Source organism: Myiozetetes cayanensis, unplaced genomic scaffold (assembly GCF_022539395.1).
Source record: "Myiozetetes cayanensis isolate MyiCay16 unplaced genomic scaffold, myiCay2020 scf5-8, whole genome shotgun sequence".
NCBI lineage: Eukaryota > Metazoa > Chordata > Aves > Passeriformes > Tyrannidae > Myiozetetes > Myiozetetes cayanensis.
Genome location: NW_026087742.1, coordinates 60,691,303 through 60,979,660, shown reverse-complemented (window position 1 = coordinate 60,979,660; position 288,358 = coordinate 60,691,303). Strand labels below are relative to the sequence as shown.

Here is a 288,358-nt window from a genome sequence, read left to right as displayed (position 1 = left end):
TCAATTATCCCTTCTTTTCCACTTGTCTTAGGTACCGACTGACTAAAAGCCACTCACCAGACAATCCTGATGAGCTGCAATGTCTCTCTCTTTGGCAATATACATTACAGAACCAGCCTCCCCTTCTGAACAAAAGGCACACGTTCTTCTCACCATCTTCGCCATTATCCAGAAAGCACCTAGAGCGGGAAAAAAACTGGGACAAAACACAAAGCAGTTGATGCAACTACCATATGCCAAGCAGGACAGAGGAAAGCAGAGATTGCTAGCACTTGCCCTCTAACTGCTCCTTCTCTTACATCTCCTGAACCTTGGTGCTTTGCTCCTCCAGCAACAACTATAAGTAGAACAGGCAAAGCCCACTCTCGGGACAGCAGTGGGATAGAAACCAGCTCACAGGAGCTCCAGCTGTTAGAGCAGGAGGAAAAGTGGTTTATCTCTTCTTGTGAAATCACTAACAAGTCATAAGGGGCAATACAAGTTTTTCAAGCTTGCTTGGCAATATCTGCCTCAACAACAGGAGTAGCCCAGCAAGTCATGCCCTAAGGAATGAAACTCCTTCTACTTGGAGAAGGTCAGTTACTCATAACAGCGCTTTTCTTAAAGTACTTTTACCACATGTGGGTCTGCAGGTCAGCAGAGGAGAGAAAAACAACTGTCCCCAAACTTCTACAGTGCCTTCCAGGAGTTCACAGAAAACAAGGAAGAAACACTTATTCCTTACTGTAAGAAAGATGTAGCAAAGAAGCACGGAAAGGCCTGCAAGTAAGAGGGGGCAGAAGACAGAATCAGAAATGAGAAACTTGAACATTCTCTCTCAAAGAGGTGAAGCGCTAACAGGAGTGACAGAATTTTCTCTATGCCCTGGGATTTGTCCCAGGAACACCTGTTCTCTTTTCCTGGCTGTATCCACTCAAGTCTTAATTTTTGTTCTTCACACAGTCTCTCTTTTCATCCAGCAGCTGCAAAACTTTGAGGCCATCTACTTATTTCACAAAACCAGTCTACATGCATTTGGACGAGACTTCACGCACATCCCCCACTGGTAGTTTTTAGAGCACCACACCACAACATCAGTAGCAGAAGTTTTACTTTGTGGTTTTTTGTGCAAGTCCACCGCAGAAATCTTCAACAACTTCCTACTCCTACTAGGTGTGATATTCCAAACTGTCCTTTGCTGGAGACGTCACCTCTGACACCACAAACTCCTGTATGACAAGGGAAGAAAAATCTGCGTTTACTTTCAAGAAATAAGATCTGAAGCTAAATTACCCTAGTGAGAGAAAGGCAGTAAGCCCCAAGTACAAAATCTCATAGTCCAGCAAATCTTGCAACCTTTATCTGGCTTTCAACAGACAAACTGTTTTCATAAGTTCCCATCTCCCTTGCATAAAACAGACTGGACGGTACCAAGTGAGAATTGCACCGGAGTAGAAGGGGATTTTTTATATGTTTTCTCCCCTCTGGCTCATGCTACTGAGAGTTTACTTCATCACAACAAGCCACTTTACTTTCACACACATCTGGGGAGTTTTCCCCCCACACACAACCTTCTACCTCTTGTAAGCAAGGCAGGATAGGGACTGATTTCCAATATTCATCTACACAGTCTCCATCACAACAGTTTCAGAACTTAAGCATTAAATAAATATGACAGAAACAAACAGAAATATATATAAACACCAGAAACAGAACAGAACACAGACAGAAATTAAAAAGAAGAACCAAGTGGAGTTTGAATGGTCTAGAATGCAGGAAAAGTTCTCTGCAGCAAGCTAACACCTGGAATTGATGCAGATACATAGGCTCTGCTCAGGCCCAGTCAGAAGACCCAGCTCTAGGAAATTTGTGAGGAAGAGGCTAAAGATGGGAGTCTACAGTCCCTGGTGTTCTTACAGGCTCAGAAGAGATCACTTACCAAAAAACATCACAGGTAAAACAGACTCAACTTGGGGATATTAACTGAATTTATTACTAATAAAATCAGAGCAGGATAATGAGAAGTAAAATAAATCTTAAAAACACCTCCCCCCACCCCTCCCTCCTTCCCAAGCTCTATCTCCTTCCCCAGTGGTGCAGGGAGATAGGGAATTGAGGTTACAGTCAGTTCATCACATGTTGTTTCTGCTGCTGTTCAGGAAGAGAAGTCTTTCCCCTGCTCCAGCATGGGATCCCTCCCACATGAGACAGTCCTCCCTAAACTTCTCCAGTGTGAGTCCATCCCACAGGCAACAGTTCTCCACAAACTGTTGCAATGTGCATCACTCTTCCATAGGGTGCAGTCCTTCAGGCACTGCCTACTCCAGCATCGGTCTCCCCCAGGGCCACAAGTCCTATACCACGAAACTTGCTCCAGTGTGGGCTCCTCTATCCTTGGGTCTGGAGGTCTCTCCCAGGAGCATGCTTCAGCATGGGTTTCCCATGGATTCACAGCCTTCTTTTCAGGCACCCACCTGCTCCAGCGTGGGTCTCCTCCAGGGGCTGCAGGTGATTCTCTGCATCCCCATGGTCCTCCATGGGCTGCAGGGGCACAGCTCCTTCACCATGGGCTACCCTAAGGGGCTGCAAGGAACACAGCTCTGGTATCTGGAGCACCTCTCCTCTCCTTCTCCACTCAGCTTGGTGTCTGCAGAGTTTTCTACTATCCTCTCACACACACACATACATAACTATATAGTTTTCTACTACATCCTCTTAAGTATTTTTACTCCCTTCTTAAACATGTTATCACAGAGGCATCACTATCACTCCTGATTGCCTTGGCCTTGGCCAGTGGCAGGTCCATCCTGGAGCCAGCTAGCATTGTCTCTTGTCTGATACGGGGGAAGCTTCTAGCAGCTTCTCACAGAAGCCACCCCTGTAACTCCCCCGCTATCAAAACCTGGCCACATAAACCCATGACACCCCCACAGGAGCCTTGCTTCAGTTCCTTGCTCTTCCCTAGCTTTCTGCTATGGAGTACTGCCGAGAAGAGGACATGGAGCTGAACGAGGCAATAGATCTGGCTGGGTCTCCCATGCAAGAAGGGGGAGGCTAAGGGCAGGGTTCCAGTTTCACAGTTTAATTACGTTTTCACCTAAACAACATCTTGCTTTTGCAGGGCTTAAGTCAGCCACTCATGGACTCCAGTGGAACCCCAGGATCTGTCTGAAAAGGTACAAATTCCTTGTTCTTTACTCTGCTCTTTCAGTTGCATTCATGACAGGGCAGTTCTTATTTCTCCTACTGTGTCTTGTTCCAGTTGAGGAATCTGTTCCTTGTACAGAAGCTGGTCTGCATCTTTGATCACCTCCGCCACTTCTCAATCCCTTCTCTACTCTTACTATGCTCCAAGAGGAGCAAGCCATCTCCAAAAGGGCAGGCTACCATTTACACTACAAAGTCGCTCTGTACCCTTTTCTTAATAACTCTTAAAACTCTAATCACACTTTAGACTGCTTCTGAGCAAAGAGCTGACACTTTCATAAAGCTATTGCTGGAAGCACAAAGCAGTGAAGAAAATGCAAAGCTCAACACGCGATGAGGCCCACAGTGATGAGAGCAGACATGGAAAATGGATGGAGGGCCAGTGGTTTGCGCTACTACAGCATCTGGGATGGATGTGAGGAGGGGTGGGAGCCACGTGGTCTCATTCTTCCACTTGCTTACCAAGCCTGCACCAACTACTCTTCCTAAGTACACCACGCAGTGCGACCACAAAGAAAGGAACGTTGGGCAACAGTCCCAGCCACAGCACGTTGCACAGTAACGGTGAATAAGGCATAAAAGTACCCCAATTCATACTGAACTGGGAAGGTGAGAACACAACATGGAAACTGTAGGGATAGATCGACAGGTTTGTCCTCCTCACCCTCCCCAGAAGGGATACCTTTCAGTGAGACTTGTGTACTTGGCTACACCAAGTCACACAATCACAGGATCAACCAGGTTGGAAAAAAAATCATTGAGTCCAACCTACGACCAAACGCCACCTTGTCAACTAGACCATGGCACTGAGTGCCATGTCCAGTCTTTCCTTAAACACCTCCAGTGATGGTGACTCCACCATCTCCCCGGGCAGCACATTCCAATATCTAATCACTCTTCCTGTGAAAAAGTTCTTCCTGATGTCCAACCTAAACCTCCCTATGAATTCACCCAGAACATTAAGCTGTGACTGCAGTTGTATTGTTAGTGCTTTCTAGAGCTATTCTGCAATGACACGCACATATTTCAGACAACCCAAAAGAACCTCATATATTGCATTTAATAAACCATACTCTTCGTGAACCCGACCAGCTCCTCTGAATGTGACCAGACCTACAGTTAATTGACTATCCCTGCACCCATTGTCAGGCCTAGAATTGTGGGTTTGCAACAAGTATGTATTACAGACAGATCCCTTTCCTAAGTGGCATCAGATAGTGCAGAAGACATCAGCACTACAGTTACTGCTCTGACATATCAATCATATTCCACTTATCGATGTTGGATTTTCATCTCCTGTTTTAATAGTCAATCCCTTGCTGTCACAAAGTCCTTCTGCAACCCTCGGCTTCCACTTCCACTGTCACAGGAGCAGGCTGTGGGAACCCAAAGGGACCAATTCACCTACACGAATGGGAGGCCCTTCCACTGCCCTCCAGTCAGAAGACAGAGATGCAGCTGAGAGAAAGGAACAGTCACACCTGGCTGCTTCCTCTGTACCTGTGCCATTTCCTCGAAGCAAGGCTGTTGGGGTTGGTTTTGTTTTCGCAACAGTGACAAAAGGCAAGAAGCCGGGAAAGGAAACAGAAAGTGAAAAAGGACAAGAACATTGTTGGCAAGAGCACACTTGTGTTACTTCCAAATACGTCCTGCTGAAACATCTCCAGACCCAGTTCTGAAAGCATCCTTGCATGTAAATACACGTATTTTACACGGGAGGCACAGAATGTCACGTGGCACATCCATAGGGGGGAAAGGAAAAGAACCCAAGTGCCCTGACTTCCAGCAGGCCAAAGAAACCCACCGCCTCAGCTCCAGCTCTGCTCTTCTCTTCCCCGCGGCGCAGCGAAGGGTTGGATCTACGGAAGCAGGAAGACAGAAGGAAATGACACATCAGCTCCCCCCCACACTCACCGTGCCCCCCGTTTCCGCTTTGTGGGAGAAGAAGCCCAGCTGGAGATGGGACGGGTTAGGGTTAGGGATGGGATGGCTCGACCCACAGGGGTCTCTCCCCATTAACCCTAAGTCATTACAGCACAAACACAGCCTTTGCAAGGAACAAAAGCAACCAAAATCTGCCCTTCTGATCACCTTTCACTTGGGGTCACCTCGTTCCAAACCCCTGCCATGGGCAGGGGCATCTTCCACTAGACCGGGCTGCTCAGAGCTCCCTTCCACCTGGCCTTGAACACTTCCAGGGACAGGCACCCACAGCTTCTCTGGGCAGCCTGTGACAGGGCCTCACCGCCCCCACGGTAAAGAATTCCTTCCGGACACCCACCCTAACCCCGGAGCCGCCTCACGGCCCGCCCGGCCCGGCTCCGGGCGAGCCCCGGCACGGCCCATTCATTGGCACTGCGGGGACGGGGGGTGTGGGGGGGAGTGACCAGCACTCAGGAGGGGCCGAGTCCCACGCGCTCCCCCCCCCCGCGTGCCCTCGGTGGCACTTACCGCCCGCTCGCGGCCCGGCTCGCGCGCGCCGCCGCTCCCACCGCCCCTTCCCCCGCCCCCAGCGCTCCCGCGAGGAAGTGGGCGAGCCCGGCTGGGCCCGGAGCATGCGCGGTGGCGCCCGCCGATGCTCCGCCCGGCGCACCCCTCCCTCCGGGCGCTGATTGGCTGCGGCCCCCGGGGCGGGGCCTGGGACCCGGAGCACGGGTTCGATACCCGCGGCCGGCGCTCTCGGCGCGTCGCCCGGCAGCCGCTTCCAGAGGGCTTTTCCCATGGGAAAGGCGACAGCACCCGTTCACTTCGCCCAGAATCACAGAATCAATTAGGCTGAAAAAGACCTCTGAGATACCGAGTCCAACACGTGACCGAACGCCACCGAGACAAACCAGGCTGTTGGGAAAATCTTTATTTGTAACAAATAGCGTTGTACGAGGGAAAAAAAAAATTCTTAAGAAAGAATGTTCTTTGATGTTTGATCTTTGTAACCTTCAAGACTAATGAACAAGAAGGAAGATTCAATCCATGAAAGAGATGGCAGCCAACAAACAAGATTTAAGTGATGTCCAGATGTTAGAAAAACAAATTGAAGTTTAGGACATGGCATGCTTCAGTGATTGCATGCTTTTGATGATTGCAGACCTGGGAGAGGAGGTTGACATAGTTTGGGAAGAAGGATGTAGCACTGAAAGCGGGACAGAAAGAATGCAGAATTTACAGGCCACAAGGACATTTGGCAGAACTCATGAGATAAGGAAGAAACAAGTGACTGTGCTGAAATCAGCCCCAAGTGCATAAAAGGTAATTCTGGCAGGGGGGATCAGAGGCCACTGATCCACAGACCAGGAAACCCAATGACCCTAAAGAAAGGAGAAACTGAGCATGCAACTAATAAGCATGAGAAGAGAGAGAATCATTAACTGATAGAAGATAGAATATGAATATGGGAACAATGTAACTTGCAGCCAATGAACACTAATTTCTTGATTTGCTAAAGTGTATAAATAGTTAAAAGTTTTGATTATTGGTGTGCATGTGTCAGGAGGAGCAATTCCCCCACGCACCTTGAGCCAAAGAAACTGTAATGCCTGCTCAGCTTTCTAAAATACTGAAATTACAGTGTTACAGAGTTTTATTTTCCCAACATTTTCAGTGACAATTTCTGGTGATCCAGATGGAACCCTGCAACCAATGCTTGACGGATTCACAGAATCGAGAGGACTCCAGAACACGCTAAAGGTTTTCCAAGGAGATCCTCCAGTCCCCTGATCTGTTTAGTTCAGGGCATGGCCCCTGGGCTTTAGTAAGGCATTACTGGGGGGGCATAACAAGGCTGCTGGAAAGTCTTGCTGGATTAATTAAAGGGAACTTGGAAACTAGGTTTTGGGCTAGTTTGCACATTATGATGGGGACACCCAGAGTGCCAGCCCTACGGAAGGTTAAAAAGTGTGAGCAGGTTTTGCACACCCCTCAGGGCCAAAAGTGTGAGTGGCTGTTGCACGTCACTCTCAGAAGGAAATGTAACTGTGTTTTACTATATTCTATGAAGGGTTCTGGTCAATCATCAAAAGGGGGGGCTTTGGAGAAATCATCCCTAGGATGTATTTTGAAAGAGTGGAGGGAGGTGGGAGGTGCAACAGGAGGCTCTCTCTCCAGAGAGAGCAGTTAATTGAATATTGTAATAACTGGTGGCCTTTGTACTCTTTGGATGATGGTGAAAAATGGCCAAAGAATAGAACTTTAAGTTATAATACAATGAAAATACTTTGTGAGCACTGATGCATACAGGCTTGGAACACCAACCATACAATTAACACATGAATAGCAGGTGGTTCTTCCAAGACTCATTTATCAAGGAACAAAGCAAGGTGTGGGTACAAGTTTCACAGTGACCTTTTCCGTTGCAGGTAATTTGACTACAAGCCAACCACTTTATTCCATAAATGACAGCCTGAGTGAGCCTTCTTTGAGCTCTCCCTGCTAAGCAGCTGGCTGCATGGCAGTGATCTCCCCGTCAGCTGGGACACCTCTCACAGTTACTCCTCGAGGCTGGGAGACCCCTGCCCAACTACAGGTCCCTGGTAAGTGACTGATATTGCACATAATCTTGTATTAGAGTGCACTTGATTTTGTATTGGTAATTGTTTTTGTGTTGGTAATTTTAAATCATTATTATATCCTGTGTAGTAACAGAGTAAACCTTGCCGTCAAACTTTGTTAAGTAACACTGTTACAACATCTTTAATAAAACCACTTTTTTCTGATACCATTGCTGGTGGTTCTTCAAGCGGTGTAAATCGCCCGCCTGCAACACCTCCTGCTTTGCACAAGGCTCCAACACATTTAAAAGCCATATGCCTGTACACCCATCCCTTGCTCCACTTCAGGGTCACCTCCTGCATCTGCACTCAGTGTCCCCTAATGTAGCCTGTTTCTCTATTACCAACAAACCACATGGCAAGGACTTCTGTGGCCCCCTTGTCCCATGTTACACACATAGCACTGAAATGAGGTACACTGGATTTCTCAAGCAGTTCTCTGAGTGTCACAAACATGGAGAGGGATGCCTTTTATGACAAGGTAACCCACCTAGTTCATTAAGGGAAGCCAGTTGATGTAATCTTTCTGGATTTCAGCAAAGCTTTTGATACTGTCTCTCACAGGATCCTTCAGGACAAAATGTCCAGCACACAACTGGATAAACACACCATGTGGTGGGTGAGCAGTTGGCTCACGGGTGGAGCACAGAAGGTAACAGTGAATGGGGTGACATCAGACTGGTGACCTGTCACTAGTGGGGTTCCACAGGGCTCCATCTTGGGCCCTATGCTCTTCAACATCTTCATAAATGGCTTGGACATTGGACTGGAATGGATACTGCAGATGTTTGCAGATGACACAAAACTGGGAGGAGCTGTTGAGTCCCTCGAAGGCAGGGAAGCCCTGTAGACAGATTTCAACAAATCAGAGGGCTGAGCAATCACCAACCACATGAAGTTCAACAAGGGGAAGTGCTGGATTCTGCAGCTGGGATGGGGCAACCCTGAATGTTTGTACAGACTGGGAAATGAGGTGCTGGAAAGCAGAACCCTGGAAAGGGACCTAGGGGTCCTGGTCGATGGCAAGTTGAATACAAGTCAGCAGTGCCCTGGCAGCCAGGAGGGCCAACCACGCCCTGGGAGGTCGGCATCAGGAAAAGCGTCGCCAGCCAGTCAAGGGAGGGGATTGTCCCGCTCTGCTCTGCACTGGTACGGCCTCACCTTGAATATTGTGTGCAGTTTTGGGAACCACAATATAGAAAAGGTAAGAAGCTCTTAGAGAGCATCCAAAGGAGGGCAGCGAAGATGGTGAAGGGCCTTGAAGGGAAGCCGTGTGAGAAGCAGCTGAGGGCACTTGGTCTGTTCAGCCTGGAGAAGAGGAGGCTGAGGGGAGACATCATCACAGTCTATAACTTCCTCATGATGGCGAAGAGGAGGGTCAGACACTGGTCTCTTCTCTGTGGTGACCAGGTGGTGACAGGACCCGAGGGAACGGCCTGAAGTTGTGTCAGGCGAGGTTTATGTTGGGTAACAGAAAAAGATTTCTTCACTCAGAGGGTGGCTGGTCACTGGAACAGGCTCCCCAGGGCAGTGGTCACAGCACTAAGCCTGACAGAGTTCAAGATGCATTTGGACAATACTCTCAGGCACAAAATCAAGTGTGACTCTTGGGAGTGGGTGCAGGGCGAGGAGTTGGAATCGATGATCCTTGTGGGTCCCTTCCAACACAGCATATCCTGTGATTCTGTAAACCCAATAAGAAGCAGTCATTTCTCTCCTGTAGTGGCAGAACTTGTCCAGCTCACTTTGCAGCACAAACACAGCTCTGCAAAACTGTTCTGATTAATGTAAAGTCTGTTCAAGATTATTTCTCCCACCAGATCCATCAGGCTTAGATCTATTTTAACAATTCCTAGCTCCCAGACAGGCAGACTTGCATTCACAATGAGTTTCAGAAAAGCAAGTTTTACTAACTCAGCACTGTGGAAGGACACAGAGAACACCAACAAACTCTTGCTCTAATCAGTCATGTCTCTGCTGCAGATGGCATGGAGCACAAGTTCTTCCAGTGCACTGTGAACTTTGCTTGCAGATGAGAAGAGGGGAGAGGGAAGACCAGGAGCACAGAAATTATCTAGGAAAAGTTTGATGTCTGTTCTTAGGATGAAGAGTTCCAATTCTGTAAACTACAAAAGTGACATTTAAATGTAAATTTAAAAAAAATCAGGTGAAAAGCATTTTAATTGAATGCAATTAGCACCACAGACTCGATCGCACTGTTCACTGTGCAGTAGTCCTGTCCAGCATATAAATCCCTGGGTACAAGGTGTGTTGGCAGTAGGGAAGCTCTGCCTATAAGATTTTTTTCCTGCACTTCTGAACTCCACACTGACAGGAAATCTCTGTCTCTGGCATGCTTCCAGCTTCATAGCCATAATCCCACGTGAGTTCAGTTCCAGCTTTCACATGTCTAAGAAACAAAACACTCGGTCAATTTGTTTGAACTGAGTGAAACAGTGCTGCGTTTACAATTTGTCACCAACGACTCACATGCAAACCCAAAAACTGTACAGGGCAGCGACCATCACACAGGCAGCTTGTTGGAAGAGAAACAAGATACATAAAGAGTCTCTGACACACACATGCTGCTTGGCCTACCAGAGCTGTACCAAGATTAAAACTACCACAAGAGTGCAAATACCCACACACAGATGGAAAGAATTTATCAAGCAGTGCAATAGTGTCGGAGTATAAACAATATAAACAACCTGCTCTTAGACAAAATTCTGGGAAACAAAAATCAAACAAAACAAAACAAAACAAACAAAAAAAAGGAAAACTACATAAGTGAACACATCCTAAATGAGAACAGTTTTGTTATTTTTACTAAGTACAGTGCATCACTGAAGTCTGAACAGATCTCTAGATATGTTGGTGAAGACTATCATCTTTGGCCTGACAAGCTACGTTTTAATGCAATTGCACAAAGACTCAGAATTAAACACATGCTCCTCATGAACCAGCTGATCTGACAGTACATGAAAGAGAAGAAATTTCTGAGGTAGGAAATTCATTGCCCAAAATGAATGCCAAACTAAATACCTTAGACTAATCTGCTGAGAGACAACTGATGGAAAATACAATAAAATATGAGTATTATAAAGAAGAGAGTAATTCTCCAATGGTTCTCACTGGATACAATGTAAGGGACATCCAGTGAATTACCAGTCAGCAGGCTGAGAACAAACAATGAGGGCTTTTCAAGCAGCACATTTCAACCTGGGACTTGCTGCCTTAAGATATTCTGGAGGCCAGACATGTAAAACAAATGAAAAGGTGATTGAGCAAGTTCATGGAAGGTACACAATTAAGCTCAATGATTCAGATGAAGTCCTTAATGTAGAAAAGTTGTAAAAGGGTGATGCCCAGAAAATGTGAGAGCCAGTCAGGGAAACTCTCCTTCAACAACCCTCCTCCTTCCTTAAGTGTCTTTGCTGATCCCTGTTCCCTCTCTCCACTTGCCTCAGTCCCCACTACACATATCTTTACAGAGTACCTGAGCCAGAAAGTCTCTAACTAAAACAAAATCTTTTTCTACCATATTTCAACATATTGTCTTCACAGTTCTTGAAAGCCTCCCAGTGCAATCCACAGCATCTGTGTTAGTATGGACCAGGGTTGCAAGACTCCAAAGAAGATCAGTGTTCCCAGGAACTGGTTTGTCTGGCACAAATACTCTCCTCTCTATTTTAAGTTCTCACCTAGTATCACCGCTGGTACATGCATCAGCCGGATTCATTCAGACAATTAATCCTTCCACCCCTGGGTGGAAGCTGCCGTCTTCTTCCATCTTACTGGCACCAGCTCTCTGTACCACCCTTTCTATCAGTCACTAAGGGAATACCTGCATCTTTTGCTTTCAGAGTAAATTTTCACCCTTTAAGTATCCTAGTGCCACCTCCCTGGGACATGTTTGGCTACACAAAGTCCTGCTTCTCTTGATAGCTGTGAGGAGAAGGCCTGAAGCTAGCTTGTTTGGCCCACAAAGTGTCTCAACCCTAATATCCTGTGGGGTTTAATCCTGCCCTATGGGACCAAGATCTTTGAGACAGAACAGCAGGATGAGTGAATCTTGGCTTTCAAAATGACCATGCCAAGTTAAACCTATTTCTCCACTGAAGAAGATTATCACTGAAATGGACACATCAAAATTAAGCTTCCCCACTTTACATTTCAATGCAAAACCGAAGAAAAACTCATCAGTGATAATCAAGAAACTGTATTTCTTCTGTCTCTAGTGCACAATTAGAACTCACCAATAAGAAGGTAATGTTGTGCTTTCGTGATCTAAGCATCCCACACACACACCCTACAGCATAATTATGTCCTAATAACTAAGCACTGCTTCTTTTCTCTAGTGCCTTGAATGAACAACATTAAACTTCCAGAAATTCACCTGTTTGTGAAGAATGCCACCCATGGAAAACTTCTGTTGTGAGTCTCTACAAACACGCTTTGTGCAAAGAGATTTGGGCAGCAGCTGTGCTGTAAAAGAGGAAATCTGTATTAGAAACAGTGAAACTCCATACAATTGGCTGAAAAACCTATTTTGTGCCAAATATTTGTCACTAGTAGTTTCTTCCTTCCCATCTCCAGCCCACATAGAATGTCTATTACTCAATGCCACTGTCACTTATTTTTGCAATAATTATGTCTCTTTAAAGTATTACTTTTTGTGAAGTTGTCCTCCACAAATTTATGGAGAAAATTCATCTTAGATTCAGAATGCACCACAAATAATCAGTATATACCTTGCTGTCAGCCAGGGGAGCAGTGATGAGGAGCAAGCGATGGATTAAATGATTATGTGTTGGCAAATTACCAGATGTGAAAGGTGACTCAGGTGCTCACAGGAACATGTGTATGCTCATGGCTGCAGAAGAAAGGTTTCTGCAAGATGCATTACTAATCTCAACACCACATTACCTCTCCAGGGAGAAACAGCAAGGATTTTGCTGTAAGACACATATTCTGGCAATGAAGAGAAATAAGTTATTTGCAGAATATGTGCAGAAATGTCTATTCATCTTAGCTGGAGGTACTTGGTAATTCATTACTATTTATTTCTTGGCAAGTCAAAAACTGAGAGACTTGTTTAGCAGACATGTGCACAGTAGGACAGACCACTTTCTGAACCTATGATTGAACAGTAGGGAAGTTTCGTAAAATATCACAACACTTGTCCTAAACCAGCACTAACTAGAATTTACAATGGCTGGGAGAAGGCATGTGGATCAATAAAACGTGCCATTTGCTCTCTGGACCCCCCAAAAGGCCATCAGGAAAAAGAAGTCACTCATTACTGGGGGATACGTCACTCAGGAACCTGGTGGTGCCAAAAACTACAGCTGGTATGTGGCATGCATCAGCTTGTGAAGGCACTAGCAGTGACCCAGCCTACTGTCCTGTCACTTGTGATGGCAGGGAGCACCACATGTGCCTTCCTTGTCATGCACCTACCACATATGTGGTTTATGTGCAAAAGCTTTCTAGCTTAAGCTTAAAACAATAAATGATGTATTTGCAAAGACAATGAAGAGATCACATGCAACTTTTTACTTACATTTAGAAAACGACCCACATTTCCTTCTTTTGTGGCATCCAGTACATAAATGTTTTCTTCACTAGCATTCTTTGGAAGCATCCCATCTCCATCAGCCTCCTCACAAAATGCATCTTGACTTGACTGCCTGCTACTTTCCTCTTTGCAGTCAGCTTTTAGGGGTATATTATTGGATGGCCTCGCAACACATGCATCATCCAGCACACCTGACTTGCCACAGTTAACACCCTGCAGTGACAGACTCTTTCTTTTGCATCCTTCACTGTCCACACCAACAGACTCGGTCTGCCCGATTTCCATCAGATGTTCTTCCTTCTGCTCCCGGGTGGATTCTGTCAATGGACATATAATTATTTCTCAACACCAGTTTAAGGCCAAAGCCTTTCCCTTGTTTGGCCCTGAACTCTTACCCACCCACTCTTACCCGTGTCCTCCAAAATCTAACCAGCTTGCTATTTACAAGTCTATAACACAACTGCCCCTTTCCATGCCTCTCGTCAATCCTCCCACAAATGACTGTTTCCTGCTGTGGTGTCTAAAGCACTTGCTCAAGGCACCTGTGAGTGACCAGGTCTCTCACTCTTCCCAAATCCTGCTCCAGACTGATTTCTTCCACACAGCATTTTTAAATAATTCTCCGCCTTAATTCCCAAGAGAATCACAAACTGTAATTTAGACAGAAACAAGATGCAAGTGCAAATAGCATCAGTTTCACACTGCCTCTCCAGCCTGAGGTCCCCCCACCCCTGGATTATATCCTGTTCAATTTTTGTTGATGAGAATATGTACTGGGTGTAACACAACAAGATCTGCAAGACTGACTTTCCCACAGTTCTACTGTATTTGAAAGCTGATGTCAGGAGAGGTTAACATGTCCCCAGATCTACTTTGCAGGCAAAAGAATGCCCTGTACCTGTTAATGCACTGTGTTATGCAAGGCAGCAATACTTTCTGTACTACTGAGCTCTCTTAAAACAGCCTCCACAACATGTAGACATTGTTCTACTCAGAGAACAGGCCTGCCCACACTGTCTACACCAAAGCCTACCACCTGATGGGGCACAAACATACTAAGAATGCGGTATGTATACCTCAGAAAACCTACTTTCTTTTCCTTTCTTTGTTCCACTGTTTACTTTTGTTTTGCTTGACTGATGAATCTGAGAACTATTATCTTCATCTGAGCTGGCACTGTGCACCTGTGTATCAAATGAAAAGGCCGTGATGTATTGTTGCTGCATGCCACTCTGAGTCAACACGGTACAGCAAGTGACCTCTAGAACTCTAGGGCTGCAGGTTCAAACCTTCTGCATGGCTGAGGCCAAGTTTGAAAAGTTTGGAAAGTTAATACGTTCACTGCAATGAAATATTGATCTTAATTTCAAATGATCCTTCAAAGTAACCTGGAAGGAGTCCCCCACGCAACAAAACATTTTAAGTAAGCGCGTAAGTCCCAACAATTTCACCAGAATTCTAAGTTGCTGAACCAAAGCCCAAACATGCTTTTTACAGAGTTTCAGTGAAATGAACAGATGTGGCAGGATTTCTCCTCTCCTTGCCACAAAAAGGCAACTACTTATGGTAGCTCCAGAATGGAGCCGAATGTTAGCATGACAATCCCATGTGCATTTCGTAAGTGCAATGAATCCAGCAAAACCTAGAGTAAGTTTACCCCAGTTTTCCTCCTTTACACATATTTGCAGGCAACACTTCGCACTCAGATCAGATCAAATTCTCCCAGTTCTGCCACTGCATGAAAAAAACGTGTACAAATCTTGAGATATTCCCCTCTCCCTGTTACGCCATTCTTTTGGGAGGCATCACAAAAATACTATCACTCTCACACCCTAATCCTGTAGTTAGTGACAGCAAGAGGTGGAGGGGGAGAATAATTTTCTAAGACTCTCAAGGCTAGAGGGTAAGTGAAGGGTGGAGAAGGGAAGGCTGTGGGAGTAGTTCGTGCTGGTCTGGAGGTACATGTGGAAGGACTGATAATGGAGAAGGGATGGGGTGCAGCTTCCAGCATGGTAGCTTAACTCACAGTGTGACACAATCTCATAAAGAAAGATCATTAGAACTACCTAAATGTACAAGTTGAAAAGGTCAGAATTAACATAAATATTCAGCACAGAAAAATGAATACATTAAAGCCTATTATTATTATTATTATTACCATTTTTAGCTGGTGATTGTGAAAAAACCCTGTTCTTCCAGGTCTTGCAGTTGCAATACTTGAGTTCTTTAGATGAACCCTGTACAGAAAGGTCAAAAGGAAATTATAAAAGACAGACTCACAAGTAACTCTCAAAACACACATTTCTCAGACTTCTGGTTCTAGTCTCTTCTCTAAAAGAGATGACAGCAGAGCCTGCAGTTTGGCCTCACCCCATGTTCTGTGATTATTTTGCCTTTACGAATCGAGGACCTAGGCCAAGTTTACTGTTGCATTTGTAAAAAATCAGTTGTTCATACTTTTTTGAGGGATCATCTGCTTTTACATTGTTTCCCAGTTGTCCAGCTGAGAACCAAACTGTCTGTTGTTTTACTATTATTACATCAGATCACCTCAAAATAAAGCACCTACAGACAGAGTTTTGCCTTTTTCCTGCTACTACTTTCAACAGTTTTAACAGTGCAGCTTTTAAACAGGAGAGCAAAGATGTTGTGGGTACAAGGGATAGGGAGAGAGACAGAAGGGGAGGGAGGCAATGTACAGCAGGTTTAGAAAATAATTTCCCTCAAAAGGACCTCAGTCCTTCATATCAGGAAGAGAGTTGAGGAAGATGGAAAACACTATCTGGTATATACATTTAAAACATCTGAAGTCACATTAATTTGGATTAAATTCAGAGTGCAGTAGAAGACAACAGTTTCAAAACTAATGTTAATATCTGTAAAATGTCTAGCAATAAATAACAGCCCTTATTCAAGAAGATTTTCAATGTAAAACATTTATATGTGTTTTCCTGCCACAAAAAAGAAAATCCTGGTACTTCTTTGGGCTACTGATAATTGCAAGAAATGCTGCTCTTTAAGGCTTTCTTAAGATTTAAACTCCTTTGTAAATTCAAAATGTGCAGAGGCCACAAGAAAATGTGACATTGTTACATGGTTACATTGTTTATTCTTTTAAAGGCAATCTATTTGGGTGAATGACATGTCAAGCCTAGCACACTGATGTCCTCTTAAATGTTTCTCAGTCCAGTTGGACTGACTGTCATTTCTTAAGAGGCAGAATAACAATGTCTTTTTGTCTGTCACATTTTTTTTAATACAGCCCAGGTGTAAAACATTTTTTTAATCTCAGGAAATGAAATTAATGAGATTTAAGGTAGCAGTGCAGCAGAGGCAACTTTGAAACTCTGCTTGCCTACTATTTTTATTAATGGCACTTAGCAGAAGTAAAACCTAGCTGATTACTTATAATTATGTAATTAGAAAATGATGGTCTCCAAGATACTGAAATGCAAGTGAGAAAACAGTAGCAGATATTTTTAAAAGTTTCCATTTGCAATTTCATGGTACTTCTAAAAGATCCACAATAATCTTCTACTATGAAAAGAGCAAGAATTTGCAATCATTTGTGAGTAGTACAAAGAAAGTGTTTACAAAGTAGTGTGGCAGAGCAACAAAGAAGCTCCCAACTTCCTTCTGAAAAGACTACAGCGTGCTATTGGCACAGCCACATGGTTATTTTGCGGTAATTTTATTCTAGGAATGCTGACAGGCTATGAGAACCTGAGTATACAATGAAAACATAATTCACTGCAAAAGTGAGGTGCTGTCAGACTCCTAGCAGGAAAGCTTATGTTAGAAATAACTAAAGGTTTAGAGATTGGTGGCAAAGGACAGGACAGTTAGTGGGTCATATGTTATTAAACCCTTCATCAAGTATCTTTAAATGATTTATCTCAAGTATCTTCTGTTAATTGTTTCAAAGTTGCATCATGATTAACACCCTGAACAGAACAAGTACATCAAAGAGATGAACTGGATTTCTAGAAAATGCCAAGTGGTACACACAGTAAGTAAAATCCACATAGAGGAAAACTCTGTCCCACTAGTAGAAATAATTGGGAAATAACAAAGAAGTTCAGAAAGAAAAAAACCCACCCTTATCTGAGGACATTCAGTTCTGCTCTAAGTTATAAAACATAATTCCTAGAATAGCAGAATATTGATTTTGTTATGCTTAAGTTTTTTTGATAAACTTACAGGGTTGATTTATTTTCACTATCCACAGTTTGAGACAAAGGTTCCTGATTCTCAAGAATGTCATGTTTACCAGTCTGCACTAGTTCAATCACTGAATCTGAACAATCAGTGTCAAGTTTTCTTTTTTTGGAAAAACCCCCATGGTTTCTGTCATTCACAGCACTCTTCTCTTTCAGCTCTTGACCAGCATCTCCCAATACTTCAGCTCTGCTCATTAATCTGCCTGAAAGCAAAAGAAAAGTTTGGTTTGCTTTTTACTTTTTTTTTAATGTTTGTTTTCTTAGATGACTCATACTACCATAGGTCAAACTTACATTAAAAAATACAAGAACATTACTTGGGAAAGCAAAATATGAATGCAGTCTGTGATTCTCTGATGTCAGTAGAGGCTGACATACAAACTAAATTAGACGTACAGCCCTTGGTACAGCATGCACAGACTTATGAGGTAAAAGCCTGAGATAGACTTTGCTCCAGAATGTTTTGATTGCTTGTCTGCCACCATTGCACTGCAGAGTTCTTCAAGATTCTTCTGTCCGTTTGATCACATTGCAAGTTAAGATTGTATTGACCCACTTCTCCTCCAACCCCATATTTCCCTGTTCTCAAAAAAAAAAAAAAAAAAAAAATCCAGGGCAGAGGCCACAAGAGAGGGAGAATTATGCTACATGTCTTCCAAGGGTCACCTTCTGTTACCTGAGTAGGTACAAACAAATGTCCCCTTGTCGATATCATCCAGGCAGCGGACGCCCCAGCCTTTCTTCTCAGTGTTGAACACTTGCAGCCTGACTTGAATGCCGTGCTGTACAACTCTGTTCTGACACATCAACTTGTCACACCTGCACAACACACTGCACTCGTAAATTCTGTCAAGTGGAAGAAGAACAAAACACAATATAAAAGGATGCACTACTAAAACAAAGTTTCTATTATTAATTTCCCTTCATAATCAGCATCAATAAGGCCATGGACTGAAAAGATAAAGACTGACTAAAACTGGTTGTGCAGCAGTGCTCTGAAACTCGTGACTTTCTTGATTGCTGATTCGTCAATTTTAAGTGTCTGTCAGCCAGATTTTGGTATAAGCAGAGAAGAAAAATAAATGCTAAATTTTTGTTTTATAGGAGTAAAACTCACAGAAGCAGAAATCCCTATGACACACCTTATTCTATGCTGGAACAGATCTTAGCAAAGACAACCTATATGCCTGGACCTCAATGTAGTTGTCATGAGTTTAAAGATTTAACAAAGTATTTCTAAAAAAACTCATAATTGTGAATTTTTTTTTTTTGCATTTGTTTCTGATTTCTCTGACAGCTTTGATTCTGCACGTTAATCATAAACTAACATCACACAGCAAGAGAGAACTGAAAGGGCTCCTTAAACATGTGGGTTCAAGCCCTTGGCTATTGCAGAAAGCTATTTTGCACAATTCCCCTCCTAAACACTTGAAATACCTGGCACCTTCTCCAAGCCACATATTAATCCCCAGAAGCTGAATAAGAGAAAGGGCAAACACTTGAAGCATTGGATGGCTTTGGAAAATTTTGAAAGAGTCACACATAACCAAGTCTGGCAACAGCAGCTGGTCAATGTTTCTTTAGGACTTTGGTCACTATTTACACTTTTCTTAGACCTTAATCTAAGATGTCAAAATTGTAGAATTTGCTGTAGAAGAGTTTTAGGGTTTTTTCCTCCTATTACTCAAGTCACATTAATTATTTTTTATCATCCTGATCTGTCAGTAAAATTGTGACAAAAATAGAAGGTTTGAGTTAGCCAAAAACTCCACTTTTCTTAATCCTGTAGCGCTTACACTACAGGAGTAAAATAAGAGAATACAAATAAAATAGCAGTTAATAGTTTGGTCTTTCTTACCCACTAGGAACTGGTCCCTCCAGTCTTTTGTAACGGTATCCATGGGATCTTTTACTACCTGAAGATAGAGAAGTTTTACTACAGCCTCTTGCAGTTAGCTGTAGGCATGCACATTTTGACCTAAAAGTAAGAATAAAACATCTCAGAATGTATTTGGAGCAGTGCAAACCAATCATAAATCTAGGTAAGTTGAAATGTTCTTGACTATACACCTGCACACTTGTATATATACACCTGTACTCCCCCTTCCCACTCCTTTTATTCCACAAGGCTGTTTCAGGCACCCTACTTTCTCCCTTTGTCTCTTGGCTGGTTATGTGTGCTTTACAATAAACATGTTCTCTCCACCCCAACCCCATTCTTCTGCCAAGCTCCTTAAATGGCACATGCAAACAGCTGAAGTACAACAGAAATTTATTATAAACAGCACACTACCAAATGGATCTAATGAATGAAAATCACCTCTTCTGGCACAGCATTCCAGTCTGTTAACCACTACTTCATTACTTTCCTCCCACCTTAGCCCCCAGGAAGCAAAGAATTTTACACTGTGGAGAACACAAGCAACAGTGCTTGTCTTCACCATCGTGTGGCACGACAGCTGCAAAGAATCACAGCAATCGTGCAAATCCTGAACCCCAAAACTGCACATCAGAAGCATCTCAACTCTTGTGGGACTCCACTGCTCAGCTGAAACTAAATCACTTTAATTACTGAAGCTTCTTTATACCAGGGTGTGATTTCAAGGTCTTCTTGGGTCATGGGCAATTATGTTGCACACCAGCACATGCAACTGCCCCAGCTATCAATAATACAAAATGGATCCAACGCCAGGTAACACCTACAGACAGAGATCAGACAAACACCCTTCAAGAAAGCAGACAAAATTATCACCTAATTCTCATACAGTAACTGTGGCACATTCCCACAGAGTGTCTGTAGCCCAGAGTTACTGAGATTTAGAAAAAGCAATGAACAATACTATTGGAACTGCTCAGACCATAAAGGTATTCTGTGACTACAGGGTTTCATAATTTCTCTTTAGACAAGGGGAGGGAAAGGATGTAGAGGTTGGGAACAGGGTTGCTTCTTCCTCTGCCCTCAGTAGCCTTCTAAATTCTAAATGATCTGATCCTTTCAGGTTGTACCATCCCACCTCTAGGATACCACAGTAGGAGCTGCAGCAGAAATTGTCATGTGGGATCCTCTCCCTGCCTGCCAGGAAAACAAGCCCTCCTCTGCTGGCACAAGACTCCCTTCCCTGCACCTTTTCCAAAGCCAAGAGGCCTGCTTGTCAGCTCCACCTGGAGGAGAAACACTGCCAATTTGGGAAGAAAGGGAAAGGAACAAAATAATCCACTTGTTGATCACTTCCTTCACTACAACAGAGGGTGGACCAATAGGAGCACCCAAGTTCTGGAGAACAGAAAGACACAGTGGTGTTAGTCAACACAGAACGTCGCACAAGACAAATCCCACAGATATTCCAGCAGCGTTGGTCCTGTTTGGCGTTGTTTGGTACTGTGCACCTTCCCACAATGCCACACTGCTGTTGTGGCATCATGTGTCACTAGTCTGAGATTAGATTTTTCTACCTACTTATCGATGCAGCCATCTGTGCAGTCACATGAGTCCACAAACAGGCTGGAGAAGTTGTTGAGATAATATCCACGTGGCCACGATGACTTCCGGTATTTGAAATAAGGTAACCTTGCACGGTCAAGATTGTTACAGAAGGAGATGGGCACAGACTCGGCTCCGTTGCTAATATCAAAGTCAAACACGAGGGGTTTGGGATTCATGGTGTTCCTGCCCAGCAGTACATATGTGTTGAAGGAAAAGTGATCAACAAATAAGAAATTGCACTTTGTTTCAAACAAATACTTTTGCACATCTCGAAAGCTTCTCAGACTCCGACCGCAAGGAGCTTTGTAATTCACATCCAGTGATTTCGAAAGGCAGTCTGCTTTTGCATGGCGTCTTTGGAAGTGAAACAGGATTGGTATCTTCAGAGGATTTTCACCCTTGAAGGAGCCCGCTGCTCTCTTGGCAAGACATGCACTAGAGCACTTGTGGTTCTGATACGGTAGGTTTAAAGGTAAGTGTTGAATTTTGCTAGATGCTTTTTGACTCCCTGAACATGCTCTTTCCATCTCCTCTTTTCTGCTACTTGGAGTAGAAGAGAAAAAAAAAAAAAAAAAGAAAAAAGAGCAGCATCTTAGACAACCAGTGAAGCATTCAGCTTTTTAGTGGTTTGGTATTTTTAGCACAGGAAAGAAACAGCCCATTCCTAGAAGGTCCAGGGTTTCACTGAAACACTGTATTACATGGTGTTACTCTCCTAACTTCATATGAAGACATATTCAGTTGCATTAAGAACAAGAAAAAAAAAAGGCAACAGCTTCTTAGCTTCTTTCTAGAAAGAGCTTACATGCTAAAACACAGAAAGGACATTTAAAAAAAAAAAAAACAACAATCATATTTACTCCAAATCAGTACCTGAGGCTAAATACAGAGGGACTAAGTCACACGCCTGACAATATGCAAGGCACAGAAAGCCTGAGAACTGCTACTTAAGTCCTAACCCTGATAATTCTGGTAATACTCATGGATCTTTATTCACAACCTAATGCCCTATTTTGCAATGTTCTCATGGGGTAAATTAGACAAGTCTATTCAAAATGTCAGGTTTTCCGCGTAGGTCAAGTTAAAGACACTTTCACTTTGAAAGCTAGCAGAATTCAAAATTAGGTTTAAAACACTGACTTTAGAATACAAACTGAGAACTCTCTCTAAACTGCAGTAAAGAATATGTCAAATAAGGAGCTGAAATAAAGATGCTGACCTGTCAGAACCTTCTACAGCATTTGTAGTATTGTCATCTGCAAGAAGGTGCTGCAATTTGGGTTTGGTTTCCTGTTGTCCATCTCCATCAAACCCATCATTTACTGAAAAAATTGAATGCAAGCAAATACTTCATCAACTCACATTTCAATTTATAATTTAATTTAGTTACTAAAGAGAAAATTGACAAAATGTATTAAAAACAATGCGTAGCTATGAAGTACAGCTAACAGAGAGCATGTTAGCAAGTGCCCTACTAAAATATCTTCCACACAGTTTTCAAAGTGACCAGAAACAACACGCATGTGAAACACATTTACAGATTTCTCTTCATTATTTGAGATAAAAGAATGCCAAGGTATTTCAGCTAGTGGAGCCACGCACAGAATAACTCTGCTTGCAGACAGCTCAGGTTCATCGGGGCTTACTAGTTCAAACTGGTTCCCTTGGTACACACACACGAACCACAAAAATACAAATCCAGGTGAAAGTTCATAGTCCAGTACCCGAGGAAATTAATAATTACATTTTCCCCACTGTAATGCTAACGGCCTTCTCAGATCTATTTTATTGATTTCAACGGAGGGAATTAAACTTCTAGTGAGTAAAACAAGAAAAAAATGAGCCCACGTGCCAAACAAATACAATTGGGATGCACGTACCGTTTGTCAAAGTTAAGAGATCACTTAAATTAGCTTCGTTCACCAGTGCCCAAGCCTGCCAGCATTCTGCATAAAAAAAAAACCAAACCAAAGCAGATACTAAGTGTAAGTGAAGTAATGATAACAGGGGAAAAAAGGGGTAAATCCACCAGAGATACTTGTTTCCTCACTAGGGTAATCTAGAGTACTGCAAGACTGATACTATTAGAAACCTTTTGCACCACAGACCTTAACAGACACATCTGGGAACTGCAATAAAATTACAGCTCACAGTAGCAGCTGTGTATTACTGGTGAATATCCCTTGGCTTTTGGAAAGCCGCTGGAATGTTTCCAAGCGCACACAGACTGGTGGCCTACAGTGGCAGTAATATACATAAAGACAACTTAGTGTGAGTTTCTCTCTTTACTTTGTCATCAGCCTAGTTATCTTCAGGCTAAGAAGAGCCACGCTTTGTGTGACAAAGTATACAGGCAAAACAAGAAAATGGCAAAGTGCACCTGAAATTGTCTTTTTTTAAAAAGAAGAGACTTTTTAAAAAGTACTTAAACCCACCAACTACTAAGTAATTTAAATTCAGAGGTAACTAAATTATGTCAGATATGTCACAGATCTACACAAAACAGACCACAGCTCCCTTGCAGTCCAGCTTAATATCTACGAGGATTTCAAACCTTGGTTTGTGGCAGTTCCATTCTTGATCTTTTCCTTTAGCAACAGCAGCACATTTTGCACCTGCTCAAATATGACATCCACTCTTCTGCCTCCCAATCGTGTCCAAAACGTTTTCAAATCACCTGCAATGCAAATTCCTGTTTACAAATCTGTACAGCTCCTGAGAAGTCTGAAAACACACGTTAACTTCTAGTGGACTATTCAAAGGTTCCCGCTCATTTCATTTGGAGGCACTTCTCAATACCCAGTCAGGACAGCTGAACGGCTTAAGCCTTCAGAAGTCTATTCCTACAGCTAATCAAGAAAGTTAAACAGAATTCAAGTGACGAACTGGAGTGGGTTCTGATGGTCCATGATGCTCCTTCAAGCAACCTTTCAAGCACGTCACAAAGGGTGCTGTGGAAGCCTTTCTTCAAATACCAGCAAATGAGTCCCATTATAAATTAATCACCACTGAAACTCACAGAAGTGACAAAGGAGAATATTTTCAACTGAGTGAACTGAATATATTATTCAACAAAAGACATTTGGATTTTTTTATTTTTTATTTTTTTTTAATAGCTGTAACCTCCCTTAGCTACACAGGCTGACTAGCCTGTCCCATTAATTTTGGTATGTTTTCTATGGAAAAAAAATCATGATATTTTCAGATAGAAGCAGTTCAATAAATATTGTTCACCAAGTGATATCAGTTGAAAGAGTTAATACATGCCGTATGTCATGCCTCCTTCCTCCACTAGAAATAGTTATGAAGAACATCTTGTTTAAAGGCATCTAAGCTACTGGTTCAGAACATACCTTCTCTTCCAAAGGTATGTACTTTTGAGGTACTAAGCCCATTCATGAAAGCTTTTGTTAAAACATTAGCAGTACGTCTTTCTCAAGAAAAAGGAAATAGGGTTCAGTGTATCAACAGATGACGTCTGAAAAAAGAACAAGCTCTTTCTCATGATTAATGTTGCTCTTCTTCAGTGGCCAAGAACAAAAGAGTAAGCAAATCCTACTCCATTTCTAGAGGTGGAGTCCACTGTCACACTAGGTTCACATTCCACTTTCAGACAGCAAATCTCGGCTGGCAAATGCTCTGGGGTGACACCTCCCCAGCAGTCAAGAAATACTGCATTCTGGTAAGTCTTGTAAAAAAGTATTTCCTTCATTTTTGACTTATTAGAGAATGACTTCTGTTGCCCAAGGCACCAGAAGCAAAGGCATTCTACTGCAGTACAGACTGTATGGTTACTCTCAAAAGCATCACGACAACAGTGAAGGGAGTAACAATCTTTTGTCACCGCAACCCCAGCTGTGTATGACACCAGCAGCTAAAAGTGTAATATTTAATATAAACAGGCAATGTCTTGTGGAAGAACTGATTTGGTGCTATCTCTCCACATAATTTAATGATCTCTTATATTCACAGAAATTAAAAAAATGTGAAAAGGTTAAAGTCCCATTACAAAAAAAGCCACAACAATTTTTGGAAGCCTACATTACTGCTCCAAGAGACAATGCCTGCCCTGTGCCATTCCCGTCCTTTCACTGTGCATGACAGTATCACAAATTTAAAATACTGAGAAGTAAGTATATTTCATATTTGTGTTTCAAAATATACATTCAGGAAAAGATCAAAACTGCTATCCTCATTCATTACCGGTTTTCAGACACTTCAACACAGTTATTAAATTTGGAGGATTTTTTGGATTGGTGGATGTATTACTTCAGAGGACGGGTGACAAAACACAGTTTTTTGTTTCTGGGCCCCCTAGATATAATCATGCATAGGCCAAAAAGAAATAAAACATATACTATATGTAGTGCTCACTCACCTTAGAAATGCTTCCCCAGTTCTCATGCTGGGGCGTCCTGAAACTCTAGCAGCAAAAACTTTGTTTTGCTCGGAGAAGCAAAGAACGCATATGAAGTTCACAGTACAATTTCCATTTCAGAAAGACAGATGTCCACATCACTAATCTCTCCACTATTAATTCTGCTCCTGTCAACTCAAGACAGGAGGATAGGGAATGAACAGACACAGGAAGCATTTACCTCGTCAGCATTCAGAATCATCTCACCAGCTGATGACTCAAGGTGTGGAATGGCATCTGGTGGCAATAGTTCTAAAACTGGCTCGAGGGATTTTCTTTTTCCCCTATAGAATCCTTGTGGCCACATATCTCTTTTTTTTTTCCAGCTTTGTGCAGGGCAATGACGCTGGAGCAAGAAACAAGCAGCCAAGGTCAGGGCTGCTTACTCCAGCCACTAGAAAAACAACTCATGTGCGTGTTTCCTGCAGTCCTGCTCATTAACGTCTGACACCATAAAAGGCAAAGCTATTGTCTTTCAATTATCATTTTCACATCAGAAGTCGTGCCCAAACATACACTACCTTCCCCTTCCCCTCCATAAATCCAAATTATACTACCTTTAATGCTCTCCTCCCTGGAACTGGTAAGGTTCTCCTCTTCAAAGAAGTCGCGCAGCACTACAAAGTGGTGCAGAATGTACAAGTAAGAGATTGCGTGAGCAATCAAAATGGTTGTAGCCACCCAGCTGTTCAAAATTTATGCAAGTAAATACTACAGTGGGTATCAGCAGGAGCACTGTGTGAGAAAGCGCTGTGGTGAAACAGTCATCCTCCTCTCAAACGTCATCCCACGCTTTGTCAAGACATAGTTGAGGAACACTCAAATGAAACAAGCCGCATGAGGAAGCTTTTTTACTTAGTCATTTCTTACTACCCCTCAGGCATGAAGCTGTCACAGATGGCCCATACATTCCAGCACATTCAGGTGAGCCTACATAATCCCCACTGCCTATTAGCTCACAGTTCTTTCTTTCTTTTTAAATCTGTGCTGTCAGTACTACAGCTAAACTAATTTATTTATAGGGAAAAAAAAGGAAAGCTTCTTTTAGGTAAATACATTACTGAATCTGTTTCTTGACAGATGCAAGACGAAGCAAGGTATATCCACCGTAAGAACAGTAAGCAGAAGCAAGGCAACACTCTTCAACCACACTGAAGATTCCAAATTTCCGTCATCATTAATCACAGAATCAATTAGGTTGGAAAAGACCTCTGAGATCATCGAGTCCAACCTGTGACCGAACACCATCGTGTCAACCAGACCATGGCACTGAGTGTCACGTCCAGTCTTTTCTTAAACATCTACAGGGATGGTGACTCCAACACCTCCCTGGGCAGCCCGCTCCACTCCATTTATGTTGGCTACTTAATCTTTTCTACGCTAAAACTGAAAAAAACCCACAACTATCTTCATTAACTCTGGAACAGGTACTTCCTTTGGCTGAACAGGAAAATACCTTAAGGGAAGACTGTTGGCTCCTAGAACTGTTTCTCACGAGACCAATGGCTGCTCAAAACATACACCTGCTTATTTTTAAAGGCTTACTTCTTTTCTCCTCCATCCTCCCGGGAGGCCTCTCGGGCGCTGTCACCCGCGCCGGGGCAGCGCCGAGCCCAGCTCAGGTCGGGGCGCGCCGGGTGGGTCTCGCTGCGCTCCGGCACGGCGGTGGGCAGGGGCCGGGATGCCCGTGGGGCGGGGAGGCTGGCGTGGGGCGGGGAGGCTGGCATGGGGCGAGGCTGCTGTCAGGGGCCGGGTGCCGGGTCATTCCCGCAGCGCTCAGGCCCTCGCCGCCGCACCCCCCGCTTTACCGCCCCTCCTCTTGCTGTTCCCGCAGGCGCCGCCGCCCGCCAGGGGGCGCAGCCCCGCCGGGGCGCGGGAGCCCGGGGATGTGGGCGGGCACGCGCGCGGGGGGGGCGGGGCCAGGGCGCGCGCACCGCCGCTGTGTCTGCTACCACTGGCTGCGGCGGCGGGAGGGGCGGCGGCGGCGGCCAATGAGAAGAGGGGGCGGGGCCGCGCGGCCGCGCGGAGGCGGTGGAGGCGGGGGGGGCAGAGCGAGGGACTGGAGGTGCGTCCGCCATCTTGGAGGGGGCGGGTCGAGGGGGGGCAGGCCGGCCCCGGGGCGCTGTGGGGCGCCGGAGCCGTGTTGGGGCCGGGGGCCAAGGGCGGTCGGGTTGGGGAAGCTTGCTGGGCTGGTTGGGCCGGCGTCGGGCTGCGGCGTCTTCGCGAATGTGTCAGAAATGAAAACGTACGATAACGAGTGAGCGAGTTGCGTAACTTAACTGCTGGCCGCTGCCTTTCGCCCTTAGCTGGCTGTGGCGCTGCCCTGTGAAGTGCTAAATTATCGCTGCCCTTTTCGATTCAAAGTGTGAAAATAAAGGTTTGTGACGCCCTTTAAAGTTTTAAGCAGCGCTGCCTTTGCAAGTGTTGGTGTTGTGGCTAAGTAAAGGGGTTTTTCAGAGGGGCTAAAAAATAACCTGCTCTTAAAAGGCAGTGAGGGTCGTTTGTCATCCCTTGTCACTTCTTTTTTTTGCCACCACTTTAAACTGTAGAGATGGACATACTGTGCTCAAATAATTGTCAAAGGATCTCTAATCTCGTGGATATTACTAAAACACTGGGGAGAAAGTGAGATAGAAATTTAATTTTTCTGCCGGGGGAACGCTGTATTTACATGACTCGAAGCTCTGGTCCGACCCGGGATCCTCCAGAAGATTTTGGTGTCCAGCATCTGCTTTGGACTTCTAGAAAACCTTTTAAATGTTTACACAGGCATGCCTACATCTGTGCCTGTGTCTGAAGTTCAGCCCATGAGAACTGCCCAGCTCCACAGAAAGGAATGGGACAACTCACAATAACATTGCTGGGAACAGGGTGGCTCAGTGTCACTGATGTGCTGACAAATCTCTCAATAAAAATAGTAGTTTACGTTTAAAAAGAAGATATTTCTCCCTTGTAATTATTTATTTTGAAATGAAGCACAAGCTTTTCCTGCTCTTGGAATATTCTGCATTATGAGATGATGCTTGCAGATTAATTAAATTGTTAATATATGTGTTTGTGAATACTGAGTGTTTGGAAATTGTACATGAGGAATATACCAAGTACAGAGAAGATGGAGCCCAGTCATGGGAAGAAGCTGAGAGAACATGACTGCCTACCTCGGACAAAAGAGAAATTATGAATATATTAGAAAGTAGTAATGTATTTTGCTTGTTATTTGAAGCAAAAAAAAAAGGGAAATATGTCTTTCTTGAAATTAATTACTTAAGACAAAATTAATGAGGCAGTTTTGAAACATATCTGAGTTTCCTTTTGTTTTGCTTTTATCCTGGAACTGTAATATAGGCTTTCTGCAACATAGCAGCAAATTCTGCCCGTGAGCCAGTAAGCTCAGTTCTTCCCACACTTGTTAGGTGGCAGAAGCTCACAAGCGATGCTGATCTGACATCCCAGCAACCTGCCTGCAGCACTCCTCCAGCAGCAGTGTGAGCTTCCTGGCGCTCTGCAATCTGGACCTGGACTGACTACCTGCACCCAAAGGTGAGAGCAGCGGTCCCACGTGCCTACACATTCGCTAGCACCTCCGGTTAGGGTGACAACGAAAGGACCGACTGTCCTGGTGAATGGTGCTGCTGATTGAGTTGCTGAATTACGCTCTTGTTACATGGTTCTGTAGAGACTTCAGGTGGACAATTTCATAGACAGGCAGGCCACAAACAGCTCCTGTGAGTGGGAGGAGGTGAAGCTGATCCAAAGGGAACTCTAGTCTCATCTAGTTCTCTTCTCCAGGGATGTTTTTGTCAGCTTGAATGCGGTAGGCATGAGGGTGTTTCCTCGTATGACCAGGTAGGTGAATTAGAGACACCAGTTAGACTCCAGAAAACACAAAGTAGACAAAGCCATAGACTTTGGAAAGCCATGGGCATTTGGAAATGTTTTTTAACTCTCATGCAGCTTTTTGTGTTTTTCTGATAGGCTTGGCTCTTTGTTTTATAGACTCTTTTCTTCTTAAAGTATCTTCATCAGTTAGAGTACTTCCACCACCCTCTTTTCTGACGCTTTCTCCGTTATGCTTCTTAGTAATTTAACTTGCTATTTTATAGGTGAGTGTCTGCACTTCATTCTTTCAAAATGCAGTTTTAACATAATGTTCTCTTTTATTACATTGATTAGTTTGAGTGTGGTTTATATGTAGTCTCTTGTTTTTCACACATCTTGAGTAAGATAACAGAACAGACTACGGGCATTTCTATACAGATCACAGATCATTGCTACTTTACAAATTCATTGCCAGCAAAATGTTTTAGTGAGGCAACCTTTGGTTTATGTTAGAAATTTTTCTGTAGCCTATAATTATTTATGAAGAGATGGGCTAATATTCCCCATAGGTACGTTGCTCACTAACTGGACTCATCTCAACCTATTTACAGGCCCTCAGCATGCTTTGTTACTATGTTTTGTAATTCTTTTGCTCTTGTAGGTATGTTAGAAGGTTATTTGGATATTATTTTTTTCCAGGCATTAAATGAAAAAAGGGGAGGTTATAGGTCTCTGAGAAAAGCCTGTAAAATGGTTTTGTTCTACCTGTGATGTAAGCACGTTTGCATTCTTGGCAACTAAAAATCTAACAAAGTGTCTGTTTGAGAAGTGGAGCTTCTAGAATCATAGGCTTTTACAGTCCTAAGGGAATCTTAAAACACAGGCAGAGACTGGCTATGAAAAGGAAAGGAAAAATTTGTGTCACTGTTTTAACAATAGACTTCTTTCATGTGGAGGACCTAGATGTCTGTTAATTACTAACTGGCTTGAGGGTTTTGGATTCTGGCCCAATATGCTGAAATTCTTAACCATCCACTGGCTGGCATATTCTTCAAGGTCTGTATTTGGAAACTGGTAATGTAATGGGTTTCGTCTTTATAGACTGTTTATGTAGTAGAAACATTTTCATTTTCAGCTATGTTTCTGTCTTACAGTCTCGGTATTCATTGCCGGCATAGACTCCAGACAGTTGTGTGAGCTCAGAAAGCAAGGGCTGGTTTTGAGGTTAGATAATGTTGGACCGAGTTGAGCAGCATGTGTTGTCTTTGCTGTGCCACAGCCCCACCACAGTGATCAAGATGTAAAACTCTGCCCTCTAATTTTGGGTGATTTGGATCTGAAAGCTTGTGATTAACTATTGCACTTGAAAGGGCCTGAGATCTCTGGAAACCAGGCAGTAGATCTATATGATGAAAGGAATCCAAAATAAATGGAAGGCTAAAAACATTTTTATCATCCTTTTTCCATGTGAACATGGCAATGTATTTGTCTGAAATGAATTTTCACTGGTATTTTCTGAAGTAAAGCTAGTAGTTGTACATTATTCCAGCCCTTTTGATGAGTTCTGTTTGTGGGTTTCCATGCAGATTAAAGTATGTGCAGCAAGTATTTTCATTAAATGAAGATGTAGTAGACAAAAATTTCTAAGCAATCTGCAAGATTGAATGAATCTGTGGTGTTCCCACTCTTAAGAGATGTTCTGTGGAGACCTCCACAACTTCCTTTTGTTTTGCCTTTTAGTTTTTAAATCCAAGTGTGGAGGAAGTTGTCCTTGTGGTGCCAGCTGATGGAAGGTTGATCAAGTTTAGTGCTGGTCTTGGTAGCAGCTGTGGAGGCCAGGGAGGCAGTACCTGGCATAGAATTGGACTTGAACTAATAAAAGCTGTCAAAAAAGTGGCATATGGCAACAACATGAAGTAATTATTGTGTGTAGATGAAATAACCACACTCTAATAAAACTGAAACTGACTTGAGGAAACAAACCCCAATACTCGCAAAGAGTATTGAAGCAGGTATGTTTATTCACAGCGCTGGGTGCATGGGGGATAATTCCTCCAATCATGTACACCCATTGCCTTTGTTCAACTGCTTTTATGCAGGATAATGTTACAGATGCATTAGTAGTATTACGTATACAGTAGTTGTGTTACATATACATTAGCTGTATTCAGCAAATTCCAGAAAAGTGGGAGGGGAAATCATTAACATACACCACCCCTGTAACTCCACCTTGGAACACCCCCTTGGGGTTTTCTTTCAGGGGTCTTTGGGGGTGTTTTGGATGAAGTAAGAAGTCTTCCTCGGCTTGAACTTTTTACCTTTGCTAAGAACTACTGACTTGGCATTATCCAATTCACTCAAAACTGGTATCTTCTCCAGGAGCTTTTCTTTATCAACTTTCAAGGTCTCTTTCTCATGAGCTTCAAAGCCCCCTATCTAAACTCTAAGGTTTTCTGTTCCCACTCAAGTCTTCATTATAAAATTAACTATATCCTGTCTGTGAGTTAGCATAAGCAAGCAAGAAAGGCCCTATCCTAATTCTACCTAAAAATTAGCTGGTAAGCAACTAAGGCTACAATCTTGTATTATTGCTTTATATTTTGATCACCCTTTATCAAACCCTGTATATATATACATATATATAAATATACATTTACAGATTTCAGTGTTATATATATACTAAGAGAAATTTGACTAAAACCTTATAAAACAGGGTGAATACATGTTGCAGTGAAGAGGCTCAACAATGGGGCTCTTAACAAGTATATTCTGGACTAAATAGTCCTTAGTTGCAGCTTCCTGTGGGAAAAATAATTTAGTTGAAGAAAACCCTAATATTTTAGTTGACTGTTTTCTCTGATCCAGTTCAGTGTGCTGCATCAGCACTTGGTTTGGCCTGGCTTTGTAAAGGTGTGGAACTGACAGTAAGGTGTGAAGAGCAGAAGGAGCGAGAATGGGAAGCAGTATTGTCTTATTAATATGTGTTGTATTTGGTTTTATTAATAAGCATTATGATGGGTCAGGGAAGCCACAGTCCCCTGAACATTTAAAATTGTCAAAGAGCGGAACAGTTTGGATGTCCTGTGTTCCTCAGCCCCTCCCTGTTCATTTGTGCCATTGCTCAGGGGACGGGTTGCGTTTAAAAAAAAAATTACTTATTTGGCTCAGGTAATCTTGTCTGAATAACATTTTCCATTTAATTTGCTGTGCAGCCACTTGGTATTTCTGCTTCTCTCAGGGAATTGGCGGTGGCCTAGGTGCAAAATGAGCATCTGGAAATAATGGATTGCTTTCTAATTTAATTCTTGATGTCATTTATCCAAATTTAAAGTGTTTGTGCAACTACTTATTTAGTATGAACAAAGTGGTGGTATGGGCAGAACACTTAACTGTGTCTGGGTTATTGTGGATGGTCTTATCACACAGCAGAGCCTGAACGTCTCTGCATTCTCAGTTGTGCTAGACCAAAATCCCCTCCTGCTTTCTTACAGAGAGTGGAGATTAATGGGTTTCTTTCATGAGTGCCTGCCTTTAACTTTGTTATTACTTTTTTCCCCTGTAAAATTCTTGAACCAAAGAACCGGTGGAACCAAAGAAGCTGTGTTGAATATGTATGTGACATCCTTTCACTAAGTGAACTGTGGACCCAAACCTTTGCAATTCCTTTTTTCTTAAGGAAAAAAAACCACCCTTTTCCTTAAAAAATTTTACTCAAGTGACTCCATTGTACCAATAGGGCATTCCTGTCACAGAAGTAGATACATATGCTGTCTGTTATGGAGTAATACCAAACCAGTTTAGATTGCATAGAGACGAACACAAAGCTTTATTAAGATTAAATGCTGCTAGACACATAAATTTAATGTGTATTAAAAACAAAAGTCTACCAAATACTGCTATTTATCTTATTTAAGTGTGCAGAATTGGTTTCTGTCAAGTTTGGGATGAACAAGTTACATGAGATGTTGTTTGGTAGCGTAAGTTTCTTTCACCTGAAGTGAAGGATCACTTTTAAGAATGAATTGATTTTGTTAACAAATTCTCAGCAAGGTGCTACAATCCTTGCATTAGCAGACTGAGATGGGTGATTGCAACCTGGCTATAGGGATCAGGAAGAAGGGACAGGACTTTCTTTTTTTAACTGTCTTTACTGCCACAAATTGTAGAAATATTTTAAAATTGCATTTCCCCTCCTCCAAGAAAATGTTCATGGATGGATGGATTTTTTTCCTTTCTTTTGTTCTTTCAGTATTGTAGTCCATATTGTCCATTTTAGAAATGACTGGTACAGGTAGTTCCAAAAATTTCACACAATTTAGTTTTGGTGAACTTGACTTCCTGTCACTTCTCTAAAAGCTTCATTTCTAGGGTAAGTAAGAGGAGTTTGGTTTTTTCTGGCTGTAAATTTTCATGGTGCCCAGCAGGCTGATCCGCCTCCCTCTGCAGTCACGTCATTCCTAGAACTGATGCAAGGAGGGTTATGGCAGTAAGGGCTGGAATTCCGGTTTTGACAGCATTGTGTTCCTTGACCAAGTTCATCAATTGTGAAACAACATCTTTAAATTATTTTACAGCATGCGTTTGAAAGAAACCCAGTTCTGATATCTCAGTAGTGTTTGTGCCTTGTGTTTCCTGTTGCAAGAGACAATAATTAAGAAGAAAGTACTGCTGCATAGCTGGATTTTGGAATGTGAGGGCAGCTGTGTGACAGCTATCAGATTGGGTGATCTTTGTTAAAGGCCCCATGTCAATCTAGCACAAAGGCACTTGTACAAATTTATACATGCAAATGTATTGCAGCAAAAATACAATTTGCTTGCTTTTAAGTGTGGAAAGGAAGTTGTGTGGGGCTTTTTAAATAAAGGCACTCGAGATTGCTGAATAGGGAGAGATTAAAATTATGTGGGAAGAGTTCACTTCCAGCAGCTGTAGTGTCCTGAGCATTCAGCTCTTTGTTTTGCCTATTTTGGTATGTCAGCAGGGAGGCACAGCTGTATCAGCTTTCCCTCTTCAAGTGTACCTTTCAATTGTGTGCTCTCACTTTCTGCAGTTCACTGGCAGTCAGACAGCTCTCTTCCTCTTCTTCAAATAAGCAAAATTTATTTTTGACTACCGATTCATGGTGGTCATTCACTACCTGTTGCTTTTGGCTGCAAGAGAAGCTGTCTGCAATATATGATTTATTTGTTGTTAGAGGTAAGGCACCAAATTGAACTTTATGGGGTAATTGCAGGACTGAAGGGTAGCCGTAGTCCCCTGTTAAGGCAAATATTGTGTATATCACATAATCCCTGGGAAAAGCCTGTGGGTTTGTTTTGGGATTTTTTTTTTTTTTTCCTAACAAATTGGTTTAAGCAAATGAACTAAGTAAGGCTTAATCTTCTAAAAGCAAGCTTATTACTTAGAAAGTGTGTTGACCTTTGGTCCTACTCCTCCTTATTTGCAGATCATTAATAGGTCTTGTCTTTTACATTACAATGCTTAGGTCTGTAGCTGCCCCTTCAAAAAAGACCCCAACATTAATGTAAGGAGACACACTCCCCTGCAATTCTTCCATGTCCCATGCTTTTGTCAGGGAAGGGAAGATGTGGGCAGTAATGAAGTGCCAGGAAAACACACAGAGAGATGTTACCGATTGTTTTTCCTCTCTTGCTGAACTCTCTGTTCAGCGTGTAAACTGAGTGTCTCCTCATCACACAGTTCATAAGGTCTCATCGCAGTTCATAAGGTCATGGGAAAGGACTCTGCTGCAAAACTACGTCATGTTCCTGTCTTCGAGGATGAAAAACATGAGGGACTAGGCAAATCTCTTCTGTGTGATGTGACGTGCTGTTACATCACTAACATACTTCTAGCACTGCCTGCAGCAGTGTCTCTCAAAGTTGGGGAAGGGGCAAGGATGTGAGAATACATGGGTGTGAGCCAAATACAAAAATATAGTTGAAGCAAAGGAAGAGTCTCATCTTGATTTAGAAATGGTTCAAGGGCAGCACCAATATATAGGAATAAGTATAAGTAATATATATAAAGATGATTAAAGAAAACCCTCTGGATTTTCTTTAGGATCTAGGGCTAATAAGGAGAAAGTCTAAAAACACCGGGAGCAAAAGGAACAATAACATATGTCTGATGGCTGTGCTAAGGTTATCAACAGTATTGCTGAAAATACATTACAGTTGCATACATCTGTAGTGAGAATGAAGCTGAATATTGCAAATAATCATATAACTATGAACAAATGCATCATATTCCAGCAGTAAATAAAGACTGAAAGAATGCTTCTGAAAATTTGTGTTACAAATTTATGGAGACTGAGGAATTTTTATTTTTTTAATGTCCAATGTAAATCTCCAAAATTTTAAGGATTGTCACAAAGCAAATGCTATTCAAGATGATTAATAGAAAACAGATATTATAAAATGTCTAGTATAGTGGTTAGATTAAGGGTTTGATGTAGTCTGGCTAAGAAATTGACTCTTGAAAACGTTACACTCAATTAAGAGTAATTTAATTAATATGTAATTTTTTGACGTTCAGTCATTGGATGTTTGTTTACAAAAAAAATTAAAATCCCCAAATAAACACACAGTTGGAAGAAAATGCACAATTCTTTCTGACAGTTTTATCTAGGCCATGTAGAGTAGAAAAATGACAATGATGGCATAGCCTCATGTATTTGGTTGAATTGAAGAGCATGTTAGCTGACTCTTTTGAAAGATGGACTCAAAGCTTTCTGAAGTTAATCACTATGGGAAAGGCTGGATGCGCCGTAAAAGATGAGGAACAATATCTGGAAGAATTGAAGTCAATACTGGTTGTAGATGTTGGAAAACCATATCTATACACTTAATGTAGGCAGCAGTGAAAAGATAAATTCTGAGTTTGTTGAAGTGATTTGATCTTGTATCTGTGCAGGAAAAAATGGGGAGCCTTCAAAGAGCATACATTTGCAAATACAGGAGTTGCAGCAGCAGGAAGCAGAAAGTAAAACAAAATACGAACTTGCATAAAAGGAAAAAAAAATACATTTAAAGTGGTAACTATTTAACTATTGCACTATCTTATTGCTGCACTTTACAGATTCTCCAGCACTTGAAATTAGTGTCAAATTAGCTTTTAAGAAGCTGTTCTTGTTCAAGAAGCTGTTGAGCTCTGTAGTGTCTCTCATGTCTTGTGAGAACCAGCATAAATCTTTCAATTTTTTAAAATTTCTTTTATGGTAGTAACAACAATCATTTATCGTTTTGAGAAGAGCAAGAAAAAAAATCTATTTCAAACTTTTTTTTTTAAATACAAATAAGTCTGTAGGAAGCATTTAGAAACTGTCTTCAGTTTTGAAAGAAAAGCCAGTTCTATGTAAATTGTCACATATTCTTATTACTTGTTACTTTTGAACTTCCTAACCATGTCATCTGGTTTTTGGTTTTGGTTTGGTTTGTTTTGGTTTTTTTAAGGGAAAACCACAAAGATGGTAGTGTGGTTGTTGAGTTAGATGACGAGGTATTAAATAGCTTAAGTTCATGTCTTTGGTTACCTGGCTGCTGTGCAGCTCTTTGGATACAGGCCTTTGTGTGCTGAAATCTTTCAATGGAAGTTCTTGTTCTTGTGAGAGTAATTTCATCCCATGATGACAGCTTGTAGAGACCGTCTTGCTCATGGAAAGTTGAACTGATACAACTCCTGATGGGTGACCTTCTCACGGGATTCTGCCTGCTCTGAGAAAACAAGCCATTTCTTTTCGCTGGTACTTGGGTGGAAACTCTAAAATAGGGAATAATGCCAGACATAATTTTATGTCCTTATGAGCACTGCAGTTCTGAAAGAAAGAGTTTTGAGTCTTTTCGCTCTTAATTCCACTATCAGGCCTACAGCTCTGACTCATAAATTCAAGGTCCTGAATGCAGACATACTTGAAAATGTGTTCAGCGGCTGGTCAGACTCGGCATCTAAGTAGAAGTACTACTTTTTAGCAAAGATACTATATAACTTCTCATGTCTGGGCTGATACAATTTGAGACTCCTTTTTCATTTGGGAGGGGTACACCTCCTCATTTTCAGTGCTAATTGTGAGTGTTTTAATTGAACAGTAGCAATCTTTTACCCTACAGAAGTGTAGCTGTTGATGGCAGATAAGGTTTTATGAATGCACACTACAAAAACACCGACACAGGAGAAAAATTATCAGTTGTTTCCGTGGGAATGGAGCAGGTATGTGAACTATTAGCATGAGAAAACTGTAATTTCTTGAACTATTTCCAGAGGGCGTGACAAAGTTTGTGAGTATCGATCTGTGTGCTGTGTAATAAAGGAGCTGTCAGATTTCATTGGGAGATATCTAGAGGAGTGATGTTTGCCAGGAAAATTTCCATCACTATATTTGACCTGATACAACCTATATAATGTAGAGCTTGCCACATGTGTCATGTGGTGAGTGATTTTCTTCCAGCTATCCAGAGCCTGTCAGGGCTTCACTGTTGAGGCTACCCAGGATTGGAGTTGAATCAAAGCACACCCAGGTGTCTCAGCTGCTCTCCCTCCAAAACAGAGATAGTCCTGATGACAAGCACAATGCTGCATGCTGGTCCTTGTTCAGGACAGATTTCCTGCACTAAAAAATGCCAGCCAGCCTGCAGCCTTTTTGCTACCATTTAAGGACTTCAAGGCATGACCCTGGTTTATTAATTCAAACAAAAGGAACTCAGCCCCTAATTGGATACTTTGTAGTTGTACATCTAACAGAATAATTAATTTGTAATCTTAGTTGTTGGCCAGCACAGATGGGTAGAACAGGGTTTTTAGTGGTGTGGGAATGTGCATGGATAGGTTTTCCCCACTGGAGAGTAACAGTATTGGACTTCAGAGAGTATCCTACAGGTTATCTGGCTCAATGTAGTTAACTTTTGGCCAGGATGGACTAAATAGCTCTTTAGGGAAGCACTGGAGGCTCCATCTTGGGACCAGAAGAATGTGACTAAAATCTATCATAGGGAAATGACAGTGACATGGGGAAATGGCAGTGACAACAGGGAATTCATGACCTAATAGGGTGATGGCATTAAAGTCACATTAAGATCCTTATTGTGGGATAAGTGCAAACACCCAGTGTTGCATCAACTGACCACATATCTGTCACATGAAGGCAAATATATTTGCAGTCAGACAAGTGATGAATATACTTAATTGTTTGTCAGGAGAAATTACTTGGGGGCACTTGTGAAGATGATATCTCCTTGTGCAGCTTGAGCCTGAAGAATTCCCAAGGTTCCCTATCCTGATCCAGTATGTTAAACTAACACTGTTGGAGGACAAAACTGGTAAAGAGCAAAATGTGAGAAGACCTGGGTTCTCCTCCAGAGGAGCAGTGCTGACCACCGGAGATTTTACTGTACAACTCTAGGCAAGTCAATTTAGAGCAACACTTGCTTAAATATAACAACCATTTTTCATGAATTACAGTAATCTTTAGGTTTCACTATTTGACACTGGGAAGAAAACCCTCTAATTCTTCATCTGAAAGCAGCAGTTTAGACTTTTAGCCTAATGCTATTCTGGTTTTGGTTCTACTGTTCTGGTTTAGTAGGATTCTTAACCTGCATGAGAAGAGACTCAGAAGTCTGTTCTGTCTGACATGGTTTCTGGAGATGTGCATCACACAAACTGCAAGACTGTTGTACCAGGAAAAGGACACAGAAAGCTGGGTACTGCCTAATATGTTTGTTTGGGTTCCATCACTGTAGTGTCAAAGCACCTTATGGTCTTGAATGCATTTGTTTTCCCATGGGGGGACTAAGTGACTTTTCCAAGATCATGTAGAAATGTATGACTTAAATAGGAACTGGCTCTTGTCTTCTTTGATCTGAACTCTTTTCTTCATCAGTATAACACCCTACCTCTGTGTGGGACTTTCCACTAGTGGTCATTCCCTTGTCTGGGGCAACCACTTGAAAAATATAATGATTCTGTTGGTGAATCCTGGCTTTGTTGCCCTGAAGAAGTAACTACCTGGAACTCAATAAATCACTGGTGGTTCTGATGTCTTGTTTGATTCCTCATCTACAGGAAATAGCAGTCTCTGAGCTGTCTTGGCTGTTCAGTCTGGACAGTCAGAAGCAATCATGAGCAATCTGTTGCATCTAAGTATTGCAGACATGATTTCAGAGTCCCTCAGGAAGGGGGATAATGCTCTTCTGGGATATTTAATGTGAACAGGAGTGGAGCCATTTGTAGCTATTCAGCATGGTGATTCTGGATGACACTTCAGGAAACCTCAAAGGTGCTCGTTGCCAGAAGCAGAAGAAGAGTAGAGTGGTCCTGGTATATATTTCTTTTTCTACTTTGCACTTGGTGTCAACTGCTCTTGGAGATGGGATTTAATGGAGCTTTGTCTGATCCAGAATGATGATTCCTGTCTACTGACATTCTTTAGAAGTACATTTTAGAGTGTTCATCTTTGGGTGTTTGCTAGGTGCCACCTCAGTTTCCTCATACTAAACTGGGTGTTATAGTGAGTGCCTCACAGGAGCATTTAACTTGTGTTTCAAAGTAAGCCTAATTTTGTTTGTTTGCAAGTTGTCTCAAGAGCATCTGATGAAAAATGCTTTAGCCTTCTATAGTTAGTAGTGGTCAGTAGACGAAAAGTCTTAATCCCTTAATGCCTTCCACCTTGTCAGAGACAGAGCCACACATTGTGTATAAAGAAATTGCTGTCATCAAAAGGCAGTTCATCTGCCTGGTATTTTCACTGCACATCACCATTTGTGAGATGGATATGCAGTAATACCACTTTCAGCTTCAAGCACTATTAGGAAGTTTAAAGTTCTGGTTAGGGATGCTCCACTGTCTTTCACCAGTAGAGAAGCTGTAGGAAACGTGTATATGGTTTTTTTGCATAAGCAAGTGTGTTGGAAGAGGATGTCTTAACATGCAGTACCTCATGCTGCCTAACATTAAGAAAATTGCTTACTGAATTTATGTGGAAACCAGTGACTAAATTCAGTATTTGCAAGAAGACTAAACACTCTTATGATTGCTTGAATATTTTGGAAATGGGAGATAATAGATAGATGCTCTTACATGCATGAAAGAATTTTTCAATTTAATGAAGAAATATACTAGGAGTGATGCAAGGACTCTCTTCCAGCATAGCAGACATAAGTGAGGGTTTGTGTAGCCATGCATAGCTTTTATTTGTTACTACTGTAAAGAATGTGGTTTTTAGTGTGCGGTGATGCAAAATGTAAAATGGAGCTTCTCCTGGCACATGTGAGATGAGAAGTTAAAATTAAAGTGTTCAGCAAAGCTCTTTTTATTTCTTCTCTTGAAATGAGCTTTCCTTTCCCCATTTTTAATTCTGCTAATGGACATTAAGCAAACAAATGTGGACACTGGAGTAGTTGACTGTGCAGAGCTGGGATAGAAGCTGTGTGGAGAGGTGAAGGCTTTAATTATATTAAAAATACACGTTCAACTCTTCAGGGAGTTACTGATTTTGGAGGACTAGTTTCTGTTTGCAAATGTCCACAGGAAAAAAGCATGATGTTGTCATGAGTTTACTGTTCCTCCCCTCATAAAAGCAGGAGTGCAGGTATGGTTCTTATTTGTGTTTTATGTTGGGACACAGTAGATAAGGGACAAGATTAACATTTTATGAGTGGCTCTTTGGAGTAGACATAAAATTTTAATGTTATGTTTTTCAGCTGTTGGGCTCTAGTAACCTTCTGTTTAGATGTAATTTACTTGGGGTGGGAATATGCAAGGAAAGGGATCCATTTCAGTTGACTTTCTCTAACAGTGGGACTGATGGATGTCATTAAAATGAGAAAAATTGTAAATACTCTGACCTGTACATAAAGAATTAATACATAAAGGCTTCTGGTAGAAACACCAATGTCAGTGCTTTGATTTCTGGAGTGATGTACACAAGAATACCATGTTCAGTAAAAACTCATGAGCAGTTTAAAAGAGTTATTGAAGGTCTTAAAAAAAACCACCCAAAACCAACAAAACCAAACATCATCTTAGCAATTGCATTTGCATTAAATGAAACAGGAAGGAAAAGGCAGTACGTGCATAAAAGCGCTAGAGGGAGCCAGGAGGAAGAAGAGGGGAAAACCATTGAAGAAGCTGGCACTTCTAGGAATAGCTTATATAAAGCATCCATTTAAATCCTTCTGCTTACTTCAGCTAAAATGCAGCTACAAGTCGGACACTGCGTCTTGCTGCTCTCTGTTCTCACACACTTCACTGGAGAAATTTCAATTTTCTAGTCTTGAGAGAGGCCTGAAGATTTGCTGCTTTTTAAATGGCCGTAAGGAAAACCACCTGCCCCTCCATAGACCGTACCCATTTTTTTGGCCTTATTCGCTATTTGAATGAGCAGCCAAATGTTAATTTGCCTTTCAGTGCTGGGGGCTGTTTTGGGGGGACTGATACACAGGCTCAGTTCTCAGCTTGTCTCCCTCCGAGATTATATGGAGTAGAATGAGAGAAAGTGGGAGGGTTGGTGAATGTCCGTGGTGGGGATCTATTAGATGAAGAGGAATTTATTTGCATTATTTTGGAGTTGCCACACTGCTCTTGCAGAGGTCTGAGGAAAAGGAGTATCTGCGAACTTGTAGAATAACACAGAAGCACAAAGTTGCTGTAAAGTCTCTCATCTTACAAGGTTTTAGAAGTGTTGTTGGGCAGACTTTTTATATTGCTTTGTCGTAAAGCTAAATGCCTTGAGTTAAAGTGTAACAGCTTTACGATGTAGATTATATAAGTTATTTGTTTGTAGTTCCCCTCCACCCCGATAGACTGCCATAATGTTGATATCTTGGTATGTGTAAGAATAGGATGAAATGCTGTGGGGGGTATTCTCTAGTTTTCAGGTTTTGGAGAGTGGGGGAATCTTTTTAGTATTCTGAAGGTTCTCCTCTTGATATTCAGCATTACACAACTAAACCTGTTGCTGTGGAGAACTGAATTTTGATGGCCTGGGGCCTTGGCACTGAGCAATTTGGGGGGAAGGAAGGATGTTGTTGTTATTATTATTAGAGGCTGCTTAGGGCTTTGGAATGCTGGAAGTAATCTCAGAGGAGGTAGACAGACTGGAAGTGAATAAATAGATAAGCAGAATTAATACATATACATTGCGTGTTTATCATCTGCTGCTGTAATTTATTGCTACCACACTCATTGTTGACATTTCCCTAATTTCTCTTTTCCGCTTTAGAAAATAAATGGAAAGGGCAGGAATAATGGACTGGGGTTTTCTTCTTTTGGTGTTTATTAGATGGAATGATTTTAAGTTATGAAAGCAAGGACAAACATTTCTCAAAAGTACTCTAACCATGCCTTAGCCTCAGGACTCTCCTCATTTTAAAGGAAACAAATATAATGAAATTTAAATATGTGGAAGCTGGAGTCCTTTAACAGTGCACAGAGGGGTATTTTTTCAGTGTACTTTGAGACTATAAAGATTTGTTGTCTATTTATAATTACATCATTCTAGATTTGAGATGGCTACAAATTCAGAATGGAAGAAAACATATTTTTGGGAATATTTAATAACTTCTCAGCAACAAAAACCCCTCAACAAACAGATAAGAACACCAAATAATTACAGCTTAATTCCTGTTGAATGGTTCAGAGCCTTTTTCTGTCATCTGGGAATTAACTCCACTTAAGATGAAACAGAGTATTGGAATAGCAGAGAATCTTTTTTTCCCCCTGGCCCTTTAGCTACCCTGCTTTGCACTATTTCTTCTGCTGCAATGCAAGGATGGAGGCAGGTGGGTTTCTTGCTCTCCTGGTGTATTATGGGCTGTAGGGCTCCTATTAAAGCCCTAAAGTATTTCCTCAGGTATAAGATGGGTGGAGTTGAACCATAATTGAGTGCATATTCAATTTCTTCCTCAGAATCAGAATAACAGGCACACTTATTCTGAAACAGAGGATAGTAATTTTGTAGATAAATTTCTTATGCTTCCAAAGGGCTGGGATACACAAAATAGTCCAGGAATACTTCATGGAACTCAATGATAAACAGATTATCCCCACAGGGGCCTCTTAATGTGCAAGGAAAACAACATTTTGTGGTATTTCTATCCTGTTTGTGATTATTCAACTGCAGGGTAGCACGCACCATCGTTGAACTCCATGGGGCAACAAAAGGGTGTCTTTTTGCCTGTTGAAGTGGTGGTGGATTCACAATGGAAAAAAAAGTGATTTCCCACTGGAAGGTTAGAGGGAAAACAGGTAATCTCTTAAAAATATGCAATGAAACTACTGGTGTACTTAGATTATTGTGTTGCCTTGGGAAAAGCTGGTACCTTCAGTAGTAGCCCAAGGGCAGAGTGTTTATCGTTTGACTTTCACTGTGATGTTTATGCAAGGGCTGTGGTATCTGATAAAAAAGAAAGGGCCAGCCCCAGAGTGGGTGTAAGGTACCACATGGGCACCATATCCCTTCTCTCCTCCCACCCAGCTGGGCCAGAGCAGGGCACCCATGAAACGATGCCCAGCACTAGTTTTTCTCCCCAAGTCCTTCATGTCATGAAATGTCAATGCGTGCAGGTTGTTCACATGCTCACCAAGCTGCATGGAGAAAAATGCTGCTTAAAAGGGCAGCTTATCCTGTTTTGAGCTTGGCATTCACAGCATCCCTAACTGAGCTCTCCCTGGAGGTGGCCTGGTCAGGGTGGCTAACGTGAAAGGCTTTAATTCAGTGCTGGAAGAATGTTTCACCAGGGTTTTAGAGCAGATATTACCACTCAGTACCACTTGTTGAAGTGCTTTTGGGTGCACTAATTAATGCCTGTCCCCAGCGCTGCTCAGGGCAGTCCAAAAGCACGGGGCTGCAGTATCGTCGTGATCTGTTAGGTTAAGTATAAGCACAAACGGTGACGTGCTTTGCAGATAAGTTGACATCACAAATCTGCAGATCTGAGGTTGGGCTCAGCACCTTCTATGCCAACGCAGGAGCAAGTGCAGGGAGGTTAAGGGAGCGGGGGTGACTTCTGCCCCTCTGAGCCTGGGAGGCACAGCAAGTTGCTCTTCAAAGTAGTATTTCGGATGCTTCTGCTTGCTCCAGTTAGGAGCTGGGATTGCAAGCAAAGGATGTTAGCCCTTTAAAAGGTGTCTGTTTCATCTGTATTCCTCAGAAATGAGGTTTCTCATGCTTTTTTCATTGCCTTTAATGTAGGCTGTGAATAGCTACTGCAGGTGAGCCCTAAATCAAGATCTGATGCAAGTGCAGTGCTGGTATGCAGCGGGGGCTGAGATCAGCTCCCCAGGCAAATGTAGCATACAGAACTATTTTTAATAATGTAGGACTTTGGCTAGGCTTTGCCTGGAGGAAGAAGGAATGGGAGTTGAAACCTTCCCCCCTCGAGCTGGTTAGCTCAGCAGAAGTACATGCTGGGCTGTCATCCCTGCTGAGACTTGGCTAAGATTCAGATGAGGATAGGTTTTAAATCCCACCTTGCAGTGCCCATGGTGCCTGGTAAAGCATCCTCCTTTCCCTGCTGTCAAGGCCTTAGTTAGACAGCTGGGAGCAGGGGGGAAAGCACACATTTCCTTTGGGAATGTGTGGTGCTTGCTGAGCAATAGTTACCGAGAGAGAAAAGTGAAGCATTAAAAATTCCTTTAACTGCATTTTGCTGTATTTGTGTGCTTGATAATTGTTTCAGAATACTTTAATATATGATTTTTTTTTTCCTCATCACATTAGCCTTTGAAAAACTCCTTTGGGCTAATGTTTTTCTTCAGCAGGATTTAAATTTTGCTCATACTACATAGCAGGGTGGATTTTTTTTATTCCATCAAGTATTACTGTGGAAAAGTATTCGGATCTTTGTGTTATAATATATAGTCAGGCAGGAAGCAGCTTAACTTCAGCGTCTCTGGACAGGACTCTGCTGAAACATGTGGCGTGCGAGCATGTTGATTTTATTGTTATCTTGTAACAACAACCCAATGTTGGACTGCCTTATTTGCATTCCTAGGAGGACGGCAAGGTGAATAATTTAATTCCAGCAGCCTCTGCCACGTGATGGTGCGAGGACCCGTCAGCGATGCCTCCCCTGCACCGACAAACTTTGGGGAATGGAAACTTACAGAAGTGATGCGAAATCGTCGCATGTCCTCCCTTAACCCTGGAGAAATCTCTCGGCGGAGTGATCACTTCATCCTTTTCTTTTCCACGCGTTCCTCTGACGTGGAGTTTGGGGGGTGTGTGCGAGCCTGTGAGCAAGACGAGCGAGGGAGTGGGAAGCGGGGAGGGCAGTGGGGAAAGACGCACACCCAGCCACAGAGCTCGTCGGAGCAGGAACAGCGAGGAGCCGGAGCGAGGCCGGGAATCCAGCCGCAGGCAGCGGGGAGTGGAAATTTACAGCTGCTTGTGAGCGCCTGTGCATGTCCAAGTGATCCTTTCTGCTCGCGCTTTTCCAGAGGCTGACGGTCGCTCTGCAAAAGAAGAGCGGGAGGCCGAGTCGTGGGATCCCTGGTCTCTGCCACGTGTGGATAATCGGCGGGGGGGAATAAAGCGGAATTAAATGGGAAATCACTGAAGGCGGCTGCTGGTAGCGTGGACTGCGGGGAGGCGGCAGAGCTGTCTTCAGCACCTGGCCATGGGGCTGCGCAGGGCTGCCTAGGAGCCCCCACCTTTCCACTCACAGTAAGTGTCAGCCGAGGTGATGTCCTCCGAGTGACGGAAAGTTAAGTGATTTAATGAAACTTTTCTTTCTTTTTTTTTTTTTTTTTTTTTTCCCCCTCCAGTCAACACCAGCCTTTTCGTAATAGACTCCTTGCCTGCTTGTTCTCGGTGGTTACGCTGGTAGCTTTTTATAGCTTTGTAAACTGTGTTACCAGGAGTGGCTCTTTAATGCAGGCAACCCTAAACAATACTCCTCCTGTTACATAAGGCGCTGGCTCTGCGACCAAGCACTCCGTGTCCATGGAATATCTCTGGAAATGGCTTTATTTACAGTGTGGTTTCCAAAAATAAAATATCTGCAATATATCATTTTTCTTGCTCCTCTCCGCTGACTGCCTGCAGCTGCGGACTGGCTCTTGAGATGCAGAGGAACGGGAGCGTGGCCACTTGCATAAGACAGGGGGAACAGAGATGAAGGGAAGATGAGCGTGCGTGTGAACTGCCAGGAGAAACGGCATATGTAAATTACCCATCTCGGTATTTATAGTCGATAGGTCTTGTCGACCTGAAATGCTAATGCTGTGCAATGGGTGATTCATGAAGTCTTTATCAGGCAGAACTTTAATTGAGCTTAAGGGAAGTCTTTTGGGTTTTTTTGGTTGGTTGGTGGGGTTTTTTTTGGTTTTTTGTTTGTTTGTTTGTTTTTCAGAGCAAAGGCTCTTTCTTGGGCTAATATTAGTAGTAAAGTGAAATGACTACTACGGAAAATTATTTTATTGTGTTACAAAGCTGTTGAAAGTAATGCAGCAGACTTGCTAGAAACATGGTCAAGTAAATGCTGTGTAGAGAGGTAACTTTAGTAATATTAGACAAAAAGCAAAAAATAGTATTCGTGTTCCTCACTAAAGAGTTTAGAGGAAGTCCTATTCCCTCTTGGCTGCTGCCTGCGTTATTTAAATTATGTTACCAGTTTCCATTATTTCTGCAGTTATTATTCCTACTAGAAATGGATATTTAACTTGGTTTCCCCTTTACTTAAGTAAATTAAAAGCTGTTAAGGGCTCTTCTGTTAGAATTGTGTGTTCTTCAGGCACATTAGTTAAAAGACCTCCTTCTGCATTTTTGAGCTTATGGGAGTTTTGCTATGGATTACAGTTAGGCATGGAACTGAATCCATAATCTTTTAGGTTTGAAAGACCTCTGTGGTGGCAAATGAAAATTGGGATCCCAAATATTCTTGACTCATCAATCCTGCAAATTTAGTGGCTGTAAAATCACTGGTTTCCTATCTTTCTAGTTTTATTGAACATAATGTAATAATCTATTATTTCTTGCCAGTTCATTAGCATGAGTGGGAGAGCCTGTGTAATCCTGTGATACAGAGATAACTGATGCTGGTGTGAGTATGGTGCCACTAGTTGCTGCTTCTGCATGGGTTTAAATCAGAATGTTACCTGGTATTGCCGTGTGCAAAGGCTGTTTTGTAATTTTATTATAATAACAATAGATCTGGTAGCACAGAATTTCCAATAAAAAGACACTAAGTAGCAAAGTCGAACACCCAAAATGTTCCTAATTTCAATTCTGGTGTTTACCTGTGCCAGCGTAGTCTCTATATCCTACTCAGGGTAGATTTAGATTAGATATTAAGAATAAATTTTTTACGATGAGGGTGGTGAGACACTGGCACAGGTTGCCCAGAGAAGTTGTGGATGCCCCATCCCTGAAAGTGTTCAAGGCTTGGCAACCTGCTCTGTTGGAAGGTGTCCTGGCCCATGGTGGAGGGTTTGGAACTAGATGATCTTTAAGGTTTCTTCTAACCCCCAAACCATTCTATGATTAGTATTTTGTTTGTATTGTCACATTATTTCTGATTCATTGCTACCTTATTCTGGGTTTGGTTGGTGAACACCTGAGCTGTAACATCTGCTCCAGCAGTCCTGTCTCTGTACCCTCCTTCCATCCCCTTCTTCCCCTCTTGTGCTGGTACCGCTCCAGACTGTGGGCAGAACTAGACTGGAAACCTGTTTGACGTATTTTCCCTACCAAGCTATTTTTTGTTAACCTGGGTCACTTCCCTGACCTGGCTCACCATGTGGTCCTGCAAACAGCTGTATCACCCCAACAGAGTCTGTAGGGATGTGAGTAAATGTGGAGTGGGATGTCACCATCATGGAACAAAGTGTTTATCAAACTGTTGCCTCAGTGACCAGCTTGCTATTTGGTGTTTCATTTTATCCCCTGGGTTTGCTGAAAAACTACATAGGATTTTTGTGTTTTATTAAATAGGCATTCAAGCACTTGATTACAAACAGAATAAACAGTTTCTGTGAGTGCTTCCATAGAACTACACCACAGCAATTGAGTGATGCATCACCACGAGTGCCTTCAGTTTCATAATAGTATTAAACAACTGTGTGATAATATTATTCTCATTCTGTGGAGGTGATCAGATTAAGGGCAGAGCTACCTACTTCTTTTCCATGTCTGATCTTCAGGATGCTTGCCATCTGCTCAAAAAGACATTTGTAGTGATAGTAGGCATTACTGCAATGTTTTGTGGGTTCAGGTGAAGTTTCAGCCAATATCGACCTTCATTCCAGGTAGTGCAACAAGTAGCCAACAGCAAAGCTTATGTTGAGTAAATTCTTGAGTTTTTGGAATAATTTTGTTGCCAAGCAGGTTTAGTGTTCATTCACTCTAACCCTAAAACTGTTCTCTCTTCTGTTAATCTTTTGTCTCATTTGAGATGTACCTCATTGAGCATTTGCAGGGAAGCTACATGTTGTGTAGCCCTGATTCCTTCTGAATATCAAATAAAACATGGGTCATGTGAGGGAACTGCACTGGGGAGGATGAATTTGGCTTCTCCAATTGATCATCACACATGGGGGCTTCCATCCCCTGGTTTGAGTACAGTGCTCTGTAAGTGCAACAACTTTCCCAGATATGGCAGGAGGGATAAATGAGGAGGGATTAAAGGTCCTCTTCCATGATACAGAAACTGAATTAGCCAAAATGATAAAGAAAGTGTACTAACTCAGGCCCCAAACACATGGGTCTTAGGTACACTGCAGTGAATGAAAAATGAAGATCTGTTCTTCCATTCAAGAAACTCTCACATGATATGAGTTATTGAAGTGTTTTGATTCTGCTCAATAAATTGATGAAGGTTAGGAGCTAAGAGAAGATGAATGTCTGATACTTGATGGGAAGGAAATCTTTGAGCTCTTTTATTTTTGAAAACCAAATTGCTTGTCCGGAGGAGTGTCTGCAAAGAGTGCATGGATAGGCTCACATGCTCTCTCCCATTCTTGCCTTCGTGGGCAGGAGGAAGCATTTGTTACAGAGCTGCTTTACTGAGTCACTTCATAGTGGGATGGGCTGCTTAGTAGAGTGGTGTTGCTGTGTGAGTTTTTCCTTCATCGTGCTTACAGGTTCAACTGCACTATAATCTTTTGAGGAAGTATATGATTAAAAGCAAAGAAATTTGGGAGAGTGCCTGTAAGCAGAACTAGATCTCTTACTGTACTTTATAGCTTTATTAAATTTACTTTTTTTAGTACATTCTCTTTATGAGCAGATGATCTGGCAAAAGAGATATTTTGAGGACTGATAAAGCATAGGCTTTGTTGTCAAATGATCTAGGTTGCATTCCTGACACAGCCAGTGATTTTTTTTTTTAAGTGGCCTTGGGTAAATTTTCTAATCTTTCTGTGATTCAGCTTCTCCCTTTGCAGAGGAGGCTGAGTAAAAGGAGGTATATAGGTTTTGTGAAATCTTGGTTAAATGCTTGTAGAGTTGGAGGCCTCTGAGGGAAGGCATGCCCTTGGTATGAAGGCATATTATGTTACATTTGACAGGCTACCAAATACCCCAAAAGTTATGTCTTGTAAAGCACATCCATCTCTGGGTTCAATTTGCTGCTTTAGTCTGTGTGATTTTTCCTCCCTTTTTTTCTTACTCAAACAGAAACAGCCAGATATTTAGAAAGTGGTGCTTTAATATTTCCTTTTGGTGCTTCTTAAATCACCTAAAATAAAATCAGTGCCTTTTTTTTTTTTTCTCCTGAACAAACATGGAATGACATTCCTTTAAAGTATTTTTATAAAAGTAGAGTTCCTGAAATACGCTGGACACTCCAACTCTGGCAGCTGAAATGTCATGTTCATGCTGATGGCAACAACAGGCTTTAGAAACCACCATTCCTCCTACAGCGCTGCTGGGGCATTTTCCCCATGACTGGGGGAGACAACTTTTGAAGGCAGGAGACTTGGTCTGGTGAGATACAGCTGTTTCCTTTGGTCTCTTAAGCTCCTCACAAGAGTGCCAGTGAAATAACATCTTCAGAACTAAATGTTTCAGAAGTTGGCCTGTCCCCCATTATGAATTCAGGACTGCCCACAATCCATTTCTGATGTTATAAAAACATATGTAGAATAACCATTGGATGGAAAAAGTTTTTCTAGAAAGTAGGAAAAGAAAGGGGCTCATTCAGCCCTGTCCCTTGCTGCCAGACAGCAGTGTCAAAAATCCATGAACAGATGCTCTGTAATGTGCCTGGTAGAGTAGGTTCAAAACCTCAAAGCTCCAGTGGGTGGAAACCTTTACATTTTCAGCTGAAGTTTATTCATCAGCAGTTTATAGCCATTTGCTTCTGCATAAATAAAGTTATATTGTTATTTGAGCTAAAATAACTTCTTTGGCTTCCCTGTATTTTATTCTAAGCTTACCAAGGGGATCACTTTTAGCCTCCTAGACAAGCTGGTCTTCCCGTTTTTCTGGTCAGCCTAGGGTCCTTCTCTGCACCCACTCTAATCTCTGTTGATTTTACTTGACTGCAGGTGTTAAGGATTGTGTACAATGTTCTGCACAAAGTTCTTTTAGGACTGTACTGAGACATGAATACCTTTGTATTTCTGCTGACAATTACTTCCTTAATTCATCACAGATTTGCCTCTGTTTTTCTCCTGTCAGTAAAATACATGTATTTGTATATGTCACCGGCTGCCTGTTTTTGTCATTTCTCATGCTAAGTCCTCAGCTTGAAGCAGATAATCATAGAATGTTTTTGTTTGGAAGGGACCTTTGAAGGTCATCTAGTCCAATTCCCCCTGCCATGGGTGAGGATGTCTTCAACTAGATCAGGTTGCTCAGAGTCCCATCCAATCTTACCTTGAATGTTTCCAGGTATCTGGAACACCTACAAATTCTACAAATGTTTCTTCCACCATTTAGCATTATCTGATACTTTCTACTCATAACTTTTATCCCATTTTTATTATCTTGGTTCTTCACACAATCCAGTTTCCAATGATATTCCAATCCCCTTATGTGTTGATATCTTTCTGTTTTGAGTCTCCACAGTTTTTGTGTAGGCTCTTGATTCCTATGCCTATCTAAGTACAATCCTGTCCCCAAACTGCTGTTACCTTCTCAGTCAGATGACATGATAATTTTCTTTCAAGTAGTTTATTTTGTACTATATTCAAATTAGTGTATTTCCATGTTTGATATGTGGATTCTGCTGTGCCTTCTCTGTTTAAAAATATATTCATAAGGAACTGTAGTATGAGATACCTTTAGTAAGCCTGTATTACATTCTTTTCACTTGTCATTCATCTTTGGTTTTCAGTTATTTTTAGAGTGGTTTCTTGAGAAGATGAAGCTTACATGGTTACACTGTCTATCTCTCATCCTAATTCTCTTCCCATGATGACTTTTATACTTACTGTCAAATTTCAGGCAACCTTGACAGAGGGCTAGATGCCTTGGTAAATACCAAGTTCCAAAAAATGGACTGAAAATAAGTGGTGAAAAGAATAGGGCCTTTAAACCAAATTAGTGCCTCTACTGAAGAGAAGACCTTCCAAGTAAAAGCTCAGAGAGCAGAGAGCTGATACCAGGAGGAGGACAGGACAGAAATGCCCAGCTGTGTTAAGAACTTTAGCCAGAGCTCGTGCTTTCGATCCAGTCATGAGGAACAAATCTGGAGGAGTCCTTGTTTTGCCAAGTGCCCTGTAGAATAGCCAGCCATAAGACTAAGCAGTACAACTCCCAAATCTTATCAAAGTGACTTTACCCCTGTTTGCTTCCACTTGTAATTGTGATTAGCACGTGTCCCCATAGAAGATTCCTGCATGGAGAATCAAAAGGGACCATAACCTGCAGCTGCTAGTATGTATTTTCTGAAGTGATGGATCACCTGTTGCCAGGTGATGATGAGTTAAAAACTGTAATCTGAGAATCTGTGATTAGGATAATTGTAGGGTGTGAAGAGAAATGTATTTTATCACTGTGCTGTGGTGACTTGGTGGCAAGACTGGAACTATATAGTTGAAAGGTGCTAGCCTTTGTTCCCAACTAATGTTGTTGCTTTATGAAAAAAGTAATGATTATTTTAAATACAGACACCCTACTCTAGACAGTTATCTAAGTTACTTTTTGGGATGAAATTGTGTTTGTAGTCAACATTTCAGTTAGAAATATGAACTTCATTTTTTAAAAAATCTCAGAATCTCTAGCTCAGAAGTACTTCAATTTAAAAATCGAATTATCTCCCCCTTTGCTTTTCTTTGTGTGGAGTCTTCTGAAACGGAGAGATGAAGGGAAGACTTCAGCATTCTGGTTATACCTACCCCAACCTGCATGAAAATACTTCTTTTCTGAAATGCATCTCTCTTGCTTTCAGACTCTCTCTCTTGCATCATCACATCTGCATCCCATGTCTTCAGGGATAATAAAAACATGCAGAATCAGGTCCTTCTCAAAGTGTGTTGTGAATTATTAATCTTCTATTTGCAACACATGTGGGATTACTGAGTACTTGACACTTGCTAGCAGCATGTAAACAACTTTATTGTATACTATTGGCATCCCAGTCTTTTCCAGTGCTTGTATGTAGCTGAATATGCCCAAGAGAGTGAGTCGTTAGTGTACCCAGTCTTTAATCTTGTGCTTTGTCAGGCTGAGGTGTGACTTTGCTCTGTTGCAAGTTGGCTGGTGCTGCCAAAGCTTGCAGTTGTGAGCTGCATGGGAGCAGGGCTCTGCAGCTGAGGGCTCAACAGCTGAGAGTGAAGGTTATGTAGTGAAAACTGCAAAAATAAAAATGTATGTGAACTGGACTGTGAGGATTTTGGAAATGAAAAGCTAAAAGTGGTGAGCTTTCAGACACTGAACATGAAAATATCCCTGTAAAACTGACCAAGCAACAAATGAGAAGCTATATAGAAATTCACCTACTATGGACACTATAAAAGAAATTTTGGGTTAAATAAGACACTTAAAAATACTTTTTCTGTGTCATAGAAACTGTAAAGATAATCTGCAAAAATGTTTTGAAATGTTTTAGTAAGATGTTAAGACAGAATCTGTATAGATTTGGTTTTTTAAAGTCTGAATTTTTACTTAACTGTTTTATATGATTGCTATTTATAGTTGCAATAGAATGTATGTCTAATCTTGGTATTAATTCCATAGGATATCTGGGGATTAGTAACACATGGATGTATGGCACAAATGGCATCATTTTTCCTGATGGACTCTGTAGCATGTCAGTAATAACAACAAAGCATGAGAGGAGTGGGTTCTTTGGGACCACTGGGTTTTGTTCTTTATGCTGTTGTGCTCATTTAATTCTCTCCTTTAAAACCTCTTGTATAAAGCTTTTTTGTTGTTGTAAAAGTTGAAAAATAATTAAAGTGATTTGTGTATATATTTATGTTTTCACAACTAATTTTGCAAGTGTGTGTGTGTGGAGGGGTTGTGATGGTTTTGTTTTATTGTGGAAAGAGATGAAAGTTTGAGTTTGTTTTTTTTTTTTTTTTTTTAACCTCTTCTTCATTACTGTACAAACTGGAATGCAGTCCAGAATGGTGCCTTCCCTGGGAAGTGGTATGGCTTTAGCCAGAGCATATTCCCATCTGTAGTCAGTCATTGACTTCAGTAGATCTTTATATTAGACCCTCAGCAAAACCCATAAGAATTCACAACTTAATGGTGTCAGATGAGAAAGTAATCTAGTTGGTTTCTTTCATATATAAATACAGTCATGTGGTATTTGCCTTTGTAGCCATACAGAGAAAGAATGTTTTAAATTAAACAAACAATCCGTTTTCATTAAAATGCTCAGTCTTCCGTTTAAATGGCATGAAAACATTTGTGTTGGTATTTGGACCTGATCATCTCTTCCTTATTTAATTCAGCCAATGTTTTACACAAGTGAGATCTGACCCACAGATTCTTGAAGTCTGTCAGACATAGCAGATAGCTTAAACTGCTTCCTCCCAAGAAGCTTTGGGCTGACAAAGAAAAGCAGCCGAAGAAGAAGAGATGGCAGAGAATCCAGGACCTTAACTTGCTGGCATTTAAACTTGCTTATCTGCAGCAATATGGAGCCAGTGTAGTCTGACAGAAACCCTTATGAGAATTCTAGTGGAGCCTGCCAGATACACAGTGTCCAAGATATGTTGGACGTAGACATAGACTAACTGGAGTGCTAACCTGTAGATCAGGTCTTCAGGAATCATCCAACTCCCGTGCAGGTGCTGAGTAGTTGCTTTCCACATGCTAATGGTGGCTTGAGAATCCTGGATGAACTTGCAATAACTGTATGTGAGAACTTTTACTGCTCCACTGAGCAACTGAAACAAAATGTAGTGCCTGAGGTATAATTTTCTTGTTCATTATGTTTTTCTGTGTTTTTATTGCATTTTTTAATAAACCTTAAAACCTGTTTTTATTTCTTGTTCAATTTAAGGCAGTCCTCTTCTGAAGGAAGAAATCCAGGTGAAGAAAGACCATGCCTTTGTTTAGTAAATCGCACAAAAATCCTGCTGAGATTGTGAAAGTTCTGAAAGAAAACATGGCCATATTGGAAAAACAAGAAAAAAAGACAGACAAGGTATGAGATAATGTTGTAGAAGACCAATCAGGTTTTTATGCTGGGGTAGCAGTAGAATAAAGGGAACAAAATTGTGTTTGCTCACTGCCCTGATTCTGCAGGTGCTTGCCTATGTAAATAGCTGGGTGCTGGAATGGTTCTGCTGAAATCAGGGGGCTTTTGCATAAGTAAAATACAGCAGATCTGGGGGCCAAACCAAAAATGCTGAGATCCAGGAGCCTCAGCCAAAACGAAGGATGATCTCCCACTACTTGGAACAGTAATGCATCTAATAAAACAGCTTGGAAGGCTATTTGAAAACTATTATACTATTAATTGTTTTAGCAGGATGACAAATGAGACTGTCAATTAATGCGTAGGTACCCACAGAGCAAAACTTACTTCTGATGAACTTTGTCCGCATAAAACAGCAAACTTGTATGTATCCAGATGTACACTGAAAGAAGAGATTTCACTGTGTTGATCCTTTACAATGTTCTGGGTGCTAGTGCTTCCTAAATGAGCTGTGCTACTCATGTTCTAATTATAGTGCTAGGCTTTTGCTAATATTACTGCCCCCTTCTAATTCTGTGACACGGACCCGAATTACTTTTGCCGCTTTTCCAGTGACCGCCTGAGAAGATGCTCCCCAACATAAAAAATGCTCCCAATTAGGAATTTTTGCTTGCATAAAATAAAATAATTTTGTTTTCTTTTTTGCATCTGAGACTCTGACCCTCTATCCTATTGCTACTGTAGAAGTATATGATTTTAATTAACAACAAATTAATTTTAGGTTAAAACTGAATGTCAGTGGAAACAGAAATAGCTGATAAGTGATATTAATACAGTTTTCATGGAGCTGATATTTGTACCTGTGCATATTTTGCTTCCCCCAGTTGTGCAGAAGCCTATATTAAAACAACCCCAACCCAAAAGGTAGGCATGGAGCCCTTTGCGCCCTTACTGAAATCCTCTTGAAACTTTTTGGTTCAAAGGAAGTAGCTCAGAGTGTGTTAATTATGTAAGATTGGTCACACGGATTTCTGGGAGGCCTCTGGTATTTGATGTCTCATGCTGAAATACCTTCAGTTAACTAAAAGCACTGAGAGAATTTGACTCATCTAAAACATAAAATAAGTAACTCAATAAACCAACAGAATCTGTTCTCCCCTGCTGAATTCTTCTTTTGGAGCCTGATTAAAGAAGACATTCAAAGCAGAAGCTCTAGACTCAGATTTCTTTTCGATTTGCCTTGCAGCATGACTCCTCTGGATTGCGGTTTTAAGAATTTTTGAGCTGGTTTGTTTATTTGGGTGTCAGTGACAAAGGAGAAGAAATTCAGACTTCTTAGAAAACTGAGAACTTGATGTAAATTTTTCATAAAAGTCAGCTGGTGTGTGTTTTCCACACAGAACAAAAGATACAGGAGTGTTTCCTTGGCCTACTGGAATGGAAACAGCTCGTGAACCTAATGACGCTTATTTTACAGGAGGAGGTTGGGTTTCAGTTATTTTTTTTATGTACTTCATTGCTATGGGGTAGAGGCTGTTCCTGGGGTAAATGAGGGTGATCTGAGGAGAGGAAGGAGGAGGACAGGCAGTCCCTTCAGCAGCAAGGCAGAAGATGAAGAAAGCAGCCTTTTTTGTGTGTGTGTATATGGTTTACGTGGCTTGTTGACTCAGGACTTTGTACTGTGATGTAGAGAAACACGTAGGGCCTCCCTCCTTTCAGAAAGAAAGATGTGAGACTTCATGGTAATGCTACCTTTCATCTAGAGTGTTGCACTGAGCTGTTCTGAAATAAATACCTGTTAAAGAAAATAGCCAAATTTGTTCTTCTGAGTTTAGGGAAAATCGTAAGGAATGTCTTTAGTACTGTGACGATAAACTTCAAAAAATAGCCGGAAAAACAATCCCCCCAATCGCATCTGCTACTATCCATTCAGGTTTGTGGATTTAGTAATACCATTTTAAAGTGTTGTTTGAAATTTGAATTGCAGAAGAACAGATGATGGAGAGACTTTCAATGGCACACAGGTTCTCAAAAGTTAGTAATTCTAATAAGTAACATGTTTTCATGAGTATGATCAGAGAAAATTAATTGAAAACAAAAGCAAAGAAAACAAAAGCACAGTGCTGTATGCTGTGCTCTTCAAAGCTTGGCAAGGTTTCTAAATTTACCTCCAGTTTGATTTCCAAAGGGAAAAGAAAAGTGTCAAACTTTCATGAAAAGCTGCAGAGGTCTGGCTCCTTCAAGAGTCAGAGACCCTGGATATCTCAGAGCTGGTTTTGGACCCGGTGACCCTGTGAACACAGAAGTTTGGAAAGCAGAAATCTGAAATTTTTCAGATTCCTGACTCCTTGTCTGCTGTGAGAACTAGAGTGGTACAGTTGTGCCTCACCACAAATCCAAGGTTCCCAGAACTTTCAGGGTATGACTCCAGAGCATCCCTGATTTTACATGCAGAATAGTTTCAAACTAGGTCTTGCTTCAGATGCTTAAGCGAGAAGATTTATCCTGTGACAATTGAGCTGTTATTGTAGTACAGCCAATATGGTATGTGGCTGAGACAGCTAAAAGCTGCTAATACAGCCAGAATTGGCAGGGAAGTGTGGCAAGGCTTGAATTAACTGCAGGGGTAGCAGAGAACCTCCTCGTTTCCTTTTGCAGCTGAGAAGTCATAAGTATGAGGTGAGGGTGCCCTGGGCAGCTGGGAGCACACAAGGTCAGGCAGGGAGAAGCTTGATGCTTCTAATACAACTTTGTGAAACTGTCAGCAGGAACCATCTGTGTCTTGGAGGGGATGTTTTTAAATAAATAATGCAGAAATGATCATTCCTACCAAGCTATGCAGGACTCAGGTAGAGGGAACTTTACAGCAGAGCAGTTAAGACTTCAGGGTAATGGGGAGAGGGTGGAGGACAGAGCTTGATAGATAGGACCAAGAGAAGATAGGACAGAGAAGCTAACTTGTAAGTGTAAAGGAAATTATAAATCTTTTCTGTGACATTTCTACATACATACACATAATATATGAAAGTTTATACTCTTTCTTCATGTTGTTTTTTGTTAGTCATAGAATAGTACCCATTCAGGCTTTAAGTACTGTTGACTGCACTAGCATCTGTCTTCTTAGATAAGGATTGAATTTGACCCAGTTTCTCCATGTGTCTTATTTTTTTTTAAACTATTAATGTGTGTAGTGCTGCCATAATGCTTTTTAATGCTTTTTAAACACTCTCGACTGAAAAATAGTCCAAATTTGAATGTGTGGTTCTTACTTTTATGTGTGGGTTTCTTTGTTTACTTGCATGGATGTATGTGTGCTTAAAGCTTTGCCATTTTCTCTGCACATTCTGATGGTTGATAGACCACAGGTTGAGAAGTGCCAGCACACATAGCTCTTTTTTCTCTGAAGTGCTCTTTCTAATATCTTGTTTTTATAATTTTTTAAAATAACATCTATTTTAAAGAAGGCATTGTAGCACTGGCAATTCTAATGTAACAATTGGAAGGTTAAGTAGGGTAAGACAGAGCTGAAAAAGTGGACTAAAGCCTTCTTTATCAACCATCCCCTTCTCTTCCAACATATGAAATAAAATAAGGTGTTCTTGGAGCATATATGATTGCTGACATCCTTGTTCAGGCTTTGATGTGGTGAAGAAGAATTAATTAAGTTTTATTACAAAATTCTATAAATATCATAAAAAATTCATCTCAGTCACGTAGGACCAAAGTGTTCTTGAATTTAATAAAAAATGCCCATTCTGGAATTAGCTAGAAAAGCAGGGAGGTGTTTAAATACCTAGGAAAGGAAGCCTTCAGCAGTTAGACTCTCCTCCTTTCTGGCACAAATCCTGTAGCATTTGAAGGATGTGTGTAAATAGGGATGAGGAGAGGAGAAGCCCTGATATCAAGTGGTCAGATCTGTTGAACCTGAGGAAGGGACAGCTTCTTACACACTGGTCACACTGCTTCATTTATTACTGATAAGTTGCCATGTCTTCTGCTGATTAATGTTGTAACAGATCATTAATAAAAAGGATGCCTGATCCACCTTGCAAAAAGAGGGGTGTGACATCCTGACTTCTTGAAGTCTTGTGTTCAGCTGCTGAGTCCAGTCGGCACAGAGCAGTGCAGGTGGCATCCACTATGTCACTGAAGGACGTCCTTGAACACATCACGTTCTTGCTGCTAACCACACACCTTCGGGTGCGGCAGCCTGACTCAGTGCCATCTGCGGTGCCTACAGGTTCGGTAACATTTTCTGAACTTGCCCTGCAGCAAAAGCCTTTCAAGGCTTTTAATTTAGTGCAGCAAACGAATTTGAGGTTGGTTGAAACTTGGTCTAATCTTTGCAGATAGTCTAGATGGGCTGGAAGATTTGCAGTTTCTGGTGTAGCTGATCCAAGATTAAGGGTTTATTGCGGAAAATGAACCCAAATGCATTACAGCAGGTTCAGGGCGCTGGGCTGAGTGTTTTCCTGGCAGGCAGAACTGCAGGCTGCAGCACCTTTATCAATGTTCAGAAACACAGTGAAGGTAGATGTACAATAACCTGCAGTGCCTAGCTTCTACCCCTTTCACTTAAATATATCTAACAAGACTGCTCGTGTAGGTAGGTCAGTGTAATCTGTCCTCTGTTTTTTCTCCGTGTGCTGTAACAAATTTGATACTGTTCAGAAGGGTCAGGAGAGCAGCGTTTTATTAAGGCTACAGTTAAAAGACTTCAAGATTTCTGGAACAAATATTTCTACCAATAAATCCTGCTTTTTTACATGGCAACAATGAAGCCATTATAGGCTTTTGTTCACCTCGCTCACTGCTGCCTTGATAAAGTGTCTGGGGACCGGTGTGTGAGGTGAGGTCCGTGCAGAGGACATGATGTGCATTTGCATGGAAGAACGGTTGCGTGACTGCTGTGAACGCGAATACCCATGGATGCGATTCTTCAGCTGCCAAAGTCAGTTGCAAAATTGCCCTCAACTTCATTGCTGCAGACTGAAACCGAGGGAATGAGATAAGAAGGGCTTGGCACCCCTTCCTCCTAGCTCTGTGTGTCCTGGGGTTTTGTGGAGTGTTTCACGGTTCAGCTTCCCCGTTCTGCTAAGGCCTGTTATTGCTCTAGAGATGGGAGAAACTCCAGATACCGTCAGGTGCTAGTGCCAAGAGTTTAAACCTGTCTCTTCTGGTTGCTTTTTTTTTTTTTTTTAAGGGCCTTACAACCTTTAGTTCTGTCTTAAGTGCAGGATTAACAGTGGGAAAGGAATTTAAGTCTAGGTGGGGCAAACCTGTCTTCTCCATTTAATCATACATCCTTTTAAAAGGTGTTTCCCTGTTGCACCTGCTTGGCCAAATTGTCCTTGCCAGCTTCCTTGAGTACTAGTCCGTATAATGTTTTACTAAATGACAGACTTCAGGCCTCCTGATCCAAAATGTCCACAGTTTGTTCCTATGGATCAGTTTAGCATGAAATTGTATCAAGAATAAGTCAGCTGAGGTGATCCTGAATTTACACAGGTGTTGGATTCAGATTCTGCTAATGGCTTTTCTTGGGAGTCCTTACAGCCTGTAGAGAGAAAGAGAGCTGCATTGACACTATTGTTTAAGGAGAAATATTGGTTGGAATCACATAGTGAGAGTATTTTTAAAGCAGTTAAAACCAACTCAAGGAGCTTTATGCTTTTGGTTGCAATATGTAGCGTGAAGCACTGGCAGATCACTGAATCACACACTGGAGTATTTAACATCACACTGGCAGGCATCTGTGTCTGTTACTGTCTGCTGCTGTGAAAGAGAGCAACAGTTCAGAGAGAGATTTTTAATCTGGAAATACGCCAGGTGCACAAACAGAAGCTGTATGGCCCTATTTGCCATATTCTTATGAACAATTAGGGATTTCTTCACCAGGCATCCTGTATTTTTCTTATGTGTGTTTGTTATCTGAGGTTGGGAAGGTGGAAAAAGTTCATGCAATCTGTTTTTTATTCACTGTTATGGTTGGAATAGCTAGAAATTCACGTTGCTGAAGTTGAGGACTCTTGGTAAGGTATATCTGTGGTGTGCTATGTATGGGAGTTTTAAAAAACTGTCTATATGAAGTTTTGATTTCTGAAGCAGACCTACTTTGTTTATTTTCCTATATCACACAAGCAGTGTTGCAGATAAAATAGCTTAACCTTTGAGTATGGAAAGTCCTAACTCATGTAATTATGGAAATAAAAATTCAGCTTTCACCGTGAACAACAGGTAAGAAGGCTTTGTTTTAGCCTTCCATGCCATTCTTTAAAATCTTGCTGGAAGATTTTGTAACAACAACAAAAAATATGTAAGTCTCAGAGGATTTCTTTGTAATCCCTTAAAGGAAAAAAACCCAAAGAAACTCCTTATTGAACTCTCTTGTATAATTGTGGGATATAGAGGAAAGAAAATTAACTGTTTTGCAGCATTCCTTAATAATGCTGAATTACTGCCCTAAGAACACTGTCATGCATTTTGGCCCACCTGTAGAGAACAGTCCAAAAAAACCAGATAACGCTCAGAAATTGTCTTCTAGATCTGGCCAAGCAAGTTAAACTGAAGAACCCAATATTAAAACTGTGGGAAAAGAAGATCAACACTGGAGTATGGAAATACTTCAATACAGGCATAGTACTGTAATAAAGACTGTACCTTTGCAATGAGATTTGCTGATTATCACATGTGGGATAGGCTGTGGAGAGAAGTGTCCTGAGGTCTTTCAAGGAACATTTCTTCATATAGAGTTTCTGGGAATCATTTCTCTGTAAGCTCCTTTCTTTGTGTTATGTTCCCATTAAGTCAACAGCAACAAGACTTTGATCTATGAGGAAAATAAGCTGTGACAAGTATCTTCAACTTATAAAATTTCCAGCTTTTGTGGTTGAAGCTGTTGGTAGGTTTAGAAAGGCACATAAAAGCTGACAAAAAATCGACTTTATGAGCAGGGCAGGTTGAACATGTTTATGATTTGACTTAGGGAAGTTATGTAGGCTTATCTATGCTGTCAGTTTTCCAGTTCTAAGACTGCTGTACATCCTCTAGCCCAGTAGCGTTAGCAGAGGATTGTTAGATTTTCACAAAATGCTGTGTTTCAAAATGGACTCAAAATGCTCTTGTGGGTTGCTGGTCACTATAAACTATACTCTGTGGATGCAGAGTTATTTCTTGTTGGAAATAAGTTGTTAGTCCTGTGTTGGATCAAAACGGAGAAGAAATGACCATCATTGAAAAAACTGCCTGTGTTGCATAGGTGGGTCTGGGTTGTGCTCTCCTTCACTCCCCTTACACAACTGTTGCAAATCAACCTTGTAACTCACTGGACACCCACCTGTGCACCCATCTTGAACTTTGGTGTTCTGTGGTGGAATTGATCCTTCCAAGTCTGGACACTGTGAACTAAGATGCCTGTAGACTGGAGTTGCAAGTTGACTGCAAGTTGCCTTAGAAGGTCAAGATCCTGACATCTTGTGCAGGGGCAGCACTGATGTGTGTGCTGGGAACCAGCTTGCCCTTCATCTTTGCTTTGTTGTCCCTGCCCACAACTTTTGACTGACCGAACTTCAGCGTATCCCACTTTTGACATTTGTATGTAATACAGTCAAGCTGTTCTGTTTAGGATTTTGTGTTTAGTTTTCTCCTTTTTTCCCCTTTTTTCCCCACTGTTCACAACAGCTTTTGTGAATATAATGGCATAAATTCCATCATGATGTAAAGGACTCGTCCCTAGAGGGTAAAAGGAAAATCTGCTGGAAATAAGATTGTGACTAATTACAAGACTGAGGCAAATGGCTAAAAGTGCTTAGATATTTCATGAAGCTGGTTCTTTTGCTCTATAAACTTCTGCTGAAGTGATGCTTGGAGCGCTTTGCTTTTGGTGCTGTTGCCACTTACGGAAAATAAAAAGTAATGTGGAAGTCATAATAGACTTCGGAGTTTCTAGCAAATCTCTTGGTTTTTTGTCACTGAAATTCTGTTTGTGGCATTGTTGGGGGGAAGATGTTCTTGCTGAGGCTTTTTGTTGATTTTTGCAATTTTTCCTGAAGAGGGTCAGGACTGGTCTGACTTCTTATGTAGATATGTTTCTGTCATTTCCATGTATTTGTGTGAATGTATTTGCTTTGTTGTTTGTTTTGGGCAGATCTTGTGTCTTTGGATCTTGGAATGTCTATATTTTTTTTAAGCAACTTTCCATGCCAGAAGCAGTGCTTATGTACTTGAGGTATTATTCTAAAGATGCTTTAAGATTAAGTGCAAATGTCAAAATGGAGGCTAGAAGTGACTGTTAATTTAGGAAATCTGTGTTCAGGATTATGTTTTTTCTCCAAATAGATTGTGAGGGATAGGCACTGAAGAGCAGTCCTGAGATTTGACCAAGAATAGCTTTTGGTGGCAGGTTGAATGTCAAACCACAGACTATCTGGAGGATATAAAAGGGGAGTAAGTTAAACCCAGAATGTAAATTGCACGTAGAAAAGCTGAGAAGATGATCAGATGGGATGGCAGATGATTAGAGAAGTACAGCTCTGGTACCCAGTTCTGCCCATCAACGCCAGTGTTCTGTAGTTTCATTTTCTCACACAACACTTTACTTTTTCATCTCCTTTTTGAGAATAAAACCTAAAGCTCAACCTTGCAGACATTTTTCTACATATCAGAAAGGACTACTTACACTTGAAAAGAAAATTTATTAATTATTTTTTTTTTTAGCTACAGAACACCAGAGATATTCCCACCCTGCCCAGCAGAATGAGTGAACAGCCAAACGTATGGGTTTTTCTTTTGATATGAAAATATTTCCCCAGCTCTTACAAAGATGTAGAGCTTTAGTTTCCAAGATAGCACCCCTGTTGTTAATCCCATATGTACTCTGTGGGATCTCTCAAGTGACACACCACTAACATTTGAGGTAAAAATAGGCTCTTCTGCTGAGTGATGGTAAGAACAGCAAGATTTCTACTGGTTAAAGTTATCACATACTCATGCTCATTTACACACCACTCATGCTGACCTATATCAAATACCAGAAAACTGAGAGCAGGTGCAAAAAGATTAGAAGAGAACAGTTCTTTATGTTGAATCTTTCAGATAGATGCATTGTAAAACTGGCTTTTTATTTTTTGGGGTAGGTTTTTTTAGGATTTCTAGGTTTTTTCTACTGTTTTTATTCACTATATGAATAAAACCTGTGATTTAAATCAATATTAAAGCATTAGGAGATGAGCAGCAGGTGAGAGATGCCTCTTTGTAGCATTGTGGGATTATTTTATGCAGATTGATGAGGTGGTATTTGAAAGCATGACATTTTTCCTTTTGGTTTATTTGAGAGACGTATTGAAATTATTGATCTGGCTTTAAATATCCATTAATGTCCTGTTAGGTTTTACAAATGACTCTTGGGTTTTCTGTGTGTGTCCTGATTATTATTTTTCACGTGCTATGCTAACAAAATACTAATTTCAAGTAAAAGTTTTGCAATATAGATGTGAAAGGCTACCTTATCTTCAGAATCTTGAACCGTCCTTGCTTACTTCCCACTCACTGCCAAAGAATCCAATCAGCCTTGCTGCAGGTCGTGCACGTAATAAATATAACCAGACCCAGGAAGAGCCATTGCCTCCATAGCCCCATGGCTGGAGCAGGTGACATTTAAAGCACGCACTTACGCACATGCAAAAGTAACACTTTTGCTCCACGGAGTCTTTATTTATACAAAGTGGAGCAAACTTGTGATGAGAGCGTGAGCCAGAGCCACCTTGCTGCGGCCAGCGGTCATTTTTCTTGGGAAGTGGGATGTTGTCGTTCACATCTGATTTAAACCTGTTGACTGTCATGAATGCTAAGCTGTTACCTTTTCATAGGTGAGTGTCTTTCGTTTTCCTGATGTAAGCTTTCTGGTCAAGATATTCTGTAAGGTAGTTCTTGATTATTTCCTCTACATGGGGTATCTGAAACGTTGCCCAGAATTAGTATACACTAGGTGAGATTGCTGCAGCATCTGCAGGGCAGTGCCTGCCCCAAACCTGTAAAGGATCTTGCAGACGCTTGATGGTAATTGCTGTCTTGCCCCTATTTTGTGCCCGTGGTCTGTAATTGATGGCATGCAGTGTTTAAACTGAATATATCTTTTGTAAGACCTTCAGGATACAGTGTGGATGCTTCAGTCTTGGTGACTACATAAAATAATTATACCATTTTTCAATAGGTAGCGATCATTGTAAGTACGATTAGAAGCAATTTTTTGAAATGCATGTCTTTTAAAAGAAAATAATTTTCCTATTCTTGTTCCTTTTTTTGTTTTTTTTTAAACAAAACCCATTTCTGCTGGCGAGCAGGCATCAGAGGAAGTGTCAAAATCGCTGCAAGCAATGAAGGAAATTCTGTGTGGGACCACAGACAAAGAGCCACCTACAGAAATCGTGGCCCAGCTGGCGCAAGAGCTATACAACAGTGGCCTTCTAGTGACACTTATTGCCAACCTGCAGCTGATAGATTTTGAGGTAGGTCAGCGTCCATAAACCTTTCCATCTCCTTGGTTTCAGTGTTGTCAGTGAGCAGAACTGTATTTTTCTGAAATCTAAATAATTTTATTGCATTCAAAACTAATTTTCACATGCTGAAGAAAGCAGCTGCTCCAAATTGGTCAGTGTCTTGAAAGATGTGGTCATACACTGGCAGTAAATACAATGCATGTGATTTTTTTTTTTAATTAAAACAAAAACAATAACAAGATGTTACCATGTGTATCCAAACAAGATAGGAAATGATGCTGAGAATACTGTTGAGGATCAACCTTGTAAGCTGCAGTGATGAAACTCTTTGAGATAGTGCAACTGTCAGACCCACTGTCTCTGAAGAGTAAGTCCAATTTAGAAAGGATTCAGAGGCATGGAATGGAAAAATTAGAAGAATGGGAAAATCTCATGTGGTAAAGACTGAAAAAAAAATAATAGTTTAGTTGAGAGGAAAGGAGTTGAAAAGTCTGTTAAAAAGTCACAGCAGGGTAAATTGGGGGGCTCTCACTTAATTGCTTGGATTAAAAGAATAAAGAAATACAAGTTTTTTAGAAGAATTAACCTGAATCTACATATAGCTATTATTTAATTATATATATATATATGAAAAGATATGTATAAAATTATGTATTATGTGGAACTTCTTAACAGCTTTGTTGTTAATGTCAAAAACTTAGTAGACAACTGCTAAGACAGCTAAATTTGCTTATAAGTAAGGAGAAGAAGAGTTATAGTAGAAAAGACTGCAGTAATTCAGGATAGATATAATCCCTTTTAACTGACGTTTGACTGGTAGGGACTGGGAAGAAATTTTGTCTCTGTCAGGTCATTATAGTATTCCTGTGGTCTACATTCAGCCGGGATAGTGTTCCCCAGGGACTGCTGTTCTGAGTTCTGTGATTTATGTGGCTCCTGGCTTCTGGTGAATTGTCACAAGTGTCCGAGCACCAGGGAGAAATCCCCAACTCCCAGGAACCAAACCTCCACCACTGAGGTCTGAAGCAGGAGCAGTACCCAACGTATAGGCAGTGACTGAATGGAAAAATCAGTTTCTCAGAGAGACCTTCTGATGCTCTAATAGCCCCCTCTTTGGGAGTTACTTTCTTGCATAAGTTTTTTCTCCTCTTATTGAATTTATTTTCTTTCCATTTTGTAAATGAGTGAAAAGGAGGAACAATGGGAGAGTTATGTTTTCTTTTTCCCCCTTCTTCCCCCCACCCCTAGTAAAACCAGGATCGAGGACTTATTTATTTATATTGTATTAATTTTTGAAAGTGTTGTTAGTGGAGTTCTCTCACTCTTTTCTCAGGTCTTAAGTTTAGGAGGTTTTTTTAATACTAGAATTTATTGAGAACCTTTCCTTTGTCTTTTCCTTGGCACCTTTGGTTACTGTTGTGTCGTAATTACAAAAATACTCAAAACCTAGCAACCCAAACCCCTAAAAACTTTTTAAGTAAAAAGGAGATGGAGGAGGGAAAGATACTGTTAGCACAGAAGGGACACTACTGCATTTTTTTAAATTACATGACAGTCTGTATTGCTTCTGTCAGAAAAAAAAACCCATTCTGTATGGACATACTGAATGCACAGTCCTTAAATGCAAGCACTGAATGAAATACCTAATCTGTTGCTGAATTACTGTTATTGCAATTTGAATATTTCCAGTTGCAAAATAGATGTTCCCATGATAAAACCTTTCCAACCATTTAGCAAAGCTGTTGTACATAGTCTTTTGACAAAACACTAGAAGCAAAATGCCATTGAACAAGAGGATAGTAAGAGCAATGCTGCTTTTTCTTCATATCCCCACTGACTTTTCCAGTTTATGAACTCTTCTGCTTCCATTTTGTTACATTGGTGGCCACAGTTGGTATTTCGGTTTCTTTGTTTAACAAGCAATTTCATTTATAATGTGCAAATTATTTTTTGATTCATACGTAATGGTAGAAGGCAAAATCATAAATTACTTGAAAATCTGATTTCTGAAGGGAATCATGTTTCTGTAGGTTACTTTGTTTTGTCATTGCTCCCTGTCTGCTCCTCAGTGACCCTGTTGCCCACTTGGATCCCAGTTTTTCACAGCTGTAATTCCTTTTGAAGACGTGTTTTCAAAGACTGTGTTGGGAAGACACACACATCCATCACACATTCATAGAAAACACAGCTTTATTGCTTCTGCCACTCAAGAAACATGGTATCATTTTGGTGATGATATTGTTAAGAGGCACTAAAATTGAGTGTGGGCAGGAGCTCAGAATCAAAACCAGACTGAATTTTTAGAAACTTAAAATACTAAATTTATTGTTGAATTTTGAAGAACTGAGGAAAGTGCACACTGAAAAAGTCAACAAAAAATGTAGAGGTTGCTAACTGCATGTAAGGCTAAAGGCTCACAAGCTGTGTAGCCTCTCAAACAGGCAGTAAATTGCTGCAAGCCTGCTACTGGTGATGTTAGAATCTTTCCCTTACATTGCCTTGAAATGGGAGCCAAGTTATGGGATAGGTATCATGCTATTTGTTATTTATGTAACACATCCTTGGCAGTTTTTCTTGTTCGTGTCTAGGCACTTTCTCTTCATGCTGCCTTATCTTGTGCTTCAGTGGCCATATGTATTTCATTATAAGGCAAAACTGAATTGCAGATCCAAGTAAGAAGTATTTCAAAAGTATTCCTACAATTTTCATACATGGTGGTGAGGGAAATCTGTCTTGGTTCCCTCCTATCTGCCTCCACTCCCTCCTGGAGAAGCGAGGGAGATCAGCTCTGGCTTTCAGCTTCACTGATCTCTAGACATTGAGATATAATTGCATACATACGTATCAATATCTATCTATTTATCTTGTCTCCTCTCTGCTATTGCATGTAATGATGCAATGCTCACAATATTAAGCAACTAATATAAAATTTGGCATATCAGAGAGGATCACTTCATTTTTGGCCATCTTTACCTCACCCTTTCAACAGCCCTTCCCTGTCTGGATTGGTTTCAGCTTGGAGTACCTGCTGAAGCCACTGGGGATCACAGAATTCCAGGCATACGATAAGAGTGTTTTAAAGATGGGGAAGAATGGGATGACTTTATGCAGAATTAGCCTAATTGAAAGGATGTCCAAGTGATGCAGATAAAGGCAGATGGCCTGGCCTGCTCTGATTTGATTCTCTTGTTTAATTCCCCGAGTCCCCAAATCTCTGAGTCTCCAAACCAGATGGGCTGGAAAAGCAGAATATTTTGTGTTTCTCAGCAGTGATTTATTTGTAGAGGTGAAACCAGGGAATTCTCCTCTGTGTGAAACTATCTGCTCCTTGGCTTCGAACGTTCAATAAGTTCTCTGCCAAGGAATGTTTGTCCTCCCAAGACAGATCAATGAGCATGTGCAGATTACAAGTAACCTTTTGCTTTATCTTGCCCTGTGCATAGTGACCCGCTGTTGACTCAGTGCCTTGGTTACTGGTCATTAGTGCAGCAGTCTGTCTCCCCCTTCCCTTAATTTCACTCATCAATTTGTCTGCTGTGGCCAGGGGGGAAAGTGGTGCGGGAGGAAGAGGATTTCTAATGCAAGATGTATTGGCAAACCTTATGGCTTAATAGAACATAATTTGGAAAGACCTTCTGAAAAGCTGTTTGCACAGGGAGGCATTTGAAGACAAAATGTGATTATATAAATATGTGTATACAGGAGGAAATCAGGACAAAGTGAAAGATCTTAGTTGTGACTAAAGCAGAGGCATGTATATGAGGGAGCCATTTTATTGGTAGTAATTATTTAATTTTTCATGGTGTAATAGTGATTGCAGTTTAAATTTAACCCTGATTTTCAGAAATGCAATCACACTTGGCGTTGTTTGCATTTAACTAATGCAAAGTTTTAGCCTCGTAGGTCTAGCCAGTGAGGCGGTGTATTAGTACTAACTTGACAGCTTAAATTTGGAGGCTACAGGAGCAACAGTACACACTGCAAAAGCATGTTTGACTCAGGGTAGTGGCCTGCTTTTATGGTGTTTCAGTGTTGCTATTTAAAATAGCCAGGGACTTGCTTTACAGAATAAGAAGAATGCATATCCTCATTTAGGAAAAGAAAGATGTAAATGGGAGTGGGGTGATCACTGTCTTCAAAGCCCTGTGACAAAGGAAGCCTTCATGTGGCATTGAAGAAACAACAAATATGAGGTGGTGAGACTGTGAAGAGCCCCAAATACCCCAAACTAACTTATTCTGTTTTCAACTTCATTTCTACTTTAAGTAGATATTATAGTAAATGGTCATTTGTTCATGTTTTTGTAAGCGAAGACACATTTTGCTTTTTTAACAGGGCAAAAAGGACGTTTCCCAGATATTTAACAACATCTTGAGAAGACAGATTGGCACACGCAGCCCTACTGTGGAATACATTAGTGCCCATCCGCACATCCTATTCATGCTTCTAAAAGGGTAGGTGCTTTAATTTTGTTTCCATTTAAGAGCATTGCTTGGAACATGCTGGCATTGCAGTTGATCTACTTTCTCACTTTTAATTGAAAAAAAAAAAAAAGAAAACGATTTTCAGGTCTTGTTCTAGACTTTTTGTTGTTGTTGTTGTTTCTTTCATATTGACTTTCTATGTAACTGTATGCTTTTTATTGACTGGATTATTTTATTTGACCGTTATTTCTTCACCAAACTTCATGTTGAAATAATTATGTGCTGATTGTTTTTGACTGCTCCCCATGTGATGTGTACTTCAGTTCTTGCCCTAAACTCTTGTGTAGCATTGTTGACAAATGCTGAGTTTCATTTAGACTTTTTTTGCATTGCAGGAGTGACCAGCAGTGGTGTCTGTAAATAACTCGAGTCAGACTGGACCACTGTGTGGTAAAACAGAGAGAAGCAAAAATGCATTAAAAGAGTAGTTGTGCCTCTGGGACAGACTTCTCACACAATACTTGTGACCACAAGCGAACTTCAATTTAAGTTGTTAATTAATTCTGTAATTAACTCCACAACTTTCAGCATTACATTTTTTTTCTTTGGTCTTTTAACCTTAGGGACTCAGTGCACAGCTGTAACCTGGTGGTTCCCAAGATAAGTTGGCAAAGGAGAGGAAGTAGGCTCCTGTATGGAGAGGACATCAGCTGTAGTTATATTCAGGAGTGTACAAATGTTGGCCTAAAACACATGAGTTTTTTGTCCCCTTTACTTTTGACTAAAAGCACCTTTTGTTCAGTGACCAGCTTTGCTTTTCCAGCTCTTAAAGTCTACTGTTGTCTGCTGAATTTTCTTTTGACTTTGGGATTTTGTTTATTTTTCCCTAAGGAAAAGAGAATATATGTCATTTGGATTAAATAACTGATGTGGAAATAAGTGCATTTATTAGCTGCTTAATCTGAAACAATATGAGCTCTCATAGTAGCTATATGGTCACACTGATAGCAGCCATTCGAAACCTTTTAAACTAATGGTTCTTAAGAGAATGATTTTTTTTTTTTAAAGTGTCTTTCTTGCTCTTGAGGTTGAGGATTTCCATTTTTACCATTTACTTCATAGCCAGGAAAATACTTAAGCACCAGCTAAGGTTTGTGCATGGCAAGGCTGCAGTCCCAAGGGTAAAATTCCCTGCAGCCAGCCTCTCCCCCCTCGCAGGGGCAGACCACAGCCAGGAGAAGGATAATCGCAGCAGTCCTCTAAAATGTATTTCCTTTGGAAGAGGCCACATTCCAGCACAGCTGAGTGAGAGAAAAGTAACTGAGAGAACTAGTCAGTGCCATGCATCTCAAGAATGGTGAGCTTGTGGCTGAGCATGGTGGCAAAGCTCTTGGTTGCTGCCTTCCTGGCAGGGCAGAGTGGTGGGAGCCTGGGCAGGTGTCTGGGCTGAGCTGAGTCTTGGTCTTACAAGTGTAGTGATTTGTTGTGATTTAGCTTTGGCTTTGAAACTCTTGACTTGTTTTGTGTTACTAAATGCCGACTTGCTCAGACAAGAAACCAGTAAGGTAATTAAAATGGATTTTGGTTTCATTTGTTTATTAAAATTCACCATTTATATAAACCTCAAAGTAGTTTTTTGGGACAGTAATGATAATTCTCTCCATCATTGTTAGAACTTCAATTTCATGTACAGATTCAATAATTTTCTTCCCTTTTCTCTCTTTTTGCATTTTCAGTTTTTCACTCATTTTGGTTTTGCATATTGTTCATGTATTACTACCATATGTCTGAGCTTTATTTAAAGATAAAAAATATTTTTGGATCATGTCCCAGATTATCTTTGGCATCTGTAACAACCAACAACATTAATGTGATAGTAAAGTTTTTAGTTATGCATTTGTGCTGCTGATGGACATTTTACTGCAAGTGATCTGTCCCAGGGAATGTATTTAAAAGGCATCACTTAGGTGCTTTTTTACAGATCCCTGCTGCATGCAGCAGCATGTCTGTGTTAGTTTGGTCCTCAGGCTTCTTGTTGGTGACTTCTGATAGCTCTCTGCAGCTCTGCACTGTATCAGAACTGCCATTTCTGGAGTTTCTGGTTAGAAAGTGCTGTTGAATTCATCAGCAGAAGTCCAGAAGTCAGTCCTGTCCGGCCCTGACAGTGGTGCCTGAGCAGCTACTGCAGAACAACATAGTGATGTCAAACATGGTGATGCTTCACCTGCCTGTGTCCTGCTGCTGGGACTGTCTTAAAATGATTCTTAAAATATGTGCCTGCAGCAAGGGCAGGGCCCTGAACACACAACCTGCTGCATGGCCACAAGTGTGCAGTGCTTGTGTGCAATGGGAACCGGGAAACACACACTTTGTGTCAGACACTACCACTTGAAAATGTAACTTGAGGACATGTTTTCATACTTATTTAATGCTAAATTCATTATGTTATTTGTATTGGATAAAATATATTTATCTAATTAGGTAAATATATATTTATCTAATGTTAAATGAAATATAGGAAATCAGAATCTGCTTAAAGGAAAGTGGATTTGGCTGACTTGTACCATTCTGTTTTTGTTACATGATGTCACGACTTTACCTGGAGAGAAAAAAAAAAACAAAACCCTGTCATTATCATGACTGTAGAAGAAATGGCCCAGGACTATTGTGAAGGCTTCTCATAGTTTTACTTCTGTTGGATTCAAAGCTTCCTCTGCCCCATGACAGTTCCCAACAGCAAAAGGTTGCATTTTTGTGCCTTAATGCAGGAAGGATCCTGAATCAGAGCTCCCACCCAGTATTTCCTGCCCAATACTCCAGTGGCACTGCCAGCTTTAGATAACTGTTCTTACCTTTCAGGCTTCATTTTACTTGTTGCTTGCTTCCTTCCAGCTTCTTGGCTTCAGAAAACATACAGCACATAGTTCCCTACTTTTCTTTTTTTTTTTTTTTTTTTTTTTTAAACTTTCTTTCATTTTGGTAGGTTATTTGACCTTCCTGCTGCATGAGGACTCGGTTTAATAGTATTTTATTTTCTGCGTGTGCAGGCTTTGTTTGTGAGCAGGATTTCAAATGAGTAGAATGTCTGGTGCATGTAGAGAACCAGAAGTATTTGGGCCATTTTTTTTTCTCTGGCACTTGCATATTGCATTAGCCTAGAAATAACTCTGGTCCCTTGTAACTTAGAATAGTTTCCCTCTAGTACAGTGATTCTGAGAACTTGGTTTATGGCACTTGCATTCTTTCTCTCAGGTAACAAATTCACGAGCCTCTTTGTGAATATATATATATATATCAAGCCACATGCTGTCTCTAACCTAGACACTGCTCCAATGTGTGTTGTGATGACCTCTTCATATCACAGTGCAGTTAAAGCTTTAATGGTATATTGGCTGAGGTTTCAGAATTCCCTTTGAGTTTATCCTTGGATATACTGGATTATCCAGGCTGTACAAGTTAATGTCAAAGCAGATCAGAATATACCTGTTTGTTAAGACCTGGTGTCTCCCAGGCTTGATGCCTTCCTAATCTGCTGTTTGAACTTCTCATCTTGTACTGTCTTCTGCACTAACCGTGCAAGAATGATTCCCTTTACACTGAGATCCATCTCTGCTCTGTCTTGCCTCTTTCAACTTCCACAACGACTGTTTTGAAATATTTCAAGTCCATTGTTTCATTTTCTAGTTGCCCCCAGTAGTCACTGAGTGAGGGTTTCTTTAGGTTGTAAGTTTATCCAAACAGAGAAGAACTCAATTTTTTTTTTTTTTCCTGCTGTGGAAAAACATCAACACAGAGCACTAATTGCTCATTAGAAGTGATTTTGAAAAACATTTCTGTCGTTCATTCCTAGTGGCTTTGCATGTAAGTGTGGGTGCAGAGAACATGCTAGTTATGACTGGGCAGCCTGTAAACTTCTTCCAGGCATATTTCAGGAGCCAAACCCAACTTTCCTTGCTTATGTGAACAGCCAAAGGTCTGTAACCCACTTCCAGATAATGGAGCATTTGACTAAGAGTGATTCTGTTGATACTTAATGTTTTTAAAAGTTATTGTGTTGGAAACAATGTAATTTGCTTTTATTCCAACCAAAATATTCATTAGCCAACTACTAAATATTTTCCTGGCTGCACTCCTAGGAGCAGCTCTACCTCTTTTTCCTTGAAAATTAGTATTCCTGTTAATGGAGTTGATGCCTCAATGGGAAACATCAGTGAATTTCCATTGTCTAAAGAGTTATAAATTCAAGTTTGCAAATGTCCCAAAATCAAAACAAATAGGGGCTTGAGTGCCTGCATTTCCTTGAGGGTGGGAAGTTTCATTTGCCTGTTTTGAATAGCGAGTCATTCTTCATTAAGCCAACTATTGTTGATAGCAGGTTGAAGTATGCAGCTCTGGTATGCTTGGAAAACACTACCATTCTTTTAAATTGCAAACTGGTGGTAAATTTGAGGGCCCACTCACTCACAGCACAGATGGCAATTTGTGTTTTTCTTCCTTTTTTTTTAAATTTCTTTGGCCTAGTGACAGGAATTAATTGTGCAAAGGAAAAATGATGCTGATAAGCTCTGGGTGATAATACACAGTTCTGATATAGTATAACCAGTTTAATGAAATGGAGCATGCTTTCTGTCCCCCTGGACTTCACCAGTTTCACATGACCAAAGATTGCTGGAAGAAGTTAATTTTAAGTCTTTCTTGACTGTTGGATTTAATCCTTCCTTTTTTTTTTTTTTTTAATGAGTTTCTAACAGTTTTGTTTCAGATTAATTTCAACTTTAAAGAAATCAAGACTTTATAAAAACAAAAGATGGTATGAATTGCCTCCCCCTCCCTTCCTCTCCCAAGATGGAGATGTGTGCTGGCTCCTGGCTTTTGCAGTGCCTGTGCCGTAACAGGGTTATAAATTGAGGCACTTGTGTAGTGTCCTGAACAAAATCACAGCCTCTGCAGAGGAGGGATTGAGAAGAATTCCTCCTGTGTAGACTGCCTTGATAGACTCTTCTTACCTTCCTCATTAATGCTCTAGAGGAATGTCCTCCAGAAGAGCAGTGGGAGGTGATGGATGGCCATGAGGTGTTACATTTTTCTTGGATAAGATGGGGAGCTCAGAGTTAAATCTGAAAAGGGAGATTGTTATATTGTATGGGCTTTGCTTTTTCATAAATCTGAAAGGGTGAAGGAAGGCTCTGTTGAAACATCACACGCTCCTCACAGTCTTTCTGCGGAGAGGAGGTATAAAACAAATTTACACCAAAATATATTTTGGCTTGGGAAGTGAGAGGTTTGTGATGAAAAATTGTGTCAGCCATCTGCTCCTTGGCTTTGGGCTGAGGTCCTGAAGCTGGGTACGGTGCTGTGGCTGGGAGCTGCCCTCTGTGTGTTGTGTGCCCTCTGGCACGTGTGTTCTTTATGCTAGGAAGTTCCCTGTTGCGAGAAAAGTGCCTGTTTATCTTTGTTCTTCTGTGTTTTGATATTTTCTGTTTCTTTTCATTCTTCAGATATGAATCCCCAAATATTGCCTTACGTTGTGGAATTATGCTGAGAGAGTGTATCCGACATGAACCCTTGGCCAAAATCATACTCTTTTCAGAACAGTTCCGAGACTTTTTTAAATATGTGGAAATGTCAACATTTGATATTGCTTCTGATGCCTTTGCTACATTCAAGGTAAATTATTCAATACCTGCACCATAATGTTGTGTTAAAAATGGTACTTCATCAGTAGTCATCACTGAGTGTTGTGTTGCTTTGAACTGGGTGGCTTTTTTATCGTTCAGTAAAGGATGTAATTAATTCTTGGTCTGATTGTAACAGGATTCACAACAGTGATCAAGTCTGCAAAGAACCTTTAGAGAAACATAAACCCATATTTAATTAACGTTCTTCATCTTGATAACCCAAGGTCTTTCATGCAAACGTTTGAAACTCAAATTGATAATACTTTACATACAGTTCCTGTAAAGCACATAACCTTTTTCTCTCCCTACCTTCCTCTGGAGACAAAACCACTGCCCATCGTGACCACAACCACAACAGAAGGCATCCTTTAAAAGTAACTTTTGAAATCCTTGTAATTTTTGCTGTCCCTTCTGAGTTCAGCAGTCAGGCCTAGATTAATGCTATGTCTGCTGATTGTTTCACAATGTACTCATAGTCTTACTTTTGTAACCCATGGTTCAGTGTAAGGACCGTACTGGCAAAAACTGAGTAGGTGGAAGCACTGCGTAGTCTCTGTATAGAGTCTGTTTTGTATTAAAAACGAAGTTGGGTGAAGCCTGCCAAATTTCTTGGAGTTTGTATGTGACCATCCTCATTCCCTAAGGGACTAGTATAGTCTTTGAGCAAAATTTGGTGCCGTGGGCTTAAGGTACAGGGAAGATTAATTTATTTCCGAAAAACAATTTAAGAAAGCTGGGGAAAATTCTTTTTAGTTAAATACTCTTCTAAATATAGATGTAACTGCTTTTTTCTTCTATCATTGAGCTCCTTACTGTCATAGAAACACATTGTTTATTCCTTCTTTGTAAAGCTAATTAGAAACATGATTAGATAGACTTTGGAATAACTGTAAGGATTGTTAGAGTTCAGCTCAGTCATTACACGTATCCTGAAACCTGTCTTTTTTGCATTCTTCAGTAATGACATGAGCAGGATTACCGATTCAAACCACCAGCTAATCAACAGCAGCATCTTCCCCTTATTTTAAGATTCAATGTTGTGGTGTCCATTAGGTAAATGTTACAAAAGTCAAACTAGCTAGGGGCACAGACAAGTAATGGTACAGTGTAGGGCTCTATAAAAATGCAACATAACTGAGATATATAAGTCTACTCTTTGTGGCATTTTACCCTATGCGCAGGAGAATATTTGTCTCAGGTAAGAAAAAATGCTCCTGGACTCAGTTTGCAGCTCGACAGGAGAGATTTGCATCTTTTCCCCGGGTCCTGCTTTGAGTATGACAGCAGAGTGTGTTGTTGGTGATGGACAGTCTTCACCCCAAACAGGAGCAGGATGGGGACAAGGGTCAGTTAAGCTGTGACAAGGATTGCAGAGCACTACAACCCTCCCCCAAAAAGGGGGATTGACTGTTCACAGATCTACAGCTGTGGAAAGTACTTCTGTCCCCTGTGAACTGAGTGTATTTTTAGCAGGATTTAAAAATAGAATTCTACATCCTCACATGCACTGGAAAGAGAGGAGTATAAGGGTAGTTCATCCTCAGACATAGGTCAGAAACTGCCAATAAAAATGCTTGGGGCAAATGTATAAACTGAGGTGTTGTTCTTTTTTTTTTAATTTCCTCTTAGCACCTGATACATGGTCAGTTCTGGAAATAAACCAGCTACCCATCTCCTATTTGTCTGTTACTCTGAACAGCTGGAACACCAAGAAGTGATGTGGAAATGACCGAATCATGATATTTGAAGCTACCTCATTTCTAATACCAGAAAAATAAGTGCTATGATTGCTTGTTGGCTGGATTACTGAACTCATGTTTTTGGTTCTGTTGCCCCCATGTTGGGTTGGTAGTGTTGCCATTGAGGTGTCTGATTCAGAGCTGAAAGCCTCGGATGGTCTGTGCACCAGAGGAGGGCTTAATTAAATGTGCATTAAAGTCTGAGGATATTTATAGTAGGGAAGTATTGAAATTTTTTATGATCTGGAGATGTAGTTCTTAATTAAATTCAGCCAGGTGCACTGCAGAGAGAAAACAGCACTGTTAAAAATGCAGAGGAAAACGCTTGTGTTTACAGATACAAGTTGGCTGTGGAGGGTGCAAGCAGCAGCTGGAAAGAGTGCTGACTGAATACTGCTGCTCCAGGCTTTCTTGTCATTTTCTGTGAAAAACTCATTTTGGATTGTATTCCATTTGTGCCCCCTATTGAAGGATGCTGTACTTGCCTCCTAAGCGTCCTGCATAAAAGCTTGTGAATCACATGTGTTTCACTCAACCTTTAAAACTGCTGTCATTGCAGTCCTGCTAAATAAAGGAATGTACTAAAAACATGCACTGGGTTTTGTAGGTCTCTGCTCTCCTCTTATAATTGATGGTAAAAATAAACTATGTAAAGGATTTTTTAATTTATGCATCTGCTTGAGCTCCTCATCAGCTTCAGTCTGTGACTGGGGAGGGAAACCAAGGAAAACATGATGAAAAAGAGGACAGAAACTGCCAAAAAAATGCCAACCTGAATGAACTTCATCAGGCATTTATTATTATGATCATTATTATGATCAGTTTTAAAAGAAGCAATAAAATCAACACCATACCTAAATGCTTCCCACTGGCCACTCCATTTCATAGCTATTCATCCAGTAAAGAGGTTCTGTCGCTGAGCACCAGCATCCCCATTCAGTGGGAGAGGTTCCTTTAATTTAAATTTGAATTAGTTGTCCTTTTAGCATGGGAGGCATCCCATCCATCTGTCTGAAGGGTCTGCTACTGCTTGGTGTCAGTAAGCCAACCTTGGGAAGAAAAAGATCTGCAGAAGGGATTCATCCCACCTACCTGAGTTTGCTTCCTCGGGGAGTGAGCGGAGGGGGAGGGAGCCTGGAGGTCTAACTTAGACTGGTGACTAGCTTTCATTATTAAATAACAAAATGTATTAGTTACTATATACAGCAGTTGAATTTGAGTCTTCCTTGTTGTATTCTTGGAGATGAGCAATAGCAGTTGATCCAGCTTAGCATAGTTTCCAGCTATGAGGTAGCACGTAGGTCACTTTTGGCTTGGAGACCATAGCTCATCACTCCATAAAGGGTTAGTTTACTTTCTTCCTTTCCCCTAACCTGGTTTAGCATTAGTGCTGTGCACTGTGACCAGTGAACATAAGAAAACATAGGAGAGAAACATGAATAAAAAGAAAGAGTTATTAGAATAGTTTTGTATTGATTCTGTTAGCATTAAATGAGTTCTCCTGAAAGTTCTACTAAACACATAATGCAGTGTTGCCTGTAGAAACTGTTGTAAATGCCTTCTGGTAGAAAGTACTGAAATACATTTGAGAATCAAGGGACCATCAGATGAGAATGCTCTCTCAGGTAACCTTTCTCTGTTCTTCCCCAGGACCTCTTAACACGACACAAATCGTTGGTGGCAGAATTTCTGGAACAAAATTACGATCCAGTAAGTATCAATGCTAAAAGAAATTTTTGTGTTCGTGCTTAGCTGGAAAAAGCGTGCTTTCAGTAGTAGGAGGTTTCATGTTTCGACATAAAATAGCCACCTATGACTGCAGAACTAAATACTGCTTTTTACTAGAGCAGAATCCTCTAGTAACCCCTCTTCACACACCTAGGGACACATGCCAAGGTTTCAGGAGAACTCGTACTTTAAAATCAAGTTTTATTCCTCTGTGTGTGCATCGAACTTCCTCATATGTCGATGGAACTGAAACTTTATATGTAGATAGATCATGGGCAAAAACATGTGCACTGTTTGAAATGGCTTTGTGATATCCCAGCACTTATAGGGCCATACTGGTGTTAGTTATAATACTTTGGGACAGAGAAGAAGAGTTACTGAAAGAAGTTTTAGCATTATTGGAAATTACATGTGCCTAAATGAGGGACTGAGGTCTGAATATTCCTGTTACCATCCTAAGGCAATCAGTCCTTTGGTTAGCTGCCATTTTTCACTTTGATTTTTGGCTCTGTTTTGGACAGAGTTGTGGGTCAGAAAAATTCAATTGGAATCAACTAAAACTGGACTGATACAGATCATAGAATTATATTACTATGGGTTATATTCTCATGTTACCTGAGCTATTCTTTGTTTCATTGCCAAAGTGAAAAGGCAAATTTCTTTTATTCTAGTTACCAAGAAGGTTAAATAAAGAGCAGGCTAATTATTGCTGAGTCACAAATGCTGCTTAACTAGAGTAAAATTAGTGTCTCTGCTAATCTTCTCTCTTAACACTGAAGCACTGCACTGCAACAGTCCCCATTTTACATTTATTTAACATTTTAAATTTTTAAGTGTTAATTACCTGAGTGAGCTTTTTTTTTTTTTTTCTTATGATTCTCAGACAGCAGTGTTGGGTTTTCTCACTTGTTTGGTAGATGGTTTGGACATATTGCAGCCTTCTCTCTCAGTCTTCTTGATGACAAGATTCCCTTGGCCCAGGCCTGGAAAAGCCAGCACATGCTCGGCTCCTGGTGATCCTCACTGGGCAAATGGCTTTAGTGAGTGAGGGTGCTGAAAGCAGGCTAGGTGGCACCTCACAAAAGGAGCTTTTGGGATGCACCATCACCATTTTGGGTACAGTATTAAATCACACACCCAGTCATGACCATGATATGAGTGAGTGGATGTTACATGCTGGACTCACGTGTCCCGGCAGCACGTCACCCTTCTGTAAGAGAAGGCTGTACAGGCTCTGGATTACTTCTGTCCTAGTTGGCTCATGCCAGCCCCTGTTACATCCAGTCCATATGTGGTATCCCCCTCTGCAGCACTTGGAAGAAGAGTGTTCCTGGGCGTTAACTCACTGCATGATAACTAGCCAAGGAAAGAGGTCTGGCATTGCAGTGAAATATTAGAGGGTGGCACTGCTGTGGCCTCTGCTGCTCCTCTGGCATGGCAAGGACCAAGAGGAGGAAGGGTGAACATGAATCTGATGCCTTTGTGTTTTCTTGTTACTCTAGATCTTTGAAGATTATGAAAAACTCCTTAACTCTGAGAATTACGTGACGAAGAGACAATCTCTGAAGGTAAAGGCTCTGAGCACTTTCCTCCTCAATTTGTACTCTAGGTTATGCGAAATATCAAGGTGTATGTATTGCAATGGAGCAGCTGTTTTTCTAACAAAAAAGAACTAAAGGTTGTGATGCTCTTCTTGAAATGCACAGGAGCTCAGTGTCTTTTGTTTTCTGGATGTCTGGTGAAGCACTGGGCCATTTCTCTGGAACCAGCCCTATTGTTTTTCATCTGCCCTCAAGTCTGTACTTTGGTTCAGAACATAGGTTAAAATGAACTTGAGACTCTCTGTTTGGTGCCCCAAGTCTGACACATCCTGCAGATGGAACCAGATAGGTGTGTTAATGTAACACATGAATGAAATGAAGGTGTCTTTGTGGGACAGCTGCACTGCACTTGCTTCTGTCCTAACTGCTCACACCAGCTCCTGTTACACCCAGCACATATGCAGGATCCCTCTCTGTAGTGTTTAGAAGATGAGCATTACTGGGCATTAAGTAACCAACTGCATGATAACAAGTCTAGTTACTTTTTTTTTTTTTAATGGTAGTGACATTGAAACCTCTTAAGGAAACATTGAAATATGCTGCTGCTTTCTCTGCATTAAAAAATAATGTGATGAACTGGAAAAAAAAAAGTGTTTTTTTTCTAATTGTGCCTGTAGCTGCTGGGTGAACTGCTCCTGGACCGACACAACTTTGCCATCATGACAAAGTACATTAGCAAACCAGAAAATCTGAAGCTGATGATGAACTTGCTGCGCGATAAAAGCCCCAACATTCAGTTTGAAGCATTCCACGTGTTCAAGGTGAGCCACTTTGAGCTGTAGAGGTGGCAGTCATAAAAGTGTCTTTCAAGGTGGACAAGAGAAAGCCCAGAAAACTGAGGCAAGGGATCGGGGTTTACAGTGAGCCTTTGAGAATGTCATAATTGAAAATCTTTCTACCACTCAACCTCTGGTTTCTGTTTGCCTTCCTTCAAGTCAGATCTTGAGCAGCAGCATTTTGGTTTGGGCTGAAGGTAGTCAGTCAAGTAGTGACGAACTACAAGTAACAAAATACACACCTTCTAAGTAGTATCCAGGGGACCTTCCCCCAACTCTTAGGTCATTTTACCATGTGATTCTGGGCAAAGATTAAAAAAAAAATCTAAAAACTCTACATTAAGACTAAAAGTAGATTGTGCTGATGCTGCACATCAGTGCAAAGACAATTTGCTTTTAAAATTTTGCTATTAAAAAGATTTAGTAAATATAAGCTTGAAATGAGTTTAATTCTTCCATTGTTTTGCAGTGATCATTAATGCAGTCTTAAACAATTATCAAACCCAACCAGTGTAGTTTTTTTCATGATGATTAATGTTCATAACTGAGAATTTTACAAATTCCCATCAAAAGAGTTGTCTGCTCTGGGAAAGAGGGTGAATTGGATTGTTACTATGCAAAACTAACTTTAATTTGGAATGAACACATTAATTTCAAACTATAAACAGAGTTAATAATGATTTTCAGAAAGAAATATTGAGGCTGTGAGGATAACCCCTCCCCAAGATGGCTAAGATTCCGGATCACACCAAAAGATTGCAAAAAAAGTTACATCAGCCTCCAGAAATTCAGGGTGACTGGTTGAGTTTTGTACTTCTGATTTGGAAAAAAACTTTCAGATCTTCAGTGTGGAGGCTTAGAGAATGTGCAGCTTCTCCAAAAAGGCTTTTAGTTTCCTAAAAGAAAAAAAATCTTCAAGGAGGATTAAAAAAAAAAAAAATCCCTGAAATAAGCAGCTTGGTAAGCTGTTCCCTTGCTGACTCCCCCCATAGTCAACTGAACCCCTGTGAGTAACTTCTACTTGTCCTCCTTATCAAGAGGTATGTGGCTCCAAGATAAGCAAGCAGCCAGGCTCCAAACACTTGCAGACTTTGAGATGCCCATGAGGGGAAGGTATCAGAGGATTGGACTCTCTTAGCTGTGCTGTGAATAAATGCCAGATTTTTATTTATGAAACACATGAGTTGCTCTTCCTGAATTAATGATAGGCATGACCTGTGCCTTGAGAATGGCTCATTTCACTCATTTTAAGAGGCATTCAAAAGAACCTCGAATAGCTTGAAAGGATTCCAGTGTGCAACCATGTCATGCATTGCTGTCGCTCCCATTCTGCCTTCTTATTGCTCCCTTCCTTTCGTTTTTCAGTCTGTTGCATCCCATTTCCAGTTAGAGTGGGGATATTGCAGGCTCAGCCTTGCTTGACCACCAGCAGTTGCTGCCAGGTGGACATAATGCTCGGACCTTGGAGCGCCCAGCAAAACGAAGAGGGAGCAACAGTGACATTGTGTCTCTTCAGTTCAAAGGGAGGGCCAAGCTCTGTCCTGAGATTCTCAGCTCAGTGGGGTGTTGTTATTTTTTCCAATGGTACCAATCAGCAGCACTACAGCAGTGCCATGGCATTCCTCACACTGCCTCACACGCACAGTGCTCCTTGTGGGGAAACTGCAGGCTCAGAGCAGAAGCTGATCTGCTGGAAGTTTGTAACCACCTGCTCGTTTGTAACCACACGAAAGTAACTGTAGAGGTGCAGCAGAGCTCCCCTTGTAGGATCCTCCTCACTGAGGATCTGGGTTTTCTGGATATGGGAGCATTCAGCTTCTCCCAGGGGGCAAGGGTCATTACAGGGTATGCCATAGAAAATCGCATTGTGAATTACCTTTGTAGAGAGGGTCAGAGTAGATCTTTTCCCTCTGATTTCACTTCTTAAATTGAGTTCTAACTCAATGAGAACTGCTGAAGGAAATCCTTTAATATTTAAGAGACAGACTGTTTGTGCCCTGTTGTGCAGTGTTCCTGCCTTCTGTTTCTGGGTTTGTGTCCCTCAGCCGGGTCTCTTGTCAGCTATAATAAATCCATATTAATGTAACTGGGAGAGGAATCTTGTCCTCAGCTTTTAATCTCATAAATTTTAAACTGTGCCTGCATTTTTAAGTTACGCTTGCAAAATGCCTGTTCAGTCTTGGCTGAAATTACAGTAGACTAACCACAGTGATTTGGAATCAAAGGTCTGCTGAGAAGTAGATACTTGCTGCTCTGTCTGAGCTGCCAAGAGATTTGGGGTTAAATTACCTGATTTAGTTGTTTCACTAGTTAGATACAGTAGAAATGAAAAAGTGTTTGTTTTGTAAGCATCCAGATTCCAACACTCCCATGCCCCAGCTGACCCAAAAAAAGGCTTATGACTCTTACTCCCTGAGGCAATTTCTAATTACTGACGATTCAAAACTGTAAGAGAGATTAAAATGATGAGTACTTCTAGTGCAAACTTACTTAGCAGGAACATTTTGTGGCTGAACAAGCCAATACCCCCAAGCTCTGACAATATTTCATTCATCCTGGTTGTTTTGGGTGGGAAAATGAAGACAAACAGAGTGCCCACTTGCAGTGCCTCTTTCCATTCTCCATTGAGGAGATGCTTGATCTTCCTACTAACTCCAGCTCCTTCCCTTCCTTTTCCTTGAGCAAAATGGAGCTTTTACCTTTCAGCACCATCCTGAAAGTCTGCAGCTCCTTTGTAGAGCTGGATGTTCCGGACAATGTATGCATGAGGATTACCCAGTGTTTAATCCTTGTGAAAGGCTAACACACCTCACCCCTTCCCTCCTCCTCCATAAATAATCCAAGGGGATTGCCTAGAGTTGTAGGCTTATAATAGTCCCTGGTTCTTCTCTACAGTGAAAGATGCAGTGAAGAGGTGTCAGTCTTGAACACACACACATACTGAGGACTTCCCAGCTTCCGTGATGAGTTTGTGATATGTTTGATTAGTGGAGCCTACTTGGAGTTTGCCTGTTTGAAGGGGAAACCGAATCTTTCAGATGTAGGTGAATGCAGTGGAGGTATTCCTTTGACCTTACATATTTACAAATAAAAGTTAACAACAAGCTCTCTTGGCTTTCACATAAACAATCAGATTATTTTGAGGAAAACACCCGGTAGCAGTGAACTGGGATTATGCAACTTTCTCATTCTTAAGCAGACATTTAGCAAGATACATTTTACTCTTTAAATCTAAAAATAGAATGGGTACGCTGTGTTTTGTGACCTTAGTTTCATTTTTCCATTCTCTTTCAAGCACGTTACGAGGTACCTCCTGCAGCTTGCTCTGCAAATGGCCTCGCATAATTTGACCGTACCAGCAGTTTCCTCTTGGTATGACGCTGAAACCACATTTGTGGGGATGTGTCCTCTCTGTTTCTTAGCTGGAGAGCTTAAAGGGCAGGAATTATTATGTGAAGCATTGAACTATAAGCAGCATGAACCGTAAGGCACTTCTGTGTGCCTGTTCCTGACAGTAAGATTGTGCATGGCCCCAGCGTAAGTCTTAAAATACTCAGTCCAGGGCATCCAACCTCTTTAATCACTTATGCTCTGCTGTAGTCCCAGAGGGTGGTAATGCCTGGTTATTAATTGTAAGGAAATAAGGTCAAAGTCTCTAATCACGTAATTTTGATGTTTATTTGAAGGAATACAGTATGACTTTTAATGGAGAAGATAGCAACCATTCCACTTTGGACAATTTTTGAAGCTTCAGAGTTGATTTTCATTCCAGGCCTTTTGCAAATATTCACAAAACAGAACTGTGCCAACAGCTATATTTAGAGTTGGAATTTTTATATGAGTGCTCTCTTTATTTTGGGTCTCTGTCTCTCTCAGCTATCTGAATTTAGTGCTCTAGAACACTCACCCTTTCATAATAAAACTACAGGTGAAACAAAATTCTCTGTGGTTAGGTTCAACTTCATTAGTAGTACAGTAGCACAGTAGTAATATTCCAGAAAGCGTTAATAATGATTTCTATTTTAGGGATTGACCTCCCCCTCTGTGACCATACAGAGTTCTGAATGAGGGGGACTCTTTTTAAAGTAAAGTCTCGTGGTGCTCCTACTCCTGGGCTGTGTGAAGCTGATCAGCTGATACTGGTAGAACTGATTTTGTTTGCTTAACTAAAGTATTGAATAACATTTCAGGAATTTTCTAGTCCTTGAACATTCTCTCTTTACGAGTCCCTGCTGACACTGAGGAAGACTGGCAGTCGAGATGATCCTTGTTTCAATGTTCAGTTTGCCAGTTTTGCAAGGGGAAGATTATAATCTATAAATATTCAAGCAGGAAGATAAACAGGATGTGATAGCTTCTATTAAACTAAGTTCTTTAATTATTTGCTATGGTAATACCAGTGGTAGGACCAATATGAAATGCTATTTACTAGGTTTACCACTAACCTTCCAGTTCTGTTTGAAGAGCAGATAGCTTTTACAGGAAGAATTATTTAGATTTCTTCATTTTGAGTCACCCTTTACCTGTCTTTGGAGACAAATATTAGGGAGGCCTAATATTCATTGAAGGAAGATGTTTAGCACTTCAAGGTCAGGCCTTTGAGAATGTCTTCAATTGGTATCATCATCAGATCATTTCTGAACACGTGGGTCCTGCCAGTGTACTTGATAGTTTTCTTCTCCTTGTCATCAAAGTGGAACTGAACTCCAAAATTAAAATCTTTTAATGAAGATCTGTAAACAGTTACTTTCCTCATCCCTGCCTGTAGGCTTACGTCCTGCTTTTCTCAAAGGAAGCTTGTCCTGATGACCTTATCATAGTTTGAATGCTGGAGTATCCAGCTTCCATCAGTGTGGTCACCTGCTGTAGGTCAGCACATGGGGAGCTGCGTCCTAGGGCAGCTCCAGATGAGAACATGAAGTGAGCCAAGTATCTGTTTTTCCAGAGTGGGTGCTCTGAAGGGGTCCTTGAGAGTGGAGGCTGTTGGTGCTGCTCTTGAGAAGTTTTAAGTGGCAAGTAGGAGTAAAAAAAGGAATTATTTAGGATTACAGCTCAGGGTAATCAGAGAAGGGTGACGTGGAGGCCTGTGTGAATAACTGTAGATACTGTGCTGTCACAGGGATCACAGCCTGGCCACTGGACCAAGGAAAACTTTGCAGTACACTTGGGGTCTGGAAGCATTCACCCAGCATGGCAGAGGTTACAGTTCTTTCTTCAGAGCACCTTAAAGGGACTCCTAGGAGCAGCCTGAGGAGGAGGTATCCAGAGGAGACAAAAGCACAGGCAGAGGTTAGGGCTGTTACAGCATCAGGATGCCAGGGTTTAAGAGTAGATGCTTTGCCTCACCTTAATGGAATGAAAAAGTACTCTTACCTTCCTGTTTGGGCAGAAATACTGTGTGGCACTGTCGATGTGTGCTGAGCCCCACTCCTCCCACACATTCCGCTCGTGTGGCATTTGATACAAGCGGTGTGGAACATCCCCTTATTGTAATGTCTGAAGCCTAACGGTGGGTCCAGTGTGAACCCTGCCCCAGGCTGTACCAGGTGTTGTTTCTGGGGGCAGAGGGCTGTAAGGCAGGCCCCCAGCAGAGTGCATGTTCCTCCTCACGTAGCACAGCTCCTCCCTGTGCAGCTGGACGTGGCCCAGGTTCTCATGTGGGCACGACTTCGGTGGAGATAAATGAACCTGGGGAAGAGCCCCCCATGTCTGGAGCCACCAGCTCCAGGGCCGGGCCAGCAGTGGTGCCCCTGCTCTCGGACACACAACATGCCATTCTATGCTGTCAGCAGATGTTTGTTTTCATTATGGTTTGGACAGGCTTGGAGGGAAACTGGATGCTTTCCAGTTCTGTCCATCCTTAGTTTCTTCTCATCGGGCAGAGAACAACTGAAGTTATTTCTGTCGTTGCACGAGCTCTCGGGCGGTGTTTTGTTGACCGGCCATGGTAACCTCGGTGAGAGCCAGATGTGGGAGCTGCTCCCGGGGTTGCTGCACGTGTGTTCCCACTGCAAGCCCCCCGCCCCATCTGTCCCTCCTGGCTGATGTCCGCAGAGCCCACATCTCTGCAGCCTGAGGTCCCTGAAAATGGAGCTCAGCACCACTGTCCTTGCAATCAGCCTTAGATTTACCATCCTCAGCCGGCACTTAACGCAGGCGGAAAAGTTAAAGAAACAGTGTTGCAGCGTAAGGGATCATATTCAGAGCTGGAAAACTGCAGCTTTAGGGATTATGGGGGAAAAAAATTAGACCATGGGTAGGTTATCCTTAAAACTTACTATTGGAGAAGGCCAGGAAGCCCCCAGTGCTGGGCTGGCTGTGCCAGGTGAGCATCTGTGTGTCAGGTCACCTCCCTCCATCACCGACCTCCACTGCTCAGCAAGGGCTGAGGAGGTACTGGGCACACCATCCTGCTCCTGCTGCTGTAAGTTTCCACGCTCCCATGAATGGATTAGGCAGAGGGAAGTGGGGCCTCTGACATACTTTTCCAAACCAAAACAAAGCTGGCAAGTCTAATTTTAGGCCTGGTTTAATATGGAAATGATATCAATCCTGACACAAAGCTTTTCCATCCTCCTGATAATTAATTTCTGTGTATTTGTCTTGTGGGTGGAAGAGGCTGAGAATTGATAGCCTGCTTTGGACAGCTGAGTTTACAATCAAAAGTTTTTATCAACCAAGAGCAAAATGAAAGGGAAGCAGTGCCACATATGGGCATAGCTTTGCTTTGATTTGCTGTTGAACCAACATGTTTGAACTCCTCTCTGTCTGCCATGGGACAAGGTGTGTAGCAGCAGAGTACCTGCTGCCAGCCTTCAGCTAACTTGTTAGAAAATAACTTATGGGGATGTTGTGACTGATGTTCTTTTCTCCTTCTCTCTGTCCCCACCCCCCCACTGTCTCTCTGTGCCTGATTTTGTTTGCATGTTAGGTTTTTGTGGCCAGTCCAAACAAAACACAGCCTATTGTGGAGATCCTGTTGAAAAACCAACCCAAGCTAATTGAGTTTCTGAGCAATTTCCAGAAAGAGAGGACTGACGACGAACAATTCACTGATGAGAAGAACTACCTGATTAAGCAAATCCGAGACTTGAAAAAGCCGACGGCATGAAGAACTCCTCTTGTTTTCCACTGTAGACATTAAACTCAGTTGTTAACTTCCTCTGTGTCCCTTAAACACCACAATAGTGCTTGAGAAGGCACAGCAAGTGCCTGGTTTTTATTTTGTCTTTGTTCCTAGATGTCAAGAATATAGGGGTTTTACATGAGAACTAAAAAACCAAAAATCTAGAATAATATATTATTTTTAATCAAGACTATAATTATTTATGTCAGTTTAGAATCTCTCTGTAATAGAAGCTGGTGTGACAGATTTTCATTTGTGCTCAAGAAGAGTGAACCTCTTTGCTTAACTTTATCAGCAAACTCAAGCTGCTGGCGAGTGCACAGAGCAGGTCTTCTGAGGGCTGTGACGTTGTTCCTTCACACCTGTCATTGTGGCTTGGTTCTAGCGCTGCACACACACACACGACTGTGAAAGAGCACCTTCGTCTCTGGAGTTAGCTGCACTTATAGGTCAAGTCCTTTAGTCAGAACAGCAGGAGATGAAAAGGCAGTAAAGGTCACGTTTTTGCTTCATTTTGTATTCTTTCATCTTTAAGTTTTCTTTTTCCCCTAGATGAGAGGTTTCCTATTTAGTGCTGGGAAGTGGATGGATACATCAGCCAGGTGAGCTGTTTCTGCCTGGCTCCCATTTCCCTGTATGTGATCTATCTTTTGTTAGAGCACAGGCCAATCCCATCGGCTCCCAGACAGTCTGATAAGGAGCAGCCCCAGGTATCTGGTGCCTGATGTAACCCCCAGTGGGAAGAAGGCAAGAGCAATCCCCCTCCATCAAGGCTGTGCTCTATTGCCAGTAAAGATCCTGCATCTATGGAAACCAGCACCAGCAGAGAATATTGGGTCGTGGCCAGAGCTGCTTGGCTGAATGGTGCTGAGTGCTGAGCCCCAGCACCAGTGAGAGAGGAGAGTCCTCAGTGTCTTCCCGTCTGAATTCCAGTCCTGTCTGAGCAAGGTGGGGTTGAGCCGAGTTCAGCAAGGGGACACTGAAAAGACCTCAGCCTGAACCGTTGAGTGGGCTGAGGTCCCCAAACCTGCAGGTGCTTTCAAAGCTCAGAGCATTTACTAGATATGAAAATCAAGAGTGGGAGGCCATTTAACAACCCCAGGCACCAAAGGCTACTTATAGTCTGGTGTTTGCTGTCCTTGCTCATCCTCACATGAATTCAGGTTCTGCATTAAAGTTGTAGAATGGGAAATTGTTGCACTGCTAATGTTTTAAGTTTAATAAGCTCTGTGGTACAGACAGTGTTTCCCAGGTGTGTTGGAAGAGTTTTTTGGGTCTTTTGTTTTCTAGCAGGAAAATGTTACTCTGAGGCTTTATTAGGAAGTGGAGTTTGAGAGCAGGGAGTGGAAATTTCTTGAATTTTTCTGGACAGCCTAAGTTCTGAGTTCTCCTATTTGTTGTAAGACAGTTCTCCAGCTAAAACTCTAGCTAATGCTTCAGATAAAAGGTGACACTGAATTGTAAAAACAGAACAAGCCCTTTTCTTTCATTAAACTGTGGTACAGGGATGACTGATACTTTAATTTTTGTGCTTTAGAAAAGGGAAGAAGTGGAACAGATTGTGGACTCATTTTATTTTTTTTTCAGATGTCAGATACACACAACAAATATACATCTTAGTTGCCTGGAATTAAAAAAAAAAGAAAATATTTACAAGCTATTAAAGGCATGATTACTGATCACCCTTTATTTCTATCCCTGTGGGTTTTTTTCCTCTTGCCTTTCTCGGTAGCCAGACTGCACGCAGTGCTAAATTCCTTCCCATCAGCAGGTGGAGAGAGATGAGCACTGCCTTGGGAGCTTAATGCACTTCGAAGCATCACCGCTGCAGCCCTGGCTGGCAGGGGGCTGGCAACCCCAGCCCAGCTTGGCTTGACCACAAGCTGCACCTCCAGCCCCGTGGGTGGTGCTCGCTGTGAGTGGTCGCTTGCGGGTTGATGAGGGACCATCTCTGGAATCGCAGTCCTCAGAGGCAGTGCTTTACGTTTGATCCCATGAGATTTGGAGCCTGGATCCGAAGAGTGCTTGGCTGTGCTCTGAGCTCCTGGGGTGGGGCTGGTCTGCAGGGCTGGTTTAACACAGAGACACGTGTCCACTGCCTCAGCCTCTGGAGTCACATGAGAACACGGGGCTTCCAGCCGGTGCTCGGAAAAAGCATCTAATGGAGTGTTGCTGGGGAATGCCTGTCCTTGACAAAGTGAATGTGACCCACACAGAGGTGCCCAGAGAGTGAGGGGTCAGTGCTGGGAACTGCTCTTTTCTGCGTGGCCTGGACATGGAGCACTTGAAGGCACACAAACCTGGCTGTAATACGAGGAGTGAAGTGACACCCTGTTGTTTGTGTGGGCAGAGATGTGTGAGGCCAACTGGGAACAGGGCGTTGGGCCCTGTCCCTGCCAGGGCAGCCTTTTCCAGGGCGAGCAGTCATCAGACCACATGAGTAAGTGGTAAGAAAAACTTTGAAAAAGGGGTCTGTGTGTGTGTCTGCAAGAGAGAGGGGAAAAAAAGGTGTGGTCTTACGGTAAAATGACACTTTCCAGGCCCCTTGCAGCTTATTTTACAAGAAACCAGTCCTGAAGTAGATATTGCCAACACATCTCAAAGTAACTGAATCTTCCCCAGGCTCAGCTTGCTTAGGTCTTTGAAAGAATAAAAAGCAAAAGAAAGGGTGAAGATGAAATTAAGCACCATAATAATATTTCACAGCAGGTGGGGACACATCCCTAATTAAATGAAAAGGAGGTCTTGTGTAGTGCGACTTTGATATAAACACAATTTCCTTTGGTGCATTTCAGTCAAGGTGGTTCTTCTGCCTAAGGGAGTGCTCCCACCAGGAACTCACAATTTATCTGAAATTACTATCTGAGGGAACTGTGTGATTGCAGGACACAGCTCATCAGAGTGAGGACAGCAGAGAAGGTTGTAATCCAGAGAGAGAAAGAAGCTGAGGGACACTTGGTCTGCAGCCTCCCCATTGCAATCCCTTCCCAGCACGCAGGGGAGTTTGGATCATGTGAATGGATCTCTGCCAACGTGCAATGTACAATCCTGCAACGTCAAACCTAATTTGATACAGCAGAGTGCCAGGAATCTTTAAACCACAAACTTCTGTCCTGGGATTTGGACAGCTTGTGCTGAAATAAGAAAAACCTGATTAGAGGCGGCAACAAGCTCCCCAGCGTGCACTGGCATGTGCAGCAGCAGGTGTGAACCCAAGGGAGGCCACAGGACTCTGGCCTTCAACAAATGTGGGCGTTAGGACTGCTTGAGCCTCTTAATCCTCATTGTCCAGAGAAAAGATCAGATGAGAAGGAAAGAATGACTTGGACCTTGTAATCTAATGATAACAGCACACGCACGAGGGAGAGGAGCTCCAGATCCCATTTGTTCTCTAGCGCATGCTTTGCTCTTGTCTGTGAAATTGGAGCAGGGCTAAGAGAACTCAGGACTCTTTCCAAAGGGCCCAGTGGTGCTTGGTCAGTAGAGAGGCTTTTTCTCTGGGCCAACAAGTGCTTCATTTTTCTGTCTGAAGTGGAAGCACTTCAACATTTTGCCTGGAAGCCCTTTCCAGCAGAACATCTTATGCCTAGTGGTGATAGTTTTTATAAGGCATTGTGACATGAAAGGTAATTGTGCCTTAGCTCTCCCCTTGCTTGACTAAGCATTCTTGCATAAAAATATAGGTTTCCATGGACTGGGTATAAGGTGTCCCAGAGCCTCCAGTGGGAGGTTCGGTCCCATGGTGAGAGAGACTCCTGTGGGCGAGAGCTGCTGTGGTCAGGGGAAGAGAAGGAAGAGAAATCCCTGCACCCCAGCCCATGCTGAAGGTGCGCCTTGCCTGCAGCAAAGGTTCCAATCCCTCAGGCTCTGTTGTGAGGCCACAAGGTATGAGCAGACCAAGCCAGCTCTGGGCACAGTTTGTGCTGGGCAGGGACTGTGGGACAAGGCTAAGGGGAAGCCTAAGCCTAACTGCAAGGTTAGCGGTTTTGGCCGTGTGGTTCAGCTCTAAGCCAAGTGTCTCACAGGGCTGTGACTTGGCCCAGCTTCCCCAGGAACCCCAGGGAGAGGCAGGCCATGAGCCCAGCCCTCCTGACTCATGGTCCTGCTCCACAGCGCCTGCCTCGAGCTGGCCCCTCTTTCCAGGAATGTGAGAGGAGGAAAAACAATCAAACAACCCACCCCTTTTGTGCGGCATCAGTTGCAAGGGACTTTCCAAAGCCACAGTAAAAATAACCTTTTCCACCTCAGGCTGTGTTACAGCAAGTGGCAGCATGGGGACAGCCTGTGCCAGGGGTGCAGCCATGGCCAGCCATGCCACAGAGGGGAGGCAGCTCCCCCCATGTGACCATTGTGCTGGGGAGAGGGCGGGTGGTGTGCCAGCACATCCCACAGGACAGTGGTTGGCCTCTCATCGTGCAGCTGAACGTGGTAATTCTCCATTGCTACAAGAGCTCTGTAGCTGTTTTCACCACCCTACGGCACTGGCACCAGCTGGGAGGGCTTTGCTGCTGAGCCTCGGCCCCAGGAAAGCCCCACACTGCCCTTGCCATGCCTGAGACTGAAGGTGTCTGCTGTGGTGCAGCACATGAGCCATGGCCTCGTGTGTGTCCCACGCTACCTCAACTTCCTCCCTCCCTCGGTGTCTGTTTTGCTCCTTGGTCGTGATGCCCATAGGTCTATGGGATGAGCTGTGCCTCTCCCCCAAGCCCAGATTTGGGAATGAAGCTTCATTGTCCCATGGCCAAACGCGTAACCTGTGTGTTTTAGCTGCCATGCTGTGCCAGCAGGCACCTCCAGTATGTTAAGGTTTGACAAACAGTTGGACACAACAAGCACCTGACCCCTGAGGTGACAGGTATGAACAGCCTTTTGGCTGCACGATGGACACCAGCCCAGTTACAGCACCATAGCCCAGCTCCTCGCAGTTAAAGGAACAAAACCCACCCAACTCCCCAGTGCAGCTCTCCTGGGGAGAGCTGCCAGTCCACTAGTGAATGGAGTTATTTCTTCCAAGGACACAGAGAAGACAGGACCATGTCTCTGGGGCCATGAAGTGCCTTGCTCAACTCTTATGAATAGAGGCCCTTTATTTCCAAATTGCAGGGTACATCGCCTCTCCTAATGCTCAGCTTTGGCAATGCCCTGCAACCCGCTTGTAGAACAGCTGGCTTTGACAAGGGTCTGGAGTGGATTTAAAAATACCCCTGTCAAAGCAGAGCCTGCTGCATCTGTTTGAGCAAACACGCAGTCAGGGCTGGCTTCTCAGCAGGCGGCACACCCCGGCACTGCCCTGCCCCGGCAGCCAGCGGGGAGCAAACAAACCCAGCATTTGCTCAGGCAGATGGTCAGATGCCCAACAGGCTCTGTGTGCATGGAACAAGCAGGAGCCTGCAGGGAGCAGGGCTCTCGAAATCCCATGGGGGAAATGGAGAAAGGCATCTCCTCCCCATTTTAAAGTTGGGTGTGGGGGAAAAGTTATATTCACAGATTGACTTGCCTTGTGCCCCAAGGAGGGTCAAGGGCAGAGCCACAATTAGCTCATGGCACAGAGCAGGTTCTTGCTGGGGGCTGACAGCAATGGCTCGTGCTTCCTGCCAAGGGCTCAAAGGAAAGCGATGCTGGAGACCAGCAGGCAAGAAAGCAGGATGTCTCAGGGGATGGTAGGCATTGCAGAGAAAGGAGAGGCACATGTTCATTCCAACAAAAGACCCAGCTCTCATGCTAATAAATAGCACTTCTAGCCATACAGTTAAGCTCCTCTGCTTCCTGCTGGCTTTTGTTTTCTCTAGCTAAATCTGTCTTCCCCCACAATAGGATAGAAAGACTAACTGCAGGTGAATGTACTGGCATTCACACTATCTTACATATGTCTTTCAGGTATTTCTGAAATGACACGGGGGAAAGAGGGGAATGTGTCTATGCTGACATTTGTGTGACATGTCCCTAAGGCCTGGCTCTTACTGAAGTGATTGTTCAAATGCTTCATGGTTTCCCCAGGCTTTTTCAACCCCTTATTTCACCTCCAATTAGAAATTTATCTGCCCTGGAGGAAAATTTCCTTGCAAAACAGTGACCTCACTAGAGCCAAAGTAAAGATAGCTGAGCAATGTGGAGGAAGAAGGGGAGAAAATGCAGGCAGACTGCAAAGGCTTCATTATTGCTAATATATCTGCCTAGTGCCACTGAGAACATGTTGCACGAGTACACTGAAGATGGAACAGACCCCATCCCTTCAACAGTGGTGGGAATGCAGTGGTCCTGTAGCTACGGGAAGCCGCCCAGTGCTGAGGCAGAGCTTGGCTCCCCAGAAAAGTGAAGTGGAAAATTTCCTGTACACAGCTGATACTTGGAGTGCAGAAGATAAACGTCACACTGCAAAATACCCCAGGGAAAAAGCCATGCTCAGCATTTTCCTCTGCATGTCTGTTCCCAGCCCAAACACGGTGAAGCCTGTGCTGCCGCCAGCCAAGTGAGGAGGCCCTTTATCTACATGACAGACATGCCAGCCGCGATTTTTCCTCTTCCCATTTACGAGCTCTGAGCTGTCTCAAGTGTTCTGACATTTACAGTGAGCATCAGCACACCTTTTGTCTTTTGCTGTCTGCAGCAGCAGAACTCTCTGTGTGCTGGTCGCAGTCACGCAATGATGGAGTGGCTGGGGTTGGAAGGGACCTCTGGAGACCATCCTGTCCAATCCTCTGCTAAAGTAGGCTCACCTGGAGCAGATTGCACAGGATTGCATCCAAGTGGGGTTTGAGTGTCTCCAGCGAAGGAGACTCCACAGCCTATCCGAGCAGCCTGTTCTGGTGCTCTGCCACTCTCGCAGTGAAGAATTTCTCCCTCATATTCCAACACAACTCCCTGTGTTTCATTTTCACCCGTTGTCCCATGTGTCGCTGGGAACCACTGGAGTCTGGCCTCACCATCCTGCAGACACCCGGCCTTAAGACATTTATGAGTGCTAATAAAATATTTATAAATAATATCATTTGTATGTGGCAGACCACAGCTGCTCACTGGCTCCCCGCTCCCGGGGCCTGAGCCCGGCACCCCGGTGGATGGCGGCATCCCGGTGGATCCCCGTCCCAGGGCTGCCTCCCCCTAGGAGACATTTCCCTGCCAGCAGCGCCCCCTCGCGGCCACGGTGCAGTGATGCACCTCCCCACGGCGGCGGGCCGGGCGGGCGCGCTGGGGAAATTGATTTCTTTGATTGCCAATCAAATTAGAGACGGGGAATGAGAAATAAAAACACATTTTAGAACAAATTCTCCCCACCCCTCCCTTCTTTCCGGGCTGAACTTCACTCACGGTTTTCTCTACCTCCCAGGCCCGCAGTGGTGCAGGGGGACGGGGAATGGGGGCTGCGGTCAGGTTGTCTCTGCCGCTTCTTCCTCCTCAGGGGGAGGACTCCTCACACTTCTCCTGCTCCAGCGTGGGTCCCTCCCACGGGAGACTCCACAGACTTCAACATGAGTTCTTCCCAGGGGTTCCAGTTCTTCACCAACTGTTCCTTCAGAAACAGGCTGCTCTAACATAGGATCCCCACGAGGTCACACGTCCTGCCAGCAAACCTGCTCCAGTGTGGGCTCCTATCTCCATTGGCTTCCCACAGGTCCTGACAGAAGCCTGATCCGGCACGCGCATCCCACAGGGTCAGAGCCTCTTTTGGGCATCCACCTGCTCAGATGTGGGATCCTCCATGGGCTGCAGGGAGATCTCTGCTCTCCCGAAGATCCCGATGGGCTGCAGGGGCACAGCTGCCTCACCGTGGGCTGCACTGGAATCTCTGCTCTGGCACCTGTAGCACCTCCTGCCCCTCCTTCTTCACTGACCTTGGTGTCTTGCAGGGCTGTTTCTTTTGCCTATTCTCACTCCTCTCTCCAGCTACAACTGCTCTTGTGCAGTAACTTTCTCCCACTTCTTAAATCTGTTATCCCAGAGGCACTACCACCATTACTAATTGGCTTGGCCTTGGCCAGCAATGTGCCCGTCCTGGATCCAGCTGGTACTGGATGTGTTGGACACGGGGGAAACTTCCGGCACAGAACCCACCCCTGAAGCCACCCACTATCAATGCCTGATATACAGATCCAATACAACAGTAATCCAGATCTATTCAAAATTTTGGTTTCCTATTCTCCAAGGAATGTCACTTAATGGATCTAACAAATTAAAGCCAGACATTTGAAGTCTGTTTTGCAGGCACAATGACTGAAACAAAAACAATCTACTGAGAGGACTGCAAAGCTTTTCAGAGTAGTCCCCACATTAAACATGGCTTTGGGAAGCTTGTCCCACTGCCAGCCTGGCTGTGTCCTACTGACTGTTCACTGTGTGTCTACAACAACATTTCAGATCAAGAGCACTTCCGAAATGCATCCCCCTGCTTACTGCATGTGGCTCCATGACACAAGCCAGTCTTGGAGTGCATTGAGTGGATTTCTTTCAGATTAACAGGAAAACAAACTGTAGGAATAGCCCTTAATGCACTCCACTGGCTATCAGGCCCTCAGCCCACGCGCTCAGGCTGGAATTGGATGGATGCAAAACCCCTGATGGGTCAGACCCCCAGCATCACCTGCTTCATGCTACAGACTCTCACAGCTGTTGACTCCGATCACCACAGCGATCCCGCTCTGCTCTGCATGACTGGGAACTGGGACACCTGTGTGTGCCCACACAGGCAATCCAAGGCAGCAAAGCAGGAAGTGCAGCAGGGACCAATTTACTGCTGGACAGCCAGAGCTTCACTGACTTTGATCTTCTCCAACCAAGGAACAGCCTGTGGAGGTGGCACCTCACGCGTTGCTCCCTGAGGCAGTTCTTACTCTCCTGAGGAAGAGTGAATTAATACTCACAGGCCCAAGGAAGGGGATGCCAGCCCTTCCCTGGGACTGGCAGGAGGCACAGCCTCATGTTGAGACAAATTCTTCAGGCAGCGCAGAGGCAGGCGATGCGGCTCAGCAAACAGCTGGGGCTGCAGGAGCAAAGAGAGCACCGGGCCCGTAAGGGGTGTGAACATTCCAAAGCACTCCATAATGTTCCTAATAACCCAAAGCACTTAAAAATACACTCCAGTACTTACTGTCAGATTAATTTATTAGCAGAAGACATGTTTTGCTGTAAGGCAGACAATTAACAGAGAATTTCTGTAATTCTCAGTCAAGAGGCCAAATTATTACGGATAGTTAAGACCTGCAATTAAAATGATTGTTCTGAAATGAATGGAAGAGACATAAAATGCACATGGAAATTTCATACAACATATAAAATATATAACTTTAACATTTCTTGAGTAAATACTTTGTAATTTTTATGTAAGAAAAACATCCTAGAGGTCATTTGCAAAATAAACACTGCAGGAGATGCCCAATCTTCCGTGGCTCTCCCTGGTAAGCAGACAAGCATAGCAGCACCTACAGAGTCCACAGGCCAAGAGAGAAACCCCATTCACATAGTTCCTGTTGGCCAAGATATTAGCCCCTACTTTGTAGTTCCAGTAAAAATTGAAGACGTAGGGTTATATTCATAATCAGAGCCTACAGAAATTTGTGAGCCTCTGGAGGAATCTGTAGAATACAGCAAGACACAAATAAAGCCAGGCTTCCAAACCTTCAGACTTAAAAGCAATTCCAAGTTCCACAGAAAATTTTATTAAAAAATCCTCTTTTTAAAAAAAGTTATTAAAAGTAAAGGTAGAATCTTAACTCCTCCTGAAGTATAGGTTATCAGCAGCATTTACTGCAGCGTAGTTATTTCATGTGCGTGATATTTGACTTGTATTTTAACTACTTCTCTGTGTATCCAGGCCACCTATAATGATTTCAGCTGCTCATATAAAGACACAGATTTCACTGATTTTAATACCAGCAGACTGATCAGTATAAAACTTCAAGGGGTCTTAAACCTGGCCCTGTTTTTTTCCTTGCTTCTATCTCAAGTAGAAGAGCACTGCCAATGGATTATGGAAATCAGAAGGTTTCAGTGGGTGGAGTAGGGGAGACTATAATTTGGGCAGTGATCTGTTGAAAAAGCCAAGAGTAAGTATTCTAACACAAGATGCTTATAAGTGAGGAGGAAATATGTCAAAGTAAAATATTTATGATTTAAAAACCCATTATGAAACCCCAAAATTTGACTTTATCTTTATATGAAAGATGCAAACAATGAAACTACAGAATCCTTGATCAGAGAAAAAAACTGTCTTTCTGAGGTTTGTGCATCACCCGGATCAACAATTTAATCCCCTTGCAGCTGGATCTACTCATCCTAGATTCAGGACCTGGGCTCCTCAGCAGTGGATTACAAGACCCTGTGAAGTGGCAGCTCAGCAGTTTCCCCATGAGCTACGGTGAGAAAGCAGTCTTTTGAGGTGTGATGCAAAAACGGATTTCACCATCACGCCCTTAAGTTGACAAACAGGGTCAGATTTTTCTCTTTCACTGACTACCTGGTCCTGGGAAAGGAAGCTGTATGCATCCTGCTTGGCAAGGCAGCAGTGGTGAAGGAGGCCAGCCAATTGCCTGCCTCAGAGAAACAGCAGCTTCTCCAGCTCCAGGAAGAGTGAATTCTCATGATGGTAAGAGGGTATAAGCACTCCCCAGTTCTAAAGTCCAGTTCGTTCCAAGAATGAAGCCATACTATGAGCCATGGGGAAGCACAGCTCCCTCCTGCAGCTCCAAGCATCAAGAACTGTACCTTAAATTACAGGACCAGTAGCCAAACTGGGTGAGCACAAATTCCATATAAGAATGTCACATTAAATGTGCTCTGCACACTACAGTCACAGCTCTGCTGTCTAGTTCCAAGCTTTTACAACACCTAAAAGAAACAAAGAGAACCTACAGCAGCATCTTAAGACATGATTCCCCTTCCAGATCTTTAAGGAGGGCAGCAAAGACAAAATGCATGAAAGAACTGGAAAAGGGCTGATCATGTATCCTACCAGCAGCAGCAGAAAAAGGTGTTACTGTATTTGTACCCGAGAGCTCAGCAGAGGAGTGAACAGTCTTGGGGCATCTGCTAAAATAAACAGTTAGAGGTCAGGCTCAAAGTAGAAAACAGATGGGAATTAGGAGAGAGATCTCTCAAAAGATGGGAACAACTCATTGTTCTGGTTACCCATTATCTACTCCCTGAAAACTAGCACAAGCACTAGACTGCAGTTTCACTGCTGTTTTAATGTCACCCTTGCTCCACATTAAAGATTGGCACCTGAAAAGATTTGGGCTATTCCCAAATACAGATCATCCTATCTAAGAAACAACAGGACACTGGCAATTTATTCACCTCTGTAGTCCTAGAAGCCTGTTCGTGAAGATTAACAAAACCAAAACACTAGCAATCTTCACATTTAGGCGGGGGCCAGTGAGATGCATGCAGCCAAATGCTTTTAGGCCTGCATCCAGAAGCTGAGAAAAACCAAAGCTAATCTTTTTCTTCATTAAATCAGATGGACTGCACTTGAGGAAGGACACAAAGCAGAGGCAAGTACCACAAAACAAAACAGCTCTGCTGATATGGTAGGTGGAAGACAGTGTGTATGAGAGACAAGATTGATCTCCAAATCATTTACCTAGTAACGATTCCTATCCCAATGGTTTTGTGCCTATTATATTGCGAAGCAGACTGAGAAGCAAAAGCCACTTTCAGGAACAGAAATAGTTGCTGGTGATTATTTATCTAGCATTTCCTAGAAGATCCCTTTGACAGTTGTATTTGAAGAACCAGGGCTTATTTCCGCATTTTGCTAGCCCAGAACTTAGAAATCTATTCCTTCAACCCATACACCAAGCAAATAAGACACCATTTTACTCTGATCTATTAGACACAAACTTTCAGTAATTTTTTAAAATGTGTTAACAATGATCAGCCACCCAGTTACTTTCACAGAAAACATAAGCAGCATTTTTTCGCCAGGAGCTTCTAAATTAAAAAGACCATCGGGTAATTCCATAAAACATTAAAGACATCATAAATAAACATATTGTAAAATTCACTTTCCAAACAATAAATAAAACTCTTCCTTATTTGAAAGTGCAAACAGGCTGTATTATAAAAAGTATAAAGCAAGACTGCAGAAGTGCTTAATTATTCAATAGTGACCAAGACACAGTTTCTTGTTTTGGTGCAGCTGGTCATCCAGCGATTTTGTTTTCTGGATCCCATCTAAAGAAAAAAATATGCGCCAAACATTATTACAATAGCAAGTATAGTCTAAATACTCAACAAATACAGGCACGCTGGAATAACACTGGGAGTAGGCAGGGGACCGAGATTATCTTCTTCCCCTCACAGAGGCACATGAAGCAAGCACAGCTAAGAGGAACACACTAAGGAAAGAGAGCAACTTAAAACAGTTCAGTGTTGAAAATCCAAGCACATCATAGTAAAGAAAACATAAGAGGAATTATCCTTGTTAAAGGTTGTCAAACAAAGTACCCCAGGATGAATCTTTCTCCAGCTGGGTCTAAAAACCATTGCCAGAGGAAGGGACAAACAAGCCCTAACATTTTCCAGTGATCACTAATGGCATAAACACCACTCTGAGCCCTTCCCTCCCCCCTTTCCCAGCTCATAAGGAAATACCTAATGAAGAGACTTCTCCACTCACTTATCTCACTACATGCCAGGATGTAGCTTGGAGTATGTGGCTATTCGTGTGCCACAGAAAACACCTTCAGTCTTTTCTAATGCCCCTATCACGGTACTCAGTGCTTTGAGTAACTGCCAACTCCATATCCTTACACTCTGTATCTTCCTACTTGCAGTACAAAAATTATTTAGCTGCTATATCCATGTTGTTTTCCCCTCTGGATGAGAAACATTGCAAGGATTGGTGGCTGACAGCAGATGCCTACGGTGGGTCCCTTTTGTAGCACAAAAAGGCTCCAAAAAAAGATTTATCTAAATTCTGTTTTCAGAAGATGACAGCCCCCTTGCTACAAAGGGTGCACAGTGACAAGGATTTTGTGATCTTTATATTATACACGCATATATACACACAAATACAAAAGAAGCACTGAAATGTTCCGCAGAACATATTTAAATGACTTGGAGGAGCCCAATTTCTCCTGAAAAATAATGGCACTCTTTATAGAACACAATATAAAAAGTCTTTATAGAACAAAATTTAAGACATGACCAAGTAGTCTGAAATGATCTATATGCAAAACAGCATGTCAGTGACCTTGATAACTACGTTACTAGGTTTTGTGATGTGTGTGCCAGTGCCAAGCATTTGTTAAAACAAGCTTGGTTTTGACTTACACTTAGTTCATCTACTTATTAAAAAAACTCAGAGAAGTTTTCATAGCAAAATTTAACTCATTGAAAACAAGATTAAGGAAGACTAATCAATCACAGAAGAATTCAGGTTTGTTTAAAACACAATCTCACTTACTGACTTCAGTCATAAAACGAATTAATGAAAAAATACTTACTTTCCCTGGCTGTAGGGTCATGGAATTCAAGGGCATTAGTGTGCAATGGATTTAGTTGCCACTGGTAAAAGAAGAAGAAAACATTTACTTATCCCAGAAGACAGAATAAGAAGCAGAGGGAGGAAGGAGAAGTACCCTACAGACCTACACTGTGAGGCATGACTGGGGGTGAGGTGAGAAATGAAGGGCTCCCCCTTGAACACACACTTGCTTTGAGGATAACTAACTATTAAGGAACGTGCAGACATTTACTTCCTCGAGAAGGGGAAATGAGCCTGTTCAAACCAACAGTGCTGCAGTTCATCATGGTGAGCACCGAGTGCAGGTGCACTTGCCACCTTCAAAACCCACTGCAGCTCTTTCAGGAGCTGCTGGAAGAGCCAAAATCACGCTGTGATCTCCCATATCAGCTGCCATGCTCTGACAGGGGAGGCTTGGAAAACTTCAGAGCGTGAAGAGACCACCTCAAACTACAGCAGAAAGTGAAGGGAGAAATCCCCACTGCAGATACAGAAAACAGAAACACTTGGCCCCATCATCTGCCATATGGCACAGCACTTCTCCCCAGTAGTGGGACAGAGCAACCTCTCAATTCCATTCATCTCACTCGACAGCACAGTGCTCCTCTATGCTAGCTGCAGATGACTGCTCTCTCTGCTCTCCCATCAATTCTGCCAACAGTTTTTAGAATACGCTATATTTAGACACTTACTGTAAATTTGCTTACACCCTCAAGTTCACCAAACTTCATGTAGGATATGTCTGCTTTCTTTTTTCCAGCATCAACATCTCCTGCATAGATCTGCTTGATACCAGCTCCTTTAATTAAAGGGACACATTCATCACATGGACACTTCGTCACAAATATCATGCTTCTCTCATCTGGCTTTATTTCTCGACACCTACAAGCAGTCAGGAAACAGAAATTAAGAGTCTGTATATTGACGGCTTTGAATTGTGACAAACTTGATAACTCAGAAGAGCTAGCAAAGAAGTGTTATCTGCTCTCAGAAGCATCTTATTCCTTATCAAGTGCACAAGTACACAATGGTACCTGGTTTGGTTTTACTATCTGTGAACAAAACACTCATCCCATGTCTCCACACATGTCACTGTTGGAAGCCTCATCAACTGCTACACTTCTGTATTACAGGTTATAGCACAGTCTAGCAGAAAGCAGAGGCAGTAGCTTGTATGTGAATAGTAAATGAAGGAGTGAATATCCTTTAAAAACCAGGTTCACTTGAGAAGTCTGAAGAAACCCCAGGAGCTGGATGGTGTTCTATATCATAGGCATATAAACAAGACTATGATTGCAACCCACACTTTGTCACAGTGAAATCACACACTGTCCTGGTGTGGGTTGGGATTAAGTTAATTTCTTCTCAGTAGCCTATACAGTTCTGTGCTTTGGATTTAGTAGAATAATGTTGATAACGCACTGATGTTTTAGTTGTTGCTAAGAAGTGCTTACTCTGAATCAAGCACTTTTTTTGTGTCTCATATTTTGCCAGTAAGCAGCTGCACAAGAAGTGGGACGTATGACCCAAATGAACCAAAAGGATATTCCATACCATTCCATGCCCAGTATATAAACGGGGGGAATTACCCAGATGTGATCTGGCATTGATCAGTGAGTGGTGAGCAATTGTATTGTGCATCACTTGTTCTTTCCTTATTACTATTACTATAATATCTTAATTTGTTTCAATCATTAAACTGTTCTCATCTCAACCTACAAGTTTCAATTTTGATTCTCCTCCCCATTCCACCAAGGCAGGAGGTCAAGCCAGCAGCTGTGTGGTGCTCTGATGCCAGCTGGGCTTAAACCATGACACGCATTTGCCAGGGAATTGTTTCTGAACCATCTCATTCTTTTCGGTAGTAAAAATAATCCCACTTACCTGAATGTCAAGGCGTTCTGCTCCGCATGTATAATGTATCTGAACTTTCTGATTTCACGATCTTTTTGCTGATCATCCATGTGTGGAAAGTCAGCATATTCAGATCCAACAGGAAAGGCATTGTAACCACAGCCTACAAAGTACATTGCTCCTGTTCCATCACAGCTTCTCTGCAACAGTAAGCAAAGCACCAAATTTGGAGGTATTTAAACCGAGTTCTAAGTCAAAGTGCTGTGCACTGTATACTTTCACATTATCAGTTCAGCCAAGTTACAGCAGCTGAAAGAGAGCTCAGCTCTTGCAAACTGCTCCATGTTTGTATGGAGCTTTTCCACTGAGCTCTGTAGGAGCCGTACTGGCAAAGAGTAACGCTGCAGCAGGCTTTAGAGGCTTTCCTTTTGGCAAGTGATACTGATAGCAGTGACAAGAAATCTGTAGGTCTTAGTCAATAAAACTAAAGACATCTGGAGTTCATCCCTGAGGTGCCAGAGATGGTGTTTCACCTCTCTCTCAGCAGACCCAGTGACCAGTGGGCCGATGAGTAGCAAACAGTGATTGAAATCGGAACAAGGAACAAAACAGCAGTAAGAAGCTGACGACTGGATGCTAAAAACAAAAGAAGAGTATGCAGCACCTGCATGAAGAATGAGGTTTCCTGAGACTGGTAACATGCATAATCAGAGACCTAAAGAAACAAAACCTTTATGTTCGGATGGGAAAAAGCACCATAACAATATCTGTAGAAAAATATCACTTTGATGCAAAAAGGAAAGTGTTAAAGCCAGTACAGCATTTCAACTACAACAAATATCCTCAAGAGATTGTCAGGCTACAATTGCACTGAGACCTTTCCAAAAAAAAGCTGCAAAGAGGGATCATGCAGAGTAGGCACATGCTGCCCAATCAGCAGCTGTGGCGAAACCTTGCAGCCAGGATACCTGGAATAACTGACAATGACTAGGGAAGCAGGCACACTGAAAGTCCACGTGGAGATACTGTGGTAGTTACTAAAATCATTTATACTTCCCCTTCATCTTAAAACATAACAATGAACCAGTCAACTTCATTACTAAAGAACGAGAAGCGCAAGCTTTCTATGGTGCTGTGTGTTTGTATGAAAAACAGAGGTGTATAAAGGAAAATAAAAAGTTCAAAGCAAGTGTATGAATTTTGAGTGCAAGAAAAAGGAACTTTTTCAATACTTACTGATTTTTCTTCTGCCCAAATAATAGCTCCAACTCCTGTTTTATGATCCTCTAAAATACATAACATTTTAGGAGTAAATAACAAATAAAGCACTTCCGAGTTACCTATACATTAACATATGACATCCTAGAGCAAGGAATAACATTTATTGTTGCTTTGTGGATGGGAGGAAAGAAATGCAGAAAGAGCTTTGAAATCATGAGTCTCCTGTAAAAGCAGGGTGTGCTTTAACCGCAAGACAGTAATTCTAACACTTTGTTGTGTACATTTGTTCAAAAATGCAACAAAGCAACCAACATATAGGTAAGAAAATGTGTGCCAAGAATGTATGTTCACTGATGCGAGACAGTAAACTGATAAAAACCTTCTTGTTGTTTACTACTTAATTTAATTACTTTATTTCTGTCATTCTTCAGGTTTACGGTTCTGTGGTCTGAATTCCTATCAAAATTACTTGTATTTTATACCCAATTCAGAGACAAAATATTAACCACTGCATTTTAGGGTCTGTGTTATATCACCACCACAGGAAAACTAGTACAGAACTTTCATTGTGTGACTTCAAAGGTTTTTATGGTACCTGGAAATCCTCCACAGTAGCTATTGATGACAGCCTTGACCAGTTAAAACAGAGCATATCAAGGAGACAAAAATGTTTCAGGTTTCCATTGACTGATATTGTAGAACCCACTGTTTCTATTAATCATTTCCATTATCCTTAGTATCACTACCATATTGAATCACTCAAAATGGGTCTTTCCTGCCAATGATATATTTTATGGAAACTTTTTTTATATTCTGCATATTTATTAGTCACCAATGAAGTGACAAAAATGATAATCACTGACTATCATCAGCTCACAGAAAATATCCAGTGATCTTGCTCCCCTTATATGCATCTACATAATAATATAAAGCATCTAAATGTGTGTGTGCGGGATGCTCTTTGTTTTAATTTCATTACAGGATTAAAGTGGAATAAGAATTTGCTCAAAAAACAGATCTGAGTCCAGGCTAAAAACCACACATAAAACTGAATTTTGCTGCCCCAAGAATAAGTACTCAAGCTTGGCCATTCCATCTTGTTCTGTACAACAGTAGCTGCACAAAGAACTCACAACTGGTTCCGTAACACTTCTGAATTGCACCCAAAAAATGCTATCTCCTCTGCAATTTTTGGAGACCAAATTTGTGGAGGGTACCTGACTTGATAGGTTGGGTCTGTGTGTGTGTGTTGGGGTATTAGTTTTGGTTTATGCTTTATGTATCTACTCTCTATTTGTTTACAATGGTTTAGATAAAGCAACTCTCATATCTGGAAGACAAAAATGCCACTAAGGAGTACCACTAAGTTTTAAGTCTTCATATTCTGTTCTCTGGAAGAACTTACCAGTTTATTGCGTGGCTACCCAGAGAGAACACAGTAGTGAACAGAAGTTATCTCTATCAAGAGAGAGTAATAACTATCCTTCCACCCCAGAAGCCTGTATATAAAACTCCAGCATCTGCCCAAAAAACGCCCCCATCAGATATATAAGCACTTCTACTAATAAGATTAGAACTAGGAGACTTAATATAACTGTACTTAAAGCCTTTCTGAAAGGATATTATTTCACTGCTTTTTTCCTGATGTGTACATAATCTGCTTGAAATATTGGCATTTATTTGATGACAGAAGCATCTTGTGAAACCTCAGTAAAAAGAGCCTCAGGGCAGCTTGAAGAATGTAAATGCCATTCTGTTCTGTTTTCAGTAGGGTGTTGGACACGCTGGCAGGGCAGGGTTTGCCAGCACTGTATGTGAAATACCTGCACTGATTTTCTCTTGGAAAGCTTTCACACACAGTACTATGTACCCTTGTGGAGTCTTTACTATTACTGCTACACCTGTTCCACACGTGTAGGAATGGAGTTGTGCAGCTTTCTCAAGGAAGTATTTGGAAGAATAAGACTGAAATCAGGAACTTTTTATTTATGAGACCCATCCTTGTTCCACTACTGTAACAACTCACCTGTCCGATATGCAAGTAGCCTGGCTTGTATCATACAGTGCCTTGCGATGTCTTGGGGCAAACACTGCTCGTCTGCTTCGTTTGTTCTTGGTGATTCACTATTGTAAAATCCAAAGCATCCGAAGACGGGGACACTGGCGGCCACTGTTGCCAAGACCAAGACAAGATCTTTCATGTTTTGCCTAAGGTTGCTGAAGTACGGATTTTCACAGAGGTTCTCCAGTCCTATTGTCATCAATATTTGCTTGTGCATTTTCTCACTTGAAATTAGGAATAAGCTTTCATACTCTTTTATTTTCTCTTGTCTGCATGCAGTATAAAAGTCAGTACTACAGCCAGGCTGTGATTTTGCTATTTTCTGAATAAAATCAAACTTGGTGGAAGTTTCTTCAATAAACTGCACCATATAGCACACCAAAGGCTGAAGCAGCACACACACACGAGCACGACTATTTGACTTCAGTCTTTCTACTGCTTTGGCATCTAGCTTTGCATCATCAGTACTCATGGGATTGGACGCCTCATTCTGCAAGCTGATTTCAGGATCTGCAGGCCAGTAAGAAATCCTGTTCACCCCGGCTGGAAGAGAAGATAATGCAGCAAAAGGAACCATGCAAGTACAGTGGAAATAAAACTCATATTCAGTGCACTATTGCTCAACCCTGATTTTACTCCTCTAAGCCCGAGTGCTGCCTAAGGTGAGCCTGGACAGAAAAACTGCTGGTAGATACAAGTATCAAGGGGTTATCTGACTTGATAATCAGACTATAGACAAAAATTAGTTTCCCAAGTTCTAAGATCTTTGTGAGAGCCTAACTTTGCATCTTACCTACAACAGCTGCATTAGCAACACACAAAAAAGTTAGCACTAATAGATGTTGCTGCTGAGATTAAAAATCAATATTCACAGAAGGGGTGTGCCAGCAAATCACATTTCAGGAAGTGAATAATCTGGTTTGTCTTCATCTCCCTTGGGAAAAGGAAACCCTTAAGTACTCCCCGTGATTTCTCTCTCTCATAAAAACCACCCTTCCTCCTGTGTCACTGACAAGCCATGGGAAGGCAAGGAAAAATGTAGCAACCTAGGCCTTTCCATCAGGCTTAGGGATGCTCTGGCAAAGTGCAACAGGTATGTCAGAATCTCAACAGTGCATCCCACCCAAGAGGCAAAGCACCACCAATAATAACAATTGCACAGAGAAACAGGTTCTCAGGAGCAAACCCTAGTGTCTTGACCATCAGCTCCATTGACTCTTGGAAAATATCAGTGCAGTCTACACAAGTCAGGGATTGGCATTCACATCTGGGAGAGTCCACAGAGAAAACAGGCTTTCCGATAACATTCACCACGAGCATAACATTTACTCCTATTTCACTACAGTCACTGCTTACCATTTACAACCATTTTTAAACAAGTAGAACATGGTTTTCTGGAAAAATAAAGATCACAGTTTTTAAGTCTTGATCCGTGTTTAATGAGTGCAATCTGGCCAGCATGCAAGTCTGTACTGGAACAATGAAGACCAATAATCTTCGTGTTTTTCACCACAACTAGACCACTCTTCTTCACCTACAGAAAAATGCATTACTATTATTATTATTTTACTTTTCTTCAACATGAAGACCACAGAGATGTTACAGGTCTTCCTTGGGTAACAGCAAGCAACCAGCAGCAGAGTTCTTCAGTACAAGTTGCAATATGAACCATTAAACAATCTCTGTTACACTTTCCTACACATTTTTTTCCCCACATGTGCCTGTTAACACCAGTGCTTGTTTCAAATTCCAAATAGGAACCTGTCACAAATTCCTGATTTTTTCTGGTCATTGTTTTGCCCATAACAAAATCCAGAAGCAGCATAGACGATTCTGTCAATTATAGTTGAAACCCCCTCTGAATCAGCCAGCATCTGGAAATGCTCATGAATTTAATTTCTGTCTTAAGCTTGACCATTGCAGGAGCCAATAGCTTCTCTAGCTTTATTTCAGACTCTTCTTTTATGGAAATGAATCCTGGTTCTAAACGATCTTTAATGGAAGAAGTCTGCATACCACAGGCAAGAGTTATTACAACTGAATTCCCATGTATTGTGAGGAAACTGGATACAAGCTAGTTTGATGAAGCTGGTGAAACAGATCTCATTATACAATCCAGCTGCTACTGAACACCATTGCCTTAGATCTGTAAATTATTCATTCAGTTGCTTTGTGGTTACAGAAGTGAGGCTGTACGAAAGCTCTACCTATAACCCAAGAGCCATTCCTTACTGAATTACTAAATTTGAAACTGTTTTTGAAGTCTGTCTGGTGCTGCTCATCTACCCCTCTTTCAGATCCAGCCCTGGACATACCAAGCTCTGAAAATTAGGCCTCATTTTCACTCAAGTAATTTTCCTATCTTTTCTTGCCCTGGCTGATAACGTGCTATGGATCTTAGCATAGAGCTCTGCAAAATGAAGTAATCATTTGAAATAGTGCAATAAGAAGTCTGATCACAAAAAGAAACACCCTGTCCCAGGACACTCTGAAAATGCCCCTCTACTTTTAAGTGTAACAGTAACAGGCTGCTATTTAGAAGACCCATTCTCAAGAACAGTTTCTTTTTATTGCCACTAGTTACCTACAAGTCCTTGATCAGCAAACATTTCAAGTAGTTCTGTGCACCTTCACTGTATAAGAGAAACGATCCAGTCATGACATTGTAATTCTAATAGAGTATCTCTACACCATTGACTACATTGACTTGTAAGTCATAATTAGTATATACACAGTATACACCATTCCTCCTTTTTTATGCTCTTTAAAACACCCACCATTTTTTAGTGCTTGCTTCACCTCTTGGGGGTATACCTTGTATTTCAGAGTCTTTCAGAAATGGCATGCTATTCAGTCATTTTGCTACTTTTCTCCCACCACTGGATTTTTTTCTACTTCTAAGAAATAATTGCAAAAACTGTACTAGTTTGTTGTTGTTTCTGTTTTTGTTTTGGTTTGGGTTTTTTGTCTAGACTATTTATCATGTAACAAGCAGTTGGGTTAAGTTCACTGCAGGAGCTGTTCAGAAAGACCAGTTAACATTAAGTATAGACATTTTACCTGTGATTTCTTCTGTTGTTCAGACGAGGGAAAGAGCTCCATCCAGAGACTCAATAAAGTAAAAAGATTGACCTTAGAAAGTCTTGGAATTTGACCTGTCATTTGAAGGAAAAAAGAATTATTTATTAGAGAATATATATAAAGAAACTCCACATTATTGAACATTGTTTTTCAAGTCTTCTACACCACAGCTGCTACAGAAGCTGGTTCATCAACCCCTTCTGCTGTTTCAGTAGCTAAATCCACATTGTCCTCTTCAGGGCAGTCACTCAGGATGCACACATCTGGATGCAGAGATCAGATCTGTGCAACAAGAGGAAGTGACGAAACTTTCATTGAAATTCAGTGAATTAATTCCACTAGAGGTGAAGAGCAGAAATCACAGATCAGATCATCAGATCCCACATAACTTAACATGCTCAAATGGTTCACAGATGGTTACAGAAATCTGAGACATAGCTTCTGATTCAGCTTCAGGCTCACCACAGAAGAGAGAAGAAACACCCAGGCATGCATCATGATCTTACACTGACACCTGCAGTAAGAGGGCATGAACCATTGTGAAACCTTCCAGTTACATCAGTTGTGGAGATCCTGCTTCTGGACTTTTACTAACCAGATTTTGGTTAGATTTCTACAAAAATTTAAACCTTTTGCTCAGGCTGTCACTTCTGACAAAATAACCAAAGAGGTGGCGAAGAATTCCTCCTTGGACCACGAATTTGCACTGTGCTGTGCTCCTACTCTGGACACGGTCCTGTGAGGGCCACTGCTCAGCAGTACTGAGTGTCCCACAAAGGAAAAAGGAGGAAGAACTGCACTGCTCGGCAAAGCTTGCACTGTTCCAGATGTGAAGCTGCCTTGCCTCACACTTGGAAAGAAGGTAATTAAGTCTTCAAAAAAGTTCCATCCCTATTTCAGGGGTGCTTACAGAGAGCTGTAATGAACACATATTCCTCTGCAGGTCTCATGTGTGCTGTCTGACAATAGTATTATTTCTGGTTGTGTCCTTTCCCACAAATGTTACAGTTTTTGCAAAGGGGGAAAAGGCAGAGGCAAGAATAGAATACAATAGAGGAAAACATTCTTTAAGTAGTTCCAGCAGTTTGGAAGAAATATAATCACATACTAAGATTGCTTGGGTTGGGGAGAGGGTTCGTTTAATGACATGCCTGTGAACCAAAACAATTAGGACAGTAGATAAACATATGGAATCCATGACTGAATTACCATTTCCAGACAATATTTTAGCAGCTTTTTTTTGACACAGAAGTGTGGGTTTGGAAAGCAAATACAGGCCTGTGAGCAGCACCATCTGATGCCACATTGTTCACTACTCCTTAGGCTGCTCAGCTCTGCTATTCCACTGTACACAAGCACTGGAAGGGGTACAAGGTGTGCTCAAAATGTATATGGCAGGCAGCACGCACTATTGTCGTAGCACAAGCATGTACAGTTCCCAGATGGCAGGTTAAAAGAAACAAAGCAACTTTTATCAATTCACACATATACCCTCATGGATTACAATTTGGCATACAGAGTACACCACAAGCAAGTTTTAATTACTGTTTGTTTACTTGTACCTAACCTGAATGCAAGCTGCCAAACACATGGGAAACAAACTGAAGAATGTGCAGGTTCACATCACTGTTGTGAGTAGAATGAATTTGTAATGAGATGCAGGAGAATATTATGATGAAAAAGGAAAGACCTGTGGTTACAGTTATTATATCTATGTGTTTGCATCTTCACTCACTTAGGTAGTTAAACACTCCTTTAGGTTCAACAGAGTGCAAAGACTGCTGATTAAAGTGGACCAGAAAAAAGGCAAAAGACATCTTACAGAATTTAAAGCAACTACAGAAGATTGGGGAACTAAAGGAATCAGGCTCTCTGCTACTGAGAGTAAAACCAAGTATAAAAGGAGTGCTCTTTTCAGGTGCATTAAGCCCACAGCTTCCCTACTTCACACAAAGGTATGATTTTATTCCTCCAGGCTAGGAATCCTGCTTCAGTGAGGCAAAGCATGCTCCAGGGAAAGCATGCTGTGAAGGCTGGTGACAAAAACTCTGCTGCTCCTGCACTTGCAAGCAAACAGGAGTAGGGCATTGCCCATCCACATATGGCTCAGATACAGGATTTTGCCACATTTATAGTGTAGGAGTTCCTTAGTCCAAAGTCTAAAAGGCTTATAAGAAGTGCTTTGACACCATCAAGGAGAAAGATACTGGTGACATCACTCTACTGCCTGGGAAATGGAAACTGAAACCTATTTTCAGCGTTCATCACTTTTGCTTGCTTGGAAGTAGGATTTCCATAAAACTAGGAAGAAACAAAACCCATTTACCCATCAAAGAGAGCTGGTAGCCCTGTCACGGTGCTTACTGCGAGAGCTATTTATACAGCACATCTGAATGCACACACTGCTCCCTGGGACCGCAGCGATGCGATCTATGAAATCTGTCAGAATCTGCTTCATCTGGGCACTCCCAGCCTCGTGAGGAAGTTGCTCTCTACTAAATCCATACACGGGCCCTGCTGCAGGGTTTAGTGAAAACACCCCTCAGAAGCCAAGCGTTCTTCTGCACATTACATTTTATTATACTTATCAAATATACATGGTATAGGAGAGGAAAAAGAAATCATTGTGATGGGGGCAGGGAAGCAAAATACAAGCTTATGTTATCAAAAGGCCCTTATGGAGAAGGGTGCTGCCAAACAGGGGTGGGGGAGGAGGGAGGAGACATATATATACAAATATATATATTTTTTTTCTTGCATATATATGTATATGGTTACATATATTACATATAAATATATACTTTATATATATGATACAGTATACATAACTGTATACATAAAGTATATATTCTTATATATAAGTGTATATATATGCTTATATGTACTATACCTATAAGTATATGCATCCTTTCTATATTTAAGTATATATATGCTTTGTATATATACAGACACACTTTATATGTATATATATAGTGTGCATATATATAGCATATATAGTGTGTATATATATAGTATATATACCGTGTATATATGCTCTCTCTACATGTATGTGTGTATATATATATATACATATCTCCACTTTATTGCACTGAGGGACAGGAGCGCTCTTTGAAGCAGCAGCGGAGCAGGGGGAAGGAGGGGGCTCCGAACAGCCCTGGGAAAGCGGGAAGAGCCTCCTGAGAGGAGGACAAACCAGGCGGCTCCGGGCATTTCGTTAAACACCTGGGAGCACCTGGCGGGTGAGGAGAGAGCCGCGGGCGGCCGGTCAGCTCACACCCCCTCACACCCCCCTGTCCCGGCGGGGCCACGGCCCCCTCACGGCGGGGCAGGCCCCGGCCCGCCCCCACCCCCCCGCAGCCCGGCTCACCGGCCATGCTGTCGGTCTGCGTGCTCGCCGTGGTGGTCGCGCTCGCCCGCGGCGCCGCCGCCGCCCCCTCCTCCGCGCCGTGCATGGGTGCCGGTGCCACCCGCAGCCCCCCGCCCGCCCCGCTCCGCCCCCGGGGCGGCACCGCCCCCATGGCGGCCGCTCCTCCCGCAGGGCCGCGCCGTCGCCACGGCAACGGCGCTGACGGGCGGGCGGCTCGGCCAATGGGCAGCGGGGGAGGCGGGGCTTGGCGGAGGCGCCCGGCGAGGGGCGGGGCCGCCCTCGGGAAGGGGGTGTTGCGTCTGGAGTGCGGGGTCAGGGAATGTGCTGAGTTATAAGGGATTCACAAGGATAATCGCTCCTAGCCCCGTACAGGACAGACCCAACAGTCACACCGTGTGCCCGAGAGCATCGTCCAAACGCTTCTTGAACTCTGTAAGGCTTGGTGCTGTGACCGCTTCCCCGGGAAGCCTGTTCCAGTGCCCCCCCCACCCTCTGGGTGAAGAACCTTTTCCAAATATCCAACCTAAAACTCCCCTGTCACAGCTTCAGGCCATTCCCTCGGATCCTGTCCCTGGTCACCACAGAGAAGAGATCAGTGCCTGCCCCTCCTCTTCCCCTCAGGAGGAAGCTGTAACTGCAGTGAGGTCTCCCCTCAGTCTCCTCCAGGCCGAACAGACCAAGTGCCCTCAGCCGCTCCTCAGCCGCCTTCCCCTCAAGGCCCTTCACCATCTTCGTTGCCCTCCTCCTTTGAACATTCTCTAACAGTTTAATGTCCTTCTTACACTGCAGTGCCCTCACCACATACACCTCGCTACCCCACTCTGCCCAGCACAGGGTCACCCCTCTGGGGTCACCAGGTGCTTAGACATGGCAGTCGCTGCCCCATTCCCGGGACATCCCTGCACAGCTACCCCAGCCCAGCCCAGCCCCTATCCCCTGCTTGGCCCTTGGTGGCCTCCCATGATAAAAAAGGGATCCGAAGGGCACTCTGGTCAGGACCCCAAAGCTGGGTCAGTGTCTTCTCCCTGCACAGAAGTTGCTCTTGTAGCCGGCTGCAAAACAGGTGGCTCATAGCGTGGGGATTTTCCATGTGTTGGGATCATCTGTCTTGCTCCCTCCGAAATGCTTTTCTGTTTTAACTGTCTTGGCTAAGTGTGTGGAAAATCATGTTCCTGTCAGTCATTGCTGCAGCACGACTGTTCTTCAAGGGAGATGTTACTCTGGCAAAATCCAGCTTTTCACCTGTGCCGTTGGCTTCCTCTGGGAAACAGGAACAGAACTTTACCAGGTGGTGTTTTCTTGTTAGAAACTGTGTCTTTCCAGTGCAGATTCATGATAGGGTGATCAAACCTCTGTAGAACAATGAGCAAGGCCTTGTCAGTGTACAGCAAGCTATGAGGATGAATCCTTTTTTAATTTTTAATGTATATTTCGCGGCTGCTGTGAGCAGACCAAAACTCTTCTTCTCGAATGAGTTGATGTACAGGATCAGGAAGACAGGCTCTGGGATTGCTACTTTGACTACCCAAAGTGAGAGAAAAGTTGGGAGAGTAGAAACGTTGGTTGTTGTTGGTTGTTGTTACTGTTTCTCTTCCTGTTTTTGTTTTGTTTTGTTTTGTTTTTGAGGGGTGTGTGGTTTTTTTAATACTTGTCTTGATTTGAGTCAATAATTAAGGCTCTGTTTGTCTCTTGGACAAGCACTGGGCACCTGAAAGATGAACTAGTTTGAAGAGATTTGACTGCATCTGTTCATGGACTAACAGGTTAAAGAAAGTGTAATTAGAATATACCCAGTATTCATATTTAGTTTCTTTTCTTCTATGAAGATAATGATTTGGAGTTATGCACATAATTATTATTGATTACAAAAGAGGCTGCAGTATGGGATAGCTTCAAGATTTTGAAACTTAATACAAGGGAATTACTTCATCCCAAAGCTGTATGCATTTATAAAGAAACAATTAATGTTTTGTGGAAGAAATGATATATCACCAAAAGTGATTGAGGTGTGAGTTAAAAGTAGATGAAGTTTTATGGTCCCAGGGGGCTGTGGACAAAGTCTGGAGGGGAAAAAAGAGGGGGAGAATGACTTTTATGTTGGGGTCACTGAAAAGTAAATTCCCAAATCATTTTCCAGGAAATAATTTCTGAAGAACAGGCTTTCAGAAGGAACCCAGAAGGACACCCAGACTTTTTGCCTTGTTTTTGTAGGTCAAATCTCATGACAATGCTGGGGAGAAATGAAGAACAGACAAGGTTCTGGCAGGCAAAACTGATGCACAGCTGAGGTGATGTTAATATCCCGTAATTAGTTTGCTGCCTGAGTTTCCTCTTCTTTTTCTTTGGCAAGATACAATTTTCCTGAAGTGATGCATGTGGAATTCAAGTGTTGTTCTGAATGTGGGCTTGCTGCTTGCTGCCCACTGTGCAGCTCCAATTTACACACCAAGACAAGGTATTTCCATTTCGTTCTTCTAGTTTGCACAAAGTAGGGAGCGGGTAGTAACCCACAATGGACTGGCTCCCTGATCATCAAAACTTTATCTCATTTCCCCACTTTGAGGATTTGGGGCTTGTTTTTAAGACAAGACTCATCAGCCTCATTGTTTTTCTTTGCTATCATTACACAAGTTCCTCCTGTAGGTTGCACAATCAGCCTCCTAACACAACTTAATGCTATGCAGATTGCAATTATGCAACTGATTGTCACAATTATTGTTTGAAGCAGACTTGCTAGCCAACTAGTAAGTGAGAATCCAAAATCACAATATTTTTTTCACAAGCTCTCTTACATCAAATTTCTTAGATCTCTACTTGATTTAGCAACTTGTTTTATTTCATCAACTTGACGAAATAAACAATAACTGCATGTTGTTTGAATTCAGTTCATCATCTCCCATCCATTCTAATCCATCCATCTCTAATCCATTCCAATCCATTGCACCGTGATACAATTTGCGTATACTGCCATGTTCCTTCATCAAGCCCTGACAAAATTTGGGGGCAATCAATTCCCCATGGGTAATTTTCACTAGGTATTTTTATTCCCATTGCAGGTGTAGTCAGACTTGCACAGTAGTATGCATTTGCTTAAATCCATATTCCCAAAACTAATATTTTACTGTCTTTCAGTGTATGTTTCACCTGTCTAAACAGACTTTCTACTATGGCTCTGTGAGTTCAATTGAGATCTAATGACAAAATTCCTCAATTGAAAGGATTTTCAGCTGACTTTGGTAATGATTGACATGCTGGAACACTATGGGTTCTCAGGAATGACTGGATAAGTTGTAGGACTAGGTTTTTCTGGATCACTACAAGGCAACAACAACCTATCATGATTTCTTTCAATTTTAGCATTTACAGGTTGATTTAACAGTAAAAAATCAGTAGCTTTATGTAAATGCAATAAAAAATTTGATAAATGGATAAAGGCCTACTATTAGTAATATAAGTCCTTGTGAACAATGTAAATGCTCCCAAGCACTTCCTTCAGTCCAAGTGCAATTCATTTACTATTTTAGTCCATTGTAGTTTAAGATCTCTGACTCATCATGTTATCTTGTTCAGATATCAAGGCCCTTTTTACATGATTGTAATGAATACAGGAGTTGATTCCTTCTACCTTTACAGCTGTGTATGTCTTCAATATCACCTTTACACTTTTCTTGTAAGGGTTCATCCTTCCAGGTCTATGCATAGTGTCTCCTGTTTGAAAGCTGTGGGCCACCTCATCCAAAGGAAGCAGGGGGGTCAGCTGGTTAAGATAACTGCACAGAAAGAAGAAAACATATGAGAGAGTTAATAGATAATTTCTCAACGTCTCATAACCTTTCACATGTGTTTGATCACCTTTTGTCACTACAGTGTCAATCTGATACGATCTGCTATACCAGAATTTCAAAGGGGTTTCTCCTTCCCCAACACATGGGGTGATTGAGGTTCTGGATTCTCATTGAAGCAAAATCTCTCCCCTTCATGTGGGTGCCTTGACACAGTTTGGTGATTTGTCTTCTGATAGTCTGATTCATCCTTTCTACTCTTCCACTAGATTGTGGTCTCCAAGGGGTGTGCAAATCCCATTTAAATGTTTAGACACTCCATCTCTGCAATTAAATTAGGTCTGTTGTCTGAAGATAAACCCTCCAAAATTCCAAATCTAGGAATTGTTTTCTCTAGCAAAATTTTAACAACCTCCCTGGCTGAACTGGTGGGGCAAGGAAAAGCCTCCGGTCATCCTGAAAAACTAGAACAAACAGATATTATAACATCCACGTTTAGGTAACTCACAGCAGTCTATTTGCCAGTATTCCCCTGGAGTTATTCCACTTTTTATCTCTCCCATAGGGGTTTTCTTTATTATTATATATGCATGGAACTGCATCTTTTATCCTATAGCATGTCTTTTGATACTACGTATCATAACATCTGCTCCCATGTGAGTTTCTTCTTCCATAATTTTAATGTTTGTGAGACTTTGTTGATTCAAAGTGTGTGAGTCACCACAGGCAGGCAGCTGGGATAACCACAAATCCACAGCTAAAACACAAGGAGTAAATTTATTTCCGTTATCTCACTGACTGGGGGATCCCTGGAGCAACCCTCAGGCAGAGACACAGGCCCTGTTCAACTCAGTCCATGCCAGAGGATCACCGGCTGCTGTTCACTCTGGTTCATCAGGCGCCATTCCCACCTGCAAGGTCACTTGAGTGATTTACAATCCTCCTCACCGGTCTTCTGCTCCCATTCCTCCACCAACACAAAATTGCCCACCAACCTTCTGAATTTTTTTTCCCAAGCATCTTTTACGTCCAAAACAGTCAAATAAGTATTTGTCTGTGGCTACTTGGTTTATTGCTCTTAAATCCTGTACCAACCTATACTCCTGAGAGCGAGGCTTCTTCACTGGTATGGAGACTCTCTAAGCAGCATTCAGTACTGCATCCAGGATGTCACCCTCAGGTGCCTCTGGAGTCTGGTTCATTAGTGAACAGAATTGAGCCTTTCATGCCTCTTCTTGTGAGATGTATAACTGTACACTTTTCCAAAAAAGTTACCTGAGCATTTAACTTGTGTAATAATCTTAACAATGGAAGGGGACATTCTGGCATATAGAAACTTGTGAGTCAGTTTAGTATCTCCCATTGCACACTCCATGACTTTTAGGAATGACTGTAAAGCTTTTTTCCCCATTGCCCCAACAGTCAGTGCTGTGACTTTACTTAGCAGGCCCTTGCAGCTTGTTATTACTGAATATGTGGCTCCACTATTGATCAGAAATCTATTATTTCATTCCCCGGTTTTACTGAAACTGGGGGACCTGCTGGGGATGCCCTGTATTTCCCCCATCCTCTTCACTTGTCAAAAATTTTCAAGCTTCATGTTTACATCTGCTAATTGACCCTTCCTACCTACAAATAGCACATTGATTCAGGACAAAGGGGGGGGCCCATTCAGACCCCGAACTCCTTGCCTATTGCTCTTCTTTTGCCTTCTTTATTGTTGAGTACTTTACACACAACTGACATTTACTGTGAAATCACACTTCCACCTGCCCTCTCTGCTTACTGGAACTTTTTCCTAATATCTGGGGTTGACTGTATGATAAAAAGCAGGTTGAACAACATCCTATTACACTCACTTTCCAGGTCCAAGTTTGTCCTTTTACAAGCCGCTTCACACAACTGCTGATTAAAAACTGACAGAGATTCTCTACCTCCCTGCTTTACCTCATACAAATTCACAAGATTCCTAGGTTTTTCCACTCCATTCTGAATTCCACATAGAATAATCATTTGATATATTTTTACTCTTTTTAATCCAACGTCTTTATTTGGATTCCATTCAGGATCTTCTTTAGGGAGAAGTTCATCGGTTTTCCTGCTCCCCTGATTTTCTGATCTAGCCCCTCGATTTTCCCCTCACCCAGTCCCTCCTTTGTTTTTTTCCAAAACAGATTTTTTAAAAATTATTATTATTATTATTATTTATTTCATGAGTAAATAAACACTCTAACAAAGCTGGTATATCTCCCCAGTTGCAGTTATATGTCATCATCATGGACTTAATTGTGCTATATATCCCATCTGGGTTTTTACAATAAGATCCAAGATTCTGTTCCCAATTCAACAAATCAGAGATAGCAAATGGTACATGCACATAGACAACTTTCTTGAAGGTCTCACAGCTTGTCTTAAAGGGTCCTGACTCACTGACTTACTGTGTTCTCTTCCCCTAGTTCTGCTGGGCACAAGCCTTTCTGATTTACTCCTTTCTCTAACCTTGCCTGACATAGGTTCTGTCAGATTCCTCCTCACTGTCTGAATCAGAGTTTTTAGGACCTGATGGAAGATCCACTGACATTTCTACGTGTCCATCATTATCACCAAATTTATCATATTTACATTTCACACCACAAATTCTTTCACTGTTTTTGTCCCTTTTCTCTGTTACTGAATGTATTCCAATCTGATGTTTAAAGGCCGTTAGTCCACAATTTTTTCTAACATCCCAACCATTCCTCAAAATGAAAAATAAATCCACATATGAATTTTCATCCTGTTTTTAATTTATTTGACAAAATGACAGTAACTGTAAAAGCATATTACACCTTAAAGGTCCATGTTCTGGCCATTTTTCACCATCGTCCAAATTATACTGTGGCCACCACTGCTTAAATACCTCTTCATTTTATTGTCAGGGGATGCCCTGCAGATCATGCACCCTGATCATCAAAACTTTACACCATTCACACTTTTTATCAAAGAAAGCATGATTCATTGACTACAAGTCACGTAGTTCTCTTATTGATTAGTATTCTACCTTCTATTGGTTAATGATTCTCTCAAATCTCATGTTAATTAGTCCACATGTTCAGTTCATCTCTCCTTTGGAGTTTCTTGACTCAGTGGGCTGTGAGTCGCTGGTCACAATCTCCTTTCTGCACAGTTGCTGAGTTGACTTTGTTAGTTTCTTCCTTATCTTGGGAGTTCTGCCAAATGTCCTTGTGGCCCATAAATTCTACATTCTTTGTGCCCACTATCAGCAGTAAATCCCTTTTGCCAACCTTTGCTAACCTTCCCCTAGGTCAGAAATCATTGAAGCATGTCAAGCCCCAAACCTCAACAGGGCAATTCTACCAACAAGTAATTTGATTAGAAGGATTAAAATCTTTCTAACACCTGGACATCAACATGAGCAGAAGGGTTGTTTTCCCCTCCTAGGTAGGAACTCTGTTAAAAATAATGACTGTTCAGAGGAAGGTCTGAAAATGCAGATGCAGTTGCACTTATGACGTTTCAAGGAACATTAAATCAGGATGCATTTGATGGTGCTTCAGAAGTAGCTGGCCCCAAAGTTTGGACTCTGCCAGTGCAGAAAAAGTATACCTGTAAAAGTCATCTTCCCCTGAAAGTTATGGTTCTGGGTGTTTGTGCATGTGCCGTGTTTGATATATTTCAATATATTAGAATATATTTTCATTTCTTCATACGTAATTCAGATGGGGTTTAATTGAACTGGTATTTTACTCTCTGAAGAGAATTCCTATTTATGTACTGCTATGAAAGTGTGAACGAGGTAGAAGGAAGCCAAAGGCTGACATACCATCTCGTGTCTGTGCAAAATAAATTTTTTTGCTGCCTCATATCCCCACTCCTAGGATCTACTGTAGAAGTGATGCTTGGGTCGTGTTGGCTCTCTGAACAGCTGTGGTTAATTGGGAAATAGTTCTGGCTGCTTGACCAAGTATATGGTTTCACAGTTCAGTGGGGGTTACATTTTGAGACTGTTACATTTTGAGTTGTTTTTTCTTTTTCCCACTGTGTTAGAGAATCTTCTCTCACCAGTAGCATACTGATTCAGACACAGTATTTGACTTGTGTGCCCTAGGGTTTCCATTCACAGCTGCCCATGGAGGTGGGGGTTTTGGGGGTCAGTAAGCCCAGAGTAAGTGGACTTCAAATTCACAGCAACATTCATCTGTAAGTTGCTGTTACCTTATTGTTCCAGAGTCATCCTCATAAGATGATTTCTGGACATGTCTCATTCTACACTGGGTTTTCATCTGATTATGATTTTGAATTTGAAAGCTGTTGGTGGACAGGGATGAAAGGATTTGCTGCTCCTGTTGGTCTCCCACCAAAAGCTGCAGGTAAAAGCTAGAGGGCAGCTGATGGCAGCATCCCTGTGGAGTATGGAGAGGGTGCTCATTTGCTCCAGGATCAAGAGAGACCACGTCATTCCCTAAAATCTGTTGCAAGGAGAATGGCACCAACCCTAATGCAGAAAGCTTCTCTATCTAGAGGCTAAATGTGCTTGTTTTGGCAAGATTACAGTGGAGAAGAGGATGGTAGTAATGTGGAAAAGAGGTTCTTAAACTCGCTGTCCCTTTTATATATAATTCAAGGCAATTGAGTCTTTCCAGTTAACAAGCATGTTAGCCTCAGAGCTGCAATTTTGAATACTTTACAGGTCAGCAAGAATCTCTGGATGGCCTTTTCTCCTTGAATCAGGCCTGCTGGATAAACCTACTTCTCCTCTCAACATCTTCGGTTTGTTCCTGCATCTACATCCTGGATTTACAAACCAAATTCATTACGAACCAAATTCATTACAAACCAAATTCATTCAAGAGATTGATTGCTTAAAACCACTTTCTCCCCACTCCTTTTTTTTAATTAGCAGACCCATTTGCTAGGATGTCTCATTCAAAGTGTCCCAGAGGGCTCTCATTGCTGACATACTATGTTTTGATCTGATAGATGAGAGAAAGCTAAAGCTCACTGTGCCAAAATGTCCTTTGGAAGTTGCCATGTCCCTTCTCCTCTCAAGCCACTGATATGTTTCCCTTTGTGCAGGCAGGTACCTTGTGATACCTCCAGTGCTATGGAGCTGTTGTGATTGTCTCAGCTGATGAATTTAAGGATCTTATCTTCTGCAATAATTTAATAGCCATTCGATTTAACAATGTTTGCAGTGTTCATTCAAAATTTACTGAGACGCTTTTCTGGGCTTTTCTTGTGCTTCCTGTATGGCTGTCAGTACATTTTTACACCCTGGCCTTGGTGGTATCAGTGGATTGAAAATCTCATTCACCATCTCCACCTCTTTTGGAGTTGATTTTCTGAGTTGATTCCCTGCATTGCAGTTACCTGCTTCACAGTATCTTTCTGTCTCTGTGCACTATGTGTTTTAGATCCTGAAACATGGTTTCCTGCACCACCATCAATGCTCTTAAGGCAGATGACTTTACACCTACCTCAAAATCTTAGCTGGAATATCCTGATAAACAGTAAAGCTGATAATCTGCTTAAAGATTAGAGCTTACTGTGCTGATTTCTGGAGTTTTGGATCTTTATCAGTCTCTAGGTGTTCCACTCTGACCATTGGTTTACCTTCTGGATTTAAAAATAAAACCCCTCCTCTTAGAAGATGCTATTAAGCATCACTGTAACAGCTAGGCCCATCAGTTCATATCAGAAATACCTGACATTTGTTTGTACCATGCAAACAAAACAAGCTGCTCTTTTTATCTCTGCAAGCCATGTTTAAGGAGTTATGTTTTTTGACAACTCATTAGAAAAAAGCTTTTGCTCTGGTGTCAGGTAAAACCAGATACATCTTTTGGTCTCATCAGTCTGTTAAGTATGAAAAAATATCTTTTAGCCTAGTAATGGAAATTACATCAACCAAGCAAACAACTGGGAATTAATTACGCTATTGAAAACAATTAAGAGAGCAAAATAAATCCATTTATAATCAAGAAGGCAATTTCTTATTGTTGGTGCATTGCAATGAAGAAGGTTGCATTATTCGGCTGGAGGACAGAGTCTCACCTAGGGACAGTGACATCTGCTGCACATCTGCTCAGCCACAGCTCAGTACTTGGGAGCTTTGACACTCCAGGCTTACAGAGTTGAGTTTGTTCGTGCTCTGTTCTCTGAAGCTGCTGTGTTTCACCTCTGTGATGGATGTGCTCAACTTCTTGACCAAATTAGTGGTAGTTTGGTTCAGTCTCCAAAGGAGGAAAAGGCATTGGCCATATGTAACTGGGCTAAGAATTTCTCTGGTTCCATTCTGTTCTCTGAAAACCCCCACAGGGACAGGGTGATGTGGTGAGCACCAATGCATATGGGCTTGGAAACTGGAACACCCACCATGCAATTAACACATGACTAGCAGGTGATTCTTCCAAGACTTGTTTATCAAGACAAAGAAAACTGTGGTTACAAGGAGTCTCATACTTACTTTTCCATCACAGGTGATTTCACTACAAACCAACCACTTACTCTATAAATGACAGTAAGCCTGCTTTGAGCTCTTCCTGCTAAGCATCTGGCTGCATGGTGGTGATCTCCCTGTGAGCTGGGATGCCTCCCAAGGTTACTCCTTGTCTGGGAGACCTCTGACCAACTGTAAGTTTCTGGTAAGTGACCAATATCACACATAACCTTGTATTTCAGTGCACTAGATTTGGCATTGGCAACTTTGAATTACTATTATATCATCTGCAGTAAGTAATAGAGTGAACTTTGCCATCTAACTTTAAGTCTCACTTTCACATCTTACTTCAATAGAACCACTTTTTCTGATACCTTTGGTGCTGGTTCTTCAAGTGGACTAATTCCTTGTCACCCTAAGAGACCTCAGTCATGTCTACTTTGCAATGAAGCTGTCCACGTGCCCAGTCTTTTATCCCTGTTGGAAACATTGGAGGGTAGACGTTGCTATATAGTGAGAGTGACTTTATTTAGACTCTGTGAAGACATGGTGTTGCTCTGGTATCAGAAAGGAAATCAGGTTTGGGCCATGTCAAGGTTATTGCAGGATGGGAAAGGTTAATCCTGTGTCCATGCCCATGCCAGATGCCCACGTCTGGAGTAGCTGCTGATTTAGACAACCAAAATTTATATGTTCAGCAACTGAGTGATGAACCATTGTTCCAGCAAGCCATATTAACCAACTGCATTTTATGCTTATGTTATGCTTTAATCTGCAGTGCTGTCCAAATTTCCTTTAGATATTTGCATGTGCATACACATGTCTTTGCAGTTATGACAAGAACACAAGATTTAATTGAGGTATTGCTACTGTGTTTTGAATGTCTGAAGTTAATTAACACAAATTAACTTTTTATTTGCCAACAAACATTTAGTGGTGTCCTATACATCAAAATGTCAAGACAAGGTTTCATGTTAGAAACTGTGGCTTGGGAAAAGATAAAAATGTACCTTTCAAAAGAGGCTGGTAATTAATTGAGTTATGAACTGCTTTCTCCACGCTGGTCACTGAAAGCAGGTAGTGATGCCTCTTTCTTCCTTCCTTCTAATAGGGCCAGGTTTGTGCTGACAGCCTGGAAATTATTCTTCTGCAGTTGCCTACAGATATTTGGAGTCAAACCCTCACCTGCTTATACTTTCTAGTAAACAACAGCCTCTAAGGCACAGCAGACGTGTTTTGCAAGGTGTTGAGCATCCTTTGGCTGTGTTAGGGTTCCTCCCAAATGGCACCAAGCATTAGGGGGGTCCTTTGGTGCTCAGCAGCCACTTTGAGATTGCTCCACAGGCTTCAACATGAGTGTAAGATCTTGAACACTCCACACCACCCTGCCCTGTGGGTCTGTGCCCCAAACTCATTCACAGTCCAACTTCCCTGAGCTCAGGCATGGGATTTTGTTCCCTGTCATTCATGTGATAAAAGTCATGGTTCTGTTGTGTAAATATCCCAAAGACTGCCCAGCACAAAACCAGCACCCTATCCACTCTTCCAGTCTGCAGGCCAACTGAAATGGTTTCTTCTAAGGTTGTCTTTTTGGACATCAGTCGTAATGCAATGATGTGTGCTGTCAAATGCTCTGGCTTGGATTTTTCTCCCATTCTGTAACAAAAAGGACTTGTCAATTTTTCTTACTGTTATGTGTTTCCTTTTACAGTCTTGTCCCGTGTTTTGGTGACAAGGAGGTAAGAATTCAATTTTGTTTCTATATTTAGAAATAAATACAGTATTTCTAGAGCCCAGGCTAAAATGAAATACATTTGAAATTTCCACATATTGCTCCTCACACACACTCATGCACTTAGCAAAGCAAGAAGCATCTGAGAAAAAGGAAACCAAATGAAAATTGACTCTGGCTACTACAAGCTCCTGACAAGAGCTATTGTTTCTGACCAACAGCTGCAAAATAGACTCCGGAGACCAAATCAGATAGTAAGGAGGGAATAGATCACATCAGGTAGGAATGGGTCTGGGTGGGTCCCGTCTGTGTGGTAGGGGGGTTCTGCTCCGTAGGACCACCTCCTGCTGCTCTTTCTTGCTTTCCTTTGCCACTCCAGGCTTGTCTCAGCCAGGGCTATTTTCAGTCAACTCCATCCTTCCCTGCTTCCTTACCATCCCTAGGCTCTGCAGGAGGGATCTCCCTTCACAACAGGCCCCATGAAAAGGAGTAAATATTTCTCTGTTCTGAGTCTGTCCCTTCTGCATCTTTATGGTAACTTCCCAAAGGCAGGAAAATTGACCTGCCAGTCCATGTGGGAACAGCTTCCCTTGTCTCAGCTCCCTTAGCAGACAGGCTTTCTCTGGAGGAGGAGGATGCTGGAGGTGTGTGGATGAGGTGATTCCCTGGCACAGATATGGCCTGTCCAGGTCAGTCCAGCAGACTCTGCTGAAGTCTGTTGACATGAAACACTGTGAAGAGGTAATGCCTATAAGCCTCAAATAAATTCCAGGGCTGGGAATACTGCTTAATTTCAAGTCAGCAGAATTGAAACCCTGAAATAAGAAAATATTCCCTATATTATGCTCAGCAGCTGCAGGAGAGGGTGAAATTCAACCTCTTTACAGATTCCTTTTCTTCTGTGGTTGTGGACAGCCTCTGCTTCCACAGGGTCAAGACACAGCTTGTCTTTGCACAGCACAGACAAAAAGCAGACCTATATTCAAATTAGGGAACTGGTTTCCTTGTTAAGATGAGGAAAATCTGTTGCACAGGAGCCACACATTTGTTGGGCATATGCTTCCCTTTATAATCAGTTTAGCTGTAGTCCGGGCAATGCTGGTATCCTTGATTTATAGCAGAAGCCAGGACATTTTTTTTGTTGCTTTCAAAGGTTTCCTGAAATTGCTTTGCAATCTCTGCAGAGCTTTAGAGTGTGGAAACATTACACAGAATTACACAGAGTGTTCTGAGTTGGAAAGGACCCACAAGGATCATTGAGTCCAGCTCTTAAGTGAATGGTCCGTATGGGGATTGAACGCGCTTGCAGAGCCCTGCAGTGCAGGGATACCCCTGATACAACAGCAGGCGGCCACTCAGCCTTGTGGAACTGTCATGGGCTCCGTGAGCTCCCAGCAGAGCTCAGTTTCTGAGAGCACCGATACAGAGCTGACTCGCTTTTGCTGTGGTGACATGCTGCTCCTTGTTACACAGGATATGTTCAATAAGTTCGGGGTAGGGGGTGGGGGAGTGTGGAAACAAAGTTACTTTTATCCCTTTGCTACCTTTTATCTCTTACTCTGGACAGTTTAGCTGTCATGTCTGATACAGCAATCCCAAGGCGCTCTAGAGCGACCCGTGCTTCTTTTGTTGCATCAATACACTGGGGGTGGTTCTCCTTCCATTCCAGGTAAATACACCTTCTCATCTGGCTTGCATTTCTGTCACTCCATACTGGCTTTAGTGATTTCCAGATGATGCCTCTCAGGTTGGTGCACTGTGCTGATTTTGGGCTCTTCACTAACAACAGTGGTATTTGGTGAAGCCTCAGGTTTAGGACACCTGACTTCAGCCCACACTGTGATCTGACCTTGTGGGTATGCTCCTGGCTGCACCCAGAGCACATGCTGGGCTTGAGGGAAAAAAGCAGACACTTTGAATTTCTTCTCCTGCCCTGACTTTTTGCCTGAGCTGTGCCTGGTCCTGTAGGCCCTGGGACAGTGCCCATGATGTGGGAAACCTGTGCTAGTGCAGTGGCTACCCTTCCAGGGTGAAATTTCCCACCTTTTAACTGCTAATCCAGGCAGAACTGAGATTTGTTGTGGCTGCTGGGAGTTCGAGGTTGGGTTTAGTGCCCCCAGACCTGAAGGTATGTAAAGCAGGGGCTTTACATGGCCTTCATATCTTGGGAAAAAAAAAAATCTACACAGCCCTTCTTAAGGGTTAATCTTTTTTAAAATCAGCTCACACAGAGTTGGTGTTAAAAACTTTAAACGACATGAGCTCATCCAGGCTTCATGGCTGACGGGGACAGGCTGTGGTTGAAGCATCTGGCTCACCGCCAGCCCCTGGCAGCCTGGATGAGCCCCTTGGCAAGAGATACTTGTCACAGGCAACTTCTGAAAGAGAAATAAATGAATCCACCTGGTGAGTTCTGGCTGGAAGGAGGAAAGGGAAAAGGAGGGAAAGCAGATGGTGTTACCGGTGCTCTGCAGTGAGGGGAGGCAGATGCCACATGAAGTCCAAAGGCAGAGTTAGAAGTAGCAGGGGCTCACCTTGGAAAAAGGGTGGCATGCAGATGGGGTTATTTGAGGGGAAGATGAAGCAAGCGAGAGGCAGGACAGAGTTGTCAGACCCACTGCTCTCTGTCCTCTCTCTGGGTATATGCCACCCCACCCTGGGTATATACCCTTGGTGCTCTGCTGTCCAAGGAGGCCTGAGAGCCCTCAGCCACTAGGAAGGAGACTGAGGTGATGCGTAAGGAAGCTCTGCTCCTGGCTGCAGGGGACTGAGGACACTGACTTGGACACACCCAGCCCTAGGACAAAAGAGCAGTGGGTATTGCTGCTTGGAGCTGCTGCAGGAGGTGGTTCCAACCTCACCTCTGTTAGGTACTTCCCAACTTGGACAGCCATTTTCTGTTTCAAAGCTGGCTTGTCTAAATGCTCTGGAAATCTTAGGTTTAGGTGGCATGCTTGGAGATTTGTGGAGATTCCATGCATGGAAGCACTGGATGGCATCAGCCTTATCATTTGGGGTCACCAGAGGGTTCCCACAGTGGGGGCACTGAGCAGAAGACAGCGTTGCTTTTGCTCCCAGTGTTTTGAGGTTCATTTTGAGGTTCCATCAGTGATGTGTGGGCAGGCTCCAGAGGTACTTGGTCACTTGATACTCACCCAGATACTGTGAGCCCTTGTCCGCCTTGTCATGAGAAGCACTGAGCTGGCATCAGCAATAAACAATAACACAACAACTGGACTTGAGCCTGTGCAAAATGCTGTGCTTTGCCCCATGAGAAAATGTTTTAAGATCTATTGGTACAAAGTACACAATAGGTTTAATTTCACATCTGCCTTCTAGCTCCTCAAATGCAAACCTTATCCGCAGCTGCACAGTTTTCCACCAGTTTTCTTCTGAGCTCCAGGAAATTTCCAGCAAAGCTCAACTTCAGCATCACAGGACTATATAGCAACACCCAACCAGTTTGTAAATAGTTCCCTAAATCAGTGAAATATACCTCTGGATAGTAATTTTCTGATAGAATGGGCTTATTTTGGTGAAGTTAAACCTTCTACATCAAATAGGAGGGGGCAATCCCAGGCCAAGGCTAAGGCCATGTTCAGTTGGTTTAGTTAATTTAGAGCAGTTTGGGTCACACCTGAGTCATTTTATACCTGTTATTTTTTTCCTCTTACTTTGTATAATCTCTTCATCTGATTGCTGGAGATGGCCTTAGGCTTTGTGTTCCCTGTGGGAGCAATGAAGCACAGTACCAAATGGGATTTTAAGGGGATGGCTGGAGGGAGAAAACGTGTCCCTGCACCTCTCTGTTTGTCAGGTCAGCTGCACATGGCCTTAGAGATAGCAAGTAAAAGAGCAGCTTCGAACTTGGAAGGTCTTTATTCATCAAAAGCTCTAACCTCTATAAACCAGTGATGGTGCCCCTCTGGTTAGTTGTCCTTTTTAATTATTATTATTACAATTGATATGTTAAAAGGGAAAAACAGACAGTAAAGGCATTTTTGATTTACAGGTCAAGGCTAGCAACAGTTGAGAATCTGCTGTATGAAGAGGGCAGGAGACACATGGAGGCTGGGGAGGGAGGTGAAAGTCACCTCCCCGTGCCCCCATACCAAACTCCCCCAGAGAAGGGCAAGCAGGGAAGGAGTTGCCCAGTGGATGCCCCAGGGCCATCCTGTGCATCCCTGAGTGGGTCCTTGCTGCTGTCCTGGGTTCTTTGACTCATTGGAAGGTAAAAAAGCTGGTGCCACTATCTGTTTTCTGGCAATTATGTTTTGGAGTGGTGGCATTTGGACACTTACGGTTAAATGTTTCAATTTCTTGCAGGAGATGCCCTTGGAAAAAATCCTCTTTGCTTGGTTCATGTGACTTTTGAAGAGACAGGGAAAATAGGACTGGTTTGCTTTTTTTGTAGAAGTCTTTGTAAATAGTATATAACATTTGGTAAAAAACCAAATGCAGGTGTTCCACAAGGACCAAAAGAACCATTTCTTTCTAATCCAGAAAAACATTTCAGTTAAAACTGAGTAGATCATACCCATGTATGTATTTTGTTGATGGGAAAGAAGTAATAAACTGAGAAATGTCAACTTACTGTGTGTGAGAGGTGCTTTGACTCCCTTATGAGGATCAACACATGCAGATTAGGCTATATCTGATTAAATAGAAGAGAGAAATATTGGTACTTACAGTAAGAAATAACTAGTTTTCCATGTTTATTTTAGAACAGAAATCCACTTTTTAGCATAGATATCAAATAGCTGTTGTCTAATATAGATATTTGACTTAGAGTCGTGGTAAGTGAAATGGTGACATAGTGTTACCATGCTGAAAAATGCAAATGAAATTACATCAGAGTTGGGGCATCTTATATCCCATGTAGAGTTACATACACCACGTGCAGTTGGTTAATGAATATGAAAATCAGATAGGAAATAAGAAGAGTGACAGGGAATAACTTTCTGACAGTTGCACCAGAGTTGCCCATTGCAGTGCCTGCTGTTATCACTATTTCCCTTTTGACTATTGTTAGAACAAACCTGGATTGTACCAGCAGGAACACTTGGCTGAAATCCACACAATACGCAAATACATTTTCCAAATAACTCCAGCAGCTTTGTTTACGCCTCCTTAGAGGGACAGCCTAACAGATATGACAAGCTACTGACTTAAAAACTGGTATTGATAAATTTATTAAGCAGTTGCAGCAGCTTCAGCGCAGGCTCACAGGAGGTTGGATGCACAGGCAGCCACGGGCAGATCCTGTACTAATGATCTGTTTATCAGAGACTATCACTCTCCTTTCTCTGTCACAACTGTTTAGACTGTAAAGCTTTCACAAGCTTCATGTGTCTGCATCAAACTAGTAAGATTTTGCAGATGTCGCCTGCCTCCAAGAAAAGGGCTTCCACGGATTTTCCTGGTCTTTTCTCAACTTGCTCTTGAGCCCCTTCCCCTTCCCTTCCCTCTGTCCAGGGCAGGCAATCAGCAAGCAGTGCCCGACACTGCGGGTTGCTGTGGCACCAAAGCCGATGGGACTTTGCGAGCATTCCCTGGTGCCACCCCAGCAATGGGATTTTAAAGCTGTGGCTTTAGGCTATGGTTCTTGGGAGGACGTTCTATCTGCTCTGTTAAGAACAGCCTGTTCACATGTTTAAGAATGAATGGGTTTAGGTCCCTTTCAAACTTCAGTTGGTTAATTGTGATTTCATGCCTTCATTAAGTACATCAAATCTCCAGGGTCAGTCGTGGTCTGTGTCAAATCACCGATTTTCTTTCCTGTGATTGTCAACAGAACTAAGCTTGTACCTCTTTAAAAACCACACCATCTTGCCATGCTTTCCTTTTTATCATCCGTTCTTTGTGCTTTTCTTTAACCCCCCACCCCACTTTTCTCTCTTTTTAAAATTATAATTTATTTCTCTCTGCCTGTCAAAATTGCTCTGCACCTGTAGTCCATTTTCCCTTGTATTTTATAGCCGGCATGGCATGGACACTAAAGATAGCCTGGCTGCACCTGAACAGAATTCCTGGCAATAAATACGTCCTATTTCTTTTTATTTACAACATCCCTCCTTACACAACTGAGTACCGACCACCAGAGACAGCAGTGCCAGGCCTGGTTAATTCTGAGGAAATACCCCAAACTTCATCTGTTTCCTCAGCATTTGTTCTGGTGGGTAGAGAGCATTAACAAAAAGTCACCATAATCTCACAAGTGTAGTTTGCCGCCTGCGTTACTCTACTAAGCAGGCAAAGAAGATATTTATAACAGGGATACGAATGATTTTCCCAGAAAACCAGACCATTTCCACAGAGTCTGCCCCTGGGAGCAGAGGCTTGCTGCTGTGGTGTCTGAGGCCAGGCAGGAGCAGCCCAAGCCTGAAGCTCCCTGCAGGAACACAGTCACCTCACGAGCAGTTTGTGATCAATTTGCGAGCCTGGTCCCGACCGAGAGGGACCAACCCAGCACGCTCAGAGAGCAGAGCTGTGCCAGGGCTCTGTGCGGAAGGGAGCGCACCCTAGAAAAGGGGGTTCAGGGCAGCAACCCACCAGGGCATTTCCCTCCCTTCTCCCACTCACATCTTGTGCTCACGGTACCTACGCAATTGCTTTCGGGGAAATTTCTGCCAGTGTTTGTTTACCTCGCAGCGCAATTTAGTAACTTGATAAAAATTGATAAAAGAAAGCCATTATCAGGAGACCACAGGCATGCAGAAGAAGCTCCACGTCCACATATCATTGTGACAAAGCTTTTTTTTTCCCCCCTTGGCCTACATACATTTACAAAGATTACTGTTAGTAATAACTTGTCTAAAAAAACCCACAAAATAACAGCTGTTCTTTTATGATAACTTAACATTTTAATGACACCCTGCAGCAAAAGCAAACCAAGCCAAGCCCTGCAGACAACTGATCTCCAACAGTATGAAGCTGACAAAAGAAAAAAAAGAAAGCTTAATATGTATTCAGTGAGATAGGAAACTTTTTCTGTCTTTAGATTTTTTTTTTTTATTTGGTGACTCAGAGTTACAGATTGTTTGGAGAACTGGTCATATTTTTAAAACCTGGAAAAGGCTTGGGTTCAATTCTGCCATCCTGAGATCTCTGAGCTAGCTGTTGAATTCTGTTGAATTGATTTGGACAGGCTGGATCAGTGGGCTGAGGCGGGTTATATGAGGCTCAATAGGCCAAGTGCTGGGTCCTGCACTTGGGCCACAACAACCCCATGATCCTATATCATAGCCCAGTGCTACAGGCTGGGGAAAGAGTGGCTGGAAAGTGGCCCAGCGGAAAAGGACCTGTAGGTGGTGGTTGACAGCAGCTGAACATGAGCCAGCAGTGTGCCCAGGTGGCCGAAAAGGCCAATGGCATCCTGGCCTGTATCAGCAGTAGCGGGGCCAGCAGGACCAGGGCAGTGTTCCCTTGTACTCGGCACTGGTGAGGACACACCTTGCGTACTGTGCCCCGTTCTGGGCCCCTCAGTTCAGGAAGGACACTGAGGTGCTGGAGCACTTCAATGGAGAGAAGGGCAGTGAAGCTGGGGAAGGGTCTAGACAGTAAGTCATACGAGGAATGGCTGAGGGAGCTGGAATTGTTTAGCCTGGGGAAAAGGAAGCTCAGGGGGGACCGTATCACTTTCTACAACTACCTGGAAGAGGAGTAAACAGAGAACCAAGTGCAAATGTTGACATACCATCAGTGATGCTCCTGTAAGAACAGTCCCACTTCAGAGATTCTGGTCCAGATTTACATCACTACAGCCAGGTAAGATGCACAGATGCGACAATCCTCCAGAGAAATCAGTGCTGCAGCTCCTTCTAGCTTTTTCTCACAACCAGCCTCCTTCCTAAATTGTACAGCTGAAGTTTGCATTTAAAATCTTTTGGAGCAGAATTAGTGGGTTGGCTCTTGACTTGCAGTGCAGCGCTACACAGCAGTAAGTCCTGGGCATAGTCCAGCATGTTTGGTGACGGGTCTCCTTTGTGGCAAGATGGGTTAACTTGGTGTATTATTTGCACACACAGTACACAACAGGACACAGTGGACACAGAGCACTAACATCTGCCATACACTACACATCTATCACAAGGAAATGATCTGGAATATCTGAACTTTTACAAATACAGAGGACTGGCTGCTAGCATATAAACATGAAACTTTCTTTGATCACATGGAGCAGACCAAAAGGGTTAAGCCCAGAGGCTGCTGTGCAGTGCAGATGCTTTCTTGAGGGAAGAGTTACTGAAACTGCCCAGGAAAGTACCCTTCATGATTACAAGACCAGGTACTGAAAACATATACCTCTTCTTCCTGGGCTGTTTAAGTTGGAGGGTGATTTTTTTTTTTGTGTCCGTCTCCATGAGATGGTGTTTTGTACAATCTCATTTATAAGAAAACCATTTGAAAATGGCAAAGGCAGTCTGGGAGTTTTGCCCATTGCTGAACCCAACAAGTGCTCCTTTGCAGTCCTCAATGTTATGATTTTTAGAAAATATTAGAAATTGCACAGAAGATATGCAACGAACAACACAGATAAAGTAAACCCACAGTTTTACTGGCAATTTACTGTTCCTCGTCTTTCATGAGTTGAACGAGTTGCACCTACTTTATGGTGCCCGCTTGCTCCGTTAACAAAAATACAGGTATTCACAAATACCTGTATATTCCAAAACACAAACAATTATGAAATACCACACGCCCTAACAAACGTCCATCCTTTTACAACTCTCCTGTGAAAAGGAAGTTTCCTTCCTCAGGCAAGAACGCCTGAAAAAAGTGCAGGTTGCAGCCTCAGAAGCTGGTGGTGTACTCGTTCCTTGTGCTGGCGCTGGTCTCTGTGTAGCCACTAGCATCTTTTGTTACCGTGTAAGCCCTTTCCGCAGCTCGGCGCGGCAACAGCAGCTTGTAGGCTGCCGCCCTGTACTTCTTTGACATGAGGTTGTAGAGGACAGGGTTGATGGATGCGCTCAGGTAGAAAAGCTGCAGAGCAAATATGTTAAAGTACTGGGAGAACAGCATCGTCCTCACGTCTCGGGTGTTTATAAATATGATCCTGCCAATGTGGAAAGGCAACCAGCAAATTACAAAGGCCAGAAACACCACAGCTATAAGACAAAATAACATATGCGGCAGTTAAGGAGCGAGTTAACTTTTCAACCGTACAGTTAACTACATTTTACGTGGCTGATTTTGCATGTTCTTCTGACTGATGCAAACAATACGTAGAAGTAATGGCAGTAAATTGTTGGAAAACCATGAAAATGGGAATGGCATCAAGTGTGACTGTTAGTCTCTGGATTAAAAGGTAATGGGTAAAATCTTAAGCTAAACAGCGAGATGAGTTTGCTGAGCAAAATGTAAACAACCAACGGAGGTTACACCATTTAACATCAGGCAGAACAGAGGTCCCCCTCGGCAACGTCTGTAATGCCATGTATGCGATGTCAAAACAGAACTCAGAATAAGAAGAGCTGTTTCTGACAAAGCTCCACAGCAGCTCCTTTCGCTGCAGAGTTGTTCTTTAACATGTTTACATCACCGAAAAAGACCAAGGCTGCACGTCAGTCACCCAAGCTCCCACAGAGTCTGCACTATTGTGGTGGGACGGGATTTAACGTAAAGACTTACAGTGTAGTTGGGCTATTGATTTTTTCCACTGAAGTTCCAGCACATATCCCCAGACAATTACTGCTGGAGACAGATATTTTACTAGATGGATCTCTAGCCTGAGTCACTGCAGCTGTTCTCCTGGGCTCGTGTTGCATTTTAGCACAATGCAAACAAATACAAACACTCTCGCAATAGCAACACAGCAGGAGCAGATGAGGAATAATTAAATAAGTGCATTACAGTATCCATACTTTTAATTACTTTTGTTTATGAATGCATGTAAGTAAAACAATAATTTATGGAGCATTCTCTGTGTTTCTCAGAGCTTAAAAAAAAAAGGGCTATAGCCAAAGGAAGTTTACATCTGAAATACACCACACACACAGTGCTCCTGGCTCTTTGAGATAAGGGAGCGTTGGTCTGGCTCAGTGGGTTCTGAGGAGATCATGGATATGGGTGTTTCTGTTGGAAAATCTTGTGCCCGTTTCAATGTAAATACCTTCCTTGATTAAGTCAGCAAAATTCTCTCAGGCTTATTAGCTCCTTTCCTTTTCGATACACTACTTCAGTCCAGTTGATTACCTGATCCTTGATTTACTAACTGATCCTTGGTAAAAGAAGTCTCCGTGTGGCAGAATCTCTCTGTGTGGCATGTAAAAACTACACTAAAGATATAAAGAAAAAATACCAAGGGCATTGTTTTTATGCTTCTTAGTCAATAGTTGGATTTCTTTTTTCATTCCTTTCCCTTCCCTTTTTTTTTCCCCCCTTCAGATTTGTCATTACTTTAGAGACTCAGAGCAGACTGTGATCTCTAGCCTTCCAGAGCCTGATGCTGGGTTAATGTATGACTAAAAAAATAAACTAAAAATGAACAGCATCCTACATCTGTAGGCAGTGTTTTGGTATTATATGGGTTGTCTTCAAACAGCTCGTAGGGGTTAAAGTTGCTTTTTCTCAGCCTCCTTGGGCAACCAGTGGATGCACTCCTACAGGAGCTACAAGTGACCACTAAGGAACTCAAACTTATTTTTCAGAAGTAGAACTTTTTGCTCAGAGGTTGTTGCTGCCCACTGGAAGGGACTGCTGATGTTACCATAGTTTTACTGAAGTTGCAGACTACCTTGTACTCAGTTCTGGCTGGTAAAATTTAGAAAAAGGGTATTTCTACAGAAGGCAATCGTGCTGCTGGATGTGCAATCCTACACGAGTAGAAGCCTCAGTTCTGAGGGTGCAAAATCCCTGCCCTGGCAGTTCCCGGAGTGCACTGATGGGCTCAGCACCACGGCTGGGATGTCCCCCTATGCTATTCCCTATCCTGCTCGGGAGCTGCAGGTGCTTCAGCCCTGGTTCTAAGCCCAGCCACGGCCCCCTAGCCCCGGTCCTAGCCCCAGCCATAGCCCAGGGACTCACCCAAGATCCTGACTGTCTGGCGGTGCCCCTTCTGCCGGAGGACCGAGCCGGGGCCCCGCAGGCGGGTGTTGCTCCGCCACAGCTCCCGGCCGATGAAGCCGTAGAGGACGCCGAGGCAGATGACGGGCAGGACGAAGTAGGAGGTGGTGACCCAGAACATGGTGGCCAGCAGGCCGGACTGCAAGGCCTGCGGGTTGGGCTTGCACTCGCGGCTGAAGGCGGTGTGGTTGTCGGGCTGCTCCACGCCGACGAGGAAGAAGAAGGGGCTGGCGGAGAGGAGGGCGAAGGCCCAGAGGACGCCGACGATGGCCTTCACCCGGCGCTTGGTGACGACCACCTTGGCCTTGAGGGGGAAGCAGATGGCGAGGTAGCGCTCCACGGTGAGGGCGGTGATGTGGAGGAGGGTGCAGTAGGTGCAGCCCTCACTGAGGTAGTGGGAGAGGCGGCACAGCAGCTGCCCGAAGATCCAGGGCCGGGAGCGCCAGAGGCGGTAGAGGTCGAAGGGCAGCCCCAGGAGGATGAGCAGGTCCGAGACGGCCATGCTGCCCAGGTACAGGTTGGTGGTGGTCTTCATGTCGCGGTAGCTGCGGATGACCAGCACCGTGAGGACGTTGCCCGCCACTCCGAGCACGAAGAGCGCCAGGCAGATGGCCGTGATGGGAACGAGCACCCACAGGGGCACCGCCGGGCACAGCCGCTCGTCGCAGGGCGGCCACGGCCACGGCCACGGCTCGCCCTCGCTGCCGTTCCCGCCGCCGCCGCCGCGCATCCCGCCGGGGGACGCGCCGTGCCCGGGGCAGCGCCGCTCCTTCCCCGGCCGCGTCCCCGTCCCCGGCCGCGTCCCCGCCCCCGCCGGGGCTCCCGCCGCCCGCAGGTACCGCGCCCCCGCCCCGCCCCCGGCCCCGGCAGCGAGGGAGGCAGGGAGGGAGGCAGGGAAGGAGGGATGGGAGAGGGGCGGCGGGGGAGCGCGCACAGGACTGACCACCAGCAGCGAAAAAGAAGGTACTTTTATTGTCCACAGACTCTTAAAGGTACTTTGCTACATCGTTTTATGTATTTTCTATCAGACTATACAGATTTCGTCTTCATGGAGCCCGACGTTGTACAACCGCAAAGTGATATGTTTGGTAGTGTATCTATAGCGTTTTAAAAACTTTAGAGTTTCTCTTTTTCTTTTATTTATTTATTTTTGGAATGTACAGTATATGAGGTAAAATTAAGATTACATTAAAAACTGTCTTCAATGCAATAATATGCACTGAGGCTCAAATGGCAAATACACTATTAAATGACTATCAAAAATAGGAGCTCATTTGAATTTTACTATGAAAAACGTAGGTCACTGCGGGTTACCTGCAGTAACAAATCTTACCGTTTTAGACATTCAACCGTAAGAAATCTCTGGGCTGTGACACGCAACCTCATTTGCACTGCCAAACATGGCACTTTTAAGAAGGTTCTAGAAAACATCAGTTATCGCGGTATCCTGTGGGAAGGTATCAGCCTATACGTACAAACGACAAATTTGAAATAAAATGTAAACATACAGTACATTTTAAAGACAGATCATTCTCGCCATGTGGAGGCCAAGTTCTTTGCCATTTCTTTTTTTTTTTTTCTTTAAAAAATGGAACTCAACAACATTATTCTACAGCACAGATTGTTGGACGTATAAACAATTACAATACATGCCCGTTCTAATATAAGAGAAATTCTTCAGAGATCTTCAAAGCACAAGACAGAGGTTCCTTTTTTATTATTATTAAGACTGACAGAAGTGTTTAATACCATTAAAAATGCTAAACTGAACACAACTAGAAGCCATTAATGATCCACTATCTTGTAACTCAAATAAATTAAAAATAGCTAATTACAAAGTGTATAACAAATAACATAAGTGTGATGAGACAAGGATTTTTTTTTAAAGATAAGTTTCACTACAAGCTTTGTGTCACTGGCAATCATTGACATCTAGCAAGATGTTCAATGGGATACTTGTTAAAGTTCAGTCTGGTCATTCAAGAACTCACAAATGCAAGCTCACAAAACATTGATGAGTTATGCAATTGCAAAGTGCTCTAATGCAACATTAACTACATGCAATCAACAATTTGGTACAGTATCCAAAGAGACATTACATTAAACATTAGGATCTCAAGAAAAAAGCAGCTTTAAGTTTTCTGGTGCAAATTACTACACTTCGTCTTCTGATTTGGTGCCCCAAAGAAAAGAAAGAAAGAAAGAAAGAAAGTAAAAAAAAAAAAAAAAAGAAAGAAAACAAATAAACAAAGGCAGTGCTTGTTTCTGGTGGACATGGCAAGTGAATGTTGGGGAAACAGCAAAAATTCAGTGAGTTTTATCTCAAAATTCTATTAACTAGCCAAAATCAGAGGGTACAGACATCGGTATAAACTGCATCCAATCAAAGGTCAGCTTCAGAAATGTGTTTTGCAATTTAAATAATAAGTCTAAGAAGTTCTCACACCCTCCCTTCTATATTCAGAACAAGTAAATGAGGCATTTTTGTAAGTAAACATCAAATCCTGGGGGTAAGATAAACCACTTGTGCCATCTCCTTGTAGTCCTTCGAAAATGTCTACTTGCAGTGAAGAACTCCACATTTATCAGGTAAGAAGCTTCCTTCATGCATGCTCTTCCATTCAATTTATTATTTGCTGCCTGAGAAAAGCCCCTTCTGTTTTTCAGCATAAATCCTGCTTCCCAAATAATTAAGACAAATGAGGAGGTAGAAATACAGCGCTAAATTGCTTTCACAGCATCAGATTAATATTGTATACAGCACAAGTTTGTTAGTGTAAGTTTTAAATGCGATCTACACATTCTTCCCTGTTTCGGTAGCAACCTTTAGAAGTGTGGGCCAGGAAATCATCTTTACACTCATGTTTAATGGTCAAACCCTTTTCATTAAACACTGTGTGCCTGCCCCATATCGAGTTTGTACTGCAAGAAGGCATATAAAGAAAAGATTATATTTCTGTGGCTTGCATTTTAATAACATGTGTCAGCCTATACCTATGACTAAGCGTTTTAAAGTGGCTGAAAAGGTTTGCATCAGTCTCAATGCCGGTGCTAAATGCCTGTTTTTGTAAAAGCAAGAGAACAGAATTACTTTTAGATTATGAGAAAGTAAAATGTAATGGGCAGCATTATAAAATAGATCTCTTTTCTTCACTTTATGACGAAGTACTGAATGATAACAGCAATCAGAATGGAAAAGATAGCAAAAAGTGCAAGGATGACAGCAGCACACACTTGGTCGCTCTGTGACCATTGTGTCCTTGTGGTTTGCACAGTGTCCTTGTTGGTGCTTGCCGGTGGTTCAGTCCTCTGAGAGATGAATAGCACTGGTGCGCTGTAGGGGCCTACCAGGTCCTGGTGACCTGTGGTCTCTTGGCACTGTCGGATGGCACATGCGCGGAAACGGTATTCACAGTTCAGCTGGAGGCCTGTGTATCGGAATGACCAGTCCGGACCCTTATAGATCTGGCAATGAAGGAAAACAAAGAAAGATACGTCGAGTAAAAAGTCCTGTATACGTATGTATCTCAGTATGGTTGATGACAACTCACCAGTGTTTTCACCCATGCAAAGAAAAATGGACAAGAAGCTCAAACTTGCAATTTAAATGCCAGATAAACTCTCCAGTCCTTTTGGTGAAACACAAGAACTACATTTGCTTTTATGGAATGATGAGTACACACCAAACTCTGTCAGAAGCCCCAGTGTTAAGGTGTTTTAGTGACCCCTTATAATTAGGTGTAATATAAAATATCATTATCATGGAATTTTAGGCAGTTAACTCTGTATAAAGCTAATTCAATAAGTCTAATACAATCCAACATGCTTTGTTGTAGTAAAGATATTGTGTATTTAAAATATTATAATTTATTCCAATAAACACTGTATCAGGAAAGCTGCAAGGAATCCTCTCAGTGATTCCTAATTTCATCATATTCCCAAGACAGATATGACTTATGAGGGTGTTATGCAAAGGTGTCTCAGTTGGCTGGTTAGCATGAGTTCACAACTCTTCAGCATGAGTGCCTAATTCAGTGAAATCTAAATGCTGGTTTCTCAAATTAAATAAATTCACAGCTACGTAAAGGTCCTGTGAAAGCCAATAAAAACCTGACGTGGGTACAGTTACAGGTACATCAACAGGTACTGAACTATTAGGTGGGTAGCACAGTACAATTTGATTTCTCTCTTTAAACCCCTTCACCCTTCTACCTCCCAATATCCGGATTTCCTTTATTTAACTGGTAACAGGATACAGAAATATCACATCATGCAGGACCTTTCCTCCCTACAGTTACCATACTGTTAGATAGTATTTCACAAATGCAAACTACTGACTATTCAATAAAAGAAGGAAATCCCTTCCAATTCTGCTGTTTGAAGAGCTCTTGCTGTGCTTGTGGCTACTCAAGGACTTAGAAAGTCCTTAGTCCTACTTAGAAAGTCCTCTGACAGCCAGGCTTTACTGGAATCTACAACCTAGAGACTTTTCTTTCTGAGGCAGGACAGGTCATTGGAAGTTCAGCTTCCTCAAAATCCTGCTAATTTGGATCGTGTGTTTGGTAGTGAGCAAACAGGCCACTGACACTCTACTGCTACGCCAGCTGGCAGGGGTTACTGTACTCAGCTGCTTGTCCTCAGTGCCTTGCCAAAAGTTGCCTTTCCCTCAAATGTATTTGCTGGGGTATTTATATGGTTGCTTCCTAATGCCTTTAAGAGCTTAGACTGATGTATATAGCTCATACAGCAGATTACTACCTTATTTTGTCTCTAGCACAGAAGAAGCAATGACATGAGCAATCTGGGCAATGCATCAGGGAGAAGGAGAAGAGGAGAGTGAAATGTTGGCAGGGAAATGGTAGGAAACAGCTCAACCTTTGTAGTTATAGCAGGCCCTGCTGCTGAAATGGTCCTATGGTGAAAACCTAATCACAAAAGTTTCCTACAACTGAATGTCTACATTGTCTTAGTAGGGGGCTTTCCTCTGTAGTTCTCTACAAAAAAGTATGGCTTGAACAAAATCAAAGCTTTTATAATATTGTTTACTGCCTTCAAACAGCTCTTGATGAAAAGAGAACCCTTTGCTCCTTTTCTCCTCAGTCTCAATTATGTACCATTGGTTTCATTTTGTCAGTTGTTCCCATTAATGGATGACTTCCTCACCACTTGAGATGTCAAGTTGTAAACATCAGTGTATCCCACAGAGGCTGCAACTTACTGCAGAATTTATATTACTTAAATCTCCTTTCTACGTGATGATGGGTTTAAGAGATACTACCTTATATACTTTAAGAGATACTACCAGAAAGTTAGCATGGTGACTAAAAATCTACTGGAACACAGTCTTTAGTAAACTAATTTTACTGAACTAGTTATCACAAATAGTACTTGAAGAAAAATACACATCATACCTGTTTGAATTCTGAGTCTTTTCCCACCATGACCTGAAGACAGTAGATAACTGGATCACCCTTCATGGGCTGCAGAACCTCCCATGTGATTTCACAAGTGTGATCATTTATTCTCTCTATCCTTGGTGCTGAAGGAAGTAAGCACAAAGGTGACACCTAGCTCTGCTTCCATCATCGTGTAACGTTAGTATTTTAGTGACCCGTAAAATTCTATATTCTACCTGCTATTTTTAGGCCTCAGAGAAACATAAGATTCAGAGTCAAATCTATTCTTCCTCCACTGTTTTCTGGAACAACAACTAACAATTCACATAGGTCTCTGTTGCTAGTTCAGTTATCATTCAAGAGAAAGCAAGGGAAATTTGGTGACCATAAGTGTGCATCATACAAAAAAAAAAAAAAAAAAAGGCTGCAATGCTTAAAATTATTCTAAACATGCAAGGAAGCATTTTCACCTCAGCTTAACGTAACAACCTGGTCACTCTTTTGTGGTAAGCAGGGATTTTAAGCATAAACCTTCTTATGTCAAAGAATGCATAAATACTGAGTCTTTAATTTTTGGAGTGAATATTTTAGGCCATTACATGAAAGGAGCATTCACCCACTCTCCCTACCTGTGCTCGGAAAAGGGCTTAGCATTCTCAATACACCAAATACAACATAATGCCAAAACCATCTTGCCATCCCCAAACTCCCCCCCCAAATGAAAAAAAGAAGCACCTTTACCTTTCAAGGCAGCTGGAACAGATTTGGGAGTAGTGAAAACATATTCTTGAGAAAGGGGACCTTCACCAGCTTCATTACATGCCTGAATACAAAATTTGTATGATGTAGACTCACTGAGCCTTTGAACTTTATATGTATGACATGGTCCTCTGTATAAGGATACAAACCTGAAAATGGAATGAGTAGCTTATTTTGAACACAGTAAAGGACTTCTGAAGTAGCTATTGTATTGTATGGAAATCTGTTCCCATAACTTCCCAGAATCTAATGAAAAGCCCAGAAATGTTTATTTCAGAGTGAAATAGGGTTCTGACTACTATAAAACAGTAAGCTCATTTTCCAGGGCCAAGTTTTTATTTCTCATGTCTTTGAAATAAAAGTCTTTTGCACAAAGAATACTACAGATTCTCTCTTACTAAAAATGGTCCTAAGCATTTTAAGAAACCCTTCTGCACTTGAAACAATGGCAAAGGACGGCAGTTTTGTCTCTCCAATGAGCTGCATACCTTTTTTTTTTTCTTGGCCATTTACTCCTCCAACATCTTTAGCTTTTCAAAATTAGGTAACTAGATTTTAGCTTTGTCCTCCTCTGTAACTCTCCCACCTAAAAAAAGTGCCATGAATCCAACTGCTCTTGTACATCATTGCTGGAGATGGGGCCACCCAGACCTGTTCAGGAGGCCAGAGTCACACTTGTAGCACACACCAAGTCCCTTTCTGAGAGTTTTGTACACTGGCCACTCTCCTGTTGTAATTCTTGCACAAACTGATCTTGGCAGCTCTTGTTTGATTTTCAGCTTTGGTATCCCCAGGACACAGCACAAATTTATCTCTTCCTGCAGGGGTTAGACTTTTCTTTCAAATTTAAAACAGATGGTACCCTGCACATGACCTAGTCTTTAGTAATGGCAATGAATTTCTTTCCAGTTAAGAGTCTAATTTCTCTTTACAGCACAGAAATTTCACCTAGTAGATCTATTTTGTCTCACTGTTAGGCTAAAGCTACTCAGAGATTCAGACATCGTACATAATGTAGCAGTACTGCTCATTTTACCATTTAAGCAAGGGTACTTGCTGTACCATCTCAGCTTACACTCTGATTTAACATGAGAAAAAGGATCCCTTAAATAATAATCTGTACTATTTTCCACTAAAATAATTGTTGCATATAAGGCAATAGAAAGAATTCACCCCTTCCAATATTAAGTATATAAAATCCACAACACTGATTACACTTGATATTTTGACAAAGTATTCAACCAAAAGTGAGAGAGATAAGTGTGCTGGTATGAAACTTTGCATTAAACTCTTCATGTTGAACTGTAAATAAAAAACAATGATGTTTTTAATCTTGTACTTCCCAGTACAGAACACCAGAGCCCTTCTTGCCTTGCCAGATGAGACGACCTCCTATGTCTGTTGTAAATTCAGCAAAGCACATGGAATTCTGCCCTTTGCTGCCATCTCCCAAGCATCAGACCACAGCGATACAGGGCAGATTAAAGCGATGCCAAAACCAACCTTCCGTTCTTATCCTCCATTTGAAGGTGGTACTGAATGGAGTCAGTTAATACTTTTGCAGTTCCCTCTCCCCATTTCAGCTTGAGAGTCTGAGAACTGTATGCAGCACATTCCAGGCGAGGTGGATCCGGTGGGAGAGGCTTTGTTTTCAGCTTTATGGTGTGGCTGAAAGGACCAGCTCCGAGACTGTTTAGGGCCTGAATTCGTACTCTAATATTTGGAAACAGAGAATAAATTAATTAGAAATTAGGTTCTAAAAAAATAACTGGTCTTTTCCATCATTCACATTAAAGAGAGAATATGCTTTGATAGGCTGTCCTGAATATGCAGAGCATCACTTTCCTTACCACATTTTAAGGAGCTGGATTGATTAAAAATAAAGATATTCAGATAAATTCATGTTAGTGTAAAGATGCAAAAGCTTTATCAGCTACTTTAAGAGTGGTCCATCTTCCTGACCCTGCAGTCCTTGTACCAAAGTTTTTGATATCACATTGGAGAGAGGAGGGAAGGTAAAAAACCCCTCATCCCCAAAGAGGGGAAATCATATCTTTGAGTGTTACATGAGGTGAGTTCAAAGATGACTAACAGAAATTTTTATGGACTTTCTGGAACAGATCCTAATAATGTGAAAATAAAGTGATAACGTCCAGCCACTTCTCTTGCTCCACCTCTCTTGCTGTTTTCACCAGTAACACATCTCTAGGCACCTGCAAACACAACCCATTTTGGGTCTACTTGGAAAGTGAGAGGGGGAAACGAAAAGAAGTCAAAGGACACATAGCAGAGGGGTGTGTAAAACTTGATATTCAGGGATATGTTTTGTTGTTGCTGGTTGTTTTGTTTTGTTTTGTTTTTTTAATACTCCATGGAAAACAATGCTGGCATTTGGTTTACAAGTAAAAAATAAAAGACTTACACAAGAAATTTATTTATTTCTGAAAAGAAAAATCAGAAAACACGAGTCTCTAAATATTTCACAGGTACCCATAGAGAACAAAGTGCGTCTAATTTAATTTTGCAGACTAACATTTGCTTGTCCAAAATAGTGTCTAGGTAACTGGAAAAAAGTAATCAAAATAATTAAATTCTGAAACAATCAACCACACAGCTGCAAAATGTGGAAATGCAAATGTGTGTGCAGGCTCAAGAATAAATACTTCTCCTTTGCTACAGTAATATTTAACATTATGCTAATTTATTACAGCCCAAAACTAAGGTTAATATATGTAATTTTTTTATTTGCATAGAGTTGACAGTGTATTCTAAAAAAAAACTTCTGTGGGTAAAAGTTCAGAAATACTACAATAGAAGCTTTTCTTTTTTCAGTCTATTGACACAGAAAGCAACAGTTCTTCAGACTGCCAGCATTATTGTTCAATAATTGTAAGACACACAGAAACATTGTGGTCTTACATAAAGCATTAAAAAATTAATTAAGGGCTCAGAAAACTACATAGCCAGATGATATTCTAACTACACTGAAATCAGAGTGGGCTTAAATTTGGACTTCTGTGGGACCGATCAGACTGGACAAGGTCTTTTCTGGATCAATTTTACCTTGTCAAACACACTAGAGGCCATCTATGAAGCAACCCGTCCAAAAAACAGTTATCAATCTGAATACCTAATGTGAATTCAGTTAACCTCACACATTAACCAGACAGAGACAACACTACTAATAAACAATAAACAATTGTTTAATAAACTAAATAATCATATACAATAAACAAACTAAAATAAATAATTCTTAAAAGAAAATAAAATTAGCACAGCTCACCTATTTATGATAATCATCATTACAAAGCTTTGTTTTGCTCCATGGCTATGCACTACTAATGATTGTCTCAGAGTAATAATGCAGGCAATAACAAAGTACAAGGAAAACAAACAAGCATTGCATCTGCTCTTATGGAAGAAACAGTAGGCTGTCAAGTAGCTGTGCATGGCGTACCTGTAGGTAGTATCTGGCTGTAAGCCATCTATAACATAGGTCAGATCCTTCCCAACAGTAACTGGCTGCTTATCTCCAAAGTCTATGCTGTAGCCAAGGATTTCAGATCCATGGTCGCAAGGTTCTTCCCAGCTTATAGCAAGGCATGTGGAAGGAGAATAGTGTGGACTTTCAACTTCATCTTCACTTAGTCCACGAAGACAGGTCACAACTGCAGGTACAGAGGCTGGAGTCATACAAGCCACTACTTCACTGAAAGGGCCTGCACCTGCAACATTCACTGCCTGTAAATCCAAAGCAGACCATGTTTTTATGGCAGGGTCAATTCCTGTTTCCAGATTTCACTAACAATAGTTTTACATCTTTACCTGAACTCTGCAATAGTATATAGTGGCAGGCAAAAGGCCTTTCACTTCACAGTTGAGCCCAGGCCCACAATAGGAGATCTGCATGCATCCTTCCACGCCACCCCACTCCAGTCGATACTCCGTGACATCAGCTCCATTGCTTACTGGAACCTTTAAAATGGACATAAATAGTTAGAAGTTTAAATTCATTGACTAAAAAAAAAAACCAACCAAAACCCCAAAAAATCAACCAAACTCACCACATCTGTTTTTTTTTCCAGAGGAATGTTACACTCCCATTTCTTTGCTGATTTTTAAATCAGTACAATACAAATAAATCAGAATACAATACTGGCCTTGGATCACTGTTTATTGTTTCAGAGACTGCTCTTCACAAAGTAATTTTGATTTCAGTTGCTTAAATACAGATACCATTTAGCATATGGCATTTGGCTTTGGAGCCTCAACAGTCAATGGTAAGAGACGGTCCTCCTGAGAGGGTATGAGAGTTTGCCCTGGCTGCGTCTCTGGTGCAGGGATCACAATATGCAAAAGCACACTGGTGACAGTGTCTTTATCTTACAGATTAAAGGACTCCTCTGTTGGAGCACATCCTGGCTCTTGTGTGTGAAAACTAGGTTGTGAGCACAGTGGGAAGCAGAAAACTGTGCACACTGTCTTTTCCTAAGATAGAGCTGTGAAGCCAATGGGAGAGACATATAAGTAACAAGACAGAGCTGGACTGAAATGCTTGCTCAAGTAGCCTGTTTTTCCTCACCACCTGCCCTAGGAATCCAAATTTAGCCTCCCAATTTTGGGACTTGTGTGGTTTTAATATCCCTTAGAAATAACAATTTGAAGTATAGCTAAAATCACATGTTGCAGTGCCAGACCAAGATTTGAGACTACAGAAGGGTATCAGCAGTCAATGAAGTAATAAAGAAAAAGTCAACCAAAAAGCAAACCAATTTCTTAAATTGTGAAGAAAATAGAAGAAAAATGCTGACATGGTTTTGTAGTAAATATTCCAAGACAGCAATCACACCAGGGTGCAGATAATTGCTACAAAGCACGTTCTTTCCTTTACCCTTCTTTTGAAAGAGAGGTATTAGCTACTTTCAGCATTAGGCCATGTGAAGGTAAGTGACTGCAAACAAACAGCATTTCAAAGGATAACATTTGATGTTCTTGATTTGTGACTAAAAAGGACACCCTTCCCTTCTCTGCTTTACAATGAGATGTGTTTGGTGAGAAGACTAATGCAGCTGTGGATGGTTCTGCCACTGTCAGGGAAGATGCAATACTTTCTCAATGTTACTGCTGTTGCTGCTGTAGATGTAATGGAGTTCACCTTAACAGAAGTAAGGGAATCCAAGCCAACAAGTACAGGGATGACAAAAAACTGGGGGAGGCATTTGATAGGTGGAGGGGTATGGCCACCAGAGGAATTTCCACAAGTGGAATCTGATACAAATTTCATGAAGTTCAACGAATACAGTGGCAAACACAAAGTCCTGGAGTTGGGATAAAAAAATACAGACTGAGGAGCAACCTTCCCAAAAAAGAAGGTCTGTATCTGATGAAGATGAACTACATACTGGCTGTATTAGCAAATCAGAAAAAAGAAGGCTAAAAGGAGAAATGATCCTCCCCTAGTCAGCACTTGTGAGGCTGCATCTCCAGTACCATGTCCTGTCTTGAGTTCCCCAAAAGGAGATGGACGTTGATGTTAGGGACTAAGTCCAGTGAAGGGCCACGAAGGGGGAGTGCAACACACAACAAAAAAGTAAGGCTTATTTGATAGCAAGATGATAAGGCTGAGGGGAGATCCTACTGTTCCCTTAAATTACTTATCGGGAGGCTACAGAGATGATGACAATTTTTTCTTGAAGGTGGCAGAGTGACAAGACAAGACTTGTGACTTGCATTAAAGGATATTTTGACTAGAAATAAACAGAGAAAATCCTACAGCACAAGAGTTTACCCAGGCTGCTCTACCAGGCTGCAACATCTTCATCCTTGGACATAAATAAAACTTCACTGGGCAAGGCCCCGAGAAACTTGACCTAAATATGAAGTTACCTCCAATTTAAACAGAAGGTTGAACTAAATGACATCTGGAGGTCTACTTGTGCTTTAATTACCACATGATTCTATAAAGTAGACATTTAACATCACTCAAATTAATCCTACCTGAATGTTGTAAGAGGTTTTTTTCAAAAGGCTTTGCCTTGTAGATATTTAAGGAGTGCTCCTCTGACATATGCAGTAGGAAGCATGAACACTACCTTCCAGGTAAAATAGTTTAATCTTCTTTTTTTGTGCAGTTCTGTAGCTCAGATACTTAACTCCATCTCAAGATGCTGAAAAGCTGTGTTTAAACAACATTCCCAGAGAGAATCTTTCTTTTTACAAGCTTAATTTTTATCTATTGCATTTTTTAATCAGACATCTAAATACTATGGGTTTATAGGAAGTCTGTGAGGCTTTTGCTACATTATTACTGATGTAATTATGTAAAATTAAATCAGGTTATAAAACCAACAAATGCACAATCATCTATTGTATTATGTGGATACATTCTCTCTGAGGAAATATAATTACATTAAAGAAAAATTTTAAGAAGAGAATGCATCACTCAGAAATGCAGAGCAGCAGTTGTGGCAAAACTCTTAAAGAACACAATAAGATCTCAAGTACCTGCAGGCTACCAACTTACAGCTGCCATGTAATGGTATGATGAATGACTAAAGTTTTACCTACCAAGTGCTGGATAATAAGGTAATCCCATGATTACAAATAGAATTATAATACAGTATTAAGCTTTTAAAGCTGAGCTCAAATATGTAGAAGACAATCATGTTAAAAGGTGTTACATGGCATTCTTACCTCCCATGACACCTGAGCACATGCAGCAGACCTGCATGTCACTTGAGGGGGCTTGCACTGATCTGGTGGTCCAGGTGCTGTAGTTATTTCACATTTTTCTGAGTAAGGTCCAAACTATTAAGAAGACAGTTGATACAATTACATTGTAAAAACAAAATTACTACTTTTTAAATAACAGTTTACCATAGTAGGGACATATAACAACAGCCTGAAACTTTGTATTATGTGTTTATAAAATATATTTCTGTGGACTGTGGATTCAGGATTTATTTCAGTATGTGACTATTCTCCAGAAAAGCTGCAAGGTTCTTCTTCACTACAGCAAATGCAATGTGAATGAATCCGGCACTTCAAACTCTTGGGCAAAACACGGAAGTGCTACGAAATCCTTATTTTGAAGTTACACGATGGCTGCACTGGAATATGAAACCATTTGTAACTGCCTTTTTATATGTATCTAAAAGAAACAAAAGATTCAAAAACTATTAAGCTATAGACCATTCTTTGTGGGGGGAAGGATGAAAGTCAGGACAATGCTTTAAAGCTTTAAGCTGCAGACCTCTCCACAAACAGTGTCAACTCATCCTGATAGTTTTTTATGAAGAGAACATTATTGATCAGTGTAAATAGCCCTGCCTCTCTGCCTTTAAATTGGGACTTTGGGTACATAATTAAATAAAGCTTGTTCTATAGCAACTATTGATTTAAACACACTTAGTATTCCAAAGAGGGAGAATAGTCTTGTATCTGACAGAACATGTACTCAGAAGCTAAACTAAATATAAAAATTGAGAGAATCAGGACACACTACTGTGTTCTAGAATACCAACAGCTGTAAAAATGAAGGTCAATCAATTTACAAAGCTGTATAGAGAAAATAATTTGTTACCTGATTTCACATGAGAAGACTATAAAGTTACAACAGTGCTTTAATAAAGTACTTAGCATTTCCTAATAATTTCCCAGTACTGTTATTTAGATAAGAGACATAATTATCTATTCTCTCTTCCCTTCATCCAAAAATCCCCTTCATTTTAAACTGATGTGTAACTGTCTGTTCCCACACAACAATAAGCTATGTGATTCAAATAACTCTACATTAGGAAATCTGATTTTAAAATTACTGTTAAATAGCTTCTTTTGAAAGAAAAGATCCTTAATAGTGGTTGCAGTCCCTGGAACTAATTTCATTTCAGTCTGCCTCCTTACCCCAGCCTTGTTAGCTGCTCGCAGTCTGAAGTTATACATCCTCCCTGGCAGAAGGCTGCCGACTGTGCATTCAACATCAGAGCCTTGGTAAACCTCTCTGTGTTCATCAGTTTCTGCCTGAAACATTTCCAGACCGTAACAGGTAATAGGTGAACCACCGTCTACCTGGGGTGGTCCTGAAAACAAGGAAGAAAGAAAAACTTATTTAATTTTAACACGTAACACATTTGGATCCTTTACAATCACTAACAGTTGTAATAGAATTACCCCAACGCAGCTGAATTTCTCTTGCTCTTGGTCTACCCTGTAGCCTTGGAGGCTGGCACGGACCAGGAACCACTGCTGGTGTCTGCACCAGTAAAGCATCAGATGCCTACAAAGGAAAGACAGATTAAGAAAGTGATCTAGGCCAAAACAAAACACTATCAATTATGCCACAAGTAAAGGCAAATACTGAATACAGAAACAGGATCTTCCCTTTTCTGAAGTACATCTTCAAATACATGAAGATGCTTAAATGATCTGATGTATTTTTCATAATAGCTAAATAAAACATGCTAAAGTAATAATAAAATATGCAAAATTAGCTTCTGATTTTGTGTTTTGGTACACATGCAAGGGGTAGAATTGAAAACAGTGGTTAATTATCAGTACAAACCTAGTATAGATGCTTGACTTGTTCAATGTAAACTCATTTTCTTTTCCATAAACTGCAGTTTAATGAGCTCTAAACCCTTACTCTAAGGGTTGCATACTTTCTGTACAAGAACATCTCAGAAAGCAAAAGTGGGCAGAAAATTCAATCGAAAGAGATTTTAAAAGAAAATTAGATTTCATTTTTTTCACTGCTTAGCAATACTTATTGTGAAACACGCTTTCCCCTCTGATTTGAAGTTTGGGCAAAAATGCATAGCATAACATACAGCAGATGGCATCGGGTATTCTGAATGCAGACAAAAATGAGCAAAGACGATGAGGGGTTTTTAGTTTCAGTGTGATACAGAAAGAATACAAAGTTGGTAAGTCTTTAAGTTCACAAAAGAAATGCCTCTCAGAGCCCCTTTTCACAACTGCTTTCTGCCTATGTTCAGGAACGAATGGATTGGAAGTTCTACTGGTTTTCAATTCCTTTGAAATGTATTGTTGCACTGAACAACTGATGCTACTTAAAAAGCAGAATGTTTCTCAGGAGGCATATGTCCATGACAAGTGATAGAGGAGATAATTACATCTTTCTTTACTGTTCTTCTGTTGGTTTCTGACACCTTCAGAAACTATCAGGACTTCCTGAAAATTATTTTCTCTTTGGTTCTTAATGTTTATTCAAGTACCGGAGTTGGGCTGTGGGGAAATAAGCTGGCAGAGTAAAAGTCTCCAAGGACACATGCACTAGTGGTTTGGCGACAGCCTTCCTCTGCCCCCTGAGCTACGGTGAGAGGGAAAGCACTGCAGCTGAGCCAGCACTGAAGGAGACCAGATTTATTCTTAAGACAAGGTGGCTGTGGTCAAGGTTATCTTTGCAGGAGACTTCTAGGTGGAGGAAGAACACATACCTTTCCTACAGTAAGGGGGGAGGGCTGGATAGAAATGGTCAACACTAAGAATGCAAGGCTTTAAGATTTTCAGGAGACCAGCTGGATAGTGAAGCCCTTCTGGAAGTCTGTAGAGAGCCAGGGCTGGCTTCTTACACTTGGTGCTGAGAAGGGAGAGGAATACAGTACAACATTTTGGCACTGGCAGCTGAACTTCACCACAGAAGTGACAGTGCAAGTGTGTGTGTATATAGTATGCATAGTATGGCACAGCAAATTGTTTGGGAATATTGAAAACTAGGGCAATGTAAATATTTTAATTGTGCTTGAGATAGCCTGGGAAGAGGCTACAGGGCACAACCCTGTAAAGCCTGAGTGGAGACTTCCTCCCTTGCTTGCTGGGCTGACTTGGCTACTTAGACTAGGTACTCCACTGACCACAGGGAAAACATTAAATTCACAGCTCCTGGCCCTGCACAGGACAACCCCAAGAACCACACCACGTGAGAGAGCGTTTCCAAATGCTTCCTGAACTCTGTCATGATTGGTGCCATGACCCACTTCCCTGGGCAACCTGTTCCAGTGCCCTGCTTAACTGCAGCATTGGGTTAGGCCTTAATAAATGACCTTCTAATAATGTATCACAGAGGAAAGGACACAGTATGTTTCTGCAAATAAGAAAAATCATGTTAAACCAAATATAGTATCAGAAAAGAATATTCACATTTCTTTCTTTAAGAAATGAGCAGAAACTTGAAATACCTGTGCATCAATACTGGAACTTCTTTGAGGTTCTAATTATGGTTATTTTGTTAGACTCTTCTGCACAATATTTGCTTAAATCTATCTGCTGGACCAGATTTTCTAAAGAGAGAGACATTTTATTTAATACAAATATTAGTTCCTCTTACAGTGCTTTGTCCTCCTTCTCCCACGCAATATACACGTAACCGATAGGAAGAGCCAGGATTTAGCCGGTCACACACATGTTCCCTAGCAGCTCCGCTGTATATTGTGTCCCATTTGTTTCCTGAAAGTTAGAAATAAGTATGCAATGAACCAAGGCGTAATTTGCCACACTTCAATACCAGCCACAGCAGGTATCCTAACTTCACTAAATAAGTGTGTGCCTGATGTTTATAGGAAAAGAAATAAGGAGTTGCTTTGAGTTCCCTGGAAGATCCAACAATTTCATAAATATAGTTTCCTAGGTAAATCTGTTGAAGTGAAATAGCTTCCTTTGGTATTCACCTTAACTAGAAAAGAATTTCTTTTTAATTAAGTAGTTATTACTGGGCCAGCAAACACATTCAACATCATAACCAAATAAATGGGTAAGAGACAAAAGCAGTATTTTCCATGGAAAAGAAACTTTTAATTACAACAACATTTTGCAGGCTTTAACTACAGTTTATAATTGATAAAGTTTGTTCCTGTCTTTCTGAAAGGCCCAGCAGCATCTGAAATACTGATTTCATTTGCTGTTCTTAAATCAGAAACTCTTTTGCACTCTCTCTCTTTCTTAAGAGATTAAGCAGGGAACCTGGGGACTTGTAATTAAGTCTCCAACAACTCAATACATTGCAGAATTTAGAGGACTGGGAATGAAAGGTAATACACTAAATTTAGTTCACTAAATCTGCACAAAAGGCTTGGATGCATCATTCCAGAAGTGACTTAGTGAGGACACGTGATGGCGTACAGAAAGGATAGACTAAGTATCAAAAGAACCACAGCTGAGAGCCCTGACACAGCACTGGAGAAGTATAAACTTTCATTTCTCAGTGTAACTCTGTTCCTGAACTTGAAAAGGTTACATACGAGGTCTAGGTTTTTAAATATGCAAGATGGCTTTATGTCCAATTTAGAAATACTGTTCATTTCCTTTCTGTACAGAAGGACAGAACAGCAAATAGCAAAAACAGTTATCCCAGCTGCATCATTGTTCTCCTTTAATAGTGACAAGTAGAGCACTAGTTTTTCTTTCATCTGTCATACAGACAAAGCTACATGTCCCTGTCTTCTTGCTCTACAATGTCTAAATTTCTCATTTAATTTCCAAAACAGAATACACTTAATCAATAAGTCAAATAAGAAACATCTCTTTTGACACAGAATTTTGTGGCATCTTCTTTCTAAAGTAGAGAAAAGGAACTTGTACACAACCATCAATGTGCCTCTATTTTTTGATGGCAGTCCTCGGCAATACCTTTTCCTGTCACAATACACATTTTGTTCTTCTCACAGGCGCATAGAGACAAGAAAAAACTCCCATAGCTGAATACCAACATATGTTCCTAATACTTACCATTTAAGCCTTCGGACATTTCCACAACGTATGTATTTATTGCTGCTCCTCCACTGTCTTTTGGTGGATCTATAAAAACCAGCAATATTCCAACTAAGCAAGATAAATTAAATGGTTTTGTAGGTTTTGGGAAGCGTTGACAAAAGGCAAAAACGAACAGCCAGCTGGAGATGGGTGCTTATTTAGATAGACAGCATCCTAGCTCAGGGCAGTGGCATATCACTCAAAAGTCTCTGCTACAAGAAGCTGCCAGCTCACAACCCTACTGTTCACTCTGCAGATGAAGAGTGACAAGTGAGTCGCACCTGGGAGATGCCACAGCAAACATTTCAGTCTCAAGTGCTGCAGAAGGCAGTCTGATTATGGATTCAGGGACTCAGACCCTAATGGTCCTGTAATTTGGACTACAGATAGGAAAAGATTATCATACTGATTTGTGTTTCAAAATTATTTAAGGACAGAATTTCAATACTCTAAATATTTTGGGACAGAAGTCAGGAGATCTACACTGAAAACTTATTTCTTAAACTTCTAATCCATCACTAGAAATTGAGTACACTATCCTCCCTGGTGCAATATTCATGTACAAGATATGAACTTACAGACCTTTCTTCGACATATAATCCTAACACCGCTTTTCAAAGATGACTTAGAAAACAGCAAAATTAAATAATGTGGAAAACCAACATTTTGAACAAATACAAAGACAGCATGATACTTCAACACAGAAGGGTACTCCTGACAAAACATCACATTATGTACATGCTGGATGAAATTATGTTGGCTCTTAGGCAAGGGTTACATTTCACATCACACCTGCTAAATAAAATGAGACTTATTATATGGCACATAGCACTTGTTTGGTTGGAAGGTATCAAATTACTCCCAATGAAAAATAAAGTTATCACATTAACTATCACATAAAAAGAGTATTATTGTTCAACATAATGACTATTAAAGGTCTTATATATAAATATATATTTTAGGTAGCTTTTGATCTACAAATGAGGTATTTTTAATAACTTTATACAATTATGTATCATCCATAGAAGATAAAAGTATCCAATTCTGATGTAGGAAAGCAGTCTGGAAAGATGCAATACTGGATCTCCTATGTACTACTTATACTCTACAAGTAACTTTCTTATTATTGATGCTAAAGAATTAAACACACTATTAAACGGAAATAGGTAAGAAGTGACGATAAATAAACTTTTTAACTGTTTGATTTTCTGCTAAAGTACTGCATCACACAGTACAGTTTAACCTTCTCCTATTTTACAGCTTAAAGCTAAAAACTCCTGAGCCTGAGGAAAAGTTTCTCAAGATCCTTAGCAAATAAAGTATTTCTCTATTAAAACCAAACACTTTGAAAAGATAGGTTGAATTTGAACTTTGATCTTCTCTTTCAATAAACACCCAGAATGTCATCCACTTTTTGTGCTGGAGAAACAGAACTTCTTAATGCACCAATTAACACTTGTTTTTTAATTATTGCAGTCCCCTGCAATAACAGTCCCTATTACAAATAGTATATTATTTTCCCCACATAATTACTTATAATGCCACAGTATTTTAAATTAATATTTTTCTTAATTCCATGAAAATGGATCATAATAGCTCAGTTGACTGAAGTGTTACTGAAGTAAAACCTGACCTTCTATGTACAAACATATATAAAATATTTTCTATCTATATATAAAATACAGAAGACATACTGTAAACAGAGCTGGACAACATTCTTACCCCAGATTATTTTAAAACTCTGTGCATGAATTTTTCCTTTCACTGTGGGTTTTGAAGGTACTCCAGGTTTGTCTGGACAGGTAATGTATTCCACTGTTTCACTTGGACTGCTTTTCCCTTCTGAGTTATAGGCAATGACCTGCAAATATATATAAAATACTATAAACACACTGGTATCCTATTCACTGTTTATTGTAAGGACAACTTAATTTAGATGTGTATTTAGACAGATAGATACATAATAAATTATCACAAGAAGTTATTTAGTCCCATAGTCAGACAATCACTACACAGAAAAAAAAAAGCATGAAAATTCCCAGGAAATAAACCCTTAAAAAAAATCCCTCTCACATTACTATAGTACTTTCTTTTACAGAAATACATTCAGAGTTAAAAAAAAAAAAAAGGTTTATATAGGTAAGTTGTACTAACAACAGCAAGGGTGATATAAACTCTTCAGTCCCAAGGAAAATGATGGCAAAGGTTGTCGTGAAAGTTATTACAGGCATGTGAAGGACAAGAAATTAATTGGATTTATCAACGGTAAATCACATTTGACCAACCTGAGTGCCTTCCACAATGAAACAATTTGCTAAGTAGATGGGGGAGGAGAGCTGTGGACATTATCTACCCTAATTTTAGTTTGATATGATCTCCCAAAGCATCCATGTAGACAAGCTGGTAAAATACAGACAGAACAGATAGATCACAAGATGGGCGTAGAAAACGTGACAGAATGCCTGGCTCAAAGGGTGTTGGTTAATGGTTTGAAGGCAAATTAGCAGCTGCTCAAGAGGGGATTTCCTCATCAGCTGATCCAATGTCAGATTCTATTCAATATTTAGAAGTGCTCTGGATGACAAGAGTGAGTGATGCTCCCAGGTTTGCATATGGCACCAAACTAGGAGAAGACAGAGATGGGGAGGGAAGAGCCACCATGCAGACTTTGACAGGTTGAAAGACTGCATCAACAAGAATTGTATGAGCTTTGGACAAAGACAATCTTGCACCTGGGATGGAATAATCCCAGCACCAGTACACTCTGGGGTCTGACTGGCTAGCCAGCTTTTCTTTTTTCAGCTCTGCTGAGAAGGACCTTGGGTGGGAGCAAGCCAAATGAATCAGCAAAGCATCTTCGCAGTAGCAAACCCAAATTGTTTCATGGGCTGCATCAGCAAGAGTTTAGCCAGAAGAGCAAGGGATGTGATTATGCCACTTTAATCAGCACTTCTCAAGTCATGCTTGGAATACTGGGTCCAGTTTTGGTCCTTCCAGTTCAAGAGACAATGAGAAACTGGAGTGTTTAGAAGAGAGTCAGCATGATGATTAGAGGATTGAAGAATCTGACACAGGAAAAAAATTTGGTTTATTCTGCCTAAGAAAAAAGAAGTTTAATTGGGAAGGATCTAATCACAGCCTTCCAGTACCGAAAGGATAGTTACAGAAGAGATGAAGATACTGCCTTCACACAAAAGATCTGTGATGACAGGACAAGAGTCAGTAGACACAAAATGGGTTAGGGAAAATCTAGCTGGATTTAAGAAAAGAAAGTAATGACCATTAGAACAGACTGCCCAGGGAAATGGTTGAATCTCCATTGCCAGAAATACTGAAATCTCAGCTCAACAGGGCTGAGACACGGTTGAATTGCCTAACCTAAGGCCCTGCTTTCTACAAAAATTTGACCCAGATGATCACCAAAACTCCTTTCCAACCTAGACTTTTCTGTGATTCTAGGAAAGGAAATTCCTGCTATTCTTTTTAGTTTAGTAAAAAGCTAAACAAACTAAAAAAAACCCCACACAACTTTTTTTGGCTTTTATACTTTTATTCTGCCCATTTTAAAAATGAGCAGAATCAAAATAAGAGGAGTGATGTTAGTACAGACTGAGAAAAGGAAATGTGAGCTAACATGTCTCTCAGACAGTAAGTCTCCTGATAGAGTTTACAAGATTAATAATCATCTGCTTGTCTTTGTGCCCTTACAAATAAAGTTAAACAGGCAGTTAGCATTTACCTATTATAAGGTTTCAAATGGTTATAAAGCTTCTTTCAAAAGCCTTAAGGAATATTACTACTAATTAAGTCTTTTCCTGTATAATAAAAATTAAAGACCTGATTAACACAACATTTGTTTCTCCTTTATGCTCTGTGAATGAGCGAACAGAGACTTCTGTTTACTGTTTTGCTAATAACAATAGGGAATAAACATTGATTTTTTTATTTTAATGAGAAACTTAGAACATTTAAGTAACTATACATTTACTAGTAATGAGTATGCTTAACATGTAAGATTACTTTCAAAGGAAGACTGTGACCAAGTCCTCAAAGCTAGTTTTAAGGTAATTAGCTATTCATGTGTGGCCATAACAGTGCTAGGAATATACTGTGTATTTTAAATTATTTAAGTTATGAAAATATCCCAACCATATCATGTTCAGAAGTGCAAAATATCATCTGAAAAGGAGTACTTGCATGCTTTAGTGTTAATTCAAACCAAACCAACCAACCCTTAAACTGTTACCCTTCATATTGCAAAAAGAAACTATTCTTCAACAGTTCCCAATTATTCCTTAAGAAATAGTATTTTAGGTGTATGTATGACAACAGCTACCAACATTTTTTCCTTATAGGCAGAGATGAGGTTATTCTGACTGTGCCTCAAGTTGCATCAGGGAAAGTTTAAACTGAAGGCCAGGAAAAATTCCTTCATGGAATGGGGGGTCAAGCACTGGCACAGGTTGCCTGGAGAAGTGATTGAGTCACCATCACTGGAGGTATTTCAAAGATGTGTAGATGTGGTGCTTAGGGACATGGTTTGGTGTTGGGTTAACAGATGGACTTGATGATCTTAAAAGGTCTTTTCCAACCTAAATCATAGAATTATATAATCAGATGGGTTGGATGGGAACTCTGAGATCATCAAGTCCAACCCTTGATCCACTACCACCACAGTTACTAGACTATGGCACTAGATGCCACATCCAGTCTCTTTTTAAATACCTCCGGGGACAGAGAATCCACCACCTCCCTGGGCAGCCCATTCCAATGCCTGATTACCCTCTCTGTAAAGAATTTCTTCCTAATATCCAACCTAAACCTCCCCTGGCAGAGCTTGAGACCATGCCCTCTTGTCTTATTGAGCGTTGCCTGGGAGAAGAGACCAATCCCCACCTGGCTACAACCTCCTTTCATGGAGTTGTAGAGAGTGATGAGCCTTCTCTTCTCCTGGTTAAACAACCCTAGCTCCCTCAGCCTCTCCTCATAGGACTTGTGTTCAAGTCCCTTCACCAGCCTGGTTGCTCTTCTCTGGACTATGATTCTGTGATTCATACTGTGGGACAAGTCTTTAGCTTTGTTCCAAGAGTAACTGTTCAAGAGTGACACAGAACAGCCCACGTCAGAAGGAAGCTGAAAGATTATCTCGTCCAATCCTTCAGGGAAAAGTGAGCCTAGATGAGATTATCTAGCACCCTGTCCAGTCATATCTTGAAAGCATCCAGTGATGGGACTCCACCATATTCCTGGGGAGGTTGTTCCAGTGATTACTTGCTCTCACTGAGAAAAATTTCAGATCACCACACTCTGAGTGGGGCCTGTTGGCCAATTTTCCACTCATCTCACGGACTACCCATCCAGTTTTATCTTGCCACTTAGCCAGGGAGAAGGTTGCGGGAATCTGTTGAATGCTTTGTTGAAGTTTTGGTAATGAAAATCCACTGATCTCTTTGAGACAAGCGAAAGTGTTGCTTTGATGTAGGATGTGATCAGGCTAGTCAGGCATGATTTACTTTTGGTGTAGGTTTTTCCCAATCACCTGCTTCGTTGGGCTTGCAATAGTCTGTAGGAGGATTCTTCCATTACTTTTCCAGGGACTGAAGTAAGATTAATGGGCTTGTAGTTCCCTGGTTCCTCTTTTGGGCCCTTCTTTTAGATGGGGGCTATGACATTTGCCCTCTTCCAGTTGCCTGGGACATCCCCTGATCTGCATCACTTCTCAAACAGTGATCTTGCAGCAATGCCAGCCACTTCTCTTAACATCCAGGAGAGGACTGAGCCCTTCCAAGAGACCAAAGCCCAGTCCTGTCACAGCTATCTTGTTCTGTGATCCAGTTACAACGATGCTAAAGGCAGAGGCAAAGAAGGTGTTGAGAACCTCTGCTTTATCTGCATTATTAGTAACTTGCATCTCGGTCCTGTTTAGCAATGGGCCTTTGTATGTCTTCCCTGGGCTTTGCTTACTGCTCACATAGCTGAAGAACCCTTTCTTGTTGTTCTTGACATCTCGGGCCAATTTCAGTTCTAGCTGATTCTCAGCCTTCCTGACTGCAACTCTGTGTGTCCTAAAAAGGTTCTTGTAGACTTGGATAGCTATTTGGTCACCTTCCCATGGCCAGTATTCTTCTTTTTAGCTTTTCACCACACCCAAGGTCAGACTGACCTAAGCTAACAAGTTCAGCCCTCAAGACTTGTTAGAATGGGCTCAGCAACATGGTAATATCAATGATTTGCTAACAAATTTTTTTGATGATCCCAACTGTGTTTACATACATTTAGAGTCCATCAAAGAACCCCACAGCTACACTAAGTAATACTACCCATGTATATGAAATACAAAAGCCAAATAAAACCCGCAACTGTTAAGAACATGGACTTATGACCTGGAATTTCAAGGCATCTGCAATTATGTTATGCCCTTACAGAGGTTCTTGTTCCTTCTGCAGAGATAATTAATGAAGCAGGTGCTCAGACAGTAGTTTTAAGAGACTGAAATTGTAAGAAACCGGCATAGAATTTAGTTTTCCTTAGAAAAGGCCCTCTCCAGTTCTGAGTCAATCTCAAGCTACTCTGGTGCAAAAAAACCCACTCAAACATATGGAAAAATCTTACCCTAAATTTATATTTTGTACTGCGCCTCAAATTCTTCACTGTGTAGGTAAGATCGTCACCATCATATTTTGGCTTGAAACCATATCCCTGCAGAATTAAATAGGATCATTTGAAACATCTTTGCAGACCAGAGGATGTAACATACTTCATACAAATAATTACTGTTTCAAACTGTAATTGTTATGCTTTCTGACAAAGTAATGAGTGCACCTTCATTGTGTAAACACAATTTTTTTTTTTGAGAGGAGTGAATTCATTATCCATTTTCCAATCAGAAGAGGAGAAAAGAACAGTAAGAGAAACATACAAAGGATCCCCACAAATTATATCTAACACTTTCAAAGGGTAGTACAGTATTAATTTTAAAACAAAGATAGTTAGGTTTGAAACTACATCTAGAGGGACCACACTTCATGATGCAATTACTTTGATTCAGCTCTTATAAGGCTTAACTTTCACACAGAAATTCACAAAGCTAGAAGTAATTTAAATGTCTTTGCAAGAATTTGGCTTAATAACACTAAACACAATAAAAAGAAGAAAGCTATGTGGTTTGGTCACAACAATGACAAGTCATTAGCTTAATTTCAGAAAATACAGTTGCTTGTAGAATATTCTATCAAAAGTAATAATTATCACACTTAGTACAATAATGTATCAAAACCACACATGTTAGTCTCTTTTCTTACTGAGAATAAGTATTCTAAACTTACTGAGTTCTCATCCTCCATCTCTAATATATATGAGATTCCTTCATCTGATGGTGTTCCTGAGGGTTTTGTCCACTGAAGGGATAACCAAGTAACTCCAGCATTAATCAGCAAAGGACTTGCTGGTGTGGTTGGGGCAGTGCCTGAGGTATGATACAGGACTTCTTCACTAAAATCACTGTTTAAAACAGACAGTATGTAAACTAACTAAACAAAATAATTATTTTTAGAAAAACTAAATTCTTACTCAACACAGTTATGACAGTTTCTTGTACATAAGCACAATGGGAAATTGCAAGCTGGTACATGCAGAAGACTTTAACTTGCCCATGAGTCCATCAGTAACAAAACATCTGAACAAGGGTAACATACTCATAATTGAAAGATTTCTTTCAATGTTTTGCCAACCAAAGTGTTTTACTTTTTCATATTAACTCAGTATTCTAAAACATTAGAGCTCTATATGCAATAATATACTAATACCACAGTGTCCTTCCTATTCAAAATGAAAACATGAAGATATAAAAGCATATATATGAAGACCTCAAAACAAATTTTGCGTATGTCTTCCAAGATTACTTTGAAGTACTAGTTTCTCTAGTGAATCAGAAAAATAGAGCAATAGTCTCATTCAATGTTAAGCTACTTTAAGAGTTGATAATATGAAAATATTTTTGCAGAACAAATGAAGTAACATTTACACCAGTGAATCCTCTAACACAACTGTTAGCCTTATCTGATGACAAGTAGATACACCTTGTGGTGAAAATACAAACAAGTTATATAAAAAGACCTAATGTGAAACAGAGAAATGGAAAAGTCATTAAGCAGGTACTATACTTGCACAGATGGTCTAACGTATCCAGCTATACTAAAAAAAACACCCCACCTGTTCTCAGGTGGCATTTGCTGCTTCTACATGAGACCTGAAGAAACATATACAGGCTTAAAGCTAATCTAGGTTTTTTTAACTATATGAAACTAATGTTACAATTAAACTACAAATGTGTAATTTTAATCTGAAAGCTAGGGATTACCTAAGTGAGCATCAGGAGGCCCTGAAAATGAAATCCTCTATACAGCTCAAACAACTGTACCAGTTAAATATCTCGTGTGTTGGAACCTCACTTGCCTGAAGCAGCTCAATATAAAGATACCTCTTACTCAACCTACATTATAATAGCATACGTACTTAAATTTTGGTCTGCATTAAAGTACTTTTGGTAGTTTAAAAAAAAATAAAATCTTGCAGACAACACATTATCAAGAGTGTTGACAGCACACAAAGTAGATGTACCGTCTGTGTGGACATGCAGACTGTCAAATACTGTCAAGCAAGAAGTGAAAAAGTGCAAAACGAGAAAACTTTCTAAATTTGTGGGTAAAGTAACTTTTTTTCCTTGTAAGAAATCACAAGCAAGACAACTCTCTGAAATAGAGATTGTGTGATACCTACAATTAACTAAACAAAGGTCAGTATTTTATAGGTAGTCTAAAGAAAGCAGGAAGAGAGGCTCGATATAAATATTATGTGTATCTCTATTCACAACAAACTATTGAAGGAGTTACATCTTACGAGCAGATATAAGGTTAAAGACCCCACATCTTAAAAAGGTTTAATCTCTTTACTTCATTGAACCACTCAAAAATACACTGAAATAAACAAAAAGAGTTCCAGCGATACCCACACTTGAATGACTATTAAACAATTTCCTTAGAAGTACAACAATACTATCCATTTTTTAAAATAGATTTTATTATTCAAGTATTCTGTAGTCACTGTTTCATGTGAGGTTAGAATTAAATTTAAAAATGAGTAACTCAAAGATAAAATATCTGTTCTTGTCGGTAAAATTATTTAGACAAAATTCTGTCTCCAGATGCCTAATGTTCTCAACATTCTTTATAAGGAACAAACAGGCACTCTACACTAATAAGCATTATTTCAAGAGACTTCTTAATTAAATAATACCATGAAGACAATAAAGCACATCTTCACAAGGCTATGAAATAGTGATTTAAAAATCTATTCAGCATGATTAGTTTAAGAAGGGTACTTAACTGATCAGTGCCTTCAAAGCTTACGCTGGAGGAATTTGTAATATGTGCAGCTATTCCTAGCGGATACATTTACACTCAGATGCAAAAGGGGAACAGGAAGACAGCCTGAGCACTGGACCCTGGTTAACTGCCAGCTCTTCCCGGTCTTTATTTATAACAGTTCCAAGTAAATCTCATCAAGACAAAGTCCAGGAGAGACTAAAGAGAATAATTAATTACAGGAATATCATCCAGAAGGCAGTAATGTAAAAAAGACTGTCAGAGCACACCAAAAGTTGCTCTAGTCCACTATAGTGTCTTCTGACAGTGGCCCAAAGCAGGTGCTTAAGGAAAGACATGGGAATAGGCACAATATACAACGCATTCCAAGTACTCTCCAAGGCCTCTCAACACATGCCTCAGATATCCTAAGCCAGCTGTATTTTCCCCACACTTAATAGTCTCCACAAGATTTCTTCTGCCTAGCATGAGTTAGGACTTCAGCTCTGGCTCCCTACTCTTCATGCTGTCCTTCAACACTGTCCAAGCAGGCACTGTTGCTTCAAACACCTCCTTCTGCCAGCAGAAGGACACACAACACACATCCTCTATTTCACGCTATAAAAAACCCACTCCGATGAGCTGCAGCACAATTTTCACAATCTTTCAAACAGTGAATTAAATAAAAAGAAATGCAAAATAGCGATTTTAGGCTGATGGCTAGGGAAACCTTATTTTTATGCAACACAAGACTTCAAGGTCCAAGTGCTACTAGGTAGTGTGGACACCAGCAGGCTCCTCTAGAGGTGATGAGCCCCTGGTAGTGTGACTGTTAGCCAGGTTAATCCGCTCTGCCTGATGACCAAGAAGCATTTCCCAGAACTAACGCACTGTGCAGTAGTGCAAGCATAACTTGAAAATACATTGCTGTGGGGTTTTTTTGGGTTTTTATTTATATTCTCTACTGAAGTCAGAAGTCACAGAATGGCTCAGGCTAGAAGGGACCACAGTGGATCACCTGGTCCAACCTCTCTGCTTAAGCAGCATTGTCCTAGAGCACATGGCACATGTCATTCATTCAAAACTTCAAAACAAAGTTTGGTGCTCTCCAACTTCTGAAAAGTAGTAATTAAAAGCAAGCTGCACATATCCTAAGCATTTATAATAAGCTCCAGAACTTCCAAAGAATTAATTGATTTGGTAATAAATATTCATTGATATTCTGTCTCTTTCCCAGGGAGATTAACCTTAGATAAAGGGACAAAATCCCAGTAAGGGGACATGGCACAAGGCACAACAGATACTTGTGGCAGTGGGAGTTCTGCCAGACTCACTTCCTGCTCCAGAAGAGTTACTGACTCCTCTTTATATCATCATCACTACAACTCTAAGTTTAAGGAGGGATGATAAGTCCTTGAAGACTGCTATACCAACTTCAGGAACTAACCTTAGGTTTAGCACCATATCAAACCTGCCTGGAACAAAGAGTAGCAGAGAGCAGGGTAACGAGGTATCCCCTGGTCAGCACAGCAGCAGCACATGTTGCTTCTAAGAGGGGCTGAGATTTGCAGCATTTATATGGTAAGTGTGCACACACACAGCAATTGTAGTACATAGCCATGCCAGGCCTGAACAAAATGTGCTATGCTGGGAATCACAGAACAGCTGAGGGTGGAAGGGATCTCTGCAGGTCATCTCATCTAATCTCCCCATGTCAAGCAGGGTCAAGTGATTCGAAGGGCACAGGTAATCTGAAAAATTAATAATCTAATAACATGCTGTGAATTAACAAAGCAATTGGACTAGATGATCACTGTAGGTCCCTTCCAACTAAAATATTCTATATTTCTGTTTATTCCAGTTGGACAAAGACTTTTCTCTTTAAACGCCACCATATATTTTTCCCAAATGCATTTATGCATATGCACTCCATTTTTATGTATGTAATATTTACCTCATTCCCATGTCATTTTTGGCTGCTAGTCTAAAGGTGTACCCCATTGCTGGTGATAGTTTAGTGATCCTATACTGCTTCTGTTGACCGTAATAACACTGGCAAAACTCTCCATTTCCTTTTCCCTAAAAAGGAATAAATTATTCACATTATTCATCCTGTTATATATGCATCCATCAAAGTAACAAACAAATATGAAGTAAACTCATTTTTTAAAGTGAAATATAACTCAAGAATCTCCCATATAGTGAGGTAGTAGCATATGAAATCTTGAATGTATGTTAAATTAGCAGCTTTTCCCCTTGCTTTCCATTTCCCAGCTCCACAGGGTTGAAACAAAAAAAGCCATGAAGCTTCTGCAGCTCTGCCATCTCATGATAGCTGTCCAGGTAGGGACTGCAAGATGTTTGCAGGGGCATAGCTGATCCACTCCCTTTGTACAGAAGAAAGACTGATACTGGAAAATGATCCTTCAGTGTCAGCTCTTGAATGCAGTATTGGACTACAAGTGAAAAAGCCACTATTAAGAGTGGTAGAATCATGCAATTAAGATCCTACTATTTTATATTCCCCAGGAAAAAAATTGAGCAATATTCTGATAATTGTGTCAGGAAATTACATATTTGTCACAAACCTCTAAACAGAAGCCACAATTTTCATACAACTTAATGTGCACAGTCACACACAACTACTTTAAAAACCTACAAAATTAAAAAGACAATAGAAAAAACTTGCTTACTTCATCCCATTCTAAAAGGTAACTGTGGATTTTGGAACCATTATCACAAGATGCCTGCAACAGGAAAACAAGAAAATTAGAACTCTTAACTGGAAATGAGACCACTTAAGGAAAAAATGTATGTATGGGCCAAACCATGACAAGAACAGCAGAAGGCAAATGATGTTCCTCTTATACAATTGTTTCACTTGCCAAGACAGTCCTAGTTCAGTCCCTATCCAATGAATGCTTGTTTCACGTTTACGGTTTTGTTTTCTGATTTAGATCTTGAAAAAGTATTCAGGCAGTTGTGTAAAATGCTACAGTATTTTTCTAAGCAGCTGGATTGCAGATCTGCTCAGATTTGAGTCTTTTCAGACACCTTAATTTGCTTTACACAAACAAGCTTATGTTCAATGGCAGAGAATCAGTTCCACAGTACAGTAGGGAACTGGAACTTAGTTAACTTTATTTGCAAAGGCTCCTTGCTTTTCTGTGAATCCTTCTCTTCTTACTGAATGCCACATTTGACCCAGTGCATCTATTTGCAGTCATGGAACTGTGACTGAAATAAGTAAGTTTGATGAAAATTTTCCATTTTAATGAACTGATATTTTATTGCCAAATCCACAACAATTCTGAAGAGTTTAAAGTATTTATTTTAAAGGCTGTGAAGCAATTCTTACCTTCCATTGAAGAGTAAGAGAATTTTTGGTCCGATTAGTTATCCTGGGCAGATTTGGCGTATCAGGTTCACAACTCGATGTGGTAAAACTCTCTGCTTCTGAAGGGCTCCCCTTTACACAGTTGCATTCTACTTGTACTCTAAAGTGGAAAAGAGTCAGTAACATTTTGCTTCAAAATCTGTATCTATAGTTTCCTGAGAAAACTAAGTATTCAGAATTGAATAATGAAGCCTTGCTGCTTCATTATTAAAATATCACTGTTATAAATAAATAAGTGGAAACATCTTGGTCAATAAAGTAATGTGAAAGAAAAGAATCCTTTACTTTGGATGTACATCATTACCATCAGTCAGCTTTAGTCTCATAATTATATTTGAAATATATCTGTTATTAGCTGTACTTCATTTGGGAAATAATGGTAACATTTTGCAGACTCATACTCTATTGCAGACATATTAACTGATATGCAAGTGCTTTCATCAGATGAGCACAGTGAAACTATTGATACATTATCAGAGCCTCCTCTGTACTCCTTCAAGACCTTGCTGAGCCTGTTCACCCTGTCCTCTCCTTTAGGAAAGCTGTGAATTAACTCTCCACCTACTTCAGAAGAGTGAATTGTTGCTTCTGTCTCAAAGAGAAATGGTTTGTTTTTCAAACAGCTTGTCTCCAAAAGGAAATACATTACTATCTTCTGGCCTCTCCCTGCCTCCTAAGTTGTGTAGCTATGCCTTGTGTCTTCCTTGAGGTGAACAGTACATTACCTTATTCTGATTCACCTGTTCCTTTGCAAGAAAAAAACCCCAAATCCCAAAAAATCCCCTTTCCTCTGATCACGGACATAAGACCTGGGTTGCTGCCTTATGAAGATGCAAAAATCATTATCCCGTGCCTTCTACAACAGGCCCTACTAAAAAATCTGTCCCCATCTTTCTTATAAGCCCCTTTTAAATACTGAAAGGCCACAAAATGTCTCCCTGGAGCCTTCTCCAGACTGAACAACCCCAACTGTGTCACCCTGTCTTCACAGGAGAGGCACTCCAGTCCTCTGATTGTTTTTGCGTCCCTCCTCTGGACCCACTCTAACAGGTCGACATCCTTCCTGCTCTGGGGACCCCAGAGATGGATGCAGTACTCCAGGTGGAGTCTCAGTAGAGCAGAAGGGCAGAATCACCGTCTTTGACCTGCTGTCCACACTGCTTTTGATGCCGCCCAGGACACAGTTGGCCTTCCAGGTTGCGAGCACACACTGCCAGGTCATTTCCAGCTTTCCAACCACCAGGACTCCCACGTCCTTCTTGGCAGGGCTGCTCTCAATGCCTTCATCCCCCAGCCTGTACTGATACCCCAGTTTCCCGACACAAGTGCAGGAGCTTGCACTTGGCCTTGTTGAACCTCACCAACCCATGCTGAATCCATGGGTCCACCGCTCAAGCTTGTCCTGGTCCACCTGGATGGCATCCTGTCCCTCAGGCACATCAACTGCACTACTCAGTTTGGTGTCATCTGCTGAGAGTGCACTTGGTCTGTATCACTGATGAAGATATTAGACAGTACTGGTGCAATACAGATGCCTGAGGGACACCATCTGGACATTGAGCCATTGATCACTACTCTCTCAATGTGACCAACCAACCAACCAATTCCTCATCCACCCTGAGTCCATCCATCAAGTCCATATCTCTCCAATTAAGATATAACAACGTTGTGAGGGACTGTCTCAAAGGCCTCAGGGAAGTCCAGAAAAGTGACATCTGTAGCTCTTCCCTTGTCCATTGATGTAGCTGCTCCATCACAGTCCAATAGGCTGGCTAAGTTGGACTTCCCCTTGGTGAAGCCATGCTGTCTGTCTCAAATCACCTCCATGTCTTCCATGTGCCTTAGCATAGTTTCTAGGAGCATCTGTTCCATGATCTTCCCAGGCACAGAGGTGAGGCTGACAGGTTGGTAGTTCCCAGAGTCTTCCTTTCTACCCTTTATAGAAAATGGGTGTGGTGTTTCCTTTTTTCCAGTCATCCAGGACTTCGCCTGGTTGCCATGACTTTTCCAATACAATGGAGAGTGGTTTCAAATGTGATGGAGATGGTAACTACATCAGACGACTCCTTCAGGACTCTGGGATGCAACTTATCAGGTCCTGTAGACTTAGGTTCAGGTTCCTCAGGTGGTCCCAAAACTGCTCTTCTCTTACTGTGGGAGGGACTTTGCTCCCCCAGTCCCTATCTCAAGGTCCATCTACTTGACAGGAGTGGGAAGAGAGGCTGTCAGTTAAGACTGAGGCAAAAAAGTTGTTGAATACCTCAGCCTTCCCCTTGTCTGCTGTTACCAGTTTGCCAGCTGTGTTCATAAGGGGGGATGTGCTTTCTCTGCCCTTACTTTCTGGCTGACATAGCTATAGAAGCCCTTATTAGTCTTTGCACCCCTTGCCAAGTTCAGTTCCAAATGACTCTCCAATATTTAAAAACAAAGAGGGAAGAACACCTAACCACATCTTTCCAATCCTATGCTATTTCTTCTGACCTCCTGAAGCAGAAAATTCTGCTAGAATGGTACAATTACACTGAGCTGGGGCCACACTTTCTGGTGCATATGGGGTCAGGTTCACTGATCTACTGGAGCAAAGAAAAAGCAGCACATTGTGACCTTCAGGTGGCCAGCAGTGAGCATCTTTCTGGGCTAGGTACTTTCCTCTGCTGCTTGTGGAAAATTGAGAGAAAGCAGCATCTCTGCCTGGCTCCAAGGACAGAAAAAGGTCACTGTGTTGGCATGAAGCAAAGAGCATGGAGGTAGGATAGGGGTGCACTAATTATCTTATGTTTTCCAAAATCGACTGAGTGGTCAACTAAGCCAAAAATGTCGATTTTTTACTCAAAGGAGGGTGAGAAATGGTAAAGACAATCTCTGAAGACTTATGTAAATACACTGATCCAATGAAACTTTTAAAATAAATGCACTGAATTTAATGAAGAGAAAATGAAATACTTACTTTGCATGGTAATCAGTTGCTGGCCTGAGATCATTTACAGTAACTTTATTTTCTTCTCCACTGTAAAGAGATACAATTCTGTTACAGACTATTTCAGAATCCCATACATTTATAAAATGACATATATCATCTAACCCATTCACCTAACATACCTTCTATGAAATCTATTTGCTAACAGTGCAACACTGTTGCTAAATATAATAAAATGTAAATGCATTTATCTTTGAATTTTAGAAGCTTCTTGTATTACTTGTTCTTTTGCCCTGACGGTTTTAGGGCACTTTTAGTTTGTTTGGTGCTTTCTAAAAAATAATTTTTATTTTCCTCTTTACTCAGTAAGTTGCATCTGTATGCATGTATGTTATTACACAAAAAAACCCACTACAGCACTGGGGCCTGCAGAAGCTCAGTACAACCTTGCAAAAACAATTATCTAAAACTGTACCTGACTGCATACACCTACTTGCTAGAGCCTAGTAAACAGAAAAGGCACCTAAGTAATAATCAATTAGTTTGCTTTTGCTGATACCAGCTTACGTTAGCAAAGCTCATTTCTTTTCCTCTAGTTTCTAGGATAGGAATATCGTGATTCCATGAAATCCATGGAAGGTGACAATGATAAACTAGCTAGATACATGGGTTTATAATTATTAGAGAGATCTACACCTTTAAGGCTAAATTTTACTGTTATATTTCTCAAAATTGCAAAAAAATTACTGAAGACCATTGTGTTAGGAATGAAACAATGAAAGGGTTTTGTTTGCTTTGTCTGAGTGAATTTACTTACTTTTTTCATACCATAAGACTGTCTCTTATGAAAAGCAATTTTGGGAAAGGGTGGAATAACATTACTGGGAGCAGAAGCATGTGCTGACATGAATAATAATAAATACAATTTGTATTTCTCACTTCTTGCATATCTCACTATTTGAGAACCCAGGGTTTCTAATGCATCTGGCTGAAATGCAGCAAAGTGGTATAAAAACATGCCTCTAACATGTAAGAACGAAGTCTTTACATTCCAGTTGATGGCAGAGACTTCAGTAATAAACCAAAACAAATTCTACTGAAAAAAGTAGTTAATTTCAAAATAGCAGTTGCACAAAACTGGTAATTATTTAACTCTCTGGAAAACAAGCAGATTTTAAATGAGGTTTTAACCCACATAACTCAGTGCAGCAGTGATTAAATTAAAATGACAAACACCTACATGTACACAGTTTTGTACTTTCCATCTTTTCCAGTATTTGAAATCATCACTTCATAAGTATAAACCTCTGGCATGTCGTTCTTATCAGTGTCTTCTCTGGTGTCACTGGATGGAGGGGACCACATAAGCAGTGCTGTTCTTGCCTGAATATCTGACACCTGTAGAAACACAGCTTTTTGAGATCTCTGCCATTTAAGTGCTATGGTATATAAGCACTACTTTGACAAATGGATTAAATAAGAGAGAAGAAAATAATATACCATTATCAAATCAGAATATTTATACTCATACAATAGCTACTAACTTATTTTTACGGATGAAATGACGCTGGAAATACAAGGAGTACCATGAGAAAACCACAATCCCAGGCACAGGGCTGAGGGCAGAGACACCTCTGGGTACCGAACGCCACCCAGTGGGCTGCTGAAACATGGACTGCAGCGCTGGTGAGGCAAAGCACACCCTGGGACACTGGGCACTTTGGTAAACCAAGCTCAAGCACATCTTTTCTTTGAAGTCACGCAGAGTATGTTTTTTTTTTTAAATACCTTTTTGCCAACTCAGTTTTCTTATGAAATATATATACATATTTGTAGATGAAGGCACGCTCACAAGGTCCATGTACATATACGTAAATCTATATAGACAATATCCTGAAGAATACCTGTGGTACTGCTTGCCTGCACAGCCCACCTTTTGCAGAAAGGCTTGGATAACAGTTGGTGTGATAGAAATAGGAGTATAAGCAGTGTGTGGGAACGTAACTCCTCCAACTGCCCGAAAAGTATTTGCCCCAACAGACTAATCATGCTAAAGGAAGTGACCCCCACGTGGGTTAAATGGAAATGGGGAATCACAAAGAGACTTCTGAAACACTGAAGTAATCAGCTTCAGAAGTACAAAAACAGCATGAAAACTTGTAACAGGGCCCACAGATGCTGGAGTGGAACAGAGTAATGATCAAAACCTGGCCTGATAGCTTAAGAAACTGCCCTGCCACCACTGCTGCCTCCATCCAGGCCTGATGGATGCCATGAGTAGCTGCACCTCAGCTGGTGTGACAGCAGTTTGGGGTGCAGCAGACACAGACCCACAGCTTGGGTGTGCGCACGTGACCTGGTGGAGAATTTTCTCAGTGGCCCATGGATTAGCAGACTGTAGGGAACAACACGGTTACATGCAAAGCTACTAACGCACAGTGGAGACGTGTGACTAGAGGTACCCTCACTCCCAGAAGAGTGAGTGCTGCCTGAAACCCACACGTGCTACAAGGGGTTGGGGATGCTCATGTGAGCACCCAGGTGCATGCAGGTGATTACAAATCTTTAGGATCTGTTATAGAAGAATGCCTACAATTTTGTGGGTGTTTATAAATATTGCACTTGTGCTATTATGGTTTGTACCTTGCACCCACCTACTGTTTACAATCATTCACAAAAGAAGGGAAACACATTCCATTCATTACATGAAATGATTAGTTTTACAGTATGACTGTAATATATTATCTATTTTGGTAATAATTGCTTTTGAAAATCTATTACCTGAGTATCAGAATCAAAAAGCTATCCTCACAACTGGCGCTTGAAAATTGCTGTGATCTACTGAACTAAAAACCTGAATGGATCAACTTCAAGAATGAAGTAGAGAGAACATGACTTATTGATAAAAAAAAACAGAGAAGAGAAAAAAATTCAAATAATGTGAGCCTCAGTGTCTTGGAAATAATGTCACTAAACCCTTATGCACTAACATCATCGTGTATCATATCCTGAAATGGATCAAATGCTAGTAGTACTATACACTGAAGTTCCTGGGAAACACAATTCAAAGTATGGCAAGAAAAATTTCACATTATCTTGATGGGATCACAAACTAGACTAACACTATCTACAACCACCTCAGTAACATTCTAGTATTTCTGGAAGTCTTTGGAGTTGTGGGAAGACTCTGATAAAAGCATCCTCTTTGACTATTTTAATCCCACCATCCATCCTGAGTTGCAGAAGGTGGCAGGAGATCCTGAAGGAAAGAAATGGAGGTTCTTCAGGGACCTACTGTACTTCAGGATTAGTAGGATCCATTCTAAGATGATCTATTCCTATATTTAGCTACCTTAACAGCCAAATTTTTATTTCCTAATGTCCAGGCACTGCCTCTCTCACTACCAGCTAAGCCTACTAGTCCTAGTCGCCATGGAGTTGAACATTAGATCTTCCCCTCCTTTCTGCAGTCATTTCTTATGTATTTGAAGATACTTAGTATTCAACTCCCCTCATCAACTCTCTGATCATTCTCACTGTTCTCTATCTCCTACTGATTCATTTTCTTTAGTGCTTTACCCAGAACTGCACATAACATTCCACCTAATGCTTTGCTAAAGCCCAATTGCCTTGTGCACCTGATCAATTACATTTCCTTCCTATATCTTTGTCTGTCTTTGATTACACCAGAGAAGTAATGCTGTTCATAGGAGTGAGAGGTGGCATTACAACTTGTATTGGGTTTGTGTAGCAAGGTTTTGGTAGGGGGGATGGGGGAGGATACAGGGGTGGCTTCTGTAAGAAAATGCCAGAAGGTTCCCTCATGTCCGACAGAGGCAATGCCAGTTGGCTCCAAGACAGATTCACCACTGGTCAAGGCTGAGCCCAGCAGCGACAGTGAGAGTGCCTCTGGGATGACAGAATAAAGAAGAGGTTAAAAAGACCCCAACCCTGCAGAAGAACACCTGCAGCCAGAGAGAAGAGTGAGAACAGGCAAGAGAAACAGCTCTGCAGACATCAAGGTCATTGAAGAAGAAAGGGGGGGTACTCCAGGCACTGGAGCTGAAATTCCCCTGCAGTCTGTGATGCAGACCATGGTTAGGCAGACCATTCCCCACAGCCCATGGAGGTCCATGGGGGGAGCAGAGATCCACCTGCAGCCTCTGCAGGACCCCATGTTGGAGCAGGGAGATGCCTGAAGGAGGTTGTGACCCCATGGGAAGCCCACACTGGAACAGGGTCCTGGCAGCTCTCCTGTGCCCAGCTGAGGAGGGGAGCAATAGAAGGGTTTTGGTGGGCACCTGGCATGCAGCCAGAGTCAATGCACCACAGATCTTATTTGAACATTAAAAGATTAGAGGTTTCAACTGTTCAGTACAGAGAGAGCAGGGAGAGTGGGAGGGAGATCAAAGAGAACGTTACAGACTACAGAAGTAAGAGACAACTTACAGGACTTTGACTGATAAAATTAAACTCAAGAGTATTAATGGAAACCATTATATATCAACAAGGATCAACAGAGAACACGGTGAAATGTTAAGTTTGTGACCGGATGGAAAACTGTTATCCCAAGTTATTCCCCCAGTGCAACATTTATGGAACTTGCATAAAACTTCCAGAAGACTTACAAAATAATAGATGACAAATGTTAACACTGTGACTACAACAATGAAGCAGCATTACGTACCAAGCTAAAAATCAGTGACTACGTAGGTTGTTCTGGTGTTTTACTTTGTGTAAACAGGCTGTGACTACAGAATATTATGGAGGGTTGAAGCTTTGTTGTGCCAATTTGCCGAAACTTAAATGCAACAGTCAGTGGAACCAAAAATGCAATGTGAAAAGTACTCATAGAAGCTGGAAATTAAGGACATCCTAAAAATGCATAAAAAGCCACAGTGTATAAACCTGATATAAAATGTTTGTACATATGCATGCACACATATGTGAAGAGGGAAAAGGGAGAAATATGTTAGCCAGAAAAATATAGTTCAACAGAATTTATAGAAGTTGTTAAAAACATTCAGTGAAACAAAAAAGCTAACAGGATTTAAGACAAAAGATATAAAAAACAAAAATGGAAAAACATAGCAGGGAAGCTCCAAGTCAGTGTTACTGGTGGATGTAGAAGTTAAAATTATGAAAAATTATTTCCATCCTGCATTTACAATGAGGTTGAAATCAATATCTATCTTATGCAACTCTGTTGCTAGAAAATTTATAATCTAAGTGAGGGATCTGTAATAAAGATGGTGATCAGGTTAAAACACTGTTTCCCCATCAAAAATGTACACTCACATTTAAGAAAGGAGTTGCAAGTCTAAACTAGTAAGCCCTGCTGAGAAGCACTGGGGAGTGAACTACTTATGGAACAAGTGTTAAGAGGCATATACCTGAGGGTCCTAGGAGAATGGGCTCAGGGCAGAAGAACAGAACAAGAGGTACAACACTTAGTTTCTTGGCAGGGATAAATATTGGAAACAATTTCCAACCTGTCCCCCATACACCTGAATCTAACTGAAGTTGCCACCTTCTTTTCTGCAACCCCAGAAAACGGCAGTGGGGAAGCGCAGGGTCTCCAAATATACAGCCTGTGCATGAGGGGTCAGTAAAGTATTAAAATGTCAAGAATTACTAAAATAAAAATTTCCTTTTAAAAACTTTTCTCTGTTGTATATATGCACTATGGTAATGTGAACCACAGAAATTTCACCGTGTTTATGGTTTAAACACTGTAAAAATGACTTTTTTCCGCTCTAGCAAACTTTACAAAGAAACAACTGGTCACCAAAGTCCACCTCTCCCTGAATAGGCCTACTAATTTGGACTGTGACAGGGACTTGAGATAAGATAACGGTGGTAGTATTGTCCAATTATCCCAGGAGAAGAATGTATCCATAAGTGTGAGAGACTAGAATGTTAATGGCTCAGACAATCCAGGAGAAAGCTGAAGATGTGCAAAGTAACCACCCAGGTGCTCAGGGCCCATCCAACACCTGAGGCTATAAGCCGGGTGTGAAAAAGAGAGAGGAAAATCCTGCAAGACAGGGTAGTGCTTCTTTGTCCTTACACAAGTGATTCAGCTGTGATAACTCCCCTCCAGGGAAGCACCAGGACAATTCACACATAGCCTGAATGGGCCATAATGGGCCATAATTGGCTCAACTCCACTGACATAACAGACAGCTGTAATGTCTTAGAAGGTGTCAAAGGCTCATGAAATGTCCCGTGATCCAGTCCAGTATTACATCATCCATTGTAAAACTCCCCACCCCAAGAGGCCTAAGCCCATTAAAAGACACAGGGGACTTTCCTTAGTGCCATGGATGTCACTCAACACACAGGCTTCTTCCCTCACCATCCTGGGCTTCCCTCTATGGACCCAGACTGCAGCCATCACTTTGCCAAGACTGGAACCCTCATCACTGAGATCAGGCCACAAGAAGAGAATCAATGGAACACTTTCAGAATCCACAGAGTGATGATATTTTTTCTACTTAATCTGTCTCTCTGTCACTCTCTTTCTGTCCCTGCCCCTCCTCCTATTTCCTATTTCTTTCTATCTTTCTCTACCTCACATTTACTGTTAAATAAAATCTGTACTATTGACTTTGCCATATGGTCTTGTTTGTACCTTGATTCGGGCAGAGGCACCTATCTAATAATTTTAAGAACCTGATCATAACAGTTAATCTTAGATTACATCAGCATATACTATTTTAAAACAAGACTCATAGAATACAGTATTCTTCACTAAGATGCAATTATTTAATATTGTCCTTTATCCTTGATGTTCAATAATATCCCAATACTTGACTTTTTGAATGCTAGTCAAAGTTCTATTACGGAAATACTCAGGAATTCCTGTCAGTTTTCAATCACAAAACACTACCATATTTTCAAAAAAACACCTCTAAGGAGGAAAAAAGTATTTTTGAAGAACAAAGATTTAAGATCAGAAGAATCCACTATTATTATGTGCTCTGAGATGCTTTTCAGAAAACTTGGCATTACTTATTATTTTGTATGCTTATTCAAGCAGCTGCAATTGATTCTGGTTGCAGCTCTGACCTCTGCTTCAGCGAAGCAGAGTACAATACTTGAGTCAGAACCCTAGCACTGAAGAAACAAGAGGTGGGCTTGCAAGAGTGAATCTCCTCATTAACTATATTACATGTGCCATTCTATGATTTGGGTCAAACAAAAGAGCAGTTTTAGCATGTGCAGTCTGGATTGCATTCACAGTGATGCACGATATTTAACTATGAGGTGCATCACATTCTAGAAGTCCACAAACAAACACAGAACCACAAAATATGATGCCCTCCGAAAGGATTTACATGCTAAGTAGACAACCATCAATACTCAGCCTTCTGCACCACTCTTCATTTTACTTTTGCCTTTTCAGGTCCACTCCTCTTTTGCTTGCTTTGTTATTTGGTTAACAGATATGACAGCTGGTGGTGACTCTGCTCAGACGCTGAGGACTCATCATGGTGCAATCTGCAGAACCACTCCAACTTACCTCAGGGCATAAAAAAGTTCAAGTCAGATCCTCCTTAAGCAGAAGGGTCATTTGGTGGCAGTATCACGTTACCAACTTAAAACTGCCATGTATTAAAGGATAGGGGATCCATACAGGCAGAAGTTCAAGAAATAGGAGTTGGGAAGTAGTAAAATTTATATATCTCATACTACATGGAACTGAAGGATATGTGTGAATGAAAGCACACAATGGAGACCACCACCTGATTTAGATGTACATGCCCTGCACTTGCGCAAGTGTCATGGACTTGCCTGACATGGCACAACCCAGGACAGGTCAGCCTTCAGCATTATTCTAGGCTTTCTGGAGCAGGATCTGGTGCAATGGACATGGCACTGGACAGCACCCTGTATGATTATCTGATCATATGACCACCACCACAGCCAGTACTGCCTGTGTTTACCCAGGGAACACGGTGTTGACGTGTGTCCTGATCCATCAGGAACCACAATCCACACAGTGAGTCCTTCAACCAAAACAATACAAAACATGCAAGAATATTTCTGATGAGAACTACAAAGAGAAGGTTTGCTTTTGAGAGCATGAGGAAAACATTTCCTTGATGAAACTGTGGGAGGGTTGCTTGTGATCCTGCAAGGCCTGAGTAAGTAACACAGACTCCGATCACATCGCACGACACTCCCCCAAGTTGCAACATCACCCAGCCTTCTACCCACTCACAGCCCTGACTGTCCCTTGCCTTCACAAAGCATAAGCCTCTCCAAGTGCTGGCAGTTTGGCCTTTTGCCTCATGTACACCACGTAGCCTGTAGCAGACCACCACTGCCTATGCTTGTGATGTCTTCTGAGGTTTGCAGAGATCACTTGTAGGCACACAGCTACATACAATGTCGTTCAAGCAAGGACGTGGTAGGGAAGGCAAATGGAGTGCTGGCCTAAAAGGCATGGATGGTTGAGTTGGGGTGGAAGGGAGTGAAAGAAACCACAACAATACTGGCACTCCATTGCTTTTCCCTATGTTATTAGCAACACAGCAGAAGACCACACCTGTTGATTCACAGTTCTCACAGTCTCATTTAGGAAGCCAAGAGTTCCCCTTGGCAATGCAGCCACTAATAACACACCAACTTGGATGGCATTCTGTATGCCCTGTCCACTGACAGGGCACTGTGCACACTTCTGGAGAACTGGTCCCTGTATTTCTAGTCAGGACAGAAAGGGCCATTCACATTGTCATATATTAGTAATGGATTAATTATGCTAAGTTATTCATTAGTAATGAATAGTATTTTTCATAGCAAATCACTCCTTTAAATGCTTTCTGGCATTATCTTACAGCAAACCTATAGTCTTCAGATCCTCTGCACAAGTCTCTACTGCCTGACCTACAAGAGTAATAGCAATAGGTGTTTGCTAACATCTGTGGAGATGAGATGCACAACAACAGGCAGCAAAACAAAACATCTGCTGGTAGGACTTTGGAGGTTCTAGCTGTCAGAAGAAAGATGAGATGTGGGAAAGCTGGATTACATTCCAGATCCTGGACAAAAACCAGCGCTATCAGATGTAGACTGACATTCATTTACTACAGCCATAAATTTTTTCTCCAGCTTCTTTATGTCTCATCCTAATGAACAGTTCTTAATTCCAGTCTGTACTTTGTTTACTCCAGCCTTTAGCCTCTCAATAAAGTTCTGGTATCTTTGTCTCACCATTCTTCATCCTTCTCATGTGATTTCAGTGTCTTGCTACTACTGCCCACTACTGTTAACACTGAGATTCATGGAGCAGCCAAGAAGAATTCTGTATAATAAGTAAGTATCAAGACAATTTTAGCTTCATGAATGTTAATATACTAAAAATTACCTTGGTTGTTTACATTTCAGAAACTGGGAGATAAGTGAATTTGCTTCAGTGTGGAAAGTTAAAGATGCTTTAAACTTGGGAGAGAAAAAGGAGGTATAACTGTAAAACGGAAACAGATATATTTTGTTACTTACCTTAAAGCTTTTGTTACTTACCACTGGCTTGGCTATATTAGAAAGAAGTGCTTCCAATGCTTTTGTTTCTTCATCCTTTTCTTAAAAAACAAAATCAAAGCAAACAGAAAGTACCCATGAATATTGTGACTTTACAGTGAAATGCCTCTTCAAAATCAATAACTGCACACAGATGAAAGTATTCACAAAATAAACCACCTTGCTAACTTGCATTTGTTAAGGTAACAAAAAACCAAAAAAGGTCCTGAAGATATTGTTAATATAAAACTATTTCTAAATCTGTCCTATTATTTATGGAATACAGAAAGTCTGGCTATCTTTTATTAATGTATAACTTTAAACCAACTACTCCCCCGGAGAAATTCTGATCTTGGACAAGATATTGCCATAGATTTCTTTTTGGATGTAGATCAGTCAAGTTACAGTAGTTTAAATATGTTATTGAACATCATCTGGAAGCCTACTGGTAACACTGCTGGCCTCCCTCAGTTGCAAGGGAAAGAATCTAAGGTCTTTTGTTTCAGCTGAAGGTATTGCTGAGTTTTAAAGGACTCATACATATATAGAAAGTGTTTTATGTACTCATACATGATATCAGAATTTTATTATCTTGATAGAGTACTACTCAGTTTTGATGGTGTGGCCAGGGATTTTTAATTCACTAAACCTTTAGTTTAAACTAAACATAAAAGAAAAATAAAGACTGACAAAATTCTTTAAAAACCAAATTCTTTAAAAACCAGATCAAACCTATTAACAACTTTGTTTCTAAGATGGTTTATGCTGTTGAAATTAATTAAATGCTTCTCTGACTTCTGTCTGACAAGTCTTAAGTCTCAGTATGTAGTTCTCCCCAATGTCTCCTGAATTAAATTTGAAAAATGAACTTTTCCATTTTTCATGTAAAATACTTTTAAAGAAACCATTAACATAATTTTTGTAACATATGTAAGCAACAGAACATATCACCTGTGCCTTGGTAAAGTTAGCTAACAGATAAATACCAACTAACAAAGTAAACTGAAGTCAAGACAAATGTGACCCTGGAACTATAGTGACAAGTATTCATTGAAGTTTGGAGCAACAGTTCCCAACTTCTGACTTCAGGCTGTATCTCAAAGGTGACCTTTGGTACTCAAGTTTTCACAAGGTATCATCTACACATACTTTTAAACAGCTCTCATAGGCTGAGATTTCCTGGTTTTGATTAGATGTACTTTTGTCACAGTCCCTTTGGTTTACAGCAATCTATTATACATTGTCATAAAATTATCATCTCAAAGCAAACTTCAGCAAGTTGAGAAAAAACATGGTTTTTTCCCCTCAGCATCAGCAGTTACCACTCCCTATTCTGAGAAAACTGTTCCTGGCTGTGATAACAAGCCTTTGATGTGTTCAGAATCTGAAGGGCTATGCCAATGACCTCAAAGTTGCATAGTGACATGTCTCCAGATTTGACAATCTCTGTATGACCAAGACTCAGTGAATTCAGTCTCTCTCTGAGATCACAAGTGAAATAAAGATAAATAATAAACACACTCCCTTATGGCAGTGTCCAAGAAAACATGAACTCCCATGGTCTAATGTGAGGACCAGTTTTTTTCTACAAGGGTCCTTCATTAAAGAGTAGGTAGGGACAGGCATTATGCAGATTTTATACAACAGCAGTATCTCTTTTACAAAATATTCTTCTTTAACAAGTTGAATGTAGGTTTCCTGTAACAGACACCTGGTTCTTTTCATGTTTTCTACAACATCAAGCAGGCCATCAATATTCAGTGAGTCTTAAAAATGCAAGAACCAGTAACTATGGACAAAGCAGAGATTTTTCTCTAAACAGTACTGTGAAGTATGACTCATAATATTTTCTCAAATTTAGATGGAGACTTCCATGTCAGTAGTTTTTGTTCTCTGAGGCCCATCATTCCAATGTGATGAGCAAGCCAACTGCCCTTAACTCCACTCTATGTAAGGCAGTGCAGTTACAGATGTCAAAGATGTCAAGACTGTCAAAGTATGGTGTTCTACAAATGCTATGCTCAGTCAGACACTGAACTTGCATCATACATTTATATGTGTGTATATATATATATATAACTTTTGATAACACTTACCTTCTACTTCTGTGTCTGTCTGAGAATTGCTTTTTCCTTTACCCAAAGACTTGCTTTTGGTAGAACCTGTGCTTACACCACCTGCCTCTTGTCCTTTTGTAAGTCCATTATGTTCACTTGTAGGAGAAGGGCATTTCTGAGGAGATGATGGAGGACTGTTCAACTTATCCTTCTGAGTTCCGTGTCGATCTTTTAATTTTTTTTGTAACCTTTCATATGTTTTACTAGATCTTTCATCTCTAAAGTTGGATCTTCCATGAGCAGGCAGAGAATCTAAATGAAAGAAGAAAAAAGAAATCCCTAAAACCAGAATGCAATTAAAAATCTATTTTAAAATGCTATGTGTGCTAAATGCGCACTTGTATGTAAAATAACATCTCTACTGCTATTTGGAAACTCAAGTGCCCAGCAGGTAACCTGATATACACAAACTGGAAATTAACAACATATGAGGGGAGAAAGTGTTATCTTCCTTTTTCCTACTTAAAAATTATTCTTCAAATGTTTCCATAATCTTCCTTGAGCTGTAAGGTACAGGATATAGTAATACAAAAAAAGCGCGATACTTTATTCACTGGAAGAGGTTTGATCTAATGCCAAATAAATAAATGCATTAGTTTTAAGTTTTGGAATGCAACTAGAGCTCTAATACTTTAATGCTTCAGCAGAAATCAACAATGAAAAAGCCCATAAAAGCATAAAAACATAGAACCTGTGATCCATAGGGCATTGGGAAGACACTGAAAACAGTATGGTTAAGCCTGGAAAGTGCACCTTACCTGTACACAGTCACCTGAGGCATGGCTGCAGTACCATCAAAGACTCATCTCTAAGTTAGAAGGTGGCTTTGGAAAAAAGTCAGCACCAGACTAATGAAAATATTAAACTGCAGACTGACAAACTTCTCTGTCCAATTCTAACATTTGTATTCTTTTCATGGTTAAGCTTAGTAACAGGTTACTGACTCAAAACTTTAAAACTATATGCCACATGGCACCAAGTCTTTCCTCAGTGTAACCCTGCTTATACTAAATGATGAAAGCTTTAAAAACAAAATACATCCTTCAAAACCAGCACAGAATTTGCTCATTTCCAGCTAAGTTGGATAAGTCTGAAAAATATGTTCATTATTTATTATTCTTTATGTGCTAGGAAGTACTGAAAACAAGATAAATAAAGACTTCCTTGCAAGGATAAAAATTAAAAAATTGAGAACTTCTCAGGTTTGTGTTTTTTGTTGTTGCTGTTGTTGTTGTTTTTGTTTGTTGGGTTTTTTTTAGACCAACTTAATTCCCAGAAAGCTTGACAGAGGACTTCTAGATGTGATTTTCACAACCATTAGAGCTCAGTGCTCCTGTTAGAGAACTACCATGCTCTATGAGCTTGTGGGGGTTGGTCTGTTCAGATGTTTTTTCCCTTAAATTTAGATTCCTCATATAGGAGCCTAACTGCAGGCTATGACTTTTGAAAGCCATAGCCAAAGTCAGAGATCCAGAATTAAAAATTAAATCTGTAGCAAATAATTAACAAGTTACAGCACTAGTCCTCTAATTTCCTAAACCCAAGGGCACCTTACATATATACTGAAAACAAAGCAAACATAAAACATCCCACTTTATCAATTTTTTTACATTAGCAGTTTAGTAAATTATCACAGACTCCATATTTAAAGAGATATAACTTGGCAGTAGAAATCTAGAAAAATATTATTTCATTAAGAAGTATCCTTTACCTTTTATGCATTCACTTACCACACTCCAATCTCTTATTTCAGAAAACTAAAAGCAGACAAATGTCATCAGGAAATCAGGAAATTAATAAAACTACAAATATACACCCAAAGAGCATCTAGCAATGTATTGTTATCAGAGTAGTGCAAGAAGAAATAAAGTACAACTTGAGAATACAAAACCACTAAGAATTCCAGGAAGATCCAGACATTAGTATATACTTTTCTGACCACTTTGTACATCATTACTACTTAAGCAACTATATGGAGGCCATTTTTAGGTTATTTTAGTAGCATCATAGAATGCTGAGAAGTTGTGTTTAGCCTCTCCCTCTACAGCTTCTAGCTTTCTCTAAAAACAGCAACCTAGAACTGCTCTTTGAAAGTCTTTCAAGGTCAGCACCTGCCTTATCTAAAGAAAAGCAAGTCTACCAGAAATGTAAATATTAATCTAACAACCTGAACCGAGTTAGGGCACACATACACTTTGCCAATAAACCATATTAAAGGCAGATGTCAACAGCACTACCAAAGACAGTTCAAACTACAGTATTAAGTTTAGGTTAGTGGCACCTGATTACTCAAATTTGACTTCAAAAGGACATTCAATTAAATACATAAAGTTTTAGGAAAAATGGCACACTTTCTTCCATAATCAATACTAAGATTTCCTATTTTATGCTTCAAGCAGGATACTTGCAAGACATGAGCTCTCAGAACACTGCACAGGTATGGATTTAAATGTTGAACCACTACAAACACTTTCTGCATTGCTTTCCTGGGTGAATCTAAAACTGATACTGTAACTGAAGTAATTTGCATATTTAATGGATCACTGAAGAGACAAAGCAAATAAATTAAAGAACTTCTGGAATAACAAGCTTCGGTAAAATCAAGGCTGGTATCCTCACAAAAATTTTTGTGTATGGCTCCCATTCAAGCTATAAGTCTTGCTTGATAAAGCCCACACAGCAGCATAACAGATGCTGGAAATGAAACAAACATTATTCTCATTGACAGAACTTGCAATATTTGATGAGCTACTTACCCACATCCCCATAGACTTGTGCGGTGTGATACTGCGGAATGTACTGCGTTGCCATGTCACCAGCTCCGGTCACAGGTGAGTACATGTGACGTGGTGGAGGGGGTATCATGGTTGGAAGCGGAAGGAAGCTGGGCAGTGGGGGATGTGGAGGCCTGTGTATTACTGCGTGACCACCAGGATGAAATTCTGGAGCCTGGGGAACCACCACAACCCTTCGAACACCGTTATCCTCAATAACCTGTACAGTGAGAGATGCCACATACCAAAAGAGAAATGTCAAGATGTTTCTACAGATACTTAAACAAAGATAGGAATAGTAAAGCCCTTAATTTGAGGAAAGGAAAACAGAAAAGCCCAAGAAAAATGATGTAGGACAATTAAAGACACTATGTTAAGTGTATTAACTGCAGCAACGCCATTAATTTCTCAATGTGGTAGGGAAAAATACTATTAAAAAATCCGACTGTAAAAACATCTTATGAACCGCCAGGTACATTTATGGCACGAGCACAGCTTCTCCTTAGAGTACTACATTTCCACTCTCATTCACATTGCCTGTATGTTACAATGCTTCTAGGATTTGTTCTACAGCATAACAACTAGATTGTTTCCTAGAAATGAAATAGTGAGTTGACAGACCTCACTCCGTAAAAATAGTGAGAAAAAAGGTAAGCCGTGTCTGGTCATTGTTCTGTTCCCAACACTAACCCAGGAGGCACTGGCCATACTGCCTCTTTAGCATGCAGCAGCCACCGTCTGCATCAAACCATTAGCAAACCAACTAGCAGGATGACAGTCAGCCCTCTCAAGGCTCCCTCACAAGTCAAGGGAGTTCTAAAAAAATTTTTTTTTCTTCTCCCCCATCCCTCTGCCCGTTAAAATGTCTTGCACCCTTAAGGAAACCACATACTACCTAGAAAGTGGGGGCCTTTGTGGCAGCCTCTGTCAGACTTTGTTGTGCAGAGGCTTGTGAAAAATTAGCAAATGAGAAACGTGATGGGTCTGATGGAAAGTAGGCCCAAAGGCACAAACTGTACAAAGCACTGAAGCAGAGAATGCTTTTCACTAAATGAGTGTAGGTCATCAACTAGACCAGAAACAAGGGTCTTCCCTGAAGCACTTCACATCATTATTCTCTCTAAATGTTTGGATCAATACTGGTAAATTCACAAAAATACATGACTGTTGATGACACCTAGACACCCAGAGACGTCTTGGCATAATTTGACTTGTGTGCATTATGGTGTCAGTAACTTTAGTGTATGGGATGCCAACAAATAAATTGTTCTTCATTTCTTAGCAAAATGCCATAGAATAATGCCACAGCAGAAACTGCAATACAAGTTTTTGAATGAAACATTTATCCAGAAAAGGGAGAGAAGAATGGATTATCACAACCACACTCAATAGCAGGGGACAATGCAACCCTATGACATAAGTTTCCACTGACACTGAAATAAAATGGGGACATGTACACATACACCAATGTGCATTCTTGTGCAACAGGAGGAGATCAATAGATCAAAACACTTACTGCCAAGCTGTTTTCAGCTCCACTGTTTAAGCTAATCAGTATTATGCTTGGCTAGATTTAGTCCCATGCCCTGGTGTGAATGCTTCCACCAAGTCCATGATAGAAAGCTGCTTGGAGGATCAATCATTGGTTTTACCATGTCTCCAGTAGGAGTTGGTGTGCACCTGATACAAGTGGAACGGAGTTTATGCTTTTGTTTTCTCTGACAGCAATCTAATTTGTGTACCCCAAAACTATCCAGCTAGCTGAACCAGTAAGTGAGGTAGGTCTAGGAAACTTTCAAAACTTCACTACTGTACTGAGAGAGACAGTGCTGTAGAGAGAGCTGCATGCTTCTTGTGTAATGGTAGAGTGAAGATCTCTATGCCTATGCAGTAACACTCAGAAGACATAGAAGTATGTACACAATGTAGCTAATCCTACTTTACTTACATAAATAGAGAGTTGGAAATTACTATAAATCACCTAAGTGAACACAGCTTTAAAACACATGTATAACACGTGACTTTAAAAAAAGTATTATTTTCAGTATACAGAAATTGTCCCTTATTGCGAAAGAGTCATTTCACTAAAGACAACACTATCCATATCTGTGTAACCACAGCTGTATGGTATCCTAAAGGCAGAATTTATTAGCAGCACTAAATACAACTAGAACTTCTGATATCCAATGAAATTCTGTAAACACCGAAATGTAGTTTTAATTATTTAAGTCCTTTTTGCTTACAAAACCCCAAAACATTGCAATTTATTATGATTTTATGAGCAGATTCAGATTATGTAAGAAGCAGCATCCATTAAAAAACAAATAAGCTTCTGAGTTTATAACTTGTTTCCCTGGGTCTGCTAATAGCCTAAGTACCTCAGAAATAGATACCCAATTCATAAGAGCGGGGACCTTAAGATCAATAGTGTAAAATTAAGAGTTTGACAAGTCTGTCACTGTGTTTCTAGATCAAACATCTACTCAGTGGTAGGCCTCTAGTAGACAAGTACACAGATAAAACCCCTCTAAACAGCAGTAAGAGCATCCTGCCAAGTATATAATTTTAAGTTTAAAAAGTAAACAAGCTCCCTATTATCCTAATTGTGCTAGCAAAACATGTGGTTCTGGCATAGGCCTGTTTCGTTGAGTGAACCAAGCAAACATCACTGGAAAACTCACTAAAGACCATGAATATAGACAGCTTAGAGAGGGTGAATAAAGATGTGCTTTCTTTCAGAGTTTTACAACTACAGCTCCAAAAGAAGATGAAGGAAAAAAAGATCACCTTATGAATTGCTTTTTAGTTATGTGATATAAGAAAAATAACTCTTTAATTCAGTAGTCATCCCCAGCTTCAAACAGAGGACAGTATGCTGTATCACTGCCAAGCAGGAACTGAAGCAGGCAGAAGCATAATAGAACTAAATGAAAATGGATAGACAAAGGATGGTTATGCTGAAGTTGTTCTTCCAGGCTGACAGCCTTAGACATTTAACTGGTTTCCAATTTATTTGAAAATACAGCTGCAGCCGCTGACATTTAAAAATATACTACGCCTGAAGAAACCAGTTAAGTTACTTTGCTGGGACTGCATTATTTTCAGGAGAACTCTTAGCTCAACAGACTTGTCTGTTCGCAACACTACTATCAAATCTTCTGGCTCATAACAGGAACTTCCATCATAAACCTCAGTGGCTGCTATATTTTGTCAATAGTAAACACTTCAGAAGGCTTATAAAGGACTGGTTTTCCTGGACTATGGTACTTCTACTCAGATGAAAACAGCAGACTTGAGCTCATCCACGTGTACTGAGCTGAACAGATGTGAGGCACCTTCAGCTCAAAAGTCAGAGCACTGTGTGCTAACACAACACCTGCTGGCACTAACAAACTCCAACGAAAGGTTAATGGACAAGCCTCAGCAAGGCCCAGCCCTTAAGCCTCTTTGCTTCAAGTTGTTTTCAAAGGAAGGATAAATTAATTTTAAAACATTATTCAGATTGGCACAGGTTACACAACTTCTTAAACATGAAGTACTTCATCAACTGAAGTTAAATATTCCAGAAATATGGTAAAATTCAGAATTTCACTTATCTCAAAACTTCTTTCAGTTCTTTAAAAGTTAATTTTAATAGGAATCAAGACTTTTTATTATGACCTAAAGATAAATGGATTTTTGTAATTATTTATAATTAACTTTTCTTCTGCCTGTTTGGGAACTCAACTCTGAAGTACACAGAGAATCAACTTATCAGCCAGCTTTCAATAGATGAAAGATAAAATCACAGAGTACTAGCCTGCCTACCCTAATGGACTTTTCTTTTGCCAGAGGACAATTTTTTGTAATGCTGTTCAGATAATTAGTCCAACATCTGCTAGACACTGTGGACTTTTTGGTTGCATTTTAGAAGTTGTAGTCTCTTCTTGGTGTTCACCATGGGATGGATGTCAAGCATGCATGCCAAGCATGCATTCAGAGAGACTTACATCATGGGGAGTGGCATTCATCTGTCTTAACTTCCAGGTCTGACCTACTAACCCCTAAACTTGTTCTCAGTTGAGGGAAAGAGACACCATCTAGGAGGCCACACATCTCATTATAATACATGTGTCAAAAATAGCCAAGAGGAATCATCCTTTTAATCTGCTTTAAAGGATGTCTAGGTTATCTAGCTCAATTTAATTTTCAGGCATCTAAATTAGGAATCACACAGTAGTGAAAATTGAGAGCCCCATTTTAAGGTAAGTGGTAGAAGCACCTATTATATGATAACTTTTTCCCAATGGACAGCTGACATTTTTCCATGTTGTTTGCTATACTTTTTCAACTGACCTGTTTTACTCCTCATCTGCAGGGAACTTCCCAGACATGAACTATGTATATATATAGAAATTATATTGTTGCCAAGAGAAAATATCCCCTAACACAGGAATCAGTACAGGTCCTACACAAGGAGCTATTTGGGCAATGTTTGTATTTTATATTCTGAGGGCATCTAGTACATTAGGAGTCTGAACTCAAAAAAGAACTGTGCTTGTTATTGTCATGTACGTAGTTAATATATAACCAAACAAGCACATACACAGCACAAGAAGTCTCCCATCTCCGAGATACCATGGGATATCTCCCCTTGTTTACTTGCTTGATCACAGTGATTCTGAAATCTGACAAATTATTTTCCTGAATTAGCTATTATGTTTCTACTCCCATAATTTGCATGCAAAGAAATAAAATAAGAATCAAGTGAAGTGACATACCTGTGGGGCATATCCAGGAGGCACATAAATTGGAGGCACTGAACCATTTGGGGACATCATTGGAACCTGAGCAGGACCTAAGTGGGTTACAGAAACATTCAGTACAGCACCATTTAATAATTTGAGAAAGCTGAAAGAACATACTGAACAGCAAAGGCTCAGTGAAAAATATACAGATAACATGGATAAACAAAGGCAATGAACTGTACTGACAGAATTACAGCAAAGGGCACTCTTTGAAATCTAAAAATCAGTTGAATAGAAACAAGATTAAAAAAAACCCTGGCAGATATTTCTCTCTTCTCTGTCAATAAGCTCACAGAAGAGCTCATGTCAAATCTTAACAGATGACAAGTCAAAAGAAGTGCCCCAAGATGAAAAGACAACAGAATAGACTTCAAAACAGAAACAAACCAAAAAGATACTTGAAGCAAAGTGTTGAAAGCAGATACTATTCAGTTAAGAGTTAGGGAAAGTACTTACAAAATTGCTGTTCTGTTACTATGGTCTTATCACCTAAAGTAGTGTCAGTAGCACAGCAGTGGGAAGTAGCAAACTGGATATTAACTTAAGGTCCCAGGGAAAAAGCCAGTGTATTACCCACTGGGAAGTCTACTCCTACTAACAGGTAAAGGCCCGATACCATGATGATCCTTGTACCCTGCAAACCATAAAGAATGGAGTTTGGAGGCACTTAGATGAATATACTCAATGGGAATGTGTTAAGGTGGCATTTGTAGATAAAGTATTGCCTGGAAAATCAGATAGCTTCAAAGAACACAGGGATGCTGTCACATACTTGGGTTTACAAAAAGCTTTTGACAATGTCTCTCAAAGACTTTTAAAGAAGTAACGCTGCCTCTGGTTAAGAAGGGAAATTATCTTTTCATGAATAACTGATTTGAGAAAAGGAAACTAAGAGAAGTAAATGATCAGCTTTCAAAGTGGCTTGGGTGACCAAAAAAAGTCCCACAGGCACCCAAAGAACCTGTTCACTGTATTAAAGAAAACTTCTGGAAAAGAAAATGAACAGTGAGGTGACAAACTGTTGTTATGTTAGAGAGCTGCAAAAGATCTCATAGTACTCAACGACCAGATGATAAAAAACCAGAATAAATAGTGTTGATAACCGCAAAGTGATGTACCTGGACAAAATCGTAAGTATATATTTACAGCAATAAGCCACAAATTAGACATAAATAAACATACAATGCAGCTACTACATATATTTTAAAAGAAATACCAGCCACATGTTGTTTAGTGGCATTCGCAGAAAGAAAGAGAACATTAACATTCATTACTAACAGAACAGAGAATGAGCAGAAAACATCATTATGCTGTGGTATAAATTCACACTGTACTTTCAATACCTTGAGCAATATGTTTGTTTCCACCGTTCAGAAAGAACACACAGAACTAGAAAAGGACACACACAAAAAAGAAAATTTACACTGGCTTTCTACCTGTTTACCAGGAAAGATTAAAGAGACCAGGATTTTTCCTTCTGAAAAGGGTTCAAAGGGCTGGCAGCAGAGAAACAGTAAAAGACCTATCAAGAACCCTCACCCATAAACTGCCTAAAAATGGAAAGATAGATAATTTATAATTTCTCACTTACAAGAACCAGATATAGTAAATCAATTCACCAGGTAAGTTTTAAAACAGATAAAGGGATTTCTCATGAAATGTGTAGCTAAATTGTATAAGTTAAATTGCTTTAAGAACACTGTAGAAACTAAAGATTAGGTTCAGATTGGGAGAGCAATTCCATTAAGGGCTGTAAAAAATACAAGTATTACTTTTGTTTCAGGAAGCTAGAAACAAGAAAGTTTTTTCTGTGTGCCTGTCCTGTCATTATGCTGTCCCCTTTAGTATTTGATACTGGTCTCTGTCAGAGTAAGCACATTGGCACAGGCCTCAAGAGGGGTGTCCTTACATTATTGTGTTTAAAACACAGAAGAGAACAGTCACTGAAGTTTAATTATTAAAGAAAAACTGAAACACAATATAATTTGAACAGGTTTTGTGACAAGAGCATGAGGTTGGGATTCAGACACTCTAGAATGCAATTTCCAAATTGTGAAGCTATCAAAAGCACCAGTCCATCTTAGTGCAGTTTCAGTAATACTCCTTAAAGGGCATTCACAGCTCCACCTTAATGTTTTCTAAACTCTGTCAGGATCTGCAAATGGAACATTCTAAGTAAATGCAAAGTACAGTATATAAGACTAGCATACCTCATTCTGGTAAGTATGGGCTTGACAGAAAAATAAAGGCACCTATGTCTGACTGCCAAGAGCAGGGAGAAGGAATGAAAAGCACTCCTTAGAAAAGCAGCATGCAATCCAACTTTGTTACACATGCTATAGGGACTTCTTTGGGATAAGATAAAGAAGTTTTCAAACATACTGCCTGAAAAGAATCACAGCTTTGTTATCAGCCACATATTAACACAGAACAGGGAGAGGGGGGTGAAGAAACTTTTTAAGAAGGTCTTAATTGAATGATTAAGTGAACTGTGTAACAACAAAGAATATAAGGACTACTGTAAGCTATAAATTGGGATCTGAACATTCCTCTGGTGTTTTTTCTCATCTGAAACTCAAACATGTTTCAGCAAAAGTTTCTCCTGATTATGAAGTGCTAAAAAGAAACAAAAGTGAAGTGAAAAGCAGTAAAACAGCGCTTTGCAGCACTACCTTACAATAAATGCAAAAAGGTCAACAATAATGGAAGCATATTTATTTTAAGTTGCCATTCAAGCAAATAATGGTTTCAATTCTTACGTAAGAAGATGGATTTTACATGACTTGTATCTTGCATTGCTTATTTGCACTTTCTTCTTAATGAATACAAAACACTGACACTTCTATTAAGTTCACTATTTTGAACTATGTAAGTTTCAAGTAAATTGAGAACTAAGAGCACAGTTACTTGAAATTTTTACAGAATACAATGTCCTTGGGGGATGAAGGAACTCTAACATGAACAGCCAGTTTCTTTGTGAACTAGCAAGTGTCTGTGTTTGTCTTTTTTGTTTTGCTTTAAGCATATAAAGAATATTGTTTAACAACCTTTTTAAAGGTTACTTACTTAGCACTTTAATCTTTCTAACAAACATAAAAAAAGCAGTTATCTCCAATCCAGTACAAAGGTTGATCAACAAAGCCATTTTCAGTATACCCATTACCTAGCAGTCAGAAAAATAAAGACATAAAGCCAATGTACGAACCTGAAAAAATATTGCAGTGTTGGAACAGAGTCAAATTATTAGCTTCAAAAATTGCATGTCATCTTTAGTACTTTGAAGTACCAGAAGTAATGAAAATATATTTTGAATATTCAAGAACTCTAATTTACTCCTGATTAGACTTCCAAGTGGCTGTGAAATCAAGTTAGATTGCAGAGGAACATCGAGGAAAACAGAAAGCATGGGACAAAAAGTTGGCAGACTTCACATGTATTTTTAATGAGCATTGAGTTTTACAGTAAAATTACTGATTTATTGGCAGAAATAATATTAAAACCTGCAAAATTTTATCTATAGATAAAATGGTAACATGCTATAAAAACGTGTTGGATTTTTTCTCCTTCACTAATGTGAAAATCTTGGCTCTCCTTCAGGGAAATAAACTGCAAGAGTAATTGTCACGTTTTTAGGTATTGGCTAGGCTGCTCCATAACAAAACCAGTGTGTTTTACCACATGAGAATTACTATCTAGTACCACCAGATAACAACATGAGGAATTAATGTTCAGCAAACATCTAATTTTCTATATTGGGCATAAATGGAATTGACTTCATCCAAATCACTGCAGTATGAATGTTGACGACTTAAATGCAGCAAGTGGAGGTCTCTAAGTGGAAAAGAAGTATTGTGGGAGAAAAAACAAACACATAACTGTGTTACTTTATTATTGAAAAATGTCTCATCAAACTCGGTGAAGGTTGATTTACCTCAACCCAGGAGACAGATGTTTCACCACACTCTCAGTTTATTATTGTCCTAAAAATCGCAACAGCGGGAGGAATATCTCCTTCCCATATCAATAGCAGGTGAAGTTCCCCAACGTGTCTATTTGAGCAGACTGTAACCCCCCTATTACGCTCATTACAGCCACCATAACCGTGCGGCAAAATTACCAGCGCTGCATCATCGCCGGGATCGTGACAAGCTGATCTAAACATAGCAACACCTGAAAACCCGAGGACACCGCCACCGTTCGCCTAGCAGATACACCATTTCTTTTTTATTTCAACCATTAAGCATCGCTCCATTTTAAGTGCCTCACAAAAGCGCTCAGCTAAGGTGCACACACCGGATTCCCAGCGCCGGGGCCGGGAATGCTCTTCCGGGGTACTCCCCGCCCGGCCCCGCGCTACAACACCCGGGCTCCTGCGGCCTCCCGGCGCACGGGCACCCTGCTCCCCCTCACGGCTCGGGGCCACCGCGGCCCCGGGGCCGCAGCCACCCCCTCCGGGGCCCGGGAGCGCGTCACCGGCACGGGGGCCTGGCAGCGCTCCGGCTCCTGCCGCTCAGGGCTTTTCTCCAGCCACCGCAGCTCTCCCCCATCCGCCACTGCCGCACCACCGCGGGGGCGGGCCGGCCGCCCGCCCGCAGCTCTCGTGTTTCACCGCGGCCTCGGGATCCTTACCGCTCATTTCGGGCCGGGCGGGCGCTGCTCCCGGCGCGCCGCGGCAGGCGGGGCGGGGCGGCTCCCTCAGGTGCGCGGCTGTGCCCGCTCCGCCCCGCGGCCGCTCCGCGCCCCGCCCTTCGAGGGGCAGCGGCACCCTTTGCCATCCCGGGCCCAGTTTTTACTGTAATCTACCAACTGTCATTGCCTGCTGTGATCCGAGTCATTTAGCTGAAAGCTTTTACGTTAATTGGTATAATTAAGTGCTAAAGAATTACTTCGGCCTAGTCCTTCCAGAGGATTTTCCTTGAGCTGACCTGTTAATCAGTTTACACCTAAGAAAGGGAGTGCAAAAACAGATCTGGTTGCAAACAAACACTTTCCGGAGCGGTGTTTGGAAAGCTGCAATGACTTTGATACTAATCTATGTGGATACTGCAGCTCATGAACACTGCTATACTTAGCATTAGTCTAATGTGAACAGTGATGAATCACTGCTATCCCCAGGAGGAAATAGCATTCAGGATTTACTGCAGCACATTAGGTTAACTATGGCTCTATAACCGAACACCCACACTTTGACATCACACAGGCGATGATATGCATCACTGACGCAAGCACTGACAGGATCAGACACAAAGGCCAGAGCAGCTGAAACAATAGAGCGCGCAGCTGACGTAGCAGCACACCCCTCCAACACTGATGAGCTGCAGTAAATCAATAGTCCCAGATGCCACAAACAGTTGCACCACACTGTCTTTCACTTAAGGGCTAAGACTTCAAAGTTTTATTTTGGACTTCCAACAGCTACAACTAATTACGAAAATCAGTAACAACAACCACCACCAATGGTCTTGTAAACTGTGCCTGGAAAATACTTCCAGGTTAGTACTTTAGATTAACATCAGGAGCTTTACACATACTAGGTACAACATAATAAAAGCAAGCAATAACAAAAAAGAGAAGCAAGCACAGAACTTACTGTTAGGCCTGAGCTGGGGAAGAGGCACAAGAAGGAACTGTGAATGCTGCAAGGATATAGGCAATCAGAAGACTTCGGCTTGTAGTGCTGTCAATTTAACATATTCCTTATGCTCTAAATTCATCTTGACAAAACAATCCCTTCCCTTCCCCCATCCATCTGTCTACTTTTGCCATCAAGGCTGGGGAATAGCAGCTGACAAAGCAGCAACATCAACTTAAATATATTAATTGGCTAAAAAAGTAATATTTAAAAAAATCTATCTGTAGGCAGCAGGCTGGCAAACACAAGGAAACATTGAAGATAAAACATTATCATAGTTGCTTTCAAAAGCAGGGGGGAAAAGCATCAGTTTCATCCACACAGACTTTGGAATAATGGACAAAAGAACAGAAAGCTATGAAGCCACAGTATTTCTAAAGATTACATCCTAATGAGATCCTGATCTTTCCCATGAAACCACACGTACACATTCAGGAGAGAAAGAAAAAAAAAGGATGTGATATGCCTTCTTATAGGCAAAGTGCAGAGATGACAGGTTCCTATAGCATTTTATCATGAATACAGCTATCAGTTTTCTTTTATAATGGCCTCATGTACTTTTCAAAGGAAAAAGGTGACAATGGTTTCTGTGTTCAAATGTTAAATGTACTTTTATTTCACCTGTTTCTAAACAGTCAACACGGTGCAATTTTGTAATTAAAAAAAGATTGCAACTCCATGCCTTTGAACGGTGCAAACTTCACAACACACAGTTACACTTGGGAGCTTGCAGAAGGATGATTGTAGTTTTTTGAGACACTCCAACAATAAGAGTTTTTATACATACTTTCTGAAGCAATTGTGTGGCACAGTGACCAACTCTATGCTACTTTGTTAAAAAAAAGAAGTACTGATAATTCAAAGATGTTAATGTAGAAATGCAACACACACTTTGTACTGTGCAGCCTAGACTGTTAAAATGCTCTCTTAAGTTTGCCAGTTTAGGGTAATGATTTAGTAACTATGTGGAAGAGTTATGTCAAAAAGGTAGTTTTTCCCTCACAGTCTCCCAATTTAAATATCAGGTGAACACTGCATTTCAAAGGAAGTAAAATGAGATATACCATTCTTAACACAGAGAAACTTTGATGAAAATGTTTTTATTCTTAGCAGGAAAAATAATCGGCACTCATTCTAACCTAACTGCATTGCATATTTGCTGAGCTTTTTCTTCAAGGAGAGCTTAATTTCCTAGCATCAATGCTGAGCAGTACTGATGTGCAACTTTTTCAGAATAACTTAATATTGGTGCATACTGCTTAGTCATGTTCCATTTGATTCACAACATTTGGAATAAACTATAATTTAACCATCTAACAGTTGTTACCACTAGAATTTGTGTTTTTATAACCAGGTGGTTTTGGTTTTTATCCCCATATAAAACGGCAGACCAGTTAGTTAAAAAGTTTAGCACTGCTACTGACAGCTACTTGTGGTTAAGAGGTGAAAAGCACAAGTGAGTCTCAGCAACTGGCAGTTCTTAGCGTGTAGAGAGCGGCTTCTACAAAAGCGTGTGTTGATCCAGAGAAGACAGATCTTGGAAAGAACAAGCATTAACTTCAGCTTCCCTGCCGCCCACCACCACCTGCTTGTCCTAAGAATGAAATTGCATAACATAATTACTTGTAAAGGCCTTTTCAGCATCCTGATATTCAACTTATTACACTACTGAGTTATTTTTTTCTGTGCATACCTTTCTAGCTACATTGCCTTAAAACTAGAATGCAAAATTATCTGGCACATTCTGCTGTTGCAGAGCTGGCATTCAGAACAGCTGCCCTTCCTTTGTGCAGATTTCTTAATATTGCTCCTCCCCAAATTACTATACACCCATACACACGCGTATATGCATATATATATACATACAAACTATGATTTGAATACGACTTATTGAATATTACTTATACAAATATAATGTATTGATTAAGCAAATCAATAGCATTCATGTAAGTGCTGAAACAATTTTACCAAATTCTAGGGTAAGGTATTTTTAAAGTATGGATAAGAGAGATGACTCTGTGGATTTAAAAAAAAAAACTTTGTTTGAGCAAACTGGGATTATTACAATAGGTATAGTGTCAGAAACCCTAGCAAAAAATTAATATCAGAGAAGGCTGCCAAGAGAAAATTTGGTGACCAACTCAAATTTTTAATTCTATCCAAGGCAGACATCTCTAAAGATGTACTACTCTGAGTCCCTGGAGTCTAGTAATAACAAGTACTTTCATTTGAAAACCTTCAAGTTGTTTAGACTTCAAGCTAATTATATAAATAAATACAATGTCCATTTAAAATAAAACCAAAGCAGAACAAAAATCATTACTATTATAAGCAGCTGAAAACCTTCTAGTATATAAAATAAATAAGCAGTTGAAATCCTTGTAGTATATAAAATAAATATAAACCACATCTTTCTTTAAAGGGACCAATTTGGGAGTAGTCATTCCTAACTAGAAGACATAAAAAGAAGTTAGTAGGACATGAACTGTCTCAGCTTTCCAGAAATCCTATAATCCAGTATTCTCCATGAGAAGCCAGAAAGATGGAAAAATAGGTAAATCTAGAATGACATTGACTGCACAATTAGACTTCTAGGGTGCAAAAGCAGGGCTAAATCTTGTTCTTAGTATTAAGGCAAAAAGTTAATGACAACTGCTGATTTTTTAAAAACCCTCACACTCAACAACTCTGCCTCACTGAAATTTTACTCTCTTACATGCAATTCCTTGTAGTAGGTGAGTTTGCTGTTCTGGTCAGATAAAAAGATCATCTGTAACAATACAAAGCAATGGAAAGAGTTCAGTCCTACAGGACTGCCTCTCTTCACACTCACTGCATACAATTATTTTTATGCCTACATTTGAGGGGTTCACTTGAGTCCACCAACCAAATTTTAGCAACACTGCAGTTCCACAAAGAAATGTTCATGTAGGTTTCCAAACCATGAAATAAATTTTGAAGTAACACTTTATTACGCAGTTTTGTTTCAAATCACGAGTGGAGAAAACAATCCCTGAAGCTGACAATTCAAAAGATGACATTTACAACGTGAAATCCTTCTGTCATGACACAAACAGTACAGAAGAAGTTCCAGGCAAATTATACAGAATCACATAACAAAAGAGAGACATCTGATGTCACACACCTTACACTTTGCAGCATCTAAACCAAACACCTGGCCTTGCCAGGATGATTCACTGGCTACCTCCAGAGGACAACTCTCTGCTTCTGCACACATATCAGGGAGTCACCACATACTGAATGACACAAATCATTAAGCACAAACCATGTGCCCTCAAGCAGATCTCTGGTTCAGGCCTGCTCTAGTCATTCTTCTGTCCAATTTCACTTGAGTACATTGAGTTTTCTCAGAGTGGATTCCTGCTGTCAGAAAAAGGATTCCTACTGTTCAGTCAGTAGGTAGGCTAAATTCTGTGCTATGCTCAAGCAGACTAACCCCACAGCTTGCTTCTGCCTAGGGGAGTGCTATGAACACCAGACTATGGAATAACCAGGTCACCTTTGCTGAAGATGGACAACTAGAAACTGGAACAGAACACGCTTAACTCCTTTAACCCAAGAGCTTCTAAACGGAAAAAACTGAGCAAGCCTTTAAAACAGGAACCAGAACCCAGGACTTCACCAAAATCATACAGTAATTCCCATTACATTGAAGAAAAAGGTAGCTGACTTTTCCATGTATTTTCTCCCTAGAATCTTTTTTTGAGGTGCCCATCTTTAAAAGACAACACGGAGAAAAGCCTAACTTAGAGTATCCCAGAGCCTCACAGCTAAGGGACTCTGCTGGAATTGGGTAGCTAAAAGTTCAGATTCTGTGGTGGTTGTAGAGCTTAGATCTCTTTGGTTGTGGGTGAGTGCCTTAACCAACTTCCCAATGCTGATCATGTTTGCATTTGATGAAAAACTTCATACAGCCCAAGTAAACAAACAGCCTTTCTTTACGGAGAGACAGAAAGGCAACTTTTATATACTGTCTCTATATTGTCTCTGTCTCTGATATCTGGCTTCTGACTTCTCCCTGCAGCTTTATGTTTTGTACCATTACAGGTATATAGGGAATTCCAAGGTCAAAACAGGAAAAGCCATGGATTCAGTTTGCTTGCTAGGATTAGATCCTGATTCAGTGGGTGACCTGGGCTGCATCTGAGAGTTCTACATCTAAATCTAAGTTACAGCTAAGGTGGAATCAAACATCCTGAACATGACCCCTTGCACAGTTCTTTCCAGACATACTTTTCTATCTTTTCTCTGTTCTCTTTTCTGTCTTTTCACTAATAACAAGAAAAGCCTATGAATGGAGGTACAATAGGGGATGCTCTGAAGACAATGGAAATAAAAGTTGATTAAAAAAACCACTGGTTTTGAAAATCCTTAACATTGCAATTGATATGATAAATACGTCACCATTTACATTGAGGCTTCTGGTTCTGCTAATGACTTAAAGTCCACACAAAAGAATTTTCATTCTAAAAAACTTTGCAGAAATTTGATCCTGAATTAACTAACCCCAAGAGTATGCATCAAAAAGCACTGATATTCTTAGTCAGACTTAGAAACATAGAAAGGCGCCATGCTTACTACAAACACCTGCAGCCTCTTCTGTAGTGAAATGTTCCTACTATCATAAAAATCACTAAATACTATCAAACAATTCCCACTGCAAACTTCACATTTTACTATTGAAAGTGATTTGAAAGTGTTTTTCAGGATCTGTGTGAGATAAAGAAAATAAATTAAATAATCCCAGCCTAACTAATAAAGACATTTTAAAATTGTATTCACATCTTTTAAATCGTGAGAGTATTCAAAATTTAAAATTTGGCCTTTTTGGTGTTTTATGTGACAAAAGCGCCTTGATTCTCCACAATGAGCCATTTACAGATCCCTTCAACATGGAATTATTTTCTCCAAATCTCAAACAAGTTACCACAAGGGGAAGTATGTAAGCTCAAGCATTAAGTGCATCTATGACAAAGACCTGTGTTGATAAAAAGCTTTCAACATTGTTAATAATACATCCAGAAAGAAAGTTATCTGGAAAAGCAGTAAGAAGGGACCAGACACAAAGATAAGCCTATACAATTGCAGCGTTCTCTTCAAATTCAATTTGCTCTGTAACCAAATATGTTTTAGTAACATACCCACTGCTTCGGCAGCCAAAATTAACTTGCAGCCAGAAAGAACTATGTTAGGAATCTATGTACCTGTGCCAAACAAGAGGCCAGGGATGAAACAACTCAGACTCAGACATACAAAAGCTGTTATTCCCAATCAGAAGAAAAGAAAAAAGACACATGCATACAGCAGAGTTCCTTACCATACATTATGTATGCATCAATATATCCCTCTATTAAGAAGCTGAGACGAGAAAATTGCTTAATAGCTGGAAAGTAAATGTGTCCTTTGTGCAGAAACCTTTTCATTGCTTTGCTACTGTCTGGATGCAGGAGATCTGAATTATCTGTTGCTGGACCATGAGGGCTCAGGGACTGAAAATACCTCATGAATCATGTCTATTCACCTGCAGTTGCAGTTTCATTCCTCTCCCCCATTATCCTACATAAAGATCCATCATAAATGGATTCTACGTAAAAGTATGAAGATCAATTTTAAAACAGTTCTTTTACCCATGCGTCTCCCACTGGACTGATGTTCTAGAGCACTCACCCACATAGCCAGAAGGTTTCTTGTAATTAGACAAAAGTTATTTCACAACCACTTGACAGCCAGCCACTAGCTCTGGTATTCATTTTTCTTTTTTATTTTTTTTTTTTAATCCCTGGTGTTTTCTTACTTATTCCTAACAAAACTTATTTTTAGCCAAACAAACCAAGCTCTTCTACTGTTTATATTCATTTTCCTGAATATCCTAACAGTTCTTTTTCATGACACCTGGAATCAGCTTCATTTAATCTTTTGTAATGATCTATCAAATTACAGTTGAAGTCTCAGCAGAATCCTGTAAAATGCTACTAAACGACCCAAGCTATACTAGCAACAACTGCCATGATGCATTTTATGATCACAGTAACTGTTGCAGATACATTATCCTGGAGATAAGTATTATCTTTTGAGTTAAGTATTGAGTTAAATATTGAGATAAGTTATTATCTTTTGCTTCTTCCTCCTCCTTATCAAGTTTCAAGTGAGGGAATCCCCATCTATGCATCCCCATTAATCTTATGCACAACTTTGCATTGTATACAACTGCATTTCACCCAACTCAGGGGCACCATTCAAACAACACTCTTTTAGACAATTAATACATGTTCTTGTTGATCTTTTGCCATTTCTGGAATACAGATTTCCTACGCCATTAGAGTTGTCTTGATAATCAATTTTTCTGAAACACCAAGTCTTTCTAGAATATCTCATTAGCTGAAAGATATCCGAGTGCATTGGTTACTGAGTGATTAAGAAATGACAGATTTACATCCTAGGGTAGCTGTGCATCATGCTTCAGCATTCAATCTTTTCCTATTTCATCCAGTATTTAGAACCTTTAAAAAAAAAAAAAAAAAAAAAAGCAAGGTTTTATTTACTCTGCTGAAGCTCTTTCGAGATAGTGATCACAAAACATTCTGTGCTATGCTTTCAAGGAGGCAAGGTAACATGCAGGTATCTGGCCTCAAGACTTGACTGCATACCTCCAATTCTTTACACTTGCATTCTCTAGTCCTTCTATCTACTTCTTACCAGCCTTCATATCTCCTAAAGCTAGATCCTATGCATATATAACCTTACCCAACATTAAGCTTCTGCACTACTTGTCCAGACCCGGCAGCACAACAGTGTCATACAAGATGATCCAGCACCATACTTTTAATTGCTTCTGAAAAGAACTCCAAATCCAACACCCTTCTGTTTAACTACTGTCACCAACATGAGACCAGATTCTTTCCCATCAAAAATAATGGATCCATTTTTCAGTTGAGAGGACAAGGCTCAGTAACTTAGGAAAAAAAAGTGACAACACACTGAAATTCAACAAACATAATGCACAGCTGGAAAGCTATTATGGGAAAGTCAGTACTCTGGACAGCATTTTAAAAACCTGATAGAAGATGAACTGGAGAAACAACCTACAGATAAGGCTGTGTGGGTATATGAATAGTCTACCATGTGTTATATCTTTGCTGGAAAGGAATGCAAGGAAACTTTAATGTGTATATAGCCGCAATTAGAAGAAAAGATAGGATATTTCCAAGGTACATTTTCCTCCTGCTGATGCAATCTTCCTTTGCATAAGAATTAGAAGGGTGTAGTAAGCGTAAAAACATGTCTTTTACAAATATTTAATTGAAAAGGTTACATAGATATAATTTCAGATTTACAACTGGTGTAGAAAAGCACTTGGGCCAGAAGTTAAAAGCAATCAAACTGTCAATAATCAATCTTAAAACCTCATGCTTGCCCTCTGTATCCATCTCTTGTACCCATCTGCAGTACAAATCAGGGAAAGGAGTGGAAGTTAAGACTCATACTAGCCAGTCCTCTGCACCTCTGATCAGTATTTGTTGATACTCACTTTCACTTTTCAGCTCTCTTAGCAGGTAACTTTTAAAACTCATTCATGCTGGAAGAACTTTAACTGGTTCCAGTTGCTCAGACTGCCCTTGTAACTTACTATATATTTTCACTTATATATGCATTGTATAACCACCAGATGCTATCCAAAACTGCACTGTCACAAAAATGTCATACTCTAATTGGAGAAAGTCACTCTGCTTTTGATCCTGATTCAGAAAAAAAAAAATCTCTTTCAGAAAAAACATAGTTTAGCTTCCAAAATTACCCTAGTGGGCTTTAGGCACCCCAAGGATCTGCCTGCAGGACAGCTTTATTTGTATGTATTATCATTTGAAAAATAAGAGTAAAAAGTCAGGTAAGATTTCAGATGAAACTGAATTTAAAAGCTAGGTAAGAGTCAAAAGTACCTTTTTTGGTATATCTAACAAAACAAATCTTTGCCTGAACACAAAACAAGAAACAAAATACAAAATATGTGGAAAGCATAACAAAAAGAATAAATGCAAACTTAAGTACGTTTCATGTAATTTTCCAAATCTACCTGCTACTTAAGAGCTTTACTGAGATGTCTCTTGGCTGCATAAACCATAAGAACCAACTCTGTCAAGAGAGTGGTGCCTTTCAGAGTCTAAAGTCTTCAAGTCTAAAGCAGCTGAGGATGCAACAGTAGCATTTCACTTTATAATGCCATCTTTCCAGAGACTATCTTAAAGGCAAGTTGTGGAATAAACAGAAAAAAAGAGAAAGGCTGGCAACTCTCTGTAGATACTTCTTTCTCCTTCTATTTGTCATCTTCAACTCTCATTCTGATTCATTCTTCATTCTTAGAAGGCTGAAGTATCACTAACTTACACCTCTTGGACCTAACAGTTCTTTGCCTGTCTCTTTCCAGGAATTTGATTGTTTACACCTGCTTTGGTTGTTTGCTTTGGTTTTTTGGTTTGTTTTGAGAACTGGCCTGCTAACGCTGTGTTTTAGGAATAAGGCTTTCCCTACTTCAAGACTTTGTCTTAGTCCACGGTCCTCTTGTGGTCTTTGTTCAGCACAATCATTCAACATTAAATGACCTGTCTGTATGTCATAAGATTTTTCTAGTATTGTTGAAATACTTCATTAGAAAGAGGCCATCATGGGGAACACTCACTACCCCACTCACAGGAACTTACATCTTATTGAAACTACAAATCCATATTAACTCCTTCTAAGAATTATTAATATAGACTATCAGTTTGACATTTACAGTTCTTACTGCAGCTCTTTCTTTGGTTGCCTTGGAAGGCACATCCATTCTACCTTTGAATACAGCTATCAAGATCATCCAAGGGAAACACAGTATGAACAGTATTTATGAAAATGGTCCATATACAGGGCACCAAAGGGAAAGGACAAGTGCAACTGCTGGAGAATGGGTTATGGGGAAAAAAATTGAGAACAGGCAAAGGAGATGAACCACATCCTCACAGAGTAGCTGATTAATCAAAAGGGAAGGAAAGTGTAGTCAGATTCTCCAGTAGCTCCAAAACCATTAACCTGAGACCCATCTACAAGTTACTGGGTGCTGTACAGTCACTTGAAAAAATCTGAGGCTCTTTGGATGGTGTCCTAGGGCACCTGATCTCGACAACTCTGTTTTCTAGAAGGACAACTGGAAAGCCCTTTGAAGTGCAAAAAAGAGCTTCTCTTTGGCAAAAAGAAACAAGAAAGAACAGCACCGTATGTAGCCGTATTCACTATCAGTGAATTTGGCCCTTCTACCTTTGTTTGAAACCTCATGCGATTACATTGTTTCTTAATGGCTTTAAGTGGCTGAACTTACATAGCTTGTAACTGGTCTTTAACTCACATTACACGGGAGCTGTTTATGTTTGTGCACAGCTAGGCTATATGTTTGTAATGGCCTTGTTATCTTCTGCGTCTTCTTTCTTTCCCTCATTTGGGTAATAAACTGCTTTAGATGTAAAACAGATTGCTGCATGTCTGCAAAAGGAAGAAGGGGAAAGGAAGTTTTATTACCATGATTTTAAATAAAGTTGAAGAATGTCATGATCATGTAAGTCATGCAAGCTGACAAAACCTCAGTCATTTCACAGACAGTCAAAAAAAGACAACTATTAATTTACTATTAATAACACATGCACAGCCATATCTATCAAGCCATGTGTTGCTGATTCATCCATTAGAAAAAAAAAAGCTAACCAAGAACAGAATTAGAAAATCCCTGGATTCAAAGTTGCAACATATAATTAGATATAATATTCTTGTGAGAAAAGTGTACTTGGACCCACACACACAACTCAGTAGCCTTGCACGTGTGAAAATTAAGGAAAGGAAGACTAACCTCCTGGTCTCTTTTCACTGCTGCCTTGACCCTCTGGGTACTCAAGAACTTCTGGCATCAGATAAAGCATGAAGGCAGAGCAATGTCAGAACCTGTAAACTGCTGGCATGGCTGTGGCAGCCTGGGCATGTATGAGGAACTTGCTCTGTTTTGAGGAACTCTGGAAAAACAATGGCCAGGAGAGCAGCTCCACAACCATGAAGACTGTTTTCCTTCCCAGTTTGTCTGCCACCCTTCACAACTACCAAGTGCTTGACAGGGGTTCACACAATAAGGCAGCCATGACTACTATGTGAAGCACAAATAGGACAAGAGTAAATCAAATTAATTCAAAGCTATTTCTTATTAACAGTAATTCTGTGATAAAAGTCTGAGTCCTTTGACAGCTACAGCTATACATCAAGAATTTAGCAATAAAACATTAATCTCACAGGGTGAACTATAAAGAACTTTCCTGGGGTCTCATCTAGAAATCTGCAGCATTTGCCAACAGGTAACACACCAGCATGTACTCATACTGTACACAGTGGTGAAAGAGAATCTAGCAAAAGTCCTTTATGCACAAAGTTCTAGCCTTTCCATTTTTATGATACCCAGTACAAAGTCCACTTAAAAACATCAAGTTTGAGTTTCTATAAAATAAAAGCTCCATTTGCTTTTAAATAATCAGATAATGAAATTAAGAAACTTCTTCCTCTATTTAATAAGCCATCTTCATGAATCTTTATTATTTCAATCAATGAGGTTGCATCTAATCAAGATATTGAAAATGCTATCAGTGTAAGTTATCCTAAATGTTAGGACATTAAGTGACAATATCAAATGAAATGCCTGCATCTCTGATTTTTGATTTAGTTCAAACTGCTAACTGCTTACACTAGGCAAACTTTCTACTTACGCTAGAAACCAAGAAGAGATCCTACATGAATTTTCCTGTCTTTTCCTCCCATAAAGCAAGCAATACAAGGCTATTTTTTCCCCATCAACAGCATAGTCAGGCAACAAATCAGACTAACTGACTCCAATGCCAAAGCACTATCATAATATTGCCAGATGCAGGCCTGTCAAGCTTAACATGCTTCACACAAAGCTCATCCAACTGATTCCAAACTCAGGCAACAGTAGTACCTGCATCTCAGCAGTTTAAGTTAATACTGTCACAGCCTTGTGAGCTAGACATGCCTGACTACAGGGAACCAAGTTTTGGAGTTATTCTTAGCTGCAACTTAGGGTTGTCATTCCCTTCTCACCATGCACCTCCAAGTACCAGTACCCTCCATGTAAAACGAGATATCAGATGCTCACAGAAATGGATGAGCTCAAAGAGTTCAAATGCTTGAAGACAAAGACATTCACTGTGTGTACAACTGCGAATCAACACACCCAAATGAGGCATCTTCAGGATGTAGCCTTATTTATTTCAGGCTTTAGCTCCAGAATGAAGACACTTCATTTAGGTATCTAAAATTATGAGTTTGCATGCAAGTTAGGGCTTAAAACTCCCATTACAGCAAGTGGAGATCTACTTGGTACAGATGGTGGAGCTTGGAGAGCTATTGAGTGCAAACTGATGTCAGCTGAAAAGCACTGAGTGTACTACAGCTAGTGACTAAACCTTCACTAGCTTCAAATGGGAGCTTAGATCCAAGGCCACATATAGAAACACACATTTAGACACCTAAAATTAGATGCCTTCAGTATGCAGCTCAAGAACTGATATTTCAAACAAATATCTCCAGAACCTTCCTAGAGTCAGGTTGAGTTTGCAGCGAGGAGCTTGCAATGTAGTGAAAAAAGGGAATAAAGGAGAAGATTAAAGAAGGTACAAGGAAAGATTAACTGAACTGTATATACAGGAAAATCAAAGAGAAAAAGGAGAACCTGACTGAACACCTTATGATGAATACAGTATGTTACGAACTCATTAATGTCTTGCAATAAAATAAGATAGAAGAAAAGTTAGAAAAACTTCTAATAGAAAAATTAGAAAACAGCCAAGGCAAAAATATTATAGATATGTTTTGTCCGTATAAAGAAACTGAACCTATTTAACACATTTTAAATGGAAATCAATGGCAGAAAAACTATGTTTTCCCTAAAACACACTACAATCAACACTGTGAAAGAGATCTGAATTTAAGCCTTTTATAAAAGGCAGAAGGGTTAAGTCTTCAACAATATTTGCACTCTGTTTATTAGTCTAAGGTATAAAAAGAGCAGGTCCTACTTAAAGTTATTTCAGAATGAGACAGCTCCAAATCAAGCTGCTACAACCACGTTTTGCAGCTACTTTTTCTCATCATCTTATTGCAGCACAAAAGAGAAATACATCTCCTCTGCAGACATACTCCCACACAGCTGACCAATAATAACATTCTTATTACTTTTAGTTTGGCTGTAGATATGAAGAAATACAAAAATCTATGAAACAATTTTTAAATTGTGTATATTGAAAGCAATTTCCAAACAGAGGAGCTTTAAAATTAAGCTACTCCTAGACTCAGCTCTTACTCTCTACAGGGACATTCTCAACCAAGAGTTAAGTAGCTGTAAGTCACTGTAATTGCTGTGACCCCATACTTTCAGTTAACTTGTCTTAGCTTCCCTCAATGCCTCTTATGAAGGCCCTCTGAATACTTCCGATGGAGATCCTAAAATTAATATGTAGAAGAGGATGCTAACCTAAGTATCCATATCCAGTTTCAGCCTCATATAACATGTTCGGTCTTCTATAGCATTAACACAGAAGGAAAGGAGAAGACAACTGAGATTATTTACCATTTAAGGTGGGGTTGTTTTGATTTTTTTTTTTTAATGAACTGATGTATAAAAGTTTATATCTGTGTTTTCAGAAGGCTACAGTGGAGAAAAGCTGCAAAGTATCATTGAAGATGAAAAGGAAGGCAAATTAACTTTCACATGTCATCATGCAACATTTCAGTTGAAATGAGAAACAGGAAAATGGAAACAAGGGCAAAGAATTAATTTCTTTTTGAGCTACAGAAAGAAAAGAAAGATTACCTAGAGTGGCTTCCCTGGGAGGCTTCAGTAAGCTATTCTTAACAGGAGCAGGAAAACTAAAGACTAGAACTTTGTAATACACATCCAGGTTACTTGTAAGGAGTTCATTATCCAAGCTCTTAAGCTACCTAGAAGACTAGAGCTGCTCAAAGAGAGAACTTCTGTTAACAGTATTTTATTGCTTTTGCTAGTTTGTTCCATTACTACAGAACTGTGTACTTAAATAAACAGTCTTTTATTTCTAAACCTAGCCCAGTGCTAAAGTGGATATCAAGTAAATTAACAAACAAGATACGGTATTTCTAGAGATGATGTCACCCTTAAGGTCAACAAATGGGATCACTACTGCAGTGCCAAGTATCCCTGTACATTCTAAAATCACCACAGAATGACAGCACACATTTCCTCCACCTAGCACAGTGGTTTAGTATTTGATAATAAGTAGTGGTGGTCTTGTGAGAAAATCATCTCCCAGTGACCATTAGCAACTAACAAAGTCCCTTCTGAGGGGTCTGTGGCAAATTGTACAGAATTTAGGATGATCTTTAACAACCTCCAATATTAATAAATTAGTTTTAGATAAAACTCAACACTAAAGCACCAGAAGATATGAGAATAAGATAAATCTAGGGTTCTTTTTTGGTTCAAATGTACTTAAATAGCAGCTTGGATTTCAAGATGTTCAGTTTGGCTGCTCGAACACTATCTGTAAACAATCAAAACCACACAAAACCTGACAGCAGAAAACAGTAGATCATAGATTAAGAGCAGCCCTGCAGATGACTTGGGGGTAATGCTGGATGAAAAACTAGACACAAGCTGACAATGTGTACTTGCAGCCCAGAAATCCAATCATACCCTGGGCTGCATCAAATAGCAGCACGGCCAGCAGGTTGAGGGAGGTGATTCTGCCCCTCTGCTCTTTTGAGACCCTCCCTGGAGTACTGGGTTCCTCAGTACAAGACATGGATTGTTGGAGTGGGTCCACAGGAGTGCCACGAAAATGACTGGAACGCTGGAGCACCTCTGCTATGAAGACAGGCTGAGAGAGTTGTGGTTGTTCAGCCTGGAGAAGAGAAGGTACTGGGGATACCTTAATGCAGCCTTTGAACACATAAAGGGGGTTTATGAGGCACTGGTACAGGTTGTCCAGAGAAGCTGTGGATGCCCCATCCCTGACAGTGTCCGAGGCCAGACTGGATGGGGCTCTGAGAAACTCGGTCTAGTGAAAGGTGCCCCTGCCCATGTCAGGGAGGTTGGAATTAGATGACCTTTGAAGGTCCCTTCCAACTCAAACCATTCTGTGATTCTCTTACAGCTCTATTCACACAATACTCTGGATATGGGCAGGTTTGGTGTTGCAAAGCTGAAGTTAATCTTAGAATCAATTAAAGTTTGTGATTCACTACTGCAGTCTCAGAATTGATGTATCTTCTTTTCCTCTTGACTTCCTTGAAAACACTTTTCAGAAGTATTGCATTTCTTATTTCAAGAGAAAAAATTAGGTTAAGCTTGCTTAACTTTTATCCCAGAGACTAACCTTAATACTGATACTTCATTTAATTTCAAAGCATGGAGTATTTATGACTCATTCTAATTTACATAAGTCTTCTTATTCTATTATGAAAATGGCAATTTTCCTTTGCAGAGACATATAGAACATGGTCTCTCTTATTATGTCAAGTAACATTTAATAGCCTTTAGCTGTAACTTGGGACTGTTATAAAATGTGCTCAAGATGAGTCATCTTCATTCATTTATTCTGCAATAGGAAGGATTCATGAATGAGTGATCTGCAGTAATTCACTTCTACAAAGAGAGCCCATTCATATATTTCAAACCTGGTTTTCTGAATCACTGTAATGTAGCTGATTATTTCATTTTAACAGAAGAAAATTTTGGCTTAAGGAAGGTTTCCACAGAAGTCTGTGTATTTCTAGAATGTGAGAAAATTTTCATAAATTTAAAAGAGCTCTACTGAAACTAAACATTTTGGTCTAACACATGGATACAGAGATATCTTCCTATCTATCCAGCAAGCAAAGCGCAGTGCTTTTGTAAAGTTAGAGACTGACAAATGGTTTAAATTGAAGTTATATCAAGGGGGAGCAGAAGTCATGAGTATCAGACAAATCACTATGCAGGCAAAGAAAATCTTTTATAAAATCAGAAAAAATGGCCATTGGTACCCAGAGTGCTCATTCAAAGTTGTATTTAGGTCAAAATACACACAACAGAAAAACAACTATGATCCAATAGTGTTAACTACAGAAATATAAAGCAATCACGCTTCTTATTTTACAGAAATTAAGAATAAAATACACACATTATTTTAAGTCATCAAAACTCCACCAAAATAAAGTAATAGGATTCACTAAGGATAAAAGGTCCCTTAACCATCACTGCTCTTTTGCCATCCTCAAGAGATTTCAAACCAGGAAATATTCTTAAGTGCATTTTCACCCAATCCTAACTCCCATGGAAGGGGCCAACATTAAGAAGCCATTTCTTTACTCGCTTAATGTAGTTCCAAAACAGTCAAGGTTTTACAAATCATCTAAGAGCTATACCAGAAAACAGATGGTAAGTCAACACAAAAACCTGTGTGTAAATGCAGCATTTTCTTCAGAAGGGTGGCTCACAGAAAATGCACTGTTTGCTTCTCCATTAATTAGTGCTTTACGTTTTCATTACTTCATTGATTCAAGGACAGCTCTAAACAGTCACTTTAGTCACACCTCTCTTTCTCCTGAAGAGACACTGACTCATTATTTTCAGGTTGAGAAGTTCTACCATATGTATAGTATTGCCAAAGTAAGGATAGTTCTCTTTACAAATAGAATATCTGACAAGAGCAGCACAAAGATTGATGGAGCATCTCAATGTTTCCAACAGACAACTATATGATGTAAGATAATACAATTAACATTATGGTTAGATTTATTAACAATTCACATTGACTTCAGCAGACAGCACAATCTCAAGGTGAACTGACCAGCAACAAAGCACAAGAGAGATCCAGAATTATCCAAGGAAGCGAGACTTACCAAATCATCCAAACTAATGTATCTGGGTATCTGCGCTTCTACTGGGAATCCAGAAGCAGCTCGCTACTTCTCAACTTCCACTCTTTCATTTTAGCACTACACTTACATAATTTCAATTCTATACATAGTACACTCATGAAAAAGCTGCATATATGCTTTCACAGAGACTTCTAGGTTAATACATTTAGAAAAGGGTATAAAGATGGGTAAATATTTACAGGAAAAACTACATTTGAAAAGTATTAAGAATAATTATAATGACTAAATTAACTTCCCACTGACTGCATCTCCACTACATTTCAGTCACCTTGGCCTTCTTCATGCCTTTTCTAAAATAAGCATCTCTGTACATTTATCCAGACCATTCTCATTATATATTTCTACATCTTTAACTTTGATTTCATCTAATAACTGAGTGCATACAATGAAGAAACAACCAAGGAACTGATATGAGCTTTTTTTCTTTAGAGACAATGCAATAGACTCCTGCAGTTTTAACTCATTTTGCAGACTGGTCATTCATTTTGTAGACAAGTCAAGGGCTGACTATTTTTGAGAAGTTGTAGCAGAAAAAAAGGGACCACCAATACCAAATTACTCTCTATAGCTTTCACCATCTGAAATTGTTCACTTTATACAAATCTCTACACAGAAAACAGGACAGTAGACACTCCTCATTACTTGCAATACATACAATGAAAAAAGCTACAGCATCAAGTACTAAGGAAATTTCTTCTTTAAGCCAGACAGACCCAACAAAACAAAAGGTGGAAAGATCCATTGGCATAGCACTCAAAACACAGAAATGTCCCAAGAGTGGTAAGAATAGATGAGAAAAGCAATATTCACAAGATCATGTGCAACTCGGATTCTGTACCAAGATTAGTGAATGTACAGATATGAAAAAAACTTTATGCCCCCTATTTAACTACCAAGTATAAACCACAATTTTATCTCCAGGAAGGGGGAAGGACAAGGAGAATGTCTGTATGACAGGAGGTTTGCAAAAGCTCTGGAACTGATCTGGGATGTAGGTTTCTAGATTGCCAGCAGCACTTTTCAGGAAAGTTGTAAATACTGTACCTCAGCTCACAGTTAGTGAGTCCCAGGAACAACTGTCTAATAACTGCTTATGCTCACTTTCATATTCAAAGCATGAAGAAATCCACAGTTGAATCAAATCACAATGGTGAGCTGCCTCCTCGGAAAGCAAGCAGGACCAGGCAAGGATAAAAGCTGTACCACGAAAGGTTAGAGTGTATCTCTAAAGATATGATCTCAATATTTTTGCAGTTCATTAAACACTTCCTGCTTTGAAGATGACCATGCAAGGAAAGCGCCAATTAATTCCTCACCACTAAGACCATTTGATAAATCAAAAATCAGAAGCAAACATGCAATACATGCCACTCTCCTCAGTATTTTGTTCAACAGAAACAAAACACATTTTATTTGTTCTTTAACTTGAATTGCAAGACAAAATTCACTATGTTCCCCTCAGGTACTGCCATATTCTACATATATTCCCCTCAGGTAATACCATATTTCAAATAAGCCCTATAGAACCATGAGCTGCAACACTGATCCATTTGTGGCTCAAAGGATGAAACAATACCGTGCAATCAGCACAAAGTTTTGAAATATGATGTTAACAGACATGTAAACTTTAAGAACTGTCAATATAAACCTAATTAAGATCCAAGGCCTCCTTTTAATAGGTTATTTTGTAGCCAAAGGACCTGCCTGTGACATTGGAAACCAGACCTTTTGATTCTTCTCAGATTGGAGTGAAGAGGGAAAGGAGATGAAAATACTTGCTTCAAATTCCCAGAACAGTCTCTGTTGAAGCTGGGCCAACATTCAGAAAAAAAAGAAGGCAGAGTTCACTGGCCCAGAAGATAGAGAGCAAAACTTTGATCCCATAGCTGAATCTGTGGTTACTCTCCTATAACACAGTAAAATGGTATTCTAAACAGCAATAGCTGACTGCTCATTTCTTGTGGTACCTCTTCTAGAGATGCCTAATGGGTAGCTACTGACATTCAGAATAGAAAACAATATCCAAACTGACCATTGCATAACGGGGTGCTACACTTAAACGAAGCGTTTGTATTTTAAAGTTGCACTTGCTAGAACTCAGAAATAATGCAATGTGGCCCATACAGATGAGAAACTAGTAGTGGGAAACAATGTCTACATGACAGCTAAAAATAAAAAAAAAAATCCTCCTCAAACCATATTAACTATAGCTTTTGATTTGAGGCCTGTGCAATAAATGAGGTTAGTCAAAATTTGCTACAACAGCATTTCCCTGTTTGCTTTGCAAGCTGAAAATGTTCCCACCCTTGCCCTCCCCAAGAAATTTAATTTCATCTAATATAAGGAAAAGTACTTTGTTTATGGTAGGGAAATCTAAATCCAACGATGCTTAGCATATAGTCTTTTAGGTCTTTAAACAGCCCTTGTATTTAAAATAAGTTCTGTCAGTCTTTTATTTTCAACACCACAAATTGCCTTTTATTAATCCTGATTCAGACTCAGGAAATATTAAAATAAATTTATCAGCTTTACCTGTAATGCACTGATACTGTCCATCTTCTCTTCTTATTGTAAATGTTTCCCCTGGATTAACTTGCACAAGAATAACCTTAAAAATAAAAGAGTGTTTACAACCATTACACAGGAACATGTTACAGAAGTCTGGTATGTGTAAAAAAAAAAAAAAGAAAAAAAAAGTTTTTTTCCCAGTAAAACTTTTTTTTTTCCCCAGTTAGGAAATATATTATTTTTCAGTTCACACTGCTTGTTGCCTTCATCCCACAGACAAAGAAATAAGAGCAAGAACAAGCACAGATATTTTTAAACAAACATTTTTCAAAGAAGGAGAGCATAACAAGTAAAACAGTACCTATACAAATTTTATTTTCTCAACTGCCTAGTATAATTAAAAAGCTATTTGTACAGCTTAAATTATTTCAACAAATTGCATTAACTTCAACATTAATCAAACCATTACATAAACTTCCAGAAAGAGGCCTATAATTCCCAGTGTTTGAATTTTCATCCCAACAGTTTTCAACATACGGGAAATTCTGCGTCATTTCCTTCTTTACACGACCCAAGCATGTTTGTACATTCATTAACGATAAAACATTATTAAAAGTCATGACAAAGTAAGTGCACCAGATGCCCAGCATGAAACAATATGTATAATTTTATTTGTGGAAAGCTGGTTATCCTAATTTTGTAAACTCAAGCAATGCAGAAATGATAGCAAAGCACACTTATCAGACAAAATAAACAGAGGAAGTCTGACGTACCAAACAAGAAGCCTGTTACCATTTTAAATTTCTGTATTCTTATTTGAATCCTGCCCTTCTGTGAGAAAAAAGCTTGTAAACACGAAAAACCTAGCTAAAATTATGAACAAAGGAGGGGGGGAAAAGCAAAAGAGCAGGTGTATTTCATAATTTCTGGTCACATCTTTCTTCAGCCTTGCTTGCACATGTCTAAATGGAGCCTACATCCTCCTCCTGGTACGAATCAGAGGCAGAGAAATCCTTACAAACACAACTCCTGAGCATTATGGACAAAAATTTACTCTGTTAGACTGCTAAAAGAAAATAAAATTGGTCATGTCTACAAAAAACAAACAAACAAACAAAATTAAAACAAACCAGGAAACTTGAGTGTTACTCATTTTAGGATACCAGAGAGAAATACAAGGGAGAAAAGAGAAGACAGAAATCACATGAATTCCTCCCCTTCTGGTAGAGTAATTTCACAAATTAATGAAAAGATGGCATGTTCTACTCCAACATAGCTGCAATAGCTTTGATGAGATATGATAGACATTCACATTTTCAAGCTTGGACCGCGTGACTCAACACTGATTTAGCTCAGGTTTGAGCATGCACTTTAAAAACACTATCTTTAGTTGTTTGATATATTTCTTCTAGAAGTTTTAGGCTCTTTGAGAAGAAACAATGAACTATATCACTATTTATATTTTATCATGTTAATAAATTTTCCAGATTTTCTGAAGTGTGCCTTAATAAAAATTGACTAAGAGTTAGCATTCATAATATAATCTAAACTTAGGAACAAGATGTTTTTAGTAATGAACTTCAAATAAGACTTGAAGGTCTTCAGAAAATACTGTATTGCCAGAGTTTATTCAGAAGAGTTTGAAGGTAGCTTTTTAACAACTGGCTATCATCACCTTCAGAATGTGACAAAGGAGAGAAATAGGAGTGGATGAGTTCTTACAATTTCTTTTTCAGATTCCCCAAGCAGGCATAGCTTTTCAAAGACACATTTCATTGATGTAATCTCCCTTCTCTGCTACAATTGAAAGTTTTAGGTTTCAATTTAGACTGGAATAAAAGCACCTAAAAGCTTCACAGTACATGAGAATGTCTTTCCATCTGTTATGTGTGGGTTGGATACCTACATTTGCTCAAGTCTTTTGGCTGATTTAGACACCCAAACTCCTGGGAGGTGCCATTCTGGCTGCAGCTGATCTACCAATCTGTACCATTTTCAGCTCAATATTCTTGGTCTTCATCATATGAAACGTGAGAAGCAGAAAAGCTTTAGGACAATAGCTGGTCCTTGTTGCCTGCTTTTAAAATAACAGGGAATGGGGCTTGACTGGTATTTATAGCTCATTCATCTCATTCTAGGTGGCTTTGTGCAGGCTTGTACATCCCATCAGCCAACATGCTACTTCATGAACCCCGACCCCAGTGCTTCTGAAAACCAAGGCCTGAGTCTTTCACACTGAATATTCTAGACCTTGGCCTCCTTCCTCTTCTGGGCAAAACACTTATGTTGGCTTAAACTGAGTGAAAAGCTTTGGAAAAATCTGATGGTTCAGACTCTCTTCTTATGCTTCAATCATTTTGTGACAAATTCTGTTGCTTTACTCATAAGCACCTAAAGACTCATTTCTGATGTGTCAATCTCAGTGGGAGTAACCTTTAACATGGGCACTTTTCAAATGCCATTTCTCTTACTAAATCAACAAAACACTAATTAAGGACTTCTCGAGCTTAACAAAATGATGTGAACTTAGGACACTGAGGCCTTGATCTTGATACAGGTTCTAGAATCCTACAAGCACTTTTAAAGCATAACCAACCATAACAGAACCTAATAAAATTTAAAAGTGTAATTTCCCAATCCTAACAGAACTTGGAGTCAACACGTTTTCGTCTCAAAACATGTTAAGGCATTGCCATTAAGAATTTGGAGTACTAGGTCAAAAACTAGTTCTGTGTCATTTCCACTGGGACTATAAATTGTTTCCTTTAAACAGTCATTTAAAGACGATCCACATGACCTCAACACAGTTGATGATGAAAAACAGTACAAAATCTCTTTCCAGAGATTAACATACAGGCTGACAATACAAGAGTGCAGCTACACATTTATGCTAAAATATTGCACAAATAAAACACAATGACCAGCCAGATGGCTAAAGTTTGAAATACTTATAACATTTTGCAAGTTGCCAAAGACTGTCAGGGTTTAAACAGTAAAATCTCATACTTTTGAATAGTACTTAATTAATTCTACAAAGGCTATTTTAGAAGATAAATCCAAGCCAAATGAGCAACATACTAAGCTTTGTAGTAGCTTAATTAAATTGCCCAGATTGGCAAAGACCATTCTCCTAACAAAACTAATCATGACATATATTAGAAAGCTCAGTACGCTTTTCCTGAAATTGCTGTTTGAACTCAGGCAGTGGCTCAAGAGCACTAAGAGCACAGGAAATGTGCTGAAGGACTGGGTCAGCAGTCCATCCAGCCCAGTACTTTGACTCTACTGCATCAACTGAGATGCAGTTAAAGGGGAGCAAGTGAGCCAAGCCACTTCCTGCAGTCTCATACCAGACATTGTTATAGTCCATAAGTTTGCCTAAACTCTTTGAGTTCACTTATGAATTGAACAGCCTCCACAACTTCCCATGGCAGCAAGTTTTTAGACATTTTAAGACTATCTCCTTCCTACTAATTACAAGTTTCCTAGTTTCTCCACTATGGAATTTGCTGAAAAACAGTTCTGAGCAAATTTCATCCACTCCTTCAATACTTTTTTTAAGCCTTGGCAATTCCCTCCTCCTTGTCCCCAGTCTCTGCAAACTGAGGGGTCCTAATATTTCTGATCTCTCCTAGGAAAACTGCTACATTCCCTTGACCGTGTCAGTGATACCTGAACCCACAGATGTATTTGAAAAGTAAGCAGTGCTCAGGAACATTCCCAGGTGCTAGAACAGTCATCGACAATAATGAATATGCTATGGGAGTCCTGAGCACAACACAGGCTGATGCCAAGGAGCAATCTTCTTCCATATAAAACTGGAAACTATTCCTGGGATCACTCTTACCAGGCAGTTTGCAAGAAAAGATGATTTACTAAAACTGGCTGGCTTCATGACACCTAGCCTCAGTTTCCATAAACATTTTGGGCACACTTAAATTACTAATATATAAACAGTTCCTGACAGTACCCTGAAGAAGTTTTACATTTTGCATCTTTCAAGGACTAGTTAAGGGACACACTCTTAAGTAGCTTTTAAAATCTCTTCTTCTTAAATCTCAATTTGAGCTGGTCTGATATGGCAAATACACTATTAGAATACAACAATTTTAAAATATAAAACTACTTTATAACATTTCTCTCTTCAAAGAATTCCAAATTAAAATATAATTTTATTGTAACTCAAGTAGCATAATCACATCCTACAGAGATATGCAACATTGACTTGGACATACTACCACCAACAGACATGATAATTTAAAAATAATTGCATCTTAAGATCTTCTATATGAATTATTACTACACCAGTGTGAACAGAGTAGAAACTATTCAATTCTTGCATCTAGAGAATTAACAGAAGTACAAACGTTCCAAGAGGAGAATGCTCAATGTTTTCAATTTTTATTTAGTAAAGTCTTCATTATCAGCAAGAGAAACCACGGGATGTTTCTGCAAGCTGAAGCAGGAAAGGAGTTTAATGTTTTCTCAAAGTATTTGGCTTATTTTTACCACAGAATAACTGAATTTAATAAAAATGGCTAGAGTCAGAAAAAAACCTTGTAAAACTAAGAATACAAACAACAAAAGGTGGAAGGGAGATCTGTGCAAGGCAGAGCTGCAGCTACCTTGACTCAGAGGGCTGTTTCCAAAGAAAGGAAAAACTTAAGGCCAAATGTTAACACCTATCTCCAAAAAGGTCTAGAAGTAACTTTTATCAGCAAGAAGCAGAGACTGCAGATCCTTGGAGTTATTTCGCTCTCCCAATATGGTCACAGCAGTGTCTTTTAAAAGCAAAACAGCAACTATACAAAATATAGCTGATTTATATTTTACTAATCCTTGTCTTTAGGTATAAGAATATTTTCATAAGCAGCCCAAGATTTTGCTTGTGCCAGACAAAGACACAGTTAATGTATTACTTCACTGGAGCACAGTGAGGGACAGAATGGAATTTAAAACACAGAACTAGCTAATCTTTTTGTTTTGAATATGTTCTTTTGCACACTAATTAAAACCAAAAATCTCATTAACTCCACTGAAATAACAATTAAAACCAAGCCTTCATTCTGTAAGATATGCACTTCTATGAGCGCTCTACTTGAACTTCCATCCTCCTAACACAAGTAGCGATGCACTAGCAGACTGACAGGTTTCAAAACAATTTCAGCTAGCTGACAGGAAAGAAGGGCAGCATCAGACCTGTGGCATCATCGTAAACGCATATTTATGTTACAACAAGAAGGGAAATGTTCCCCTGGTACTTTCAGTGTCAAAAAAAAAGAGATTAACTATAAATAGGCTAGCACAATTAATAACTATTCTTCATCTTGTGGTTAGTAACGAAAAGGAAATAAACCTATGGATGTTATTGGAAAGTACCAATATCAAAATTGGATTCATCCTGATAAGGACCCTAGATGAGGTTAAGGACTTGCAGAGCAGGAAAACAAAAGCAGCTTAGGACTAATCCACAAGGATGCTACTTCCATAGCAGAAACTGTAAATACAAGTAGAAGTCCAAATTATTTCTGTCACTGGAGGGGAAAAAATAAAAAGCTGATAAGTAAACCGTGAAACAGCTCAAAGAGCTCTAAAAACTAACTTCATGAAAGATCTCATAGCAAGTCTGACACATTTTTCTTCTTTTGCTCACAATTATACATGTGCAAAAGCAGTTCTCCAATTAAAATGTAAAAGCTAAAGAACAAAGTTTTCTCTCCAAATAAACACACATGATACAGCCAGTCAAAAACTAGTCCTCAAAATTTTTTTGCCACTTCTATCAATTACATATATGCAGTGGACCTGTAAGGTAAAAAGGATTCTATTTAAAAAACCCTACATATGCAAAATATTAATAGTATTTTTAATTTATTGCTTAGGTTCTAAAAGTTCAAATTTAGTCCAAAGTAAAAAAAAAAAGAACAGCAAAAACCCAACACCCAAACAACAAATGATTGTGTTTAGAAGTATACTAGATACTATTTCACACAGAAAAACAAAACACATCCAGAATTGAGACAGTTGCTAACATTCTCCTCTACTCTACTACATAAAGTAATGAAGACCTTTCTAATTTGGGGAAGTTTTGCAGATCCCATTTGAATAAGTTTTATGGAAGAGAGTCTAACTTATCCTTACCATATAATGATGATATTAAGCATTATATATTCTACAGCCCAGTTAAAATAATACCTATATTTCTTAAAGGACAGTAGTGACTGAAACAGGTTATACTTCTTCTAAGTCAGCACAAACATCGAGAGAATCAAGTCAGATACAATAAAACTTAATTTACAAGTTTGGTATTCACAGCCACATTTTCAAATCTTTCGTAGCAGGTAACAAACTGTGTTGCCCAAATAAATGCTTTTATATTAAGAGCCTCTCTGTCCACAGAAGAGGTTATTAACTACTCAATGTACAAGAAAATTTAAAAATATTTCTTTTTCCCAATACATACAGGCTTATTTCTAACCAGCAAAGTCTTAGGTGAAAGACCGAAACTATCATTTTAGAGTTCCTGGGACATGAAAAAGATTTTTGTATTTGCAATAAAGAAAAAAAAATAAATCTATAAACATCAAGCTCATTCTGTCTCTCCAAAATAACTTGGCTTTCAAACACATCCTTCAGTACCAAGGACTATCAGCCTCCTGAAGGGAAAAAGAAAAAGGTTAAGTTTTTTAATCTTCAGTGAGGCTAAACAAACCTAAATACACTAAATATTTGTGTCATGTGTGAAGTTGTGCGATATGCCCACATATGGCACTGTTTTCTCTCCACAGTCTGGCACTGCCTGCAGCCACAGAGGCAAGAAAATCAAAGGAACTCGACTGAATTTCAGGGTAAAGGAGTATTTTGAATCTTTCCTTCTCCCTAGACACTCACCACCTCACTTTGAAGGAGGAAGGAACTGAACGGGTTACTTGATATCTTCTTCTGCAAGAAATTAGTTACACTTTGTGAATTTACATATTTTTCCAGAATCAGTGAAATCTGGGACAAATTTTCCAACCAAGTTAAAAGCCTCTGAACATACCTAACTAGAATGCTAATAGATCTTCCACTAAATATATCATAGGGGAAAAAAACCACCAAAATCCTTTAGTAACAAAGCTGATTCCTGGTCTGTCATATGTATTAAAATACTAACAAATGTGGGGAAGTAAGAAGGAAAAGAGAAAAGTGGGAGGAGTGTTTATGGGGAAGCTAGAACACATTACATTAATTTTAGCCATTGCTAAAATTATATATATAAAATGAAGAAATAAGAGTATGTTACATTACAACTGTGGTTAAAGCACACTTCAATACAACCACATAGTAAGAGACTGTTCCTGTACAACAAGAAAGATTACAAGCTGGAGAAAAACAATACTACCAAAAAGCAGAGTTCTGTTTCTCCCTCATTCCAGAGTGGTTTTGTGGGATGTGTGTATTTTTCAGGGTAGCAGGGAGTTGTGGTTTGGTTGTTGTTTTTTTTCCTGCAACTTCCAAAAAAACAAAAAGGTAAAGTGTTCCAAAATGTTTCCTTGGACCTTTAAAACCCCAATTTAAAGAGAATAAAATCACAAACCATTTCTATGCTAGCAGAAACAATATTATTTTTTGAGTTGTTGTTTTACTAGGAAAGAGGAGAGAGCTTCAGGGTTGTTATGTTTTGTTTTGTTTATTATTAATCTGAAAGCATCTATATTTAGCTTTATATGGTTATAAGTGCTGAGTCAGTAGCAAATGATTGTAAGCAAAACCCACAAATAATGGAAAGACTTTACCAAAATCGCATTTCTAAATGCACTACTAATATACATCAACATGGGAAAAAAAAAAAAGAAAAAGAGACAGCAATGGTTTGTCTAAAAATACTGCAACTGAAATCAGCTCAGCACTACTCATAAGAAGATTTTTAACCAAAAGGACAAAGGTAATTTAATTTTTGAACATTTTTCAAATTTAGGAAAGCATTGTAGCTAATGTTCTTGGTCATTCTGACTTTAAAAAATTTGATCACAGTGAACCTTTTAAGAGGCTGGTACAGCCAAGCTCTCTGTAATATGTACACTGTGTCTTTAAAAGTCTGTCTGCAACAAGATTTAAAAAGGGTGTATTTCTAGAAAAGGGTGAATATAATACAACACAACTTCCAGGCAGAGCCACAGTTATGCTCTGTCATTAGGGCACGTATTCAGAACAATTACATTTTTCTCCCCTAATAGCTCCAATCAAGATGTTAATTAGCAACATGCTTTATCTCGTAACCCATTTCAAAAGCCTTAGCACTTTGACTTACTGTTGCTCGCATCCTTTTATTTCTCTCATTCAACTGGTGCTACCACAGTGACAAAGGATGAAGGAAGATTCAACAGTCACCACTCCGGCTGCTCCAATCTGTTCCATTCACTTACTACTGAGGTAATCTTCGGTGATGTGTTGAACACTGCCCCCCCTTCTTTTAACAGGGCACCTTAACCTAAATGCCACGCCGGAGTATCTCACTTTACCTTCCTCTAGAGCTGTACATCCACGAAGCATGTGGAGGCAGGATGCGAAAGGTAGGATCAATTAACAATATAGTCAGCAATACCTACCTCAAGCCTTCCTTCCTATCAAATTAGCCAACGTACAGTGAGCTTCCTGCTGTACACGAATGTATCATGTCACCATAGCAACTAAATCAACAAATAGCTGCTGCAGCATCTGCTTCTGGATCATCTAACGTCAGTCAACAGAAGGTTCGGGTTTAAGAGAACAAAGCTTCCAAATATATGCCATTTTATAACTGTATTTTTAATCTAGCCTCCTGATTCCCAGATAGGATACACTAACTCGGAATCAACCAACTTCTGACTTCATAATCTGTGATGCAGCTTCTGACTTCATTTTGCAAGTAAGCCAGAAAGAAAGCAGGAAAAGAATACTTTATAAGAGAATAAAAAGATACAGCAAGGAAATAATCAACTGCATTCTAATGCACTCTTTCTCAAATACTGTTACTTTATACCATATATTTATTAGGACACATGAAAAGAAAGAAGTATGTTTCCCAACTTTGCTTTATAATTTACATACATCTGCCCTAAATAACACTACAGCCAGAAATACCTTTTACTAAATGTTAATACTAAAGACATTTCAGATGGCTGACAAAGATGGTTTCCCACTATTAGTCTTCACTTAAGAGCTAAACTGAAAACATCCAATATTGTTTTCTGGCAATCTCACATCTGTCGTCCTTAATACCAACAACAGTAGGGGACTACTGGCACACCCTCACCTGAGGAAAGACAGTTACGCACATCCCCCTCTTGTGAGAAATTATTCAAATACCACTTACGCGTCACTCTGGTTTAAGTCCTACCCCATAGGCAGACAAGATACACGAAACTGCTTTGAATTGTTCTGGTATTTGGAATGCGACAACATGAGGTTACTGATTAAATGTTTTCTAAGATATAAAAAAATTTTAACATTACTTGGGCAGTAACGTCTTCAAAGGAAGTAAGTGTACATACACACACACACACTTTTAAATAAAAGGACTCAAAGCTGTAACGTACTCATAACAAAAAAAGTAAGTTTCCACTATTTTAACTTTAGGTTATATTCATAATGTTTGATCAGCATGAAATTATTTACAACGTAAAAGCTTTCTAGGCAAAATGTATCAGCTATTCATATCCAGTATCATTTTATTACTAGAACCATCTACTTTTAGTTTTTGAAGTACATGTTTTTCCATCCATATGCAGTCTTTTGTTACAAGGAAAATCATTACATCTAGGTTGGCTCCACAGAGTGTGGGTCAGTGAACACGGAAAATCAGACACAGACTTAAGATGCTAACTCTGCCATGGCTCCAACATGGAATTACTGTGATTTGTAGGTTTGTAACCTCACCTATGCCAGAGTTCCCATTTGTAGGACTAGTACAACAATATTTGTAAGTTTCTACATGCTACTGATCAAAGAATACTGCAAGACTAGAGTGTTGTTATTCATTAGCAGCACAGGAATTGCCAGATGGAATCACATCTGTGGTCGAGCTAAGGTGATGTCAGTTACAAACATGACACAAATCGTTTTTCCATTGACTGTGTATTCAAGATCTGCTTTTTATAACATAACAGGGCTAATGAGGCTATGAACTACTCTTTTCCACAATCAAACCCACTAACGCTTAGAAAACATACTAAATGGAAAAATGCAAAATATCTATGTAACAGGTATTACAGAGAGAATGTGATTATTAAATACGAACACCTGACATCAGTAAAAAAAGCTAAATTAAAGCAGTACTTTAAATTTTATTTCCAAACTGCCAAAGGTTTATGAATCTCATGGCTGTGAAAAACATTACTTTCATATAATTCTTTCTTAAAGCCATCTTTTGTAAGATTTTTCTATCTCCCATCTTCTTTTAGACCTCCTAAAAACTTCCTCTCTCTACATTTATGTTGGCTACTAACCAATAAAGAGTTCTGAAAATTTAAGGTTGAGCTTTGTACTATACCACACCAATTCACAAAAGACTTAGTACACAACATTTCTGTGTTATCTCTAAGGGAAAGTAATGTTAGAATTTTCTTTTTGTGCCTTAAAGTACCTTCTGTTTTCAGTATCAATGAAAACAGGCCTCTCACCATTATTTATAGAATTGTCCTATAGACTTTGATCTTTGTCCAAATAACATGACATAACAATCTTAACTTCCACAAATTCCAATTTACAGGCTTCCCATGACTACACAATTCTCTACCCTAGCATCTGCTAATATTGAGTGTAAGGATCTATCTGCTCTATATATGGAGTTTAACACTTTCTCAATGAAGAATAGTAAGTATATAGGTAGTGAAGGCCACTAACAAATCTCGGCTTTCAGGAATAGGGGGGAAATCCATACAGAATTAAGTAAGTGTTACATAATATGTTACAGTAGCAATCTACATTCTTGGGATTTTTAAAAAACAAATCCAATCCAAACTATTTCAGCTTACACAGATAATAGCATCGTGTTCAAAAAAAGCAAGAGAAAAAAGCCATCTTTTTGGTGACATGCTCCTAAGGCCTGTGTTTTCAGAGGACAGACCAAGCAACTCTTCATCATTTTTCTAAAAGGCAGCTGACAGATAATAAAATCACCAAATATTTCATCTTTAACTACTGCTATAAGATACTGTCAGCACCACTGAATGTGCTAAGATGACAGAATATCCCTAGAAGCAACTGGAAACAGGGAGATTGGACAGAAGACTAGACTGCTCATTGGCAGTGACATTCAAAAACTACAGGTTTTAATTAGTTTTCATTGCTTATTGTAGAAAGGTAGGTTGGAAAGGTCTGAGAATTGTTTTGGTTCTTTTTTTTTTTTTAAGTTATGGCAAATAAATTGTATTCATTTATGAAAAGTTTTTTAAATTCTTACTGTACTTGTGTTTCTCCCCCTTCTCTTCATGTGGAAGATGATCAGCAGAAAGCTGACCACTGGGAAGACAGGCAGGGAAAGATGATTTGGGGCCTTGTTTTGTAAGAATGCAAAGTTTTCTTATAAGAACCAGTAAAAGATAAGTGTTAAAATCTTCATCTAATGTCACTGATAAACGTTCAAGACTTGTAAGTGTCCACATACAACAGTGTCAATCAGTGTATGTTCCATACTGTCTAATTCTTTATTCTTGAGAAAAACTTACCATTTTCATCTACTTGCTTTTGCTTCATTTGTCTGATCTCTTTTGCATTTTCAATTCTCACAGCTTGGTTAAGCAAAGTTTTTATTTGTCTCATTTACAGCAAACCCAATCTGTTTCATCAGCACTGACAGTCTGTGGTTAGCAGATAGTGCACAGAAAATTTGCTTCTTAAAATAATACCACTATTATATCTTTAAAACAGCAAAAATATAAATGTAAGCAGTGTTTCAAAGAATTTGGATAATGCAACAGATAAACATTTGTGCTTCAAAGTTTTAAGCTAAGCCTTGTTTACAGGGAATTAGAAGGAAGCAGAGTTAGGCGCAGTCACTGAACTCTAGAACTTTCTGAGGCATCTGGTCATGGCTGGTGGTTAGACACATCAATCTCTAAAAATAAAAACTGGAAGACTTCAATCAGATTTTTCTCATTTCATGATTTGTTGTTTGAAGGCCGCAGGACTTCAGTTTCATAATGCTAAGCAAAAGTGGATGAGGAACAAAACTCATACTGCACATCAAAGTGGTAGCAAGTGCTAACTAATACCTTCCAGGGGCTAGTCCCCTCAGTAGGTGTATTTCCTGATCAACAACTGCAACAGTCCAAAACAGAATCAGGGAGTAAACTTTCACAGAAGTTTTATCTAGATGCACTGAAAGTATAAAACTGCCAATTTAACGTTGGAAAATTAAGTAATTTAACAAAGATTGTCTGAAGTGAAACATACAATTAAAAAAACCCCAATCCCCCAGTTGCTTAAGGTGCTATTAAATATTACACAAAATAAAACCCCTCATTTCTAAAAAAACCCCAAACTAAACTTAAAACTGCTGTAATGCACTATATGTGGCACTGTTCAAAGAAAGATAGATGCTCTGGAGATTTTTCATCTGATTCCTATCAGTTTTTTACATACTGTATTTCCCATAATAACCCAGTCTTCTTTACAACACTTCTGAAATCAAAACACCCTTGCAATCATTTCAATTGAGTATCAAAAGTGAAGACACTTTTCAGTTGTACTTCAACTGTATGTACTTTGCAACTCTTCACAACTGGCCATACTACCAGTTGCCACAAAGTCCTCTGTGTCGAAGAGGTATTATTTGGAGTTTCCCCGTGCAAAAAAATGATACTCCTGAAGATTGTCTACTTCCAGGCTCTCTGAATCTGTTGCAAAGATTTTAATGCTGAGAAGGGAAGAGTTAGTTTGCTTTTTAGCTCGTATTTGAAACAACTTGAACAGTTGTGTCATTGTTAGAGTTCTGCTAGTATTTTCCTTCCAAGTAATACCTAGTCATAACTAAAAACCAGAATCTCATAAACATTATGAAAGCTGGCCAAGATGAACAAAATGAGTGGACAGTTAAAAGATTTTGTAAACATGTCTGAAAATCTGTGCAACCAGCTAGGTACTTACCAAGAAACAATATCCAACACTATAAAGCAGATCAACTCTTTTCACCCAGAGGGTGGCTGGGTGCTGGAAGAGGCTCCCCAGGGAAGTGGTCACTACACCAAGCCTGTGTTCAAGAAGCATTTGGACAACGCTCTCAGGCACATGGTGTGACTCTTGGGGTGTCATGAGAAGGGCCAGGAGTTGAACTCAATGATCCTTGTGGGTCCCTTCCAACTCAGCATGCTCTATGGTTCTATGCTAACAGCTGGACATTATTTCAGAAAGGTCATAGAGCGACAGTTGATTCCCCCTCTGTAGGTTAAGGCAGAGCCCTTTCAGCCCTTGTCCTGACTTCTTTCACTCTTCTGAAGTACAAAAAGAGGGCCTAGCAAGCAGCACAGACACTCTTCTTTCTCTCCTCTATAACCAGCAAATGCCATGAACTTCAGCTTCCCTGCAGAGATCTTCCCCAAGCGTGCCACGGCTGAGCTTACTCTGGCTGTGCAGTATCCTCTAATTTATACAGTTGTTTCAAGGGCCAATGGGATAAGTAGGAACAAAAGGTACCACCTTCTCCATTTTTAAAGAACTCTCCTGAACAAAATTCAAATCAAACTAAAGTCTGTCATAAATATCCTTTATATCCTTTAAGAACAACTCCCTTCCTGCAATGCAATTGCAACAATTAAGAGAAAAATGTAAATAAGTAAGCTGAAATTGAATTCAGATGTATAAGGAACATATAAGCCATTGGCTTACAAAGTATTATGGAATAGGAGAGAATTTTATATTTCCCAACATTGCTTCTGACAGCTCAGATTCCTGTTTGGGGATATAGCAAGTTAAAATCCCACAATATTTAAAACTATTGGATGTGCCTAACTTTTTTACCTTAGACAGAGCACAAAAGGAAGTGCTAAAGGAAGAACTGTATCTTCTAGTTATTCAAAATAGCATTTCATAAAAAAAAAAGAATGTTAAGCGTTTCAGAATAGCACTTCTAATGTAGGGTTTTTACCCTGATAAAAAAAGTACCCTATACACTCAGCTTTGTGTAAATTTAGGCATCACTGTATATCAAACCACTGTCACAACACGAACTTGAGCAGGAAGAGAAATTAAAGTATACATCCTCAACTAGATCAGATTGGGAAGGCTCAGTCAGCAATGGACCAATGGTTTGGTGGAAGAAATCTCTACACCCCAATCCTTTCCCATATATTTTCTACTTCAAAAAGAAAGGGAGGAAAATTAAAGCCAAGGGCCATTTTTCACTATAGCACATAAACCTGAGTTTATCTCTTTATAGAGAATGTCATTCTGGCTGCTCTATATAGTGTATTATTCTGTAACACACAGGGGGTTAGATGGACTTTGCCCAGTTACAGTAAAGTCTCAATCACCATGGAATAGAATAGGATAGACTACTTTAGTTGGAAGGGATCTACAATGATCATCTAGTCCAACAGCCTGACTAATTGAGGGCTGACCAAGTTCTTAAATGCATTGTCCAAATGCCTTTTAAAACTCTGACAGGTTTGAGGCATTGGTCACAACTCTGGAAAGCCTGTTCCAGCAGAGGGTGTATTCAGATTACTTGTTAGCCAAATGTGTAATTCTCATATATTTTAAGAGTGGAGTTTCTGTAATTAAAAATATGACTTTGCAAAACAGTTACATTTTTGTCACAACTTACAGAGAGATTACAGGAGCCTGTGTTCTGAGGAAATGGAGGTAAGCACTATGGATGACTTTAGAGGTCCTGAACTCTGGCATTCAGATCCTCGCTTACTCAGCATCGAGTCTCCCGTGGCATGGAGAAGGGGAGAAATGGGGCCATGCCTGAGTCCAGGACACCACTTAGGCATAACTGTACCCTTCCAAACCTTATTGATAAAGAAGCACACAGACTCAGGAACTGGGCCCACTTGCAACAGACTGCAGAGAAGAACTGGGCTGCCTCAATGCTGATAGCTCCAGCCAATTTGTACCTTCTCACCCCATAAAAAAGAGGGGAAAAAAAAAAAAAAAACCGTACAGATCTTTAGCCACCTTCCTAAAACATGAAAGGGATCATCTTCTGGACATGCTTATTTCTCCCTACTGACTGTGCTAGCAACCTACAGTGACTAACTGACTTGAAATCTAATTTTCACATGTCCTCCAATTCTCCCATATGTCAGTTTCTGAACAGATTCATTCAACAGGGGAAATCCTGCCTCAAGTATCTTGGGAGGAATCTACTGTATCCGAGACCAAAATTAACCTAACATTTATATCATGCACACGAAATCCCATTTTAGAGAGAACGGAGGATTACTCAGAAGTTTTATGAGGATGTTTCATTCCACGAATTTTCACAGCAAATACAAGTAGAAAAGGCTATGAACCACACAGCCTTCACTCTTGTTTCTACATTCATTTTCAGATAGCGAATATTAAAATAAACATATCTGAATGCTAGTATAAATTGTGCAATAAGTCTGATGCTGCTTTCTCCTAACCAAAAGCAGCATAGTATTCATACATTAATATACACCAAAGAATTCTGAATCTTCACTTTCTGCTGAGGATGATGGCTTCCTCTAGGAATTTTAAAGCAAGTTTTCAACGCATCTGCGATCAAGGATATAGTTTAAATACATCAGAAAAAATTCTGATCTCTAAGATAAAAAGAATTTATATTTAACTAAGACATAACTTCATCCTTCCTAACCAAAAGATATGATTAAGTCAGATAGAGGAAGGATCTAATAATCTTGAGTCATCAAAACTCACATCCTTGTAGCCTTTTTTTTTTGCAGTGTTGCCTTTTTAAAAAAGTCATAGCCAACAACCAGTTAAAAACTTCCATGGAAATGATGGTTGCTACACAAAAGTACTAATCAATCCTGGGGAAAAAAATACAGCTTTATAATGAGCTTCAATAAGCTGGCACCGAAGCACTTGCATGCCTGAGAGTTCCAATGGTTCCAGGGAACACACTTCTGGTGCACTTCAATGCTGTGAAGCCACTGAAGGATGAAAGAATAATTGTCAACTAAAACAAACTTCAATGAATCTCCAAAATGAGAAGTTAGACATATCCGCTAATTCAATAGAGCCAAAGGGGAAGTACAAAAAAGAATGACAAAAAAACTCAGCCAAAAAAGGCAGAAGCAGCCATGCACATACTCTGTATTCTATGAAATCAAAACACAGATGAAAGGAAAACAGCACAATATGGAAACCAGGGACAACAGTTATAACAGTATATGTTATTAAACAACTTTTAACACGGATTTTTTTTCTCGTAGAGGAAAAGATCATGAAACATATGCAGTTCTAAGCTCGATTTTCAGCACCAGGGGAAAAACAAAGCAAGCTGGAACTTGATAATGTACCATATGCTTTTCAGAAGCAGAAGCATCAGAAAGAAAACTGAGGAAATGAATTTAGCAATGTAGTCTACATCTTCAGCATTATATTTCTGCTGTGATGCCCCATATGTAAACAACCTGAAAGCCAAAAAAGGGGATTGTTTAATTTGTTTTTATACCATCTACTGCTCTGCTGACTGAAGATTTTCTCCTATGATAACAGGTTAATAATAACTTTAAGATCAGACGTTTAAATATTTAAAGAAGAAATTGGTTTTAGAAACACTAACTTATAGATTTGATGCTAGGTATCTACTTTAACACGCACAGTATATACACACAGACACACATGCACTATACATATACATATATAGGGTGTGGTTTTTGGAAAACCCACTAAGCATCTAAACTTCTCAATAAAGTTTGGAGGGTAAACAACATGCTTCCCAAGCTAGAAGTATTACTTTATCCCAACACCTGGCCAAGAAATAAAGCTGACTAAAGGTCAAACGCCGTGTGTCCAATTCCCAGAGAAAAGGAAACGGTTAACAGGTACTGGGCTACTTTGAGAATGCTATCTACCTTTTCTGGTAATAAAGGACACAGAGGTTATATAGAGATGCCTCACTTTGCCACTGCTAGCTTTAGGGGGAAGGTGCTATGAAGGTCTAGAACTCCAGTGATGCAAACTTGTGTCAGCAATTTACTGTTTTGTTTTGGAATACCACTGGGTGCTGCAGAAACTTTCCAAAACAATTTAACATCAGTGTGTTAAAATAGTTTGAACTCTTGCCTCCTCTTTTTCTTTCCTCCCATCAAATCAGGACTCACATAATCAAGCACATCCTTCCTGTCCAGCCTCAACAATAATCAGTAGAGTATCACTGAAGTAGTATCCCTTACATGAAAAATTCTCAAGCACTGCTGTCCTCTCTCAATGTTTTCTCAGAGTCACTTGGTTTCTATTAGCTCCTACAGATCTTCTCCATACTCCATCCACAACCCTCCTCACCATCAAGATGTAAGTACGTTACCCACTCATGCTGAATACAGTGATAGGACAGTGTAAAAGTAGTACTTCTGTGCTTAACAGAGAAGGAGAAGCCAATAGATTTAGTCTTTGCTTTTCCTTTTCACTGGTTTTATCCTATCCAGCTAACAGTAGTCCCTTGTTCTGTGGGACAGAGAACGTGGCAGTCGCCGACAGCAGCACTGAGTGACATACGAACATCCAGTTTAAGTTCCCCATGTTTTCTGATTGGACGCTCACATTCTAACTTGGTGGATTGTTTTGTTCTAAAACATGGTGGAAAGTTACAGCTTTAGCCTGATCAGACACTTCCGTTATTTGAAGCATATGACCTTTCATCTTAACATGTTCAAATATTTGTACTGCTATTTCACATTTACACTGTTAGCAGAACTTCAAGTATTTGAAATAGATTATCTTGAAGATATGAACTGTTTCAGAAAAGTACTGAATAGTCTGTATTCATTTGGTAACTCAGCTATGCAGTATATACAACATAAGTCACCATAATCATCATAATTAATTCTGGTAAGATGCAAGAAGGGGTGAATTGATTTTAAAAAATCCTTAGATGTTTTACAGCTGAACAAAAACTTACAAGTTCAGGATACAGTTAACTAGTCTAACATAGAAAATACCAACATATAAACAAAATAGGCAAATAAAGAATTTTCTACTGTTCTTCAACACCTTTTCAGTCAGGACTGACTATAACTAATTAGAATAGCTACAGACCAACCTATACACTATGAAGATAGAAGAACATATACATTTATTTACATGGACAAAACAGCTCTAAATTTTGATTGCAGGAACACAATCAAATTCTGTCAGCACTACAGGTGAAGTTATAGTTTATGCAATCCAACACCACAACACTGTTATGAGAGCAACTGGAGAAATATTTTCCATATTTTAAGGAAATAACTCCTACAGAATATGTGTACTGTAGCTAAGCAAACAGACTTTCAGAAAAATTAGCAACTCCATCATGAAGGCAGAAGTCTTCTCCCTTCTTGTAGTTTCAAAGTCACAAGGGGGAAAAAGGAATACAATGAACTAATATTCAGGTTAAAAATATTTTTAAAAAAAGGTGAAAAAGGCTCAGCATTACAGTGTTCTGTACTTGAATACATTACACTTCATTTATATCTACCCCTTTCATTAGCGTAGCACATAAAACTAACAAATAATTTTAAGACTCTCATAAATAAATAAGCACCTGCCTGACCTTTCTGCAGCCTAAGTCTTAATTGGACAACCTTGACAGAGAAAGCAGTCCCTGCAATTCTGGATTTCCCACATTTCAGATATACAAAGTATTTTCTACTGAGTGATGGCTTTTAAATCACCAGAAACAAAAAGGGTTTCCAGTAAAGTTTCCTGCCACTGAACAAATGCACTTGCTGATTCTTCATGAATCATGTATCAGATGGGAAGGAGGGACAGAAAATGGAAGTCACAACTTTCACCAGACATTGTGGAACACGGACAGTAGACAACATTGTGGTATAACTGCTACTTACCATGAAATGAGGAAAAAAAATTACGTTCCTTACTGATGACTGAGAATCTGCTCAATGTTTTCTAAAGATTCTCTTTTTTAAAATATACACGATCACTGCCAGTTCCACTTTAGACAGTAGCTTTATGAGTTGCCCTTTATTTTTAACAAAAAAGAGCACCAGCAGTATATATGTTGTTTTTCCCTTAAGAAGATTAACACAAACCCCCATGAATTCATTTCTTTGAAGAAACACTTTGCTTGTTTTCCAGTTTTAATCTTACTTGGCAGGAGAAAGACACAACATTTTAAAGAAAAGGCATATCCAAAAGAACATTTAAACTCATATCTGACTCAAAATCTTGCATGATTACAGAGTAAGCTTGACAGCACCGCCTGACAGCCTTATTTTTGTGGAAGGCAGAACAAGTAGTTCAGTCTCAACTACTTTTGAAAGGTCATGGTGAATAGGGGAGGTTCCCAAGGACTTGAAGAAAGCAAATGTCAGTGCAATCTTCAAAAAAGGGCAAGGAGGAGGATTCAGGGAACTACAAGGTGGTCAACATCACCTTCCGCTCTGGGAAGATGAGTCAATAAATCTTCCTAGAAGCCATTTCCAAACACATTAAAGATAAAAAGATGACTGGGAGCAGTCGGTATGGATTTACAAAGAGGAAATCATGCCAGGTAAACCTAGATGGCCCTCTACAGTGAAATTACTAGCTTGGTGAACAAGGGGAGAGCAGTAGCTAGTGTTTATCCTGACTTTAGCAAGGCTTTTGACACTGTCTTCCATAACATCCTCACACAGAAACTGGTAAAGCACAGACTGAACATGGGCACCGAGACAGACTGAAAACTGGACGAAGTGCAAGTCTCAAAGTGTTGTGACCAGCAGTGCAAAGTCCAGCAGGATGCCATCCACTAGTCACCTACCTCAGTGGTTGACCCTGGGGCAAAGAATGTTTACGATCTTCTTTAAAGACCTGGATGATGGGACAAAGTACATCATCAAGCGACACAAAGTTGGGAGGAGCAGCTGAGGTGCTAGATGGGAAGCACTGCTATACAGAAATATAAATTCAAGAAGTGTCCAGGCAGACACTAACATACAAAAGCAAGTCCCACCATTTAAGGTACTCAGTTGCAAGTATCAATCTAGAGATCATAGCTGTTAGCACGTGCTGTGCCTCAGCTACTACGTTCTACTGTAGGGAAAGGTTTATTAAACTTAATAAGATCATATGGTAATTTACATATATAGCTTCCGAATGAAGATGTGATCATGGCAGCTTGTCAACTTGGCAGCTGTTTGGTGCCATTCTTCCATGAAGAAGTTTTTTCACAATACAGGTTTTCTGCTTCACATCTTTACAAATCTCATCTCTGCACCAGTTCTACCTTCACCCCAACCTCTCACGCACGGCCAAAGTTGCACAAATATATTCCAGATGAAGGATTACTATCTTTTACAGTGTCAATATGTCAGTGATACTGTTGGAAGGGAAAAAAAAGGAAAAAAAAATACAACTGAATTTTCCTTACCTGTTGTGCTCCATCCCCACTAACAATGGGGGAAGTCAGAAGAGGGATTTCACTACTTATAAGCGAAGTGGTGTCCAGTAATGGTGGATGTTCTGCCATCATTGATGGTACATTAATTCACCAGATCACCTGCAAAGAAAAGTTACACTGGTTAAACTATTTAAATATTTCTGAATAATCATCCTTAAAAACAGCCTCACTTCAGAAACAAAAACAATAGCAAAATAATATTATGAAACCAGACTCCTTACGAAAGTATGTTTCCACAACAATCCAGCAATCGCACAACCCTGAGGATGTGTTTTGTCAGGGAGTCAAGCCCTAGTTATAGAGAGAGGGTGGTTTAGACCCCCTCTAGCGGCTGGATTTCAGAACAAGACATATCACAGACCTAGAGCTCACAAACCCGAACCTTTTAAGTTTCATAACAAACCAAGGTTTTCTCTAAGTTTGACTGGTACTGCTGACAGAACGCCTACTGAGGAAAAAAAGAAAAAATAAAAGCAGTTGCCTTAGAACCTACATATATAGTGTTCTTGTTTATATGAAACTGGTAAAAAACCCCAAGACTTACAGGGTCACCACAGGGACACTTGCTTTTTTCTTTTTTTTTAATAATCAACCCACTTTTCCTATTATAATGAATGAACAATTATTTTAGGAACAACTTGTTATTAGAAAATGTCCAAGTGAGACACAAATGAATTTAAAAAAAATAAAAAATCTGCACAGTCTGACATTTCTTTAGTTTCAAAATGTATTAGACCCAGAAATAAAGCTGTGTCACTCTGATAACCAGTGGTCCTTTAATAGCTTTAATCAGCAGCTAAAACCTGGGGAGTGGTGGAAGAGGTAATGGCCACACACAAAATTATAATCCTCATAACTATACTACAAAAAAGCCCTTCCTAGCACACACGTTGTAAACTTACATGAAACCTGATGACAAGAAAAAAAGTCACAGAGACAAGAGGCCCATGAAAGCAGTGATACACTTCAACTCTGATGAGTATCACATAGCAACATAACAGAAAGCAGGGTTCAGCCGAGCATTCCTTTCAATTACCTTAACAAGACATAAGTAAGGCATTTTTCTGGTATTTTGTGTGTTGATGCTGTATGAAGACTGGATGGAAGAATTAAGAACAAAAAAGCTGAATATTAACATTTTTCCGTGCTGGAAATACATATTACAAGTCTACTAAGCTGTTTTTAAAATTTCATTTAATTTTGTTTAAAAAAAAAGTGCAAACCCAAACCACTGAGTTATACTGGTTTCGTGTACTGGTCTTAACTCAATCCCAGCTAGACTCAGTACACTTTGCTTTTGAAATAAAAAAAAGAATTAGATCAACAAGAATTGAGAAACTGGTATTTCTTAACAAAACAGAAAGACAGATGGAAAAAATTCACTAGGGGTGAATGGCATATTTAGAATTCCCACAAGTTAATCATATTTTGCATCTGAAAACAGTGCTTAACATCAAACATAGACATAAAGATTAAGCTCAGAAAAAGCTTGTACAGTATTTTTAAAGCAGAACTGCCTCTCTTAGCCAGTACTTACAGTAGAATGGTAAAAAAAAGTAGGTACAATTTTGAAGTTACACAGCCTGAGTCAGTAATGCTACAGGCATTACATGTTTTGCCTTGATATCATCTGGCTAATGAAACTCTCTACAAAGACTTCCAAACTTCTAACACAGATATATTGTCTGCTCATAAACAGAGATGTTTACCGGTTACAGTATCACAACTTTAAATAAGAAAGGAGTGATAAAATCAGCTTAATGACACTGCCTTCAATACCAAGCTCTAGAGATACTTGTTTAAAAAACTGCTGTTACACATTACTACTTAGAGGCATCTTCTAAAACTCCATCCCACCTAACTGACTGCCCTGCTGTGGGTTGAAAGCTGTAGTACAGTGCTGTCAGTACAAGAGGGTTTGCGCACTAACAAAGCACTATAAGCCTCTTGTACAGCTTATACGGTACATATATAGTACATATACAGGATGGTTTAACTATTCCTATACTGAAGGCTGTCCTGCTGTAAAATTACAAACTTGGAAAAATAACATTCTGATGCTGTTTCAGAGGATTCATTTCCTTTCCTGGTACAGTCTGCAAAGACTTAAGTTGGGGAAGAAGAATCCCTCTAGGTTAAAAGACTGAAACATAACTGTGAATAGTAAGATTCATCAACACTTATGCTAAGTCATTTATACCTGCTTAGCCAGGCTTATTAGTCTTTCAAACAGCAAGAGCAGAGTTTTTTATTCCTATCTTACTTTAAAAGCTTTCCTCCTCATCAATCAAATTCTCCAGGCTACAGTCCGTCCCCAACACTTCTGCAGGTGGGCAGAGGGCTGATGAAACTTACTTGGATCATCTTTCAAGCCAGCAAGTTTGATAAGCTTCCCAGGATATTATCCAATGACTGTTTAATGCACAATGAATACACAGCGTGGAAGCAGAGGTTAGAATCAAGGCATTGATTCTTGCTCCCATAAGAGCTAAAACCAGGCTTGTTCTTGCTGTTGTTTCTTGGTCTTACAGCTCCAAATATTTTACAATGCTTATCTAAGGCATCACAGAAAGAAAGGTAATTCCAATACTCCAAGCAATAATGCAACACTCTTCTGAACTAACCTGGCTTGAATTTCCCCAGGTTTAAGTTGAATGCAGCTCATTATTCCCAAGCTATGCTAACGACTAGTTTCTTATATCAGAAAGCACTAACTGCCTTTATCACACAACATGACTTTGACTGAATTCATAACTTATGATGCATCAAACCATGTTCCAAAGCACCATGTCTACACATCTTTTAAATACCTCCAGGAATGGTGACTCAACCACTTCCCTGGGCAGCCTGTTCCAATGCTTGACAACCCTTTCGGTGAATAATTTTTTCCTACTATTTAATCTAAACTTCCCTTGGTGCAACTTGAGGACATTTCCCCTTGTTTTATCACTTATGACCTGGGAGAAGTCAATACCCACCTGGCTACAACCTCCTTTCAGGCAGTTGTAGTGACCAAGCCCAAAAGACTCCATTGCCCTTCTCTGGACACACTCCAGCACCTCAGTGTCTTTCTTGTATTGAGGGGCCCAGAACTGGATGCAGGATTCAAGGTGCAGCCTCACCAGTGCAAAGTACAGGGGGATGCTCACATCCCTGATCCTGCTGGCTACTCTATTTCTGATACAGGTCAGGATGCCATTGGCCTTCTTGGCCACCTGGGCACACTGCTGGCTCATGTTCAGCCGTATGTCAACCAGCACCCTCAGGTTCTTTTCCACAAGACAGCTTTCCTTTCTTTTGCTCAGGTGTTTAATGATTTGATTTTCATGAAAATTAGGTTTCCACAAGCACCTGAGTGCTTAGGTGGGTAGTCCACCTTTGCTACACGGCCTTCATGCCTTAACTGGGGCACAACTAAATTCCATGTCTGGATCCAAGTGCTTTGATTTATTCTGGAGACAAAGCATGCTGCTCATCGATAAACCCTGACAGGAGGTACTAGTACTGTTATTCCTGACACCCTCTACAACAATAATAAAAGTGCTACCTGTCAGACTGTGTAATCAATCTAGGAAAAAAAAAATAAATCAATGTTTTCTTGACAATACAATATTAGATTTCTCTGCGATGTCACTGAACCAGCCTCGAAGACTAAAGGTTTAAACTTCACACCAATGTGACACCACACGTTCATCAAAAGACTTTTCTCCATCAGTAGTCAAGAGGCAGCAATCTTACCAGTCAGCAAGCATAATATGGTCAGACAGTAAGACGTGGTATGTCCACCCATTGCAAGGGCATTATTTTATTTTTTTTTTTACTATGAGAACAAATAAAAATAGCAATTTGAAAAAAGACAATTACTGCGTGGCAGAAGAAGAAGTCAGCTAAAATGGTCAATAAACTTATCTTGGAAATAAATTATATCACATTCAATGTAAGGACTTCGAAAGGCTCCAGACAGAGCCTTTAGATCAGCAGGTATCAGAAGCTTGCATTCGAGACTTCTGGAAGAGATCTACCTGGATCTTTGAAAATGATTTGCAAATCCCTTGGGTTCAGAGAAAGTCTCAGAGGTCTGGAAGAAAATTAGAAGTTTTTGCATTAAATACTGTATTGTAAAAGGGTAAATGGGAAAATCTAAGCCTGTTAGCAAAGAGCGATCTGAGGCCAACTACAAATGAACGTCAACAATGGATGTTATTTGTTAGAATTAAAATAAAAGTAAGATCGATTGAAAAAGCTTGTCCAATTAACTTGATGCGAATCTTCTGGTGATGGACATTGCTAAAAATGGTACTAATAAGTGAACTGGAAAAACAATCCTAAAACCTTATTTGGCATTATACAACATTTCTCTTCAATGAAAACACTGAACAGATATTACATGGATTAAAACTGGACAGACAGTCCTTAAATATTAACAGAGTTGTTGAGCATGCGAGTTTCGAATAGGAAGGGAAGGTATCAGTTTTTGGCTTCTCATTACAGAAGACATTTTTAACCAAATTCACAGAGAAAAAAAAGAGAAAAAGAAAAAAGAAAAAAGGAAAAAAAAAGGGAAAAGAGAAAAGAAAAAAAGAAAAAGAGAGAAAAAGAAATGGGAAAAAAGAAAAGGGAGTCAAAAGGAAGTCTGGAAATGACAAACCATGACAGTGACAAGAGATTGAAGTTATTTCACTCCACTAAAATGTCATGAATAGCTTAAAAAGTTAGGCATAACAGAAGATTTTAGTACATAAAGGTAACACTATTCTTTCTAAAACAAAAAAGAATGAACTCAATCCTGTGAAGGGTTGATTCTGACAAGGATAGAATAATAAAAATGGACAGCCAAACATGAATTTGCCAAAAGGCTTTATCAGTTATATCAACAGGTCTACCTCTCTTAGCAACATGGAAGATGTTTTCCCTGCCTCTGGCTGCAAATACCTACAATCTCTACTGGAATAACTTTACAAGCTTTTGTCTACAATTTGCTGACTTAAAATTGTTGATAACTTTTCAAAGTGTAGTATGAGTTACAACTTCTTGAAAATATTGTTCCATATTAAAAATACCAAAAGCAAAATGTGCACACTGTAATTTCAGCCTTACTCCTCATAAAACTGCTCTGGATGATGTAACTGTCCTCCAGCTCCACCTGGTTTCTGGATATACTCAGGATTTAGTGAGGTATTGGAAAGGGCACAAGAAAAGTAACTTGCATTTGGCAACAGGTAAGGTTCAGCCTCCAGAACCAATACAAACAATTCAATAGCTTATTGTAAGATTTCCTCCACCACTGAAAACTAATGGATGCAGTAGCCTTCAGGAGGGGTAAAATAACATGTGGGATAAACCTAAGGATTTATTAAAGGCCTAATCACTGCACCATTCTTGTGGACATACTAAAAGGGACCAGACAAGAAAGAGGACACATTAGATGAACAGAGAGGTAATTCACAGCACAGTTGCTAAGCACAGAAGCAGCTGAGAAGTAATTTGCTACTGGTGGTGCATTAAATGCATGGTTATTTAGAAATCTACACTGATTCATGCACAGCAACAACTGCTGCATGAATAGCTATTTCATTTCTTGTCTTGCTACTGCATATCCTGAACCAGCAGTAGACATTCAAAGTGTAGTTCAGGATTGCTACTCAGCTGACACTGTTCTTTTAGAATCTGCACTGAGTTTGTCCTACGATGAAAGGAAAGTACAGGGTCTCCTAAGAGTTCAACCAATATGTGTAGGTTAATGCTTTGTATGAGACTGAAGTTGCAAACTACCTATTCCCCACTACCCCCATCTGAAATGTTATTAATTTTCCTTATCAATATAGGAATTTGAAAATACTTAGATTTTTCCAAAGACTATCAAAGCTGAAACAAAGTGAGGACATCTAAATTTACTGATTATGATTTGTTTAGACTCCAGGACTTATGCCTGAGGAACCTTTAAGGAATGGATTACACTAAAAAGGCAAAAGGCTAAACAATGTTAAAGCTCAAAAACCGTGTACCATTCCACAGTTCAGTAAGCAAGTTTGCCTTCTTGAATGGTAATGACAATTTAACTCAATCCTTAAATGCCTTCAGATTTGGTTCTTTGATGCTTCTGTGGCATTACTCTCACGTTGTAAAGCACAATACAACTCTGCTTTTTACTCAGTCAGTTGTTCCTTAAGGGTTAAGGAGTATTGTAAGGCTGAGATCATTGGGAGTGCATTCAGTGCATTTCCTCTGCACATGCAAAGGATCAGTGTTCTCATCTCCAAGAGACTAGCAGCTGATCTTAAGGATAGTCTCTGAAAAACACATCAGCATTAAATCAGCTGGATCACCAAGGTAAAACAACATGAGTCAGCAGCACATGTCCTCTGAGGAACGAAGGCTAACAGCATACGGGGCTGTATTAGCAGAGAAGCACAGCTGAAGGGCTGAGGGAGGAGGCAATTATTCCCTACTACTCAGCAGTAATAACGTGGACTCTGAATACCATGTTTGGTTTTGCTCTTCCCAACCACCTCCTCCTCCCCAGTATGAGATGCCACAAAGATTGTTACTGGGCTTAGGCCCATGCAAGACAAGGAGAAGCTAAGAGCATTAGAGTAGCCAGGGGTCACTGAGCTAGATCCCACTACCTGAAGGATGCTTGTTGAGAGCCTTAAATTAAACTCTTCTTGAAGGCAATGCTGCAAAAGTACAATAAGTGTTTGGACAACACTCTCAGGCTTGGTGTGATTCTTGGGATGTCCTGTGCAGAGCCAGGAGATAGACTCTGTGATCATGATGGGTTCCTTCCAACTCAGCATATGTATGATTCTATGACAGGCACACGCTGCAACATTGGAAATTCAGCCTGGCCATAAGGACAAAAAGAAAAAAGACATCTTCACAATGAGAGTGGTATAGCACTGGTCTAGGTTGCCTCAGAGGCTGCAAAAATCTTAATCCTGTAGATCACCAGTCTCCAAAGAGAGGTAAATGCACCCCAGCACAAGTCAAAGGCCTCTAACTGATGGGGTGGGTACATGATCAAAAAATTTGGAGAACAGTGCTGTAGAAATCAAAACCTGACTCCGCAAGGTTCTGACAAAGGGCTGAAGCAGGCAATCTCCAAAGGCCCTGTCAAGCAAAATTCTTCTGCGAATTCCAGAACATTAGTCAATCAAAATACAACACATAATGCCAAAGTTAAATGGTTTTCAGTAGATTGGAACCCAGAGGAAGGACACTTTGAGTTTGTCTCCAAGCTCAAAAAGCTGTCAGATTCTCAATTCAAATTTCAAAGCAACAATAACACCACTAACCAAAACTCAAACTTTGGAAGACATACCCATAACTCTGTCTATAACAGAACTACTTTATAATCTAGCCTTTCTCCTAAAAAAAGGAAGAAGGTTGCATTAGGGGGCAGCTATAAATTAAAAAGTTGTACTTCTGTATTAAACATCCTACACAAGCAGGCTTTCCATTTTGGTTGGGCTGCAGGCACTACTCTGATAAATGTAGTGACAGCTAATAATAATGCTGTGCACAAGAAAAACATACGGACCACTCCTTTCCTAGAGATTCACTGCTTCTAGTTATCGAGTTTGATACGAAGTATAATTAATTGTTTTTCCCACCATTGGAAAATATACAAGGCCACACTCCACAATGGTATCTCTGGTGCCTACTAAAGGAGAAACTTGCATTGCTGTTTTTTTTTTTTCCTGAGTTTTTGTGATTTACAGTGCTGCTTCTCTACCGAAGTTATCATCACAATCCTTACAGCAACTTAATACTCTTTCACATCCTAATTCTGTCAAATCTGGTGAACAGACACAAACTTTTATTATTACTGAGAGCTGTTAACAAGAGCCTTGATCCTATACAACACAAGGACAAAAGTTTAAGCAAGGTGCCTAACACAGAAGGGCATAGTGTAAGAAACAGGCTTAATGAAATCAATACTAAATGTTTCCAAACTGTATATTGCTATTACATAAAGAAGTGATAAAACCAGGAAATCAATACTAAATGTTTCCAAACTGTATACTGCTATTACATAAAGAAGTGATAAAACCAGGACTGTCCTGAAGTTTCATACATGCTTCAACCTGTGTCATATTACAGCTGCCAATTCAAGGTTGTCATAAGGTGTTTTCCCAGTGAGTTCAGTACAGCAGAGCAGGTGTGCATTCCTTCTTCACCTGGGTCTTCCTGCAGCTCTGCTCCGCCAGGAACCACAAGCAAGGCTCATCCTCCAGTCCAGATAACTTCCAGTAAGAAGGAAAGGTTTCTCTGAACAGGAGACAGCACTTCTGAGGTTTTGCCAAAGACCAAGGAATGAATTTACAGAACCTAAAAGACCATAAAACCGTCGCCCAATCCTAATGCAGGAAATGCTTTGATTCTTCCTTCTCCAACATGAAGGCAGCAGGTGCACTTGAAAAACAAACATCTTTCAAACAGCTGAAGCAATAAAGCCCTGTTTTATATAGATTAGAGCCTCACATCTGAGTGACTCTTCCAGAAGATGCAAGCTACTATTTAAACTTTTCCTGTGACTGAGACATTTATAAGTAAATACTCACCTTGTCCATTCTTTTGTGGCTACTGTGAGATAAATTTATTCTTTATTATTTCCTAGAGTCCTTAAAACATATCTCCTGCTCGACAATTTCAGACTTGTAAAAATTACTATCATAATTCCTTCGTCTCTGTAAATCGGCACCCAGTTCAAAAGTTATCAGGTAAGAGTGGACAAATACAAGTGCCCGAGATGTACAAATATGCTAAAATGAGGAAAATTCTAGAATATTCCAATGCAGCCCTAGGGCAAAGAGGAGAGAACAGAGAATATCCAACAGATGTTAGTCATATCACTTAATGTAATACTGGAAAAAGCTCAAATAGAGTGATGCAGCTGGTGTAGAAATGTATTAGAATATAATTACCCAGAGATCCATAAGGTTGTAGCTGAGCTATTAAAAGTTATGAAGCATGTTGAAGAGTTTTGTGTTTTTAAGAATCAGAACTGAGCAGAAGGATTTTATTTACATCAGCTTTTTCTTTTTCAGTTCTGAACTAATTATTTCAATTAATATGCAATTTATTTAAAATATATGATTTGTTCCCGATAAAGTATTTTTCCTGTTTTAGAAATGTTTCCTGGGACACTTGATAAAACATTTTCCAAAAGAACAGAGAAGTGTTAATTTTTGTTAGAAGAAAGGTGTTCTGGGGACGATTTCTCTTTCACTAATTTGACAATCTCCTTTTTAAGTACAGTGAAACTGAAATGGCTATTCCCTTCAGTGCTGGTCATAATACAAAACTGCAGATAGGCAATACAGGAAAATTACAAAAAGTATAGTTTCATAAAGTAAATCAACAAAGTCAAAGTCTGACATTCACTTAAAAGTAAAGATATGCTAAATGTTTTAATAAGCACTGGAACACCCTATTGAAAAAAAGGATCTACAAGATATACCAAAAATATGGAAATACTTCAGCTGTAGCTCTCAAGTGTTGTCACAGATACTCACTCAACATAATTCTCAAAGTCTGAAAAACATGATACACAACTCTGTACATACTATATTACCACTAGAAGTTGAACACCAGAAGTTGTAAAATGAATGCAATACTCTTATGAAAGAAACACTGATGAACAAATGCAAGTTGCACCCGAACAGCCAAAACAGTTACTGGATCTAACTCACAGCCAACAGTCAACACCTGATGTACTCAGAGCAAGAATGGCCAAGCCACACAATGGCAAACCTTAGCACTGCAGGAGTTAAGCATGCTATAGCAAATTAATGCTTACTTCAGGTTACCTTCATACTTCAGGCTATGAACCGCAATGATTTAGGAGCAGTTTCAAATGCAGTTCATGCATTTATGCCATGGGTACTATAACCTACATGGGAATGCATAGTAGCTGATTGGAAATGCTCCAGCTGTTCAAGTTTAATGCATTTGTATTTATGAGCCAGCAGATTTTGAATCTGAGCCAAAGAGGCTAAGTTCTTAATAGCAGCTGATGTAGGAAACTAAACTTTTGAAGGTGAAGAGTATATAGAGAAGAACTAGACACTGATAAACCAATCATCCGTAAAGGCACAATATGTTCATGCACTTACCACCTCAGCTTGTCCAGCACAAGTGTTAAACGCTTGACTGCCCACAGCGAGACCAGTGCAACTGAGACTACTTGAAAACAACACATTCTGGTTTTAAATGTTATTATTATTAGATTACTAAAAAAAAAAAAAAAAAAAAAAAAAGAAAGGCATAAAAAACCCCAAAGCATCCACAGTCCTTATCTGGATGAAGTACATATAACTTGAAGCCGTTGCATAAGAAAAATTCAGTGCTTTCCAATTATTTGCCCCTCCCTCTTACACCTTCAAAGAAGTCTAAACCGGTTCTGTAACTCTTAGTAAGTTGTAAGTGCAACCCTTCCACAAATCAGAATTAAAACTGCTAATTTTGCTTGGAACTAATTTGATAGTGTACACTTTACAATACAATTAATGACTAACCTGTCAGTGCTGGGTGCAAACTTACACCTAGTCTTCAGCAGGTACATTAATCCAATGCACTGACACACACTGGGAGCAATACTGTGGCCTCCTTTGTCTTAGAGAACAACTTTCATTTAAATTCTCTTGGGAATCATCCTCAAAAAGAAATGAGGAGAGTGAACTGCATAGTGTATTTTTTGCACCACTTAGAAAGATCTTCAATGCAATTTCACTTTATTTATGCTATGTTGATCTCAACTATGGGACTTTCTTGTTTTACACTCTTTTTTACTCTCAAGAACTTCCTTAAACCCTCCTAGTTTTATACCAGCTAAATCAGGTTCTTCTAAGCTTCTGCCAGGACTGGATTTCCTTCAGTTTGTTTTCTGAAAATCACATGACTTCAAAACCAACTTGGCCTTTCCCAGTTAACTGTTACTCTTGACTTCATTGCTGCTTAACAACATGCTTATTTTTTGAGAAAACAAGCAAATTCAATGCCAAGAAACAAGCTACTTCCCCATTTGTTATTGACTCCCCTTTTTCAGAGGCTATGAGTAGCAAGGACAAATTTCCAAAATAATTTTTCATATGATTCCTTTAAGGCAAACTAAAAACGTGGATATATTTTTGTTAATGCCTGCAACTGGTCAGCGAGATAAATTTATTGCAGAGACAGCTGCCAGTGTTGGAGCTACAAAGAGTGCATGATTCAAGCAGAACAAGCAGCTTTTAAAGAACTCTTATGAAACAGCTTTTTCCTGTTCACTCCAAAAAATGGAAACTGTGATATCCAAATGCAAGACATAGGATTGATGGAGCTACAAGTCTAAGAGATTTAGAAATTCATCTCCACTGATTCTTTTTGGAAAACCTGTAGGTCTCTGATTCCATAAGGAATAGGACAACAGCACAGAACACGACAAGTCAAGACAGACATATGGAAACTACTTCTCAAGAGCAAAAATCCACCAAAATGGAAGGTCTTTTGAGGCTTAACAAATGCATTTGAAGGGCATTCTTTTATCAAGACTTTAAACTGCTCAAAATCGGTTCTGCTTAATTGTGCTAGCAACTCCCACTTGCACCACGGCAAGCAACTGGTCATCAAAGTGAATTAGATAAACTGTAGCACTGATGTAGTTTAAAATGAATCATACAAAAACTGGTTAGTTTTAACCTAGAACAGTTTTCTCATCAATTTTCCTTTTTGCAAATACACAAATGAATGCCAAGCACAAGAATAAACAGAGATTATGTGCTTTGAGAGGAACTGCTTCTGCCAGAGTCAGTGCATAGCATTCATAAAGCTACAGACCATGACAGTAAAGAAGGTCAAGAGGCATTCAACCTGCCAGGTGCTTCACTTTCCTAATATTAAACATAGCCACAACGGTACCAAAGCAGTTACTTGTATGCCATAGAGAAAAATAAATAAATAAAGCAGAGCAGTCAAACCTGAATGCAACTCTTGAAAGACTGAATGTGCTATCCATGCATGAGTTCTCCAATGGAGGAGTGTCTGCAACTACTGAAGGGGAAGACAAGCAAAACAAGAGCAGATTTCTCAGATGATATAAGCACTCTCTTCTCCCAAGCTCCACACTATCCTCCAAGAAAAGTATTAGTCAGTCAAAACACCATGGGACCAACTAGTTGGATTGCCCAATCGAACCAAGAGGACAAAGTTGCTCTCGGCTTCCTCTTTTACACGTGAAGTTGCAACACTGAACAGTTGTCAATTTGTTAACAACAATACAGTCACAAAAATCAGAGACTGATCTGTTTGGAGTTGTATTGCCATGATGTACATAATTAAATGTACCGGGGTATTTTTAAGATCTATTGCTTGATTTATGGTAACTTATCCTCACCACTGAAATGTCACCATTCAGTGGAATGTGCATACATACTAATATCATTATATGTGGATAGTGAAGTCATTAGCATGCCTGAAGAAGGTAAACCAAATTACATTTCAGCTGCATCTAACACTGTTCATTGTCAACAGTCACTACTCACTTCCACAGCTTCTTCTAGTCCTAATTTTTTAGTACTTCAACACCTTCAATCCATTTTCCACACTAGGCTAAAAATGGGTAAGTAATTGTCTTAAAGTACAGTCTTCCCCATTTACATTTTTAATAGAATCTACAGGATTTCCAGAGGTGTGGTAACACTTGTGGCTTATGACATTTATTCCTACTGTAGAAAGTCCTCTAACAGCCTATCAATATGTATTTTGAAATATTAATGAATTGTTATAGTCATGGTTCTCTCTCACTGCCAAGGTATTAATTTCAATCACCAAAGTTCTTGTTAAACCTTCTTATCCATTCAGTTTTTGCTTATAGATTAGTTTCCAGTTACATGTACGCTTTTTGCAGATCATTACTATTTGATTTGCTATCACTAAAATGTGTTCCTTTGCCACAAAATAAAATTAATCCACTTGCTATTCTGTTGCTTATGTCTACATTTCCTTCTGTCAAGTCATCTACTAGATACAGTTCTTCCAGTTAAAAGGACAACAAACTCTGAAAACCAAAACCCTGCAGTTTGAAAACTGGAAGTTAGAGCAGAATTTGTTTTATAATCAAAGGAGTAAGATATGATATTGAGTATAGCAAGGGGAAATGAGACAACAGTTTGACAGCGGCCCATGCTTGAAGAATCCTGCACACCATAAACATTGGATCTGTACATGGGGGAAACTCCATCCCATTTACAAGGAAGTATTTACACTTGCAAACTACAGGTTTTTTACTTTTTACTGCAGGTAACAATAAAGCTCTGGGTTTGCTAAGTGCATTTTCACTTCAAATTATTCAAAATCGAAAGCCATTAAGAACTGATCTTCACAGATTTAAATGCAATGAAGGTACAAAATAAACTCAAAGCAAATTCAAAAAGAACTGTCACGAAGAAGGTAAGTTAACATTTGTGTCCTGCATATTCTTTTTCCCTCCCAGCTACAGAATAGTTACTATCTATTCACAACTGTCACAGTACAAATCCTTTTGGACCTTGTCACTTTCCCTGAGGACAATTTCCCAGACTTTCTTTAATAGATTTTTCAAAACATGGAGGACATTGGTTCAATTTAGTGAATTTTCATAGTTTTGACATTATATTATAGAAGACTGTATGTTGCCAAAAAAAATTAAAAGGGCTTTTTTTAGTCCTTCTGGAAAGCAGAAGGCATTTATTTCATCTTAGAAAGTGCTGTGCTTCTCTTACTAATGGATAATAAAAATTAGCTCTACTGGTAACACTGGGATTGAAAACTTGTAGATAATTTCATTTTTGACAACTCTTTATGTTCCAAGTAATCAAATATATAATAAGGTACAACATTTTCCATTGCCTATAAATGTTTAAGTTTTGCAGTTTATCTTTTCATCTGTCCTAAATGCTTTGGAACAGAAGCAAAGGTGGGGTGAGATAGACACACTGTAGGCACATTCAGTGCTCCTGTTTAACTTCTGCAAACTGCTGTTGGGATGGTGTTTGACACCCAAGATACTGAAACTGAAAGAGTGGGTACCACTATTAACCTAAGTGATGTTTTGACCACAGAACAGCATGAGCAGAAGATCCACACATCCTGAAAGAGCAAAAACTTAAAGGGAGACAAAAATACAAATTATGTTAAGCAAACTGGTAGATACACAGGTAGGTCTGATGAGGCTGAGGGCAGCAAGTGTACTCACCCAGATACAAATGGTGAAAGTGTATTTGGAGCCATGAATACAAAGAGGGCAAAGTATGCCCTGTCTAACTCAATTTGAAAAGTGCTGTGAAGACATCACTAATGAACATGGTGTTAAAGTTTTAATAAAGTGTTTGGAAAACACAAGGATATTCCATTCCTGAGGTACTACAACTGTGAAAACAAAAGCCTTCTAAACCAATATGTCAAAGAAGAGTAGTAATACGGTCCTCAACACAACTGTGCCATCAAAGTGAAGACCAACAGTCTCCGCAGCATGTACCAAAACCAAAACAGACTATCAACACAGCCAAGAAAGGGTGTATAACATAGCAAAGTGAGTATAAAAAGAGCCCAGAGTGAAAGCAACAGCTAAAAATTCTATTTAATTATTGACAAAAGAGCATAGCAAATTCTACCTTAATTTACATTTTGTTAAGGTCATCTATGACAGGTTAGCAAAAAAGTCTGAAGATTTTTCAGTGGTTACAGGCTCAAGAGTATGTGAGCAGCTGGAATGGGATGAGATCTCTGGAGGGCAAGCAGAACAACTTAAAAAATATTTGCTCCCTCTGAAACTAAAGGTTAATTAATTGGAATGATTAAAGATGACAACCTACAAGAAACATGTAATAGTATTAAGTGTTACAGACACTTTCTAAACATCCTGCTACCTCATCAGCCCTACAAAATACAGACCTCAGGATAACAATCCAAAATATTACTGAACATAAACAAAACCATTAAAACTCATGGATAGACAAGTTTAAGAAAAAGGCTGATAGTGTTTTTCTATTGGTATCGAGTGAACATCAGCATTAAGGAAGCCCAAAGTTTACTGTATGTGTCAAAGAACGAGCAAAAAAATCGGTCATTTCTGTAGCTCAGGAAACATTGGCCCCATGAGCAAAATAAACATTGTTCGTGTTTGCTGAACAGAAGCAGCAGCAGTGTACTCATTCCAAACTATTATCACTTTCCTGAGATACAGACAGTATCTTTTAGTTAAGCTAAAGAGTTGACATCCCAAGTCAAATCTATTTTTACTTAGATCTGGTCCTACAGGAAAACCAATGGCTCACAATTCAACTCGTGCACTATAAACAGCAGCCAAGTTGAATTTTGTGACAGATTGCCTGGGAATTTCCCCAAGCCAACAGTCTTAAAGAAATCAATGATAAAATCTGGTACTGACACCTATAACAGAGAAGAAACACTGCATGTTACCTGTAGATATTTTAGCAGAGATTTAACTAGAAATCCCATAAAGACTAGAAGGTGGACCTGAAAAAAGCTACAAAGTTGCTGAAGAAAGATAAGAATTCCTCAGGTTCCAGGATACACCCACAAGAAACATCAGTGGCTGAAGACAACTCTGAGAAGTGGGCCTGCATCCTCACAAAAACCATCTTCTCTAGTATCTCTGTCTGGTAATGAGCAAGACTGCATGTTTGCCAGTTCCACCCAAAAAGGTGTGAAAGTATTGACAAAGATGAAAAATTGTACCTCTCCTAAAGTCAGGCTTTAGGAGTTGTGCTTCCCAGTAAGTCCTAAGACAGAACACTGCAGAAGCACGTTCAGTCAAGTAGTTAAAGTTGCCATAACAATTATGATGGATCTCCTTAAGATATTTTGAGCCAAAATGATTACCAGCATAACACTGAGTTAGCCAACACAGGTCCAAATTCAAGTAAAATTAAATTGCCACAAGGCAAAGAATAACAAAGAAAAGCATCCCAATATCCACAGGACTCATAGCCCAAAGCAAATGAGTTATTAGTCCAAATCATAATTCAAGTTTCTGCAACTTCATTGCATTGTTGCCTATAAAAATCTAAAGCTTCTGAATTTCAAGTTCACAAACTAGTAGAAGCTCCAACTTGAAAAAGGTAGAAATGCTACTAATGGACTGAAATTAGGTAACTTAAGTGTTGGGTGCAATGACCTGAGCCTCATGTAACTCCTACATCTAGAGCTTGTCATACAGCAAAAAGCCTCAGAAGATCTCCATCTGCCCTGCAAAAAAACCCTGAGACACTCATCTAATTCTGTCCTGATCTTACCATCTACAGTAGTCAGCCTGTGACTCTGCTCAAAGCAGATTGCTCTCCTCCTGACCAAGTGACCTAAGCAACTGATCACTGAGTCCTGGCCTTTCTGAGGACAAGGATCTCTGTTTCTCTTAACCAAGGTTTCATCTGCCAAAAATCAGAATCCAATGCCCCAGTGTAACTGATAGAGCACATCAATTTTCTCCCCCAAAGTCACCAGAAAAACCATTCTGGTGTAGTTTTCTAAAACAAATCCCAGATTCAATACATATGCATCAAGATGACTAGTGCACGCTCTGTACCCAAACTGAACCTAAAACTAGATGCTGTGTTGATCAGCACCCCTCCTGCTTCCTCATGCTTAGTAGAAACACCAGCTGTTAAGAACTCTATCCAATTTGCAACATCAACTACTACAGAAACTCAGCTACTTCCATCTTTCACATACATGCACAGCTTTCTCCCTACCTGAAAGCTTACTATTTCCCCATTCATCATGTGATTAAATTTCATAATTATTTGAGACCATTTCCTTAAAAAATAAAAAAAAGAGTCAGAGAAAAAGTTAACTGACTGTCCTTTCTGAATTTTAAGGACCATTGAATTGTTGTGATTTTGTGCTGCTATTTTACAACACAGAAAATAAACACATCTATGGATGCAGATTCACATCATAGCTACAGTTAAATTTCTATGCTGTGCAAAGCAGAAAGTTTCCCATTGCCATAACAACAAAATAGCTTATTTTAAGCAGAAAGCTGAGCAGGACTGGGTCCTAAAGCTTCTAAAACAGAAGCTACCAAGCACTTAGCAGCAAAAAACTACGAAATTTTAAGAGTCCAAAATACTTTAGGACATTAATAATCAGATGTGTATTTGACCAAACGCAGACTTAAATTCTAAAAACAAAGAACATTTCACAGGAATTACTTCATGACGTGAAATGTTCTGGAATAACATTTGACATCCAAGGTGGCTTACAAATTGCCTTTGACAGGGTTAAACTAATGACTAACACGTCTTGAGGTGCCGGTTATAGCGTCTGCTCCTACCCAATGTATTTATTTTCCCTTGTTTCTGCTGCTTATTTTCTTCACTTCGCACAATAAAAAAAAGCTGAAAACTTTCATTTTTGCTTTTAGTTGTTTTCACTTTCTAAGTTGCCTGGAAGCAACGAAAAGTTTCTGTTTAGGTTAGAACCAATCTTGGGCGATGCTCGGGGAGGGAGGAATCCGGCGTAAATCTCGCTGAAAGAATAATGCCTCTGCCAGCACTTGGCGAGATGATTACCGTGTTCGCGAAGACTGTTTTACCTATACACAGAAGCTCAATCCCTTTAGCTGGGAGTTGCAAGGGAACCTTTACGGCTTAGCAGAACAACAACAACAACAACAGCAGCGAGAAAGAGGTGTTGAACAGCACCACTTCCTTCTCCTCCCCGCCTGTCACAGCCGGCTCAGCTGTTCTGGTCGCGCTCCGCATCTGCTTCTTTCTCCTTCTCCACCACCGCCTCCTCCCGCGGCCGCCCGGCGCTGACAGCGGGCGGATCCCGCCGCCCCGGCCGGCACAGGCACCTCCGAGCGGGGACGGAGACACAAAGTTTCTTTGGCGGGGCTCCGCCGGCGGCACCGGCTCCCCGGGCCACCGCGGGCAGCGCCGCTCCTCAGGCACCGCGGGCAGGGATCGGCGCCGCCCCGGTCCCCTCGCACCCCTCCGGCCGCCCCGCCGAGGGGAAGGGGGCGGTTCGCCAGCAGCGCCTACTCACCGCCATGGCCCCGCGGCTCTCCCGGCTAACGGTCCGCGCTCCGCCGCCAGCGGGCAGCGGCGCCGGGGCGGGCAGCGCCGGCGGGGGAGGTCCCGATGGCGCAGCCCGGCTTAGGGGCGGCGCTTCCCCCACCCCTTGGCCCGCCTACTCGACGTACCTGTGCTCCGGCCGCCGCCGCCGCCACTCCGCCGCCGTCTCTTCCTCCCCTCCCCGCACCTGTCACTGCCTCCCGCGGCCACCGCCGCTGCCGCCGCCGCCGCCGTCCCCGCCCCGCCGCCTCAGCGATACCCTCCGCCTCAGCCGGCGGCGCGCGGCCGCCATCTTGGGGGAGGCCTGGGGGGGGCCGCGAGGGGGGAGTTGGCTCCGGCGCGCACGGCGCCTGCGCGGAAACCTCCGCGGGGGGGCGGCGGGGGGCGTCTGTCGGAGGGAGGGGCGGTGAGAGATTGGGGGCGGGGCTTTGGATGGGGCGTGGCCTGGCTGTAGGGGGCGTGGCCGTGCAGGAGGGGGCGGGGCTTGCGGGAGGGCACCGAGGGCGTGGGGGGTCGAGGTCTGAGTCTGGGTCCGGGGCCTGTTTTGTGGTCTGGGTCTGTGGTCTGAGACCTGGGGTCTGGGGTCAGGGTTGCACCTGTAGCCCTGGTACTGGGGCATGGGATCTGGGCTTGCTTGTGTAAGCTCTGCTCAGCAATAACAAAAACGTCTCTATATTAATCAATCCTGTGTTCACTACAAATCCAAAACACAGCCCCATACTAGCCGCTGTGAAGAAAGTGAACTCTACCCCAGCCAAAGCCGTCACATTCCACCCCTTGTGCCATACCATTTACATCATGCCCTGGTCCCACACTATGCAGCACAACTTTAGCCACCACCCTTCTTCCTGTGCCTTGATATAATACACAGATGTCATTCCTTTAGTCAATGGACCGCCCTTGTAAAATGTCCATAAAATGGCCGCAAAGGCCTGCAAAATGTCTTTTGAGTTCATTTATTCCATGACTTAGGGTTCCATCAGTTATGGTGGTAACTCAGGACAGGAGAAGTGGTGTGTTGTGTGGAGTTACTGGGCACCAAAGACAGCTCATGTTAAGTTACTGATGCACTGCTTCTTGCAAGGCTTCTCTTCCATTGGTTTGGGTGGTTTCTGCTGTGATAATTCCTGTAACGTGAAACTTGAACCATAGTTCTGGGGCTGAGGCTTGCCTAGGTTGGGCCCTTGCATGGCGGAGTGAAGGGTAGGAAGGGCTGCCTCTTTTCTGTACAGTCATTACTGCAGTGAAAGTCAAAGGACTGAGGTTAAGCAGAGTCCCAGGTGCACAAGAAAGGCTGTGGGCACCTGAGGTGTACCCTGCCTGCTACCCAAGCATGTAGTGTCCAATATCTGAGAGGAAAGGGGAAGAAATGCACCTTTTCCAGGTGCTTGTGCAGGAAGCAACTATCTTCCCTCAACACCTGCAATGCTCAGCTGGTGTCCTGAATGCTAATTTGTGATTATCCTTTGCGTAATGTTTGTCCTTTCAGCCGTTATGGATTGAAATTATTTTACTACAGTATTTGGCTTAATGACCTTCTGCATCAGTGGACCAAGCAGAATGAGGTGTTTTATAAAGTGATTTTGTTAATTTACCTTAAAGTTCTCTGTTATTAAGTTAGTAAGTTGTTATTTCTCTTGCATTTCAGCAGTGTTCATATTTTTATAGCTTCACAGCAGGAAGACAGGTAGCTTCTATCAAAAAAAGGATGCATTAAACAATGTTTTGCCATCTCCTGGTTGCTCACTATAGGCCCCCTCTCCAAAATTCATAATTTCAGTGGTGAATAGCATCCTAGACTATGGTATCTCAGATCTGAAAAACTAGAGAGACATGGGCCTGATCAATATTTGGATGAGCTACCTCGTTAGATACTGCGGAAAATGCTGCTGGTGATTCATTCAGTGGCATTCGTCTGTCTATGAGTCAGGGCTGAACAAATGCCACTGCACAGCATTTGTGGGTTGTACCATCCAAGGGCATAAACTGGAGATTTTTGCCAATTGCAGCTGTTAAGAGATCACTGATTTTCGTACCTTGTTCCAGTTTCAGTATGGGTTTCTGGAATTAGCCAGCAGTTTTGGTGGAATACAGCAAAGGGTTTCCACAGTTGCTTATATCGAGGCGCCACGCATTGGTGGAGGAGCCAAGAACAGCAGTGGCAGCAGTGGCCATGGGTACCATTGTAGGCAGCCACAGATGCTGGCTTTGTGTCAGACTGCACAGTTTTGAATTGATGCATGCAGCACTGATTGTACATGTCCCACCACCCTGGGAGAGAGCGTCCCTCATGCCTTCTCCTGGCTTCTCAGGGGTGCTGCCCCCTTACATCCCTTAAATGTGAAATTAAGAAATCTGTGTGATGTTTAGGATGCATAGGTGCAGACATACAGCTGGGACAGGAGATAGATTGGAGTGTTTAGGGTTCTTCTCCCCATCCAAACACTGGTCCTGGCAGTGCGTAAGTTTGCATTGCGTGGCACAGTCCTTCATCTACTTCCTTCGTTTTTAGATCATAGATGTATAAATAAGAGTGTATAAAATTCCATTTTCTGCTGGAGAACCAATTAAAGTCACCTGGAAATCCTTCTGAATAATATTTAAAGTGAGTGGAAGGCACTGGGAACCAATATAGTGACCTCTGCATCTCTTTTTAGGGGCTTGTGAATAAATGGATTTTTCTAAGCCAAAACTAAACTAGATTGGATTATTTACAGGTGTGAATTGCCTGTCCTGGCACTTCTCAACGACTGCATTCGTCTGCTGCAGAACTTCCCAGAAGGACTCATGGAGACAGATTTTTTTTTACAGATACACATCCAAGTGCTCATGATGAACATTTATGAAATTGATACTGTAGCTAAATACAGTAGAGGAGAGGTGAGGAAAGAAAAATTGTAATGCAGAGTACCTCTTAAGATATAGTTTTGACTGGACAGCAATTCCCTCCTTCTTTGGCTCTCATTTTTTCAATCAAACAAAGTTACTGTCTCCAGACTACTGTGAAGAATTGGTGTTATAACAGTCATTACTTCAAGTTTGCATTAAGTTGTATTTACTCAGCAAAATACGTAGCAGTCTGGTGCTGGGATCAGAACTGAACAACTCATGCTAGTTTTAAAATGCACATCACTTGATCCAATTCTCCAATTCTCTCCATCCTTGCAAGATGCTCCATCTCTGGAAACATTCAAGGCCAGGTTGGATGCCCCCCTGAGCAGCCTGATCAAGATGAAGATGTCCCTGCTCATTGCAGGGGGCTGGACTAGATGAGCTTTAAAGGTCCCTTTGAAACTAAACTATTCTATGGACTATTCTACAATGAAATGAGAAAAACCTCCAGTTCTAAAGTGAAAATAATGTGGCTTAAGTTGGAGCGTTCAGCAAGTTTCTTACGTGTGCATCTACCTCCATGGTGAATGACCTGTTTTTACACTTCAGCTGAGTTTGTAATTACCTGTAGCACTTCTGCCAGAAGGGATAACAGAGACCTCTCTCGGTAGCGGCAACTCTGCTGCTGTCACATGGGGCTTCCTGATCCCATAAGGGCAGTGGTTGCCAAATGCGGATCAGCAGACCTGCAGTCATACTTTACAGTGTTTTGTGTACCACCAACAAACAGGTTTGTCATGCAAACTTCATTTGAAAACACTGCTGGGAACATTACCATGGTCTCACACGCCAGAAGGAGAGCAGTTTGGGCTGTGGACTGTGAAAGCCGTGAGTTCAATAGCATTACTGTCTTCTACCAGACAAGTACCATCAGTATAATATATAGCAATTAAAGAAATACAGACAAGTGTTCGCTTTCTAAAAGAAGTAAATAATTTATAAACATAACTGCCCTAAAATAAATAAGCTATAAGATGATATCAGCTTTATAAGGTGAATGAGGTTTAATTTTGATGTGTTGGTTAAAAAATTGCAGAAAACTTTACTATCACAAAACTGAGTTAGTGATTTCTTTATGTCATCTCAGTTATCTTCACCTGAGCTGCTTAACACTCACTGTATTTGTCCAGATTTCTTTCAAAGAGGCTGCCAATCAGTATAAATTATTTGCTGTTTTCTGAGTTGTATGAAAGATTTTGAACTGTAAAAATCCCACCTTAATATCAGAATGATGTATCAAAATGAATTTTCGATGAGAACTGTTTAATACTAGACATGATTCATTTCAATGGTAAAATATGTGCTAGTAGGGAAAAAGGAATTTCAGATTTAGTTGATATCAGCTGTGTTTTCTGAATTTGGTGAATTAGTAGAATTCAGAACACATTGAGTAGTGGCATATAATAAAATTTGTATGTCTATAACTGGGTTTTGACACTTGTTATAGAATAAGTATTGTATGTAATATTTTACCATGCTTTTCTCAAAATGCTGATGGACACCTTAAAAATACACAAATTCACAACTCACTGTCTATTTTACCTGCTTTTCAGGACATGGATGATGAAGTAAATAATTCTATGACAGGATTAAACAGGCTGATATTTTAGAATGATGGCACCAAAATAAATGGGAGGATTAAAAGGATAAAAATACTAATCCCATCAGAAGCAACAAAATTCAACCATTCAACTCCTGCATTACAGAAGTAACTCCAACACAGAATCAGGAATTTGAGGGAAATTGCAGTTTGTTAAATTCAGAGGTTAGCTGGAATCTGCCGTTTCCCTCTTACTCCTTTATTTCATTTTCTGAAAGAAATTCCACTGATTTCAAGGGGATTGCTTTCAGAATGGGGCATCGATTAACATGAACAGATATGGCACTGTGAGCTTAAGATGTTCGAAGTTAAACCAGGCCAAACACTGTAAGAAAAATTAAGTAGTCAAAAATTTTAAATTTTAAATTTAGGGCGATCTAGACTTCAAAAACATTCACTGGAGCCCAACTGACAAAACAGCCTAATTGTGTGGCATTTGTTTTTCTGATATGTCTATTTGCTATGAGGAAAAGCAAAACAGAGTCAGGGATTACATGAACAAAAAGGAAATACGTGGTTTGGAAACCCAATTATTTATCTTACTTTGTTAAAATGGAAAAAATATATGGCACAAACCTACTTGTTATGATGTTACTTTTCAAACTCATGTCAAAGAACTAAATACGAACAGTGAAAAATGCCTAGCAGTTATGTTCACCTCGGCATTGTTGCAACTGATTGTTTTGTACCTTGCAAATCTTTATTTGTTGAAATGAGCCGCTGGTTGAACTGTGATTTTCCCATTATGAATTAAAGCTATGCTCTCATAATATTTATGGCCTTGAAGTGATATTTAAAACAGTGGTTGTAGACACCAACAAAGCAGTATTTATTAGCCTCATCACTTTCAGAAAACATTGATTTTTGTTTTGGCTTTGTGAACAGAGATATTTCTGAACTGTGTTTAGTGATCTCCTAGTTAACAGTTGGTTTGTGATAGATAAAGCTAAATAATCAGCCAGCCCTGGTTGTAATTAAAATGTTTACCGGAAGCATACTTTGAATTTGTGCTTCTGCTTGCAGTTAGTTTGAAATACTTTTGTAGCCTTCCTTTTCAAACCATGGTGACAAGTTAGACATTAAAAGATCCGATGTATGGAAACAGAAAGGCTTAGAAAATTCAGAATTTAAGTGGATAGATTACCAATCCACATTTATTTGGGACCTTTTTCCTTCTTGAATATTCAGGTTTAGATTTTTCCGGGAGATTTGTTCTCTGGATAAATAGTAGCTTTCATCTGATGTATCACTGAAAGTCAAATACAAATTTTCTCCTTTCACCTTTCTTTTGGTGAAACCTGTCAGAGTTTAGTATGGACTGACTGTGCTTAGGACTTTTTGACCTAATTGAGGTCCTAACTGAGCAGCAAGGAAATTAACTGCCCCATTTGAGTAGCTATGCCCCTATTTTGAGGATGTTTGAGAAGCACAAGATTTCCATTATCTCATCCTGAAATGCTGAGTTTAGGGTTTCTACTGTGACTCTTTTTTTCCTTTGAAATACAAGACTCATGTTGTACTTGGAAACAAAGAAGTTGAAAAAAGTTTTCATCAACGTCTTCAAGCTTGTTCAGTAAAAGACCTTGCAGTGCAAGTCCTTGTCTGGCTTGATAACAGCATGAGTTCAATGTGCTCAGGGAATAGTAATTAATCTCTTCATTCAGATTTTCCTGTTGGTTTTTTGGGGGGTTGTTTATTTTTGTTTGTTTTGGTTTTGTTTGTTTTTTTTTTTTTTTGTTTGGTTTGGTTTGTGTTGGTTTTTTAGTTGTTCTTTTTTCTTTCCCCAAGAAGTCTGAATATTTAGCATATTGCCAATGTTCTTTGTGGTTTTCCAGAAGAATTTAACTGCTTCATGACGGCTTGGAGAAAGCCGGTTCATCTCGTATTTATTTCAAGTATTTTTCTTCCAAATGAAGTATTCAGATGATGTGAAAGCACCATCTTTGTGTTCAGACGAATACTGTTCATACCTAAAAACTCTATGACAGTGGAAATCAAGTGTACTTCACTAGCTTCAGAATAATAGAGCCACTGAAAAATCTTCAAACCAGGATGAGCACAAAGAACAGTCTTGACTTCAGAAGTTCTGTGCAATAAAAAGTTTAAGTCATGGTTGATGAGGTGTCTCAGAGATGTTAGCAGTGTCAAGCAACTGGCAATTGGTTCCTGTGGCAGGAAATAACAAAGGCAGCTCAGTGCCATAAGCAGTAGAAGCTGTTCTATCTGTTGTTGGAATTGTAGTTTTCTCCTTTTTAATCATCATGTATTGTAAGTGAATTTGTTTTAGCCCCCAGAGAAAGATATCTTGCTTTTGTGTGGTCTGTTCATTTGTTGAGAATGGTACTGGCCAATGTGATCAGGACTTTTGGGTAAACTCAGATATTTACCTGGTCACTTGGTTAATGTGATTGCATTGGTTGAGAAACATTTGGAACATGGCAGGATGAAAAAGAGGAATAACCTATGCCACAAAGGGCTATTAAAAACAGAGAAACCACCTCTGGCTTAGGAGTCTTTAAGACACAAATTGCTAAAGGATGGGAAAATTTTGTTGAAAAGTATTACTGTGCAGCTGCCCTTGGATTGCTTTTGGCCATTGCTAGAGACAGGGTGCCAGGCTTTTACAAAGAACTGCTCTTTGGTCTGACCTACTATGCTTTTTCATCCGTATCTGTTTTCATATTTTGTCTGTGCAAAAGAATTGTAAAAAAGAATAGGCTACAAATAAATGAAATTGCGTTGTGTTAGTCTGTAAGGAGCAGATCTTGGCCCCAACCAAGATTTTGTCCAGTTCTGTATGTTGATATACTTGATGATGAACACTAATATATGTGAGGCACGAGCAGAATGCATAAATACTTCCTATGCTCTTAGATTGTTGGTAGCAAAAATTGCTTAATGAAGTGAAATCCTTTTGTTTACCTTGAAGCATCTCTCTGGTTCTAGCTGATTTTGTTTTAACACTGAAAACTATTTAATTCTGCTTTAATTTTCCCCCAAGTAGGCTGTAATCTTTCCATGCACTTCAAGCAGAGACAATAAGTAGTTAAAACTTATGTGTGGCTGATTCTGAATACTACTGCAGATACTTCTTTACAAACTAGAAGAGTCCTCGGACTGTGGAAGTGAGCAGCTTCTTTTTATTTTTACATGTCCCTACAAACAGACAACTGACAAGTGCTTCCTAATAAAGTATTAAGAATAACAAAAAGTAATATAGATAAATAGCCTGAGCTTCTATTTGATATTTTTTCATTCTAGTATTCTTTGGATCCAAGCAAGGGGTATGTTCAGTGATGGTAACTCAAGCAGATTTATTGTACTCTGACCTTCCAAATGATAGCAGCCTTGCAATTCTTGAAAGGATCTGTCTTTGGAAATAAGTGTCACACAGCTTGAAATTTTGCTGATGGTGTAAACAAAGCAAAATATATTTTTTTATTCATCGTCTTTGGTCTTGTAGCAATCACTCACCATTTGTTCCAGGGTAGATGAGCACCACTCCAAAGGCCCTGGCAAGTGAGAAGGGTCCAGGGACATACACTAGTCAGTATGACCCTCTTGCTTCAGTAGATATCCCTTAAGCTCTGTTTAAGTTGGGAAGTTCTACCACTGTCTCACCATGGATTGTGCAAAAAATAGCTGTCTGTGTTTGCCGATCAGATTCTCCCTTGGAAAGATGTAACCCAGAATATGGTGGAGCTCTCTGTGGGCAAAGTGGTGATTTGAAACTTTTGTCTGAGAAATAGGCATCAACTCCACAAAAACCAGTGATTACTTTGTACTCATTTTCTTCATGAATATTTTCTTTCTATGGTAGCTACTTCACTATTCTGACCATTTATTAAAATATGGACATTTTAAGAATATAGGAAATTCATCATTATTATAACGCCTCTTAAGTAATTCTCTCCCCCTTCTTTATCTTTCACTGTCAAGTCTGTCTGTTCTTCATACCAGTAACTGAAGTGAATGAGACATGAATGTTACACTTAAAATGAAGAAGTTAGACCCCTTTTCAAGTAATGTTTTGGATTTTCATCTTGCTGAGGGTTTTAAAGTATGATCCTTACTACAGGAACATTTATTCTAGAGTAAGCAATTTGTTCCAGGCAAAATTTGAGATGTCTGGGGAAACACTAATTTTGGGTTTCCTGCTAAAAGGTATGTGATGTATGTGATTTTTAACCATTTTAGATTCCAGTCACAGTGTGGCCTGTCATTGAAGACTTAGTTAACTCTTTCTCCTCTTTTCACCCAGACTATTGGGTCTTCACTCTTAGATCAGTCACAGATCCTTCCAATTTTGTATCATTTTTTTGTTCCTTTGGTTTAGACACTAATCTTATTTTCAGTGTGGTACAGCCCATCTAATTTTTTTTTTCTATTTTATCTTTTTGACTTCCCTCTGACTTTAAGTGGAAATGGGTAGAGGACAAGTCTGCTCAAATTATCTTGTGTCAGATGCAAGAGTTTCTTCCAGTCTTCCTTTCCACTGGCACTTACTGACTGAAGATATAGAATGATGCAATGTATAAATCTTTTTTGTTGCATTCCATATATCTGTAGGGGTTCAGCTCCTCCAGGACTTTCACTAGTTCAACTTTTCAACTTATGATTATTGTCTTTAATTTATTTCTCCTGCTGGCACAGTGTTCATTAGCTGCTACAACCCAAGGTGCCTGAAAAAAATTTCTCTTTGTCTGGTGACACAGTTCCAACAGCTTTTGCCCCACAGAACACACGTTTTTACAGCTCCTCCCCTGGATGTTTTTGTGTGCCTGGACTGAGAGCCCACTGAAGGGTACAACTGACTGCTATAGGGAGAACAGTTTGGCTGCAAGATAAGGAAAGCAGTCTAGACTGATCTGTCTCAGCATACAGGATAAGATTATTTTACCTATCTAAAGTTCTGTTCCAATTGTTTAGTGCTTATTTATATTTTTAGTGATGATCTCCTATTTCTTCAAGGATTTTTGTGAGAAGCAATTAGACTCCTCCAGCCTCACAACCTCCTACAAATCGTACTTTGAGATCTTAGGTCCTGTGCTCAGGGCTTTGAGCCTCACTAAAGTCATTTGCTTTCAGTGGAGGAAGAATTTCCATGTTCCTGATAAAGAATTTTAGTGTGCAATAGCTGAAGGATTTATGTTTATTCTAGTATTAGGTATTTTAACATTTCATACTACAGGGGCATTTGATGCAAGTTGTGTGTCAAAAAGATGTTGCACTATGTTGGGAATACTAAAGGCTAATGTGGACCATTTTAAGATATACTACATTGTTGCAGAATCAATCAGTGCCTCTCTTGGGATAGATTTGTGCATACCATGAGAGTAACCCCAAAATATCTTCAAGAGTAAACTTGTGGACTGTGAGAACCTGTCATACAGTCTTGCACACGTCTCTCAGACCACTTTTTGCTTCTCCAGGCACATTTTTATTGCTTGTAGACAGTCTGCCAAGAGGTCTTATGTTCGAGGAAAGTGAGACTATGTCCAGAAGCATTGTTGGAAAGTGGTATAGCTGGAGTCACTGTGTTGAACTCTGATCCTCTCTGAAATAAAAATACAACAGAAAAAAGTTTAGAGGAAGCAAAAAAAATAAGCTTTGTGAGATAGAGACAGAAAGGTCAGGCTACTAGATGATGTGAAGGAACAAACAAGGGATGATACAGTAGGTACAAGCAAAATTTTCCTTAGGTTCTGCAAAAGTATGAGCTCAAGGGAGTTCCCAGGGAGGTTAAAATGGTAATACCCCTCAAACTGATTAAATTTGTCTCTCCAAAAAGCACACGGACTTTTAGAACTCATTACTCAAGAAAATGTTTTAGCAGGAGTTGAATAAGAATTTCTGCTGCTACCTTAAATAGAAATAATATGCCAAAGGTTATAAAACTTCATGTTCCAGGATGAAAGTCAGCCACTTCCTACTTAGAGTCAGGAAGACACTTCCTCTGAAGGTACACTATTAAGACTTGTCCATTACATGATTTTTTAGCTTTCTATCTCAATCCAAATAGTGTCAAGGACAGTGTTTCACCATATTTCACTGTTTGGTAACTGCTAGTCCAACCTGTTCTAAATTTAAACACCCTTTTCAAATGTCTCATAACTTGCTGCACTAAGACTCTTATTTTTATTTTGTCATGCACAAGCATAAGAAATAAGAGGAAATAGTTTCCCTGCTTATCTGAATACAGACTTACTACCTTGTTTAATTAGGAGTGTGTGTGTAGAGACTATTTTCTGATTTCTTTTTCTCTAAAATACTGTAGGCTAAATCCCATCGACACTAGGTAAAAAAAGCCAAATTGAAGCAGTAGTCCCTAGTTTAGTATCAGTGTATTTGTACATTTGAGAGCAATAAAACACTCCTACATTTTTTCTCTGGTACTTTTCATGAGTGGGCAAACTCCCAGTTAATGACATTATTGACTCACCTTCGCGTCTGCCCTGACTTGAGGAGATAGAAGTGGATGGGACATTGTCAGAATGGACAATGGCAAGTGAACATTTCCTGATAACCCGCTGACAGGGCATCGTGCAGTCATCAGTGCAGAAAGTGGAAAAACACAACTAATCCTCGAAGTATGAGAAAATCTGCTGTCATTTTCCACAAAATAACCTCAATCAACTGAAAATTGTTTCACCCAGTTTTTTAAGTGGTAAAATATTAAGTAAGATCAGTCTTTCGGAGACACTGATTTCCAATCTGCCTTAAAAGGTAAATATGAAGGCCATGTATGGCACTTTCCCTGAAATACTTGGAAGGAAGAATCTTGTTTACGAGGTAAGCATCCTCTTTTCCTTGATCCTCTACACCAGATGATCTCTATGATCTCTCCATCACTATGTTGGCAATGGCACACATATTTTGGGCTGTACGGCAAAGCTCTAGTAATGAAAGTTGTGGTGTACAAAAAGGCTTTGGTACACCAATAAAGCTGTATATCTGGGTGGTAAAACTATATGGGATTATAAATTTTATTAGGTAGATTAATTACAAGGTTGTAGCTATCACTCCACAGTTGTCACAGAAGTCTTCCTCATTTTTCACTCTCTTGCATAGCCTTTTCCATACTTAAGTCTCACTCTCAAGAGTGAATTTATTTTCCACATAGAACACTAAAATGAACTCTGCTGAACCATTATGCTACTTTGAGAAGTAGCATCTCCTTAAAAATACGGGATATATTCCTACGGGTTTATGCAGTCAATAACTCAAAATAGCTTGTGATTACCACAGCAGAGCAATCATGGACATAATCATTCCCACAGAGGGTCTTGGTTAAATTTGGAAAATGCAAATTTTGAAATCAAAGGATCTGGTTCTTGTTTGCATGGCTGTGCCAAGAAGCCTTATAGTGGTTGTAGATGACATTGCACAGACCTCCTGGTCTCAAGTGCTGAGGCATGGGATTTCACAGCATTGCCTGGCTCAGACTTCCCACAGCGTATGACGTGTCTTCTGGCCTGGGCAAAGCAGAGCCCTGTCATCCTCTCCTGAGGGCACCATGTGGAGCCCACCCGTGTTCTATGGACCCTTTGATGAAATACTTCAGCTGGTTTCTCCTGGTAGTACCATGTGATTTTCTTTACATTCTTAATATTGTCTCACCTTCATGTTATTGTCTCATTGACTTTTCAGAGTCTGGCTATGTCATGATTTCATATGTGTATGCGCATTTGTATTACTTTGTCACTTGAAATGCTGAATAAAGTTACCTTTTTTCACACTCAGAGAAGTGTGCTTACCTGGTTTCTATGCACTGGGTTTCCACTCATTTAGAAGCAATGTCTCCTTAGTGTGAAGCAGTGCTTCTTCAAAAAGTGTTGAGCCAGGTCATTAGCTGTAACAGCAATTTTTATTTCTCATTGAGGGTGTTCATTGCTCCAACCATAACTTATAAATAAAGATGCCTTTAATTTGCAACCCCCTGGAGCAGGAGTTTTGATCCTTTACCTCTGATACCTACTTAGGACTGCTTCAGGTTAGTAAATTCTGAGAAGAGCATAGATACTATTAAGAAATATTTTTAGGTCATTTACCCACATGGTAACAAATTTTCCATGGAGTGCTGCCTGCTTGTATCCCAGCGTTTGCCACCCAATGGTTGGTATATCGAGATAAACCCAAAAAAAATGTCTGTTTTCTCACTAACTTTAGAGGGGACTTAAAATGACTAGATGATTTGTAGAACAGCAGTCAGATGATTTGCAGTAAATGAATCACAATTGAGAGGGCAATGGGTACATAACTGGACTCTGTGAAGGATCCACAAGGCCTTCCTGTATTTGGTTGTCTTCTTTTTCTTTGGAGCATGGAAGCATGCACAAATATTGCTGGAGACCAGAATAAAACTTTTGGGTTCATGTATTATGTTTTTTTTACTATTAAAAAAAAAATTAATGGGCTAAGTCATTTAATCTGTCTTTTAGCTTAATATCTGTTTATATGGTGACAATTTCCATCTCCACTATTGTCTTTCAGTTATAACATTTTCTTCACTTTTCAGCCAACTCACTGAAGTCATTTGCCATGGAAAGTTTTGAAACATTATTTATGGGTCCATTCTGTCACCCTGAGACAATATTCTGAGATGATGTAATACATCTGTGCGTAATATTTCTGCATTTTTCTATGCTTTGCTATTTTTTCTATACTTTGTCCTTTAAAAAATATAGAATACAATAATTATTTTATTTTGTATTAGAATTCTGTAAGAAGAGATGTTCTATTTCTGACATTTTTAGATTAATTCCAATGGTGCAAATGGTCTAAATAAGTTCTGATCAATTCAATTGAGTGTATAAGACAACTCCATATTTCTTAGTGTTTCTTATGTCTGGATTTGTGATTTCAAAGTGCTTTTGAGACTGTTTTCATTGTTAGGAAGAGAAGTTACTTTTTTTAGAGTTCTTCAATGGCTGAGTTCACAGTTAGCATGACATATGAGACTCATTTCCTCATTTGTTACTATTTTAAATGTATACTTATCCTCCCACTCTTCCTGAAAAAGTTCTGTTTCTTGTAGATTATCTGTCCAAAAGCCTCTATAAAAGCTAACATAGCTCCTTAATCTGGCAGACAGTGGGCAGTGCCTCTGAATAATGAATAGGAACAGCTGACGCCTGTGAAGGTCATATCTCCATGGGCATTTGATAGGGGTTCCTGTGTCAATACTGTTCATGTTCTATGCACCAGCCAGGCACTCCAGGTTTTGTTATGGTCAGTGGGGAGGAATGGGCACTTCTTGGGTGCATTTCATCCACACTGAAAACAGACAGGTTAAAGATGTGGATGGTTTATTCTCTAACTGTAAAAGGAAGGTTCAGTGTCCTCTGCCTCTGAGTTTCTCTCATTCTGTGCTCCTGAAGTCAACCCCTACCTGATTCCAGGCATAGCTCAAAGATTCTCAGAGCTGCAGTAGCTACCTACAGCTTTAGTACAGCTTCCATAAGTGACTGGGGTGCAATGCCCAGACATCCTACTTGGTGGGAATAGGTATTATTCACTTTATGGGGCTGCATTTCCAGGGTTCTTGGATTCTTCTTGCACTCCAAGCTTTGCACCATTGGAATGCTCAGATGTAGAGACAGCTCTGCACTTAGAATATTTTTAAATGTTTGCATGCATTACACTGGTTGGAAGTACAGTGTTTTTTATTCCACCTGCCTCTTCTTTTTTGTATCAATGCTATTGTGTGATCTCCTGAACTTTGGAGATTTGCATATGTAAAAACTCTTACCCTGGGTTTAGTCATTCTTACAAAACTGCAAGCAGCCGCAGTGTATAAAGAATAAGAAGTAATGAAGTAATTAAGGATAAGAATACTGATTTGCAGAGTGCTATTTAATGCAAACTTGCCAAATGTATCTTCGTCTAGGGATTTAATGAAATCCAAAGTTGTTTGTGATGACCATATAATTAAAAGGAAAATGTTCTCTTATCTTGTGGTCAGTGATGTATTGATATGGTTGGTTGTAGCAAATTAAGTTGCATCTGAAATTTTGTTTCCTTCATCGTGTTTGCTGGAAGGCCAACACAGAGTGTTTTAATGTGTTTCCTCATTTTAACTTTACCTGAGTTCTTTTGATTTCTATTACTTGTGGTTTGTAAAATAATTCTGATTTTTTTTTTGTTCATTTTGCCTTGAATATCTGATATACTCCCAACCTGAATTTTACATTTTATCATGCCTGTTTCACATGTAAATCACTGTTTTCTCCTATTGTCTCTTTAGGAAAGTATCAGGAAAATAATGTTTAACTTCTGTAGAAAACTGTCCTCTAAGCAGAGAACTATCTTCTATTTATTTTGCAGAGGAAAGTGCTACTTTCCATTTGCTTTAGAGCAAGTGAAGTTATACAATCCTTCTGCCCTTTTTTTTTTTTTTTTTTTTTTTTCCTTTCTAACAGAATCGTAGGTGAAATAGTGGATTTGGTTCCCAGGATTTTCTAAAATGGAACAGTGATATATTTTTTTCTCCTTTAGAGCTTTTATGAAGGACAATGTCTCCCAGAAAGGGAAAAAAACCCTGCCAAAATTTCTATGCCTCTTCTATGCTTTTTCAAGCCATGCTTCTGCTCAGAGTCTCCCATATTGATTTTATAGTCCAGACTCTCTCAGTGGTAAGTCTATTTGATAGAGTTATTTTCCTAAAATATAGCAATTAACTGGCTAACGGTGTTCTTAAGATTTAACAACTGGTTAATTAAATAGTTGTCCACTACCTAAGTCATAAATGATTTTAATATAAACTCTGTTTTTTCTAATTCATCTTTTCCTTGTTCTGTGTGAATGTTTAATTAAATCAATTCATTTTGGGTATAAATGGGGGACAGGTTATGAGGAATGCATGAGTCTAAGCTAAGCTCAACAGCACTATGTTGATTGCATAGGGCATTGTCAAGGCTTTCCAGTGATTCTCTTAATACAGAGGGAAAGGTTTGGGGATTTTTCAGAACTCATGCTTTGCTGATCTGCAGAAGAGCTGCTGAAGATATGAATGGAAGCACCAGTACTGACAAGAGTCTTGGCTTCAACTGTAAAATAGTCTTTCCTCTTTAATTTTTCCGTGCTGGTAGTTTAGAGCAGACAGGTTGTCAGATTATTGGTGTTGGAGAGGCTTCTTGAGAAAACAAACTAGAAGCAGAGGGAATAAAGGTACAGATGCAGACATCTGAACAAGAGCTTCATCTTCCCATACAATTAATGAATGAGAACACACCTGAGTATTAGTGCCTTACTCTGAGTTGTCCTTGGGAATGACTTTCCCCTTTCCACTGACTGCCAAGGGATCTAGGGAGACTGGTTTTCTAATTTAGACACTTAAGTCAGATACTGACAATTAGTAAAACAGGAATGGTGACATAGTAATGAGCTTGTTCTTATGAATTTACCTGTGAGATGTGCTCACAGGCAAATAACTGGCCTGTAAATACGTACTGACAGTGGTGTTGATGAGGACTCATCAAGTTTTGAGCAAGAAATTGGAGCTGATATCTTGGTGCCACCAAACTCTGGAATACTGAATTCACTGGAATTGATACTTCACCCACTGCTATGCAATGCAGCAAGACATACACTCCTCCTGTCCCAGCCATCCTGATTGGTGCCCTCTGCGAGCACTTTGGAATGTGTAGGGAAAAGATGCTCTGATTTACAATTTCAGTTTACTCAACTTGCAGAGAAGGAACTCGATTATCTCCTTTATTGCAGGGAAACACAGAAGTGAATGGAAGATGTTACTAAGAAATGAACATGGAAAGCAATTTGTCGTTTTCATGTCCAAGTCTGTATGACAGTGGTACTTTCTTAATTGAAAACTGTGTTTTTCTCCAAAAGAAAAAGAAAGTCTCTCTTTTCTACTCTGCAAGGTTCATTTTGGTTGCTAGAGAAAAGTCTTTGAAGAGACTTTAATGATTACTGAAGTCTACTTTTACTGAGAATTTCCCCTGAACCTCACACCATGTAATTAAATGGTGGTCTGAGTAACTGATTATTATTAGCTGTTACTGGACATATCCTCATATTTTCCTTGAGATCAGAGGTGACACAAATGGATTTACTAGAGTTTTCAACTCAGAGGAAGACAGATTGCAAAGGGGTACATCTGAGGGCATGTCTGGGCTGTGCATGGCATTAAAAATCCTTGCCTTAGTCTGTGTAGCTGGATATGTGCACAGAGACCAGTGTGAGGGGAGGCACTAGCTTGAGTCCCAGAAGCAGAGCACCTGCAGTGCTGCCTTCAAGGTGTTTTGTCCATCTTTTGAAAGCAATGTTACAGGTGCAGATACTTTGCTCCTGGCTTCAGATCTGGTGTTTTCAGGGTTGATTTGGTGATCCACCAGAATCCTTTGTGCACATATCCCCATTGTGCAGACATATTCTCCCCAGATTTTTATGTAAAACCATTGGGTAGGAGCTAACAGTGACTCACCAGGTTCAAAGTTATGCCTTGTTCTTTAAGAGAATAAAAGAAATTTTGATGGAGTTATCCAGCAACTAAAAAAAATATTCACACTTGCATAAAGGAACTTCTCACAGATATTGCCAGAAAGAATAAGACAGCTGGCATAAAACACTACACAGCAGATTGTCTATAAGCTGCCCTTAAATTTTACTCAAGTCATCTTCTAATCCTACTGCCACCACTGAACTCTGACTGCCATTTTAAAACAAATACATTTGTGGAAAAGGGATCAGCTACTGACCAAGGCTTTCTCTCCCTAATTTTGCATTTGTACCTGCAGGTGCTGTTTTGGCTGTCCTAGCAAGGCAAGATCGGAGAAGCACGTTCTTTATATCCAGGGGAGATTTGTTGCTGGGAGGGTATACTTTTTTAAAGTAATTTTCTTCCCTGAAGTTGACTTGCATGAGTCAGCCAGACCCAGAAAAGGCAGAGCATGTGGGTGTGAGAGGTTTGCAAAAGATATTGCACTCTCTCAATATTCTGTGTTTCTTATCATCTGTCTGTAGTTTCAGAAAATCAAAAAATTACCTTGGAATGGGAAGCAAAGCACAGTTCTTAAATCTTAATTTTTCTAGTGTCCTTTCATTTTCTGAGGAGGTTTTCTGGAAATATGCGTAGCTGATTGGCTTAAAAAAATTTGAGACGTGCTTTATACAGAGAGGACGGCTTGAGTACCTCCCTCAAAACACGATGTACCATGTTTGGCTTGTCCTGCAGGGAAACAGAGAGATGGGTGTTTGCATCTTCTGTCTGGGGAAAAAGCTCCTCAAGATGTTACTGTTGTTTTTGTTTTGGTGCTTTTTTTTGTGTGTGTGTGTGTGGGGTGTTACTGTGTGGTTTACTCAGGAGTCTTTGGGAAGGCTTTGAATATTAATTATTATTTAAAGGTGGCCACCTGGAACATGATGACCAGCAGCTTCTAAATGAAAGGAACAGATGCAAATAACCCTTGGTGACCTGACAAGGCCAGTGTAGGTATAAAGGGAGAAATACAGTTGGAGTGGAGACACAGTGGAGTTCCCCGAGGGGAAAAACTTCTGGAGTATTTTAGCAACTTCACTCGCAATTTAGAAGCGTTTTGGTGGCAAAAGAATAACGTCGTATGGTCAGTAGCAATAGGTGGGAACAAAAGATATGTTTTTTGCTGCATCCATGGATGAGGAAAGAGGAAAAAACTTCAAACTCTTGACTATTTATTTAGGGACATAGTGAATGCCAGGGAAAATGAACTGGGAAGCGATAGTGGAGAAACAGCCTGGAGTGTAGAGTAATGAGAACTGAGTGAAAGAAAAAAGTTTTGCAGTGCAAAAGAAGACAGAAGACACAGGTGAGAAAATATGAGAGGAAGGAGAACATAGGAAAAGGGACTTAAGAGATGATTATTTACTTTCAGAGAGGGAAAAGACAAGAAAGAATGAGTGTTAATGGTAGCAGTGAAGAAAGGGGCTAAAACCAGAAATAGAAGAAAAGAGATTTTGTAAGACAAGTGGGTTCAAAGAAATGTTCTTGGATATCAAGCAGTAAGTAAATTTAGTAAAATATTAGAAAGAAAAGTGTGAGAGTTAAAAAGAAAGTTGCATAAGGCAGAATTAATAAGGAGAGTGAAAGAGAAAAGGAGAACAAAGACAAGGGAGAGAATTTCTATGCTTGAGAAAGTTGATTCTGACCTATTTTGGTATAAAGTGTCTTTAGTATATTGGACAGACAGTACCAAGGCAACTTTGTAAGGACCGAGAAAGGCAATCTGGCTGACCCTAGAAGATAGTGATGCTGGCTAAAGCTCTGTAATGGGGAGAGGAAATGATGGTTCTGAATTGTCAATCCCAGCAAGTAAGCCTCACTGACCTTTGCAACCTTCTATAGGGCCTTTTACCAGGCCCTCTCTGCCAACACAGGGGTCAGGTTTCAGCTTTTAGGGTACAAAAACAGTGTCTCAGACCACATCTAGAAACTTGGTAAAATCAAATACTGCCTGGGCTATACATCCTTATTTGTCAAAATGGGATGAAGTGAATAGGCTTACCAGAATGGTATGTATTGACCATGGAGAAGGAAAAAGAAGGGAAAAAAGAATAGAATGGTAAAATAATTTAAATGAAAAGGGCCTTTGCACACCTCCAAAATACCACAGGACTCAATCCAGTATACCAGAGTCTGTTTTGGACTGAGGAGCCTGAATTCAAACACAGTATTCCACATGAGGTTTTGCAGCAGAGGAAGAGACTTTGGGGCTTAGGTGCAAAAAAAACCCCTGAGGTTATCGAGAGAGTACAAATGTAGTAAAATATTGGTAGATACTTTGTTATTAAACTTTCAAAATCTAGGCATTTCCATTTTAGCATAACTGCATTCAGTGTTGTGACTCTGATCCAAGAAAAACACTCTCTACCAGTCTGAAAGCATGCAGTTTGAAAACAATGTCCACTTAAGAGGTAATTTCTCTCATTTGATGTTTAACTGCTTCCTTTTCTCAGATTCCAGATGGTTGTTTGGAGGGAAAGGAAGTTTTGACATACCACATGGCTGATGTTATGGAGATTGAAAATCACAAAATGTACCAGCTAAATTTAACATTACCTTGCATTCAACTGTGCTGCTGCTTATCTATGAAATAATACAGTTTAGTGACATATATGAACTTGTTTTTGATCAAAAAAAAACCCTCTTACTTGAGGCAAGAGAAAGGTCTATTAAATGCAGACGACACAAAATGACTCGAGATATTTGTCTTTTTCGAGGATACTGTTAGAGTGTGGAGCCAAAACTTTGTTCAGAGGCTGCCCTGAGGCCCCTTGGGGTTACGTTTTTTTTAAAAGGCAGCCAATAACCCTCGCCTCCACAATGGCAAAACTCATTTCACTGACTCATCTTTCCAATAACAGTCACATCATCCCTTTGAAAACAAGCAAACGCAACGACCAAATCCAAACAGTTTCTTTGAATGAAGTGTCAGTGAAAGACTAAGCTTTTTATTTTACCTACTAGCTCTACTGTGACAGAGGTCCCTGTGGGGGCACCTCGAGGAGTGGGGGAATGGACATGAAATAAATTTGTGGTAGGTGCTACCTTATGATATGAGTATCCCTATACCCTTAAGCAACCCTACTGTTATGACAGGGAACTTTTGCACTGCATTACCCAGTGCATACCATTTACATTCCAAATACCCATTACGTAAATATTTGTTATCCCTGCTTGTTTTGCTATGAGCTGTGTAAGTTGTTTAGGGCTGTACCTCGTGATCTGGACACTGGGTTCATTCAACCATGTTCGGTTCCACTTGCCTATGACTTCTCCCGTGACTTTTGACCTTTAATGAAGCTTCTCTGTACTTCAGCTCACAACTCATAAAATAGAAGACAGAGTTCTTGCTGGCCAAAGAAAAAGCTGTTAACCCTTATGAAGATGTTGCATACCCAGGTGGGAGGATGTATCCAGAGGATTTAGGAAGACCTAAAATCTGCTAGATTAAAGGGCTGATGTATTGTGTAAGGTCAGACAGCTCTCTTTGATTGGGGGTGTCCCTTTACCAGACACACACATACTCACCAAGCAATAAGAAAAAGGATCTTTCTCCCTACAAAAATACTTACGTGCATTAATACTTACATACTTACAGCAACCTGGTTTAGTGGATGGTGTCCCTACCCATGGCAGGGTGTGTTGGAATTAAATGATCTTTAAGGTCCCTTCCAATCCTAACCATTCTATGATTCTATGATTTACCAGGCTTTCTCTCAAAAAGTTATAGTAATATCCACTTTTTATGCCTCCTATGGTCCAGTCAGTAAATTTCTGAACACTATGCTCACAGTAGAAATATTGCAAGTTAGATACAACGTATGATAGGTTGCATGCAATTTTTTGCATAGTTTAATGTACCTGAAAGAGCATCTTTGACCAACAAAAAGATCACATTTACTGCAGAGAGATCAGTAGATGTACTGCTGGCACGTATATCTGAGGATGAGCCGCTACATCACAGGAAAGATTTAGGGCTCTTTGTAATCTGGTCATGTTAGTATGATTTGCTCTTGGCCTTGCAGGAGCTGAATACTAACCTGTCTTACAGAAAGGATGATGTGAAGATACACTGTTTTTTAACCACCTTCACTAATGCATACGAAAGATGAGATGGTATCTCGCACCATCAGTGTAGCAGAAATCAATGAGTTTACATTTCTTCACTGTGGTATCTACTAGCACCAAAATACAGGACACAATTTTTACCTTCTCATGAACTGACATCAGTGTGGCCATTTTTGCAGAGATATTTCTTGAGAAGCAGAGAGATGATTTCCAGGGTGTTGAGGTCTTTGTCATCATTCCTTTTTTTTACAGATTTTTCTTTGAATTTTAAGTTCAAAAAGTGAGGGATGAGAAACACCCTCTCATGTGAAAAAGGCATTACTTTTTCAGTCTCAGGGTCTTTGTCAAGGTATTTTAAGATATTTTCAGTACATGGCAAAATAATTGGAGGTGACGTTTATCCTTTACAGAAATTTTCAAAGGGGCCTGGCTATTTCCATAGTGCTTACTTTAGAACTGAGCCAGTTCTTCACAGAAGAAAATTTTAAAGAAGAGTTTGTCTCTTTTCTCAGTGCTTATTCATTTCTAGGCTTCAGGAGTGGTTGCTTGAAACATAACAATTTTGCAGACAGCACAAATATTATGTTAGCACTGGCAACAATATATGATATCATTGTTCCTTGGAAGGTGGTTTTTTGGGTCTGTTTGTGTTCTCTTGTGGGGCCCTGTAGTTCCCCACCCACACCTGCTGCCCTGTTTGCTCTGAGGGACGGAAAGATTGATTTTGTCTAATTTTACCACCCACTCTGAAGTTGTTAGTTCATAACTTCTGCTGAGACTCTTTACTTCATGCCAGATTTTGTGAATGGCAAAGCTCACTATATGTATGGTGGTGGCTTATATGGTTTATTTAATTTTCCTCTCATTTTTGATCCCTACTCACATATTGGTACGTATGCAAGTGTGCACACACACACTCACATTTTGGGGACTAACATGGCAATTCAGTGTTCTAATTCTTATCTCCTCTCTGAGCCGTGAAATTGTTAACAACTCTTGACAAATCAGTATCACATGCGTCTGACTGGGAACCACTGAAACTAAAACTCAAAAACTGAAGTTCCAGGTGCTTTACAAACTCCATCTATTTCTGTATTAGGCATCCACATCTCATATTTTGAGGTCATTCCAAAGGCACCACAAAGAGAGACTTTACTTTTTAGAAAAGAAAATAATGCAAGAGTTTTTTGAAAAAAGTATTATGTTTGCTTGATAGTGAAATAAAAACACAGAGGCTGAAGAATATCTGTAGGACTTATCTGCATCCAGATCCTGTTCTGCTTCCCTTGGGAAATAGGGGTCATGTTGTATTTCCTGAAAGCCATGCACCACACTGAGAAAAATAACGTTTCAGCCTGGTAGCAGTTGCCTATGTGTTTTTTTACAGCCTCTAGAGATTCATAACTACAGCAGCCCTGCTCCCTGTGCCCTGGCTTGTAGGACGTCAGGTTAGGCTGCCTCTGACTCCCTGCTGCTGCTACCCTGCTGACAGAATCTCAGGAATACCCACTCTGCCAGTTTTTGGGAGCTGCCAGACCTAAACAACTCTAGAATTGAATGAGAAGGGAACTGAAGTTGTAATCAAGAGCCTTGTGATGTGGGGACTGTTCCATCTTGCCTTTCCCCAACTGAATTTGGTCAGTACCAGACAAGTTTGTTAGAACTGTCACAGGATGTTTAAAGGGTAAACATTAGTCATTTTGGTGCAGGGCAGTGTGGTAAGACTAATACGAGGCTTGATTAATAACCAGGATTAAAAGAGGATATTTTCAATGAGAAGGTAAAAGGGGCAGCTCTAACATGAAAGAGTATGCAACACGTAACAACTGTTCCTCTGCTGTAGAGAAACCAATTTGTGGTTTATGAAATTGAATTAAGATGACAGTGCCCATCATCATGTGAAATAACACATGCCTTGGTGTTGGCAGTTGTCTCCATCATGGACAGAGTTTTCATACAAATGTTCTCTGCTTTATGGAAATCTTAAAGCACATGAAATTTGGAAAGATGATTAAAAGTCTCTATAACTTGATATGTTTTGCAGAGGAAGACTTCATGCTAAAACTGCTGGCCTGAATGAGAGATGAAAAATAAAAATTATTTGTTTTGAAGCTCTAGTGTGAAAAATGCAGCAGCTTTGCCCTGTGCTTTGACCAGTTCTACAATGAATGGTGACATTTGACAGGCTTCTCACTGTGAAGGGAAATTTAACACAACTGTGCTGGCGGCTTAAAGGTCAACTGTCCTTCTCTGATATTCCCGTCTTTAGTGAGAGAGCTGGCATCACTGCATGTGGGAGCAGTCGTGTTCTTCTTGGGGTCTGCCCCTAAATAGCCTTCACTATTGTGCACAGTTGCATGAGTCCGTTAATGCATCCTTCTCAAATGCCCAACATTTTCCTTTAAAGATCATTTAAAGATCAAGTATACTTCAATCCCATGCAATTCTGCATTCCTTTTCATTTTTAATGTGGAAAATTCTTTGCATCAGAAATATACTGAGGTTGCAGGAAAAACTCAGAGGATCACAGAAATGGTGGTTGCAAAGGGCTCTAGTCTGACCTCCCACTTAAAGCAGGAATATCATCAATGCTGGGTCACATCAGAAGTAGCTTTGTACAGCCAAGTCCTTGAAGACCTTCAAGGCAGGAGATGCCACTCTGTCTCTGGGTCCTTGTTCCAATGCTGCACTACCCTTCCCAGGAAGAAGCTCTTTAGGTCAGAGGCAAGAAATTCCACAGCAATAGAAGATTCCTTTGTTAATGGGATTTTTTCTTTGTCACATGTATGGAGCCCTCCATTTGGGACATACTCAGCTGACTGGTAGGAGCTGTTGCCTTTCAACAGTGTGAATTACAAACTTGGTATGAACTTAGATGGCTAAATTCATGCCTGCAAGTATTTGTATCAAACAAATCATCTGTGCAATGACGTCATTAAAACATACTTAGAGCTTCTGTTTGCTTTTCACTGCATAAATAGGTGAGAGTCCTTGGAAGGGAGCATGGAATGACTCAGGAACTCACCTTGTGCAGTGTGGAAAGCTTGGGGCTCTTGCAGTTTCTGTTGCAGGGGAGAGAGAGAGGCATCTAACTCCCTGTCTCTTTCTCAGACCTTTCACTGAGTAACTTTCCCTACAGAGCAAAAAGGTAGTTCTTCACACAGTTATCTAACCAGGACCCTGAACCTAAGCTCCCTTGACAACTTTATTAGTTACCACGTATCAGCTGAGCTGCCTTTATCTACATACATGGGTAAATGGATGATGTTGTCATCTTCAGTCGTCAGGTGATAGGATCTAGGGATGGCTAATGCTGGATGGCATTACATACCATGGGGGTGGTCTAGGAGCACGCTGTGGCGTCACAGCTCTCCTGCTGTCCCTGCGGTGTGGGGAGGTGCTGGTATCTCTAGTGGAGATGGTGGTGTCTCTACTATAGGTGCTGGTAGCTCTACTGGTGGGTTTTCAGAAGTGTGTTTAATTTCTTGCCCTTGGTTGTGATGTGGTGTGGAAATATTCTTTCATTCTTACGCAGCTGCAATGCAAGAGGGCTGCGTGTCAGTGGTAAGTGAAAGGATGTCTTTGTGCAGCTAATCTTGCAAAGTGCTAGAAAGTTTGCCACGAAGCTTAATTGCCACCTGATGCAGAGCAATGACTCAGCATGGTCCATGCGTCTTTGAATTCAAAAGTTCCCTAAATACTTCACATGTTCTGGCTGGGGAAAAAAACAAAAGAGAGTGCATAACGCAATCTAATATCAATACATGAAATATAAGTTTCCCTATTTGATGTACAAAAAATCTCAGCAAGCTTTATTTATTGTTGTTTGCATCTACATAGTTGCTTCTGCTTCTCCATTATGGGAGGAAGTGCCAAACTGCTTCCTCTGCCTGGCACTGCCTGTGGGGTATCTCCTGCACCTATCTACATAGGAAATGGTGCAAACTCCTCTTCTTCTGAGATGTTAGACTTGGGGTTTTGCACGCATAAGATTTTCAAGTATTATTGTTTGTAAAAAGCAGTAAGGGCTGCTATGATTTAGCCATCATAGAGTTCAAACCTTTCTATTTTCGCCATAGCTTGTGCTTTAATGCTCTGTTGAAGGGCTGTGCCTGCTCCTGGAGCCATGTGTGCAATTCTTGTTGACTTTAATAAAAATTGTATTGGGTATCTGAGACAGAAGTAATTTCATAATATTGTTTTCCTTTCTGCCCCATATTGCTGTATTCTGTAACATCTGTTTAATAAGCTTCTTTCTCCCACTGGAGATTCTCCTCAATCCACAGTGGACCAATGACTGAACTGACTTTTTTCATTTGAAGTATTTTAGCTTAATATTTGGGTCACAAAGAGTGAGATCTCAGCCATGATTTTGCTTTATAGATGCCCATCTGCCTCTGTTGAATTCTTCACAGGACCCAGCTTGCAGGGGTCACCTGGAAAGTACATGTGGTCCTTTTTTATTTGGTTTTTAATGGCAGGAGAGATGGTTACATTCCACTTAAAGTTAAGTTTTAGACAACTCTGGAGCAAAAGCTGCTGATCAGATGAAATTCCTCTGTGGTCCACACCATGACTGTCAATGTGGGCTACAAATGTGGGCTGTGTGAAAACCACCAGTTTGCTTTTCCCTGAGGCACGAGCTGGGATCACACTGCTAAGGGAGCCACTGTAATGTAGAAGAGCTCGAAGATAAAAACTACAGCCCCTGTGCTGTGACCTCTGTGTTTGTCAGGGAGCAACAGGGGTGTTGAAATGGCAGGGACCCGTGGCCAGGTGGTCACACTTGCTGGAGGTTAGTTCCTTGTCACACTGGCAGCCCCTGCTTTGCAGCCCCTGTTGGGCAGAATTTGTGCCCAAGGCTTGCAAGGAGCAATTATTCCAGTACTGAGTGGGCAGCTGGCAAATACTTCTGTCAAGATTTCAGCTGGGGCTTCTTGGCTGCTTTGCCTAAAATTTCCTCCATTTTTTCCTCCATCAACCTGGACATCAAGGTTTAAGTGTATTTGTTCATGTGTTCAGGCTCATTTGGTTTTTTTCCTTCTTTCTCATTCCTCCAAAAATCTTCTGTCCTTGGGAACCCTAAGGGATTTTTCTGGGCTTCCTCTAAAGGGAACATACATGTAAAATCATGGAGATATAACCACTCCCTGAGATTGATTTTCACTAACTCAGCTGTTGCTTCCCTCAGATGGCAGCTCTTTCTAGGTTACTGTCAAGGAACCAAGCATTTCTTTCACTTTTGTCTCTTCCTTGTCTCTTCAGTGCAGACCCACTGGAAGCAATGACTACAGGGTATTAGAAACCTTTTCAAAGACAGGTGCTTGCTGCCCTGGGCATGAAGCAGCCTGGTTTTTGCTGATGCAAAATCTAACAGTTATATCCTTCAATTATAAGAAATCAATTGCTTTTTAAATTGAATTTATTTTGTTTGGAAATGTCATTTCTAAGGGTGAGTGGCTGATGAAGCCTTTTCATCCTCCATGACTAATTCAAACTCTGCCCACATCTGTTGTGACTGAACATTTTACCCAGCCACAGTTGCTCAATGACTTATGTTAAAAGAGCATAGGTGATTAATTTGAAGTGCTAGTGACCTCATGGTGAAAGGTGATGCCACAGTTGGCTTCAGTTAAGTGAGTTACAGTAGGAGTGGGTGTATCTTCTGGAACAAAATCACTTGCGTATTCCAGGAGATAGAGGTAATCCATTGCCTGCTGTGTGTGCTGTGTCCAGGCAAAATGATGAGAAGAAAGAGACACTTTGGAATGGCTTATGCTGGGTAGGGCAAGGCAAAGGATGAGTCTGTGTTCTCCTTCATCCCTGTTCAAGCTTGTGGAGGCTGCTCATGAGGGCTGTTTGCACTCTTCCATCACAGAGGTGGAGCTGTGGGAAACATAGCCCTTTCTCAGCTTCTGTACCAACTGCAGGCCAGAAACAATCACAGAAGGATAGGAATGCAAAAGGATTTATTTTACTAAGTTTGAAGTTTGTCGTTACTTAGAAAACAATTTGAAAGTGACCATTTTTAACCTATGAGACAGCTGAGATCTTTATTGATTTGCTCTACTTTGTTAGGGATGCTTCCTCAGGTGTTTCACAGTTTAAACTCACAGAGAATGGAGGAAAGCTCTTGTCAACAATGTATGTAATCAATACACAGTGAGGCAATAGAACAACTTCCTAGCACCATTTAATCTCAAAGAGAGGGTAGGAGTCAATGACAATCCACCAGGCTTCTCTGTTTGCTAGCAGTGTAGACAAAAAAAATGCAAACAGGGTCCTACTACTGAGGGGAGGAGAGAAAAGCGTGTTGCAGATATGTTCTTGTGGTATATTGGCAGTTGAAATCAAACAAAGGGAGAAGGAAGAGAATAGGAAGTATTGCTGTGTTGCCATCACCACTCCGTGACTCCCTATAAAACAAAGAATGTGAGTCCCTAAGCTGGGAAACCCAGAATTACTCCATGTGCTGCTCAAGGTCAACATCTATGGACAGGACAGAATTTTGCTTCAGCCTAAAAAATTATCAAGTCCACATTCGACTCTGTAGATGACTGCAAGCATTTTGGAAGTTAACAGTATCATTCCATCATGGTCATATGGCCTGAACAGTCCTAGCTACAGCCCTACATTACGGTGGTTATGACAAGGGTGCATGGAGCTGTCTTACAGACATGGCAAGTCCCTAATGTGTTTGGTCATAATATTTTAGTGATGCAATAATAACTATAGGACTTTGCCCAAGATTTGATGTTTCTGAGAAACATGTTTATCTAATTGCAGTCAGGCAAACTCTTGATATGAAAGGGCAATCAAATGAAACATCCCTCTGCTGACATCCCAACAGTTTAGCCCTTACCCTTTTATTTTTTAAATTTATTTCATAACAAAGCAAAGCCATTGATTTTCTTAAATCATTTCCCTGACTAAGCAAGGGGCTGTGTTATCTCTGAGCCAGGGAAGCATTCAGTCTGTATTCATTCTGGATGGTGCAATGATTCATAGACATTATAAAAAAGAAAAAAGCTCAAAGTGAGCAAATTAAGTTAAATTCACACGAATCAGGCTGAGCTAGCTGCTTCAGATCACTAAGATGGTGATACGTTTTTCTGTGTTACTGAATTCATGGATACCAGCTTTAAACCTTCCGCATATTCCTAATTTTGTCATTCCCCGGAACCAGAACCACAGGTGCCTTCTTTGTAATCGTTCCTGGTAGAGCTGCTGGGGAGTAGGTGTTCAAAGAGTAGAACTAACCATACAGCTCAGTGCTGTGTTTAAGATCTAGCTTTTTAATAATCTGAAGAGAAAATGGAGTCTATTTATCTGCAGAACCTAAGGTGGCTTGAAATCCACCTTAAAACAAATGTAGTAGTTTTGTGGCTCATGCTACTTCCTGACATGGTGATCTCAAAAATTGTTATTTAGTAATTATATTGCATAAGTAGCATAATGGGATTTTTTCATTATCATGAACATTCAGGACCAGATGTGATCCTTTCATTACTTGATTTTAATTGACTTCACATTAGGAACAGAGCTCATGTGAATTTGCTACAGGCGCTTGTAATCTAACTTGGGTGTCATCACTGTGACATTTAAAGGATGTGACAGGAGCGTAACATTGACTTACATGAGGCACTCCAGGGGAAAGAAGCGGAGGAGGTGAAGGGAGACACTTTCATCGTGCTCAGCTGAGAAAGGCAGAGTCTTCACATTGTCTCATGCTTCATGGGCAACACTGAGTCCTCTCCTCAAATATTCTCTGACCAGGTGCTGGCGGGACATGCTCATCAGCTTTTGCGGCAGAAATGAATTCCCACGTTGGTTCAGAAGAGCCAAATACAAGTCCCCTCTCTCAAGGGTCTTAAATGTCACTAGGATGCTGAAACCTGAGAACTGAGTTGTAGCCTCTTGACTTTGAATGTCCGCTTGTTCATATGCATATCCCTTGGCAAAGGCCTTATCCTGAGATCTGTATCCATCTAGGATGCCCACAGGCTAGGTGTCAGAACCCTGACTGCCTCTGCGCCACCTCTACCGCTGTAACATTATAGGACACATAAACAGAAGTTTGTCATAGGTTACTGCAATGACCAGAGATTTCTTCCACTTCTAACATGCTTGCTATTTCATTTGAAGGTGAGTAAAACAGGGATTTCAGTTTCCAGGGGAGCATATTTATAGTGGTACTTGGACTTTTCCTCCCATTTTTGAGAAGCAGCTTCAGCCACTGGTCCAATCAGCCAGGGCCAATCTCAGGAGCCCACCTAAAGTGAGGGGCCAGGCAGATCAGTAAAAGAGGAAATCTTTAATCCAGCTGACCTATTGTCCCCTCTCTTGTGATCATGACTCAAATATGTCTTTGCCTGCTTGCTAGACAGAGCCTTGTATTACAGTTCCTCTGCACTCTGCCTAGTAAAGGTAGAGAGGAGCAAACCCTTCACATGTAGCTCATCATGACGTGCCTTGCTTTGCTTTACGGTTCAGAGACTATCACAGCTCATCTAGAGAGCTGAGCATATGCAGTGCTTTTCAAGGTTAGTGGGCTTACAGTGTTGTTTACCATTCCTGAGATGATTGTTTAATGAAGATTTAGAAGAACAAATTTTAAATCTGGAACATATTTTCTCATTGCATCTGTATATTGTTATCATGTTATTGGATGATAATAATTCAATTCACTATAGTTTGCTGAATATTTTTATACATGGGAAGAATCTCAGTAATATAATTGAAAAACATTGGAAGAACTTGTCCAGGTTTGTGTAAGCTCAGGGGAGAATGTTTCCCCTTGTTAGGGGTAAGAGTTGAGCTGGGATGGAATCCTGGAGAGTTGGACTTGCTCTTCCTGCTTCCACTAGGTATGTGTGAGACAGGGTAGCAGTGACGACTTTATAGGAGTCATCAGCAATAGTCATACATCCACACATACATATATGTCTCAAACTTCAGCAGCAGTAAGCCTGGGTTTCCAAAATTTTTCTAATAACAGCAAAGCACACAGCAGGATCATGACTCCCTGCAGCCTGCTGTCCTGGACAACTCCTGGCCTTGGCTGCCAAAAGCTTGCTCTGACTATGAACTGCTCTGACCAATGTAATATGTATACTGATAAGCATGGATTTACTCCTGATACTTTGCACCTGAGACAGAAAAACCCATGTGACTGCTCAAGATGAGGACTGACTTGGCAGAGAGCAGATCTTCAGAAGAGGACTTGGGATTCTAGTGAACCCCAAGTTGAATATGTCATCAGTGTGCCCTTGCAGAGATGGATGCATACTGGAATACATAGCAAGAGAAGAGCATAGCCAACAGATCAAGGGAAGAGACTAGTCCCCTCTACTTGTCATTAGTGAGACTGCATATCGATTACAGTGTCCAGTTTAGGGACACCAGTGCAGGAAAGATAATGAAAAGTTGGACCAAGTGCAGCTGAGGGCCACTAAGATACCTGGGGGGCTGATATTAGACTGGAGAAGACAAAGCTAAGGGCTGTTTTCCTAAGCTAAAAAAGAATTATACAGAAGATGTGGTCAGACAGCTCTCTGGATACACACAGAAAGATGAAAACCAAGTTGGAGCAAAGGAAATTCTGATTAGATGTAGGGAAAACTTCTTCAGTGAGGGTGGTCAAGGACTAAAGCAGGTTTCTCAAAAAGTCCAGAAAATCTTTGTCTTTAGAGATACTAAAAACTTGACTCAACGAGGCCATAAACCAGCTGATTTAACTTTGAAGATAGTCTTTTGGGGGTGAAGAGGGAAAAGGTCAGCCTCGGTGACTTCCAGAGGCCGCTTCAGCCTCCATTCTTGCATGATTCTGTGGTGATTTGCTCTTTCTGATGTCCTGGTAGCACTCATGTATGCTGTATTTTGGACCAGTATATATTTAGGCAAGCTGAGTACAAACCCCTTGGAAAGCAGCATTCCCACAGTGTAAGAGAGAAAGGGCCCCATTCATTTCTACAAGAAGCTCCCCACTGTGCTGAGGAATGGGGAGCTTATGTCATCCTCTCCCCCATCCTCCTCACTGTAGCTCTCTAGCACAGACTAACACTTATATGCTGAGTCTGAAGGCAACGGGCAAACTTGTTCTTATTTATTCCAGAAAGGTCACTTCAGACGTCGCATCTGGATTCTGGGAGGTCCAGTCATGACTCAGTCATCCAGCTTAGCTGATTTAGGCAGCTAGAGCCAACTGCATTGCTCATGTTCACACATCCAGCACGAGTCAGTAGTTTGGCTTAAAGTTGTAACTGCAAACCCCTGGTTGCCAGAACTTTGGTCTCTCACCTGAGGCCTCCTTTTTGGTTTGACTTGATCCTGATTCAGTCTTTCAGAAATCAGACATAGCAGTGTGACCTCTAATGCCTTAAACCTGCACGATCCCAGCGTCTGGAGAAACTGTTGATCGGCAGCAGACTTCCCAGGAACAGGGGTTTGACCCAGGCAGGGTGTCCATCCAGCATGCACTGGCAGCCCATTAGCAGCAGGCTAGCTTGCCTTGGGAGTGAAGGTGAGCCAGTATCCCTCACTGCTGGATACAGCAGGCATCCTAGGCATGGGACATGAGTGATCGTCACATCATCTATCAGTGGGTTCAGGCAGGTCTGGCAAGCTCAGTCCCAACTGCACGGCCTGGTTTGAAGAGTCCAGTCAAATCCTGGATGTGACTCCAGCGAAATTTCCAAGTGGAGTTTGTTTGTTTGTCATGTACAGTCCTTCCTCTGTGCTTTGTAATGGAGCAACTACACCCTGAGCACAACCCTTCAAGACATGCTACTTGCCTGCACAACCCTGCACAGTGACTTGGGCATCTTGCTTTGGGCCATTATCTGAGGCCATTTAATTTGCCTGGTCAGGAACAGTTTCAGGATGAATTCATGTTTATATCTGTGAAACACAACCTGAAACCCTATGTTTTCATCAAGGCAATCTGACTTCTCCTGAAGTGGCAGATGAGCTTTTGAAAACAGATTTTACATATTTAACATTTGTTAAAATGAGCATTTGTGGCCAAAATTTCCTATGTCCTTTTTCCCATTTCTGTTTGAGTGCTAGGGAGGGAGGGATTTCCCTGCAGTGCTAACAAGGAATAACTTCAGGATTATGTTTCTGGGGAAGCTGCCTGGGGAAGCATAGCTGCTACAAACTCATGCTGTCATGGATGAGGCTGAGAAGTCATTTGACTGGAATTATCTCTGTGTTAAAAGACTGGTATTGCTCCATACACAATAGCAAACAAAAAAATATATGGTTAGGAAAGCCTTGCTTTGGGTTTTGTTTCACAATCCAAACTCTCAACAACAGCCGTATGCAGTTTCTGTTTCTTCTAGGTTAGCAAAGTTTTGGAAAACAAAAAGTTTGCAGGCTGGCACAATGAACATGGTACCAGCAGCTGTACACTTCCTTTACAATTTTTCTTTTAAAATAGACTGCCAGAAGAGAGGACCTTCCACCACAGCTTCCAAATCTTCCATTTACTGAGTTTAGCTGACTTTTAACCAGATCAACCCTCCCTTAAATCATCCTTGTTCTGCAGATGTCTCCTTCTCTTATGAATGGCTGGTACCCCAATGATTAAATAACAAATATAATTTTGTCATAGACTGTGTAATTGTTGTGCAGCAATGGAAAGAATAGAATAAAATGGAACTATGACTCAGTGCTTGGCAGGCTGTGGAGAAGAGGGGTGTACAAGAAGTGATAAATATTTTGAAGATTTCTGCACAGAAATTCAGTTTTTAAAAACACACTTAGCTGACATAATTAATTAAAAGATAAAGTTCTTAAGTGCTTGACTAATCTATCTGGAATAAGGGTATAAAGGAGTTTATATTTCTCTGGGAGCATGGAAGTCTAGCAGTATCTACCGCTATAGATAAATGCCTTGGCAGAATTCTGTGATAACCCAGATTCCTAAGACTTTCTAAGTCAGCTCTTTTCCTTTCTACAGCCTATAGTCTGCTGATCCCTCTGATATTTATAAATTCAAAATTCATTTTTAATTCATTCATCTCTCATTTCTAAGAACTACCAGACACATGTTTCCCCAGGTATATATGCATAATTCCCATTGATTTTAATGGCAGCTGGCAATTACAGAACTAAAAAAAAAAATTGGTACTATTTATTAAAAAAAAAAAAAAAAAAAAAAGAAGTGTTACTCTGAGAAGACTGTGTCTAGAGAAGGCTTCCGAAAGAAGTGCTTTGTTAATGGAATTTCATTCTGAAAGTTAAAAATCTTCTTTTCTGAAATAAAGGTACAGTTACTGGCTGGCTGACTTTATTACTAAAGAAACGAGTGCTTCTCTCAGAATTTTTTCACACCCTGTATAAAACAAAAATGCCTCCAAGAAGCAGCTGACAGTCATTTTCCCTTTCCACAGAGCCATGACTAGAGTTGGTGCCTTTGTATCACTATAGGAGAGCTCAGCCAGTGGTGGACTCCCAGGATAACAGTAACTGAGAAGATTAGGACGATGGGTTCAAATCAAGAAAAAATGTCCTGCTGACAAACTCATAATGAATAAAGTTGAAGCAGAAATGCTGTGTGAGTCTGTGAGAAGACAGGTTAAATATCACTGAAGACTCACTTCTAAAAAAAATAGAAGGGTAGACTTCATTTGTTGTCTTAAAATCATATACTAATGAAAGGCTACTTGCTGTTTGAGTATCTGGAGCTCTGGGACATGTCCTCCCTCTCTGTCATTCCCTGGGATGCTGTGAGCTTGAGGTTGTAAACTCTGCTGGGAGTGTCTGCTTGATTCATTCAAATGCCTTCCATGTGCCCATAAACAAGTCTTTGTGTAGCAGTCCAAGGGCTTGCAGTGTGGAGCTGAGCACATTGCCTTTCTGACTTCCCTGTGAATCCCAGGCTAAGCTTCTTGCAACCACAGAAGATCTCCCACGAAGGGCATGGAGGAAGGATCATTTCAAAAAGCTTCTAGCCTGCGACAAGGGACTTGTGACCTTGTGTGCTGTATCTCTTCCTTCGCCCTGGGCCAGGTAGGTGAAGTGGGTCACCACTCTGATGGTGACTGCAGTCGTATTGTCATGATTTGTATGCACTGCTTCTGAAGTCCCCATACACTCAGGTACTGTTCTCATATCTCTTGTATTATATTACTGATCTCATCCCTACATGACTGGGCAGTGTCCCTATACTCTTCCCAGGGTACCTGTCCCTTCTTCCACTAGATACGCATTTTCTTCTTGCCCTTAAAGTTTGACCAGTGGGTCTCGATGCAGCCATACCATCTTACCTTCCTTTCCCGATTTCTTACACCTGGGGATCAGTCTTCAATCAGCTACAGTGAGGGACAGATTCCAGGCAAATCTTCAATCCAGGCTCAAAGTTCATTCCACAGACTCCTCTCCCGAAGCACTTTGGCAACTTATTAAAAGTAGCATTCTGCAGTCCTCTGAAGAATCCTTAGGGTTCTCCTTCAAGAAAAACAAGGACTGGTTTGATGAAAAGAATCTTGAGATCCAGGAATTGTTGAGGAAGAAGAGAACTGCTCACCAAGCCCACCTTGCTCAGCCATCTTGTCATATAAGAAAAGCAGCCTTTCGACTCGCATGCAGCAAGCTGCAACAGAAACTTCGTGACATCCAGAACAAGTGGTGGACCAATCTAGCGGAAAAAATCCAATTATGCGCAGATACAGGTGACTACAGGGGATTCTATGAGGCTCTGAAAACAGCCTACGGTCCTACACGCCAGGTTCAAAGCCCATTACTCAGTGCAGATGGCCAAATGCTTCTCACAGATAAAGTTTCCATCTTGAATCGATGGTCTGAACACTTTCAGACCCTCTTCAGTACTAACCGTGTAGTTCAAGACTCAGCATTGCAGTTCATCTCACAACAACCCGTGAAAACTGAACTGGATACCGCCCCCACCATGGGAGAAACTCTTAAAGCAATACAGCAGGTGAAAATTGGCAAGGCAGCTGGGGTTGACGGAATCCCACCTGAAATCTGGAAGTACGGTGGCCAAGCACTCTGTGCTAAGTTTCATGAATTTGTGGTGCGCTGCTGGGAACGAGGTGAACTACCTTCAGACCTTCGTGACGCTGTCATCGTCACCTTGTACAAGAGGAAAGGAGATAAATCAGACTGCTCAAATTACCGAGGTATTACTCTGCTCTCCATTGCTGGTAAAATCCTTGCAAGAATTCTGTTGAACAGATTAATACCCACCATAGCAGAAGATCTTCTACCTGAAAGCCAGTGTGGTTTCCGAGCCAACAGAGGTACCACAGACATGGTATTTGTTCTCAGACAACTGCAAGAGAAGTGCAGGGAACAGAACAAAGGACTCTATGTTACCTTTGTTGATCTCACCAAGGCTTTCGACACTGTGAGCAGAAAAGGTCTGTGGCAGATTTTGGAACGTTTAGGATGTCCTCCCAAGTTCCTCAAAATGATCATCTTGCTTCATGAGGACCAGCGCGGCCAAGTGAGACATGGTGACGCACTTTCTGAGCCGTTTCCAATAGCCAATGGTGTGAAGCAAGGCTGCGTCCTTGCACCAACTTTATTCACAGTCTTCTTCAGCATGATGCTCCAAAGGGCCACGGCAGACCTCGATGATGAAAGCGGTGTCTACATTCGATATCGTGCGGACGGGAGCCTGTTCAACCTAAGGCGACTGAAGGCCCACACTAAGACCTTAAATTGTCTTATCCGTGAGCTGCTTTACGCTGATGATGCCGCCCTTGTTGCTCACACAGAAGTAGCTCTGCAGCGTCTAACATCCTGCTTTGCAGAGGCTGCTGAGCTGTTTGGACTGGAAGTCAGCTTGAAGAAGACAGAAGTTTTATACCAGCCTGCACCTCAGGAAGTCTCCCATCATCCCCATATCACCATTGGTGAAACAGAACTCAAATCAGTCCAGCAGTTTAGCTACCTGGGTAGCATCATCTCCTCAGACGGTAAGATTGATGCAGAAATAGACAACAGGTTAGCAAAGGCATACAGAGCTTTCGGTAAACTCCATAAAAGAGTGTGGCAAAACAAACACCTGAAGAAAAGTACCAAGATCAGTGTTTACAGAGCTGTTGTACTGTCTACTCTTTTGTATGGGTCCGAATCATGGGTCATTTACCGGCACCACTTGCGTCTCTTAGAACGCTTCCATCAGCGCTGCCTCCGCACAATTCTAAACGTCCACTGGACTGACTATGTGACCAACACGTCTGTCCTTGAACAGGCAGCAGTCACGAGCATTGAGGCCATGCTGCTGAGAACACAGCTGCGCTGGGCAGGGCACGTCTCCAGGATGCAGGACTACCGCCTCCCTAAGATCGTACTCTATGGGG

General features: G+C 40.6%; 6 protein-coding genes across 23 annotated transcripts in view; 1 reads left to right on the top strand and 5 right to left on the bottom strand.

Annotated features, from left to right (window-relative positions):
• Positions 1 to 5,687, bottom strand: part of PHF11 (PHD finger protein 11) — a 25,017-nt gene extending 19,330 nt beyond the window's left edge. For 3 of the 7 annotated variants that reach the window (XM_050334127.1, XM_050334133.1, XM_050334132.1), the window contains exons 1-4: positions 5,638 to 5,687; positions 4,991 to 5,045; positions 1,093 to 1,208; positions 58 to 196 (exon numbers count right to left, since the gene is read on the bottom strand). In XM_050334127.1, the coding sequence (XP_050190084.1) occupies positions 58 to 165 (108 nt within the window). In that variant the 5' untranslated portion in view covers positions 166 to 196; positions 1,093 to 1,208; positions 4,991 to 5,045; positions 5,638 to 5,687. Of the gene's footprint in view, positions 1 to 57; positions 2,023 to 4,990; positions 5,046 to 5,277; positions 5,468 to 5,637 lie in introns of those variants that run through there. The other 4 variants (XM_050334128.1, XM_050334130.1, XM_050334131.1 and 1 more) reach the window with 4 other exon arrangements.
• Positions 5,688 to 6,023: 336 nt separating this feature from the next.
• On the bottom strand, positions 6,024 to 27,254 carry SETDB2 (SET domain bifurcated histone lysine methyltransferase 2). Of its 5 annotated transcripts, XR_007631130.1 has the most exons (15): positions 26,975 to 27,254; positions 25,987 to 26,046; positions 23,567 to 23,689; positions 22,893 to 22,958; positions 22,232 to 22,334; positions 20,986 to 21,555; positions 19,387 to 19,506; positions 18,205 to 18,374; positions 17,509 to 17,731; positions 15,467 to 15,545; positions 14,399 to 14,492; positions 13,294 to 13,625; positions 12,127 to 12,215; positions 9,645 to 10,140; positions 6,024 to 9,414 (listed from the first exon to the last, which is right to left on the bottom strand). XR_007631130.1 is itself a non-coding variant. In XM_050334119.1 (14 exons), exons 1-14 carry the CDS (start codon positions 26,988 to 26,990, stop codon positions 10,023 to 10,025), a joined length of 2,163 nt encoding a protein of 720 aa, XP_050190076.1. In that variant the 5' UTR covers positions 26,991 to 27,254; the 3' UTR covers positions 6,024 to 10,022. The 5 variants fall into 5 exon arrangements, 4 of the variants coding, with proteins under 4 accessions (XP_050190076.1, XP_050190077.1, XP_050190078.1 ...); XM_050334119.1 differs by having other exon boundaries at positions 6,024 to 10,140; XM_050334120.1 differs by having other exon boundaries at positions 6,024 to 10,140; positions 20,986 to 21,552; positions 26,975 to 27,252.
• A 1,582-nt stretch (positions 27,255 to 28,836) lies between these two features.
• CAB39L (calcium binding protein 39 like) lies at positions 28,837 to 90,040 on the top strand. Of its 3 annotated transcripts, XM_050332634.1 has the most exons (10): positions 28,837 to 28,969; positions 45,683 to 45,908; positions 54,646 to 54,789; positions 65,124 to 65,288; positions 69,615 to 69,733; positions 75,202 to 75,370; positions 78,771 to 78,830; positions 80,351 to 80,416; positions 81,067 to 81,210; positions 88,157 to 90,040. In XM_050332634.1, the coding sequence occupies exons 3-10, from the start codon at positions 54,688 to 54,690 to the stop codon at positions 88,334 to 88,336; spliced, it is 1,005 nt and encodes a 334-aa protein (XP_050188591.1). In that variant the 5' UTR covers positions 28,837 to 28,969; positions 45,683 to 45,908; positions 54,646 to 54,687; the 3' UTR covers positions 88,337 to 90,040. The 3 variants fall into 3 exon arrangements, with proteins under 3 accessions (XP_050188591.1, XP_050188592.1, XP_050188590.1); XM_050332635.1 differs by lacking the exon at positions 45,683 to 45,908 and having other exon boundaries at positions 28,852 to 28,969; XM_050332633.1 differs by lacking the exon at positions 28,837 to 28,969 and having other exon boundaries at positions 45,517 to 45,908.
• Positions 90,041 to 97,432: 7,392 nt separating this feature from the next.
• On the bottom strand, positions 97,433 to 113,516 carry CDADC1 (cytidine and dCMP deaminase domain containing 1). The gene is made up of 9 exons (XM_050333387.1): positions 113,399 to 113,516; positions 110,011 to 110,105; positions 108,307 to 108,484; positions 106,915 to 107,493; positions 104,904 to 104,953; positions 103,698 to 103,867; positions 102,506 to 102,695; positions 101,794 to 101,854; positions 97,433 to 100,519 (listed from the first exon to the last, which is right to left on the bottom strand). Exons 1-9 carry the CDS (start codon positions 113,481 to 113,483, stop codon positions 100,446 to 100,448), a joined length of 1,482 nt encoding a protein of 493 aa, XP_050189344.1. The 5' UTR covers positions 113,484 to 113,516; the 3' UTR covers positions 97,433 to 100,445.
• Positions 113,517 to 132,119: 18,603 nt separating this feature from the next.
• MLNR (motilin receptor) lies at positions 132,120 to 137,145 on the bottom strand. The gene is made up of 2 exons (XM_050332958.1): positions 136,377 to 137,145; positions 132,120 to 134,458 (listed from the first exon to the last, which is right to left on the bottom strand). The coding sequence occupies exons 1-2, from the start codon at positions 137,143 to 137,145 to the stop codon at positions 134,145 to 134,147; spliced, it is 1,083 nt and encodes a 360-aa protein (XP_050188915.1). The 3' UTR covers positions 132,120 to 134,144.
• A 223-nt stretch (positions 137,146 to 137,368) lies between these two features.
• Positions 137,369 to 252,138, bottom strand: FNDC3A (fibronectin type III domain containing 3A). Of its 6 annotated transcripts, none has more exons than XM_050333074.1 (26): positions 252,096 to 252,138; positions 233,879 to 234,007; positions 213,376 to 213,451; positions 189,189 to 189,265; positions 184,411 to 184,648; positions 181,634 to 181,906; positions 179,541 to 179,599; positions 171,253 to 171,410; positions 170,043 to 170,102; positions 167,057 to 167,195; positions 166,392 to 166,445; positions 165,653 to 165,777; positions 161,662 to 161,836; positions 160,949 to 161,035; positions 156,059 to 156,197; positions 154,313 to 154,381; positions 152,916 to 153,034; positions 150,740 to 150,845; positions 150,473 to 150,648; positions 149,264 to 149,377; positions 146,396 to 146,545; positions 146,028 to 146,311; positions 144,074 to 144,283; positions 142,553 to 142,719; positions 141,827 to 141,954; positions 137,369 to 139,880 (listed from the first exon to the last, which is right to left on the bottom strand). In XM_050333074.1, the coding sequence occupies exons 2-26, from the start codon at positions 233,978 to 233,980 to the stop codon at positions 139,566 to 139,568; spliced, it is 3,600 nt and encodes a 1,199-aa protein (XP_050189031.1). In that variant the 5' UTR covers positions 233,981 to 234,007; positions 252,096 to 252,138; the 3' UTR covers positions 137,369 to 139,565. The 6 variants fall into 6 exon arrangements, with proteins under 6 accessions (XP_050189031.1, XP_050189032.1, XP_050189030.1 ...); XM_050333075.1 differs by lacking the exon at positions 252,096 to 252,138 and adding an exon at positions 251,939 to 251,956; XM_050333073.1 differs by lacking the exon at positions 252,096 to 252,138 and adding an exon at positions 251,464 to 251,481.
• Positions 252,139 to 288,358: the final 36,220 nt, after the last annotated feature.

Excerpts from the sequence above, each read along its gene's own strand:
- SETDB2 (XM_050334119.1), bottom strand. Across the intron at positions 21,556-22,231 it reads GCTGTAGAAGGTTCTGACAG|TAGCAGAAAAGAGGAGATGG; the intron begins GTCAGCATCTTT and ends TTCTACTCCAAG. Across the intron at positions 10,141-12,126 it reads GTGGCATTCTTCACAAACAG|ACATGTGAAAGCTGGAACTG; the intron begins GTGAATTTCTGG and ends TTTGTTTCTTAG.
- CAB39L (XM_050332634.1), top strand. The coding sequence starts at position 54,688 with ATGCCTTTGTTTAGTAAATCGCACAAAAATCCTGCTGAGATTGTGAAA. Across the intron at positions 65,289-69,614 it reads TGCAGCTGATAGATTTTGAG|GGCAAAAAGGACGTTTCCCA; the intron begins GTAGGTCAGCGT and ends CTTTTTTAACAG. Across the intron at positions 81,211-88,156 it reads AAGCATTCCACGTGTTCAAG|GTTTTTGTGGCCAGTCCAAA; the intron begins GTGAGCCACTTT and ends TTTGCATGTTAG.
- CDADC1 (XM_050333387.1), bottom strand. The coding sequence starts at position 113,483 with ATGCACGGCGCGGAGGAGGGGGCGGCGGCGGCGCCGCGGGCGAGCGCG. Across the intron at positions 110,106-113,398 it reads GCAGACCGACAGCATGGCCG|GTCAAATTCCAAGACTTTCT; the intron begins GTGAGCCGGGCT and ends TTCAAATGACAG. Across the intron at positions 101,855-102,505 it reads AGGGTGTAAGCAAATTTACA|TGGCAACTAAATCCATTGCA; the intron begins GTAAGTGTCTAA and ends TTCTTTTACCAG.
- MLNR (XM_050332958.1), bottom strand. The coding sequence starts at position 137,145 with ATGCGCGGCGGCGGCGGCGGGAACGGCAGCGAGGGCGAGCCGTGGCCG. Across the intron at positions 134,459-136,376 it reads CCAGACAGTCAGGATCTTGG|CTGTGGTGTTTCTGGCCTTT; the intron begins GTGAGTCCCTGG and ends TTTGTCTTATAG.
- FNDC3A (XM_050333074.1), bottom strand. The coding sequence starts at position 233,980 with ATGATGGCAGAACATCCACCATTACTGGACACCACTTCGCTTATAAGT. Across the intron at positions 154,382-156,058 it reads GAGTTTTAAAATAATCTGGG|ATCCACCAAAAGACAGTGGA; the intron begins GTAAGAATGTTG and ends TGGTTTTTATAG. Across the intron at positions 146,546-149,263 it reads GTGCTCAGGTGTCATGGGAG|GTTCCAGTAAGCAATGGAGC; the intron begins GTAAGAATGCCA and ends TCCATTTTAAAG.